We start from the raw sequence: 288,358 nt of genomic DNA on the forward strand, positions 1-288,358 counted from the left end.
TAACACAACCCCATAACATCTTTGGAATAGCACCTCGGAGCCTGGGCTGGTGCGTAACACCCATATGGTGCGTCTGGGAGTACCCGCTTTCCAATGTAATGCTGTACTCATGGACTCAACAGTACCCCATCCTTTGTTAAATTATGTTCATGGACAAAAGCGGCTGGCTATGGACTGTGCTGACCCCAAATAGCACCTGATAATCTTCGACAAAACCAGACCTCCAAGAGGGTGTGGGGGCTGAGCGGCGGTGGAGAGGTGGACCACGCCATGTCGAGTTCAGGAAAATCATTGCGAGATGCACAGAAACAAAGAGAGCAGCGAAAACCAAGTGTTTTAAAGCACATTTAGTGTCAATGAAAAGTGAGAAAGAAAAATAGACTCCAAGAAATGCAAAACAGTAACACAGAAAAGTAAGCAGAAAGAGTGTTAGGGTACGAAAGAGGTAGGTTGGGGAGGATATGTTGTGGAGTATTGAACAGAGCAGGTATGGTGATAAGGGGTTAATCATGGTGCACCTCCTCGCAAGAAGTGGAAAAGAGATAGCAAAAAGGTGGGTGTACATAGCCATAGTGGAAATGGCAGGAGGGGAAGAGGAGAATGACAAGGGGGAGCTATAGGGGGTAGGGCCAGTACTGTTTAGTTATGAGAAATTTGAACAGTGAAGATTATTATTCCATTAGTATTATAGCCATGTGATTCACATGAGCTTCAATTCAAACTAAGTACTTATAAATAATCGCATAGCATCATTTTAAATGACCCTCACAAAACTGTGGTTTACGCCTTGCGCCTACGCTTGCCTTTTAGACATAGGTTGTGCCATAGAAGTCGATGTTCATGCTTTATTTTTTTATATATTTTACTTTTACTTGTGAAGATTTCACATTGACGTTATAAAAGCAGGTACAATTTGAGCCTCTGATACAGATATGTGGTTCGTCTGGCTATTTTACTGTTTGGTCATCAATTTTCATGGCCAGGCAGGTTGCGTTTTGTCACTTCAATTCTGCATGATGTCTGCTACATCCGCCATCTCTCTTGATCTTAACGTGGAATGAAACCCAATCCAAGATTTGTTATTTTTAAGAGGAGGTCTTTCTTCAAATTCATAGTGGTCTTGTCCTAGCTATATCCCTTCTTCCAATGCAGACATTCAGAAAATGCCGCTATTTTAACTAGTTTTCCGTTTCAGACAGTTGCTGCTAGGATTTGGGAAGTTGATGCACAAACCATTGTGATATTTTTGACCCAGACTCATCACGTGCTCTGTATCTTTTTTTTTTTTTGGGGGGGGGGAGTTTTATATAGCGCAAACTAGACCCAAAGGTATCAGAGCGCTTTACATGAGCACCAGTTACGTTACAGACGGACACATTAATTTTTGTTAGGCATGGGGAGATTAAGTGATTTGTCCAGAATCACAGAATGTTGAGCGTGCCTGGCAAGACTCAAACCCTGTTCCCCAGCTCTGAGGTCGACCGCCCTAGCTGTTAGGCCACATTCTCTCTCCGTAAAACTATAGAAATGGGGACATAGTGATCCTAATGTACATTGACAGTGGCTATGTCTGACTTAAACCATCACTGGGAAACTAAACTCGAGAGAGCCTGAAGTGGTTGGAGGGTGAAGTGGAAAAAGAGTGGCTGCTTCAACTCTTTGCTTGTGATTGGTGCTCTTACCGGAATATCAGTGATGGTGGGAACATATAGCCAAGGCCCGCCTGTGAGAAAGAGCAAGAGCGGTTCATGTGTTGTGTTTTCTGCAGATCAGTACCTGCAGTGTGCATGATTATATTCTTCTTTCAGGCACAAACCTAACCTTTCTTACACCCATTTTTGCCAGTCACTGTCTTTTTTAGATCAGATTTACAATTGCTTTATTAACCTTCCTGCTTTCTCAAATATGCTTGAAAATCCAGGTACATGTGATCAGGACAAGGGCGAGAGTGCTACCACTAACAACTGCGATGAGCTGATTATAGGCAGACAAGTGACAGAATGACATACTAGCGAAAAACAAAACAACATACAACTCCCACCACCCCCTCCAATCCCCCAATCAGGTTGTAGAATACCCTCCCAAAAAAACAAAAAACGATTCAAACTACTTAGTGTCTCTGAAGGGAGCTCTCCCATGAGGGTGTTATGGTGCCGGTAATCGCGCCCGTAATAAAACAGGGTGCCCAAGAGTGCTTAGGAGAGCACCACAATGAGAACCATAACCAAACCCAACAAACAGGGACATCCCGTTACCCAGTCTCACACCACCCCACTTAATTAACAGTAGGCCAGTCAAAACTGATTTAAGATGTCCAGAGCTCTCCCAGTCTAGTAGCTAGAGGTGTAGACATTGGTAAAATCACAATACCCAAATCAGTCGTTGTCACTGAGGCAATCAGTTTGTGCCTATGTTGAGCCGTCGGTCTGCTTACTCCTCTTGCCCCCAACGTGTTTGGCAAACTTAAAGGCCAATTTCGCATCGTGAAGAAGTGGGATGTGAGGTTGTGTGTCACTTTAAGCTTTGCAGGGTAGAGCAGTGAATATGGAATCTGTGCCTGGAGCAAAATACGCTTAGCTGGCAGGAATTCGCGCCTTGCCGCCTGCACAGCCGGAGTAAAATCGGGATTAAAGGAGATGTTGTTTCCTTTGTGTGCAAGTGACCCTTTTTCCCGGGCTAGACGAAGGATGAGGTTGTGGTCTTGATAAATCAAGATTTTGGCAAGAATGGGCCTGGGTGTTGCTCCAACCGGAGGTTTAGAACCCAAGGAGCGGTGGGCCCTTTCCACTGTGAAGACAGATGATAAGTGAGGATCAAAGAGTTCATGGCGCAGGTCTGCAACGTAGGTCTCCATCTTGGAAATCCCCATTGTTTCCGGGATCCCGGTGATACTCAAATTATTTCTGCAAGACCTCCCTTCCAGGTCCTCGTTTTTGGCACGGATGACACCTAGAACTCTGTCCATGTGGAGCATTTGTTCTATGGCTGCCAACACTTCCTGGTTGATGTGTTGACAGCCAATCAGATCTCACCATGACTTCTGCCAGATGTGCAGAGGATTGGTATACCTAGATATCTAAAATTCCTTTTTCTTTAATAACTCCAAAGCTACTGAACACATTTATACCAAATCACAAAAAGGATTCTTTCTGGACTAAGAACTACTTTTCTTACAAATTTTGTGTAATAATGTTCAGCAATTTGAGCTGTAGTCATCTCTAAAATTTCTGAGGGAAACTGCATGTGAAATCCACATTTTTACCACCCCCCCTCCTTTTCCAAGACCACACTTGACGGATCACCCCAAAACATGTCATTCAGAGCTAGAAAAAGACGTGCAGCACACATAGAAAGAGCAAAATACGAGGAGAAATGTATAATTTCTTCTCTTATTGCCATCCTAAGGCCAGGTTTTACCTTGCCTTAGTTTTTGGCGCAGCCCCATCCTTGTTAATATGGGGCAGATCAAAAAGTAATGGGTGTTGCAGTGGAATGTCCACAGCAACACCCATTGCCTGCCCTTTTGCCATAGCGGCTTAACCTCACCTTCTATATATGCGGTAGGGGACAATGCCACCGGAGTGTTAGAAAAAGTGATGTTCTGGTGGTGTTATGGACTTGTAAATATGCCCCTAGGTCTTAAACCAGATAATTGTCTTCACTGGAACCCAGGGAAGTTTTTCCAGTTTGTAGATTACATCTTACATTTTGTCAATCTAAGAATTTTTCTAACAGCCACATTCTCGACAATTTGAAGCCTTTGCAGACGATAATGCTGGACGCTCAGATAATGGAGGTACCTGTAGTCCAATCTCAAGGCAATCAGTGCTTAGTCCAATCTCGAGCTAATAGGTGCTCGGATTACAGCCTTTCTACGGATGTTAGGCAGCAGTGGGAATAACTTGTGTACCATGCACAATTTTGCAAATCAAGCTAATACAACCTTATTAATGTGAGGTGAAAAGGATAGCTGGTTATCCAGAAAAATCCACATATTTCTGGCACACGACAGAGGTGTAGGAGGATTGCCCACCTGTTCATGCCACCAAAATGAGGACCATTTGGGGGCCTGCTTCCCAAATAGTAATGTCTCAGTTTTTTCCCTATTGAGTTTTAAGTAGATTCCCTGCTTTGAATTTGCTAATTCAGTCATGCAAGCAGAAACATTTCTCCTAGATGCTTTTCACATTCTGTGATAATGACACAATAGTTTGGGTATCATTCGCATAGGCCATCAGTCTCAGCTCATGCACTCAAACTTTTGGCTGTTTAAATCTCCCAGGACAGTACAATTTCCAATCTGGATTATAGCCTGTCCATAAAATCTCCAATTACAGAGTAAAAGTTTGCTCTTGAGCCTGGTGGCATAAATCTAAGACCCAGAGAATCTAGTATTGGCATGTATTTCAATAGTAAAAGCCAATCCTTTGGGGAAAGCCACTATAGCCAAAGATTGACACCATTTTGGCTTGGACACCTGCCAAGATCCAGACTGAGGTGACAGTCTTTTTTGGGTCCCACTTGGTATTACAGAAGATTCATCAAGGGGTATGGTACCATTGTTGCCCCTTGACCGAGCTGATTCACAAGTGATCTGGACAGAGGCGTGCCAGTCCACTTTTGATGCCCTGCAGGAAGCCATGTGCATGGCACCCGTGCTCGTGATTTCTTCAAGGAATTTGTGGTGCAGACTGACATCTCAGAGCATGATGTGGGAGCTGTGAATTCACAGCTACACAAAGAGGGCCTAGATCAACCTGTAGACTTTATTAGTATGAGGTTACTTCCCAGCGAACAGAGGAGGGGCAACATAGACACCAAAACCGGCCCCCAGCTTTCCAGCCTCCCTAGCAAATGCCTGATGCCTGCTACGACCTGTCTGGCCTTGATCAGAGGCCCCTCAGATAATTAATGGAGATGAAAGGCGAGAATCCTAAACTGATGAAGTAGTCCATCTCTCTACAGGGAATGACTTTACAGTGGAACGCCACCCTGGAACAGAACATGTCAACGCTATTGTCTTTCCAGAGTCTTTGGCCAAAGTGATGAGAACTCTCAAAAGGTTGGGTAGTTCTCCCAACTTTTAGCTGGGGGAACACGTGTTAGACCTGGCATCTTTTGCCATGGTTTTCTCTGTATTTTTGCCTCTGACCTCCTGTATTTGACTGCGTGCTGCATTTTGTTTTTGCTGGTTATAGGACTCTGGACACTTTACCACTGCTGACCAATGCTAAAGTGCCAATGCTCCCTGTCTAAAATGTAAGGGTATTTGATTTATGCATGATTGGCATATTTGATTTACTAGTACACCCTAGTACAGTGCACCATGTGTGCCAACTCTCTGTAAATCAAATGTTAATAGTGGGTTTCCAACAACTGAAAATGAACTGTTCACTTGGAGCTCATTTATAACACAATCTAATTTCACAGACTTTTCTGTAGACTTAACTTGTATAGGAAATGTTACAATAAAACAGATAATTGTTTTGTAAAGACTTAATCTTTTTCCAATGTGGAGTGGTGAACAAACAAACAGTACATCATTATCTAGATTTCAAATTAGATTCAGCTGAACCGAAAAATATTCGAAGTCACACATTGTAAAGAACTCTTATAACATTAATCATAGGGTGAGGGGCGAGAGAATTTTATGAAGCATTCCAAGTGAAAAAAAACAGAACCAAAGAGATCAGTTGAGTGAGCATAACCATCAAAATGGTTTCTCTCGGGAGACAGCCAGATCCTCTTATACATAAGCCACAAAGGATAAATAAACAATGTGCTCCGTGGACTAGGGTCTGTCTCTTCGTTTTTGTCGATAGCGTTTCAACCCTATTAATGAGTACTAGAGTCTCATCAGGGCAAGGGTAGACCTAGAAGACTGAAAAGGAATGACAAATTAGTGATGGGAATGGATTTGTTCAGTGAATCAAAAAATATTTTGAGCGTACCTCCTGGTTGTAACCATGTGTGGAACCATATTTGGTAAGTTGCAGACTGGCTCAGGTTTGTACTAACCAACACAGGCAGAACTGGAGCGATCTTGTGTAAAAAGTTGTCCTCTGAGGATCACTACTATACAGAGTATCTACAAAAGATGAAGGAAGGGCATTATAATTATATGCCTCACAAAGGAGCAACAAACACATGGTATTTCTTAGCCTACTAAAAACCAATTCTTAGCCGTATTCAATGGAGTGTGGCAGCCATAGCCACATAAGTTTTCGAATTACAACAATGATGCTTTCAATGTGGCCTAGTAAAAAAAGGGACTATTAACCGCATCGCTGCTGCGGTGATTTTTGCGCTGTGCGGCAATTTGCCATTTTGCTGGTGTCATGACGAGCTCAGCTCGTCATCAGCACATGACCCCCGTGGGTGATGACGAGCTGAGCTCGTCATCAGCATCGAAAGGGTTAATGAAGGCGGGCATAGTGCCAATATCGGCAACTGACCCAACCTGAAAACCATGGTATGCACATAATAAATAAACACACAAGGCTAATTTTTTGGAGAATATTTTGCTGCAGGTTTATTTCATACAAGAAATATGCCAACGTGGTGGGTCAACTTACGGGCGATCCAAGGGCAGGCAGCAGTGACTCGTCTAAGCTGCCTTGCCCGCCTGATGAGCCAACTGCACCGTGGCCAACCAATCAGTGCTACCTTTTTGTGGGGAATCTCCCAAATAAATACTGTGGATCACCAGTCCACCCCTTTACCCATGCCCTTTTAAGGGCAGAGTGTGTCTGGGCAAGCCCCTAATTGCTCAGGCTTACAACTGTCCGAAAGACTAGCGGGCGCCATTGTTTCCTCCAGGGTTCTGCTGTTAAGGCTCATGGGGTTGTTTGGCATTTGCACCCTTCTTGTGCTCCTGAGGAGGATACCCCTATGTACCATTCAGCCTCTGGATTGCCTTGTAACTCCTCCACAGCTCTGGATGTGGCAGCCGTCACATCCAGAGCCCCCCAAGAAGGCAGGCAACTTTCTTACTTACAACCAGCTGTCTCCAGGGAGTCACCAAGGTCCAACAGGAACACATCCATGCCCACTTTAGACAGGTGAACTCTTTGTCCAAATGCCCTTTGCCCTTTCTGATAAATCCAAAGCCCCTCTGTTCCATGGACTTGTGCATGGCGCTGTTTACTCTTCTACAGGAAATTTCAATGGCCTCTCCTGACCTGGCCCCATGCCAGACCTTCTGTGGAGTGATCTCGGACCATCATAACTAACATTGCCCTTTCTGAATACTAACCTCCCCCATCGTGACTTTCATAGCCTGTAGGAGAGCCTTTCTACCCATGAACGTCAAGTCATTGTCCCTAAGGGGATGACCAAAATGGCAGAGGGAGGTTCACCTCCTGCCAGTTGTGCTGCAGCTTCTTCAGCAAGCTGTGCTATTGATGCCTGGGAAACCTAACCAGAGTATATCAGTGAGGAAAAACCCATGCCTCCGCTCCTGCTTTCTGCCCATTGTGCCACCCTAGCGATGCCTAAATGGCCGATTACCCACATCTTTGATCCTGGCGAACAAAGAAATGCAAAGTTGCAACCACCATTTATTTATTTACACAATACACAAATGAAAATCAAATAACACGCATAACACATTTATAACCACACTGGGGCACATAGCGCACGGCTTATTTCCTTATGAACCCTTATGGGTGAATGAATGTAGTGCTTGAAGCACTGTGCTTCCCACCGCCCCACCTGTTTGATACGCTCAGGCTGAGGCCAACCTTAAATGCCGGGGTAGCCACACCTATCCTGAAGGAATGGCTAGAAAAACTATTTCCAGGCCCAGCGTTTCCTGACAAATCATGGCATGACTTTGTAACCTGCTCCACCTGGAACTTGGTGAGTGGTGTGAGATCTGCATGTATTAGCAAGTAGCTTCCCGTGTCAGGGCGGAGGGCTAAGAAATCTGAGACCAAGCCCACAGAGCAGGACCTTTTGCTCCCAGAAGTTGTTGCTGAATTACTTTTCCCTTCCCTATCTGGTCCATTTTAGATCTTTTCACCAGCCACGTCCCGTGTAGGGCGTGCCACTGGGCGGTGATGCGGGGCAGGGGAGGGGCAGGTTGGGGGCTTGTAAAATGTAGAAAACTGACGATTTGAGGTAAGTATGGAAAAAAATCGAATTTTGTTGCGCGCGCTGCATCGCCAAATCTGATGCAGAGCGCGCAACATTTTTTTTTTCAGTACTTACCTGAAATCCTCTGAATCCCTCATTTTACAACCCCCTACCCTGCCTATCCCCCGCCCCACGTCACCGCCTGGTGAAACGCCCTACACGGGCCGTGGCAGATCTTCACCTGTATTCTAGGGGATCTCATTTGATGTGCGTATCCTGTCTCCTAATAGCGTCCCCAGACTCATCCTTCTGTGACATAGCCACCCTTCTGTAGGACAGTTTGATTGCCTTCCTGGGAGGTGGGAACTACTTTTCTCCTCTTTAACCACAGTTCCAAAATCTGTCCCTGTGTTGTCCTTTGTTCTAATGGCCCTTCTCATTAGGGGTTGGTTGGGCGCCATATTTACCTCTCACTGCCCCGGCCCCGCTTCAGGATTCACTGTTAAGTGTAGAGGTGTCTGCCTTCAAGTTTGTTAAAATAAGTTATTGTTGTGGCCAACCCAATGCCCCTATCTTTATCCACTGACCTCCATTCATATGGGTGTATGGCACTGGCCAGGAACAGGACCCCTTGGGGATATAAAACGACAGCTCTCTTCATAACCACATTTCTGTGTGATACAAACCATTGGGCACTGTGTGCAAGGTTTCTACATTTTCATTTGAGGGTTGCCTAAGCCCTTGTTTGCCTCCTTTCTTGGAGGGTCCCAAATACGAGGGTTCAGACTGATGACCAAGTACCGCACCAGCAAGTGAACCTGTAGATATGCATTGGTTATGTGTCATATCCTTCAAGGGCGCCTGGTGAACTGCTCCCTCCTAAACAAGCATTTGCAATCGGTGTCGTCTTTGGGACCTTGTAAGTGTTTAGCCAGAGCTATTGCCACTGCCCATGTGTTTAAGTTATGTTATAAAAAAATACTTAATCTAAAACTATTAGCGGTCACCATGGCAACAATCCTACTTGTATGAGAATAGGTGGACTTACACAGGTTAGCCAAAAAAAGACATTTGATGCCCGAGTTTGGTAGTTATTCTACACGTCAGAAAACCATGGTTACACCTCAGCATGTTTGGTTGAGCTCCACAGAGGGTTGATGCTGGAAGGGGCTGTCAGAGTTACGAATATTACAACCTGCAATGTCTAAGGAGGAGCTGTCATGCACTGTTACAAGAGGGATTTGAGCCCTGGATCCAAAGCGTTCCCTGAGTCGTAATTGAATAAAGAAAAGTAGTTTTAAACAACTTAATATGATTACTTTAAAGAATGCAATGTGAAACATATAATAATAATCTCACTTTTAAAATTTCAAAACTAAAATTAAAAAAATGGTGTGCAGACCCTCAAACCTCAGCAATATCAGGTGCCTAGAGCTAGATTGCTGAATCAGTGCGCTTCACAGATGTTCTTACGTATGGCAATAACACGTGTGCACCAATTTATATAATTAATCAGCTGTACACTTCGAGTAATACTTTCATGATGTACCAAAGCAAAAAGCATTCAGCAAATTTCTCGAAAACATAACTCAAAATAAAACATAATCATTTGGACAACATACATTAAACATGCAAATTAACACACTGATCTCAACAAAGTGCTTGATAGTGTGCAAAAGTTAGAAGAGGTCAGGCAGGCATACCACTCCCCTCACCGTCTACCTGTGTGGGACCCTGCGCCTATTTTCCTCTGCGAGTAGACAGCCCCTTAGCATACTGATCAACCTGTACGGTGCTCTAGCTTGTAGGCACTCTCACCTTCAGTACTTTGGCCACGCCGTTCTCCTTGCAGATTCCGTTCCTTGGGCTGTCATCAAGCTTTTCGACAGGGCAGCAGTGCCCATTGCCGCTGGGATTCAGCCATGGAGGCGCCAGGGACGTGCACTTGCCAGGTATACAGACAGGGAGTACGGTGTACTGTGGCGTCCCGAGGGAGAGGGTCTGGAGCAGGCAGAGAGTTCAAGGGCAGCCACAGAGAGGGACGAGGCTGAGCTAGAAGGGACCCAACCAGCCATCCGTCTTTTCCAGCAGCAAAGGGCAGGGGCACAGGCCTACCCTCCTCTAGTTCTTATATGGATCGCCACCTTTGCACACATCCTAGGTGGCATTGAGCTGGCATACCCGGATCACCAGGCAGCAAGTGTGGGACTAAGGCTCCCAGGCACTGCCTCTGGTCGCCATACTAGCACCGTGCCTACGCACCCGCAGGACACCTGATCACGCTGTTACTGCAGACAAGACCCTCCGTATGTGGGTGGGACAAGGGGGACATTTAAACACATGAGGTTCTTTATAGGCCTGGGCAAAGTACTACGCTATGCTTACGTAGTTTGCGAAGTGTGCGCTACTTCGCACTACGTGAATTGCACGTAGAACAGTGCAAACACGCATAGCATAGCGTAGCATAGTGCAGCGGTCATTTTTTGCTTGCTCGTGTCCTCAGCGGCAAGTTGGCGACTGTGAGTGAGCAAAATTACATCCTGGCGTGACTTTTTCCTCGGTCGCGATCAGCAACATGAAGTTGCCAATCGCGAGCGTGGAAAATAAACCTCCCGGTGAGATTCTCAACGCGGGTAGGTCAGGTTGCTCATTGCGAGTAGTCGCGTATGCTTGCGACTGCTCGCGATGCAAAATTACCAGTCCGCGTTGAGAAAGCTGCAGCTCGAGTAGAAATCTACTCGAGCAGCAGAAAATGACCGCTTGAGCTGTGCAAGATGCAGTTTGTACTGATTGCACAGTGCAGACAAGCATCCGGCCCGTGCAATCAGTGCGAACAGCATTTTGCACAGTGCACTACGCAGTTTGCATAGCTAAGCGTAGCTTGCGTAGTGCGAAGTGCACTTCCCGTAGCTACGCATAGCGCTACTATGCAAACTATACCCAGAGTTAGTTCTTTAGAGCACACTTTTGCGGGAATGAGGAAACGCCCAAGGTGAGAGGTTGATGCTTTCCCCGGAGGTGTTGGGATTACACAATTGCAGAATCGAAAGAATAAGTATGGGTATGGCAGGGTGTGAGATTTGAGGCGTTGCAGCCTAAGCCAGCGGCTCCACAAGCATGAAGGGAGAGTGCAGTGGCAGTAAAGTCCACCAGTAGGGTTTACAGAACTCCCTGCTTCTGGACTCCAGACTGAGCATGGTCTACAGTGCTTACTTACTGGTGCTGCAGGGTTTCCTCTCACCAGGCCGCTGTTACACTTCACACGAGCACGCGAATGAGCTTTGGCAGTGGATGGGTGCTGTCAATGTATGCTCTGCAATCATTGATGGTTTCAGTGAGTGCTAACAAGGTCTTGTTGGCTTCCTGATAAGGAACTCCAAGGCATGCTCTGAAATTTACGAAGGCACCTTTAATGCCCCTTTTGTGTGTGTTTATTGTGTGTGGGAGGACAGAGAGAGATGGTTACTGTTTTTGTGAATCAGGCAATAGTAGCTGCTTTTGTGTGGCAAATATCGTTACTTAATAAAACAAGCAGCACGCTCTGACCGCCCGTCCCTCTGATTTTACAAGTATAACTCTCCGAAGGAGTTAGTTGCATAGACATGTCAACGAGCTTGCTTTCCCTGCAACACTGCAGCACTATCAAAATAGTTCGCTGCTACCGTTGCTTCAGGAGCATGGCGCAGCAGCTTTCATTTTCATGCGCACTGAGCACATTCCTGACCTCGAGGACAGCATTGCAAACATCGCTCAAGACACAAAAAGAGTGCGATCACCCAGCCAGTCCCACGACAAACAAGCATTTGCAATGCAATAGGACTTGTGCTTGCATTGGAAATGGGGGGGCGGGCAACCAAGGAGGCACGGACGGGAGTGGGGGATTGCAGGGGGCGAGAAGTCTTGGACTGCGGGCGGGGGCGAGGGGAACACAGGGTAGAATATAGTGTTGTAGTAAAGGGGCCAATAGCCAGGGAATGATACAAATCACAACATGGCCGTCAGGAGGAGGGACTAACAAGCCAAACACCAATCAAAAGGCAGCCTTTAGCATCTAAGCCAATCCAGACTGGAGACTGGGCGGAGCTTCCACACTTTAGTGTATACTGCATGCCTCGCAAAGCGAGCAGCGCATGCGCTCTTCAACTCTAGGTGAGACCTAACAATGACAAGGTGGATCTAAAACAGGGGGTGAGGCCTGAGGTCCCTCAAGTGTACTCCAAATATACTGCTACATATCACGTCCTAATTGCCCGCAAAACCCATCAGCCTGACTGCAATTTGCAGATGCTGTGTACCCATGCTGATGTCCCTACCCTACCATATGTAGCCCATAGCAAGACTTTTGCTAAAGTTAAACCAGTGTGCAGAAAAGATGCAAATGCTTTTGGATAGTGACATCAAAGGGTAAAACATATGAACAAAGTATGGTTGCACCTTCTCAACTAAGAATACAAGATGTTTTCTGGCGATAATCAATATATCTGTTCCAAACCCAGTTTCTCAACACTTATTGAAACCCATCACTGTCTGACTGCGAACCTTGGATGCCTAGTCACCCTGCTGATGTCCCCACCCTAGCGGAAGCAGCCCTGTGCCACACTTCTGCTAATGTATACCAGAATGCCAACAAGTGGATGGTGAGAACGGGAGGAGGAAAGTATGTACAGAATCCAATCCCAGTCTAAGTGCATACTTTAAATTGATGTTGTGTTGCCGTACTTATGCACCCACCCTGGTGTGGATTGCCCAGCACCCAAATTAAAGGTATTACCAGGATGCAGATGAGAAAAATTGAATAGATTTAATACACTTTGTCATCCAGAATCTTCTAATAAGTGTTCCCCACATCTTGAGAACCCTCCCTCTTAACAGGTCAACCACTCCTACACCACCTGGCTGTACCAGCCATGAGCCAGCCAGTGACTAATATTAGGTGAAGCATCCTGTGGTACTCACTGGTTTTGCTGAGTGCACCTTCCCGTTAACTGGCCACCAAGTTTGCACCACATGCGATTTAATGATACAACTCTATTGAACTAATGTTATGTCATAACCCAGTACCAGTGGGTGGGTGCTTGTCTTTTGTGCATCGCCAAGTCAGTCAGTCCCTTGCTTCCTATAACCATATTAAAATCTTGCGGTGTCTGCATACTTGCTAGGATTAAAGGTTGATAGAAACTAGTGGGGTTCGATCCTATGACCCTAAGGTCGAGAAAAAAAACACCAGACCCAGCAGACAAATCGGTCCAGGTTTTCTTTGCCATGACCCTTCCAGTGCCCTTTGAACTCACCATATAACCTGCAGGTGGCCATGTGTCAGGCACCCCAGCCAGACTTATCAGTACTGTTTAACCTTCATATACTTTCAACATAGCAACACTCACTGCTGCAGATGCCTTGGTGCGCGAGCATCCAATACTCGCACTAGTTAATTCATTCATTATTTACATTAATTTAAAAAGTGTATATGAATAGAACGCTGCACAGGCAATTGAAATTTCACACATACTGTAATGCAACACATTCTGAACTTGTCCGTCAAATTATGTTGGTCGCTTTAGATCAATTTGTGTGATCAGTTCACGTGCATGAAAACAAATTATGACCGATAAGTGAACCCACTTGAACTCATGCAAAAATAACAGTTGATGGACAGAATGCAGAACAATGTCTTACATTCACCCGAGTACAGAGATCTGGGCCTAAATCCATCGTTTTTTTGCACTCCACATTACCCCAGTTCAGACATGGCCATATGCAAATCAGCCTTTACCCTGTGCCTCATGGGAACAGTCCAGCTGAACTGCCAAGCCATGTCTTTACTGGACCGGAATCAAGCATCCTAGGACAGGTTTCTGGCTATCAGCCGTCTTCAGACTGGATAGCTTGACTCCAGTGGTGTGGAGAGCATGGGACTCACATCTGAGCATACCCATCCCACTTGGGGTGACAAATGCAAAAACAACAGTTGATGGACAGAATGCAGAACAATGTCTTACATTCACCCCAATACAGAGATCTGGGCCTAAATCCATCGTTTTTTTGCACTCCACACCACCCCAGTTCAGACATGGCCATATGCAAATCAGCCTTGACCCTGTGCCTCATTGGAACAGTCCAGCCTGAACTGCCAAACCATGTCTTTACTGGACCGGAATCAAGCATCCTAGGACCGGTTTCTGGCTATCAGCCATCTTCAGCCAGGATAGCTTTACTCCAGTTGTGTGGAGAGCATGGGACACTCACCCCTCGCCGCCTTCCAAGATCTCCTCTCAGTTCCAACGCGGGCTTGCTCGTTGCGTGGAGAGAGGTAGATCTGACAAAAGCGATCAGGGGCAGTTCCGGGCACAGAACACACTTCTGGTTTCACCGGAAACGAGGTTGGCGCTCTAGCTGGCCGAGCAGACTTGACTATTTAAACTGGGCCTGGCAGAAGCGCAAACGGACGCGCCGAATGTCAAGTACAGATCGCAACTTAAGCTCCTTAGCCTGCTCTTATTTTTAAAAACCTTTTTAATTCACTTGACATTCATATTTTGCATCACAAACTTTCGGCACCTTGTTTTAAACAAAACTTATTCGGGACACTCACCCCACGCCGCCTTCCAAGATCTCCTCTCCGTTCCAACGCGGGATTGCTCGTTGCGTGGAGAGAGGTAGATCTGACGGAATCGATCAGGGGCAGTTCCGAGCACAGAGCACACTTCCGTTTTCACCTGAAACGAGGTTGGCGCTCTAGCTGGCCGAGCAGACTTGACTATTCAAACTGGCCCTGGCAGAAGCGCAAACGGACGCGCCGAATGTCAGGTACAGATCACAACTTAAGCTCTTTAGCCTGTTAATATTTTTAAAAACCTTTTAAATAACTTGCCTTTCATATTTTGCAACGCAAACTTCCTGCACCTTGTTTTAACCAAAACTTATTCGGGACACTCACCCCACGCGTGGGGAGAGGTAGATCTGACGGAAGCGATCAGGGGCAGTTCCGGGCACAGAAAACACTTCCGGTTTCACCGGAAACGAGGTTGGCGCTCTAGCTGGCCGAGCAGACTTCACTATTTAAACTGGGGCCTGACACGAAGCGCAGAGGACGCGCACAGTGGGCGCACCGAAGGCGCGCCAAAGGCAAGCTCGTCTACGCCCATCCGGCGCCTGTACGGCGCCAGGCGCCAGGACCCGTGGTCATTTCAGCACTGATAACTCCTTTCGACCCATAGCTATGCTCACCTATACTAGAGATATCCTGCTGAAGCTTAGACCGGCCTCCCAAATATGTCCCCTCGGTAAATCGCCTGAAGGGCCTTTTTCTCGCAATAAGTGTAAGTACCAGCCCAGTCCTCTCCAGAACACGAAAACCACAGCTAACTCTATTTTACCTTCTACCGCCGAGGCTCGGGCCCACACAAACCACCTTGCCAACTCAACCCACCATACTACATGAAAAGGCCTCCTAGCAAACGTTAGATCCCTCCCCGACATGCCACCGCCATCTGGGATCTTCTAAAGGACACTAACCCATACTAGGGATTTTTCACGGAAACGTGGATTAAACCCTCTGCCGCCCCTGCGATCGTTCTAGCTCTCCCACCTAGCTTTCCTATTTAAAGACTTGATAGGCCAAAACAAGCGGGCGGAGGTATAGCCATAATTCATAAAGAACATATACCAGTTACCATTCTCGACCAGTTCTGTTCGGAATTATTCAAATGTCTTATCTTCAAAATTGAGCTACACCCACAACAGAGTTGGAAAGGAGCACTGGTTTACAGGCCCCCAGGCCCAATAAACGACTTTAATAGTCGCCTTTTAGAATTCATCTCCCCCCATATTGTTGCTACTCGCAATTTCCTACTTCTAGGAGATTTTAATATTCACAGCGAAGACCTAAACAACTTAGATGCCAGAACTTGTCTAGAGGACTTGGCCTCCCATGTTCTTCTAAAATTCAACAACGACCCCACTCATCCAGCAGGGCACACCCTTGATCTCATTTTATCCAACTCTCAATTTATTGAATATAGAGTTACTCTACCGCTCACTTGGTCAGATCACTCTGTAGTTAATTTCCATCTGACAAGCCCCTCCATCTTACCTTCTCCCATACCCCTCACAAATAGGTGGTACAGACCCTGGCATAAAATCAAAGCTCACCACCTTACCTCTCCTTTTATGTCATGGGACACCGACACCCGCAATCTCAATGTCGAACAACAACTATGTCATTTTAACCACACTATCTCCAGCGTCCTGGATAAAGCGGCACCTTTAAAACCGTCTACTCACCCCCCCAAAAGCTCTACTGCTACTACCGAATGGTACTGCCCGGCCCTACGTACCGAAAAGAGTGGGTGCAAAAAACTGGAGCTCACCTTGTGACTCACTCAGTTAGAACAAGACAAAACTAAATACAAATGCGCCTTAGCAGTTTATCACAATAACATTAAAACAGCGCACAAAATGCACATTACTCAACATTTGGAGAAGGCTGGATCTAACTCCAGGGAAATATTTAAAATGGTGAATGCCTACTCTAGCCCATCGGCATGTGATACTTCGGAATGCCCCTCACAGTCTGTGTGCAAAGATGTTGCGGCACATTTTATTCTCAAAATTGTTTCCATCTACCAGAAAATTATTGCAGCTAACACCTCTGCCCTTCCCCCCACGGTCTGTCCTCCTGACACTTACACCACATCTGCCAAACTCCTCACCTTTCCCCAGCTTCATAAGAAGGAAGTCACATCCCTTATAGAATCTCTGAAATCTAGCTCACCCGTGGACACCATCCCGCCCAGGATTTCTGCTAAATTTGCAGAACAATTAGCTCTTCCGATCTGCTCTATTCTGAATTGCTCCCTTAGGGAAGGCCGCCTTCCCTCGGCCTGGAAAGATGCACAAATTAAACCCATACGTAAAGACCCCAAGGTCCCGACCACCAAAATCAATAACTATCGACCCATATACCTTTTACCCTTACAGTCAAAACTCATCGAGAAACACATTAATAGACACTTGTCTATTTATTTGGAAACCCACCAACTACTGGATTTTTCTCAATCAGGGTTTCGGGCTAAACATAGCACTGATTCCGCCATTAATGAGGTCACCGACAACATACGCATGGCTGCCGACAATGGTCAAGCAGCACCTTTGGTGCTGCTTGACCTGTCAGCAGCATTTGACACCATCTCACATCACATCCTTCTGGAAAGGCTCCAAGACCTAGGCATTCAGGGGCAAGCACTGAGGTGGATCACCAACTTTCTTAGAGATAGACCACAAACAGTTACCATGGGATCTTTTACATCTGCCACTACCAAAGTGAGCAAGGGGGTCCCCCAGGGATCCTGCCTAAGCCCAACCCTTTTCAACATATATGTCACCCCCCTGGCCAGACTCATGTGATCCTTGGGATTCACTCCAATCTCATACGCTGACGACACCCAGCTCCTTCTAACATTTGACAAAAACACACCCAACATTGATCTGTTGTTCTCCAAAGGCATGAAATATATTGCTGCCTGGATGCGTAACAACTATTTACAACTTAACGGGGTCAAATCGGAGATCATGTTGTTTGGAGGAGCTACCACTCACTGGTCACCTTCTTGGTGGCCGGAAGAGATGGGAACCGCCCCCACTCCCAAAGAAGTGGTTAAGAACTTGGGTGTCAGGATTGATCACATACTCACACATAACATACATGCCAACACTATTGCAGTTTCCTGCTACTATATTATTGGCCTCCTGCGTAGGATTTTCCCACTCTTACCATCCTCCACTAAAGAAACACTAATGCAGGCCCTAATATTGAGTAGGCTTGACTACTGCAATGCCCTGCTGTTGTCGGCTAATGAAAGCGCCATTAATAAACTGCAGGTGGTGCTGCCCGACTCACCAACAATGCCCCATCTAGAACACCCTCCGGACCCCTCCTCAATCTACTCCACTGGCTCCCCATAAAGAAAAGGGTAAAGTTCAAAATAGGCTGTATTATTCACAAAGCCCTAAATGGTAAGGGCCCCAGGTATCTCATCAACAAGCTCTCCTCCTATACCCCGGCACAAACTTTCAGGTCCAGCACCAAACATTTGCTCACCATTCCCAGAATCAGTAAGGCTCGTAGCGGTGGCAAGGCAATTTTTTATCTTGCCCCCCGATTCTGAAATAGCCTGCCTCTTTAGTTACACTCAGAACAAAATTTGGCTCAATTTAGAAAGATGCTAAAAACCAACCTGTTCTAATGTCCTCCCTTTAGCTCTGACGTTCCTCCGTCCCAAGGGCAGAGATACCCTCATGGGTGATTCAGCGCTATACAAACCAATAAATATCAAATATCAAATTTGAAATCAAATTATACCCCGGCACAAACTTTCAGGTCCAGCACCAAACATTTGCTCACCATTCCCAGAATCAGAAGGCTCGTAGCGGTGGCAAGGCATTTTTTTATCTTGCCCCCCGATTCTGAAATAGCCTACCTCTTTAGTTGCGCTCAGAACAAAATTTGGCTCAATTTAGAAAGATTCTAAAAACCCACCTGTTCTAATGTCCTCCCATTAACTCTGACGTTCCTCCGTCCCAAGCGCAGAGTTACCCTCATGGGTGATTCAGAGCTATACAAACCAATAAATATCAAATATCAAATTTGAAATAAAAGAATTTCAGAAGGCTAAATGCCTGACTTTTTACAATGCATCTGCCCTTTTTTACAAGCATAGATGTTTAATAACATCGTAACATTCCTTTCCAAAGGCCTCTAGCCGAGTTTGAGCTCACACGGTGAGGTGCAAAGTAAATCTGTAAATCTACCACAAATATTTACAGCAGTTTGTTGTAAACGGAAATAAGATCTCACGAACAGGTACTTCAGGAAACAGCTTTATTGCAGCACAGAACAGGTAGGTCCATCCCTCATCTGACCAGAGCTCCAACTGCCAACAGGGCGAAGGAGAACTCCAGAACTAGGAACACCCACAGTAATCTAGAGTGCCAGCTCCAGCGGAGAGCTAAGCACTGTACAACATATCTTCCCCCCTTGACAAAGAAAGAAAACAAATGTAAAAGAAAGCATAATAAAGATCAATGTACATAGTCATTCAGATTGATGGGTGGACGACGAGAGCGAGGACTCCTCAACCTGGCTTCCAACGAGGAAGAAGAAGAAATGGTGGGGGCAGAATCAACCAAAGAACTACCATGCACACATAAAGAAGTGGTGGGGGAAGAATCAACCAAAGAACTACCATGCACACATAAAGAAGTGGAAGCATCCCCACTACCCACCTCCCCCCGTACAGTTGGCAGAGAGGTGGAACAAGAACCACCACCAGAAGTCAACAAGTACCCATTGCACCCCCCACAACCATTAGCCATTAAACCATCAGAGGAAAAATCTTTCTTCTTTTGGTATAATGCTACCCTCCTATAGTTCCAACTTTCACCATTGGCCAGAACAACAAAATGTGGAAAGACTTTCTTAACTCTGCAGGGACCTCTAAACTTGCTAAGACCCTTAGTACACCTACCCGGCTTTACCTTAACTAGATCACCCACAGAGATAGGTAAGGGAACATTGTTTTGGGATAAGAGCTCTTCATCATCTAAGCACCTTAACCAAGCAGGAGTCAACCTTGTCACTGGTGCACGCCCACGCATTAATTCAAAGGGAGATTTTTCACCTTTCTTATGAGGCATTGACCGGTAAGCCCAGACAAGTTCTTGTATACGCTCATGTGAAAAACAACCACCTTCTACAAACATTTGGATCACCCCCTTCACAAGACGATTCACCCTCTCACAAAGACCATTTCCTTGCAGATTGTAAAGACTTGTCTTCTGATGTCTGATGCCACATTCACGTACAAACAAAGCCATTTTCGAAGAAGTCAATTGAGTGCCATTATCCGAGATAAGGACAGAAGGATATCCCTCATTCAAGAAAACACCCTTCAGAAAGTTAATGGTGGTATCAGTGTTTATCTCCCTCACAAACTGTACACAAAGCCACTTCGAGTAACAATCAATTATAACAATGGCATAGCGTTGATTCAAAGGTAACTCACTCATAGGGCCTATAAAATCCAAACAGACACTGTGCCAAGGTACATTTTCAAATCCAATTTTCTGCGGTGACTGAGATCCTACAATTTTCAGACGCTTCTCTCCTTCTTTGGAAAAATTACATCTCAGCACACAGTCCACTGCATCACTATCAACAGTAGGCCACCAAAAGTTTTCTTTAACACGACATTGGGTGAGGCTTTGGCCCAAATGGCCCTCATGAGCCAAGTCAAGAATCCTACTCCTTAACGAACCAGGAGGAACAAAGCGATCACCCCGCATCAAAACATCCTTCCCTTCCAAGGAAAGTTCATCCAAGACCTTCAAAACGGTCTAACCTGAGGATCAACAGTGCTCTCCCTTCTTGCTCCTTTCGAGACAAGATTTATAATTGCCTTTAAAGTCTGATCCTCCTCCATACCTTTTGACCACTCATCATGAGAAAAAGAACCACCCCCCACAAACAAAACATCCTCTGCTATAGCAACTGCTAAATCATCCAAGACATCCTTAGAGGGAGCGCCACAGCTAGTGGATCGCACAGGCAGACGCGACAAGCAGTCTGCTTGAATGTTTTTCCAGCCATGAACGAACTCAATCTCACATTGGCAGTCTTGTAGACGAGAGGCCAATCTCGCTAACCTGGGAGACCCTTTTCCGGCACCACCCGGAGCTAAAACATTTAAAAGGGGTTTATGGTCCGTACGGAGAACAAACTTGTACCCCCACAAGTAGGTCCTAAAGTAACTCATGCCCCAAGCAGCAGCAAGAGCCTCACGCTCTATGACTGAGTAATTAGATTCCGAGACAGACAAGGGCCTGGACGCAAAAGCGATGGTCTTCTCTTCCCCTCCATGCTTTTGCAAGAGAACTGCACCAAGACCTACAGCACTGGCATCAACCATCAAGATAGAGGACCGAGCAGTATCAAAAGGGGTAAGAACATTAGCAGACTTAAGTTCCCTTTTAATCATGTTGAAGCAAGACTCATGCTCAACATTCCAATTAAATTTGACACCCTTTTTCAACAAGTATCTCAAGGGAGCAGTCTTGGAGGAGAAATCTCTCACGAATTTCGAGTAAAACTCGATCAAACCCATGAAGGACCTAAGTTGATCCTTGTCAACGGGGAAGGGAGCTAATTCAATGGCCTCCAACAAGTTCTTCTTAGGTTTAATGCTTTCCTCAGACAGGCAAAAACCCAAGTACTCTATTTCCTTCAGAAGAAACGCACACTTCTCTTTTCTCAACGTTAGGCCAGCATCATCCACTCTTCTTAACACGCTCTGCAAAATCCCATTGTGCTCCCCCAGAGAATCTCCATAGATCAAGATGTCATCTTGAAAGTATAGTACTTTATCTAGACCCTTAAAAACCTCGGAAACTAATCTCTGGAATACACTAGCAGCAGAGACAAGTCCGAAGGGTAACCTCGTGAATTGGAAGGTCCCTTCGCTAGTGATGAATGCAGTCAAATGTTTGGACTTATCATCTAAGCAAATTTGATGGTACGCATGCTTTAGATCCAATTTACTAAAAAACTTGGCCCCCTTGAGTGTTGACACTAACTCACTAATGTTTGGTAGAGGGAACACATCAGCAACCACACATTTATTCAATGAACGCAGGTCCACACAGAACCTAATTTTGTTGTCTGGTTTCTGCGAAATAACTACTGGTGAAACCCACGGGGACGCCTCAATAGGTTCAATAATGCCACCTTGAAGCATTTCTTCCAAAGTAGCCTTAACTTCTTTTCGCAAAGCAAAAGGAACTCTCCTCACCTTATGCTGGACAGCACAACTACCTTCCTTGAGGATTATATGGTGGGAATAGCCTACGAGTTCCCCCAACTGATCCCTAAAAACATTTTTAAACCTATCCAGTATCTCATCAACAGATGAATTATCCACAATAGACACTGGATTAACCTAGGATTAACCACAATGTGCAAATCATACTGATGGTGACGACCTAAAATGGCCGGTCCATCGGTTGAAATGTATACTTTTCCAGGTGCTGATCTATTTTTAAACTCAATCTTTCCCTCGAAGTAGCCCAGTAGGTCAATTTTCTCGCCTTGATATCCAGACGGAAAAATGTCACACTCTTTCAAAACCTTTTCACCCCACACGCTCTTCATCAAGGATAGTGGGATAATGGTCCACTTGGAACCTGTGTCAACCATGAGACTAACAAACTTCTCATCAATCTTAAAGTCAGCTTTAAAAGCATTTCCCCTTCAATCCCTGCAAGAGCATACCGTGTCACACAGAACTAATATCTTGTTCAAATCACGCTTCAAATCGCCACACTCATTGACCACTGTCACTCTTGAGTTATTTTTATTTTTGCACATCTTTGCAAAATGCCCCGTCCTTCCACAACGTAGACACTCTTTATTATTCGCAAAACAGAACTTGGCATCTGAAGTATGCAAAAAACTTCCATACCTTGAACACATTTTTTGGCTATTCTTATTACTAGAAGATTGTTGCACATTCTTTTTTTGAAGAACATAGCCCTTTTTTCTAACAATAGCAACAGCCATAGCCTCCTCATCACTATTGTCACTAATTACACTCTTACTAGAAACCTCCGCAACTTTTGTTTCTAAACCACTCTTCTGTAACTCTCTCATACATTTCTCGCTTTCTTCCACAACTTTAGCTAGCTCTATAGCAACTTTCAAAGTTGGATTCCTCGCTGCCCATAATCGTTCTTGGACCTTCCTGTTGTTAGTTTGAACAATTAGCTGGTCTCTAATTAGTTCATCCGCCATTTGACCAAAATTGCACTTCACAGATAGTTCACGTAATCGTGCAACAAATTCGTCAATGCTCTCATCTGCCAACTGTTTGTTTTTATAGAACTTATATCTCTGTAAGACAAGGTTTTCCTCTTTACCAAATCTGGTTTCTAGTCTTGTTACCGCTTCTTTAAATTCATCTAATTCAGCTTGTGACCCAGAAGGTAATACTTGCGGTAAATATTTGAAAAGACGCTGTCCCTCTTTGCCTAACGTAGTCATCAAAAGAACTTTCTTTCGTTTAGGTGAAAAGTCTTCTCCATCTAGAACCTGAATGTAATTATTAAACATAACTATCCAGTCTTCCCACGTTACAGACGGATTCCCTGGCTCACTCAAGAATTGCGGTGGAAGAGCAACGCTTACTGCTTGAGCCATGAGGTCAGTTTAACACAGTCACGAAAGAAAGATGAAGGTTATGATATAAAGAGCACTTCTCACACGACAAAGTAAGGGCAGAGTTTAAAACTGAAGTCAGAAGGAAAACTGTCCGCTTATTATTTCATTTATAGGATTTTAAAATAAGCGCTTACTCCAAACAGGATATTCAAGGTCCGTTGACACTCCACACCGTTTCTGTCAACAAACGGTGAAGTTCTCGGTGAATCGCGTCACCTAGGCGACCACCGAGAGACAGTGAAGAGATTAGTCAAAATGGCCGACTGCGTCGTGCGTGAGCTCCGTCACACGTCTGACGTCAGAGCTACAGCATAGACAGACGCGCACGAAGAGGAATGCGCTTCAGTGATGCAGTTGGCGTACAACGTGGTTGCTACGCGACTCAACAGATGACGTTAGGATCACGCTCACCGTCTTTGAAGAGACGTTGAAGGAGCCGACGTCACCCACTTTGACGATGTAGATATCGGAAAGCGAAATCCTCTGGAAATCCCTCAGAGACTGCAATCACTTCCACAACGAAATGGTTGTTGTACGCTGTACACCACACGGGGTTCGCGAGGGAGTTGGAACACTACTGTTCTGTAATTCTTTCTTGGGCTGCAGAAATAAACAAGGAAGCTGTGGCCAGATGCATCGCCAGTCCAAGTCGCCAAATGTTGTAAATGAAAATAAGATCTCACAAACAGGTACTTCAGGAAACAGCTTTATTGCAGCACAGAACAGGTAGGTCCATCCCTCATCTGACCAGAGCTCCAACTGCCAACAGGGCAAAGGAGAACTCCAGAACTAGGAACACCCACAGTAATCTAGAGTGCCAGCTCCAGAGGAGAGCTAAGCACTGTACAACACAGTTATAATCCCCTTTTATGCTCCAGCTGTTTTTCATAACTGTCGGCACTTGGTGCGCGAGGCAGGCTGCATGTTAGTTCTCAAGCAAGCAGCTGAGTTTAGAGCGTGCATCTGAGGCAGCATTCTTTCTTGCTTGCTTATCCGGGGGTTAGTGCTTTTGTGACTGAATACCCTGGCTTTTTACCTGCTGTGCTGTTTGGCAAAGCATCAGGCTGGTGGTCAAAAGCAGACAAATATATGCTCCTTACCCAACCCAAGCATTGACCTGTGGGGCCCCAGGCCATGGTATATGGAATCTGACTCTGGCACTCTCTGCACAGAATGCTTTATTGACAAGTTGGCCTTTTCTGAAGATTTTGCGAACGTAAACAAGCGGCCGTGAAAGTGAAAGCGATCGCTTGGTTGCGCAAATTAAAAGCACATGCAAATCAGCATTTTTGTTGCTATGGCAACAAAATGGTTTGGGACTGTACACAGTCCCTACGGACACGTGCATGCTGTCTGCTTTGGACAGATGGCGAGAGCAGCCATCTTTGTCCATGCAGACACGTGCATGTAAGCCCATGGTGGAATTGATTGCAAAAGGTCCTCTCCATGGCGAAAGCAGCGTGTGCGCTGCTTTCGCCAGGAGAGGCCTAAAAAGTGTAAAAAGTATTGGAAGGACTCACAGAAAAAACTTAACACGAAAATGAAAATGAAAAGACTCATGGATCAAAATTGTTCATGGAATGGAACCGAACGCGCAACTTGGGGAGAGATTCGTCAGACACAAAGAGCAAAGATATTCCTTGAGAGCTCGTTGAATTTAAGAAGCAGAAAAGTCCCATTGTTCTCTCAATGTGTACTGAATAGGCACCATTGTATACACAAAAAATTACAATGTACTCTGAAGAAGAGCAGATATTAAATTAGCAACAGAAATAAGTGTAAGAATTAAGGAGACAGCATATGCACTAAGGCTGAGATTGCTGTTCAGTAAGGGGTGGAGCTGTTCCTTACACTGTCGTGGGCCTAAAGGAGAGCAGGGGAGCACTGTTCTTGTTATCAAGGAGCTAATAATATGGCGCATTCTTCATTGAGGCACGGAGGGCAAGATAGCCATGTAAAGGCCAACAAAATAAGGAATCTGAACATAGTTAGGCACTGCAAGTGCAAAGACTGAAGACATTAGTCATTACTATAAATGAATCAGACTAGAAAAGTACAGGAAAACTCGGCAAAACGGTTCTAGATTATGATGGAAGGTAATGCAAGCTGAAGAAAGAAAAACAGTACAAACCCAAAATAAAGTATTGAACACCTAAGCATCCATGGCCTCCTTTGCGCAGCATGAGATTGGTATGTGGATAGTAATATATACACCAACTTCATAAAGAATCTAATCAAGTGTATTGAAGCACTATAATTGATAACAATGGTGACATTGATCCAGCGGTAATTTCAGGGTAATTTCCTAATGCAAAACATCATTTACTTCTAGTTTACCGCTTTAAAGGTGATGGACCTTTGCCACCCTGCATCACCTTCAGGAAACTTTACATAAACATGAAAAATCTAAATGCAATTAATATTTAAGCCAATAAAGAGAATTGTGAGTATTTTTAAAGGGTTTTATTTTCTAGTTAAAAGTTAAGGTTCGCTGACCCGTTATTCATTAGTCAAATATCAATCAGGTTACAGAATTGAAAATAGGAAAAATAGAATTAATAAGGAGCATATTACAAATTGAATGCAAGGCATTCCACAAAGGAAGGGAATGAGGCATCAAATGTCGGTCAGTATTCTTTAAAGGGTTTAGGAAAATATAATATAAGAGTAAGTTTTGCACAGCTAATCAATAATTAATAATTGTCAAAAATCTCTCATAAAGGGAAATAAATGCATAAGTAAATCTTTTCAAAACTAGTTAGTTAGTCAAAGCATAAATTTAGCGTTTTAGCATCTAAATCTAAACCTGTTCTATCAGCTGCTCTCTCTGTCCTGGTCTGTTCATCTGTCTCTCTGTGTCTCACACAGAGAGGCTGCCCTCCCTTCGCAAGACTACAGAAGAATGTGATCTACCTTGCCAAAAATATGACGTGCAAGGCTAGCCTATGCCTCTCTGAAAAAAGTATGAGCAAGGCACACTCCTCCCTCTGTCTCCCCTCAGACGCAATCTCCTCCCAGGCTGCACTTGCGACATATCTAACCCATATGGTGTCTGGTCAGATCTTCTCCTCTACCCTTCTCTCCTCTAAGACCAACATGCCCCCTAAGGGTCATTATTTATACTCTAATTCTTGCCACACTAATAATGTTGCAGTTTCAGTAGAAACTCGCACTGTGAATGGTTAGCATAGGTGACATGAGGGTCTCACCGTCCTCATTGCAAATCCAACCCATACCGGTTCTGACAATAGGGGCTTAATGCTAAGAACAAAATACATAACATGTATCAATAAGAACATTTCTTGCAACAAAATGTATCACTCAATTTCCTGTCTCTCTTTCACATCGCACACAGGGATGACTCTTTCCCATAAACACTGGTACATTGGCACGGTGACAGGAGTGTACAGTTCATTGTGGCCTCGACCCATGTGTCTTTACTTGAGGAACTTGGCAGTTCATGAAGCTGGCACAATTTTCTGGGCATGCGTCTCTCATTCAGCACACTGCTAACAATTCTCAGCCATGCTGGTTTCCTAGGCAGCCATCTTAATGTGGGCCCAAAAGCAAAAACAAACACAAAAGAATATTAATTTATAAAATAAAGCCCATTACATTTACCTACCCCGTACTAGTACCCTGTATTAAATATTTCCTAGCAAAAGCTATTAGTTTAAAGCAGATTTTCTATCATTTGTGCACACCATGCAAAATGTAAAATGTACAACATAGCATAAATATGCTCTAGTTAACCCTTGGCAAAGGACTACGCTACGCTCGTGAAGCGTGCGTAGTTTGTGCAACTACACGCTACGCGAATTGCATGTAGCACAGTGCAAACAACGCGTAGCGGCCATTTTTTGCTTGCTTGCGGTCCTCAATGTCAAGTTGGCGACCGCGAGCGAGCAAAATGACATCTCGGCAAGACTTTTTCCTCGTTCGCGATCAGCAACATCAAGTTGCCGATCGTGAGTGTGGAAAATAAACCTTCCGGCGAGACTCACAACGTGGGGAGGTCAAGTTTCTCATTGCGAGGGGTCGTGTATGCTTGCGACTGCTCGCAATGAGAAACTACCAGTCCGCGTTGAGAAAGATGTAGCTTAAGTACAAATCTACTCAAGCGGCAGTAAAGGACCGCTTGCACTGTGCAAGATGCCGTTTGTAATGATTTCACAGTTCGGACAAGCATTCGGCACTGTGCAATCAGTGCGAACAGTATTTTCCCTACTGCACTACGCAGTTTGCGCTGCTAAGCATAGCTTGCACAGTGCGAAGTGAACTTTGCATAGCTACGCGTAATGCTACTACGCGAACTACACCCAGGGTTAGCTCTAGTGCAAATTTTCAAAAGTGCAAACAATTGATACATACTCATAGCAACAAGCTCTAATGTTTTAGCTAGCTTTTCATGCAAAATGCATTTGCCCCATGTTTAGTGCTGGTGCATGGTTGAATAGTTAATACACATTATGACAATGTATTATGAGCTGAATATGCATTGTCTAAATATACATTAAAGCCAAAATCTCTTGAGACGGGAACAGAGAGTGTACATTACAAGGAAAAGGAGCTGGGAAGAGAGAACACATTCCATGCTTATCTTCAAAGCTAAAGAGGATACAGTGAGCCTTCTAAAGGAAACTAAAATTATGAGTTTTCTACACTGCAAAAACACATGTTCATTCAGCACAATTATATGCTACTGTAAAAGTTAAAAAAAAAATTCTCTACATTAAATGCACATTCTATAGTAAGGTTAAATCTGAGCTACATCAACATTACTCAAGAAAAAAGTACTGAAAAAAAGTTCAGCAGCTCGGTTCCGGATCCTTAATGGAAGTTAATGCAAACACTAGTAGTTTCAGGGCCATCAAAGACTTCACCTGTAACACCTGGGCTCCTCTGCTGAAGAATCGCACTTGCCAAGTGGTGCCAATTCCAGTTCCTAGCCACTTGGAAGTAAGATTGGGGTTCAACTAAGAAGAAACCAAGGCATCAATCGACTTTGAAACTGGTGCCTGTCTTCAGCTCTGACGCCATGGAACTGCCTGCACTGGAGTAATGGTCCTGCTCATGCACCACAGGCTTCAAAGGTGCTGCACACCTCTGACGTTCAGCCACTAAATGTGTCTCGAACACCGTACCTCTGAAGTCTGTGGTGCACAGCTCAAAGTCCAAAGCCTATGGCCTGGTTTGAGATTGATGCCGGGGAACCAAAGCCTTTCAGCTTAGATTTCAGCACCTCATTGATACCACAGTAAAGAACTGAGGTACTGCACCTACAACTGCAGCACCACCTCTCCTACCTAGTGACAAACCGGTTCATCACCTTCCCTGTCCAGTCATATGGTACCAATGCCTCACCTCCCCTGCAACAGTAAAGAACTGATACTGCACTGGCTGCAGGAACGTCTCAGCTCCCCTGTGTTTGCATAGACCTTGTTAGGTCGAGCAGACCTACCCTCAATGCGTGAGCATTGAAGGTGTCTGCTTCAGACCTATTGTGGCCCGTATTTAGGAATGTGGACAGCTACCAGACGCGCGCTTTGACGAGGTCAGATTTCACCTCAGGAGCGAGCGTCTGGTAGCTGCGCATGCGCGGTGCAAAGCCCTTGCTCACACACAGACACAGGCAGCCCCCGCCCCTCTGCATGCACGCACGCACGCACACACACACACAGGCGTGCGCATGCACACGCAGGCATACGGCACACATACAGGCACACATACAGGCACACTATCCCCTACCTCGCATTCTCTCTCAATCACACACAGTCACGCATGCGCACACACATTCCCTCGCGCACACAAGCGCGCACACACTCCCCCCCTCCCCCCCACCTCCCCACTCCCCCACCCCCCCCCAGGCATACACACGCACGCACGCACTTCACATCAGCCCTGGGCCCCACTCACCGACTGCGCTCTTCCGGCGGGGCTCCTCACGGCGCGTCTCCTCATCTAAATCGGGGCTCCCTCAGCCCCGCAACAGGCACCACACACTCCTCCTTCTCCCCGGCCCCCTCCTGGGGACCCGGTCTACCCCGGACGGCAGGGCGCTCCATGCGCCGGCAGCTCGCGGACCTCGGGAGGCGGGACTTCCGGTCGGCCGCGAGCGGATTGGCCGGCCGGCCAAGAGCTTCCGGGTCGCCGCGGGCAGCGCGGCGGCACTCTCGCGGCAGGACAAAGCAGGCAGGACAATGGTAGTGGGGCAAGCACTCCGCAGCCAGCCTCGCTAGAACAAGGGAGCGGATGAGGAGAACACCTAATCTGAATCTGGCCAACACTGTAACACACACGGAGACCGGAAGCCTGACCCACGAGAACCTAATAACACACAGGGATTGCAAATATCCACTCAAGCGCAACTCCATGGGGGAACGTTTTGTTACAAGGGAATGTTGAGCCAAGAACGCCGGAGAGTAATGAATATGTATAATATGTGCAAAAAGTGCAAAATATGACGTGAACAATAAGCAGTATATACGTGTATCGACTGTCTTGAAAAAAACAAAATCTGGTTGGGAAAAAAAAAGTGAATCTGTCACTTACACATCTGCCATTAACTAGATTTCCAAGGTAAGGGCAAAACTTTGGTTTCTACTATAGGTGCTGTTAATACTGTAGCCTTTTCTGCTGTAATCTTTGGGAATTCTAGTTGTGCTATGCTTTGCCTCTAGACATGTTGATCCCTCGCAGACTGTGCTGACTCTGCCCCTCCTGATTATGAAACTCACCAGCGCAGTCACCACGCAGTCTCATCTCTCTGTCTTATGATGTCTGCCCTGCCACCATTTACTTCTGACCCTCACCCCTCCTCACCTTATCACCCTCACACACCCTCACACCCCCTCACCCCCCTCACCCTCACACCCCCCTCACCCTCCTGCACCCTCACCCTCCTGCACCCTCACCCTCCCGCACCCTCACCCTCCCGCACCCTCAACCTCCCGCACCCTCACCCTCCCGCACCCTCACCCTCCCGCACCCACACACCCCCGCACCCCGTCACACCCCCACACACCATCACACCCCCTCACCATCACACCCCCTCACCATCACACCCCCTCACCCGTCACACCCCCTCACCCCGTCACACCCCCACACCCGTCACACCCCCGCACCCGTCACACCCCCGCACAACGTCACACCCCCGCACCCCATCACACCCCCGCACCCACCCCTCACCCACCCCTCACCCACCCCTGCCATTATAAATTACAATAACTTTTATTTAAGTATTAATTATTGAAAAAAAATTAAAAGCCATTATTATTTGTAATATCAATACACGTAAGTCACGTAAATACAACACATATTGCATTACAAATGCTATAGGTGTCACATTTGCGAAAGTTATAACTATTGGCATTGTAAATGACAAAGCTATTAATTTCGCTATTTTCAAAAACAAAACCTAAATAAAAAAATTGTCATTTACAATACCAATAGCTCAAACTTTCCTAATGCGAGACCTATTGCATTGCAAATGCTTGTTTTTCACTAGGACTCTAAGCTACAGTACTGTGGTCTGCCCAACTCCGTAATCTGACATCCCTCCATCAAGGTCGGACTGATTCTTTGTAGAATCGTTGACCGCAAACAAATAGCCCTGGTTGGAGCTACTTTGATTTCTAATAGCTATACTTGATTTAACCTTTAAAAAGATATATCTTGATTTGTGCATGTTAGAGTTTTCATTAAGATAAATATTGGCTATTTTTTTAAACAGGTGTGGAGTCCATTTGGAGTGTTTTCACTGGGTCACTATGTGGATGTGTACAAATACTTTACACATTGCTACGTTCTGACACAAGCCTCACTGCTTCATGCCAAGCTACCAAGGGGTGAGCAGGGATTATCTTAGGTGTGCATCTTAGTTACCCTGACTAGATTGGTGGGTTCACCTAGTTTAGAAACCCTCCGTGTTTACACAATTCTTTGCACTTCCATGACTCTGCTCCCTTATTTGAGATCCTTGAAGGTTTACTGGTTGATCAAGTGCATGCAGAGTGTAGGTTTCTGGAATGCAAGGAGTGGGTACTGTATTGCGTAAGTATCATGGGCTTCATTTATGAGGCCTTGCGTCAGTTTTGCGCTGCTGATGCGTCACTTTTTTAGATGCATCGATGGCGTAAAACATGCGCCTTGTTGCGCCACATTTAAAAAGTGACGCATCTATGTAGATGCGTCACTTTTTAAACCCCTGCACCACATTATACCTGCGTCAGGTATAATGTATGCAGAGGGGGCGTTCCCCCGCAAAAAGCCTCGTAATAGTGACACAGTGAAATCTATGAGATTTCACTGCGTCACTTTTAGGACGCTGTTGCGTCAAAATCTTGCGCCTGCCTCACAGCAGGCATAAGACTGACGCAAGCCCTTTCACATGGGGCTTTCCCCATGTGAAAGGACGCATTGCTGGAGTTGCGTCACTTTTGTGACACACTCCAGCAATGCGTCACTTTTGCGCTTACAGATACGTCAGAAATACTGACGTATCTGTAACTCCTTGCGACATGATGCGTCATACATTAAATATGACATTTAATTGGTGTCGCAAGGAGTGCGCAGTAAAAAGTGACGCATCGCTGTTTTCACGCAGCGATGCATCACTTTTCATAAATAAGGCCCCATGACTTTTTGTCTTAATAGGCCATATGCATGATAAATGATATGTGAACCTGATTCTATGTCAGGATGCAGAGGCGAGGATTAGGCGTTCATCTTCTGTTACTTTTAATCACAGCAGCCCTTAACAACAAATGATTCAACAATGGCAAACTACATTTCCCATAAGACTTTGGAAAAGGCAAACAGTTTTTACAATCAGGATGCAGCACGTCCCAGTAACCTTCAAAGGAGACTCCTTATCCTCCTCTTTCTTCGCTGCTCACAGCCTGGAGTAAAGTACTTTGTTCTCTCTCGCATGTTTGTATTGTTTACTTGATTCAGTGCTTTTTTTCTGTGGACCCACAGGGTTTGTTTATCGCCCGCTCTGTGAGTGCTTTATAGTGTGCTGCATTGCATCACAAATGTCTGTTTTCTTTGCTGTGCGGCTGCTAGAAAGTTTCTTCCGTTCCTACTTGGTCGCTGCCTACCTGCCAGGCTCTTTTGTGCAGGGCTGATAAATACATTCTACTACCTTTTAGGTTTTGCCTGGGGCACGGAGCTTTAGCTCCGCCCCCAGGTGAAATCTGTAGTTTTCAGTAAGGGACACTTGAATCCGCCCTCTGTTCCATTGGCTAGCTCCATAAATGGAGGCTAGCCATTGGAACAGAGATCTGTCCGTCAAGGCCGGACCAGATTCGGGGGCGTTCCCGAGATTTTTTCCATGGGCGTGGTTTCACTCTCCGTGGCGTGGTTTCACTCTCCATTGAGCGCTTGACCGAGCGGCGCGGGTGCCACTCATTTGCCGCCTTTATTTGCCCGTGGTTGCGTGTGCCGACTCCGTTTGGATATTTTATTTAATTTAATCAAGGGAGCCCACCCCTCTTCAGTCCCTCATGACCGCCTCAGCCCCAGGTCAGAGGAGACGCCGAAGGGGCAACCGCTGACGTCACCCGGGAGCCGCGCTGCCATTGGTTTAGGCAGCGGGATGCTCGCCGGGCGACCAGCGCGGTGATTGGCTGCTGGGAGGACCGAAGAAGCAGGAAGCAGCCTGCCGTGCCCTGCCGAGGCTCCCGAGTGAAGTGAGAGCCCCGGGAGAAGGAGCAGAGCCGCCGCGAGACACCCGGTGAGTGGGGCAGAAGGAGAGGGAGGGGCGCCGGGACACATTGTCGGTGTTCGACCCCCCCCCCCCCCCCCGTAGCGCGAGCGCTCATTGCCATTGTGAAGCCACGAGGGCTTCAAGGGGGCACTACAGGCATCTCGGGGGGTCTCCAAACAAAGGCGCCCACGTGTTCACGGGTCCCCCGTGAGAGGCCCCACTGCCCCAGAAAGCCGCACTTTTGTCGATTGAGAGCCCGAGAGGCTCTGGGGGCATTTTCTTCATTTAAGGCCCGAGAGGCTCCGCAGTGCCGGTTCCTTGTCCTTCAGAGCCCCGAGAGGCTCCAGCCCATATTCCTTTTGCGAGCCCCGAGAGCCTCAAGTGAAAAATTCGAGCATGTGTGCCCCTGTCGCCTGCTTGTGCCTCCGTTTTCGTGATTTTCGTGCCCCTGTTGCCTGCTTGTGCCTCCGTGTGCCCCTGTTGCCTGCTTGTGTCTCCGTGTGCCCCTGTTGCCTGCTTGTCCCTCCGTGTGCCCCTGTTGCCTGCTTGTGCCTCCGTGTGCCCCTGTTGCCCGCTTGTGCCTCCGTGTGCCCCTGTTGCCCGCTTGTGCCTCCGTGTGCCCCTGTTGCATGCTTCTGCCTCCGTGTGCCCCTGTTGCCTGCTTATGCCTCTGTGTGCCCCTGTTGCCTGCTTGTGCCTCCGTGTGCCTCGAGCCTTTCCTATAGACAATTTTATATGATGTTGTTTGACTGCTTATCGTGGTTCATAACCCATTAAAAACATAAATAAACTTAAAACCTGCCTACACGAAGGACCACTGGAATAAAGTTGTCAAAGGGGGCAACGTCACCCGGCAGGATTTGCTATATGGTCCTGTCAGTGTCGGACCGGCCTAAAGGGCAATCAAGCTGGGCCGGTTTTTTCGTGTCATTCTGGTGAATGTTTTCTTTTTTATGGGGGAAGGTCCATTAACAAGCTTCAACCTTCTCATTGGGATTATCTCGGTGTTTTATTAAACGGCTGCTTTGAAACTCCGAATTGTTTGCTAATTACAAAATGTACCAAAGTTCAATGTCCCTGGGGCCAATCTCTGACCAGCAGAACTCGCCCCACCAGCGCCCCTGCATCACCTTTGCTTTTTGAGAAGTCCTGGCATTGACGTGTAAACTGGTGTGGAATGAGTGACGTTTTATTATTTTGCAATCTGCGTTTTTGGCATGGAGCCGGTTTTAAAGCCTGGGTGCATGGGCATTCAACACGTCATAGCAGACGCCTTTTCCTCCTAGTGCATGGGCTAGTCGCAAGTTGTGATGGGTGCAAGGAATGAATAGATTTAGTTAAAGTGAAGCCCTCTCCGTTGAAAGACAAAAAGACATGTAAGGCAAAGTGTGTCTGCAACATGGAGATCCGCAAAGTGTTATTATACCTGGCAGAGGAAATCTGACAATATGTTACTTCTCTAGTGGTTAGGGTTTGCTGGTGGCCTAAATATGGAGTTCATGGTCGAGGCAACAGGAAAGATAAAGTGCTGATTTCAATGCGATGGAACAACCAGGTCTTCTCGCTGTGCCCTTAGGCAGTCAGTGGTGACTCAGCGGTTCTTAAGCAAGAAACTTGTTCACCATTGGTGTCCTAAGGCCTTTGGTATGATTGACGTGTTAAAAAATGCAGTAGGTACACTTTTTGGGTCTTGGTTTCCCCGGTGTAGCATGGTCGAAAAGTTAGTCTCAGTCTAGAGATGGTGCTGGAATAAGAATTTAGAATCTGTACAAATCAGTCAAAACAACACTTTACATCAGCGCTACAGCTTACAAAATATAGGTTTTTGTTGTTCACATTATAGCAGAGTGGAGCAGTTAAAATGATAACTAATGCACACCAGAAGGGTCTGGTATCCTCTGTGGATGAGATCTAAAGCCAGAATGTTATAATGTCACTACTGTCTCACGGCTCATCAACGATGTTGTAGAAAACCCTGTGACTCGCATTAAATGTAGCATACTCCTTCTCTGTGTGGGTGTGTGTGGGGGGGCTCTGTGTGGGGGAGGGGGGGCTCTGTGTGTGTGTGTGTGTGGGGGGCTCTGTGTGAGTGTATGTGTGGAGGGCTCTGTGTGGGTGTGTGTGGGGGGGCGCTGTGTGTGTGTGGGGGGGCTCTCTGTGGGTGTTTGTGTGTGGCATTTGCAAGAGATTAAGCTATTGGCATTGTAAATGACAATGCCATTTATTTATGTTAAAAAAACATAAATAAAAATAATGTCAAGAGCAATGCCAATAGCTCTAACTTTAAAAAAGGCAAAACCATTGCATTGTAAATGCTTGTTCCCTTGGGGAAACAATTACTGCATTGAGGGTTTGCCCTATAGTTTACTACCCCTGTATTAGACGATCTTGCATCCTTATGGAGCCCGTTTACAATGCTAAATAGTACATGGAGGAGGAGGTTACACACCTTCCTATTGATGACTAGTTCTGTAGGGTCATGGATTCTTCAAACATGAATGCTGTCTCGTATGTAATAGTGCACTTGGAAAGGAAAGTTTGCAGTTACAGGCTCAATTCCCAAAAACCCTCGGGCATAGGGAAGACTCTTCTGGGCCCCAGAACTGCTGATGGTAAGCACAAATGTGCTGAAGACCCGGGGGTCGACCGCAACCCTTTCGGGCACCTCAAACAGGCCTTTTTGGACTCTCAGCCCCTCACCCGGACCTATCCAGCCCCAGGTTCCTCAGGGAAGACCCAACTGCCTTCTCCCCCACTGATATCGGGGGTGGGAATGATTCTTCAGCACCTCTAGTGGTGATGCGGACCTTGGCAGGCCAATGGCGCTGCGGAAACACTCTCTTTCCATCCTCCGAGCCCACTGTTGACACTGCTCCCACACCACCTGGCTCTGACCTGTTAGACCCGGACAACCTGTAACATCCGCTTTCTGCAGAATGGTGTCCAACACCCAAAGTGGCTGCTTATATTTGGGAATGTTACGGAAACCCCTGGATACCTTCAAATCCTACAATAAACACTGTGTGTTAAACTTGGCATACTTGGTGTGGTTCTCCCTTAGTTTTTTTGCCTTCAACCTTTCTGTTTTGGCTGGCGTTAGGATGCTGCACACTTTACCACTGCTAACCAGTGCTAAAGTGCTTGTGCTCTCTCCTTCAAACATGGTAGAATTGGCTTGCACTGAATTGGCACATTTAATTTACCTTCAAGTCCCTAGTAAAATGGTATTGCGTTTACCAAGGGCCTGTAAATTAAATGTGACTAGTGGTCATGTAGCTCTTATTATGCTACCCACTTACATAGCCCTTTAACCCTGGCTCCGGCCTGCCATTGCAGGCTGTGTGTGCAGTTTTAAGCTGCCATTTTGACATGGCAAAATAGACTTTTTCCAGGCCTAACCCTTCCTTTTTAGTACATATCAGTCACCCATAGGTTAGGCCTTGAACACCCCAGAGAGTAGGGTGCAGTGTATTTTAAAAGTAGGGCATGTCCTGGTAGTGAAAAACTCCTAATGTTCTGTTTTCACTACTGCACAGCCTCCCTCTATCATAGGATAACACCTTATTCCTTAAGATGACTTAATCAATCAATCAATCAATCAGAGTACTTGTAGAGCGCGCTACTTACCCGTGAGGGCTCAAGGCACTGAGGGGAGGGGGGTGGGGGGGTTGCTGCTACTGCTCGAAGAACCAGGTCTTGAGGAGTCTTCGGAAGGCGAGTAGGTCTTGTGTCTGTTGTGTGTGGGCAGGGAGGGTGTTCCAGGTCTTGGCGGCGAGGTAGGAGAAGGATCTGCTGCCGGAGTTTGTTCGTTGGATGCGGGGGACAGCGGCAAGTGCGAGGCTGGCAGAGCGGAGCTGCCGGGTGGGGGTGTAGAAGCTGAGTCTGCTGTTCAGGTAGGCTGGTCCGGCGTTGTGGAGTGCTTTGTGTGCATGGGTGAGGAGCTTGAAGGTGATCCTATTGTCGACGGGGAGCCAGTGTAGGTCTCTCAGGTGGGGGTGGTGTGGCTATGCCGGTGAACATTGACGATCAATCGGGCGGAGGCATTATGGATGTGATGTAGCCATCGTAGGTGTTTGTCTGGGGTTCCTGCGTAGAGTGCGTTGCCGTAGTCCAGTCTGCTGCTGACAAGGGCCTGTGTCACCGTTTTTCTTGTTTCGGTCGGGATCCACTTGCAGACCCTGCGGAGCATGCAGAGGGTGTTGTAGCAGGAGGAGGAGATGGCGTTGACCTGCTTAGACATGGAGAGGGAGGAGTCGAGGATGAATCCTAAGTTGCATGCATTGTCTGTGGGTGTTGGTACTGTTCCCAGTGTGGTCGGCCACCAGGAGTCATCCCAGGCTGAGGGGGTGTGTCCGAGGATGAGGACCTCCATCTTGTCCGAGTTCAGCTTCAGATGGCTGCTACTCATCCAGTTGGCGACGGCCTTCATACCCTCATGAAGGTTTTTTTTGGCGGTGTGTGGGTCCTTGGTGAGGGAGAGGATGAGCTGGGTGTCATTGGCGTAGGAGATGATGTTGAGATTGTGATCGCGGGCCACTTGTCCGATGGGGTCCAAGTAGATGTTGAACAGTTTCAGGCTGAGGGATGAGCCCTGGGGGACGCCGCAGATGATGTCAGTGGCTTCGGATTGGAAGGGTGGGAGGCGAACGCTCTGGGTTCTGCCGGAGAGGAAGGACGTGGTCCAGTCAAGGGCCTTCACTTGGATTCCGGCTTCTAGGAGGCATGTCTTTAGAGTGCGATGGCAGACCATGTCGAAGGCAGCAGACAGGTCCAGGAGGATGAGGGCTGATGTTTGGCCGTTGTCTAGTTGGCGCCTGATGTCATCTGGGGCGGCGATGAGAGCTGTCTCAGTGCTGTGGTTTCGTCTGAATCCGGATTGGGATGGGTACAAGATGTTGTTGTCTTCCAGGTAGTGGCCAGTTGCTTGTTGATGATTTTTTCGATGACCTTTGCCAGGAACGGGAGCAGGGAGATGGCCGGAAGTTCTTGAGGTCCGCCTTGGTTTTCTTGAGGAGGGCGTCGATTTTGGCGTGCTTCCAGCTTTCCGAGAATGTCGCTGTTTCGAAGGAGATGTTGATGACCTTCCGTAGCTGGGGTGCGATGGCTGCGTCTGCTTTGTTGAATACGTGGTGTGGGCACGGGTCTGACGGAGACCCTGAGTGGATGGAGTTCATGACCTTGCGTGTCTCGTCATCGTTGACGTTGGACCAGGAGGTCAGGCGGATTGTGCTGGTTTTGTTCACAGGGGAGGTGGAGTCTGGCGTAGTCGGGGCGGTCGTGGTGTTGAAGCTGTCGTGGATGTCAGCGATCTTGCGATGGAAGAAAATGGCTAGTGAGTAGCACAGTTCTTGTGAGGGCGGTATGTCGTTGGCATTGGCGCTGGGGTTGGAGAGTTCCTTTACGATACTGAAGACCTCTTTGCTGGCGAGTGCGTTATTATCCAAGCGGTCTTTGAAGGAGGATCTCTTGGCTAATTTGATGAGTAGGTGATGTCTGCAGGTGGCATCCTTGTGGGCTGCGTGGTTGTCTGGTGTGCGTTCGTGGAGCCATATGTTCTCCAGTGTCCGGCATGCGCGTTTGGAGGTCTAGAGTTTGTCGGTGAACTAGGTGGCTCTCTTGCTGGCGTAGCTGTTGGAGGGTTTCTTGAGCGGGGCGAGGGTGTTGGCGCAGTCGTCAATCCATTGTCTGAGGTTGCGGCTGTGGTGTCTGGGTTTGTTGGGGTCGGTGGGTGGGTTCTGGGCAAGGGTGGTGATCAGCTGGTCTTTGGTGACTTTACGCCAGCAGCGGCGAGGCAGCTGTTGGGTGCGGTGGTGTGTGGTTGGTTTCTTGAAGGTGAAATGGAAGCAGTAGTGGTCGGTCCAGTGGAGTTCAGTGGTGTGGTCGAAGGCGACGTGGGTGCTTGTGAAGAAGACAGGGACCAGCGTGTGGCCAGCGGCGTGGGTGGGTGCGGTAACGAGTTTTCTGAGGCCGAGGTTGGCGAGGTTGGCGATCAGGGTGGTGGAGTTGACGTTGTTGTTGTTCCTGAGGTGGAAGTTCAGGTCCCCGAGGAGGATGTAGTCTGTGGAGGCGAGTGCGTGGGTGCTGGCGAGGTAGGCAATGGAGTTGCTGAACTGAGCCCGGGGTCCAGTCCGGTATTGGGGTCGGTGTGGATCCGGAAGTGTAGGTGTTCGGTGGTGTTGAGGGTGTCGTGGGTGGCGACCTTGAGTGTGGACTTGTGGACGATGGCTATTCCTCCTCCGGTTCCATTAGCGCGATCCCTGCCGGTGATCTTGTAGCCGACCGGGATGGCTATGGCTATGTTGAGCGCCGAGGAGTCTTTCCACCAGGTCTCGGTCAGGAAGGCCACATCTGGGGCAGAGGTGTCGAGCAGATCCCAGAGCTCGACGGCGTGTTTGCGTGCGGAGCGGGTGTTGAGGAGTATGCAGCGGAGGTGGTTAGGTCAAGTCCTTGGAGGTTTGGTGGTTCTGTCGCAGGTGAAGCTGCAGGTGCAGCAGGAGAAGGGTCCGTGGGTCCATTTCAGGGTGGCCTGGAAGCCGGTGTGGTTTAGGCCGGAGTTGAGTACGTGGAGGCTGCTGGCCTCATAGTGGAGTCTGGTGTCGTGGCGTTCGCGGGGTTAAGGGGAGCTGGGAGGGAGGACCAGCTGGGAGGGGAGAGGCAGGGGTTAACAAATGGGTGCAGGTGGGGTGGGGCCACAGGGGCAGCAGCGTTGAGAACGGCGAGCAGGGGGCACGGGGCGAGGAAAGACAGCGCCCAGGAATGGGCAGCAGAGACTGAGGGTGCAGGGCTCTGGTGGAGCTGAGCTGCAGCGGGGGCAGCGACCTACCTGGCAACATATTTAATGAGCTTTAACTTCTGATTGGGAACAAGTGCACAAGTCAATATTGGTGTCTACCGAATTGTAATGAAAAGCCTGTTTAATGGTAAAAATAGATTTTTCAATCACAATTCTGAAAATACCACTTTTAGAAAGGTTGCATTTTCTTGTCATAACCATTTGTTGACCGCATCCTGTTCCCGAGTCAAATGGCTTGGTGCAGCTGGCAGTTGGTCTTTGTGCATTGCTCCCAGACAGTGAAACAAAGGGAAGATAGGTGTTGGCAGTACGCAGCAATCTGAGTTAACAAGGGGAAGGAGAAGTCATGTAGTGCTCTTGCTGTCAAAAATGGCCCTTTTTACGGTAATTCACCCCAACACTTTTTGCTCTTTCCTCCTAGCCTTTGCTGACTCTCTCCTCATAACCTTAGGAATCTGGGCCCCTTCCCACAGTACTGCGGAGGGTAGGTCTGCGCGCCCGCCTCTGCTGCATTACTCTGTTCGTGATTGGTTTAGGTGCTGTACCTCCTTGTGTGCGGCACACTGTTGCACCACCTACCCAGGCAGGTTCGGTACAGGCTAGCAGTGGACTTAGCACTGAGTGTGCCACCCACCGGATAGTCTATCAACCCTGCATCGGGTCAGACATTGCAGGCCTGTAGGGTGTCATTGCGCCCTTGCTTAAGTTGGCATCATTTAACAATATAACAGTATGAATGATCCTTGTACTGCTAGTAATATATGTATATGATGATCATGGTATAAAGATTGAATATGTGTGTTGAATATAAACATCATCTACATACATACTGTGTGGCCTCTTTTATAATTTTGTTTCATTATTTTTATTGAATACAGTACCATGCGTATGGTCTCTTTTTTGATGCTCATTGTATTTATCTTAAGTGACTGCTGGGCCTATTTTTTCAAATTGCCTCTATAGTAAGCCTGACTGCTCAGTGCTAAGCTACACATAGGTGAGCATAGGTTATACAGTGTGTGTAATCTCCAGCCCTTGATGGGAGCAAACGTTTTGCCTGACTGAGAGCATCCCTTCAGCCAACCAGAAAGTGCTGGTTCCAACACTTGCACATCACAAAGGCACTGCCTGATCACTCTTACAAAGGGATCTTCACTAATCTGTTGGGACCCCATACAAGCTGGGGCCATGACAGGAAGGAAGGTGATGCCTGACACCTCAGGGGGGAGGTGGAAACGTCTTCAAGCTTCCTCCAATTAAAAGTAGGCACTAGGTACACTAGACCCTTAGAACCAACTCTTAGGTACATCTCTGAACCTATGGACTCTGCCAGGAAGAAGGACTGCTGTGCTTCTGAATGGACTGTCTCTCTCCAGGACTGATGCTCTGCTGTGCTTCCCTGCTTACTGCTGCCCTCTTGCCTGGGATAGAAGGACTGGAACTGCATCTGTTGAAGACCTTGAACCCAGGGCCCCAAACTGACTCCAAGGGCTAGTTGGTTGGCCTCCTGACTGGAGCCTCAGGAAAAGAAGGTGTCAACCACTTTGAACTCAGCACCTGTACTCTGCCATCTATGAGTCCTATCCTGCCAAGTGGTGACAATCCAGTCCTGTACCCTTGAAATTTGTCCTGAAAGTGTTCTTCCAGCCCATCTGTGGATTCAGCAGAATTGACGCATCCCCTCGGATGCACAGTGCAATCCTGAGCAGAACAGACATTTTGCCTCTGCTATGTGGACTTTGCCAGCACAAGGACTTCGCATTGCAGCCTTCAGCCTTATCGGACCTGTCATCCCATGATCATCCTCGACTCAGGCCGTCCAATTGCAAAATTCTCCTTGATGATGACACATGACTTCGCATCAAAAGTCCTGCAGCTTTTTCAGAACTAGCCGGAGTGCAACGTATCCTCCAAAAGCGACTTTGCATTAAAAGCACTCCTCGTTAACAGCATCCTCGACAATGACATAGGAACTCACATCGTAGCCTCACAGCCCCTCTGAACCGGTGCTGCACGATGCATCTCTGACACGGATCTAGAATTGCCTTGCCTGTGTGACACATCCCCGATGCGGGACTCCAAAACTCTTCACACCAGGATTTAAGGTACTCTTGTTTAACGGACCTAACTGGATCCCTGTAGCCAGCCTGTGATGCATCGCAGTCAGTCTAAAATTTTGACTTTGCCCTGGTCTATTGCGACCAGATATCCACAGTTAGTGCTTCTGGATTTTTGTTGCTATATTCACTTAAATGTTTAAAGTTGCATGTCTCTGCTTCTTTTGGCTGCATTTGTGTCATTTTGGTCTCAATTTATTTATTAGAATTATTTCTACATTTCTGAATTCTTGTGGTATTTCTCTTGTCCTGTCTTTTCACTTTATTATTGTATGAAGTGCTGCATAAGGTCTTCACATATTGATTCTGAGTTAAACCTGACTGCTCTGTGTCAAACTAACAGAGGGTTGAACGCAGGTTAATTTGGGGTTTGCTTGTAATGTCACCCTGACACGGATTTAGGTTCCTTTTTTAGTATGATTTCACTCCACTCAACCAGTAACCCAATTTGTTACACTCTGCTTTTTTTACATGAAAAAAACAGATTAATAAAAAATGTTTTTAAAAAACTTTTGAAGTTTGTCGCTCACTTCTGAGGGTGACAGCACTGTAGAACATTGAATAACTGGGGCTTAAAATATTTTTCAGCCTCCCATCCTTACTTGAATAGTACGCATGAATTCAGTTTGGAATGTACACTTCTTTGGGTCTTGCACATAGGGCCTGATTTCGATGTCAGGGAGGAAAGCCTCCGACTGTTTATTGGAGGCCTTCTATCTAACATTGAGGGTTTCCCTCTGACCCCTGTATTACAATGACAGTGGTCGGAGGGAAATCCGTGGGGGGATTCCGCTCCTCTTCTGACGAACTCACAGAGCCTGTCGGAAGAGGAGCATAATTGTAATCTCATGAATGGAGGCAGAGCCAGCTTTGGCTCCTCCAGCCGGATTACTGTGTTGGTTTCCAACTGCCTTTCCATGGCTTCCTTTCCGACATGGAAAGGCAGTCAGAAAGTGACTTTGGGGCCCCTAGCATTTCCCCCTCTCCCCTATGGTGCCCCTTAAACACCAAGGGGTGCCTGCCACACAGAGCAGGGATGCTTCCAAACTTCCATCTCACTATGGCATCTTGTGCTACAGGCTTTTTCCACCCGTCGCACAAGCTGACACAGTAAAATTGATGTTTTCGACCGCAATACTGAGGTTGGAACCACCGATCTAAGGTAGGGCCGTTCCAGACTGCTACGGTGTCTGTATGATGTAAGTTCTCCCGACATTGTAATGAGCTCCATAGTGATTCATTTAGTTACATATCTGCCCCAAGTGACAATAAGTAAAGATTGTACGGGGGAGGAATATGTATAAACAATGTGATACTTAGGAGATAATGTAATAAAAGCATTTACATTAAAAAAAACTCGGAAGAGCGAAACAGTTGCAAAATGCTTAAAGTTTAGTTTTATTAATCACATTGACTTTTCTGGACCAGAGGAAAAAAGCAGGGAAGAATATGTGCATCTTTACCACAATTAAATACCTATGGCACACAGATGGACATGAAATCGCAAGTCACCCACAAGTCTGATTTCTCCCGAAATAAATAAATAGCAAAGTGTGGTGTCCTGTACCAAAATATATATCTATCTCTCTATATATTTTATATAAAATCATTTGAATCCCTAGGTAAGACATCCATGACAGCCTCGTTTATTTTATATATAGAAAATCCGTCATGTTATCCCTTTCTGCCAATATTGTCTTTTTTTGTGTAAACAGTTAGACCAAATCTCCATATTGTGATGACACCAGCTTTAACACATATAGAGTATTTAATAGCAGCTTTGTGTTCACTGGCCTATTATGTTCTCTTCTGCATTCAAATATAAGTCCTTGTTCGGCAGGAGACAAAGTATGACACTAAACATGTTCATGAAAAAGGGAGAAAGCTATAGGCACACACATACAAAAAGGTTCGGTCAGTATGGCCAGGATTTCAGATGCATATTAGTATATGTCTTTTGTGTTCTTAGATATGCTTTGGAATTATTTCTGAAATAGTTGTTCATCCTGCTGCTGTAGCTGCAAAGGGTTCTGGTCCTCTTGCTGCTGCTGCTGCTGCTGCTAGTCGCTGGTCTAGGAGGTCTGTCCGCATTTGGTGCCTGTGCATCCACACTCGTCCACATACAGGTATGACTGAGTCTTGCTGGTTCCATCCAGACAGGTGAGGACCACCTGCCTTGTGCTGGTCTGGACCTCCTGGCAACAGCTGCACTTGTGCTCCATTGTGCTTGCTTCAGCAGAATACCTAAGATACATATTCAAAAGGATCACATGTTGTTAAATGGGAATGGTGGATAAGAACATTCTGCGTTAGCGTACAGATTCAATCCCATCATGAAGAGGAGATTTTGAGTGTGTCACCGTGGCAACTGGGAGTGCAGCCGACTACCGTTGATGAGTAATTCCATTGAGAAATTAGTTGCAAAAGTATGGACAAAGGATGTGGCAGTAGACTAGGCGATGCATTGTGTTTGGAATTCGGGCAACCTTCTCTCTGAGGCAGAAACCTTGGGCTAGTATTGTAAAGATTTGAAATCTTGCACAAGATACCATGCAATATCTTACAAAACATGAACTAAGATCGGCCTATCTCATTCGAGTTCAATTATGTTAAGTTCTGTTTGTAAGGCTTGAATGTTTTAAAAGTCTGTTTTTGTTTTGTTTTTAATATTTTTTTATTTTACAGTTGGAGCAAGTTGATAACAAAAGAAAACAGACAAATGGAACCAAATAACAAATCATATAGTCAAAAATTAACACAATTAATGCATACAACTCTTAGGTATATCACATCTCTAAGTGTTCATTGACTGCGCCCCAAATCAACATGCCAAGTCTGCGTTTTTTTACCCCTTTAATAGCATAAAGACTCCATTCTAATTCATACAAAGTATATCATTTTGCTCGCCAAAATTCGAATGCTGGAGGTTCCGATAGTAACCAATCTGATGCTATACATAAACGCGCTGCAGTCATTGCTACAAATAACAAATGCCTGTATTTATATAAAGATGTTCCATTGTCCACAATTTGCCCTATACCTAATAACATAAGTGCTAGGGAAATCTTAACGGTAGTATGAGTTATCACAGTGAGAATTTTGTTTATACTGATCAGAAATTGATGCAAATTGATACAGCGAAAAAATATATGCAAGCTATCAGCGCTATCACTCCCGCATCAAAAATTGAGTACCTCATTTAATCATACGATCTGGGGTATAGTATAACCTAAATAAGGTTTTAAAAAATTGAGCCTTTAAATTAGTAGATAGAAAAGCTTCTTTAGACATCAAAATAACATCCTCTATCGACAAATCAGGTTCCCCCAGCTGAGTCTGCCAATATATATTATGTTTCTGCAAATCATCTGGTCTATAATCCATCAATATTTTATACAGGGCACCAATTTTTTTCCGAGACTGGATCACCTCCACTAGGGGATTAGAGACTGGTTGAATATGTTTTCGAGTCAAAAAAACTCGAACCTGAAAGTATTTAAAAAATTAAGTATTAGTCAATTGATATTTCAGTACCAGATTTTCATATGTTATTATAAGCCCTTTTGGTTCAAACAAATCCCCAATTTGCGTTATGCCCCTGTGCTACCAATCTCTGGCTACCCGATCCCAAAATATAGAAGGTAATATTTTATCAGCGTTAAAGGGTGTATAGTATGTACATTTCCCTAGATTTATCATTCTGGATACCTTCCTCCAGACTTTAAATGCTGATTCCAGAACTTTAAATCGAGTTTTCTTTATAATAATTGCCTTCGAGTTCTCGGAATAAACACCTCCTAGCTTGATTCCCTAAAAGTAAATAGAATATAGAAGGTGCTTCAGCTACTTCCTCTATCTGCTCCCCCGTTAATGGCAATTGCATTCTTTGCAAAAAGCATACATAAAAATACAACAAAAAATCGGGAATAGCCCACCCTCCTCTTTCAACAGGAAGTGTCATCAATCTCGTCGCCCAACGCGATTTCCCCGGAGCCCAAAGAAATCTTATACATAAAGGTTGTAGTTGTTGCAGGTACTTTAAGGGAATCTCAAGGGGAATGGCTCTAAGTAAATATAATGCTTTTGATAGAATACTCATCTTGATGATATTGCCTCTTCCGATTATTGTTAACTGAAGACGTCCCCATCTGTCTAAGGATTGTTTTATATGTTGTAGTGTGGTCAGCCAATTGACATCTACTATATCTTTCATAGATGTCTTTATTTTAATTCCCAAATACATTACTTCCGAGACAACTCTGGGGTTCGTGATTAGTATGTTATCCGTGCATAAAACTTGAGTTTTTGAGGAGTTTAATTTGTATCCTGAGTCTATTCCAAATTTATAGGCCAGCCGCTCAATCTCTACTAAAGCCTCAACCGGATTCACTGTCGCCACCGCAATATCATCCGCGTATGCGAATACTGAATGCGAGATATTTTGCACGTTAAATGGTTTAATGTGCGGACTGTTAGATAATCTATCTAAAAAAGGATTTATAAATAGAGCAAAGAGCAGCGGGGAACAGGGGCATCCCTGCCTAGTCCCTCTTGAGATTTTAATCATTTCCGATTTCATACCCATAGCAGCTATTCTTGCATTTGGGGCAGAGTATAGCACCTGAATTGCTCTTAGAAAAATTTCTCCAAACCCTGCTCTATGCATAACCTCCCATAAATAATGCCACTCTACTCGATCAACCGCTTTCTCAGCGTCTAGTAAAATCAGTCCTAATTCCCGTTTTTCTGCTTGAGCAATATCAAATAAAGTGATAACTTTGTTTATGTGTGTGACAGGTCCTCTATTAGGAATAAATCCATGTTGATTTAATAATACTAACGTAGTGATAATTTTAGAAATACGATTGGCTAAAAGTTTAGAGTATAGTTTACTATCACAATTGAGCAGAGAAATCGTGTGCTACGAACCAGGCAACTCTGGGGGCTTGCCCTTTTTAATAAAACCAACAATGGTGGCATCATCCCATGATTTCGGTGCATTACCTAGTTGCGCTGCTCTGAAAGTTTCCAGCATTATATATTTTAATGGACCAAAAAAGAGTTTATAGACTTCTCCTTGAATAAAATCGGGACCTGCAGCCTTCCCATTCGCGAAGCTTTTTATGGCAAGTTCTAATTCTTCCTTGGTCAAGGGGCTATCCAACCATTCCTTATTACTTTCGTTTAATTGCTTACTACTCCCTATGTCTAGTGATAAGTCTGCTCCCCAAACTTTCTGCTGCTGCGTGTATAACTCTGTGTAGAATTGGTGAAAAATATCTAGTATTTTCTCTGGTTCATGATGTAAATTTCCATTCTGATCTTTTAAGTTGATAATAAGTCTTGAAGTTTCCTGCATCCTTAATCTTAAAGCAAGAGCTCTCCCAATTGCCTCCTCATACTCATGAGATTGTCTTTTATGTACTAAATACTTTTTGGCGATCTCATTGCTCCAAACCTCCGATACTTTAGCACGATAACGGACCACTATATCCTCAAATCCTACAATATTCACTTGGTTATTGGTTTTTTGAATTTCTTTGACTAAATTCTCTTCTGCAGTTCTTAATGCAGCATATAGATCTCGCAATTCTGCCCTTAGCTTTTTCTGATGATAATTCCCGTAACTCAAGACTTCACCTTTGAAACAAGCTTTGAAGACTCCCAAACAATATCAATACTAGCAGAATGCAAATTAAAATAAAAAATTCCGTTATCCAATTTGACATGTATGTTTTGAATTGATTGTCTAAGCATAGTTTTCTATCAAAGGTGAAACCTCTCCGCATATAATTAATCTTTAAATCAGGTATTTCTATTAAGATTGGAGCATGATCGGACGATATTCTTGGAAATAATTGTACATTTACCCCCGTTAGTAATGACAGAGGAACAAAATAATTATCTTATTGGGCCATTTTCTTGTGTGGGAAAGAGTAGTATGTATACCCCAGGGATGCTGGATAAAAATTACTTCAGGTATCAACTAAACCATGATCTGTTAAAAGATTATGAAGAGCTTTAAACACCCGGGGTTTACGTCCTTTGTAATTTTCAGGCCCCCCTATTAACGCCAGTGTATTCAAATTAATATTCATATCACCACATACAATCAAGGGTGCTAATATTGAGCATAAGGTAATATGAGAGCAGCCAATCTTTAATTCTGCAATAGCCCACCTTCCCCATTTGTCAGTTAAGCTGCGAACTGCAGTGCAGAATTGTGGTTTAGACAATATCATTACACCCCGAGTCATGGTTGTTTGTTGTGAGGCAGAGATTAATGAATATCCTAAGTCTGCTACTAAATACCTGTTGCTCCAGGATAAGTGTGTCTCCTGGAGGCATAAAATATCCAGTTGTATATAACGAATTTCTGATGCGACCCTCTTCCTCTTATTTAGATTATTGAGACCTACCACATTTAAGGAGCAAATTTTAATACTGCGTGACATCATAGTAAATTATAATAATCATATTTAATATACATATGTTACATATTCTTTCCAAATGTCTTGAGCAGCTTATGATTAGTTTACAGATATATTTTATGTTATCTCTTGCATCCACCGTGGTTTTTACCCCTTTTATTCCCCCCCAAACTACCCACACCTTCCAAACCCCCCCTACCCCAAGCTCTTCCCCCCCCTTCCCCAGATACCCCATACCCCCACATTACCGAGGCATTAGGATTCATGGTCACGTGGATGTAAAGCTTCCCGAACCCCCTGCCTTTCAAAAAGTCTGTTTTTGAATGACATAACACCTATACATCCCATCAATAAAGTGCAATATGTAAAACTATTGTCTTACAAATTGTCATAGTTTTTAACTAGGTTGCCCGGGTTACATGTAAACTATAAACTTGTATTTTAATCAACACAAATTAGAAGCTCATTGATTGTGTGTGCTGGGTAGAGCAGCAGCCTACTCATTATTTATTTGCCCCACAAATAACCCAAAGAGAGCCCGCTACCACCCCAACACTTTATCAATTGCTAAAAAATGACTCTGGTAAATCAAGACATCAGTGTAAAACATCAGATATTTGTCAATAAAACTAATTAAATATAACTTTGAACAGGATATATTTTATTCTACATATTACTAAAGACTCGCACATTTTTTTAGTCGATATTACTTATGATGTTAACTTAAATATTAATCAATTCATTTTTTTATAGATTTGTTTGCAACTTTCAATCTTAAAATTTATTTGGATTGTTCAACTATTTATTAATATTTTGCCACCTTTAATCTATCCTGGTGACCAAAAAGTGGCTCCAATTATTGAAGGATTCCAGCAGCCATTATTTATGCGACTGCCTTATCTGATAGTCTAGCATAACAGCAATGCAGTAGATATCACCATCATTCAAAGATGTAGCTCTAGTAAAGCTGACACGCAAATTCTAATTCAACCGTAATCTACGTACATGGAGGACGTGTTGCAGGTTCCTTCGCAATAGGACAGCTCTACTGGTCCAGTTGACTCGCAGGTACTCATTCTGAAAGTGGTTGAAGTCTTTTGGAGTTTGCAGCTGGGTTGAACTTCTAAAAACAGAAAGAAGTTTAGATATTTGTATTAAAAAAGAAAATATGGCAAGTATCCACAGTCTACTTTCAAGCATTATATGAGCTTACCATTACAAATCTTGCAACAGCCATCATGCGTCGTTCTGATAGATCCCTACAATGCAGAAATGAACACGAGTGAATTAGGTTGTCCTTAAACTGGGGCAAGATATGACTTCAATGGAAAATCATCAGAAGCTGAATGTTAAACAAAGGGCATTTATTCATTTCAGTGTAGGAACAGCATATTAAAATGGCCAATGTTCCCAATGTTCATATTTCTTACTATGCTTAGTGTTATATAATATAGGGTTTAGTTAATACCCTGCGACTGGCTGGTATATGTAAATTTGACTTTGAACTTTAACTACACGTGGTAAAAGAGGAAAATACGAGACATTGGGAATGACTTTTGACAATAATTTAATGTATAATAATGGCACAAAAAATAAAATTCCGTCCCGAGGACGATAGTTCATGCATTAAAAATAATAATTTTTATTTTGAAGAACCTACGGGGACACATTTGGTTTCATTAAAGGCTGGGCATGTATGCATCTTTGTGATCAGGTCGTAGCGTGGGTTGTTGTCTATGCATTCATAGGAGGCACATTTATTATCTTCTGGGGTCCAGGATTCTCCAGGCTGAAAGTAGAATTACAAAAATACATCTTTAAACTGAAGTCTACAATTCTCCAAACCATTTCTTTCCACCACCCAAAAGTACAGTAAGTTGTTAGCATATATATTTTCTTCTCCTTCAGTATACAAAAATTACCTTCTTAAAAATTAAAGCGTTTAAATGCCTTCTCTGGTACAGCAAGATCAACATGCGTGTTGGGAACTACAACTAAACACAACACAGTAGAACAATCGCTTGACCCTGTGATATTACACATAGTAATACAGCTGTACATGCTAGAGGGCAACACGCAAACAAGCACTGCCTTGAATAAACTATAAAAGCTGAAAATATGAAGAGTTGGACATGCACCAGGGAAAGCTCAGTGTGACCCCAAGCTGATGGAAAAAGAACTTCTAAAAGTTGAAGAGAAATGAAAACCGAGCTGGCTAGCTAGAACTGTTTTATCTCATTTTCTTTCCTTTATCCATCAATAAGGATTTGTAGATTACAGAGTTCTCATAAAGAACCCAGGACAGAAAGAACTGATCAGGCAGCAGCTTTAGTGATTAAGCAGTGTGGTTGCCTGGTTGAGTTGTGATGCGAGTTTCTCAGAACTCTAGTTCCTATATGAGGTGTGTACAAGTACACCTTTATTTTTTAATTGATTGATCCAGACGTTACATTGTATACGACAATTGTAATATGATTAGTTCTTCTTTGGTGCTTGTGTTATACTGTAGGGCCTAAAGATTTACCTTTCAGCTAATATGAGCGATAGTAGCAATGCCATTACAGATTGGTATACTAATGAGACAGTCTGACATATAGAAACCCATTTCATGGGATGCTCCCATTTCCTGTCTCCAGAGGTCCTGTAATGCACGCTTGTGGTGTCAAGCAGTGATAGTTGAAACAGTAAGGTTTAGAGATACCTGGATGACTTTTGTCGTGTTGTCCTTCATCGTCATTGTACATGCCACCTGGACGCAGGTGCCACAGCATTCAGCATCATCCTTCACGTACTGGTAGCCCTGTAAAGTACAAACAAGAGTTACTTCCTATGAGTCTTCTTGCCCAGCTATTGGAACTAGGAAAGTTATTTCTACAATTTCTTCCAGCAATGCACATGTGCTTTCAGAAACAGTGACCAGGAGTATAAAGAACCTACCTCTGAGCAGTCTGCTTGAGAACTGGGTGTGCACGCTCTCTTTGTGGTGACCGGGACGAACTGACCATCTACTATCATGCATTCATAATAAACGCAGACATCCCCAGGAGGGTACCATTTGTCGCCAGGCTGAGACAAAGAAAGAAACATGTTGAATTAATTTTCTTTACACAGAAAACCATCCAGTATTTCCAGGTCACTCTAGGATACGTTTGAACCAAAGAAGCAGTTTTTTTTTCTACCACTGACTCGAAACTCTCTAATTTTAACTATCCTTCCTTTAACGGTTCACTATCCCAGGTGTGTTCAAAGCAGTGGTACAGAAAATGCGAACCAGAAGCTTTCAATTAAAAATAAAAGAAAACACTTCAACATCTACTGTTTAGAGGCTCTCTGATATTTGACCAGCCAAACTTGTAAACATCGAGGTCACAGTGGCTCAAGGAAGGGCAGGCATGACTGGTCATATGATGTCAGTGTGTAAAAAAACTGGGCTACAGATGAAGTTGTCTATGTCATAAAGAGACTCATAAGTACAACATTTATTGTACTGACTTTGAGCAGTGTGCATTTGCCAAACTAGCCATATGGCATCCTGACATTCAAATTTGAGTCGTCAACAGTTGCATTTCTTCTTGACAGGTAGTTGGTCACCACTACCTATCATAACCCTGTGTGGTTATCTGAAATTAAAGTATGTACTAACCCGATTGCCACTGCTTGAGTCATTAAATCCCCCCGATATGTCATTTTGAGACAGTAACTCAATTTTAGCTTACAGAAAACTGGACATCATGTTTGTCAATCCACTTCACTCCTTCTGGCTCATGCAGTGATAAGTGCATTGATGATGGGTTTGTGTGATTGTAATTTTACCTTTTCGGCAGGCAATAGAGCCTGCTTGAGATTACCATATTATGTACTGCCAATCAGTGGGGGATGTCCTGGGGGATTAGAAACGGAACTAGGAAATTTTGAGATTTAGGTACCTGGAGAAATTTAGTGGAGTTGTTGACTTTCATTGTACATTCCACCTGGACACACGTGCCACAGCACTGGCCGATTTCCTTCTTGTACAAGTGTCCCTACAGATTAGAAATAAAGAGGAGAATCAACCGTGGTGTCGTGAAATTCATCACACAACAACGTGATCATCTCATACTCTCATTGCGCAACCAAGTCAAACCCAAAAGAATTTGAAGAACATGAAAAGGCACTTACGGCAGCGCAGTCGCTTGAGGAAAATACTGTGCATGTTGTTGTAGTGGAGTTGAGCATGAACTGGTCATTGGATACGGTGCATTGGTAAACTGTGCAGTTGTTGTCTTCAGGGGTGAATGGAACTCCAGGCTATAAGGCATAACAAGTAAGAAAAAGAATCACTAAAAAGGCCCTTTAATCCAATGCATAGTATTATTAGGGCATAAGGTGAGGGTTCAGGTTGGCTGGTGATCTTGCCCCTCAAGATCCTCATCTGCCTCATTTGCATCACTTATAATGAATTGGGTTCAGAGACGATTTCCATTGACATAATGTGGTGATAATAATCTGCCTGTTGGCTGAAGATTCCTTTGAATCCATTCACATGAAACATTGAGATGCTCTTCGGTAGTCTTCTAATATCAAGACAATGAACATAGCAAGGTGGCTGGCATTTGCAGCGTCTGTTATTGACTCAGAGGTAGCCAATGCAAAAACAAATAATTTGCCTTTCCTGGTGTCTGCCTCAGACCCAGGATGCCGAAGAAAGAGAAAAGTAGACACAGACCAGATCAGGGCTATGATAGGCCCTGTTGCTTCAGCTTCACAACGTGACTGTTACCAGGTCACTTTTATCAGAAGTAGTTTCATGCCAAATAAGTCAGTGTCTACCCAATGAGTTTGAGCCACAAATTTCGTTGAAAAATAAGGTGAAAAGTATCAGCGGTGTTTCTCAACTCCAGGGCCTTATAAAGACTGCCAAGCTGTAATTGTGTGGGAAAAAAAAAATCAAATAAAACCTCTTGATGGTCACGCAATTGTACAGTTAAAGTCTCAAAAGCTTCATAAGTTCTTTGCAAAAAAATATATATATATATAAAGGAGAGGTTGCACTTTTAAGAATGGGCAAACCGCAGAAAGAGTGTGAGGATGCAGTCAAACTCAGTAAAGTGGAAGCGGCCGCCCGACAGAAGGCTAAAACTCGCCTTGCTCTGGCTAGAAAGGCGGCACGCAAGGCTGCTAAGGATAAAAAAGAGGATGGCAACAGGGAGGAAAGCCCTGTGCCTGAAGATACAACACCAGAGTCTTCAGATGATGAACAGCCTCTCTCCTCCACCCCCCAACAGCATGAAGAACAGTGTCAAGCAGTAATCAAAGAAGGCAACATGGTTGACCTTAATACTGTAGTTCCTTCTCTTCAGTTAGAGGTGGTAGTTCATCCTCAACCCCCAAATTCTTCTCCAACTCCGGCTATACCAGCGGCCCAGACAGAAGAGGGGGGTGGAAAGAGTGGAACCAGAGTGGAACCAGAGGAAAGGAAGTGAAGGATTTTCCACTTTTTGCGAAAAAAACAACCCCAAAATTGATCCTCCCCTCCTCTTCACAGGATACACCGGCCCCAAGTGCCTTATCTAAAGGCCCCGACAAGACAGTATCTGCACCTCAAACCCAATTTCCAACAGCAAATGAGGAAGTAAGGGATGGGCAAATCATACAAGCGATAACCCCCAGGAATGAAGAAGCAACAGGGCTCGACTTAAGTTTACTGGACTCTGAAGGGAGATCTGAAGCGAAATTCCAGCTAGACATTCGTGAGATGCTCAATTTAATTCTCGACGAAATTCGTGAGATTAAAAATAATCAACGAACTGAGCTAGCTGCCATCCATGCCAGAATAGATAAGCTGGAGGAAATAACATTAGCACTCCCTATAAGGGTTCAGGAAGCTGAGTCAAGGATAGCAAGCTTGGAAGATCAAATGAATAGGGCCTCAGGAGCAACCAAGGAGGCTGTAAAGAAGAGGATCTCTATGGAAAATAAACTTGAGGAGTTGGAGAACCATTCTCGTAGATCAAACCTGAGAATTGTGGGGGTTCCCAAAGGAACAGAAGGCCCAGACACGATACAATGGGTTAACTCTTTCATCCAGAAAGTAGTCCTACCAGACTTTGAGGGAGACCTAACAATAACAAGGGCCCACAGAGTACCGGCTCAGCGTTTCCCAAATTCTCCATTTCCAAGAACAATCTTACTGAATTTTGCGGACTTTAGGGTTAAGGAGCGGATTCTTTCAAAGGCCTATCAACAACGTCAGTTTGCTATTTCAGAAACTATTAAATGTAGGATATTCTCAGACATGACTGCGGCCGCAGCCAAAAGAAGGAAAGAATTCGTAAAATTATTACAATTGTTCAAAGCTAATGGCGCCCAGGCCTCGATTGCTCAGCAATCAAAGCTAAAAGGTTCTTGTAAAGGGAAAATTCTTTTGGTTTACCAATATTGAGGAGGCCCAGACTCTTCTCAATGAAATATCCACAAAGGCTTAGGTTTAAAGGCTCAAAAGCTTAAAAAACTTAAAAAGCGATTACATTTAAGAAATCCGAGTATTCTATTAGCAAAAACAAAAAAAAAAATATATATATATATATATATATATATATATATATATATATATATATATATATATATATATATATATATTTATATAAAAGTAAATAAAAAAGAGGGAAACAACCAAGGCGGCGCCTGGGTTAGTGGGTCATACCAGGTGTAACAAGAAGACACCTGAAGAAGCTATGGGGGGGGTAGATGTGGGCTGCGTGGACGGAGGGGGGGTTCCCACGTCACTGGGGGGGTGTAGGGTGGGGGGGGTAAATGCAGTAAAAAAATACAAGCACAGTAGGTCTGTTATTCTAGAAATTAGTTGGTACAGAATATGTTTAAGATTTTTTTCTATAGATGGGATTTGATCCATGCAAAATCCTGTCCTTAAATGCAAATGGGCTGCTCAACAAACAGAAATACGGTGCCCTTTTAAAATGGATTACAGCCCTTAAACCCCAGGTGGTCTTCCTCCAGGAGACACACCTGAAAACACATTATCCAAAATTGTTTCTGCCAAGATATTTCTCCCATGGGTTCTTCTCCACAGCAGGAGTGGCACAGAGGGGTGTCGCAATCTACTTCTCAAGAAACCTACCTTGGGAAATTGTGCAGGTGCAAAGAGATCCTAAAGGCATATGGCTTTGGGTGGTAGTAAAACTGCTGGGAAAAACATTCAGCCTTGTAAATTACTATGGCCCAATCTTAGATGACACCACGGCCCTGACTGAAATTAGTGAAACGTTAAGGGGTACTCCGGGGCAAATTATAATAGGGGGTGATTTTAATTACATTCAGGATTTGAAGAAGGATACCTCTAACAAGAATAAGAAACAATTAAAACCAAAAACTAAAAGGGTGCTAGAGGCCTTTTTGGCAGAATACCAACTGCGGGACTCTTGGCGCTCACTGAATCCCAACATTGAGTATTACACATGTTATTCTAATAGATTTCAGACAGCCTCCAGAATAGACTTTTTTCTATCCTCCAGATCGTTGCAAATCTCCAACGCATTGATAGGTTGTAATCCGTTTTCAGATCACGGGAGGATTGAAATTGAATTGATTCTGGAGGGTATGGAGGGGGTGCGTCCCAGGTGGCAGCTGGATCGTACCCTCTTACAGAATACACTATGGGTAGAGAGCTTCAGAGAATGGATAAAAGAGTTTTTTGTGGTTAATAAGGATTCAGCAGAGCCTTTTGCAGTATGGGGCGCATTTAAAGCTGCAGCCCGAGGACAGATTATAGCATATTCCAGCAACAAGGCAAATGTCCGTAAGGAAAAAATATCTACCCTTCAGTGTATCGCTGAGAAAGAATACGCATTAAAACTGCATCAAATGCCTAATAAATGGGAACAAGCCAAAGCATCGCTCAGGGACTTCTTTATTTTGGAAGAGATAAACAGCTCAAAGGCCTTCCAGCAAAAACTATATGAAGATAGTCAACTGATGGGGAAGCTTTTGGCTAACTCGATCCGAAAAAAACAAGAGTCCTCTGTTATTTTGAAAATTCAGGATCCCCTCGGTGGTACAGAGACTCGGAGTGAGGGGATCGCGAAAATATTCCTAGATCATTACAAGAGAATTTATTCTCCTGCTATTCAAGTGGAAGAAACACTAATCAGGGAATATTTTGACAATCTGGATATACCCAAAATTTCTGTCTCCAGGCATAATCAAATAAATAGTGAAATAAGCTCCCTAGAAATACAAAATGGTATAAAGGAAACAGCGGGAGCGAAAGCCTCAGGTATAGATGGGTTCCCAATTGAGTTTTATAAGGTGTTTTTGAAGGAACTAGAAGACTCCTTGAAAAATCTATTTAATTATATTCGAATTGGTGGGACGGTTCCTTTAGAGTTCAAAGAGTCCACAATTATTAGTTTCGTGAAGAAAGACAAGAACCCCGAGGATGTGAATTCCTTTAGACCAATAAGTCTGTTGAACTCGGACTATAAGATCTTTATGAAAATCTGGGCTCAAAGATTTGTGTTCGCAGCCCAGGAGGTAATACATCAAGACCAGACGGGGTTTATAGCCGGTCGTTATATGGCTGCTAATACAGAATATTTGATACAGGCGTTAGATTTTTTTAATATTAACTCAATCCCTGCATGCATCTTAATGATTGATGCAGAAAAAGCGTTTGATTTAGTTAACTGGTCAGTTTTATTTACTTCCCTGGGTTATTTTGGATTCCCTGCTCTAATTATTAATATGCTACAGAATATTTATGAAGGGGCATCAGCCCAGGTTATAATTAATGCTCGGCAAGCAGGGAAGATAAAAATTAATCGAGGCACTAGACAGGGGTGCCCCTTATCCCCCTTGCTTTTCACTTTTTTTATTGAACCTCTAGTAATAAAATTAAGAAATAATGTAGCAATATCTCCCCCAATCGCTTGAATGTCAAAACTAAAATTATTCGCAGACGATATTATCTTATATATGGCTCCCGATAAAGAAAATATTCTTCATCTTATGAAAGATCTTAAGGAATACGAAAAGATTGGGGGTTATAAGATCAATGAGAAAAAAACAGAAGTTCTTGTTTTATGCTCAAATTCAGATTTTCTTCCGCTAGAACTTCAGCCCCAAGCAGAAAAACGGGATCCAATAAGATACCTAGGGATCTACGTAACCAGGGAGTATCAAGAACTTTTTCGTTTAAACTATTTAAAAACGAAGAACAAAATCAAGAGCTTACTTGAACAATGGGACCTGTTGCCTTTGTCTTTGATTGGCAGAGTGGCTCTGATAAAGATGAACGTACTGCCTTTGCTTTTATTCTTGTTTAGCAATATCCCAATTAAAGTTAATATGGCCTTTTTTAATGAACTTGAATCCATGATGAGAAGATTTATTTGGAATAAAAAGGCCTCAAGAGCCAAGCTCTCGGTGGTACAACTTTCAGTAAACCTAGGTGGACTCGCTTTGCCCCATTTTAAAACATATTATGAAGCAGCTTTTTTTGACATAGTGGCGGGATTATTAAGGAATAGACAGACAAGAGACTATTTTTTTTGGGATAAAATGCTTGAGGAATCAGGCTCTCAAATTTTTTTCTTTTTAAAAACTGCAAAGCTTCCTAAGAAAACCAGATATAAGACACTGATAGGATATGCATCAAGATTACGGCTCTTATTTAAAAAATATGGTTCAGATGGATCTATTCATTTGAAACTGATAGAATGTGCTAAGATGGGTCTTCAGATATCATTGAATCACCTGCTAGAATGGGAATCCGCTTGATTTGGGGAAATAAGGCACCTACTCATCCAAAATTCTGTAATTGGCTGGCAAACGGTAATAGATAGAGCACATCCTAGACGTATTAGGTTCTTTGAATATATACAACTGGTCAATTTTATAAAAAATGAAATAGGAGGGCTAGATACAACTCCCAATGTTTTGTTAACAGCTCTATATGGGGAGAAACATACAGGTATTGGATTCTGGTATAAAAAGCTCTTCCCCTCTGGACCATCTCCTATAACTGCTTGTCACTTAGAAAAAATAAGCCTTATGACTCAGTGTGTTTTTACAGATAAAGACTGGGAAGTTATATGTCATTTAGGAAACAAAGCACTCCGAGCAGCTAATTATAAACGTATGTCCTTTTTTTCTCGTTGGTTGTTATATTATACCCCTGAGGCTTTGCAGAGAATATTCCCCGCATACGAGAACAAATGTTTCAGATGTAAAACTAGGGGTCAGGGTGGCTGGCATCATATCTTCTTCTCCTGTCCTAAGTTAGAATCCTTTTGGAAGGGGATTTTTACAGACTTGGAGATGGCAAGTGGGAAAATTCTACTACCAGAGGTAGAGATAGCCCTTTTCGGTATCTGTAAAGATAGGAACAGGTTTAACAACTCAGAAGAAGTGTTTATTTTTATCTCTACGGCGGTAGCACGATCTTTAATCTTACAAAATTGGAAATCTATGATAGCCCCATGCCAATTAAAATGGATTAATAAAATGAGAAGAACATGTAACTTTGAGAGAGCCTATGCAGGTAGAGTGGGAGCGATTGCTAGGTTTAAAAGGAACTGGAAATATTTTGAGATGCTTGAATCGATAAAAGGAAGTTAATAGTCTTATTTAAGTCAAAATTTTTAAAATGTATTGCTTCTACATTTTTAAGAATTTCAACTACATATTTAATCTGCTATATTATACCAGTCGTTTGTGTATTCCATCATAGATATATTTATTTGTTAACGTTGTGCGATTTTGCATTTGTACTTTAAAGAAATAGGATAATACTCCTCCTGATATATATTGTCGGTCCACCCACTTTAACGCTCTAGTCTCTTTACATATGCCAACTTTACATGTTACTGCACTAGCACTTTAAAAAAAAATGTACAATAATATTCTTGCTGTTTTAAATTAGCGGCTTCCATACCACATTGCACTAGCACTTTATCAATCCGTATTGCAATCCAGATGCTTGATCCATACCAATAGTTTTTATATTTTCAATCTGACTACGTCTTTGTTTTAGCATTTTATGAAAGGAAAAACGTTTAGTCGTACGTTATTGCAGTTTGTGTAGTTTTGTCTCTTGTATATTGTCTGGAAATTTTTGTCTAATTATGAAGTAATTAATGTACCAATGTTTATCCTACGGCTTGTTTAATAAAAAAAAACTTTAAAAAAAAAAGAGTTTGAGCCACAACTTCAAGCTATCAAGCTGATGGACTGACAAGAAATGGATTTAAAGTAAAATCTTTTTATCGTGGTTTATAATCAAAATGTGGAATCCTGTTAAAAAGAAGGAAAACATTGGGGCATCTCATGCAGTACAAGAGAAGGAGCTACCTGAATGACTTTTTCCGTGTTGTCTGGCGTAGTCATGACACAAGCCACCTGGACACATGAGCCGCAGCACTTCCCTTCTTCCATCTTGTACACAAAGCCCTGCAGAGGGTACAAAAAACAATAATGCATTAAGTTGGGGACAGCATAGGAAACCCTTTCATGTCACAGCCAAAATGATACAGTTGTGCAAAGACTGTAGCAAAAGGAACTCACCAATGGGCAATCTTCAGTGCAAACAATGGGATTGCAAACTGCAAGGTTCAACAGTGAAGTTGAATTTTTCTCCGTACCACAGGTGCACTCCTCACATACTTCTGGTGACTGAGGGATCGAATGTCCTGGCTGGGAAGGAGAAGGAAAAGGAAAAGAGAGTTAAGACTTGGCAAAAACCTTAACCGTCCGCCCTTGTGATTGAAACTAAAATATTTTGTGTTTGAATCTGGGCTTATGTTGTCACAGGCTGACCTAAGACAAGGGCAAACCAGTAAAAGTTCTAGGCTTGGCACCGGAAGTTAAATCAACGTGACTACAAGAATGAGTTGTCGTTTCTCAGTAGAAAAGGGAGAAAGCTTAATTACGACTGTCAGGCTCTCATGGTGAAGCGAAGAAAAGTTCTGTAGCCAATGATATGTGCAGAAAATCCTTTTCATATGCGAGACAGACTATACATATTGAACATTTTCTCAAGCCTGAATATCATTAGAAGTCAGCATGTCACCCTTAGGCGATATTAGGAAATTCTATAATCCAGATGCATCTTCACCGACAATTGAGATGTGTCTGAGTAGGAGTTGAAATAATATTGACATGGACACTGTGCTGAATCAGGGAATGCTATTCTAGATAAGACCCCCACGTTATCCATGAGGCCATTTTCAAAGGAACAAGGACAGTCAGCGCTTTTCTTACCTGGTAAATGACACCATCGTAGACGCACACATTATTGGGCTCTGTGGGGAATGAAAAGTTGATTAATGTCCTTCTTTCGCGTGGCTTGTAGCACATTTGTTTTACAATTGCTCTCCTGTCGTTTATGTCAATGAGGTTTCATGAAATGTTAAAAACTTATAGAAATATATCCTCTTTATAATAAGTAAGTTTTGAACCAAAGTCATTGACGAGTAGATGCACGTCTCAGACATAGGCTGTACAGGAAATAAGCCTGGTATCACATTCTGAGGAGCATTATACATACCGCAGACGTATGTGGCACAGCAGTCTCCTTCTCCCATGACCGAATGGAGCTCGAACCCGATCTGGCATTTCTTGACAGGAGTAGAGCAGTAGCTGACGTTACACCCTGAATGTCAAAAGGAAAAATAAAAGGCATAAAGTGTGATGACAGAAAAGGCATCAGTACTCAGAGAGGCATAAGTACAGTAGCTGCTCCTCTGCTAAGGCGGAGGAGATTGCCCCTCTGCTTTGCCGCAGAAATAACTCAAGGTTATCACCTGCTGTTGTAGGTTTGTGGTATAGGCTGGGCAGGTCCGATGACAGATGAGCAAGAGGAGGAGTGGAAAATGTCACATCTTGGTTCTAATATCGTGATCCTAGCATTAAACAGACTGCATGAAAGGTACATTGGGCGGATTTACAAGGACTGGGGCATCTCTGCATATCAGCAGGGATGCGCCAGTAAAGATACAACAGCACGGATGCGTTGCATTTACAATGCGGCGCTCCGTGGTGCAGGGATAGGCAGATGTGTGTCGCATCCGATGGCGAAAGGGCGGCGCATTGCTGGAGTTGTGTCTCAAGCGCGACGCAACTCCAGCAATGCTCAGGGGCGCCCTATGCCTAACATGCTGCATCACTCCTTATGCCTGCTTCAAGCAGGCGCAGGGTTTTGACGCAGGATGAACGTAAAAGGGACTCCGTGAAATCCTGTAGATTTCACTGTGTCATTTTTACGGGACTTCCTTATGACGGAACGCCCAACCTGCATACATTGACCTGACGCAGGTTTAATGTGGCGAAGGGCTTTACAACGTGAGACATCTACCTAGATGTGTCACATGGTAAATAAGTCGCAACGTGGCGCATGGTTTACGCTACCGCAGCGTCACAGAAGTGACCGAACAGCGGCATGTGTCGCAAGGGGCTTGTAAATCTTCCCCATACAGTAATCATACCATGCAAGGAATACTTGTATAAATATGCCAGATGATAGCATGCTAAACACAATGCCGTTTTTTAATCATTAAAATGGTTGGAATTAATTTTTCATTTGTCTATCTCAGTGTGACCTTTCACTCTGAAAAGGGCTTTTGTCTGAATATTTCAAGTGTTGTTATTTGGCCATTTTAAATATGAAAATAGAACCTAAACAATATTGTTTAGCAAATACAGTACAATACCACAAACTGCATAGTGGTCACTAAAATCTGTCGCTCGCTCGCCACAAATGCGGACCATGTCGCCACACTCCCAGGGCCATGTGCAAATGCTGGTGCTAGCCTACCAAAAGAAAGACATGGACAGTAGCCCTGAAACTTGTATTCATGAAGCACGGCTATGCTTACACAGGAGAGGAACAAGGCAACGTTTTAATGAATGCTGTATTTCGATAAATCATATACAGAAGTATCAACTGACCTAAACAATATGTCCTAAAAATGGTAAAAAAAATAATGTCCCATTGGTTGTAGATTTTTATTATTAATGCCACTGCACATTTTTTTTTGAATGACATTTAGGACACAATTTTTGTGTCAGCCGATAGATACCGCGAATATTACATTTCGGAAGTACACCATGTTGGGTGGAGGGATGTTAGTAAGGTTAAGACTGTGCTAGCGCAAAGACCTTGTCTAAAAGACCCGATTTACACATTTCACCAGCGGAACAGGATTGGGATTCAGGAAGCGTGTCGCCCTGGGCTGAATCCCAGCTACACTAGTACAAACAAGACAGATGAGTAGACTTACGGCATTCGGTCACCATGCAGCATGGCTGCTCTGCTGTCATCACCTGGGCAGGCACAAATCCTTCTTTCTCACATGTGACTTGCACCGGTTCGGGGCACTCGAGCGGCTCACACTTGACGGTCAGAGTGTACTTGTCGCAGTCACAATTCTGGCAGTTGCTCTGCCAAGTTGCTCCAGGCTGGAACATTAAAGAGATTTATATTTTAGAAACTTTCAATATTTCCTGTACCGAAGCTGTAATTTTGATGTCTTGTTTCACTTATTTACTTTGCAGCAGTACTTTTTTTTTCATGTGAGTTAATGAACCACCATTGCTAATGGCTTCAAATTATGAGGGGTAGTTTAGCAATGTGATATAGTTCCCTTTTTTCTCTGCTGCATGGGCAAAGTTATAAATTCATTTAGCATCATCAGTAAAATACACTACAGAGCAGTTACTACGTGTAACCATAGAGTTTAAGGTCAAGTGTATCCTTTTGCTGCAATTTTTTATTTTAAAATCTAGAATGAACAGATATTTCGCATGTTTAGTGATGTTTACATGCTATCACTGAAGTCCTCCAATGTGATCTCCAAAGATTCACAGGCTTCACGTTTGCCCTCATTTTGACTTCCACAATTACATGTTTTGCTAAACTTTATGTATATATTGAAACAGACAACACAACCTCGGAAACATCTAAATAGGGAATAGTAATATAGTGCACGCCCTCCTTTCTGACAGAACTATATTCCTATAATATGTGAAATAGAATATGCTACTATCTACAAGAACATGAATGAATAGTTGGAGCACAAGACCTCAATCATTTCAATTTTTGAGGCCTTGCTATATTCTTGTGCATGTCAATGTCTAGAATGATATCTAGAGGAAGGGGCCTTGAAGTAAGACCCAAAAAGTCTGACCTTTTATAGGAAGAAGAATAGGTTTGAGTTAAATGGCAACACTCCAGGTCACAGGTTGGCAATCGGTTATCTGGTCTTCCCTTTCCACCTTGTACTAGTGTGGAAGCTGCAGATGTCATCATTTGAAGCCATACTCTAGCCAATCATTTCTAAACAATTATTGCTGTGTTGTTAACAAGCAAACCATATTAACAACAGTGCCTAGAAGTCAAAGTTATGCCTCCTTTTTATATAGTCATATAAGGATGACCATGGATATCTTTTGTTATGGTTACTCTCTTCACTAGGAAATTACTAAATGCTGTAGTTTTTTGTGGCTAGTTCGCTTTAGTTTGTTAGTGGATTTGAACAATCGAGAACATAATTATACAGAGCATTAAGAATATTTTTTTCCGAAAGAATTACAACGAACTTGATGACACTCACCATTTTAGGCATTCCATCCGGTCCCACACAAGCTGAAAAACAGAAGAGATTGGCACCAAGTTACGCTCATGAAACACAGTGAATTCGCATAAACGTTTGGTGCATGCATATCTGTTGGCGTGAAAATGCATGAAGCACTGCATCAATTGAATGTGTTCATTTCTGAGGCACCAACTACAGAGAAACGCCCCTTTAAAAAACTAGGTAGCATTCAATTACTGTAGTTAAATTGAAAGTAAGCTAGTACGGAAATGTAATGTGCTCTCAAATTGTCTTGAAATAGCAGCCAGCCAGCTGAAGGCCCACAGAGGAGAATTGCTTTTTTTATCACACACTAGAACATGGAATCTCGTTTGCCACTCTATACTGCCAAATACCATTGTCTACTGCTTCGCCATTCATTTGTCCAGGCGAAAGAAAACACTTGTGAACAAGACGGTGCTTAGGTGTGAACTGTTTTTTTCCCAATTCTCCTTTCTTATAAACGTCTTCACTGATGATGTTAAGATTTTAAGCAAAAATAAAATCAGCAATCCACTCAGAAATCTATAACAGTTGTTTAAATTACAGTAGTCCAAACAATTTTCTCTGTGCAAAATAATATAGATGCAGATTATCCAGGAGTTCAAATGGAATAATCAGATGTCTACAAGGAGATGTACGCAAAAAATGAACTAGTATAGAAAGTAATGGGCTGGCTTATGTTTAAAAAGAAGAAGAGTATAAAGGAAGATTGTGTGGCCCACAAATATATTTGTAGGCCTTTATACGACTGTACAGACTGATGATTTGTATTTTTATATTTCTTTCACACCCAGGTTTTGACTTAGTCCTTTGTGTTGACGTGCCACTATTTTGGCTTTGTGGCCCTTTCTCTTTGTTCTATATATCAGTCATAATTAGGGGCGTAGCTAGAGCTTGCGGCACCCGGGGCTATCCCTCAGATTGCCGCCCCGGGGGAAGGGGCACGAGTCAGAGCACAATTGCCGGCGGTGAACGGAACTCGTCTTGTTTCGGGACCGCAGAGACTGAATACCTTCCATCCAGATAATCACATTTACCTGCCTACATAATCAAATTCTGCCTTGAAAAAGCCCACGTCCAATTGGCCACTAGGACGAAACACGTGTTGGCTGCCTTTTTCATGTATGGAATAACAAATAAAGACCATGCACATAACAGCCTGCTGGAAACGTTAATTGCAAAGCAAAACAGCTTGATAATTAAAAACATGCCCTCTGGTTTTCTCTTTAGAGACTTGTGTCCCAATGAATTGCCATAAAAACATTTTTTTAAATCCTCTGATTGTATATAGCATGCAACGGAACCACAAGCACCCACAAACACGGTACGTCATGGCGTCAAATATCACAGACATATATTCAAACTTAAAAGCCTGTACGTACCACAATACAGACCCTTGCGCACCTCCGCTTGATTGCATGCACACATGTACGCTGGCTTATGAAGGGGAGGGCTCGTCGGCTGGATCCCGGACCCTGAGCTGAGAGCGCTCATTAGACTTTCCCCTGTGACCTCCCTTGCGGCGCGCGCACGACCACACCACTACCACTACGCTAGGTGGTGGTGCCTGCGCTGCAGGCAATAGTACAACATATAAGCTCTCGCAACTACAAATGTGTATTACAAAACAGGGTTCAATGACCAACAGTAAAAGGAAGAAAGGAGTTGCTATGGGCTCCAAATTTTCACCCTCTTTTGCAAATCTCTTTATGGGAGCATTAGAGGCTGATCTTATTTGGGGCTCCAAAGGGATACAATACACTGACTCCATAGTCTTCTGGGGTCGATACATAGATGACTGTTTTCTCCTTTGGTCCGGGACCGAGGAACTTCTTCAATCCTTTCTTGAATACCTCAACACCAACACTTGGGAAATAAGTTTCACAATGCATCATAGCTTAACCAATATCGAGTTTTTAGATCTGGAGTTTTATGTCAAGGACAATCATCTGCACTCGAAACTTTTTAGAAAACCCACATCTTGTAATTCTACACTACATGCTTCCAGCTTTCATCCCGAGCACCAAATACGATCAATCCCCTATGGGGAATTTCTCAGGGCCAAACGAAACTGTAGTGAAGCCTGTGAACTGGATAACTGTATCACTAGCATGAATAATAGATTTCTTAACAGAGGTTACTCCAAAACTACCCTCAAAAAAGCCGAGACAAAAACAAAGGCCATCACGAGACCTGATTGTCTCAAAACACGTACTGAGGTGAAAACCTCTGACCCAAAAGTAAGATTTATAACTGAATTCAATGAACTGAACCAACTTACTAGGAAGAGTCTCAACAGACATTGGAAACTTCTATTAGAGGACGCCACACTGAAGGAATTTTTATCTGACAGACCCTCCATCACTTACAGGAAAGGTTTCACCTTGAGGAATAAACTGAGTCCCACCGTTCCCCGTAACACCACAGCACAGAACTGGCTATCCACACGTGGCCTTGGCTTCTACAGATGTGGATTCTGTACTATGTGCAGATGGGGTAAACACGGCACACTAAACTTTGCTAATCATGATGGAATGGTCTACCAGATAAAACACAACATCACTTGCCTCAGTAAGTTCGTAGTGTATATCATTGAATGTAAATGTGGCAAGATATATGTAGGGAGCACTATTAGGGCCCTAAAAGAGAGGATAGCTGAACATATGAGAGCTATACAAAGGAGGGACGCTAGATACCCAGTAGCCCTTCATATCGCAGAGTGTCAACCCAATGAGGACGACATCAAAGTACGTGTTTTTGGAATTGATTTAATTCCCCTCAATATTAGAGGGGGCAACCGGGAACTGCTGCTCAGGCGCAGGGAGGCGACATGGATCATGCGCTTACGCAGCGTAGAACATGGGCTTAACTACGACTCTGAGCTGCAATATTTCCTGGGAGACTAGATTCTCACCGGGGGGATCCTTGGTGCACACTGCTTACAGTTTTGGTGAAAACATCTTCTTCACACTCCGTAATTCTGAATTCTAAGAGCATAACATTTGAGGACAACAATGAAATGACCTCTCTCTCTAGGAGTGACATGTTTTACACCACTGTATTTTAATGCATTCAAGCAATCTTGTTTTATATTTGTATTGTTTAATAATACATAGGGCTTTATGTCTTTTTGTCACAAAATCTTTGACTTACAGACCATCGTTTTTAGACTTGCTGACCATCAGTCATACATGTTTGAAGATTTCACATGTTGTAACAATGTATAGACACATTTGTATACATTCAAATGTACAAGGGCATGATATATCCTCCTCATTTTGTCACCTTGAACACGAGCCTATATACACTTTCTCCTAAACGTGCACCATATGTATGAATGATCCGGCCACATTTGGGGTGATTCTGCATGCTCTACGCCATACATTTTCTTTTATACGTTGTTTCAATAGACCTAAACAGTTTACAAAGGACTCATGAAACCGACACACATTATTAGTGTCATCGCAATAACTTTATTCTGATATAAGAAATGAAGTTATATACAATGGCTGTTAATAGTAATTGTCTTGTCAATTAACTGCCCCTTTTTTGGTAATATCGGGACCTTGGTCCAATTGACACACGCGAATGTTAACACACCAATCGCCTTAAATCGAACTTTGAACAAAAACATAGATGCCCTTCTCTCACCATGCAATTTTACCTCTTAACAATGGCGCTGGTTTTTGCCTCGCCGCTGAGACCTTTTCTATGTCGTTTTCCTACCATTTAATCCCTCCTCTCCCGGGGTCACGTGTTCGTACACGAGAGACGACCGCCGGGAACAAACAGAGGAGGGATTACACGGAGCGGGTAAGAGCGACTTTTCTGCTTCACTACTTGACGTTAACCCGTCTTTTTGCGCAGTACTTTATGAGCATACTTGCTCCTAACATAGGGACCTTATGGACGATTACCCTTACGATGCCTTGTCTTCACTTGACAGCGCACCGCCATAGAGGAGACAGACTCGTTTTCCTCAAACCGGCATTGTTCAAGAATCCCCTCCCGGCTTACCGCCTGATGACAAAACAGGTGTCAGGTAAGACAAACCGATCCCTAACAATTTCCCTCCCCCATCTATTTTTATCCGCAACATTGCGTTTTGCACAGATCGGCTGGGCTGGCACTGTAAAATATATCCACAGACAGAAATAGCTGCTTTTAAATAAATGCTTTAGCGCTATACAATGGTGACACGTAATGTCCATATTTTCCTTTTTTCCTACATATAGCGCTGTTACATTCTGTAAAAGACCACCAATGGGAGTGGACAACTCCATTCTCTTACCGCAAATAACCTTCTACTCAACCAGTTTCATCTATATATGAACACAGTAAAATCCTATTGGTAAGGAATAGTATTTTGTGCTGGCCCCAACTATATTCAAACGGATACCCCTTTATTTCCTTTAGAACCTCCTCATAAATCTTATTGCTTTTTGCTTTTCTTTCCTTTTTCTTATAATATAGCCTATAACTGAGCTTTGAAAGACCCATACTTACTCCAACCACACGGTGGATTGGGAGTATAAGGTAATAAATATTATCCCTAGAACATCAGACTTTGGCATGTACTTGTGCTCTCTGGATCTTTAGTCAGTTTATGCACTTTGTCACTGCCACGCTATGAGGTCACACAACACCTCCTCACTAATGTCTCAATATTAATAGAAGCAGTGCATCTCACGTTTTTACTCACCATCACGACGGACACCCTCATAATTTTAGGACCACTGTGTACGAGTGACTCATGACCACACCATGGTCTTATGTTTTATCTCTCACTTACTCGTACACTTTAGCACTATAGACCGAGCACTTGACTGAATATGCAAGTACTGTCACTTATTTTCACCCATCATGTGCGACACAAACGCACGTCAAACTGCATGTTGGCTACACTTTTGTCACCATATGCAGTACCTAACCTATGCATTCCTAGACTAAAATTTGCCTACATTGTTTTGTATTATCAGCCCTGAAGAGTCGTGTTTGACTCACCCGCACACGACGAAACACGTGTCGGCGTTTGATATCATTCTTAAGTCTGGAGAAAAACCAACGTCTTGCTGTAATAAGAAATCTCACACCAAAGAACCTGCGTCTGCGTTTCCTTTTACTGTTGGTCATTGAACCCTGTTTTGTAATACACATTTGTAGTTGCGAGAGCTTATATGTTGTACTATTGTCTTGTCTTTTGACCTGTTGAGACGGTTAAGGGTGTTTTTCCGCCTGCTCTTTACGCACTACACAAAGATACATTTGTCCTTACACACTTTGTAACGTTTAACCAAGGCAGTGCGCCCCTGTAGTCCTACTTTTCTAAAAAAAACCCATGCACAGTATCCCTGCGCTGCAGGCACATAGCTGCCAAGGTTTCAGATTGCTGTGTGTGACATATTCATAATTACAGTGTAATTATGAGTGGCATTTGAAAGACTGAGTTACAGTTTCTCGGTAGCAAAATGAAGACAAGATAAAACATAAATATCAGAAATTACACCCTTCTGAGCAACGAGAAACTCTTAAGAGGTTAACTTCTGCAAAGTACCAGAAATGGAAAGGCACTAACCTAGTGCCCTTGCAACCTGAAGTGGTATTTGAGCTCAGTGGAACGGACTGGTGATTGCTTGCCTGTGATGCAATTAGATGGGGACTCCAAAGCAGAAAGCTGTCATGTAGAGATGGCAGGTAATGGGACATCCACCGAAAATGGATAGTTGCAAAATATGTCTTACCTCTCAGCACCCCACAGTACTGCAACTCCTCATTCAGAGGTTGCGTACATCGCTGTGTTCAATGCGGAATTGTACAGTAGCTCCATCGCCATGGAAGCCTTGCAGAAGTGGTGTGAGGCGTCAACTGCTACAATTTGGTATGGCATTACATAACGGGGCAAAACAAATCTGCTGTATTTTTTTCTGCATTCACGATGCAGAACATGGGGGTGCTGGTCATGGAAAAATAATTAGTGCCCGCTGATTTTGGCACTGGGAGTCAGGTTTGGGTCTCAACGAACTAGACCAAAATCTTGTGATTCTGGAGGAAAACCGTTAATTTCCACCTGCCAAACAACAAATGAATGTGTCCTTCTAATGTAACTGTGGCGCACTTAAAGGCCTCCAATACCATTGGTCGCCTTCGTGCCATATAAAACTGCAAAAGAAAACATACCTGTGAAAAATGTCCCAGTGTTTTTGAAAAACTAACTGAATAGTGTAAACTAAATAAGGCCCCGCCTGAAACCTCCTTCGCTTTGGGGAGCTCGTGAAAAAAGCCAAGTGAATTACCAGGATACCATTGTGGGTTATGGTACACTTTCCAAATACAAATCTCCACCGCAACCGCGTGCTACAGTAGATTAGGGAACACTGAAAATGTTCAATAAAAGCACTCACGTTGTTCATAGCTGCCAAGGTTTCAGACTGCTATGTGTGACATTTTTAAAATGTCAGTGTAATTATGAGTGACATTTCAATGACTATGAGTGACACTTTCTCCCGATCAAAACCAAGTCATGAAGATGAGGGAAACACATAAATATCAGAAGTTACACCCATTCGAGCAACAAGGAACTCTTAGAGCTTGAAACTGCTGCACAGTACTGGAAATGGAAGGGCAATAACATAGCATCCAGTAACTCAGAGAGATCCTCATAAACAGTTTTTCGATTTGCATTGTGGAGTGGCGTTCTCTGCTGCAGGGATATTAATCTTCTGCGATAAAACATGCAGAGTAAACTGCCAGTTGACACATTTCCGACATTTGAACAGATATATTTAATTACAGCAGCCTTAGTTTTTGACTTGCTTACAGAAGTACTGAGCCACAACAATTCTACCTACTGTTGTACCTAGCTGGGAAAAAAAGTCTTCTGCCATGTGTTGTTGCTGAAGTGTCTCTGTCACACTGACTGGCTGCAGACTGAGGTGTTGTAGTGTAGATGAGATTAAAGTCTGAATGACACGACGGACAGTGAGAAGAGCTTTAAGAGCAGTTCCTTGTGCCTTTAAAAGACACTGACAGCACCTGTTCTCGGACTCACTGACCGGACAGAACCCGAACCCACAGCAGCACTTGTCCAGGTCAAATAGTTTAATAATTTAACTGTGCTGCAGGGCGGCTGCAACAATTCCTGGGGGGCATGGGCCAGCAAGAAATTAAAATGATCCTGCGCCTGTAGGGGCTAGTCCGTCATCCTTGGTGTCAGGGCCGGACTGGGAACCAGAACCGGCCCTGGCAAAGTGCTCGGCTGGCCCCCCGGGAGGGAGGGGGGGCGCGACCGCACTCTGTGCCAGGGCCGGTTTTCGGACGTTTTTGTTACAGGGCCGTTTTTGCAGCAAAAACGCCCCTGTAACAAAAACGGCCCCAGGGGCCCAAAACCGGCCCCCAACCATGCGGCCCACCGGGGGATTGCCCGGTGCCCGCAACGGCCAGTCCGGGCCTGCTTGGTGTCTGTTATGTTGGATCATTGTTGCCACAATAGTATCGTTAATTGTTGACAGAGTGTGACCAGCAGATCGACTTCAGAGGCAAAAGCGGACCCGTTCTGGCGCTGGATAATATTGAAAAACTGCACACAGGTTGTGCCATTGCGCATTCACAGTGATTCTCCCGCATTCAGAATGCCCAAAGAAGCCCTGCTGCCGAAAGGTCAGTGGAGTGTGACACTGGGGGTAGCACGTGATTTGCTGGAAAAACACTCAGCAACAGGGAAGGTGCCATCCTGGATGTATTTATTTTACTGATGCAAGGAACTACGGACACATTACAGACAGCACCTGTGGCTGTGGGGCTGCGGGGCCAACTCAGCTGCTAATCACAACAGTAAGTCAGCTGAGCCCGGCCCGTCTCGGCACCGAGTCCGAGGTGAGCAGGTAACGTCTACTTGCAGGCTGCTAAATTAAATGAACGCTATTAATACTATTAATACATATATCAAGAACATGTCAGCCATGAATAATACTCACAGACCTGGGAAGACCAGAGACGAGTCTTGCAGCATGGCACTGTGACTCTGTGAGGCGCCAAACTGTCAGCACATTCAGTGGCGCGCAAAGAAACACAACTGGCGCTTGCCAGGGTGCCCGTAGTCTGTGACAGAAGGTCTTGCTCCTTAATTCACCCGAGTTGATCCTCTGGCTCCGAGCATGGCCCAGTGACGTCACCAGAGCCGCCTGCCATCATGGCATGAGAGAGGCTGTGAGTAGGCACTGCAGCCTGCACTCTACTTGTTTGAGAGGTGACGTCCAAGTTGGGCACGAGGCTGCAGGGTGAGCGTTGATAGATACTGGACAGACACTTCACTAGCTTGGCAAGTCTGAATGAGGCCCTAATTATTTAGAAATAGTGAAGGCGACTGCAATAATTTCGGCGGGGCCCGGGGGTAAATTAACAGCTGAGCTAAAGGCACGGTGACAGCTCGGGTCGGTGCGAGGTGCCTGCAGCAGCGTTGTGAACGCCGGCGCCATCATTCAATTTGGGACACTGTGTTGTGAAAGACAAGTAATATACAACAGACACCACCAACAAAACGGCCAGCAAGGAGGCGCGCAACTTTCTCAACTCCCGGCCTGCTCCAGCAGCAGGATGTGACATCCCCTGCCCTGACGTCAGGCTATCCATCAGAGCAGCGCCGCGGGTGAATGATTTTCAATAGTGTGCGAGTTGAGGCTGCCAGTAGCTCCTGACCTCACAGCTAATACAGTGCACAACACCGATGGCCCGTTGCGGCGCTCTTTATAATTTATTTGGGGACACCGACACTACTGTGAGTGTCACCAAATAAATTATAAAGGCCGTCGCAACGGGCCATCAGTGCCGCCGGCCGCCGCCCCTTAAATTGTGCCGCCTGGGGCGGTCCGCCCCCCAATGCACCCCCCTAGCTACGCAAGTGATCATAATTCTAATACAAAGGTGACTTTCAGTAGGCAATGAGTGTTCCCTTTATTGTGTGAGCACCTGCAAGTGGTCACACAAATCCAGATTGATAAGACTTGTCACCAATTACTTACAGCACTTGGGTACGCAGACATCAGTGTATGAATTGAAGAGGGTGGTTCCCTGTGGGCAGTAGCAGCCTTCACTTAAACCATCATTGGCTTGAACCTCAACCCTTTAATGGAGTGAGAGAGAGAAACAGAACACACGTTACTTGATTATTCCCAGAATTAGGGTTGATTAACAAGCATAATTTGGAAAGTTTAGTAGATTGACAAGTATGAAAAAAATTTGCTTCTCCGCGGGGGACAGGCGAGGTAAAGGCGAGTTCCTTGAAAAGGACAACAGATACGTTTTACAATTTCTAAACTATGGAATTTTCAGTTTGCACAGGTTTACATTGATGTCAAAAACTGGAGAAGAATGAGGAAAACTGGGAAAAGGGGGCGTGGTGGAGTAGACCAAGAACGTAGAAAAGGAAGAAAATGTGCAAATATGAATAGAAAAGTGGCAGGATGGACGCAGAGCTGAACTGTTAAAAGGTCAAGTGGAAATTGGGAAAAAAATCAAGGGGCAGATTTACAAGCCCCTTGCGCCTCTTTTACGCCGCCGTTATGTTACTTTTGTGATGCATCGGCGGCGCAAAAGATGCGCCATGGTGCGGGGTATTTACAACGTGACGTATCTGGGAGATGCGTCACGTTGTAAAGCCCTGCGCCATAAGGAGGCGTTCTGGCGCAGTGGGGGGGGGGGGCGTTCCTGCGCAGGAACACCTCCTAAAAGTGGCTGAGTGAAATCTACAAGATGCTTGAAGCAGGCGTAAGGCTTGACGCAGCATTGGACAGATAGGGCACCTCGAGCCTTGCTGGAGCTGCGTCGCACCTGCGACGCAACTCCAGCAATGCGCCACCTTTACGGCACAGATGCGTGACACATCTGTGTCATTTTTGCCCCATAGTGCGTCGCATTGTAAATGCGGCGCACCATGGGTGGCGGAGCTGCGGCGCACAATAACTTGAGCATCCCTGGGGATGCGTCAGTTATTGTAAATATGCCCCCAAGTGAGGAAGAAGTCGGTAAGCTGATAAAAATTGAAGTGACAGAACACTGCTGGGGTGCTGTCGGAGAACCTGGTTGGAGTTCAAGAGAAATGATGATGAGAATGAGGGCGGAGGAATATGAAAAAAGCAAAGCAGTGATCCTTCGGAAAGATAGTAGGAGTGGTGGAGAAAGATGTGGGTTTGCAGATAAATATGCTCATGGAGCGACTGAAAGGAAAAACAGTAGAAGTTGAGCAATGGGATGGGGGAAGAAGCTTATTGATAACATTTGGGAAACTCATTATGTAACAAAAGGAATATAGAGCGATGAACGGTTCATAATCACAGCTAAACGTCTGGACTGTTATTTACATTTACTGACCTGGAGTCACAGGTTGCAGGGCTGGCAGGGCCGCATGCTTGATAAACTTTGCCTTGTGGACAGCTGTATGCTGTGTAGGAGGGGAGAAAGAGGTATGGTCTTATTTTGAATGATGCGTATTATCAATATTGATCATCAACATTAGAAGTCACTGTATTTAGTGTGAGCATGCCTTCATCAATACCGTGTTTTCTAAAGTATAATCTTGAGTAATTGCCCACAAGCAGCTCCTTACTTCCGGCCGCGGTCGGTAGTAGGATTCCCTGCCGGGCGGTGACATGAGGAGGGGGAGGGGCAGGGTGAGGGGTAGTAATGTATGGATTACGGAGTTTAACAGGTAAGTAAACATATAAATAAATAAAACGAATTTCGTTGTGTGCACTGCATCTCCAAATGCGATGCAGTGCGTTCAACAAAATTCGTTTTATTTATTTATATGCTTACTTACCTGTTAATCCTTTAAGTGCTGCCGTCGGCCAACAGTCGTCGCAAGCACTACCTTGCCAGTGCTGCGCACGACCGTTGGCCGACGGGGCCGCACCCGTTATTCGAACGTTCAGCACTGGGCGCTGAACGTTCAACGCTTTAAAATGATTAAACTTCGTAATGTATACATTACTACCCCCCACTCTGCCCCTCCCCCTCCCCACATCACCGCCCTGCAAGAACTCCTACTACCGACCGCGGCTAACTTACTTCCCTGAAGCGACAGCTCTGTAGTTTGAAATGACTACCTCGCTTTACTCTGACTTTGCTTCACTTATGTGCTGGAAATTTTGACCTGCTGGAGGAGTTCAAATCATTCGGGATCAGCCGTAAGTAACCTTGCACTTTGTATACTGGTTTCCCATTCCAATACACTTATCTGACAGGCAATAGTTGTATTGATTTCCTCAAATACTCTTTAGCATGACACAAACAAAGCCCACATCTTCTAAACACCCTTTAAGATTGTTTTGCATACCCATTTTCAGTGAGTCACTAACAGAATATAGAAAAGCGAAATATTGTGTGGACAGACTATTGTGTCTGAAATATCGCAGACCAAAATATCGGGAAGGTGAGTGCAAATAGGTAGGTATAGATTTACTATTTTTAACTCCACATCTACGTACCATGAATATATACATATGTGTGTGTGTGTCTATGTATATAGAGAGATATGTAGATATATCTAAATATCTCTCTATATACTTAGACACATATATATTCTCGATATTCTAGGCACAATATTTAGTCCAAATAATATTTGTTCTCTGATATTTTGTGTAAACACATTTCCTGCACCTATCAGTCGTCCTGTTTTTCAAAGAATGTTGGCTTGCCTACTGTAAGTCCTTGTTAGCATATTTACGTTTTTAATCCTTTGGGTTTATATATTTTTTGTTACCGAATATGCTCTTTTGGAGAGTGCATATTTGCTCATCAATATTTGATTTCTGCGATTTTTAAATTGGCCCTCTTCGCTCCTCTGTAGAGAAGTCAGCAGCCTCATCCACTACCATACAGCAAACAGCACTGATTGTAAAAAGTCACAGTTTACTTTTGGTGGGATTTTGATCCGTTTTACAGAAATCAGATGCAATCTCTTTCTCTATGCCTAGTTCACCCTCATTACATTCAATTAGTGCAGATCATGTGAGCTATGGGCTCGGCCTGCGTATGGAATTAAGAAATAGTAACTTGAAGACAGTGTTCAATTTTTGTTTTGCTGCCTGTCAAAGGCTGATTCATGTAGGAATTCAAATGTGCCTGGAAATTAAGTAGCGGGTGATCCACAACTGCTGGATTCCTCAATTCCAGCCATAAGCAGTTCCAAGCACTTAACAAGACCTAACTTGTCTATGTCCTATACCTATTTTCTACTTCTTGCCCGCCAAAGAAATAGGTTAAAAAATGCATGACTTTACATTTAGGACTTAAAAGTTGACTTTCCAAGTAGGACTTTTTATGTCATCCACACACCATTTCAGCTGCCTGTTTCTCTATGGTCTTTGTACTTTAACAATCTTTATTATTCAGAAAATGTGTTCCACAGGGCCAGGGCTATAGAAAAATGCAACTAGTACTTCTTGGTGCTAACATAATTTCATGGGTGGGAAATAATCCTCTCTAAATTCTAGGGCTGTATTCTTCTATTTCTATTTCAGTAGTCATGGCTGGAGTCTAACCGTCCTGGCATTAACTCTAGGGTATTGGATATAGAAAAAGGTAGACTTACGACACTGTCCGTTGATTTTGCTCCTCCAGTCGAGGCAGACACCATTTGCAATGCACAAGGTTGCATAAATCTCCAAACTTGAACACTGCATAGACTTGTTGCTAATTCGGCAGCCATCAAAAACACATCCCTGGTAATAGGATTGAGGTGGTACTAATGCATGGCAATCAGCGAAAGTACTACAAGCAAAATGAGATGACAGATTTATTACAAGCAGTACTGGCACAAATATTTTTTTGAATGATTCATCATAAAGATTGAGCCTTAAGCTGTGATTGGGAGAATGATGTGACCAGTTGGTCCACACATTTGGCTATTAGATCAGAAACCTTGTGGCTCTCTACCTTTATGGTTAAATTCAGCTAGTTAAAATCTAATGGGAAATAAATGCAACCAAATCAAATCCTGTTTAACCCGGCCCTTTTTGCAGGTCCCTCCCCAGATTTTTGCCTTTTGTTGCTGAACCCATTTTTGTTTGCATTAGGACTCAGCCATTTTTCCCTGGTAAACAGTTTTAATGTACGTGTGATCTTTACCTAAAACATGGTAAAGTTGGTTTACACCTGATTGGCACATTTAATGTATTTGTAAATTCCCAGTAAATAGTACTGCATGGACCTAGACCCTGTGTTGGGTTTTCACTTTTTTTTACTGTTTGTGTTTTCATAAATAGTTTACAAGTTAATCCTGGAAGCTTCTGTACCAAGCTACCAGAAGGTTAAGCACAAGTTAAGTTAGTGACGTTTTGCGGTTCACCGACACAGATTGTGGTTGTTGCCTGAGTGGGGCTTCCACCTCCTTCAACCAATGAACCACATTCTTACAAAACCAATACAAACTAATGCACTTAAAGACGGTGCTTATTTGCCTGTGAACGTGTAGATTATTTTCAACAAATTAAGCATGCAGCACATAAAACATACTCGTTCAAAATGACTTTGCAAAGCTCTGGTGTTTCGCAGGGTGGTTCAGTTGGTGGCACTTTTGAAGGATTTGGTGTTGGTGGCAGTGGTGGTGGCACATTGCAATAAGGCTTTGTTGTCACATTAACTTTCCAGTGTGAAGCCATCTTTGAGCAGTCAGCAACAACTGTTCCATCTGGCATGCGGCAGTCATCTTTTTTATTGTTGGTACAAGTACCTAAAAAAAGAGGAAATTAATCAGAGGGAGTCCTTTCATATGTGGCATTATTCTTAAGAAAGAGACACATAACTGACTCGTTCGGGCCGCGGACCTGGCACGAAACAGGTTTAATTGCGGGGAGTCGCCGGGTGCTAAATCCCCGAGCGTGAAGAGTTTCCCCCAGCCGCGTGCCCATGCAGCGCTGTAGAAACCACACGCATACTTATATCCCTCACATATAGGAGGAGAAACACTTGGAAGTCCCAGTGTCCCGATTACACGAAAGGTCGTAATCTTTTTTAGATACTTTGTCTACCTCAGGTGGCAGTGAGGCCTTAGCGTGCTTCACCCACATGAAGTGGTTACGTATGGTCCTGATGAATGCTGAGCCGAGTTTGGGCTCGTATTAGCAGAAACATGTCGACCTATATTGTTTTGTGTTTAGGACTGGGTGGTTCAAATTAACTTAACCACTTTCCAGCCCGTTTTTCTTTTCTTTTTCTCCCTAAGAAATTTTAACGAAGTTAGAGCTACCCCCTTAATAAAATATTCACTTTTGGGGAGTAGTCCATACTTCTTTTAAATTTTCCTATCACTACTTTCCGAAAAGGACCCAATGAAGACAAATGGCAACCAACTGTCTTGTTGGTGCCTGAGGGTTCTTCTTGTGGCACCCTGCTTGCAACCTCCACTGTATGACTGCTCTTTGTTTGGAATGAACTTCTCTACTTGGTGGTAGCTATTGACTATCCCTGTACTTTTTTAGTCACTCTTTTGTTGATTCGGAATTATTACTCCTAAGGTGTGTAAGAGTGGCCTTACGAGCCGTTTCTCTCCTGTTGATTATATACATAACTGACTGAAACATGACGTAAAAGCTTATTATTTATTTATTTATTTTTGATATTTGTAGAGCGCATGCAATGGCCCGTGGGCGTCTCGACGCTATTTCAGTTAACAATTTTAGATTTACAACGTTTCCTCTATTTTACACCATAGTTTAGGCCATGTTAGTTATCAGCTGTCTGTAGCACCATCATACTTTGTTAAAAGAGCACCCAATATAACCAAAATAAGATAATATGATATAACAAAACACAACAACCGCCTAGGGGTCAATGGCATATTTGTTGAAAGATAATTTCCTCCGAAAGGGCTGAGTCAAAAGGGTTAATTACAAGTCTGTGGCATTCCAGAAAAATATGCCCCCCTATCCGACCAACGTACAGGTGCAATGGGTACTCACATCCTAGAAGGAGCAATCATCTCTTCAATAATTATTGCCAAAAAAATGGAGACAACTACTGTCTGTATTATGTGAAGTATCTATGCTGCATGTAGACAATGCTTTTAGCATGTATAAAATCTACGGTTAAATATTGTATCAATTCAAACATCGGTTAAGTTCACACACAGTCTCATTTGCCATTTTGTAATTCGCTCCCATAATGTAACCAAACAGGATAAACAGCATGTTTAAAGAAATTCTAAAGTTCAATGCTTAAAAAAAAATTGCAGGGATGGTGTATGGGTTTGGCTGCAATTCCTTACCACATTGCCCTTCTGTGTTGTACCCGAACAAGCTGAATGGGAGTTTCACAACGAAGATCATGCCACTGAAGGAGATGGTGGCATTGATTTCAGGGATCTGAACAATCATGTTGATGCCAGCCGTAGAAATGGAAATGCCATTTTTGGTAAAGCTTGGGATCACCCATTCCTTGTTGAACATTATCTGTGGATATGCAATACATGAATTTGTTATGCAGAGTTTCTTTGTCAGTGGAGTGGTGTTACAACTGGCTATTTCTGGTTGTCTAAGGCTGACGCCAAAGCTAGGCAGAAACCACCATTCTAGTCAGGCAAGGGAGTCACACACCAAGATAACCCCTGCTCACCCCCTTGGTAGCTTGGCAAGAGCAGCCATGCTTATCCCGGAGGCAATGTGTGAAGCATTTGCGCACGCACACAACAGCAACAACATCCTAAGCACACCATAAAAGGAACTCCACACAAGGTTATATAAAAAATAACGTTTGTATTGTCAAAACACATCAGATAGTAATCACACAATATACATTGTGCCAAGTGGCACGGGCAATATTCACAAGGGATTATTTACAGGACAGGGCCACATGGGCCACTGTAAGAATCAACACTTTTAGAACTAGAAATACTGTTAGAAATAGCACTTTGTAGATCATAGAACAATCAGAAGTTTCCCACATGATGCATAGAACATTCAGAGGTGTAGGAAAGATACATGATGTATAAACATACATTCAGCGGTGTAAGGAACAAGGCACATGACGCATCAAAACACATTCAGAGGTACCGGAGAAACACATGATGCCTAAAACATTCAGAGGTGTAAGGGAAGGAAACACATGATGCATAAAACACATTCAGAGGTGTCACAGGCATAATGGCATAGCACATTACGCATAACTCACATTTGGGCCTAACCAGTAAAAACTACAGTAGGCAATCTCTCACTAGTCTAAACACATTAGACTCTCCCCCTAAGCATAACTCACATTTAGGGGCGTAACTCACATAGTGAAATAAACTCTCACTAGCATAAACCTACATTGGTAAAATAACCTCATAATCACATAGCGCAAACATCACCTTAGGCAATTACTATCATAAACATAGCAAAATCACATTGCGCAAAAATCACATACCAGCCCCCTGGCCAACTGGCCATCTAAGATAGGGGACTCAAAAGCCCTGTGTCCAGAATGTCAGGGCACGCTGCCAATGCAGCGCAAGTCAGGGGTGCGCCACCGGCGCAAACCTAAACATTGCAGCTGCCCATTAATTGCTGGGCAGCTGGGAACAACAACAGGGCCTAAACGATGCAGCTGGCACTAAGTGCTGCGCAGCTGTAGCAGGCCTGGCACCACTGTGCCATCTCTTTCCCACACAGGGACTCTCTCTCACTTGGCGCCTAAATGGTGCAGCTGCCCACTAATTGCTGGGCAGCTGGAGATCAACAAGACTGCGACTGGGGCTCTCACTAGCCCCTCTGGACAAAACTGCGCCACCCTGAGCCATCTGGCTCTGCAAATACAAATAGACGCAGGCTGGAGCCACACGGGGCTCTGTAAATAAGGACGTCCCCCAAACGCTGAGGAATCCCATGGGGGGGGAAACACTGGCCTCTCGGGGGCTCCCTGCAACAATCACTGCCCCCACAGGTAGGAGCTGGCCGCTGTCAATGGGGCCGCTCTGGACGCTCGAAATGCCCCTTCAGCTCTGGGGCCTGGTTCTAAACAACTGGGCCCCCAAGCCCCTCACAGGGACTCTAACAAACATGGGCCCGGATGGGAGCCCCACGGGGCTCTGGAAAATGGTGGGGCGGCCCACTGCCATTCGGGGCCGCCCTAAATGCCACAGACACAATGTGCCTCGTGCTCGCACCCGCCTGGAGCCCCCCCAGCCCACTCTTACTCACCGGGCGTCTGTCGGGGAACTCCAGCGGGAATACTTCTTTCATGCGGCGGGGGCAGGCACCGAAAATGTGCCTCGCGCCCCCTCCGCCATCGGTACCATGCTCCTCATCGGCCCCCAATCACTCGGCCTCAGCAGGACTTCAGGCGGCACTCGGGGCTCTCTCCACGCAACGTGAGCCCCACAGGATCCATCGCCAGCCTTCTGGGTCATATCCGGCAATAGGGGTAAGTGCTGCCAATCCCAGCGCGGCTTACGAGACGAGCCCCCTATGACGCTGCACTTCTTCTCTGCGCTGGCCAATCCTAGCGCGTCTCATCGGTGCAGTCTACAGCAAGGTACCAATCACAGCGCGGCCTCTCCAGTCAAGCCCCCCAGAGAGAGACAATCACAGCGCGGCCGCTCCGACGATGACTCGGGCCGATGGCGGTGATTGTGTATGGCGGAAAATGAGGGGTGGGCACCCTCGGTGCATAAAAATAAAAGCGCTACTAAGTGCTTGGGGGCAAAGTAAAGCGCTCCCAGTGCTTTAAGTAAAAATAAAGCGCTCTCAAGCGCTGGGGGAGAAATAAAGCGCTCCAAAGCGCTAGATGCAAAAATAAAGCAACAAAGTCCTTCAGGAGTCCAGGACCTCAGCAGTCCAGGACATAAGGTGGAGCACAGCAGCTCCCAGAAAAGAAAAGTCCATCAGGTATCCAGGGGCTGGGCAGGGCCCAGGGAGGCAAGCCTTCCCCTGGGCTCAAGCAGCAGCATGCCCCTGGCAGGATTCAAGTCAGAAACAATAACATTTTGTAAGGGGACACAGCCCCTTTTTATACAGTAAATTCTTTTGTCTAGCAGGGTGCAGGCAATGTGAAAACCAGCTACAACTGGTTATAGGGAACTCCTTTCACTGGCCATGCTGGGGACATCAGACGCTCCACAGGGGGTGGAGCTAGCATTGTGTGGGGAAAGCCCAGCCCTATTCAGGCCCAGGTGCGCCCCTCCCCTCACATCAGAATGCTAATCACTCCAGTCACCACCGGGGCAGACCCACCCAGACTCTTGGAGCCAGGCTCACCAGCCAGATTCAGCCAATCACATGCCAGACACAAATTACACAAATATGCCAACTTCTAGAAGTGGCACTTCCACACTAGACACAATCATGCAGAATATATCATTGCGCGGCATTCAATCTCACGAGTACGCACATACCAAACTCGACCCTGCACTCCCCACACATCAGGAACTACCATGGGCATACATATTCCCCATTCATTCCTATGGGAGGGCAGGTCAATCTCAACACACACACACAGAGCTCACGCACTTTACACTGCACCACAGTGAAAAAGTGCGCAGAGGCCTAAAATCACCAACACCAGGTCAAGGAAACAGGCTAGGAAAAAGCAAAAAGTTTCGGGGTGAACCTGCCAAAAAGGGCCAGGTCCAACACAACACCCTTCCAGCCAAAACGCAGGGTAGACCAATCACTTCACTGATGGGCTTCCCTGCTTTGGGCTACAAAACACGGACACAGGCCCGCACGGCAGGGACACCGTCCGGTTGTACGCCATTCTGAACCCACATGGATTTCTCTCAACAAGAGCTCTCTGGCATAACTAGGATACCCCACTGGTACTCTCTAGTCATACACGGCTAGGACCAGGCCCTAGGCCCTCCAAATGTCACAGGTCCTGTCCAATCCACAGAGTGGGGGGTAGTAACCCCTGGCACACAATAGCCATTCTCCACTCTCCCTCTCAGTGTAGCTACAACTACCACTGATCCTTCAACCTAGGGACCATACCCTCAGGCTGACCAGAGGTCACGGGCAAGAATGCCCCACCCTACCTCTACTTTTTGGGTTACGCACCCTCCCAGGGAAGCACCCACCAGAACACATCTCTGCCACTAGGACCTCTCTCTATCACTGGTCTACCACCTGGGATCAGGAAACTATTTCACTTCGGAGGTACAAAGCACACAGCACAGTCCCTCTTCAAGCAGGTGGTGGGACACAGCACACAGCAAAGTCCCCTTTCCTCTACCTTAGTAGAAATAACAAACTGCAGGTGAGCCCCAGATCACACAGCAAGGGCAGCCCCCTCAGTCTCTTCAGCTGATCTACTTTGGCCGAGATTCCTTCTTGACCTGGAAGTTTCCTAATCTCCCAACCTAGGATCTAAACCCTCAGGTTGCACCAGGGTCAGAGACAAGGACACCGTCCCTCTGCACCCTCTTCCAGAGTTCTGCACCCTCCGACCTTGAAGTGGAACCCCTGGAGCAAAACCGGTCAGGACACTGAGCACAGATTCCCTTCCCTCCAGGTCAGGCTGAACCTGAACCTGGCCTCCCCCCTCCTCAGAGAACGACCTCCAGAGGCCCCACAAATGGTCAAGCACTCTAGACGGTCAAATGCCCAGCAAACCAGGACTTCTGCACCCTCCACCTAGGAGCGGTACTGCCCAACACCAGGACCGCCGGAGTTCTGGTTACAGACACTCCATGTCCTCTAGACACAGGAAGATCCTCCTCAAATGACCTGTAAGTACAGCCTAGGCCCCTGACCTGGCGCTCCCTTAGGGAACCCTCCAGGCCCTGAGACAGGGTTTCGGGCCAACGTGGGACACACCGTCCCACACTCACTCCTCCTCCACTGAGACAGGACGTGAGCCCCTACACCCCTACCATCCTACTGGGACCTAGCTGGGCTACACATGAACCTCTTCCCCTACACAGGATCATCAGATACACAAGCCACTACTTTTAGAATCACTCCCTAATGCCTCTGCAAGACATCTAGCACACCGCCAGACGTCCACCTTCTCATCCAGTGCCTCTGTGGGGCCTCATGCACACCACCAGAGGTACACCTCCTGTGCAAGCTTCTTTTATCACACAAAAAAAACTCACACCATATCCTCCAGTTCAACACACCACTCATCCACACACTCCCCCTCCAGACTGGTGAGACAGTTCCTCACTGCCCCTGACTCTCAACCTGTACCCCTCTTACTGAGCACCAGGCACCATACTCTGGGAACTGGGAATGGGACTTCACGCACTGGACACATTTTAGCTGCCACCACTGGATCCTACCATACTGGGGAATCCCGACACACACACTACACTCAGGGGATAACCACCCTCCCGGCTAGCCATTTCTCCTCCACACTCCCTCTCTTCCATCTACCCACACAGGGACAGGAACGGGGATTGGGCATTGGACCCAGCAAGGGATTCCTTATCTATGGGAACCTCCCCCTCTACTGGCGTCCCGCCTAAGTATGGGCGAATTTTGCGAATCTCGCGTTCGTGAATTTTGCGGATTTGCGAACTCGCAATCCGCAAAATCCGCGAATTCTCGCGAATTTGCAGATTTTTTTTTTTGTGTTCGCAAGGATTTCTGCCAGTTCGCGAGGGTTTTGTACCAGTTCGCAATTGCGAACTTACATTTCGGCTCGCAACGGTCGCGATTATGTTGTTTCTACGTCTGGTTCATCATCACAGGTTCCCAGCACCCTCTGTTTCACCACTGCCACCCTCTGTTACATCAATGCCACCCTCTGGTTCATCAACACTGTAGATTATGGGGGGGGAAGCAAGCACACCAGCCCTGCTTCAACTGACATGAATTAATTTGGGGTTAGTTTATTAATGTGTCACTGTTTTAAAATTCCAGTCTGGCACCTGCTTCCTTATCTGTAATTTGCTTTCTGTTGCAGTGCATTTTTTTTTCCAGGACCTTTGTGGCCTACTTGTAGCTATTCTATGAGCCGGCTGTGAGGGTCAGAGCAGGGTCATACAATTGTTGCAACTAGCAACTGAACTCTGGAGGGGCCCCAGTCAGGAAGCACTACAGGGAATTGTTACTAATGATGAGTTTGAACTCTTGCACCTGCCGAGTGCTTTCAGTTTTGCAAAACTCGTTTTACTGCAATTTCGTGGGATTTGCAGGGCGCGAACACTCGCGAGATCGGATTCGGAAGCCGCGAATTCGTGCGAATATGCGATTTGTTTTTTTGCGGCGTGTTAGTTCGCAAGGTTTTGTGCGTTTTCGCGAGCCGCTCATAGCGCAAGGCGCGAAGTTACCCTCGTTGTCGTTCAAGGGAGCGGCCATCTTGTTTGCCTGACGTATTTTCGTTTACGGGCGCGAAGTGTAATCTCGCAAAGTGTGCGGCTCGCCAGTACAGTTTCGCAAGTGTTCGCGAGGAAAATCTCGTGCGAACTTACCCGCGTGGTCGTGAACGGGCGCGGCCATCTTGTTTCTCATTCATTGCTATGGTTCTGGGCATGGTCTTTGTATCCTCTCTAAATCTCTGCCATCCTTTGCTTGTTTGAAGTTTTTTTAATCTATTTTACTTATTATCTATCCCTCTATTTTTCTAGCCCTATATTTTTGAGTTTACTGCTACTTTTGGTTAATTTTAAACTACTTTTTTAAACTCTTTTCTTTTCTTCTCTTCCCTATTCTATTTTCTTTATTCCTTTCCGCCCAGACCATGGTGAAGGGAGCCGGGAAGCATCCCGAGAAGGGGAAGGGTCCCGCACCCCGTGTCCGGCTCCCGTGCGGGCGTTTGAGGGGGGAGGAGGTCGTACCCAGAGAGATCTTTAGCCCGGAGGAGGTGGGCCAACTCATTTTTTATGTTCAGCGCCGCCTCCCCAGGACCATCATGGGAGGCGGCAAGATCAGTGCCGGGTACGGGATCCTTCTCCCACCGCTTCCGGGAGCGCCGGAAGCGGTGGGAGAAGGTGTGCCAGGCCATTTACTACCACTCTCGGGTCTGGCGCACCTACAACCAGGCCACCCACCGCTGGACGGATGTCCTGACCCGTGAGCGAGATCTGCTCGTCCTCCTTGGCCTAGAGATCCCCAGGCTTGGTGAGTAGTAGTAGCTATTTCTTTACTACTCTGTTTTCTCCAGCTGTGTTATTATATTGCAAATTTTTGTTTTTTACCAAGAGCAATAATGCTGCTCATTACATTGTAGGTAAATTATATTTCAAAATCTTCTGTGCATTTCAGGTACACTGCTCTCCTTCTTCTCAGTAGTGTTGCTACTATGCTTATTTGTTTTAGATTTTGTGTTCATTTCATTGGCCTGTGAAATTATGTATGAGTGTAGTTTAAAGAACTGCGTAATGCTACACACTAAGGTTCAGATTTTTAATTACCGGCGCATCCCTGCAAAGTAGCAGGGATGCGCCAGTAATTGTGCGTCACGCCACCATCACCCATGGTGCGCCGTATTTACAATGCGGCGCACCATGGGCCCAAAACGTCACCAAAGCGTTACGCATCTGTGCCGTAAAGGCGGCGCATTGCTGGAGTTGCGTCGCAACGATGGTACAGCTCCATCAATGCTCTGGGGTGCCCTATCTCCCCAATGCTGCATCAAGCCGTACGTCTGCTTCAAGCAGGCGCAGGGTTTGAGTCACGCATCATTGTCCTCAAAGTGACTGATTGAAATCTTGTAGATTTCCCTCAGCCACTTTTAGGATGCGTTCCTGCGCAGGAACGCCCTCCCTGGCGCTGGAACGCCCCCTATTGGCGCAGGGCTTTACAACGTGATGCATCTCCCATATGCGTCACGTTGTTAATATACACCGCACCATTGCGCCTCTTTTGTGCTGCCGCTGCGTCACAAAAGTCACGCAACAATGGAGCAAAAGAGCCGCAAGGGGCTTTTAAATCAGCCCCTACAGACTCAAGTCCAGTCCTTCCTTTGTACACATGGCGATAAGAAGAAATAGTGGTGGTGGATTGATAGTTTGAGTATTTTAAGGACTGGTTAATGTAGTAGGAAACTTTAATGTTGTCGCTGATCTTCAATCACGATGGACTTTGGCTGTCACTTCGCGTGCTGCGGACTGCTGCCTGCCAATCCTAGGCAAACCTTTTTAGTACTTAGTTTAGTGAGTAACATAAGGTAATTTCCAAGTCGACGTTCCGCAAATCAAGCAATAATAAAGTAATAACGTAGTCGACCGCATGAGATTGGTCAATAATATATCCCGTGGAGTAGTTGTCTATTTGCTATTTCGCAAAAATATTTTGTTAGTTCTTTTGAAATGTTTGATTTGGTTGACAAATATCATCCATGTTTTCTGTTTTTCTTTCTTTCATGTTGTACATCAGCTTCCCCCAGGGGCAAGAGGAGGACACAGGAGGAGGAGGAGGAGGGTGCTGTTGACGATGCAGGCCAGGACCGGGCAGGCGAGGGCTCCTTTGCTGGCCCCAGTAAGTTTTAATTTTAATATAGAGTACTTATTTTTTCCTAGCGTTCCTCATTCGATTTTTTCTAAATAGTCTTTGATCTTCTTGTAGACAGGATCTTAAATTCTTATCCTGCCTCGACTATGACTCCGTGTGGTATTACTAGATTATTCTTATTAGTCTGTCTGTGTAGCTAACTAAGATTGCACATTTGGCATTTCCATTGGACTCCCATTCTAGTCAGCAATAGCTCTTTGCACTGAGTGCAGTTCTCTGGGATTGTCCATACTGTCTTTTCAAGTCTTCTAAATGTTTATGCTTTGACAATTGCCAACAATAAAAAGGTGAATGACCACCAAGAAAGAATAAGATACTACTTTACTTTTGGTTTGGATAGGAGGACAATCCATTCTACTACTGTTGCAGGGACAAATCTGCACAAACAGAACTATGGACACTAAATAATGCATTGCTTAGCTTATCAATTATAATAGGTGCTGTTAGACTTTCCACATACCTCAGTGATAACAGACTTTGTAGTTGAACCCCCAATCTCCTTACTGACTAGATAGTGTGGCAGAGTCATTTAGCTCCCAAAGTCACCGATGGCAGAGGCACGGACTTATGCTTGCAAAAATTCCAAAACCTTTAGCTCATCCACTCTAGTCTGGAGGACCAAAAACCACAGAGTCTATTTAAGTTTAAAAGCTTTATTAAAAGTAAACACATTTATTAAAATCAAGTTTGTCATAAAAGTAAACGTTTAACTGGAAATGGAAAAGTGCTTAGTGCTGACGATGAATTGGACACATTTCTTGTGGTCGAGCCGAGCTCTCACCTGGTTTGAACTTGATCCTGCTCGTGTTCTTAAAAGTCAAGCTTCTGTCTGTTAGGAGAAAAAGTGGTGCGTGTTAAAAATAAAAAGCAAGCATTCATCAGTTGTGCCAAAAAGTGCAGCAAGACAACAGCCTTCCCTAGAAAAAGGGACATTTTTACTTTAAAGTAGACAGTCACAAATTATTAAATTGTATACTGTTTTTTTCACATTTCTTTCTTCCTCCTAGACCAAATATTATATAGTAGTGAGTGGTGTATTCTAACATTATTAAATGTACTTTGTAGGTGGAACATCTGGAGGCGGGGCCAGCGTCGAGGTGGTGGTAGCATTGGACGAGGACAACTCTGGGGAGTAGGCGGTGGAAGTGCCGGACAAATCTGTGGGGGATGACACAGTGGTGGCGGGCAGAGGTATGCTATACATTCCTTACTCATTTGAGATTGAAGACTGCAGAGTGTGCTTTCTGCACGGGTGTATTATAAATAAACCAGGTTGTAGCCTCCTCTAAATGTACTTCGACTTAGCTGTGAAGTTTTTGGCGAGAAGAATCCCAATCAGATCTGAGGTGAACTTGATGGAAGGGATGAACGAAAAGCGAAAGAAGGGTGTAAGTAAGTGTGGAAGGGCGAGAAATATAATGATGACTGGCAAAGAAGAATGATATGTGTTTGCTTGGTCCCCGAGGTGGCTGGGAAGGAAAGAATATGGTATGGAGCATGGCTGGGTGAATGATGAAGCAAGGATGGGTGGAAGGAGAACAGCCTGGGTGGGTGAAACAGAAACTGTATGTGTGCATATACTTTGAATGGATGGAACCCTGGATCATTCATGGTACTATCTGACTCTTAGATAGCATATGTGTATCTAGAGAGAGTAGACGGTCACTGGATGAACTAAGTGTTACTTTGAAGAGCATGTAACACCGCACCCGCACGTCCGTTCCAGTGTAGGAAAGGCAAGGAAAAGAAGTTGTAATTTTGTCCAAATACTACCATGAATAGTAGCAGTAGTTTGTATTGCAACTGCAAGCACAGCATATATCCCGTTATTACGGTGGACACTTCCTACCTCTCTTAATAACTTTAGTTTAGTAGTAGTACGTCATTCATGTGTGGGGGTATCACTGTTCACTCAATAATAAGCAAAGCACCTAAAGTCATCCCATATGTCATCAAATACATCCCATGTGAAGTGATAGATAATCAGATTATTTAGCTTCTTCATTTTCCTTTTCTAATACTCATTTGCACTGTAGGGTGAAAGCTAAATTAATTAAGCAGTAGCCCTTTTAACAGAGTATTCTCAGTGCCACCCGTAATAGAAAAGTAAGAGCTTCACCACCTGCATGTACTGGACCGGTACAGTAACGCAAGTCTGTCTCACTCACCATGGTGTGCGTCTGTTTTTCTCGGGTGCAAGTTCACTGCGCTGGCATTATGCCGGCTTGCATAAGATAACGTACCAATTTTCCTAAACAAGAGAGAGGAAGAAGAATAAGACTGGTGTGCTGTCATAGTCAACTGTAATGGAAGTCCATAGTGCTTGTAGAATTTGTTCCTTAAACTCCCACTAATGTTAGAGCAAGGATGAAGAAGTCGGAGGTTACATAGATACTGTCCTCAATAGTTATGTACTGTGCTTTCAATTTGCTACTTGTACTGTGACAACTTTCTGCTCAATCATTTTGTGTTAATCTTAAGGAGCATTAGTTACAGACTATGTCTTTCTTTCTTCATGTAGTTGCTCCTTCCAAATCCAAGAGACCATCAAGGAGGAAGGAGCTGGCTCGAATGGAATGGCAACGGAGGCTGGATGCCACTGTCGCTGAATATCGGCGGCTGGTGGCCCTGGAGGAGGAGGAGACGCAGTCTGGTACAACAACAACGTCCACGGGGACAGCTGCATCCTCCTCCGTGCGGGCTGCCAGCCAGCGCAGTGCTCCAACGGTACGGACCCGGGCTACCAAAGCCAAACGCCACAGCCGAGCAGCAAAGACAGCAGCTGCCCCCCACAGGATTTGCAAGGCACACCGGTGCCGCTTATCCCTCAGACTGTCCTACCTGGAGCAGGAGGTCCTTGAACCATAAGAACTTGGTGGAGGGCCTCCGCTTCGAACATGCCACCCTCCGCAAGGAGAATAAGGCCTGGCTGCTAAAGCCAACAGCACCCTGCCATAGTGTCCCTTGCCCCTTTTTTAGAGACTTTTGGGGGGTGGGAATTGGGAGTTGGGTTTTTTGGGGACTTTTGAAGGACAATCGTTGGGGTTAGGGAGGGTCTTGCGGGAGATTATTTTGTTAGGGCTATAAAAATATACTTTTTGAAACTTTATCTGACCTTACCTGTTTTTTACTGCTTTTGAGTCTGGTGGGTGGGGGTTTAACAGTAAGTTTGTTTTCCTGAATAGTCCTAGGACTTTAGTAGTACTACCGTCAATCTCTCGTCTCTCCTAATACTCCATTATAATACCTCCAACCAAACGCCTATCTTACCTGTAATTTCTGTTTGCAAGTAGGGCTAGGCCCAGGGCTGGCTCCACGGGAAACAGCGAATAAGGTTGGCAATCCTGGGCGGATAAAATTTCCTCATAGCGGTGGTACTAGTGGTGTGACACAGTGGCAGTTGCATGCCTATGAAAAAAAAAGAAAATGAAATCTGGTTTGTCCTCCTGAGCAATACAACGGTACAATAGAGAATATAGCAGGTGACAGTACACTAGAACAGTGCCACATTGTAGCCTAACAAATGGTAAAGTATAACTACTAATTCGGTTGAAGTTCTTTGACATTAGCCATGGGTCTTTGTCAAGCAGAGTAAGAATATATCCTCGGATTTCTTCACCAGCCTGTTGGTATCACCTTATCCTCCCCAGCAAGTGTGTGGATTTATTGCTGTAATTTAGTCACACATCAATCAAAACCACACAGCCCGGGGGAAGAGGGTTAGGGTTTGAAAAATAGATGGGTACGGGGGTTTTTGGGAAAGGTTTTCGGAGACAAGAAAAAATAGCACAGCATGGACAAACAATTGTGAACATAAACAAATCTTTGGGTACAAACCTATCCATCAATCTTTGAAAGTGCATGCACTACTGCATGCATGTCAGTGAAAAGTAAGTAGTACTTTCGACAACTGTGGAAGAAAGAATGCGACAGTACATGGCGTGTGTGGAAAGATTGATAACTATATTCAAGATAAGGTCTCTGTTGCCAGATACCTTAGAGCCTTGCTGGTCACTATAAATCCATTCACAACACTCAATGGGGTTGGTCTGGAAGGTATAGTAGATAGAAAAGGAGAAATTGCTCTTTTTCTAGGTGTCCCCTCACTCACCAGGGTTGCCCCTTGGTGACATGCTTCATCATTGGGGCCATCCCAGTCCTCTACGGGCTGGGGCGTGCTGCGACTTGCGAATTACGTAGGAGCACTTACAAATGACTATGTGTGGTGCAGATGTGATAGTGGAGTGGACTAAGTGATGTGTTAAAGGATCAATTTAGAAGCAGAGAGAGATCCAAGAAATGCAGTCACAGTCATAGAAAGAAACAATGGATACTGTATCTGTATGTTGTTGTAGTTGTCCTGTTGAAATTGGTAAGTAAGTTGCATGCAGAAAAAATGTCCTCTTATTAGCGGCACTCCTCCATTGCAGCTGACGCTTCGTCCATCGATGTTGGTCACCAGAAGACACCCTGTAAAAAAAGCACGGCATGGACAAACAATTGAACATAAACAAATCTTTGGGTACAAACCTATCCATCAATCTTTGAAAGTGCATACACTACTGCATGCATGTCAGTGAAAAGTAAGTAGTACTTTCAACAACTGTGGTAGAAAGAATGCGACAGGACAGGGCGTGTGTGGAATTATTGATAACTATATTCAACATAAGGTCTCTGTTGCCAGATACCTGAGAGCCTTGCTGGTCACTATAAATCCATTCACAACACTCAATGGGGTTGGTCTGGAAGGTATAGTAGATAGAAAAGGAGAAATTGCTCTTTTTCTAGGTGTCCCCTCACTCACCAGGGTTGCCCCTTGGTGACATGCTTCATCATTGGGGCCATCCCAGTCCTCTACGGGCTGGGGCGTGCTGCGACTTGCGAATTACGTAGGAGCACTTACAAATGACTATGTGTGGTGCAGATGTGATAGTGGAGTGGACTAAGTGATGTGTTAAAGGATCAATTTAGAAGCAGAGAGAGATCCAAGAAATGCAGTCACAGTCATAGAAAGAAACAATGGATACTGTATCTGTATGTTGTTGTAGTTGTCCTGTTGAAATTGGTAAGTAAGTTGCATGCAGAAAAAATGTCCTCTTATTAGCGGCACTCCTCCATTGCAGCTGACGCTTCGTCCATCGATGTTGGTCACCAAAAGACACCCTGTAAAAAAAGCACAGCATGGACAAACAATTGAACATAAACAAATCTTTGGGTACAAACCTATCCATCAATCTTTGAAAGTGCATACACTACTGCATGCATGTCAGTGAAAAGTAAGTAGTACTTTCAACAACTGTGGTAGAAAGAATGCGACAGGACATGGCGTGTGTGGAATTATTGATAACTATATTCAACATAAGGTCTCTGTTGCCAGATACCTGAGAGCCTTGCTGGTCACTATAAATCCATTCACAACACTCAATGGGGTTGGTCTGGAAGGTATAGTAGATAGAAAAGGAGAAATTGCTCTTTTTCTAGGTGTCCCCTCACTCACCAGGGTTGCCCCTTGGTGACATGCTTCATCATTGGGGCCATCCCAGTCCTCTACGGGCTGGGGCGTGCTGCGACTTGCGAATTACGTAGGAGCACTTACAAATGACTATGTGTGGTGCAGATGTGATAGTGGAGTGGACTAAGTGATGTGTTAAGGGATCAATTTAGAAGCAGAGAGAGATCCAAGAAATGCAGTCACAGTCATAGAAAAACACAATGGATACTGTGTCTGTATGTTGTTGTAGTTGTCCTGTTGAATTTGGTAAGTAAGTTGCATGCAGAAAAAAAATCCTCTTATTAGCGGCACTCCTCCATTCCATCTGACGCTTTGTCCATCAATGTTGGTGACCAGAAGACACCCTGTCCACTGCCTGCCTGGCGGATGCTGAATTGCGGCTCGCTAATGTGAAGCCTGACTCCATCCTTTTTTCCCCATTGCACAGACTGAAACCCGGCCTGTAATTGTTCAACGAAAAACAGGAAGTGATATAATATTACAACACCACTGATAAATAAATATAAGGTATGTAGGCTGTGGAGTGCAAAAAGTCACACCTTGATTTCCCTAGTAGACATTACAATATTTTTGACAGTGCGTACTCTGTCTGAGTCACCTTTTGAAGGATAAATAAGTATGGGCAAATTAATGTAGCGGATCTTTCCCCTCAAGCTAGGTGTACTGTAAACTGTGTTTTAGAACAAAATTAGATCTTCCCAGCAGTGCTCCCACCCAGACCCTTACTAAAGCCAGTCGCAAAAATGTAGAAGACCCCTAATCAAATCTCAAAAAACGAGGCCTAGCAGAAAACTAGTGACAAAACGTACTTTGAAAGTAAATGTAGGCCCAAATACCCACTTACCCACCGTGGATTGCATTCAAACCACTTGCAAGCAACCAAGCAAAAGTATCCATAGCCAGCATCGCTCCAAGACTCGAAAACCCCCCCACCCAAACACATGCAATAGAAATACTGCTAACCCTAACGAACCCTAAGTTAAGAATAGTGGCAAGGGCTTTCTTTAACTATGCCAAATCCCCATCTTTTCCACCATGGATTTTATTCAAATGACTTGCAACCAAAATTACACATTCTCACGAGTGCTCTAAGACCCCAGAACTCAGTTGCAAAAATCTAGAACACCCCGAAACACATGCAATCCTGCTGCTAGGGCTAACCCTAACGAACCCTAAGTTACAAAAAGTGCCAAAAGGCTTTTCCGCGTGGATTTTGTCCCAACCACTTCTATCCGGTATTAGACTTTACCAGGAATGCCCCAAGACCCGCCAACCCACCCGCCAAAAAGCATAACACCCCCAAACAGGCCAAAAGCAAACTCTCATACTTACAATATTTCTCGGCCTTCGGTCCAAACGCGCTGTGTAGCTAGGCCATAAGTCCGGTTTACCACCACGGATTTCCTGAAAAGCAAATGCAATCAAGATTAGAGTGTCCCAGCAGTGCTCACAGACCCCGAAACCCACCCACAAACACCAGGAAGCCCCCCAAACAGGCCCCCGAAAACGCTACATTGAGCAAAATGTCAGAAATAGCAACAAAAAAAATCAGCGTGGATTTTGTCCAAACCACTTTTATCCGGTATTAGAGCTTCCCAGCAATGGCCCCAGAGCCGTCAACCCAGGAGAAAATGAGTAGAAGACCCCCAAACAGCCAAAGAGCAAAAGTACAAAAATGGGGACTTAGTCATTTTTTGGCAAATTTCCCAAATCACTCCGCGTGCGCTCTGCAGCTAGGCCCTAACTCCCCTCTGCCACCATGGATTTGCTTCAAACCTCTTGCAAAGTAAAGTATTCATAGCCAGCAGTGCTCCCAGACCCCGAAACCCACCCACAAACACCAGGAAGACCCCCAAACAGGCCCCCGAAAACGCTACATTGAGCAAAATGTCAGAAAAAGCCAAAACAAAATCGGCGTGGATTTTGTCCCAACCAATTCTATCCGGTATTAGACCTTCCCAGGAATGCCCCAAGACCCACCAACCCACCCGCCAAAAAGCATAACACCCCCAAACAGGCCAAAAGCAAAATCTCATACTTACAATATTTCTCGGCCTTCGGTCCAAACGCGCTGTGTAGCTAGGCCATAAGTCCGGTTTACCACCACGGATTTCCTGAAAAGCAAATGCAATCAAGATTAGAGTGTCCCAGCAGTGCTCCCAGACCCCGAAACACACCCACAAACAGCCGGAACCCCCTCAAAGAGCACCTCAAAGGCAAGCAAGTCAGCAAAAACACCAAAAAATTTCCGCCTTGGATTTGGTCCAAACCACTTTTATCCGGTAATAGAGCTTCCCAGCAATGGCCCCAGAGCTGTCAACTCACCTGCAAAGAGGTAGAACAACACCCCCACAAGTGCTGAGTCTTTCTTCATTGGGCGTAAACCAGCCCTCTGCTTTGATGGAAATAGGAGTCTGGAGGAGGAGGATAGAGGAGCATGTTCTTCTGAACTTGTGAACCTGAGGAATGCAGACTGCGGCACCTTCAAATCAATTAGCAAACAAGTGAAGACAGTTCTGCTGATGGGCTTGTTTTTGTGATTATCTGATTAAAGTTTGAATTATATTAACTGTGCACAACAAAGAAAGACAGACACACAGGAATAAAAGTAAATAAGGACGAAAAAGAAAGTTATTGATTCGTTGTCTCATTTTCAGGGCTCGGTATCACGGTCCATGAATAAGAATAAGGCTTCGTCATCATACTCTGCGAATTCAGGCAGGGTGAGCTCAGTGTCACCTGACAGAGAAGAAATTCCCTCATCTATGTTGCTGTCCACCTCGTCTTCATCCGGCGCGCTTTCTCGTACTCTGAAATCTGGTGGTATGAGGTGCTGATTCATCTTGATCATTGTTAACCTCTCCACATTTTTGGGCGAGAGGCGGCTCCGTTTGGAAGTTACAATGCCACCAGCAGCACTTAAAACACGTTCAGAAGACACGCTTGCGAATGGGCAAGACAAGTAGTTTAAAGCCAGGTTGGTGAGCTGTGGCCACAATTCTTTTTTCCCATGCCAATACGCCAATGGGTCAGCATTAACATAGACCTCTGTTGAGTCATTCAGATAGTCCTAAACCATTGGCTCAAGGTTCTCCTCCAAGGTTCCTCCACTTTGCTTAGCTGTTGCTGTGACCTTTTGAGAACCAAACCCAAGCCGAGCTAGCCAATCCTCTTCAGCCTCCAATGTTACTGTTGTGTCTGGTGGTGCAGATGATCCGGTTGCCGGTCTCTTTAACAGCTGAGAGGTCACTTGTGCCGCAGCCACAGGTGCAGAAGTGGATTGTTGTGACTGGGGATGGCCTGCTGATGCTGATGTACTGCCTTTTCCTTCAATTTGCTGCCGTTCTCTTTCAAACCTCTTGGCTGAGGAGGCTATCCACTGTTTGTACTTTGTAACATCTTCTTCAGCAAAAGGAAAGAATGCTTGGCCTGCCAGCGCCTTTTTGTAGCGTGGATCCAGAATAGTAGCACAAATGTAATGCTGGTTTGAGTGGATCATTTTAAGACGTTCATCACCTTGTAGGTGCTCTAATAATTTCTCAGCCAGAACAAAAGGGTCTTGGTTTTCTTCATCTTTTTCAAACACAGAACACACCTCCTTCAGTTGGTGCTCCAGCATGTACAAGAATGGGATAGCTTTTCCCAAATTACAGTCCTCCTTGCTGACTGCACTCGTGAAGAACTCAAAAGGACGAAGCATGCGTGTCAGGCTTTTAACTATGTTCCATTGCACCTCACCCATCCTCAGGTCCTCCTTCTGAGCTGTACCCTGTGTTAAGAAATAGTGATAGAGTACCGTATACTGCTCATACAGACGCTCAAGCATGTAGAAGGTTGAGTTCCAATGTGTTACCACCTCCTGGATGAGTGCTTTCACTGGCATTTGACGTTCATATAGCAGGCTCCTCAGATGCTTCCGGGCCTTAAAAGAATGGCTGAAATGGTTGCACATTTTTCGGCAGGTGTCCACTACTCTGTACACTGCCTTTATCACCCAAGAATTTTTTGACAACCAGGTTTATACAGTGCGCCAAACACGGCACTTTGAAATAGTCACCCAGCTGCATGGCCTTAACTATATTGGCGCCATTGTCCGTGGAAACATAACCAACCTGGCGTTTTTTTGGGGACAGCCAGTCAAGGACCTTTGTGTTAAAGACATCCAAAATGTTTTGTGCTATGTGACGTTTTTCCAAACCAAACATGGCTAGTGTTGCATGTTTCCGAGCAGCTTTAAAAACAATATCCGGGTCAACACCTGCGTTTAGCTTTGCTTTAGCCCCTGAAAAAGAGACCCAGTGTGCAGTGATGCACATGTAATCATCGCCTGCGCCACTGGTCCACATGTCTGTTGTCAGATGTATAGTGCAAAGCTGCCCCAATCACCTCCAGAACATCTTCATGTAGTGCTGGAACCGCAACTCGGGCAAAATAGAACCGGCTAGGAACCTTCCATTTAGGGCAGAGCGCTGCCACTAATTCTAGAAAACCAACCCCTTCTACAAAAGAAAAAGGGAGAAGGTCCAGAGCTAGCATTTTAGCTAGCTTAGTGTTATACAGACGCGTCAGTGGGTGGTTGCGTTCATATTGCGCTTCTGTAAACAACATCTTTTTAATGTTGCCCTGGACCAAGGATTTACGGGATGATGATGATGATATCTTCGACCCAGTTACGCTCGCTGATGAACTTTTTCGCATTGGTGTCTCACTCTCTCCCACACTCTTAGTGTGGCTCACATGGGGTGTGCTGCTGACAGGGGTACTGGGTGTAAGTGAAGTGTTTGAATCGTCTTCTTCCTCCTCGTCATCATCAGATGAAAAATCAACGTTTTCATTACGTGTAATTCGGGCTTCCTTGATCGCCTCTAGGTGCGCAAACCATTGGGCAGTGTGCGTTCTCCTAAGATGACCTCTCTGGCCTCCGGTACCATAGTTGGTACCAAACTTACCACGACTAACTCGAAGCTTACAAATGCTACAAATGGCTACGTTTTCCTTTTTTGGGCAAACACTAAAGAAGTCCCAAACTGGAGACTTGAAATGTCTTTGGGGGCCAGAGGAGGCGGCGATACTGGTGGTGGTGGTCCTGCTGCTAATGCCAGATGAAGTGGAGGATGTGGATTGCCGAACTTCAGTACGTTTTGCACTTTCACCACCACTAATTGAGTTCGAGGTGGATGGAGGTCCCTTCTTGCGAGGAAGAAATATGGAAGCGGTAGGTGTTGGTGTACTAGTTAACTCCAAATCTAATGATTGTTGTGTTTCCATTTCCATTGCCTCCTCGTCGACATCATCATCACGCTCAGCAGCTTCTCGGGATAGGGTCAAAATGTCTCTTTGCTGCATGCCCGCTGGGGCTGCAGTGACCTTTATGATGACTGGCTCGTCGTCATCGTGGGAGGCTTCATCAGCAGCAGTATCCGTCACTTCTTGTTGAGCCTCATCACACTCCATAGCTATGAGTTTTTCGACGACCTTCCTTTTACGCTTAGGTATCTTTGTCAGATCATGGTGTGCCTCACTCTCAGACTGCCGTGATGATGGTTCCCAATCTTCATCCAGAATGGGATCATCAGAAGGAGGTGGGCTTGAAGAAGATGTAGACACCCCCCTTGATCTTTTCCTTGCTAGGGATGTGGAAGACAATGAATGATCATCAGTAGGAGTGGCTTCCTCAAATGATACCTCGGTTTGATTGTCAATTTCCTGATCTGCCCCTACTTCGGGAGGAACAACTATTGTGGGCACTTGTGACCCTCCATGCACCTCTGCTTGTGCATCTCCTTGCGCTGCCTCTCCTTCCACATGTACTTGGGCTTGTACTTGCACATGGTGTTGTTGCGGCTGTGGTTGTTCACCACTTGTCAGATGAGTTACAACAACCTGTGTTGATTCAGGGAAATTGCTGTTACTTTCTTGCGATGAGCCAACATCACTGTTCGATGGTGATTGAAGAAGTACACTGACTGCCTCTGAAGCACTCAAGGGCTTTGACTTAAGTTGGCGTGGTGGTGGAGGCACTGAACCCAATGGAGCGGGGTGCTGCTCCCAGCTTGGTCCCCAGCAGATCCTGCTGCTGCTGCAGGCGTACTTTTTTTTTTGCTCCCAAAAAACGCGGCGGCCGGCACACCAGCCTCCTTGGTAACTTGCTTCTTCTGCTCCTTACTAGCAACTTTCTTGCTAGAGGAGCTACGGAGACCTTTTTTTGGGGCCATCTTCTTCAGAGCAGGTCAGACAGCAGGCCGCAGTTGCACGAATTGTAGAGTTGTCTGAGGCCAGACGTGACGTCGCGTGACGTTATGCTGCACACACACACCTCTGCAGGACTTCTTCCTGGCACTGGTGGTTCTCTTGAGTCTTGTGCACCTAAAAGCAATGGAAGACAGAGGAACATCAGTTCAGTTATACACCCCAAAAAAATTAAAAAAAACAGAAAAATCAGCACAATCCCATGCCCTCCATGATGCTTAAATTCAAGACACCCCACAGAAAGACTAGGCACATGCAACACTCACTAGTCACTACCCCTGGTGAAAAGGCCACAACAACAGGCCAAAAAAACGAAAATCACAAAAAAATCAGCACAATCCCAAGCCATCCAGCCCCTCCATGATGTTTAAATTCAAGACAACCCACAGAAAGACTAGGCACATGCACCACTCACTACCCCCTGGTGAAAAGGCCACAACAGGCCAAAAAAACGAAAATCGCTGAAAAATCAGCACAATCCCAAGCCATCCAGCCCCTCCATGATGTTTAAAATTCAAGACAACCCACAGAAAGACTAGGCCCATGCACCACTCACTACCCCTGGGCATAATGGATGAAAGCTAGGCAAAATGGGTGCAGGCCTGAGAACACTGCCTGCATTCAAAATGGCCCCCTCCATCACAGCTCATGGCCAGGGCCTGTAGCAGCACTCAAAATGGCCCCCAACCACATGGCCTGTCCACAACAGGCCAAAAAAACGAAAATCACAGAAAAATCAGCACAATCCCATGCCATCCAGCCCCTTCATGATGTTTAAATTCAAGACAACCCACAGAAAGACTAGGGCCATGCACCACTCACTACCCTTGGGAATAATGGATGAAAGCTAGGCAAAATGGGTGCAGGCCTGAGAACACTGCCTGCATTCAAAATGGCCCCCTCCATCACAGCACATGGCCAGGGCCTGTAGCAGCACTCAAAATGGCCCCCAACCACATGGCCTGTCCACAACAGGCCAAAAAAAACGAAAATCACAGAAAAATCAGCACAATCCCATGCCATCCAGCCCCTCCATGATGTTTAAATTCAAGACAACCCACAGAAAGACTAGGCCCATGCACCACTCACTACCCCTGGGCATAATGGATGAAAGCTAGGCAAAATGGGTGCAGGCCTGAGAACACTGCCTGCATTCAAAATGGCCCCCTCCATCACAGCACATGGCCAGGGCCTGTAGCAGCACTCAAAATGGCCCCCAACCACATGGCCTGTCCACAACAGGCCAAAAAAACGAAAATCACAGAAAAATCAGCACAATCCCATGCCATCCAGCCCCTCCATGATGTTTAAATTCAAGACAACCCACAGAAAGACTAGGCCCATGCGCCACTCACTACCCCTGGGCATAATGGATGAAAGCTAGGCAAAATGGGTGCAGGCCTGAGAACACTGCCTGCATTCAAAATGCCCCCCTCCATCACAGCACATGGCCAGGGCCTGTAGCAGCACTCAAAATGGCCCCCAACCACATGGCCTGTCCACAACAGGCCAAAAAAACGAAAATCACTGAAAAATCAGCACAATCCCATTCCATCCAGCCCCTCCATGATGTTTAAATTCAAGACAACCCACAGAAAGACTAGGCACATGCACCACTCACTACCCCTGGGCATAATGGATGAAAGCTAGGCAAAATGGGTGCAGGCCTGAGAACACTGCCTGCATTCAAAATGGCCCCCTCCATCACAGCACATGGCCAGGGCCTGTAGCAGCACTCAAAATGGCCCCCAACCACATGGCCTGTCCACAACAGGCCAAAAAAACGAAAATCACAGAAAAATCAGCACAATCCCATGCCATCCAGCCCCTCCATGATGTTTAAATTTAAGACAACCCACAGAAAGACTAGGCCCATGCACCACTCACTACCCAGGGTGAAAAGGCCACAACAGGCCAAAAAACGAAAATCACTGAAAAATCAGCACAATCCCAAGCCATCCAGCCCCTCCATGATGTTTAAATTCAAAACACCCCACAGAAAGACTCAGTGCACCCACCACTGAGTACCCCTGGGCAAAAGGCCCCAAAACAGCTCAAAAATCGAAAATTCCAAAATTGTAGTTGCAGCAACTGTAATGCCCCAAACAAACTTACTTGTGAAATTTCTAATCCAAAAGTGATCCAAAGAAAGTCAAAAAGGCCTCAAATCCAAATATCCAGCAGCATTCACAAAAAGTAATCCTTCCAGCTCCAGATCCAAATGAAAAGTGACCAGGAGATGGACAAAGCACTGGGAGGAGCCTGCTGGACAGGAACAGGAAGTTGAAGACTGTGGGGCACTTCCTTCCTCCCAACCCCCCCCCCTCCCCAAAATGGTCTCCTCGCAAAAAAAGTGCAGGCAAATGTCAACCTGAGGAGTTATTCAGATAAAAATCATCATTTCCAGAAGGTTTATGCTGCTTGCTGGTGGATTTCTTGTGCAGAATTGCAAATTTTATATTTTTGCAAGTGCGAGATTGTTGCTGCTCGCCGCATCTCCAAGCTCGCAATTGCGAAGTCCCGCGATACGTGATCACGGCGTACTCGCGTTGACAAACTCTCGCTGTGCAAGTTGGCAAGCCGCGATTACGTAATCGCGCTCGCCAAATTCTCGCGGGATCCCGCAGCAAGATCCAAAATGGCGCAGCACTCGCAAAATATCAAGAAAAACAACTCGGCAAACGCTGAATGACGGTAAGTAAACGCCGCGCGCCGCAAAATTGTATCACCAAGAAAAAAAAAATCCGCTGCGTGCGAATTTGCGGATTTTGTGGGAAATTCGCGAATCTCGCGGATTGCGAATTTACCGAAAATCCGCAAAATCCGCGAGCGGAACGGATTTTACGCCCATGCTTAGACCCGCCCTGTCATTTTCTCTCATCTGCCACTAAACATAAAAGCGCAGGAAACACCATTTGAAAATGACACTCTTGAGGAAAAACAAAATCACAAACAATAATCCCAAACATGTGACTATCTAGAATGCAGAGTTTTGTAATGTAGCCAGTAGTCACTGTGGCACTGCGCAAACACAAGTGCTAATCCTCACCGCTGTCCAACAATGTTAGAACTGGCTATTTCTGGTTGGCTAAGGCTGACGCCAAAGCTAAGCAGAAACCACAATTCTAGTCAGGGCAAGGGAGTCACACGCCAAGATAAACCCTGCTCATCCCCTTGGTAGCTTGCCACGAGCAGACAGGCTTATCCCGGAGGCAATGTGTAAAGCATTTGCGCACGCACACAACAGCAACAACATTCTAGGCACACCACAAAAGGAACTCCACATAAGGTTATATAAAAAATAACTTTTGTATTGTCAAAACACATCAGATAGTAATCACACAATATACATTAGGCCAACTGGCACAGGCAATATTCACAAGGGATTATTTACAGGACAGGGCCACATGGGCCACTGTCAGAATCAACACTTTTAGAATTAGAAATACTGTTAGAAGTAGCACTTTGTAGATCATAGAACAGTCAGAAGTTTCACACATGATGCATAGAACATTCAGAGGTGTAGGAAAGACACATGATGTATAAACATACATTCAGCGGTGTAAGGAACAAGGCACATGACGCATCAAAACACATTCAGAGGTACCGGAGAAACACATGATGCCTAAAACATTCAGAGGTGTAAGGGAAGGAAACACATGATGCATAAAACACATTCAGAGGTGTCACAGGCATAATGGCATAGCACATTACGCATAACTCACATTTGGGCCTAACCAGTAAAAACTACAGTAGGCAATCTCTCACTAGTCTAAACACATTAGACTCTCCCCCTAAGCATAACTCACATTTAGGGGCGTAACTCACATAGTAAAATAAACTCTCACTAGCATAAACCTACATAGGTAAAATAACCTCATAATCACATAGCGCAAACATCACCCTAGGCAATTACTATCATAAACATAGCAAAATCACATTGCACAAAAATCACATACCAGCCCCCTGACCAACTGGCCATCTAACAAGGGGACTCAAAAGCCCTGTGTCCAGAATGTCAGGGCGAGCTGCCAATGCAGCGCCAGTCAGGGGTGCGCCACTGGCGCAAACCTAAACGTTGCAGCTGCCCACTAATTGCTGGGCAGCTGGGAACAACAACAGGGCCAAAACGATGCAGCTGGCACTAAGTGCTGCGCAGTTGTAGCAGGCCTGGCACCACTGTGCCATCTCTGTCCCACACAGGGACTCTCTCTCCCTTTGCGCCTAAACTGTGCAGCTGCCCACTAATTGCTGGGCAGCTGGAGATCAACAAGACTGCGACTGGGGCTCTCACTAGCCCCTCTGGACAAAACTGCGCCACCCTTAGCCATCTGGTTCTGCAAATACAAATAGGCGTAGGCTGGAGCCACACGGGGCTCAGTAAATAAGGACGGCCCACAGACACTGAGGCATCCCATGGGGGGAAACACTGGCCTCTCGGGGGCTCACTGCAACAATCACTGCCCCCATAGGTTGGAGCAGCCCGCTGCTAATGGGGCCGCTCTGGACGCTCGAAATGCCCCTTCAGCTCTGGGGCCTCGTTCTAAACAACTGGGCCCCCAAATCCCTCACAGGGACTCTAACAAACATGGGCCCGGATGGGAGCCCCACGGGGCTCTGGAAAATGGTGGGGCGGCCCACTGCCATTCTGGCCACCCTAAATGCCACCGACACAATGTGCCTCGTGCTCGCACCCGCCTGGAGCCCCCCAGCCCACTCTTACTCACCCGGCGTCTGTCGGGGAAGTCCAGCGGGAATACTTCTTTCACGCGGTGGGGGCAGGCACCGAAAATGTGCCTCGCGCCCCCTCTGCTACCGGTACCATGTTCCTCATCGGCCCCCAATCACTCTGCCTCAGCAGGACTTCGGGCGGCACTCGGGGCTTTCTCCACGCAACGGGAACCCCACAGGATCCATCGCCAGCCTTCCGGGTCATCTCTGGCAATATGGGTAAGCGCTGTCAATCCCAGCGCAGCTCACAAGACGAGCCCCCTATGAGGCTGCACTTCTTCTCTGCTTCTGGGCCAATCCTAGCGCGTCTCATCGGTGCAGTCTACAGCGAGGCACCAATCACAGCGCAGCCTCTCCAGTCAAGCCCCCCAGAGTGAGCCAATCACTGCGCGGCCGCTCCGACGATGACTCGGGCCGATGGCGGTCTTTCTATATGGCGGAAAATGAGGGGTGGGCACCCTCGGTGCATAAAAATAAAAGCGCTACTAAGCGCTTGGGGGCAAAGTAAAGCGCTCCCAGCGCTATAAGTAAAAATAAAGCGCTCTCAAGCGCTGGTGGAGAAATAAAGCGCTCCAAAGCGCTAGATGCAAAAATAAAGCAACAAAGTCCATCAGAAGTCCAGGACCTCAGCAGTCCAGGACATAAAGTGGAGCACAGCAGCTCCCAGAAAAGAAAAGTCCATCAGGTATCCAGGGGCTGGGCAGGGCCCAGGGAGGCAATCCTTCCTCTTGGCCCATGCAGCAGCACGCCCCTGGCAGGATTCAAGTCAGAAACAAGAACATTTTGTAACGGGACACAGCCCCTTTTTATACAGTAAAATCCTTTGTATAGCAGGGTGCAGGCAATGTGAGAACCAGCTACAACTGGTTATAGGTAACTACTTTCACTGGCCAGGCTGGGGACATCAGACGCACCACAGGGGATGGAGCCAGCATTGTGTGGGGAAAGCCCAGCCCTATTCAGGCCCAGGTACACCCCTCCCCTCACATCAGCATGCTAATAACTCCTTTCACCACCGGGGCAGACCCACCCAGACTCTTGGAGACAGGCTCACCAGCCAGCTTCAGCCAATCACAGGCCAGACACAAATTACTCAAATACGCAAACTTCTAGAAGTGGCACTTCCACACTAGACACAATCATGCCACATATATCATTGCGCAGCATTCAATCTCACGAGTTTGCACATACCAAACTCGACCCTGCACTCCCCACACATCAGGAACTACCATGGGCATACATATTCCCCATTCATTCCTAAGGAAGGGCAGGTCACTCTCACCACACACAAAGAGAGCTCACGCACTTTACACTGTACCACAGTGAAAAAGTGATCAGAGGCCTAAAATCACCAACACCAGGTCACAGAAACAGGCTAGGAAAAAGCAAAAAGTTTCGGGGTGAACCTGCCAAAAAGGGCCAGGTCCAACAAGTGGGCTACAGTAAAAAAATTTCTCTCACTTCTCTCTCGAACAACATTGCTAGAAAGTTACGGTGTGCAAAATGTGCATAATCTGCATTATCGTAATTATGTGAGAATGCTGTAAAAGTATGCTTCCTGGCTTAATGCCTCTCTCCACCACTTCTGAAATGTAAGACTGCACCATATTTACAAGAATGTGGTGCAGCCTTGCGTTTCCCCCTGCAATGGCGCTAAGTTTATCAATTTAGCACCAACGCAGGCACCCTTGCACTAGAGGGTGTCTGAATGCAGGGGAAGATTGTTTATGTGTAGGAAGGTGTCCCTTCCTGCACATTAACAATCCTAAAATGCCATTTGCTCATTGTCAGGTGTGCTGATTCGTGCCCCTATCCCAACCACAACGTTGGTAAAAGTAATGTTGTTGTAGCGATAGGGGCTTGTACATAAGCCCATACGTGCTTCTGCTTTAAGGGAAGATTCTGGCTGTGATCTGATAGAGCAAGACCTCTCTGTACTGGAGAAATCACATTGCATATGAAGGATTAGTTGAGTTCCATGATAAATACATGGATTGGCTAGTCTGTAGGTAATGAGTTTGTGTTATTGCATGCGGGAAGCAATATGTTAAAACAGGAAAGGCCACAAGACCAGCTGCTCTTTTCTTGAAAGATTTAGACCTGTGGCCAATGGACATAGGCATATGTTACAGACACAAATAGGGTCAAATTCTGTTTGTCCTTTTATAAGATACCCTAGTCTCAGATGTAAGCAAAGATTACTTTGGTAGGTCTCACAAGGACAGCCCAGTCCCACTTTCTAAAGAATGCTTTATTCGTTCCTTACTCCGCTATACTTACACCCAAAAAGGTTACTTAACAACATTAACGTTGTGTCCTGCCACTTCACTCCTTTCCAACATAACATTTTTGCTTGATTTTTAGTTTTAAATGTGTTTTATTAATTTTCCCAAAAAAAGCAATGATAGACATCTTGATAAAATATAAAAGCAGTAGGCATATACAGCTGGCGGGACAGACGAGCATGTCTTCCCTAGGGACGAAATGAGAAGGGAGGTTTAAATGCCAAAAGGGGATATGGATGTCAATAAAGCGGCTGTTGACCTCTGCTATAAGATACAATAAGGAAATCAACAGCCAAACCCTCCCCCCCAACCACAAACCAGTCCCCCCTCCCCTACCCCATCCAGTGTGACAAGTATTGGCATGAAGTCTATCAGTAGGCCAGTGCCGAACGGTGTAGGTGTCCAAATGTTCAATGAGGGTCGTGTGGAACGTCAGTGAGGCGTAAAACTCGAAGATACCTAGGGCATGTGACTTCATTGAATTCTTTGGATAGAAGAGACAGCAGTGGAAGCCATATTTTACGGAAAGTGTTGGTAGAATTCGTGAGTGTAGCTTGTATGCGTTCCATTACCAGGGTGAACCAGAGTTTATGTAGCCACCCTGTGTGTGTGGGCTTGGTGGTTGAGCCCCACAATGATAAGATGTGCTGTGTGGCTGCTTGCATAGCGATCCCCATTTGACGACCCCTCATCGACTTCAGTGGGAAGGTGAGTGCGTTGGGGAGGCCGAGAATAGCATAGGCTGGGAACCTTGGGATATCAGTATCAAAGGTGGAGTTGATGTCATCCAGTATCGTCTCCCAATAACTTCCGAGTTCAGGGCAGTCCCAGAGAAGATGGGTCATTGTGCCCTGCCCCCTGCGGCCCCTCCAGCACAGTGCACTACGCGCCGGGTATTCGGACCGGGGTGAGATGCCAGTACATTGCCAGTTTCACCGCGGCTTCTCTGGCTGCCGTATTGCGTGTGGTGTGTGAGCTCTGTAATATACATAGCTCCACTCTTTAGGAGTCAATGTCCTCCCTAGCTCAGCCTCCCAGTGACCCTGACCCGGTGTCTTATCTGGGCTAGGTGGTGGTGTGAGCATCTTGTACATTTCTGAGATGAGATGTTTGTCTGTGTCCTTGGTGAGAAGCCACTTCTCGAAGGTCGTTATTGGGCGCCCTACCAGGGTAGCAGTAGCAGGGTTGTTGAGCCAGTGTCGAAGTTGGAAGTATTGGAAGATGTGAGGATTGTCTATTCCGTATCCTTGTTTGATATCAGAGAGGGGGAGAAAGCCCTGTGTGTCAAAAAGATCCCCGGCGCAATGACACTCGATACCACGCCACTGTGAAAACGCATGTGGATCATTGCCCGGAGGAAATTCCGGGTTGTCCAGTATGGGAGTGAATGGAGATGGGAAGGTCGTCAGTTCCCTCTTGAGGGAAACACTATCCCAGACCTTCAAAGTCGTGCGGGTAATAGGTGATTTCAATAGGTAATGTGGTATTGTTTGACGAGGAACGGAATTCTCCAGAGTGGGATTTGAGCCATGGCTCTATCCTGGAAGACCCATCTTTTCTCTGATTCTGGCCTGTACCACTCCACCAGATAGCGGAGCTGAGAGGCTTGAAAATACTGCAGCAGATTCGGGATGCCAAGGCCTCCCTCATCTATAATCTTGAATGCCAGCTGTTTATGGATACGTGCGCGCGGACCTTTCCAGATGAAGTTGTGGAGATCAGCCTGTAGTTACTTTAAGGTGCCCGCGAGGGGTATGACCGGGAGGGTCTGAAATAGATAGAGAATCCTAGGCAGAATTGACATTTTCACCGCCGTGACCCTCCCTAAAAGAGAGAGAGGTTGTTTTGACCAGCGTGTGAGATCCGTCCGGATCTGGGTGGTCAAGGACTTGTAAATAGTAAGGACCGTTGAGTCCGTCGAGGAGGTAGGGGTGATTCCTAGGTATGGGATATGTGTGGAGAGTTGAAGACCACTCCCTCCGGCGATGGCAGGGTCATTGGATTGCGTGTTATTTCCCAGCGGTAGTATCAGGGATTTCCCTCTGTTGATGCGGAATCCCGAGACGGAACCAAATTTATCAAGTTCCTCTATAAAGGCGGGTATGGAGCGGGCAGGGTGGTCAAGGGCTGATATGATGTCATCAGCGTAGAGGCTGATCGTGTGGGGCTCGTGACCAAAGGTAATGCCGCGGATGTCGGGTTTATCCCGGACCTTCTGTGCCAGAGGTGCTGTGTATAGGGCAAACAGAAGGGGGGAGAGAGGGCACCCCTTTCTGGTGCCGCGCTGAATTTTAAATGGGGCTGAGCGAAAGTTGCCCAGTCGGACTCTGGCCTGGGGGTGGCAGTAACAACTAGCAATCCAAGATTGAAAGCGGTCCCCTAACCCGAAGCGCTTCAGGACTCGTTGTAAGTAAGGCCATTCCACTCGGTCAAACGCTTTTTCTGCGTCAATGGCAAGTAGCGCGGAGTCCGAGGATTGAAAGTGGGCCTTGTCACTCAAATGTAGTATCCTTTTGGTGTTGTCACTACACTGTCGATTGGACACAAAACCTGATTGGTCTGGTTCCAAAATCCCCGGTAAGCAGGGGCCAAAGCGCGCGGCAAGAACACCAGTAAAAAGCTTCAGGTCGAGGTTCAGTAATGAGATAGGGCGGAAGGCAGAGCAATGCGTGGGTTACTTACCTGGTTCGGGCAAGACTACCACCTCAGCAGCCAACATATCCGGAGGGATGGAGCCATGGCCCTCAAAGGAATTAAAGAGGCGGGTGAGCACTGGAGCTACCAGTTGAATAAAGGCCTTGTAAAATCCTGCAGAGAAGCCTTCTGGCCCCGGGGATTTAAGCGGGCGTAGCCGGGATATGGCCGCCAGCACCTCATCCTGGCGAATGGGGGCTTCCAAGGCGTCCACGTTTGCCTGGGAGAATTCGGTAACCACTGCCGTGTCCAGGTATGTCTCGATGTTCTCAGGGGATGTCACCTCAGCCCCGTATAGCAAGGCATAATAAGATCGGAACGCTTCGGCGACCCGGGTGTCTTCTGTGAGAACAGCACTAGTGTCGTCTGTGAGGCCGGTGATCTTGGAGCGCTGGGTTTTGGTCTTCAAGGCACTGGCTAGCAAACGGCCTGTTTTGTTGCCCCCGACATAATAGGTGTGCCGAAGACGGTGTGCTGCGAATTCAGCCCTGTCAGTGTCTAGGCTGGCTAGTTGGGCTCTGGCCGCTTTTAACTGTTTCCACACACGGGGAGCGCAGGTGCGACTGTGAACCCTTTCCAATTCTGAAACCTGTGCGGTGAGGTCATCTCGCTTAGCTTTGCGGTCTTTAGCCTCAGCGGCAGCTATGGCAATAAGTTCGCCACGGACAACTGACTTAAGAGCCCCCGGCGTGTCGATGGTGGCTAGATAGTCAGTTATGCAGTCGCCAATCCTTTTAGTGACCTCTGGTCGCTGCAGTAGGGTTTCGCGCAAGCGCCACGAGCCTCGAGGGTGAGGGGGTGCACGGATCTTGATCGACATCTCCACTGCATCGTGATCCAAAATGGCTGCGGGTATTATGTTGACCTCCTCTAGGGTTGCAAGCAATTCCGAGGAGCCCAAGAAGTAATCGAGCCTAGCATACATATGGTGTACGTGTGAGTAAAATGTGAATTGTGATGCTTGTGGGTAAGTATCTCTCCAGAAGTCCACCATACCCCTCTCTTTTAGCCATTCAAGCCCCGTTGTCGAGATCGCACCTGTCTCCCCATACCTTTGCCCCGATCTATCTGCGTGTGTGTCCATGACCATGTTAAGATCCCCGCCCAGAAGTAAAAGTGAAGCAGAGGGTTGAAGTGACTCAGAGACGGCGCTCTTTAGGAATGTCTCTTGACCTGTGTTCGGGGCGTAGATAGAACCAATCGTAAGGTGTGTGTTGCCAAACCGGAATGTGTATGCCAGGTAGCGGGCCCTTAATTCCCAGGAGTGTGCATGTATCTTGCAAGGATCGGAGCTGTTGTAAGGATCCATTCCATTTAAAGATTATTCGAAAGGGGTGGCCCCATGAGTAGAGAACACCCTTTTCTCGCAGGAAGGTTGTAACTGGTTTGAAGGATTTCCTCTTCTGCAGGGTGATGGCTGAAAGGTCCTGGAATAATGATATGGAGTGGCCTTGGAAGGTGAGGGGTTGTTTCTTACGGGCCTCCTGAAGAATACGCTCTTTCAACGGAAAGTCCGGGAGGAATGCCAGGATGTCCGGGGGAGGAGCAGAAGAACGGCACGCCAGACCCACCCTGTGCGCTCTGTCAATGCGTATGTCCAGGCCTTCATTGTCCCCAAAATGTCTCTGAATAAGCCCTGCAGGAAGAGAGATGTCTGACCCTTCCATTTTGAGTGGCACACCCCGGACCCTTATATTATTTCTTTGAGACCGGTTTTCAAGGTCTTCTGCGTGGGCCTGTAAGTCCATCTGCTGGTCTTTGAGAAACACCACCTCCTGCTGCAGTTGCGCTATTTCTTCGCCCTTGGAGAGGTCGGTTTCCTCCACCGCTGCCACTCATTCCCCCAGTCCGTCCACGTCCCTGCGTAGTTCCATGAACTCTCCAGCCATGTTCTGTTTCAACGTCTGGAAGTCGTCCCTCAAGGTGTTAAAGAGAGTTTCTAGGAAGGACTTGGTGATGGGGTGTCCGTGTTATCTGGTTCCGGGACGGTCTTTGGCGTCCCCATGTGCGCAGGACTTTTGTCTCCCTCGGGCGCCTTTTCCCAGCACCTCTGTTATCGTGCGGCCTGTCCAGCGATGGCCCGTGGCCATGATGCTTGGGGAGAGCGGCCGCAGTGAGCCCCCAACCGCGTTCCCAGCAATGGGAGCAGAGCCAATATGTAGAGGCTTAGCAGCAGCCGGAGCAGAGAAGGGCCCCGTCCGGCTGTCCAGGCCTCACAAGTTATGTAGGCATCTAGTGGTGTCCTATGTCCCTGCAACGGGACGCTCAGCAGGTGCCTGCCTGCTTGTAATGTTGGCCTTCACACTTCCCCCATGAGTCGGCACCGCAAGTTCGTCCAATCCCTGGTCCTCCGCCACTGGGCCCCAGGTCCCGGGCCTCGGCGCGACCCCATCAGCTCTGCCCACTAGTGCGATTATCCGGCTGCAGCCTCCGTCGCCGCAGTCGCTTGATGCTTCTTATCGACAGCCCGACCCACTGGCAGCAACGCTAGGCCCACAAGCCGGGGGCTCAATTTTTCCCTCTAGGCTGCCAGGCACAACCCCCAGTCCGGAGCAGTGCGCACTCCCCGGGGATACGGAACTGGCTGCTATGTCGCTCCTAGCTGCGGGCAGAGCCGCACCTTCTCCTGGGTCGCTAGGGCAGTGACAGTGCAAAGGGAAGACACCACCTCAGAGCGAGCCTCCGGGCTAGGCCTCCAAGCCGGGGGCTCGAGTATCGCGGCAGTCCAGCAGTGGCGACACCAGTTCGCCGTTGCTCCTCGCAGTGGCGGGCTATCTCCTGATGATCTCCGCAGCCCAATGCCACCTCTCGGACTGTCCCGCACCGGGGTACAGGCTCTCCAGCGGGCCAGGGGCACAGTCGCCGCCTCCGGTAGCCGCGCGCCGTCTCTCACAAAATGGGGGGTCCGGCCTCTGCCGGGGAGGAAAGCTCACTCAAGGTCGCTGCGGGACACCGGCAGCCACCGAAGACAGCTGGAACAGGCCCCGGGGGTCTCAGGCCACCAGCGCTTACTTTCTGGGGGCTGCTGTGAGGGGTATAGGCGAATAAAAGGTCAGGATGCGGGATTCGAGCCGGGAGCCTCATTCAGCAACGTCTGTCCCGGTCGCCATCTTTGCCACGCCCCCTTTTGCTTGATTTTAAAAATATAATTACACTTTTAAATCAAGGGTCCAGTTCTTAAAAAGTTATAGAAGTACATGAGAAGATGAGCATCTCTGCCTGAACTTACTTTTCGGTTTTGTTCAACTTCACAAACATTTCCAGTAGTATGTCCGGAAAGCTACACTAGGTACTCGTTTCTAGGATTACTGCTGTTAATGCTTTGTAACATACCCCCCCGCTGCTGTTTGTAATGTTTAGGAATCTACATTGCGTAGATTTAAGAAAAGGGGAAATTCAGCCCACTGTGTTTATAATTGTTCTAATTTCTGTGTGGGGAATTTTATTTTTTTTCCTTTGGAGAAAACCCTTTCAATGCACTCCTAAAAAGTCTAGGGGGCATATTACCAACAAGTAGCGATATTTATTGCTAAATAGGCTTAACGACGATTTTTTATCGCTGAGCATCGCCGGAATTTATTGCTGAGATAACATGCTATTAGCAACGTTTATCTCCAAAGCGATACATTTTATGGCGATAGCAGCGAAATGCGTGAATATCGCTGAGAATACAGCGATATTCACGCATTAGCGACAAAATGCTCTTAGCCATGTTATCCACCTCCCATTGGATAACATGGCTAAGAACTGGCCTGGGCAGGTGTTAGTATTTGGAGATATTCGCGCTTAGCGCAAATATTTACATTGCTACGCCTGCCTTGCTAATAGGCGATAGAGATGTTAGCGACTGTTTTCAGTCACTAACAGTTTGGGTACGCCCACTTTGCATGTCATTAGCGATAAATATCGCTAACATGCAAAGCGGGCCCCAAACCTCTCGCTATCACCTAAAAGCTGTCGCTAACTGCTGTTAGCGACAGCTTGCTAATAGGGCGATAGAATTATCGCCGCTTAGCGGCCGAAATCGGCCGCTAAAGCGGTGAAAATTCCCTATTGCCACCCTTGATAATGTGCCCCCAGGTGTGATCTGTTCCGCTTCCCATCCTGGAAGGAAGTTACTCAAGCCATTTTCTGCAATAAAATTATGACCATTGTAGGGCATTCCCAAATTTATAAGGCTAACGGCGCCTTGCAATTTCCTCCTCTTACCACATGCTAAGGTTTACTTCTGTGGAGTTCACAACACTTATTTCAGAGAAACCTGAAGTAGTATATGTATTTATGCCAGCCAGGAATCTTTTTTGTAATCTTTGACAGGCATAAATGGGGATTCTTTTAGGCCACAAACCTACATCTGCTCCTGAAAATACCTTTGTGATTCGGGCCCTATGTTTTTCTGTAGGAACAAAGATGTGGTTAAAACATTTTTTTTATCCCAGCAATTTTCAAAGCAATATCTGCTTTTTAGAACAAAAGATAACTTACCCTGTTAGTCATCCTCCCCTTGTAAAGAGTACGTGTCAGCATGACTTCGCTGGAGCCGTAGTAAATGTAAAGGGATTGGGGACAAGAAAGGCCATCCTCTGCATTGCAGAAGTAGTTGTCAATGAGTACGCTGAAGTTGTCATACCGTGGGGTGATTTGCTTTACCAGGGTATATGTACAGTTGTCCAGGAAAGTGTAGTAGGTTCCATCAAAGGTGATATAATGTTGATCGCCCCAACCACTGCAGACACCTGATGCACAATGAAGATGAGAGGTTAGGATTTGAGCAAAACAATGTGTACTTTATGTGGGTTGTGCATTTAGACAGTAGTGTTTGTCAATCTTCCATTACATTGTTGCTAAGATGTGTTTAGCTATCTGATGTAACTTCACTTTCAGTAGAATCTCACTATTCAGTGGTGCATTTACGGGGCCTTTTTGTATTTATTTTTGTATTTATTTTCTCCAGTGACAGGCCCACTCGGGTCCAAACACTTTAGGGCAATGTTGCAACTTTTTATTATAAATTGTGCCTCAATAGCTGATCAGCAGCCTCCATAAACTCACCATCGAGCTTCGACTTGGGGGTCATCATTTTCGGGTTCCCTTAATCTTTCACCTACTTTGATCACTACAAATATAAGACAGAGCTAAACATGTGCACATGCCTTTATCCATGTGCTCCCCATATTCCATTCTATTATATTCATTCTATGTCAATATACTTTTTAGGTCTGGCTATCATGTTCCAGGATATTTTTATTCTGGAGGGTATCCATCAATCGAGACTTAGATCCTCAAAACAAATATTTATGCTGATGACTTTTAGAAGCTGTGCCTAGAAAAACGTATTCCCCTAGATGTCAAATGACCATTCATTCACATGTCTGCCTAGTGAGTTGTTGCGAGCTTAAAAGACACTAGACTCGACATGGCCAGGAAGTGCCCTAAAACAGGTGCTTCTGGCCCATTTAATTCCAATAGCTAATATGGAGGGTTTATGTCCTGCAAAAAAATTGTTTAGGGGAGAATATCTGTACAGCAGTACCAGCACAAACAAACCGTCTGTTATTAACGTGGCGTCTTTTCACATTTGTGACATACTTCATAGCAAAAACTATTTATGAGGTTCAGTGCAAATATGACCATTGTGTCAAAGTACTTACATTCACACTCATAGTGATAGCAGCAGCCATCTTCTCTGTAGACTTTGATGGGAGGGAAGCCGCTTTCACAGGTCACCGCCTTGACCCCTGGACATTGCACAGGCTCTATAGTGACCGCATTGTTTCCACGACAGGTTGCCACAGTGCAGTTATTAATTATCCAGGTCTCGTTAAGCTGTTAGAAGTAAACAAAATGGCAAATACGTCAGTGGATTGTCCTGATCACAGACTGCATGCTGGGGCTTTGGGTGATCACTCAAACTCTGATAGTACAGAACGTGAACGCGCATATAGCGTGTATCAATTGCGTTTACAGTGAGCCATATTCGTCAGTTTAGTTTATTGTGGACAATTAATTAAAATCCTTGCATGAAAAAACAAGAACAAAGTGCAACTAGCAGTAAATAATACGGTACAGTTAAATGTTTCAGAATTTTCTGATCTATCCATAATAAATACTCAGTAATAGGACAATTTGGGTGAATAAGCAAGGATGCTTGGTAGCATATACGAATTCCACTAGCTAAAAAAGCTGCCCTCAAGATCACTCCTCCATCATGCATAAGGGAAGGACATATGTAAACAAAGTGAACCATATCTCCCTTGCATGCTTCACATAGCTAACATCAGCTTTGTTCGCAGGTCCTTCACCGAGGAAGCCTGTGCAGTAAGGCTGGTAGATTCAAAAGTGACTCACCAAGACCAAGAGGCAAGGGCATCTATAGAGATAGACGCAGTAATATCAAATCAGAGAGAGCAAATGGAGCAACTTGATAAAAAAAAAGTGAATCAGGAAACGAAGGACCTGATCCCTTTTCCTAATGCTCCCAATTCGCAAGATCTTCCAGTAGGGAAAGAAGCACATTCAGCTAATCACTCTCTCTCGGATGAAGATTCCGAATCTGAGGTATACGAAACAGGAATGTCTATCTCTAGTGACTCAAGCCAACGGAGCAATTCAAGAGAATCAAGTCCTAGCACTCGAAGGGGCGCCGTATCTCTGAGATCTCTGGCTCCAATGATTCAAGATTATCTAGCGAATTCAACATCAGGAAAAAAAGGAGTGGGGGGAAAAAAAGGTCAAAATACAAAAGAGAACGAAACGTGTTGAATGAGGAAACCACAGACCCTGGAAATAACACAGACTATGTCAAAAGTAGACCTAATCCCCCCCGAAGAAGCCAAAGGACTAAATCATCAGGAGAAACACCACGCCAAACCCTGAGCACACAAGAAAACAAAGATAGACACCAAAAAACTACGGAGCCCTCGTTGAGCCAGGTGCTCAGCTCAATAAAAGATTTCCATGAGGATGTGAAAAAAGACAGCCAAAAGAACTGCATGGCCATTGAAAAACTACAAGGAGCAGTGAAGAAAGTGGGCAGTATCTGCTCCGAGATCTCTGAAAGAATGGTCATGGTGGAAACCCGTACTGAGAATCTTGAAACGGATGTTGCGACGCTTCAAAAAAAGGAAACAGAACAAGATGGAATAATAAGGGATCTTATGGCCAAAGTGGAAGATCATGAAAACAGATCCAGAAGGAATAATCCAAGGTTTCTTGGAATTCCGGAGAATTTTGAGGGAAGCGATGCTAGAGGGGCAATGGTCAACATACTCAAAACAGCATTTCCGGAATTGGAAGCCTGGGATATGGAAATGGAAGTTCAGCGGGCCCATCGTTTTCCTCTAATGCTGTCAAAAAACTCTAACAAGCAAAATCAATATCCCAGGGCAATGCTGGTCTGCTTTGGGAATTTTCTCCTCCGTGAAAAAATCAACGACCTTGCAAGACCTACCACCCAGAGAGAGCATAAGGGGTTTCATTTTTTTGTCAGACCGGACTTCGCTCACGCCACCGTGGAGCGAAGATGGAAAATGTGTCAGCTATTTGGACCCTTTGAAAAAGTTGGAGCAAAAGTATTCTTGCAAAATCCGGCACGCTTGAAAATTATATTTAAAGGTGCAACATGAAGCTTCAACAGCGAAATACAGGCGGAGGACTATCTTCGAGAAATCTCAGAGACAGTCTTCGAAATTCCGGGAAATAATCTAAATCAGATTTAAATACTTGTAGACTTAAAGACTTGTAGTAAAAGGAATATATAAGATGAATTAACTATAGCAATGTGTATCAAGTAGAAGGTATATATTGGGAAAGCGTGGACTTTTGGCGGAATGGCGGAATGATCTGGGGAAATTAAGTCTGAAAAATTATTAGAAAATTTAGGCTAAGGGTCAACTATAAAAAATAAGCATAAAACTTATACTAACAAACTAGCCTAGTTCGCAGAGCCCGCTTGCACAGATGACGCACCCCTGGTCCAGACAGGCCCAGGTAACCTTCAATGGTGGTGGTGGGTGGGGGGGGGGAAAGGGAAGGGGGGAAGGCCGGACAGGTTAGACATACAGGGAAGTAGCCTCAAGATATGGCGGGGGGTTGTGGGGGGGTCTAACAGTAGGGGGGGTGGATATACAGGTATGAAAGAAAAATAAAATCGACTAGAAGACAGGACAGATTCATTAGGTAATAATGGTTAAGTTGAAAATTTTGACAATTAATATATGCGGGTTAAATGATACACATAAAAGACAAAGGTTTGCAATTGGTTTGAAATCTATTGGAGCAGATATAGTTTGCCTACAAGAAACCCATGTTGAGGGGTCTCAGCTTCATTTATTAAAAACATTAGGATATAGAGTTATTACCGCCACCACCCAACAGAATAAAACCAAAGGGGTAGCTATTATGGCAAAAGGTGGTGGAGCCCAGTTTGCGAGACGGGCAGCAGATAAATTTGGCCGATGGGCCATCGTGGAATGCAACTATGATAAGGGGAACAAATTTACGATCTGCTCTGTGTATGGCTGTGTTTCTGACAATCCCGATCTTTTGAACTTTTTATCAAACGAATTATCACATTGGCCTGTTTCGCTGATTGTTTGCGGTGACATTAATCTAAATCTCCCGCCTAAGTGGATAACTGCTCATAACTTTAGCTACAAGGGAAGGAAGCCAAAAACATTTAGAGCACTCAATGATCTTTGTAACACCCATGCGATATCTGACTGTTGGGAGATGCAACACCCAACCGACCCTGGGTATACTTTTTTTTCACATCCCCATTCTAAATTTGCAAGATTAGATTATTTTCTTGTGTCTGATGTAATTATCTCTCACTGTTCGATAGCCAGATTACCAAGAGTCTTTTCCGACCACAACCCTTTAATTATTAATATGGATTTGGGGGATCTGCATAGACCCCGCAGCAATTGGACATTTGAAAGGGCTCTTCTGGCCAACATAAAATACTGTAACCTTATGGAAAAATGGATCCCTGACTTTCTATAATATAACCTAGGGAGTGCTCCCCTAGAGGTGGTCTGGGACACATTAAAGGCCGGTGTAAGGGGAGAAACTCTTAGATTTTCCATCAAACACAACCAGGAAGCAAAGCAAGAACTAAACGAATTAAATGATAATCTTACTAGCAAAGAGGAAGACCTGATGAAAGCTGTCCAGGGTAATGGTAATGTAGAAGGTGCAGCAAGAAAAGTTGCGATAGCAAGAAATCAAATAACAGAGACATTCACCGCAAAAGCAATAACCAATGCCATTGTGAACAGGGAGAAAATATATGAGCTTAATGAGCAGGTAGGACACCAACTGGCTGTCCGCTTAAGACAACAGATCAGCGACAACACAATCACTAAAATTAGAGACCCAATTAAAGGCCTGACCTGTGATTCTCAAGAGATAAGGGAAGCGTTCCATAGATACTATGAAGATCTGTACACCGAGACAGGGAAAAATCAATACAAAATAGATACATATTTGGATCTTGGTACAGGTTGTCTACTACCCGAAACCGACAAAGACAAACTTGCAGAAACTCCACAATGGCTCGAAATTCTCCTGTCGATAAATAGTCTCCCAACCGGAAAAGCAATGGGCCTAGACGGATTTCCAGTTGAATTCTACGTTAAATTCAACAAACAACTAAAAGAAATCCTAACCAATCTAGTAATCCAGGTATTTAAGGGAGGGCGAGCACCCAAATCATGGAATCAGGCTAAAATCATAGTTTTTCCTAAAAAAAATAAAGATCCAAAGGAACTAGGGGCTTACCGCCCCATTACCCTGATAAATAACGACGCAAAAATATATTCTAAATTACTCGCTAGTCGATTGGCCCCGGTAATCCACAAAATTATTTCCGTAAGACAGCATGGATTTGTTCCCGGTAGATCTACTACTGATCACATTCAGAGGGTGATCACGCTCTTCGACATAGCGGACGTAACAGGAGACCCTATGGCACTTATCCTTTTAGATGCTGAAAAAGCCTTTGATAGGGTCTCCTGGAAATATCTATGGACCGCTATGTCGAGGAGTGGGATTGGGGAGACATTTATCAATTGCTATTCGCAAGATGTACTCTAATCCAGAAGCTGTGGTCTCAATAAATGGAGAAAACACAGCCACAATTAAAGTATCAAGAGGTACAAGACAGGGGTGCCCTTGTTCACCTCTCCTATTTGCCATATTCATCGAACCTTTCATCCACAGATTGGAATTGAATACTTCAATAATGCCAATAAGGACTATTAATGGCGAAACAAAGTCTTTAGCATATGCCGATGACATTGCCATAGGTACAGCTGATCCTAAAAAATCAGTAGAGGCAATGGAACTAGAGGCAAACAAATTTGGCGAAATCTCGGGGTATAAATTAAACCAGACTAAAACTCAAATCTTAATCAACAGCAATAGCAATATTGTCGATATAAGGGTAACGGATAAGGCAACGTATCTCGGTGTCAACCTTACCGCTAATTTAAACAATCTGGTTAAACTTAACATGGCTCCTCTAATGAAACAAACGGAAAAATGCCTAAAAAAAATGCATAACCTACACCTTACAATCATAGGAAGATGCAATCTAATCAAAATGGTATATCTTCCTAGATTTTTATATTTTTTTAGAACCATTTGCTTCAATTTTGAACCACTTTTATTTAAGGAAATCGATAACATTTTTTCTCGCTTCATATGGAGCTATGGGAAAATACGAAGATCCAATAGATTTATTACCCTACCAAAAGAACGAGGAGGTTTGGCACTCCCAAACCTTAAAACCTACTGGTGGGCGACAATACTTAAGTATAGTAGCCAGCTGCTCAGGAATAATCAGGACGATCGCTTAGAAAGATCTGTTCCCAACCCTCAGGAACTTATTCTTGGCAATCAAGCAAGCGCACACTTGTGGCGACTGACTTATGACTGCCATTTTAAGGAAGTACGCTTCAAAACTTTAAAGGGTATCTACGCTGCCTGGAATGACATCCGTAAACATCAAGGGCTAGGCCGGTACTCGTACTATACTACTTTTATAGGCAACAACAACCTCCCGGATATCTTTTCTGTTATGTGTATGACACGGTGGACCAGACTTGGTATAATCCAAGTCGGTTCTCTTTATGAGTCAGCTGGTCTGGCCTCATTCGAGTCTCTAAAACACAAATATGGCCTAGAAAATAGGGACTTCTTCAAATATTTACAGGTCAGGGACTATATCATGAAAAGGGTAGGGTAGCTCTTCAGAAAAACGAGCTAATAGAATCTATTGTTCATTGTAGCAAAGTAAAAATTGGGGCAATATACACCAAGTTGACCACTGGATTCCCGGATGATATGGACAAACACATAGATAATAGGCAGAATAAACTCGGAATCTCAATTATACCCATCCAGAACGCATTCCAGCTATCCCAATCGATACTAATGTCTTCAAAACTGCAAGCACAATTCTACAAAACTTTCTTTCTTCTATACCATACCCCCTATATGCTAGCTAAATGGAGTACAGGTAAAGGGACATTTTGTCCGAGATGCATGATGCCTGAAGTAGATCTAATACATATGTTTGCTACTTGCGGGGCACTATGTACCATCAGACGTGAGATATCCACCTTTTTCTCTGAAATATTTGAAACAGAAATTGTCATTACAACACCGGAAATAATATTGGGGTTTGATAGTGCGAACCACCCAGATAACATGAAGGGACTTCTATTTGTCTCCATGGCGGTGCTTTGAATCTGTCTTGCAACCATGCCTCTATTTGAGTGGGTGGAGGGCGGGGGGGGGGGCTCCTTAATGTTTTGAAAAAAAAAATTTCTGTAATAAAAATTGTTTAAAAAAAAAAAAAAGTAAGGCTGGTAATTGAACAAAGCAAAAAAGCATACACTTTAGTTTTAGGAATAGTGAGTACCCAGAAACAAGGCCTGGCTGAGATTTTAGGAACTTGGAGTTCTGTAACACCATCCAGGCATGAGATTTTTTGCACAGTGTTGTCTAATATACCACTATCGACAGCTTACTTGTCAGGCAATTTATTATGTTTTTTAAGGCAGTGTATGCTATACTCAGGTACTAAAAGGAATCCAGACCAAAATTGTGTATAGCAGAGTTCAAATACAGTCTGCCAAGAATTAAGGGACAGTTAACTAAAGTAGGCCATAATATTGTGTTCACTGAATAACTGTCTGTACTTATCAGTCTGTAGCAAGTCTTAATATAAGCTCAATGCCTGGCTATGAAATGTTTGGCAATTCTAAATTTTAAACAAATTTGTGATGGTGAAGCATTTTTGGCAAATTCAAGATGCTCTTCTAAAGGCTTGAGATTATGGTGTTAAGTTGCGCAGCGTCATGGCCGCGCAGCGTCTACTACCATAGGTCCATATCAGAAATAATTGGGTTTTAATGATCTTTAAGAACAGGCCAAGAGATGGTCCCTTCAACACACTGAGCAGAGAGCAGAATTCCTGAGCCAGGGTGTTACTTTTCTGGAAAATGTGTTGCTTTTGAGATTGGAATGAGCCTTCCAAGGGGCGCTCCTCAGCAATGGCGGAGGAGCGTCGCCCAACTAGCTCGCAGCTAGTACCTGAAAAATAAAATGATATAACTTCATTATTTATTTTTCACTTGTTGACTGAGCTAGTGGGCAGTAATGAGGGGCAGGGCCTCGGTGGGGAGGCAGAGGAGTGCTATATCATTTCTAAGTGCACATGTGTGTTTTGCCAGCTGTCTCAGGATGGACAAAAACACATGCAGTTTAAGGTTTCTCCCATCAAGCTTCATTAAACAGCTGGGCTGGAGAAACCTCACAGACTCTCTGGCTTGAGCGGAGGGTCTTTTCAACCTGCTCAGGTCAATCCCTGTGCTCTCATTGAATTGCACAGGGAGTCTGTGATGTAGTCCCAGTGTCTGCTGGGAGCAAGAAGACAGAGGCATTACACAGGAGGTAGCTGGCAGCTGTAGTTAAGATTTCCTTTTTTTTTTTAAATGAATATTCTTTAACTCCCTCCCCCCACGCTCACCCTGTGCTCCCACTCCCGTGTTCCCCCACCTCACCCCTTTCTCTTTATGGAAGCTGCCACTGGAGCCATGCTCATCAAATAACAACCCCAGGTATTTATATACAGACACAATGTCTAGAGGCTGTCCTTGAAGATACCATAAATAAGGGTTTTTTTTTTTTTATTGCAGACACACAGAAAAATACCAGTAATCAATCAGTATTCTAGCTATTCACCAGTATTAGTGCACAGCACAGTCGGTAGAGCAACACACAGCCATTTAGCCCACAACCCGAAGGTTGTGCAGCAAATATCGTTAGAGCGGTGGAAATACAAACTCATAAACAAGTGTGAGCATCCAATGAACGTTCCGAGTATCTGCTTTTTCTTTTTTATCCCTTCCCACCCCCCAATAAACCAACAAACAATATGCGAAAGAAATTAACATCCAACAAGCATGCCCATATCCAGCAACATCCCCACAGTCCCATCATCGTAGCTCTCCCACCTCCCTCCCAGATCCGTAGCAGAGTGTAAATCAAGTGCATTTTTAATCCATTTAGTTTACTGGATTGTCTTACGTGTTCCAAATATTTATTTTCTTTTGTCCCTACTAAATCATAGGAAAAACCTTTATAGGAAGCCTTTTTTATATAGGACCAGATTGATTTAACATTTGAAGTGCCCCTTTTGGAAGGCAGCTCTATTGAACCCCGTACTCATTTATCTCCTGAAATGCAGATAAGCACCACATATTAATTGTTTGTGTTACAATGAACAGTGAAGGAGATAGTCATTCAGTGGATAGTTTGCACTTTTTTTTGTGGCATTTTGTTATAACTCAAACAAAACAGTCAAGAAAACAGCAGCAGTTACACTTCTAATTCCCCCCCAACCCCCTCAAAGCCAGTAGATCCTTTCACAGTTCGAAGCCTCAAATGTCCAGTGCCTCATGTCACCCTTCGTGTTCATCTTGTCTCATCTCATCCATACTAGCAGTGTCAAAGTTGTCTCTGTGTGTTGGCCTATACCTAACATATACACCCCTCACACGCCCCATCTAGTCCGTGATAGTGGTGCCATTTGCACCAAACTCTCCGGAATTTTTTGGGGCACCCCCTTGCCTTATAAGTAACTCTCTCGGCTGCCATATAGAGATCCAGTCCCCTCCTCCATTCTTCCAGTCCCGGCGGTTCTGGTGCCACCCAATATTTTGCGATGTCCCTTTTTTGTAAGAATGTAAGAAGTGTGGCTCACTGGTTAGAGGCGGCCGTACCGGACAGCAGAGGACGGCCCGGGACCAGGGTTCGATTCCCGGCGCGTCAGGTTTCTGGACCAGGGTCAGCGGACTCGATAATTCTCTCGCCTCGGTGCCCACTCTGATCAGCGATCACACTCGGCAACTCTGGGCATTAGCTTGCCTCATCTTCACTAACGGCCCCACCAGACCGCCGGGGATGCCTGGTCTGACCCTGGAGATACCCATTAAGGGACCACCTCTCAGGGAAGCCAGGAAGGGTTTCACAGCGGTCGAAGCGCCTTGGGACCCTCCGGGTAAGTAGTGCGCTATATAAATGCCTATACATTTTACATTTACATTTAAGAAGTGGGCGAGTCAGGTCTACCTCATTGGTCATGCCTAGCAGTGCCAGCTTGGGATCCTGTTGGATCGGAACCCCCAAGACCTCCTCTAATTCCTTGAATACCTGTGTCCAGTACGTTTGTATTGTGTCGCATGCCCTGATAGTATGATAGAAGTCCCCGTCACATTCGTGACATCTAAGACACCGTGAGTCTTCTACTTTCCCCATTTTACTAAGTCGCAATCTATCATAATAGGTTCTATGGAGTACATTAAATTGAATGAGTCGCAGTCTTGAATTGATTGCCGCCTCTCGGGGATGCACCAACACTATCTCCCAATCCAGGTCTTCCATCTCTCCCACCTCTGCCTCCCACGTGCCTCTGAGTTTTGCCAGGTCTCCTAGCATATTATTAGTTAAGGTTTTATAGGTTAGGGAGACCGCCTTCCCCGTTATCTGCTCTTGGAGGAGCCGCCCCTCTAATGGTGCATATTCTGGGATACAAGTGAGTGTGACGTTTTGGGCTCGCCATGCGTGCCTTAGTTGGATGTATTTGAACTGCTGTGTATTATGTAGGCCGAACTCTGTTTTAAGTACTTGAAAGGACTTCAGCTCCCCTTTGGCTATCACATCTCCTATAGTGGAGATGCCGATATCGTCCCACCTTTGGAACCCTCGTAGCTTGTTAAGTTCTGCCAACCACTGGCAGTGCCACAGCGGTGTCTGCCGTGTAGGCTTCTTTTCCCAACCCATGCGTCTTGTGGTCTTAGTCCATGCATTAAGTGTGAGAGACGTTGCCGAAAGGGGCTGTGCCCTTCTAGCGCCCCCATAAAGATAACACAATAGGTTTTTGGACGACATTTTAATTCTCTCCAAGGCATAAGTCGGGTGGTCCGCCGGGGCATGGAACCAATCATTAATTGGTGTCAGATGTTCCGCCCAGTAGTAGGCCTCTAGGTTAGGGAGCAAGATCCCCCCACTGTATTGGTGTCTCCGGAGAGTAGTCAGAGCCACCCTAGCATGTTTGCCTAGCCAAAGAAAGGATCGTAGGTCAGCATGAATCTTAGCGAAGACCACAGTCGGTAGTGGATAATATTCGTTTTGTAGGGCGTAGAGGAATTTGGGTAGAGTGATCATTTTGTACATGGCCACTCGGCCTAGGAGCGTGAGTGGGAGCTGTCTCCAACGGTCCATATCCGCCACCGCGTTCAATATGATCCGTTCCAGGTTTCTTTGGAACGAGAGGGTCTCCCTCAGGGTTATATAGATCCCGAGGTATTGGAAGCCTTCGGTAGTCGTCAGTAGTCTCTCCGGTAACCTTCCCCACCTGTCACGTCCCCCAGGGTCATAAAGAATAGACTTGTGCCAATTTATTTTGTGCGCCACCTGCCCGCCATATTGCTCTAATTCCCGGAATAACTCCTGGATGGTGGTCTCTGGTTTAGTTATATATAGCAAGACATCGCCTGCATAGAGCAAGATCTTTTCTTGCGGCGGCTCCATGTCGTTGCTTGCAAAACCAAGATGTCCTTGTTTTGCCAGATCCTGGCTGCGAGTACCTCAATAGTGAGTGTAAAGAGGACGGGAGACAGGGGACAACCCTGTCGGGTACCTCTCTTAATCCGGAACTCACGCAAAATTTTCCCGTTCACCCTCACCTTGGCTCTCGGGATAGTGTAGAGGAGCTGGACCCATTTTACGAAGTTTGGTCCGAAACCAAACTTGTGGAGCACTGCATAGAGGAATGGCCAGTGTACCGCGTCAAATGCTTTCTCTGCATCTAAAGGAAGGAACCAGTGAGGTTCGCTCCGCCCACGCACTTCCTGCAGCCAGTTATGGGTTCTTCTAAGGTTGAATTTAGTCACCCTATCTGGTAAAATACCTGATTGGTCTAGATGAATATGGCTTGGAAGAACCGCTCTTAAGCGGACCGCCAAGATGGTTGCTAACAGTTTTACATCCGTATTAAGGAGGGAGATGGGGCGGTAGGAAGCACAATTCTCTCGAGGCTTGCCCTCCTTGTAGATTGGGACAATCGTTGCCATGGCGAGATCTGGAGGGAGCTCCCCCTCCTGGTAGGCAACAGTAAAGAGGCCCTTAAGGTGGCGTGTCAAAAGGTCCGCCGAGCGCTTGAAGAACTCGGCCGGGAAACCATTCGGGCCCGGGGTTTTGCCCGGTCTCAGCTTAGCAATGGCTTCCGTGATGTCATCAGTCGTTATGTCCGCCTCTAAGACCACCAGGGCCTCAGGAGGCAGCACCGGCAGGTCCGTCTGTTCCATGTATTGTAACGCTTCCTCACAAGTACAAGATCTCGAGCTGCGTAGAAATGTTCATAGTACGTAGCAAATGCTTCAGCTATCTCTGTGTCAGTGTTAACACTAGTCCCGTCTGCGGTAAAAATAATGTCTACCCATCTAGCCGCCCGCTCCTTTTTACTGAGAGACGCTAAAAGTTTGCCTGACTTGTCACCCACGTCATATAGGCGATGAAGGGTGGCGAGGGATTGGGTCTTCGCCTCATTAGTTGCCAATTCTCTTTATTGCCTCTGGGCATCCAGTAGCCTTCTAAGAGTCTTGCTGTTTTCATGGGTCTGGTATTCCCTCTCCCATCCTAGGATAGTCTGTTCCAGGGCAGCAACCTCGGCCCGGAGTTTACGTCTTTTCTCTCCCAGTCTGCCTTGCATCCTACCTCGTAATACCGGCTTTAGGGCTTCCCAGAAGGTGACACTCGACTTCACCGTACCCTCATTTTCTGCGATATAGACCTTAATGTCTACTCGAATGCCTCTCAGTATGGCTGCGTTTTGAAGGTCCCAGGCCGCTAAGCTCCAGGAGCCTGTGCCCCTGCCCTGGTTGTGTCCCACCCTTACGAACAGTGGCGAGTGATCCGATATGCCTCTGGCATTATATTCTGCAGTATCATCCACCCTCAGGTACTGTCGGGACATGAAAACATATTCCAATCCCGAGAACACCCTGTGGGCCCCAGAATAATATGAGTAGGCTTGCTGTGTCGGGTGTAGCCATCTCCAGATATACATGAGTCCTATATTGGACATCTGACTGAACAGTGTGCTCTGATGCCCTCCTCTCCCTGCTTCCCCGGATCGGTCTTGTTCTATATTCATAACATCATTAAAATCACCTCCCACCACTTGTATAGTTTCCGCTGTATCTAATAGGATGTTCGCTAGCGCTGTCAGCGTACGGGTCTGTAATTTGGGCGGTGCATAAACCGAAATTAGCATGTATGTGCGTCTATTCCAGGTACCCTGTACTCCAGCGTATGTCCCCTGTGAATCTATCCAGGTGCGTGTGGTGCAGAATGGTGAGGACTTTTTAATGATGACCGCTACCCCTCTGGAATCCGATGTGTAGCCCGCATGAGCCAGAACTCTATGTCGGCCCCTAGAGATAAAGGCACACTGTGTACCCTTGAGGTGTGTTTCCTGTAGTAAGGTAACATCCGGGTCCACCCTTTTAATGTAGGAGTTCACTAGACCTCTCTTAACTTTAGAGCCTAATCCGTTGACATTCCACGTCAGGATGCTCATTCCCCTATCTCCCCAATGAGGAGTGCCTAAAGTACTCGCCATTCAAAGATGTGATGGCTGTATGTGGTTAGTCTCTGGCATGTATACGTGGTGTGGAGGTTCAAAGTGCATTGCTGTATTATCCCAACTGTTGTCCCCCCCAACTCTTCCCACCCGTTCCCCAACCTGAATGAACATGAAATCCCCCTCTACCACCCCTCTCCCCACCTCCCTCCCCTTCCAGTTGCATCCCAGCACAGGACAGAACTTTCCGTAAGAGTAGGCCTGTCGCCCACCCACACATTCCTCCAGTCAGAAAACCAAAAAACAGTAAAACGTGTAAAACAGAGAGGCGTGTCAACTTGCGTGCTTCCCTATGCCGGGCTGCCATTTCCAGTACCCAAATGCACCATTGTTCATGAATGTGAGTCTTGCGTATCTGTAACAGGAGCGCTGTTCCGCCCCGAAGAGTCGTGTTCAAGTGGCGGATCGCCTCTACCAGCGGATGAACGGAGTCCTGTCTCTCCCTTTCCTCTTCTCCTCCGGATGCACGGCTCCCCAACTCCTCCTCGTCGTCACCTTCTGATCGAATGTTGTTCTGAAGACAGCTAAACCTGAATCCTGTCACGGATTGGTCTCCCGGTGATGTCGAACGTCCTCGCCGCGCGCCTCCTGAGCCATGACCCCGGTATGGTGTCGCCGGGTTTTGCTTCTTCACCCTTCACGACTTTCGCCTCTGTGTCATTGGCAGTTCCCACCGAGGCCTTCGCAGTAATGCTCTATCGAGCTCATCTCTTCCAACGGTTTCCCTGCTGTTGAGTATCGGGCGTTCCTCAAGCCACTGCCAAGCATCATCTGGGTTGGTGAAGAAGATTGACTTGTCCTTGTAAAGTACCTTGAGCTTCGCAGGGAAAAGGAGCATGTAGGAGAGATCCAAGGTTCGTAGTTTCGCCTTCATTGCATCAAAAGAGCGGCGTTGTTTCTGTACCTCCTGACTATAGTCCGGGAATATCATCATAGTTGTGTTTTCCAGTCGGATCTCACCTAGCTTCCTGGCCTCCCTCAAGATCAGGTCCCTATCTGCGAAATTGAGAAAGAGCGCAATGACCGGTCTAGGTCTCGCACCTTCAGGTGGTTTTGCCAGGAGGGCTCTATGCGCTCTCTCTATGACGAAACAGGGGGAGAACTGCACCATACAGAAAGTCTCCATCAGCCAGGTGTGTAGAAATGAGGTCATGCTCGTCCCCTCAATTCCTTCCCCAAAACCTACAAAGTGAAGGTTGTTGCGTCTCGCCCTGTTTTCGGCATCGTCCACTTTCCACATCAGTTGGCGATGGGATGCTTGCATCTCTGCCATGTCTTTTCTCAGGGTGGATATCCAGTCCTCGTTCTCTCCTATCCTCGCTTCGGTCGCCGTCACCCTGTCCGATAATTTACGGAAGTCTTGTCGGAGCAGCATCACCTCGGAGCCCACTTCCCCGATTTTTACCTCCAAGGCCGCTCTAGACTCCTGAATATCGGTCCTGGACGCCTGAATAGCTTCCATTAGCAAGTCTGTATTGGTCCGTACCCCAGAGGTCGCAGGGAGGGACTCCATCACTTGTCTTGACACCGAGAAGCTGTCCATGGGACCCTGTTTCGGTGGTTTGAGAGGTGCGTCCTTCTTCCCCATGGCTGGCAGTATCCCTGAGCTTCTCTCCCGCAGCAACCAGTGAGTCCCGGCCTCTTCGGCGCCCTGGCCCGGGTCAGAGGTGAGAAGGGGGGTGAAGGGGGGTGGCTGACCGTGCGATCCTTCTAGGAGAGAGGGACACTGTTATGACTCGCACCGCAACCCCCCACATGTCCCGTGTTGTGTCTTCCTCCACTTTGTAAACTGCGGGACAGATATCTGACTCATTTAACTCGCACCGTAGTCCCCAATATGTCTCGTGGTGAGTCATCCCCCACTCTACAGGCCGCGGGCCGGTAGTCAACACTTTCGCCTTCTTTGATTCAGGTGCTCTCCTCCTCCACCGCTCAAGGCCGCCATCCAGGTGCGCGTTGCCTTAGATTGTATCAGGCCTCTAGCGACGGGTCCCCGGGTCAGCTCACCGGACCCTCGCCTCTCAGTCCGCCATCTTGGTGTAGGTCGGCTGGACTCCGAGGCGTTACAAACTCCCCCGCTGGGCTCCCGGACTCACTGTTTGGCCCCCCGAGAGGATGGTTCCATCGGTAAACGGCTTCCCCAGGTCTTCATGGGCTCATCGGCTAGATCTCAGTCCATCGGCGGAGCCTGGACCCCACGGCCGCCATATTGCCGGTAGAGTTGTTCTCGCCGCCTCCCAGTCGGTTCGATTTTCGCCGATATTCAGACGGCTTCGCTGCAGGTAGGGTCTCACTGCTTGCTCCGGGGGGTGTTGCGGTTCCCGTTTTTTAGGTTTTGAGTGCTCTGGGGTCACATTTATGTCAGATTAAGTGGCAGCACGCCGGGAGCTCCGGAGAGGCACGTCCTATCCGGCCATGCTGTTGGCCACGCCCATCAATAAGGGGTTTTGATTTGATTACTAATTACCATAATTTTAGAATTGGACCAGTTTCTTGACATCTCATTGGCAATTGACAATACATTTAATTTATCTATTAAATATTTAAAGCCGATTTTAGTTTGTCTCAGCAGTATCAATTCATCAGCATATAGCATTATTAACGAGATTAAAATCTCTGAGCTTAGGTGGATAAGAATCAACTTGTTCCAAATCTGTAGTCAGACCGTCTAGGAAGAGATTGAACAACTGTGGTGCCAGCACATATCCTAGTTTGAGGCCTTGACGCGTAAAGAATTGCCGTGGCAGACAGCTGCCATTGCCTATCTTAATCCTTAGCCAAGTGTTCATATATAGTTACTGTATAGCTTGAAATACATGGTACAGTGAGCCCTATGATTTGCTATAGGCCCTTTCAAAAGGCCCAATCGCAAAATTTGCGATTCCTTAAACGCAATCGCAAAATAAGGAATCGCAAAATTTGCGATTCCTTATTTTGCACCCAAATTCCTTCATACATACCATTTTGCGAAAATGAGTTCGAAAACGCCAAAATTCTGCGAATTTCGGCGTTTGCGAACCCATTTGGCCTTGATACATATGGCCCTATATTCTTGGCATACCCGTTCCTAAACTTCCCTAATGTTCTTGTATCATCACTACTTGTGTACTTTTCTCCTCTTTTACATCATTATGCTGCATTTGGCTTTTAAATATATCAATAGCTGTCGCCATAGAGTCCAGTCCTGACTAGTAAATCTACCCAACCAGTCTTTGTCTGTCTCAATATTTCTTCATTTTCCCTTTCATTTGTTGCAGGATCTGTCGGTCTAATGTGTGTTTCATTCAGCTCTTGCTTTTTCTAAAGACCCTCAAAGAAGTGATAGGGTTTTTTAGTGTTCCAGTGTAGCACTACAGTAACGAATTAATGAACTTTTAGAAGCCTTTTCACAAAAATTGTTTTGGAGTATGTACAGTGCCGCTACGTTACATGCCCCAAAATGGAATTCACATACCTTCAGCTGGAAATATCTGCCTCTATCTAGGTTATTTTTTTCTATTAGGAGATCTAGTCTAGGTGGTGGAGATGCCCACATAAGTATTAGATTTAGAACTAAATGAGGGAGGAACACTGGGAAGCAAGTGGAATATGGGGAATAGTTATAGCAAAATAGGTAGGGTTAAGAGAAATTTAGGGAGCGTTTAGGGAGGGGCATCCTAACACCAAGTGATCCACAAAAGACAATTGGAATGTTTAAAACACACATTTAAATCTACTATATCAGTGCTTCTAACAAAACAGGCTTAAATGTACTCCAGCCAATCAGTGGAGTAATTGAATTTATTGAGTAAGGCAATAACAACTACACATATTGAAACATATGCAATAAATGACATTAAATAACATCTTACATTAACATGTTACCTGTTTGCAACTTAAATATTAAAAATGTTAAGTAAAAAAATAAATGTTGATTTCTAATAAACATGGTAATGTTTTATTAACATATAACAGTAGCTTAGTTGTTAAGAAATTAAAAGCATAAAAAAGGACACATGACTTGCATCCAAGACTGTGGCACAGCAACACAAATTATATTGTGGGTTATGGGGAGGCGAATTAACATTTAACTTAAATCAAAAAGTACATGAAAATAAAAAATAATTAATGAAGTTAAAATGTAATAATATATTATTGTTTAGCTCATGACTTTTGGTCCTTTTTACGGTGGTAGTACTATATGAATACAAGTCTGTGATATATTTTAATTAAACATATATATGTATCGTTTTTTAAATTTACAATTCACTATTTTAACCCTTCTGACGCTCATGAAGAGTGAGCCATGGTTCTCGTGTGCTCATGACAAGCTGAGCTCATCATGACAGTTAGAACGCTCAGGTGCGGGGCTAATTCCTCTGCTGTGCTGGGCGTTCTAACGAACGGCCGTGGTTATGACGAGCTGAGCTCGTCATGAGCACACGAGAAACGTGGCTCATGGTTAGCTGAGCTCGTCATGAGCACCGGTGCGCTGTGCGCGCTACCCATCCCCCAAGCACAGCGGGGGAATCGGCCACGCAGCCAAAGGGTTAAAACTCCCTATTATTTTCTATACAGAGATCAGGATTGCTGAGACAAATATTTCCATCAGCACTCAGAAAGTAACTAATAGTACTTTTTTGGTTGTAAATTTAGCTGTAGGTATCACCATCCCTTTATTTGAGACTTGTTAATCTATGTCTATGTGTAACAATATACATTGAAATGGTGAAATTCCATCCATAGTTGTAGGTGTAGATCTACACATGGGGAGATCTACACAGGCAAACCTACGTTCGTTAGTGAGTAAGGACCCAACTGATTCTTAAGCAATCTTTTAGACCATGCAGAAGTCATGTTCCTTAAAATAACTCAGTGTGAGGTGTGTGTTTATGCATAGTTATGGATTTATTGTTTTTACCAAGTAATTTGCAAAATTTGCAGATTTTACTAAAACGTAAGAAAATGGGAAACAGCCATTACAATGCAACTGAAACAAGGCACTACCATTACAACGAAACTTTTACAACGCAGGATCTATTACAACGCATTCCATTACAATGTATGCCATTACAATGCAGTTGCTATTACAACGCATGCCATTACAACGTAAGTATGGGTAAGTATTTAATTAAATGTTAACCCATACACCATCCAACACTTACCCTACTATTATGACTCCCTTGAGTTAGAATAGTAATTTTAACCCCTACACTATCCAACACTTACCCTACTATTACATTCCCATTAATAAAAAATAAAAAAATACTTACCCATGCTTACGTTGTAATGGCATGCCTTGTGATAGCAGCTGTGTTGTAATGGCATGCGTTGTAATGGATCCTGCATTGTAAAAGTTTTGTTGTAATGGTATGCGTTGTGAATGTAGGAGTTGTAACGTCATACATTCAAGAAAATAATACTAACAGAGAATATGCTTCATAATTTGCATTTTGCTTCATAATGTAGATGACCTTGCTGCATAATGTGGTCCTGTATGCCACACAATCGAAATCCCTCACAACATTAAACCCCTGCTGAGTGGTTTGGGAGCTATCAATATACAGGCAGACTATGCAGAAGCATTTGAAAACATCTTTGTCAGCTTGAGCTTATTTTCTCACCTGTTTTGGGGGGTAGCCTGGAACTGTGGTTGTTGTTGGACTTGAGGTTTTAGTTGAAGTGGTCGTTGGTGCAGTGATGGTAGGTTTCCTTGTACTTTTGGTTGTAGGAGATGTTGTGGAGGCTATTGGTGTCGGACATGTTCCTGGAATTCTCTCAGCTTCACACTCTGTACTACAAATGGCAATGAACATGCAGCCATCTGCATCCGTTATATTGTAAAGGACGTCCCCTAAAAAAAGCAGAAACAATTGAAATTAGTGACAGTGCAAAATATCAGTGAGTAAACAGGTATGTATGCTCTTCTCCCTTGGCTCAGATCACTTCAGTGTCCAAGCAAAGGAACTGCCTTCCTGCAACCTTCCTTTCTCTCAGACAAACGTATTTTGATAGGCAAATGTTTAAAAAGATTAAAACCCTCAGAAGGCCCAGTGAAAGATTGTTAACTTCAGTTTCAGAAAAGGATAGTCTGCCATCCATATAACTTTCTGATTTCTTTTGCTTAGCACCTCAGTGCTAGTAGGTTGTAGAACACTTTACGTATAACAGGCAGAGACCGATTTCAAAATGTGCAAATCCATTCCAAAAAAAAGGAAAAGCAGCAAACTGTCCAGTGTGATTGGGACTGGTGCAGCACAGGAGAGAGAAAGGCCAGTAGTAGTCAATAGAGTCAAATAAAACAATATGGATTTTGTGGTGCGGTTTGACTGTGGTTTTTGGTCCAAAATTCACCTATTGCTTTGTAAAGATCTCTCCCACTCCAGCCATGTCTGACAGGGAAAGGTGAATGTAGTGACCTTTGCATGGCTTAGGCTGTCATAAAAGCCTATCCCATACAAATTATAGTGCTGTAATGTGAAATAATAAGGGATGAAGTATTTAAATGAAAGAAATCAATAGAGGAATGTAATAGGATAATCAGGTGATAAGCATTTGATTATTTTACAGCAAAACGTTTAACTTATAATACAATTTCTCTTACCTGGATTGAAGAATGTATCTTGCACATGACAACGGCAGGAGGCAGAAGTTGTGGTTTCCGTGATTGTTGTGGAAAGCTCTTGAGGCTTAGTATGTACAGTTGTTCTTTGAGGAGTAATAATTGAAATTCCTTGTGAAGTAGTTGCTTCTTCAGCTGTTGTCACTGTAGTCTCAGTTATTGTAATTGGTAATGTGGTTGTAGAAGATGCTGAGGTTGTTGATGGTATTGATTTTTCTGTTGTGGTGGTAATAATAGATGTTGTAGTTGGTATTGTAGTGGATTCTGTTGTGGTTGCAGGGATTGTGTATTTTTTTGTTGTAATAGGTTGTGTTGTACTGGATGGTGGTGCAGTTGTGGTAGGTTCTGAAGTTGTTGTGGGAACTGGAGTTGTGGTTGTTATAGTTGTGGTGGTAGTTTCTGGAGTTGTTGTAGGGGCGGTGGCCTCTGCGGTAGTGGTAGTAAACTCAGTGGTTATAATTGTTGGTGCAGTTGTATTCCCTGTGGGTTTGATGACAATGGATGTAGTTGGTATTGGAGTTGTTGTAGTCTTTGTTATGATTGTGGTTTTTGGGATAGTAGTATATTCATTTGTAGTTGCAGGTTCAGTTGTGGTAGTTGCTGAGGATGTTATAGGAATTGATGTTGTGGGTGTTTTAGTTGTTGGCTCAGTGGTTGTAGTTGTCAGAGATGGTGTAGTTGGGCAATGGGTGTAGTCATCACAGCATAAAACACTTATTTCATAGTTATAGCACACTTTAGATATTCCAATCTGATCAGTGTTATTGCAGATCAATCCAAATGTTACATCGCACTGAACAACTTGTCCAATGTTATTAATGTTTACATCAGGGAAGTCCTCTGCTCTGCATTTTATATTCTGTGGTGTCTTGCAGATTTTCTCTCCAGATGCTATAATATTATTGTATGTTTCAATGTCCCCGCCACTTTTTTCAGATGAAGGAAGATTAACATTAAACCATTTTGTCCACTGACATCTTGGCTGGCATTTAGTTGATATTTCTGAGGTTGTAGTCGTAGTTGCTGAAGTTGTGGTTCCTGTGCTAGTGGTGTCAATGGTTGTAGTTGTTATAGGAGTTGTAGTTTCAGGTGTGATGGTAGTTTTTGGTGTGGTAGTAGGGGTTGTGGTTTCTGTGGTAGTGGTAGTAGTCTCAGTGGTTATAATTGGCGAAGTTGTAGTCTCTGTGGTCTTGATAACAACAGAGTTTGTCGTTGGTTTTGAAGTTGTTGTAGTCTTTGTTGTGGTTTCTGGGATAGTAGTATGTTCAGTTGTAGTTGCAGGTTCAGTTACGGTAGTTGCTGAGGATGTTATAGGAATTGTTGTTGTGGGTGTTATAGTTGTTGGCTCAGTGGTTGTAGTTGTCAGAGATGGTGTAGTTAGACAATGGGTGTAGTCATCACAGCATAAAACACTTATTTCATAGTTATAGCACACTTTAGCTTTTCCAATCTGATCACTGTTATTGCAGATCAATCCAAATGTTACATCGCACTGAACAACTTGTCCAATGTTATTAATGTTTACATCAGGGAAGTCCTCTGCTCTGCATTTTATATTCTGTGGTGTCTTGCAGATTTTCTCTCCAGATGCTATAATGTTATTGTATGTTTCAATGTCCCCGCCAATATTTTCAGATGAAGGAAGATTAACATCAAACCATTTTGTCCACTGACATCTTGGCTGGCATTTAGTTGATATTTCTGAGGTTGTATTCGTAGTTGGTGAAGTTGTGGTTCCTGTGCTTGTGGTGTCAATGGTTGTAGTTTTTATGAGAGTTGTATTTTCAGGTGTGGTGGTAGTTTTTGGTTTGGTAGTAGGGATTGTGGTTTCTGTGGTAGTGATAGTAGTCTCAGTGGTTGTAGTTGGTGAAGTTGTAGTCTCTGTGGTTGTGATAACAACAGAGTTTGTCGTTGGTGTTGGTGTAGTCTTTGTTGTGGTTTCTGGGCTAGTAGTACGTTTAGTTGCAGTTGCAGTTGCAGGTTCAGTTGTGGTAGTTGCTGAGAATGTTATAGGAGTTGACTCTGTGGGTGTTTTAGTTGTTGGCTCAGTGGTTTTATTTGTCAGAGATGCTGTAGTTGGACAATTGGTGTAGTCATCACAGCATAAAACACTTATTTCATAGTTATAGCACACTTTAGATATTCCATTCTGATCATTGTTATTGCAGATCAATCCAAATGTTACATTGCACTGAACAACTTGTCCAATGTTATTAATGTTTACATCAGGGAAGTCCTCTGCTCTGCATTTTATATTCTGTGGTGTCTTGCAGATTTTCTCTCCAGATGCTATAATGTTATTGTATGTTTCAAAGTCCCCGCCACTTTTTTCAGATGAAGGAAGATTAACATCAAACCATTTTGTCCACTGACATCTTGGCTGGCATTTAGTTGATATTTCTGAGGTTGTAGTCGTAGTTGGTGAAGTTGTGGTTCCTGTGCTTGTGGTGTCAATTGTTGTAGTTGTTATTGGAGTTGTTGTTTCAGGTGTGGTGGTAGTTTTTGGTGTGGTAGTAGGGGTAGTGGTTGTTGTCTGAGTGGTGGTAGAAGGTGAAGTTGTAGTCTCTGTGGTTGTGATAATAGAGTTTGTCATTGGTTTTGAAGTTGTAGTCTTTGTTGTGGTTTCTGGGATAGTAGTAGGTTCAGTTGTAGTTGCAGGTTCAGTTGTGGTAGTTGCTGAGGATGTTATAGGAGTTGACGTTGTGGTTGTTACAGTTGTTGGTTCAGTGGTTGTAGTAGTCAGAGATGTTGTAGTTGGACAATGGGTGGAGTAATCACAGCATAAAACACTTATTTCATAGTTATAGCACACTTTAGATATTCCATTCTGATCATTGTTATTGCAGATCAATCCAAATGTTACATCGCACTGAACAACTTGTCCAATGTCATTAATGTTTACATCAGGGAAGTCCTCTGCTCTGCATTTTATATTCTGTGGTGTCTTGCAGATTTTCTCTCCAGATGCTATAATGTTATTGTATGTTTCAATGTCCCCGCCACTTTTTTCAGATGAAGGAAGATTAACATCAAACCATTTTGTCCACTGACATCTTGGCAGGCAGTTAGTTGATATTTCTGAGGTTGTAGTCGTATTTGGTGAAGTTGTGGTTCCTGTGCTTTTGGTGACAATGGTTGTAGTTGTTATTGGAATTGTAGTTTCAGGCGTGGTGGTAGTTTTTGTTGTGGTAGTAGGGGTTGTGGTTTCCGTGGTAGTGGTAGTAGTCCTAGTGGTTGTGGTTGGTGAAGTTGTAGTTTCTGTGGTTATGATTACAACAGAGTTTGTCGTTGGTTTTGGATTTGTTGTAGTCTTTGTTGTGGTTGTGGTTTCTTGGATAGTAGTAGGTTCAGTTGTAGTTGCAGGTTCAGTTGTGGTAGTTGCTGAGGCTGTTATAGGAGTTGACGTTGTTGGTGTTACAGTTGTTGGCTCAGTGGTTGTAGTTGTCAGAGATGTTGTAGTTGGACAATGGGTGTAGTCATCACAGCATAAAACACTTATTTCATAGTTATAGCACACTTTAGATATTCCATTCTGATCATTGTTATTGCAGATCAATCCAAATGTTACATCGCACTGAACAACTTGTCCAATATCATTAATGTTTACATCAGGGAAGTCCTCTGCTCTGCATTTTATATTCTGTGGTGTCTTGCAGATTTTCTCTCCAGATGCTATAATGTTATTGTATGTTTCAATGTCCCCGCCACTTTTTTCAGATGAAGGAAGATTAACATCAAACCATTTTGTCCACTGACATCTTGGCAGGCAGTTAGTTGATATTTCTGAGGTTGTAGTCGTATTTGGTGAAGTTGTGGTTCCTGTGCTTGTGGTGACAATGGTTGTAGTTGTTATTGGAATTGTAGTTTCAGGCGTGGTGGTAGTTTTTGTTGTGGTAGTAGGGGTTGTGGTTTCCGTGGTAGTGGTAGTAGTCCTAGTGGTTGTGGTTGGTGAAGTTGTAGTTTCTGTGGTTATGATTACAACAGAGTTTGTCGTTGGTTTTGGATTTGTTGTAGTCTTTGTTGTGGTTGTGGTTTCTTGGATAGTAGTAGGTTCAGTTGTAGTTGCAGGTTCAGTTGTGGTAGTTGCTGAGGCTGTTATAGGAGTTGACGTTGTGGGTGTTACAGTTGTTGGCTCAGTGGTTGTAGTTGTCAGAGATGTTGTAGTTGGACAATGGGTGTAGTCATCACAGCATAAAACACTTATTTCATAGTTATAGCACACTTTAGATATTCCATTCTGATCATTGTTATTGCAGATCAATCCAAATGTTACATCGCACTGAACAACTTGTCCAATATCATTAATGTTTACATCAGGGAAGTCCTCTGCTCTGCATTTTATATTCTGTGGTCTCTTGCAGATTTTCTCTCCAGATGCTATAATGTTATTGTATGTTTCAATGTCCCCGCCACTTTTTTCAGATGAAGGAAGATTAACATCAAACCATTTTGTCCACTGACATCTTGGCAGGCAGTTAGTTGATATTTCTGAGGTTGTAGTCGTATTTGGTGAAGTTGTGGTTCCTGTGCTTGTGGTGACAATGGTTGTAGTTGTTATTGGAATTGTAGTTTCAGGCGTGGTGGTAGTTTTTGTTGTGGTAGTAGGGGTTGTGGTTTCCGTGGTAGTGGTAGTAGTCCTAGTGGTTGTGGTTGGTGAAGTTGTAGTTTCTGTGGTTATGATTACAACAGAGTTTGTCGTTGGTTTTGGATTTGTTGTAGTCTTTGTTGTGGTTGTGGTTTCTTGGATAGTAGTAGGTTCAGTTGTAGTTGCAGGTTCAGTTGTGGTAGTTGCTGAGGCTGTTATAGGAGTTGACGTTGTGGGTGTTACAGTTGTTGGCTCAGTGGTTGTAGTTGTCAGAGATGTTGTAGTTGGACAATGGGTGTAGTCATCACAGCATAAAACACTTATTTCATAGTTATAGCACACTTTAGATATTCCATTCTGATCATTGTTATTGCAGATCAATCCAAATGTTACATCGCACTGAACAACTTGTCCAATGTCATTAATGTTTACATCAGGGAAGTTCTCTGCTCTGCATTTTATATTCTGTGGTGTCTTGCAGATTTTCTCTCCAGATGCTATAATATTATTGTATGTTTCAAAGTCCCCGCCACTTTTTTCAGATGAAGGAAGATTAACATCAAACCATTTTGTCCACTGACATCTTGGCAGGCATTTAGTTGATATTTCTGAGGTTGTAGTCATATTTGGTGAAGTTTTGGTTCCTGTGCTTGTGGTGACAATGGTTGTAGTTGTTATTGGAATTGTAGTTTCAGGCGTGGTGGTAGTTTTTGTTGTGGTAGTAGGGGTTGTGGTTTCCGTGGTAGTGGTAGTAGTCCTAGTGGTTGTGGTTGGTGAAGTTGTAGTTTCTGTGGTTATGATTACAACAGAGTTTGTAGTTGGTTTTTGATTTGTTGTAGTCTTTGTTGTGGTTGTGGTTTCTTGGATAGTAGTAGGTTCAGTTGTAGTTGCAGGTTCAGTTGTGGTAGTTGCTGAGGCTGTTATAGGAGTTGACGTTGTGGGTGTTACAGTTGTTGGCTCAGTGGTTATAGTTGTCAGAGATGTTGTAGTTGGACAATGGGTATAGTCATCACAGCATAAAACACTTATTTCATAGTTATAGCACACTTTAGATATTCCATTCTGATCATTGTTATTGCAGATCAATCCAAATGTTACATCGCACTGAACAACTTGTCCAATGTTATTAATGTTTACATCAGGGAAGTTCTCTGCTCTGCATTTTATATTCTGTGGTCTCGTGCAGATTTTCTCTCCAGATGCTATAATGTTATTGTATGTTTCAATGTCCCCGCCACTTTTTTCAGATGAAGGAAGATTAACATCAAACCATTTTGTCCACTGACATCTTGGCAGGCATTTAGTTGATATTTCTGAGGTTGTAGTTGTATTTGGTGAAGTTGTGGTTCCTGTGCTTGTGGTTACAATGGTTGTAGTTGTTATTGGAATTGTAGTTTCAGGCGTGGTGGTAGTTTTTGTTGTGGTAGTAGGGGTTGTGGTTTCCGTGGTAGTGGTAGTAGTCTTAGTGGTTGTAGTTGGTGAAGTTGTAGTTTCTGTGGTTATGATAACAACAGAGTTTGTCGTTGGTTTTGGATTTGTTGTAGTCTTTGTTGTGGTTGTGGGTTCTTGGATAGTAGTAGGTTCAGTTGTAGTTGCAGGTTCAGTTGTGGTAGTTGCTGAGGCTGTTATAGGAGTTGACGTTGTGGGTGTTACAGTTGTTGGCTCAGTGGTTGTAGTTGTCAGAGATGTTGTAGTTGGACAATGGGTGTAGTCAGCACAGCATAAAACACTTATTTCATAGTTATAGCACACTTTAGATATTCCATTCTGATCATTGTTATTGCAGATCAATCCAAATGTTACATCGCACTGAACAACTTGTCCAATGTCATTAATGTTTACATCAGGGAAGTTCTCTGCTCTGCATTTTATATTCTGTGGTGTCTTGCAGATTTTCTCTCCAGATGCTATAATATTATTGTATGTTTCAAAGTCCCCGCCACTTTTTTCAGATGAAGGAAGATTAACATCAAACCATTTTGTCCACTGACATCTTGGCAGGCATTTAGTTGATATTTCTGAGGTTGTAGTCATATTTGGTGAAGTTTTGGTTCCTGTGCTTGTGGTGACAATGGTTGTAGTTGTTATTGGAATTGTAGTTTCAGGCGTGGTGGTAGTTTTTGTTGTGGTAGTAGGGGTTGTGGTTTCCGTGGTAGTGGTAGTAGTCCTAGTGGTTGTGGTTGGTGAAGTTGTAGTTTCTGTGGTTATGATTACAACAGAGTTTGTAGTTGGTTTTTGATTTGTTGTAGTCTTTGTTGTGGTTGTGGTTTCTTGGATAGTAGTAGGTTCAGTTGTAGTTGCAGGTTCAGTTGTGGTAGTTGCTGAGGCTGTTATAGGAGTTGACGTTGTGGGTGTTACAGTTGTTGGCTCAGTGGTTATAGTTGTCAGAGATGTTGTAGTTGGACAATGGGTATAGTCATCACAGCATAAAACACTTATTTCATAGTTATAGCACACTTTAGATATTCCATTCTGATCATTGTTATTGCAGATCAATCCAAATGTTACATCGCACTGAACAACTTGTCCAATGTTATTAATGTTTACATCAGGGAAGTTCTCTGCTCTGCATTTTATATTCTGTGGTCTCGTGCAGATTTTCTCTCCAGATGCTATAATGTTATTGTATGTTTCAATGTCCCCGCCACTTTTTTCAGATGAAGGAAGATTAACATCAAACCATTTTGTCCACTGACATCTTGGCAGGCATTTAGTTGATATTTCTGAGGTTGTAGTTGTATTTGGTGAAGTTGTGGTTCCTGTGCTTGTGGTTACAATGGTTGTAGTTGTTATTGGAATTGTAGTTTCAGGCGTGGTGGTAGTTTTTGTTGTGGTAGTAGGGGTTGTGGTTTCCGTGGTAGTGGTAGTAGTCTTAGTGGTTGTAGTTGGTGAAGTTGTAGTTTCTGTGGTTATGATAACAACAGAGTTTGTCGTTGGTTTTGGATTTGTTGTAGTCTTTGTTGTGGTTGTGGGTTCTTGGATAGTAGTAGGTTCAGTTGTAGTTGCAGGTTCAGTTGTGGTAGTTGCTGAGGCTGTTATAGGAGTTGACGTTGTGGGTGTTACAGTTGTTGGCTCAGTGGTTGTAGTTGTCAGAGATGTTGTAGTTGGACAATGGGTGTAGTCAGCACAGCATAAAACACTTATTTCATAGTTATAGCACACTTTAGATATTCCATTCTGATCATTGTTATTGCAGATCAATCCAAATGTTACATCGCACTGAACAACTTGTCCAATGTTATTAATGTTTACATCAGGGAAGTTCTCTGCTCTGCATTTTATATTCTGTGGTGTCTTGCAGATTTTCTCTCCAGATGCTATAATGTTATTGTATGTTTCAATATCCCCGCCACTTTTTTCAGATGAAGGAAGATTTACATCAAACCATTTTGTCCATTGACATCTTGGCAGGCATTTAGTTGATATTTCTGAGATTGTAGTCGTATTTGGTGAAGTTGTGGTTCCTGTGCTTGTGGTGACAATGGTTGTAGTTGTTATTGGAATTGTAGTTTCAGGCGTGGTGGTAGTTTTTGTTGTGGTAGTAGGGGTTGTGGTTTCGGTGGTAGTGGTAGTAGTCTTAGTGGTTGTTGTTGGTGAAGTTGTAGTTTCTGTGGTTATGATAACAACATAGTTTGTCGTTGGTTTTGGATTTGTTGTAGTCTTTGTTGTGGTTGTGGTTTCTTGGATAGTAGTAGGTTCAGTTGTAGTTGCAGGTTCAGTTGTGGTAGTTGCTGAGGCTGTTATAGGAGTTGACGTTGTGGGTGTTACAGTTGTTGGCTCAGTTGTTGTAGTTGTCAGAGATGTTGTAGTTGGACAATGGGTGTAGTCATCACAGCATAAAGCACTTATTTCATAGTTATAGCACACTTTAGATATTCCATTCTGATCATTGTTATTGCAGATCAATCCAAATGTTACATCGCACTGAACAACTTGTCCAATGTTATTAATGTTTACATCAGGGAAGTTCTCTGCTCTGCATTTTATATTCTGTGGTCTCTTGCAGATTTTCTCTCCAGATGCTATAATGTTATTGTATGTTTCAATGTCCCCGCCACTTTTTTCAGATGAAGGAAGATTAACATCAAACCATTTTGTCCACTGACATCTTGGCAGGCATTTAGTTGATATTTCTGAGGTTGTAGTCATATTTGGTGAAGTTGTGGTTCCTGTGCTTGTGGTGACAATGGTTGTAGTTGTTATTGGAATTGTAGTTACAGGCATGGTGGTAGTTTTTGTTGTGGTAGTAGGGGTTGTGGTTTCCGTGGTAGTGGTAGTAGTCTTAGTGGTTGTAGTTGGTGAAGTTGTAGTTTCTGTGGTTATGATAACAACAGAGTTTGTTGTTGGTTTTGGATTTGTTGTAGTCTTTGTTGTGGTTGTGGTTTCTTGGATAGTAGTAGGTTCAGTTGTAGTTGCAGGTTCAGTTGTGGTAGTTGCTGAGGCTGTCATAGGAGTTGACGTTGTGGGTGTTACAGTTGTTGGCTCAGTGGTTGTAGTTGTCAGAGATGTTGTAGTTGGACAATGGGAGTAGTCATCACAGCATAAAATACTTATTTCATAGTTATAGCACACTTTAGATATTCCATTCTGATCATTGTTATTGCAGATCAATCCAAATGTTACATCGCACTGAACAACTTGTCCAATGTTATTAATGTTTACATCAGGGAAGTTCTCTGCTCTGCATTTTATATTCTGTGGTGTCTTGCAGATTTTCTCTCCAGATGCTATAATGTTATTGTATGTTTCAAAGTCCCCGCCACTTTTTTCAGATGAAGGAAGATTAACATCAAACCATTTTGTCCACTGACATCTTGGCTGGCATTTAGTTGATTTTTCTGAGGTTGTGGGTATTGTTGTTTTAGTGGTTTTAGTTACAGCAGGGGTTGTGGTTGGTGCTGAATATGTTGTAGTTTCTGGTGAAGTTGTAGGTGGTATGGTCTCTGTGGTAGTGGGAGTAGTCTCAGTGGTTATAGTTGTTGATTTAATTGTAGTTCCTGTGGATTTGGTGACAATGTTTTTAGTTGGTACTGGAGTTGTTTCTGTTGTGGTGGTAGTTTTTGGTGTCGCTGTAGGTGTTGGCTCAGTAGTAGTAGCTGGCACCGTGGTTGTGGTCAGTGGAGCAGTTGTGGTTTCCTCTTTTGTGGTAACAATAGGGGTTGTGGTTATTTTTGGAGTGGTTGCCGTTTCTGTTGTGCTGGTTGTATCTGTTGTAGTTGTTGGGGTTTCTGTGATGGTGGTATTAGTCTTAGTGGTTACAGTTGTTGGTCCAGTTGTTGTTTCTGTGCTTGTGGTAACAACATAAGTTGTAGTTGGTACCGGAGCAGTCGTTTCTTTAGACGTGGAGCTTTTTGTTGCTGATGGGATTTCCGTTGTAGTAGTTGTAATCTCAGTGGTTGTTATTGATGCAGTTGTAGTTTCTATTGGTGTGGTTACAACAGAATTTGTAGTTGGTATTGAAGTTGTAGTTACTGTCGTAGTAGATGGTAGTGATGTTGTTGTTGATGGAGTTAGGCAATGTCTTTCATCATCACAGCAGAGTACTTTAATTTGATAGTTAAGACACATCTTAAATTCTCCTGTTTGTTCTTCATTCTTACACACAAGACCAAAAGATACATTACACTGCACTATTTGTCCACTCGCCTCGATATTTTGTTCAGGGAATTTTTCTGCCCTGCATTTAATATTCATAGGTTTTTCACAGAGTTTATGTCCCGCTGCTCTGATCTTATCATATATTTCCCAGTCTCCTTCTGCACTTCCAGCCTTAGGCACATCAATATCAAACCATGCTGTCCATGTGCATTTTGGCTTACAAACAGTTGATGTTGTGGTCATTTCTGTGATTGTGGAAGCACTTGTAGTGGGAGGGATAGTGGTCCCTGGAGTTGTTGGTTCTTCTGGAGAGGTTGTAGGGAGCAGGGTTGTAGGGGAAATTGTTCCACAGGGCACATACATGCAACACTTAATTCTTATTTGATAGTTGTAGCAGATTGGCGGAAGCTGGTCCTTATTGTAACACACCAGTCCAAAGGATTTATTGCACGCTACTACTTGCTCCAACTCGTCCAGCGGTGTGTCAGGGAAACGTTCAGCCCTACATTGTATATTATTCGGGGCTTTACAAATGCTGTGCCCATTTGCCTTTATATTCTCAAAGGTGTCAAAATCCCCATTGCTCAACCCAGGGTTGGGATAACTGACGTCATACCACGGTGACCATGTACATTGCTCGTGAACACAGATTGTTGAGGTAGGCGCTGGAGAAGAAAGAAAAATATTAATTATGCTATTTCTATATTTATTGAATACATGAAATCTGATTTTCAAGGATTTATCAACAAAAGTGTAGGGCTGTAGTTTCTGGCTTGCATTTCACAGTTATTTTGTATATTTTTATAAATGTTCTATATTATTAATATGTCCCAAAATATCTCTGCACGTTGGGAAATTTTACAGGGAAAACTTTAGAAGGAACATTGTTACAAAGCTATAGTGCCTAATGGTTACCGAGATTGTGTGGGATGCAGGGGCATGAACCAAAAATATCTGTTTTGCTTCTTTCACAATACATTGTTGCTATAAACATCCTTCTTCACATACCTGAAAAGCCCTTCACAGGGGGATAATATTATTCAACCTGGACTCTTCACACTGCTTGCCTTTCTGAGATAGGTGATGGCCATTTCCCCAGCGAAGCAGGCCAAATTTAATAGAAATGCCTACGTAAGCCCACCATTCCACTATCTATCCCACTTATCATCTTGGGTCCACCTTTTTTCAGATGCTCCAATTGATCTCCCTGAACTAGAACTTCTCCTTTTTGATCTCATACTCACTATTGCAATCAAAGTGATATTGATTGATTGCTAATCTAGTAGCAATGTATCATACCATAACTGTTGGGCTTGGGTTACCTACCTAAGGAACACACATATAGCTCAATCCCTCAGTAAAGGTCAACCTTTTACATCCCAACATACTTGGGAGATGCTAGACCTCTTCAATCGCACCCAATGAGAAACGCACCACATCCGTGATTTGAACTCCCAATACTACTCAGAACTCAATAACTCCTTGTTGGACTCACATGACTCCCTCTCCTCCCTCACTCTACCCTGCCCCTCCAGCCTTTAACGTTTGTCTTGGCCTACACCTATAATGACATATATGTAGGTATTTGCCATTTAGACAACCATCATAAGAATTCAATGTGCTTCTTTTGTACAATTTCAAACACTAAATGCATTTCTGAACCTGATGATTGCGTTCTTTTGTATTTATTTTACTCACGTCTTGACAAGTATACACCTTTATCCCAACTTTTACATCTTTTTTGTTTTCTCACTGCATTGTTTTATTCTTATTAAAAATGCCAATAAAAATAAGAAATGCCTATTGCATGTACTGTGTCTTTTCACATGGGTAAAATGGATCAAAGGGTACTGAGTTTTGAGTGTGTCGATTGAACTAAACGGATTCTATTTCTAACAATGAATTTTGCTGTTTTTTTCAGAATGTCTATTCAAAGGGCACTTGTAGTGCACAGGAAAGTGAAAAACTGTCTGCATCCACTGCCAGGAACAACATGTGGATGTCTTCTGTCCTTGGTAAAAACTAGGTGAGCTTTAAATTTTCCTTACCGATGTCTAATTAACAACACCCCTACCAACCTGGACACACTCCGAGCCTGCTAGGAGGGATGGTTGGGTCCACTGGAGGAAGCGGATTAATGTGACGCCCTTATGGCACCCAAAACCCTTACGACCTCCGCCAAGCTTCGCCTCATCTAACTTTACTACCTCGAAACAGCCTACCACACCCTGGTGCGTCTACACAGGGCACGAATGCGCCCAACCCCTGACTGCACCCGCTGTGGTCAGGCCCCTGCAGATAACTTTCATATGGTGTGGACCTGCCTGGCCCTCAGTTCGTTTTGATCCAGTATAAAGTCCCTAGGCTGGCAGGTTCCCCATGACCCCATGTGCCTGTTCCTTGGCTCTAGAGCCGACAAGCTCTTTTTGGGCACAGTCCTCGCAGTTGCCAAACGTGACATAGTGCCGGCATGGGCAAGCACCAGATCCCCTACCCTGCGGAAATGGCGACAAGGGGTGGATTGGTGCGCCACCCAAGAAGAACCCCTGTTCGAGGCCCGGGGATGTCCAAGAAAATTCCAGAAAACATGGGGCAAGTGGTTGAATTTGCTGCCTTCTTAATGTTCATGTTGCCCTCCAAATGTAAAAGGACATGTTGCTTTATGTATGGCCATAAGAAGATATCCTATCATTCCCTGAAGCCGGATTACGCTGTTTGTTGTACATGGCTATTGTGTATTCATGCTGATATGTGCTGGATTTTTTTCTGTTTCTCATATAAAATGCAAATAAAATTCCTTAGCTTTTCGCTCTCTTTTAAATAACCCACCCTTTGATTTTATTCCAACACAGTGAGAAACTGCAACATTAACTTATAGAAATGAAAACCTATTTCTACCTTTTGATGTGGTGGCCGGAATTGAGCTTGAGGTGGTGGTGGTGAAGACAAATGTGGTATAGGGCACTGTGGTTGTACAGGCATAAATAGCCCTGACTATTGTTCCATTGTTGCCACACGTTGCATTGATGCATCCTCCGATGCCATCCGTGGTGTAGTAGATGACTTCATTGTACTTATATCTTTTTTTCTGGTACTCGCAGTAGCAAGCTGCCATTCACAAAAAGGAGAGGACAGAGCCATTATACACAAACAGTGTTTGCACATCCACAATTAAGAAGGGTCTGGAAGAGTCATCGAATTTGGTCAAATATCCTACCTTCATTGCTCTGCGTACACGCAATGCCGTTTGTTGTGCAAGTGCTGCAAAAGAGAAGGAAGGTTTCATTGTAATGCAAAACGTACTTATTTATATCACCTTTATAATGTTAATTGTCCACACTCAGTCACCTCTCCCTTTGACTGAATTAGAAGGTGTCAAGGGGTGACCAATGTAAATCGTTATTTACTATTATTCCTCTTTGGAGCGGTTCCCTACTTCGAGGTGCCCCTCTAATGGTCTTTCTAGTATGAATGTATATGGGGCCAGACTCCCTGTTGTGAACCTGAGCTTCCACAGTGCAGGCTTGAGCTTCACAGTTGACCTTAATCATCACATTTCTTGCTGGTACAGGTAGTGTGTGCTACACAGGATGCACACATCTGTTCACACATTTCTAATGTTTACCTGCTAGTAATGGAATCCCTCTGAATAATCAACATGGTAAAATAAGGCTGTGCAAGAGGCATTATAAGATAATAGGCCCAGTTTTTCATTAAGAAATTGAGGGGCATATTTACAAGGCGTTAACGCCAACAGAGCATCACTTTTTCTAACGTCTGCTGGTGTTATCTCCTTTGCCTTATTTACAAGGACAAAGACAAAGACTTAGCAAGGCTTAGCTCTCCCTCGTAAATATTGGCCCTATTCATGCAGCACTTAGAATGAAAGTGGCATCCAATGGGTGTTACAGGGGGCCTTCCGCTGCAACACCCATTGCTTTGTGACCCTGCCCCATATTTACAAGGTGCGGGGCAGCGTCTAAAATACCACCAGGGAATACCTGTTCTTAAGCAGGCGATACTAGGAGAAATGTTTTATTTCTCCTCATACTTTGCTCTTTCCAAAAATAGAGCACACACAGATAGAGCAAATTGCCTGTAAAGCTTGTGTATGTGCAGGAACATATGACCCTTCTTGCACACAAACAATTGCCCCTGCAGAGCAAGTACCCTAGCATAACTGTGCTATGGTGCCTGCCCTGGTGCTAGGCAGCTTTTTTAGCACCAACGCTTGGGGTAACGCACGGGTGCATCACATTCTTGTAATGGCGCATCCCTGAATTTTGAAACTATTGGAGAGCAGCGGTATCAGTTTTGGTGTAACACCACGCTCCACCAGTTTTTTGTAAATGTGCCCCTGAGGGCGTACAACAGCCGTAGAGTACTTTTGAAAAAGATCCTCACCTGCGTTAGAAACAATATGAGGAACTATGGTAAGTCCTAGTGTGGAGCGGTATCTTCAGGAGTGTATTAATGACTGAACAGATACTTGACATGGTACATTATGAACAGGCAGATAAGTGTTATATCACTTTCTAAGGCGAAGAGATATATATTATCATGTGTAGTATTTGTTATGAAGCACGATTGAACGTTTTCCAAAACATGATTCCATGGCTACAGTTCACCAGCAACTACATCTCTCAAATCACTGTTTATTTTATGTAGTCGCTCATATTTGTCTCCGACTGTATCAGAAAAAGATATTTACCAAGACTGGCAGTTCACATCAGTGTCAACCTTTGCTCCTGGTTTGTAGTATTTTCCACTGTCATCATAACATCCACATTGAGCCGTGCACTCCATCTCGTCCTCGTTGAAATAGGGCTTGTCAGCGGGACAGCTTGGGTAGCAGCCTAGGCCAGAGAAAGGAGGTGTTAAACTAGTCCGCGTGTGTGCAGATAAAAAACTTCACAATAGCTTTGGGGGGCAAGAACCATGCCGTTGAACCCTTATCCACTCTTTTTAATAGAGCTAATTATATCAAACAATACAGAATTTTCTGCTGCAAATATACATAATAAAGCACTTAACAAACATGCATTTTTCCTTTTCATGCCACCCCCCTCCCACCCCCATCCAGGATAATAGTATCTGCAAAGTTTAAAATCTTACGGACTACCTCTTAACTGGATGAGTTCATACAGCCAATACAGATCATCAAACCACATTCACCTTTTTTTATACAAATTCATTTTATCTACACTTTCTACAACGGACATCATAAACTTCGCTAAACCAATAAAATGTCACTTTGTTCCAAAATGGAAGCCTGATAAGTTTTTCAATCGTGTGTCCATCACATTGGCAGCTGTTGTGGACATCTTAATGGAACACTTGTGTTATGAGGGTTAAGCTGCTGGGTTTCACACACAACCAGACAGGACCTATATGTTTTCAGGGCCAGAACCTGTCAGGTGGTTACACGCAAAGAACCACTGAATTCTGAGAATTAATTGTAAGCGAGACAGGTTAAACCGAATATATGTGCTTGATTTCCTGGGGTGGACATCCCAAATTTTCAGATACGCTGTGAATTTTTCTCTTCACTCTGTATTTATTTATACTGACTAAAGTCTCTGTGGTCGAATGCTAGTGAGCTCACTGGCATTGGACAGCAGAGACTTTTGGGCTTGTAGCTTACTAACCTGTTCGTCAATAGACTAGGTCAACCAGTGGAACAATTATTTAAAACCATTGCCTTGAAAAAGTCCTTGGCGTGTCGGCCATATGGGTGAAACATGTGGCGGTGATGCCTTGTTTTCTTTCAATCAGCTACAAATAAATGCAGAACTAAGAGAAAAATTCACAGTATATCTTTATTTTTGGGATATCTTGATGGAACACACCTTCCCTCAATTTCAGGCCAATGGCTAACCTGCTACTACCTTCCAATTGTGGCTTCTTCTTAACAAATGTATTTGCCTCTTATGGCTAGTCTGCATAACAGTCTTGAACAACTAATATCATTTGATGCAAGACCTCACACTATAATAGTAAAAGATTCCTCTTGGCAAGGATCTTCGGTGAGGGATAGGCGTAAAGTACAACTTGTGTAGGTGGCAATACTTCTACTGACTAAATTGGTTTTCCTTTAGTTTACATTCTTACTGGTTACTATTAAAGATATTTCAGATCACTCTCGAGATCAAGATTTCAACTAGCTGCTTGACTGCATTCTTAGAAGGAAGGACTTATGTAACTTCCAGAGAACTCAAGTGACAGTGTGTGGGATTCTACTTACACCAAAAGGAATGGAGTGTAGTAATTAATTGATTTCTGTGCATCAGACGGTGTTTTTAAACATCTTTATTAGTAGCTAGTAAGCATGTGAACTGAAGATCTTTTATTATTTTAATGCAAATATTTACACATATATTACCTAAGGTCCTTCATCACCCCAGTTGCCAAAATGTTGCAATAGATGTGATTTCCAATTTCCCGGCTCTCGCTTTAGCTTATAAAAGTTGCTTACACTCTTAACAGCAATCCATTTCACAATGTTGTTGCTGTCCTTCTTTGTACCTCAATTAGTAAAACACATTCCTGATCCCAACTGAACAAACCCTAGAGGCAGGTTATGGTAAAGCTTTCCTGTAAAACGCTCTCGCTTCTCAGTATCTAAGCTGATCTTTCTCACCTTCTAATCCTGGTAGTACATCATCGAGGCATTTCCCACTAGGGTTCCGGCATGTCTTCATGCAGGAGGCGCCGCAGGGCTTGTAGTGCCACTCACACTTTCCATCGGGATTGTAGTAATCACAGAAGAGAGCTGTGGAAAGGAGAACAGACAACAGGAGCTATTGCAGTACCAAAAAGCAAGCTATGATTGTTTATTTCTTGTTTATGCTTATATGTGACGAACATGAGAACGAGACAGAAGCTAAATTAAAACCACTTATTAAGAAAATAGGAGGAACAAGTCTGGCCATAGTATGTGGGAATTAGGATGTGGAAATTTCAAACACAGAACTACTTCATACACAGAACATAAAGGCACATGAGAAAACAAAAAGTTACATTTATTTTTTCAAGGATACGCTGTGTTCACAGGAGAGGGATGCCGAGATTTCCACTGAGAATAGAACAGTGCTCGTGTAGTGAAGGGCATACATTTGAGAATAAGTAGGGCAACTCCAATCAAATATTCAAAATTGTAAAGTTAGTATACATTTTACTTTGATGCCAGTCAATTTGGCATTGCAGCCTGGGCTTGCAGCTGTGATGCAGTGAACGTTTCTTAAATTCTTGAACCTTGATCACAATTTGAGTCCTGAATTCCATTCTCTGGGAACCACACATATTGGAAATACGAATAATACTATGATGCACCCCCCATTACGAGTGGCCAGGTGTTGGACGTAATAATTATAGCACCCAAAAAAATAAATAATGACGTGGATTTTGGTGCTGGAAACATCAAAATCCGCATGCCTAAGTAGTCACTGAGCACTTTTCCCCTGGTAAATTATGGCAGACCTGCCATAATGTAACTGTGAAAAACTATGTAGGTTGGTATTTGGTGCACACGTCGCATTCTAGTATGTGTGATGACAAGAAATCCCTTGATGAATGGATGAACAGTAGGAAATTTCCAACCTAGCATTTATTTAATCATTTAAAGGTTGCTAAACGGAAGCAGTATCATCAGCTAGGAAACGAATTAAACTGTAGGATTTCATAACATCCACTAGTGATACCAAGGCATCAGTTTTATTAAAATGTAGTGCCCTGATCAAAATGCCATATGGACGCTCCATGCATGCATTTCGTATAAGACCGTTACTGTTTGAATAGGAAACCATGTGATGATTCCACGTGAGACTTTTTGGATTAAACATTTATTTTGGAAAATCTATTTCTTCTTCCTACATTTTAATTAATACTCACGGCAGATGTGCGGGGTTCTCCAAGATATACAGGCGCCAAATTCATTGCAGATCTGAGCATAGGCTGCAATTGCTGTACAGAAACATTCACAATCTCCACCAGTGTCACAGGCACAGGAATCACTCACGCAGGCCTCATAATATTTAGTTGGATCGACCTGGTGAAAGAAGGGTACTAACAATATTATTTCAAATGTGTCTACACCTAGTCTCTTTAGTAGAGTTCAAGCCGTAGACCTTTCTACCCTACCTAAATAAGCAGCTATCTCGTAATGTTAACAATCATGTCTAAACCTTGAGAAGTGTAAGGCATAAGAACATCGGTGAGTAGCATTTTAAAAATGTGCTACTCAGAGGACCCGATGAACTGTCGTCCACTGCAGCAAATTATATTCGTGCCTCACTCTCATTTTCAGCACAGGGGATTTGTGGTCAACTGCAATGTGGCTACTTCCTTGAATGTGGGAGTGTTGTAAGACATGTTTACTTTAGATTTTTAATTCATTTGAGGATTGACAAATGTTATCATACTGGAATACCCTACATTGCAAATGAGATGAGAGGTACTTTTCTGCCAGGCAGTTTTAATTTATTTCCTACGTTCTTAATAACTCAACGAATAAACCTCTAGCCAGTGCCACACGTTTTTGAAGGATGCATAGATTGTGAGAGGCAATTCCCAACTGACAATTCAGAATGAGCTTCCCTGTGTACTCCAGGTACTTAAAAGTAGAGTTTAATTGAAATTCCTGAAAGAAACAGTTCTAAATCTGGTTTCTATATCATGCGATGTTATGTTCCAGGTACCGTACCTGAGAGTGGCAAGCAACAAAGACATTGCTGTTGATGATACTGCACTGCTTCTGGGCCCAGGACTTCCGGTAAGGGTTTGCAGAGCATGCATCCTTGGGTTCTTTGGCATCTGGACAGATAGGAGAGAACTTCCAGCTGTTTCCAAATTCTATTACATCCCCGACCACAGACTGACTCCTGGTGGTAAAGTCGTTGTTACTGTTGCCGTCGTAGTTCCCACAAAGGCCACAGACTTTACCCTATACAAGGATAGAGTAAATGAGTCTTTAGTAAGGTTAAAATAAAAAGGTTTTTGAATACATCAAAGATCCTGTCCATAACTGTACACTTAGGGGTCGATTCCGATTCAGTAAAATCCCCTACGAATAGCCGTACGGAGCATTTTTCCCATACGAATCGTACACCTTCAACGTCCCCGTACGTACGATGAAGTACGATCCGAACCCAAAGCAGATCTCCGTACAAATCGTATGAAACACCGTACGACTTACAAATACGTACAAATCGCATTCGGAACATGCAGTATGCGACGTCCGTACAGATCGAAGCAGCTTTTTCCGACCCAGTAAGTACGATTCATTACGACAACACTCCGTACGACTATTTTTTTCTACAGGAGTTTAAAACGTCCATAAAAGCAGATTTCGACTTGAACCGCATGCGAAACGGACCCCCACGGTACGCGAGTACACCCCATGATTGCAGAGGCACGGTGCGTAGGGGTACGGTGCATAGGGGTACGGTGCGCACCTCCATGATTGCAGGGGTACGGTATGTAGGGGTACGGTGCCACAGGGTACGGTGCGTTGGGGTACAGAGCATAGAGGTATGGGGCGTACCCCCAGGATTGAAGGGTATGGTGCATATGTGAATGTGTGGCTCTCCGTACGAATTGCTCATACGACAATTCATATGGTTCACTTTCAGGGTCCGTTTCGTACGGATTTTCCCTTGCTTTTCTTACAGTTTGCAACGATTCTGACGTATTTTTTTACTGCGGATCGTACTACGCGATTCGGACAGATTTGTACGATTTGTACGGAAACGGCTATGAATTCGAATCGTCGAATGGATTAGTTACCCGAATCGGAATCGACCCTTTAATGTTGTGTTTACACTTTCTGAAGATTTCTAAGGTATATTATTTACCTAGATATTTGCATAATGACTAAGGATAATTAACACTTATAAATATGTGAAAAAAGTAAGCTACACTAACTACTACTAGCTTTGCACATTATTGTTGAAACATATGATGCTTTGCCACATTACTTGCTTTAGAAACGTTTGCAAATGTATTTAGTGGAAGGTTCGGAAAAATGTTGATTTCCTGTGTGAACATCTGTGGAGTTTACAATCATTGCAGTCCGTGAAGGTAGATTTTTTAGTTTAATTAATTTTACAAAACATCACTGGCAGGAAAAATTCATGCAGAAAGGTTTTTGAGGAAGAATGTCAGTCTGCAATACAATGTGCACTCTAAAATGAGTTTGTAGTCGAATAATTTTTTGCCTGAAACCTACGTTAGCCAAATTTCCTTTTCCGCAATTTGAACATGGCGCACCTCTGACAAAGTTGTAAAGCCTGCAAAGTGTTGAAGCAAGTTTCACATAGTTTGTGGAGAAACAGACTGCAACATTGCACAACAAATATATTTAGTTAATCGCTGATGGTCATTGCACATAATTCTCTTCATGTAACACAACCGATATTGTTATTTTGCATTTGTGTAGCGTACAATCTGCCGTTAGTGTGACACTGCAACTTTTAATAACATTGTGGTTTCTACAATGGAAAACTCAAAACAACACCATGTCCTGTTATGTAATCTGTCAGCTGACTTTATACGCTGTAACATAGTCTCTCTGCAAACCTGCAAGTTAATTTTCATGTAAATATCATATTGTTCTCCTGCCGTTAGGTGGCCATAGTACTTTGTGGGATTGTACTAATACAGCACAGCTATTTTAATTGAGCTGTTTACTCGTAGGACGCCTTCCTGTGGCTGCAGCTTACATATTCTCTCAAATATGGTCTGCGGCTGTGGTTTCTCACCTGGAAGTCTGAGTTAAGTCTGATAAAGATGCTGGTCTTCCTGTCCCACACAAGGATCAGTCCATTGCTGGCTTCAATCACCAGGTAGATGCCCATGTTACGGACCTTGTATGGCACTTCTGCCCCGATGCCCCTCTCAATCACTCCAATGTGCTCATCAGAGAGTATCAGCTCAAAGCTCTGAAAAAATATAATTGAGTGCGCTTGTTAGGATTGCAAAAGGTCAGGTAAACATTCTCACTTTAAACGTAATTTAGCCTGCATCGTACAGAACTAATCTCAATTTGTTTGTAAAGAGTAACAAACTTTACTTGTTGTTAATAGTAGTCTGTAAATAGTATGCAAACTTTAATAAAATATTCCTTTATCATGCATATTGAAGCATCTAAATATGTTGGGCAGAACAGAACCCTAATGTCTCACTGCATCTCAGAGTTAAATTCAATGTTTTTGTGAAATGAATCTTTCTAGTCATGCTAATACTGTGTAGGTTTCTCTGAGAGCGGTCAGGTTCGTGCAGTTCTTGATTAATCTCAGAACCGTACCCCACTACCACACGCATTACTACAAAATGCCTCTGAATGGGTGTGGGTAAATGACAAGGGAAACAACGTTAATGTAAATAATTCAGTAGTTGGCCTATACATCGTGTAGCCAATCCAGGCTTAGTTTAGGAGGGAGCTCCAAGGATGGATCCATGCACCATCCTTTGTTATTATTAAAGTAGTTGCTTATTGATTAGGAGTCTGTGTTACTTTAATTGTTATCATTTGAAAAGTTAAGGGTCCTGATGTAGATTCAAATAGAAAAGTAGTGAAGAGCAGTGAACAGGGTAAGAATAAGCCATTGGAGTACAGCAGAATGACCTAAGCCTTACTCTCTGACATTCTTAGTTTGTGGACCCTGGCACAAAAAACTTAAATGAACTTTTGAAGTTTGTTTAAAAGAAAACAATAGCAACTTTAGGGAGGTCATGGCATAGGCAGTAGGCCCAAGTATCTCTATACAACAAGCCCAGCAAGTATTTTGATTGATATACTAATTTTATGTCCTCAAGATGGTCTTATAGATGGACAACAAAAATGACCGAAACGTTGATGCATCAAACCATTTTCTATTTTACTGAAGACATTTTGTGCATAGGCTATTTTCCTTGACGAGCCTTATCTGAAATGGGTTATAGTACATTGGTGACAAGGATAAACTGTTTCATGTGATTGTGGTTTTCTGTCACTCCTGTATATGAATAATTTTGTACCCTTAATTTTGTACTTCTGGTTATAAATGTAAACATAACGAATACACCTGGCTCTGTTCAGTATTATTCACTATGGATTGTTCTGAGTTGATGTTGAAAATGTACACTTTTGATGCTACTATTAGGGCATATACTAATAATGTAATGGAATGAAATTTACTATGGGGCCCAAGGTAGCATCGCCATGCTGGCTGAGCTTAATTGATAAATTTGACATATGTCTCTTTCAAGAGACCTGGGCCGTTGAACCAGTATTTAGACTAGGCTACCTGAACTTCTATGTTCCGGCTGTGAGAGGGCAGAAGGGACGACCAGTGGGTGGAATTCGTGATCTGGGCCAAGCAGAATTTAAGCTGCAGTATTAAATTACTTCCAGTCTTACACTGTGACATTCTTGCAGTAAGACTCATCTTTCTGTGTAGCCTAAAATTGATATTATCAATGTCTATGCTAGAGGTGTACCTGGAGGGAAAAAATCGGAGGTTATAACGGCTTTAGAAGCATTGACTGAATCTATGCCAGCCAGTGTATTGCCGCTAATTGCGGGTGATTTTAACACAACATTTGAGCCTCTAGGATTCCAAGACCTAAATCTGTCAGAGGAAGAAGACTCAAGATGGGGTGTTCCCCGACTCAAGACCAGGCCTATAAGTAAATGGACTGAGGCCGCATTGCACCTGAATGGGTTCTGGCTAGTAAACCAGTTAAGGGCCACAAATAGTCGAACACCTTCTGACAGGATGGGGAAGAAAACCTATGATAATGGCATAAGGTCAAGTAAAATTTACTATTTGCTTGTCCACCTAAAGCTCTGGCATTCTCTCGTGGACATGGAGGTGAAGACTCGCATAGAGAGTGACCATAATCCCTTGACCTTATTATTTAGAATGGGTGTGGAAGGTATGGCAGGTGTGACTGAAGAATCAACAGCCCCAGAAACTATCCTAACAAATGACGAGCGTCACCATAAGTGGAGTAAAGTTGTTGAACAACCTGAAACGCTGATTGCTATTAAAGATAGAGTAGACAAGATATTAGCTACTTTAGGGTCAGGTACAGCTAATGGGATGAAGTACAGTCCATATGTGGAAGACCATGCTGATCTCTTTGCTAACCTCAAAACCTACTTTTGCAAGCCAAGCTCTGCTAGGATAAAACCAAGAAAAAAACCTGAGTGCTGGTATAACAAATCTTGCAGGGAAGCCCGAGCTGAGCTGGGCCTAGCATTAAAAACTAGGAACCCAAGAATAGTAAAAGTGGCTCGAGGCAATTATAGGAAAATAAAGTGTGGGTCAAAAAGAGAATGGGAAGATCACAAATGGCAGGAACTCAAGGGGGCATGTTCGTCTAAAAACCCAAAGCTATTTTGGGATACCAACAAATGGGATGGAGGTGGTTGTGCGGATAGGCCAAAAACAATGTCCCCCAATATTCATGGATTGAGTATTTTAAGCCCCAATATGCCAATACAGAGGATACTGTACTGTACAATACTGAGGCGGCCTTTGTTTTTAAATTTTATGACGATGCAGTTTTTAGCTTGGCGGATGTTGATAGAGCATTAAACTCAGTAATTGAGGGGAGAGCCCCAGTGATGGATTGTATACCTGCAGACCTATTTTTAAATGATAAGGAAAGATGGTGATTATATATCGTCCATCTATCAAATGCCATAGCCCAAGGGATGGCTGTCCCCCACTCATGGAAGGGAGCAGAAATTGTGCCCGTCTACAAAAAAGGGGATAAGTTGTTATCAGGCAACTACAGGCCTATTAGCCTGATTGATTCTATCCAAAAAATAATGGGTCGCATAGTCCTGGGGAAGATACAGGACTGATGGACGAAGGGAACATCTTGAGTCCACTGCAGGCCGGTTTCTGCCCCAGGACCAGCACAATAGAACAAGTCTTTCGGTTTATAATCCTTTATTGGCAAACAGTGGTCCTGGAGAAAGGGGTACTCTATGCGGTATTCGTTGACTTTAGGGCGGCTTTCGACCTAGTCCCGTGCTGTAAACTTTGGGGAGTATTGGAAGAACTTGGAATGGCACCGGAACTGTTGACCTTGGTCGTCCACTTACACAAGGACAACTATGCTAGGGTCAGGTGGGGTAAGCAGGGTGAGGTTACGGATGCCTTCCCTGTTGAGCGGGGCAAGAGGCAGGGTTGCGTCATGGCGCCTACCCTGTTCTCGCTCTTCGTGAATGGGGTGGCAGACTACCTCTCCCTGGTCCCTACTGACGCCCCTGTGATGGCTGGCAATCGTATCCCAATCCTCATGTTCGCGGACGACACTCTGATAATTTCTAAAACCCCAAGTGGTCTGCAACAGGCCCTCCAGCACTTCAAAGACTTTTGCCGACTGCGCTGACTTGAAATAAATACCGCCAAAACAAAGTTTATGTTTGTTACTGAACACAAGCTTTCCAAGTCATCTAAGCCAATTGGAGGAAGTATATATATGCATAACTGCCCGCTAGAGCAGGTTGACGGTTTCCCGTACTTGGGGGTCAACCTTCAAAGAGATATGCGCTGGAATAGTCAATTAAACCTGACCATATTAAGACACCAGCAACAGGCAGGTTTTCTTCTCAAAAGGTTTAAAACTTCCCTTACGAAACCTATTAGGACAATCCTTGAGATCAACGGGATGAAGGTGTTAGGTTCGGTCCTTTATGGAGCAGAACTATGGGGGTTTGAAAATTTGACAGATCTGACATTAGTAGAAAATGAATTTTTGTGTAAAGCCACTAGTGTCCCGAAAAGTACCCCCCTAACACCTCTGTTTTGGGATCTTTGCAAAAAAGCTGTACAAGATCTGGCCACTCTGCGTCCATTATTGTACTGGCACAGATTATGGACTATTGAGGAGTTACACCATTATGCCCGGGGTCTCAAGGAAATCATTGAAAAGGATCACTTTCATAAAATTAGCTGGTTGAAGGCAATTAGATCCCTGCTGGGGAGAATGGGTATGAGTGAACTGTGGGATGACCCAACAAATGCAATATTTCCATCTAAGAAAGATATGAAGGCCACATACTGGAAGCTGGTTACCTCAGAAAAATGTGCTAAAGGCCTCTCATCTCACCTTACAGTGCGATTTCTTGAATTTAAGGCTTACCCAGCTTTGGAACCGTCCTGGGATGCCATTGAGAAACCGTCTGACCTCAAGCTCTACTTCCAATTCAGGGTAGGCACCCTCCCCACAAGGTCATTTTCAGCAGGGTGGGCTGGGACTAATGATGATAAATGCCCTAAATGCAGGGACAAACATGAAACCATAAGCCATCTATTGTTCTTTTGTCCTCTTTATACTGCTCCGCGAGAAAAATGGGTAAAACCAATATGTCGACTAATTGGTTCCCGAAAGCATGAAGAGGTGATAGGAATATTATGCACAGATCCCAGCCTCTCAATTGCTAACGCTATGGCAAAGTTTTTGAAATGGGCATGGATTATTCGATTGAAAATAAATTGACAATATCACGGGTAGATTCAATTAATGGGAGGGCACCCCTTACTATGATTAACTGAGTTACGAGGACTGACCTCTAGCTTCTAACTACTGTAATTTCTACATCCCCCTTTTTAAACAAATATTAGTCTGGTTTTAAGCGGTTGTATTTTTAAAGTTGTATATTCAACATTAGTCTTGTGGAGTTTAATTTTCTTTTTAATTATTTATGCAAATGTATTTTTATAAAATTTTAGATTGTGATAAATGTATGTTTATGTGATACTTTTATGACTTAATTGTCGAATAAAGTTTAATTAAAAAAAAAAAGAAATTTCCTGTTAAAATCCCTTGTAGGCATCTTTAATGTTTAGATTTTAAAATGTTGGCATTTTTTTGCTCTTAAACTAGTGTGCCTGTCTCCAATACACTTCTGGGGTGGCTGACAGCTGGGCCTTGTGCCTGGCTTCTAGGCAGCTACACACAAAGGGAGCAAAGGATTAATTGGGCATTAATGGGCCATTGACTGACATGATGAGGAGCAGAGCTGATCACTGTCTCACTTACACATGTTTGGGATGTGTCCTGTCCCCACAGAAAGAGCTCCTTAGCCCTGTGCAGCAAGTCTGAAGCCAGGGCAGAAAAAGGAGGACATTTGCAGACTTCAAAGACCTTTCTTTGAACTCACTTCCACTTCAAAGGCACAACTGGGTATAAGTACTGGGCCTCTGACCCTACAAACTCATTACACTTAAGGACATGTTCATACTCAAAAGTGCTACATTAGGTTTTCTCCTGTTGCTTTATTTCGGTGGAGGTCTTTTCACATGCAACTCTTTTCTTTGTTCTATCACACTTCGATTCTATTTGACCTAGTAATAAGTTCATAAGGCATATTGCAATGTACCCATATCGCTGCCAGAGTGTCTTTCTGAATTGCTAGCCAGTAAATCCCTTATTTTAATTCTAATTTTGATTCATATAAGTATTTAGCAAATAGTTGATCACAAAATTTAGTTTCATACCAAGAGCTGACAATATGTTTCATGTTCATTATTTTTACAGTGCCCCTGAGGAAGGGAGTTTCCCAAAATGCATTGGGCCTTGATTCAAGTTTCAATAATGTTACAAATGTGCATATGATCGATTGGCAGTCATGTTTCTTCCATTTTGTATAATAAGTAGTGTTATATTGATTGAGTTTTGTTATATGCAAGAACAAAGTTCTCAAATGGTTTTTTGATTTCAGAAAAAGTAAATGATAATATAAAACAGAATTTATAATTTGGTATCTTTTTACTGATTACAGATGACTCATACTAAGTACTGTTCAATGTGATATACTTTACAACCAGTTGTGCATTTGGCATACTAGTGTGGCTTCCACCAGAAGTTGTTCTTTCAATTAGGCTGGCTGCCTTCTTAACCAAATAGCACACTAACTTTGTGAAACTTATTCTTACATTTAGAAAACTCAGCATTTAGAATAGGTGTGCGCAGGCAAACACTTCATCATGTTCATACTCTGCCAGGAAGAAGGACTTTTGTGCTGATGAAAGACTGTCACTTTACAGGACTGCTGCTCTAAAAAAATGTATTTTCTGCTGTGCTGTGCTGACCTTCCTGCTGACTGCTGCTTTCTCTGCCTTAGTGAGAAGGACTGGAGCGTCACCATTTGAACCCAGAGTGACTCCAAGAGCTTGTCTGCTTGCCTCCTGATTCTTTGCTTCCTGAAACTCTGCAAAAGCACCTGGACTCTGTCACCTATGAGGTCTACCTTGCCATGGAGTGCCTATCCAGTCCTGGGCCCTTTGAAGTGGGTTTTCTGTGCTGAACAAGCAAAATCCTTTCATCGCCTTTGTTGCAGCGGTTGGAACCAGTACATCTCCTGCAGCATAGACTGATCACCTGCCAAAGACTTTGCATCGCCAGCTGCGTGGCTTTACAATGATGTATCTCAAAATGCGTGGTCCAGAACTGATGCATCGCCTACATCCGTCTGGATCGACGACGAAACATTGCCTCCTCTGGTCCACGCATCTGGCCGGTCGATGGCACAACCAAGGTACTTTTCAGTGGAACCAATTTGATTTCTTTATCTGACCCGTATTTCATCGCTGTCAGCCTAAACTTTTGGATTCACCCCAGTCAAGCGCGACCAGATGTCCCCGGTTGGCGCTTTATGCTTTTAAATGCCATATTTCATTTCATCTTTAAAAATTCATAACTCCTATTCTACTTATTGGATTTTTTTGCTTTGTGGTCTCGTTTTGTTCTTTAAATTTAACTCTATTTTTCTAATATTTTCTATTTTAACTGTTGCACAAATACTTCACACTTTGCCTCTTAAGTTAAACCTGACTGCTCTGTGCCAAGCCACCAGAGGCTGAGCACAGGTTAATTTAGGGTGTGTATCTACTCTGACTAGGATTGTGATCCCTACTTGGGCAGGGTGCATACCTCTGCCAGCTAGAGACCCAATTTCTAACACCTGACCTATCAGTCTATGGAAGTACTAAAGCCATGTACTAAGACTGCTGAGTAGCAGAATGTTATCTAATTTTTAAAGTGTTATCCCTTAATAAATACTCCAACTAAGACTTTATTGATCATGTCCCAAGCTAGCACATGCAGATTCTTGAAGGTCTGTAACAAGCAAAGAATGATATTGCATTATCTTTTTCTGCAATTCTTCACAAGACTACATGAGTGGTTTTTTTAATCTGTTTGCTTTGGCATCCGTGATGAAGACCCACAAAAGAATGAAGTGTAGTGATTGTTAGGAACATCTCACAAAGTGGATGATATTTCAACATAGAGCATGTTGGACCTGTTATTGCTGACTCTACTTACAGCAAAGAAGATTTTAATGGCCTTGGAGCAGCTGGTGCCAGTGGTGCCGCAGGGAATGTTCTCAGTGATCACTCGGAAACTGCTGTTGGCTTTGTCACTGCTACAGTGGTCCTGAGGAGGTAAAGTAGATTGAGTTAATTCCTGGATGGGGCTCCTGTATCAATCCCACTGAGCATTTGACCAGCTGAAAACAAGCTTTTCACCTGGGCTAGGGTATATTCACAGTCTCCGTTGAAGCTGTACTGCTTGCCATCGAAGGTGATGTAGTGTCCATCGCCGTACACCGTGCATGTCCCAAGGCAGGGAACATTGGTGCATTCCCACATCCGGTTCTTACAAGTACTATAAAGAGGAAATATATCATATTACAAATGTGTACAGTCTTCTTATTTTCTTTTACAGTTATTTCTACTGTGCTTTGAAATGTAGCCAGAAAAAAACACTCATCATAAAGCCTGTTTTCTTGGGACTAGTTACAACAGGCAGGATAAGCCTCTGATTGCTAAGAAAATCTGGCGAGATAACTGCCTGTTGAAATCACATTTGAAGTTTCTCCAAACTAAGGGCCTCATTTATGAGAAATGACGCATCGCTTTGTGTAAGCAGCGATGCGATGGCATGTTTTACGCCGCTGATGCGTCACAAAAAGTGAAGCATCAAAATTGCAAAACTGACACAAGACTTCATAAATGAGACCCTAAATGTTTAGGTAGTGCCGAGCATTTGTTTGCAATAATGTGAATGACAGTATGGAATTCCTCGTTGAGCTCTGGGATAACCTAGGCTACTTCATTGAGCGTATACAACACAGAAATGTGAAACTGAAATCGAACATGAAGTCACTTGACACAAACATCTGTATGCACCCCTGGGCTCCATTGTTGTGGATTTGGTACTATCGCTTGGACTGTTGGTGTACACCTTTCCTTTACTGCTTAGAGTGCAGTGAGCATAACCACGGAGATGTTCGCATTCTAAACGTGCATGGTGAAACATTTCATGGAGAGAGCAACTGCACATGAAAAGATTAAGAGGAAACTCACCATGTGTTGCATTTGGCCTTGATGGTATCCCCTGGCTGGTAGACGGCGTTGTTGTGCACGCACGGGCAGTGGTCTGCCTTGATACAGTTGCCTTTGCCATCGGACACCAGCCCCTGAGGGCACATGCAGCCGGAGGTGCAATGGGTGCTGTACTGTGAAAGCCAAGAAAAGACAGGGGTGTCAGAATACTCACTCATTTGGGTATGAACTGATGGCCCAGAGTGTTCACAATGGCAGGTAAACGAAACTACAAGCTGTGTTAACTCTCATCCTGAAGAGGAGACTGGAATATGCAAAGCTCCACGAACATGCGTTCACCCCCACGAAGAGCTGCGTCGGGCGGAAGTGACGTGAGCTGAACAAGATGTTTGACCTCCTCACCCCTGTACTGACGGAGCCACCCGGCCCGTCCACACACGCACGCACGCACACACTCAGCCTGGGGGCGGGTCAAGCCCTCAGGCATAAATGAACGGGCGCAAGACCGTCTCGTGGTCTTCGGCCCCTAGTGCATAGCCAGGCTCACGTGTCATCATTTGTGACTGAGTGTATTAGGTCCCACTCTGAGGCATAGTTATCCCCTGACCCTTCCAAGTACTACACTGGTGACAAGGCGGGTACTTTGCCCACGCCTCGCCCCCGCGGACGCACTTGCCGTGTCCTGCGGTGCCCTGAGTGCCGCGCTCGCGCTGCCTGCGCTCGAGCCCGCGGCTGCGGCCTGTTTTCCCCTCGCGGGTGCCGTCCCGCCACCGTGGCGAGTCTGGCCCTACCGGGACTTCTGCCTCCTCAGCGCGCCTGCCTTGGTGCACAGGTGAGCCCCCCCCCCAGGAGACTGCATTCGCCGCTCGCTGCGAGGGACATTCCGTGCAAAGCAGCATTTCCTGCAGAGGCCCAGCAGCGCCTCCCTGACAGCCCAGCATCACAACCCCTGTGCCGGGGGAGGGAACCACGCAGCAGCCCACCAGGTGTCAGCTGGAGGGATCTATCGGCCATCGACGCTCACCCAGCCTCCGCGCCTGCTTCACGCGGGCGCGAACACCCCGCCCTGCGATTCCTCACGCATCTCGCGGAGGCCCGATTTTCCCCTAGTAAAGAAGGAGGTGCTGCTCCAGAGCTACTAACATGCCAACACAAGGGACTACAGGCCTAGTGGGCAGTCTACATGGCCCAAGCACAGCCAGAAACACAGAGCGACAGCAAGAGGCCCACCACACCACAGCCATAGCAGCCGGCCAGGCACCGTCGACACAGACCTGCGTCAGCGCGTAGCTCACGCACCACCACGTGCTAAGAATGAGTCTACGGGCAGCCGCTGGCAATGCTGACCCAGACCCAGCCCTACAAGCTCCTGCTCCACAGACGGTGGTACCACAATATGCGTAGGCTCCTACCCCTGTCGCCAACGCCACACCTGCTCTGCCGGGACACGCCATGGTAGCTCCGCTCCCGCCATTCAGTGAACTGGCGGACCCGCCCACGGCCGCCGCGCGGTGGCGCCTCTGGCTAGGCCGGTTGGAGCATTACTTCGTAGGAGTAAGAGAGACGGATGCAAAGGTCAAGCGCTCACTGCTCATGTGCTACGGAGTTGATGAGCTATACAAACTATTTGAGACCCTGCCAGACAGAGGAGACGAAAACGACTACACTGCGGCCATCACTGCGCTCAATCGCCACTTTGACCCCTGCGCCAACCCGTATTATGAGTGATTCAAGCTATGCCAGGCCCGCCAGGTGGAAGGCAAGTCGATCGGCATATACTATGCGAGGCTTCGCAAGCTTGCAACTTCCTGCGAATTGCCAGACCGAACACTGGAATTCAGAGCACAGCTCATCCAAAGCTGTCGGTCGGTTCAGCTGAGGAGTCTCATCCTGCGGCACTCCTGGATAAGCCTGGACGAAATTCTAGTGTTGGCCAGGTCGCACAAACTCTCGAATGCCCGAGCGGAAGCGATGCAAGCAGCACTCTATAGACCCACCATGCCGGCCAGACACGTGTCCGTTAAAGAGGAGCATGTCGACGTCATCAGAACGAGGACACTCCCGGCCGCCCAGAAAGGCCGGCAGCCAACTGCCTCACGCTCCGCATGTGGGAACTGCGGAATGGATCACCCCTAAAATGGCAGGTGCTTCGCGAGAGGAAAAACTTGCTCCAACTGCAGAAAACGGAATAATTTTGCAGCAACGGCAGTCAACGTGCTTGTCCGAGTGGGAGGAACGTCAGCCAAGGAGCGCGCCAAATCTCGCTCGAAGACCCCGGCCCCTGTAATCGGCATTCCGAATGGACGAGGAGGACGACAATGACGTATTCTTCATCTCATTCGTGGGTCAGGATGGATCGAGAAGAAGGCCCCGGCCAATGTGCGAAGTCCAGAACGCAGGATCCCCGGTACAGGCGTTGATTGACACGGGAGCGTTCGTGAACCTGATGGACAACTCACAGTACAAACTACTGTCCCCCCGACCGCCGCTGTCACCCCCAAAAGCCAGAATATACACGTACGACAGTGATGATCCCTTGCCCCTACGTGAAGTGATTGATGTGACGGTAGCTTGCAATGGCCAAAAGGTGAAGAAAAAATTTCACGAGACGGGAGGCAAGCGTGGCACGCTTCTCAGCTGCCACACAGCGGAGGACCTTCGGCTAGTATTTTTCGCCACCCAGATACACGAGCGACATGCGGACGCCATGTTGAATGAATTCCCGGTGCTCTTCCAAGGGCTAGGCGGCCTCAGAGGAAAGATGTTCAAGCTACACAACGACCACACGGTGAAACCGACAGCATTGCGACACAGGAGGGTACCTTTCCACCTGCGGCCGCAGGTAGAAGAAGAACTGAAAAAGCTGGATGAGCTCGGGGTAATCGAGAAAGTGTCGGGCCCGAAGCCCTGGGTGTCGCCCCTCGTAGTGGCCCCCAAGCCCAAACAACCGGGCACCATAAGACTCTGTGTGGACATGCGCCTCCCCAACAAGGCAGTCAAGAGGGAGCAACACCTCACGCCAACGATGGACGATATAGCGGCGGACTAGAATGGAGCACGCTGGTTCTCCAAACTGGACTTAAACGCAGGCTACCACCAGCTTGAGCTACACCCCGACAACAGGAACATCACAGCCTTCTCGACCCGCGTTGGTCTCCGCAGGCACAAACGTCTGAGCCTCGGCATCTGATCGGCCGCTGAAGTGTTCCAAAAGGCAATAAGGGAGACGCTGACAGGACTTCCAGTGGTCATCAACTTAAGTGACGATATTCTGGTCTTCTCTAAGACGCTGGAGGAGCATCATGGACACCTTCGGGCTACACTTCGAAGGCTGGCTGAACACGAACTTACTCTTCACCGTGAGAAATGCTCGTTCTACAATGAATTCTTTGGATACGTGTTCTCCCAAGACGGCCTGAGAGTGGATCCGAAGAAGGTAGACGCCATCCGGGCAGCGCCCAAGCCGACATCTGCAACAGAAGTTCGCAGCTTCTTAGGGATGGCCACATACTGTGGCCATTTCATCCCCAATCTGGCGTCCCTGTCAGAGCCCCTACGGACACTCACCAAGGCAGGCCATCCATGCACATGGTCCGTGAAGGAGTAGGAGGCATTCTGTGCCGTGAAACTTGCACTCATAAAAGACAAGGTCATGACGTACTTCAGACCACACAGACAGACGGAGGTTGTCGAGGACGCCAGCCCGGTAGGGCTAGGGGGGTCCTGATGCAGAAAACGGAAGACCAAGAGTGGGTACCCACGGCCTACGCCAGCCGAGCACTGACACCGACGGAGATGCGCTATGCACAGATAGAAAGGGAGGCGCTCACCATTAAATGGGCTTGTCAGCACTTTCATTTGTACCTTTTCGGTCACGAGTTCAAAGTCGTCACGGACCACAAACCTCTAGTGCCACTATTCGGGGGTTCTGCCAGGCTTGCGCCACCCCGGATCGAAAGGTGGGCTGTCCAACTTCAAACATACCAATTCGAAGTCGTCGTCCGGCCAGGAGCAGACAATCCAGCAGACTTCTTGTCGCGCCATCCGGGACACCCCTCCACCGCGGCAGAGCTAGACGACCTTGTAGACGTGGAGGAGTTTGTCAGGGTGCTATCGCAAGACGCATGCCCGAAGGCCCTTACCCTAGAAGTGATTGGGGAAGCCACAGACCAAGATGAATGTCTCGGCTGGGTGAACGCCACGCTCGAAAATCGAAACTGGAAATGTTTACTGGATGGAGCCAGTGCACTAAGTCAGAATGAACAGACCTTTCGGCAGCAGATGTGGCGAGCACAGAGTGAACTTAGCACGGGACCCCATGGGGTGGTCGTGCATGGTGCCACCATTGTCATCCCCTCGAGCCAGCAGCGAGAAGTAGTTTGCCTCGCTCATCAAGGACACCAGAGAGTGGCAAAGACGAAGGCTCATCTGCGTGGCCAGGTGTGGTTCCCAGGCATTGACAATGCTGTGGAGAAAGAAATCCGCAATTGCTACTCGTGTGTCATCACCAGCCAGGAACCGGCGCTGCACCCCGTCATCACAGAGGACCTGTGCGACATTCCATGGTCAAAGATAAGCATCGACTTTGGCTCTTTTCCCGATGGGCGACAAGCCCTGTTACTGATCGACTCATGCTCCAGATTCCCGGTGGTAGAGGTGGTACCTTCCACTGCGTTCAGTCACGTGAAGCCAGCGCTAGACCGGACTTTTGCCATGCTAGGTTTTCCTGATGAGATAAGGTCAGACAATGGACCACCCTTCCAGGGCAGTGACTTCAGGGCCTATCTAAGCATGCGAGGAATCAACCACAGAAAGATCACGCCACAGTGGCCTCAAACCAATGGCGAGGTCGAAAGGTTCAATGAACCGGGCGTTGCAGATTGGCGTGTAAAAAGGTGAAGCACCAGAAGAGTGCCTGGCGCAGTTCCTTAGCGCCTACAGGCAAACACCACACTGCACCACAAAATGTGCGCCGGCGCATGTCATGTTTTGGAGAACCCCACGAGACTGTATACCGACAAGCCCGGCGTGGCAGTCCCCGGAGCTGAGCATGAGGAGACTCAAGACAGAAGGAGGCACACCAATGAAAGAGCAAGCCGGGCGCGAGCGGCCCGAGTCAGACCCCTAGCGGTCAGAGACCATGTGGTGCTGAAGACCCGGCACCGCAACTGGAAGTATCAGACCACATTCGAACCCGAGGTGTGGGAGATCGTGAACATCCACGGCACCATGGTGTCAGCCTCACACGCATGAGAGCCGTAACGAGGAATGTATCGTGGTTCAAGCGAGTCTCCAATGAAGGAACCCCGAGGGAATCGATGCCAGATGATGTGGAGGGGGTGACGAAGACGCAACGCTCCTCGGGACTCCGGCAAACCAACAAGATCAGGAACTGTCGGTGCCCCGGCCAGCAACAGAGTTAAATGTCACCCAGGCGAGTCCCGCATGCGACACTGAGGAACCCATGAGAGAAGGACTGGCTGGAGAGCAACGGAACAGGAGGTACAATCTCCGACCAAACCCGGCCCCCAGTCAGAGACTCAAGGACTATGCATGTGGTCTCCGTGCCGCTAAAACATACAAATAGCCAGGACTAAATAACTGTGAGTTTGGAGGGATGTACTGACGGAGCCCTCCGGCCCGTCCACACACGCATGCACGCACACACTCAGCCTGGGGGCGGGTCAAGCCCTCAGGCATAAATAAACGGGTGCGAGACCGTCTCGTGGTCTTCGGCCCCAAGTGCAAAGCCAGGCTCACGTGTCGTCATTTGTGACTGAGTGTATTAGGCCCCACTCTGAGGCATAGGTATCCCCTGACTCTTCCATGCACTACAACTCCCATGCAGAAAGTGGTAAACACGGTCTTCGAAGAACCAAAAAAACACAATTGCGTTGGTGCAAAAGATAAACGTCTATTCCTGACGCAGTTCCAGAGGCGCAACTAGAGCCACATTTTTTTTTTGGGGGGGGGGGGGACTGAAACATTAAGAAGTAGGTAGAGTGGCGCTGCAGTGGCTCTTAGAAGGGGTGAAACATCAACAAAGCCTTTTAAAGACCTGTGAAGTGCTCTGGTGTGGCTGTGTGCATGCCCGGGAGCTGTCTGAGCCCGGGCTGCCACACACGACGGGGTGGGGGTGGGGGGCTAAAGCCCTTTGATTCCAATGGGTGTTGCGCGCCTGCGCAGTTCCATGCTCTCATCTTCGCAGTCCATCATCCAGTATGGCAGCCATTCACACACCGAAAAGGAAACTTAAACCCAATAGGCACTTACGCATTGCATATCAAGTGTGTGGCAGCTTTTCTGGCACTCTGCTCCTGGTGTACCAGCAGTGACATTGGCACAGTCAAAGTAGAGCATGGGCGCAGGGCATTCTGGGGGAGTAAAAGATAGGTAATAAAGTAAGTGACTTGAAACGTGTTTAAGACCTGAAAATCAGCCACCGTGCGGGCCCTTCTGATGCAACGCCCACCCCTGTAGCTTCCGCCCTCACACGAAGTCCCTGCCTACACTTTTGCACTAAAAGGTTACTCAGGTCCCCCTTAGGCGAATGAAGCAGATCCTGCCAGGCCAATTAACAGAGGCTGTCTGAGAAGAACAGAAGAGTGGAGAGGAGAATGTATTTTACCTGGCTTTGAGGATCCAATGCAGCTGAGCTGCCCTTGTGTGCAGGTGCTGCAGGGAGAAAGGTAAGAGACAGCATCAGTTTTTGATTTTTTGACATTCACTTTCATTTGTATATTTTATGTTGCTTTTCCCGCTCCAGCGTCCACGGGACTCAATTTATTTTTGTTATTATTTAAAAGTTTTCAAGGCAAAGGGTAGGGACATTTCTTCATAGGGATATTTTCCAGAGAGACCCGAGGGATATTCACGAAAATAAATTTACATAGTTTAGGCCGGAGAATCTCGGAAATTAAAAACTTGTAACGTATCGATATTTGCATTGTAATGTTATTGTGCTTGTCCATTGGCAGTCTACTGTGTGCCATTTCTTAATTTCTAAGCGGGACCCACTTTCTGAGGTAATCTACCAAGGATCGATCGGCTTTACCCCTCAGTGCTTCCAGCTAAAAAAAAATATCTGTGCACGTGACAAAGGACACCAAGCTGTCTACTCTGGCTGGATCTCGTTAGGGCAGAGTCAGCCCTTCATCCTTCAGAGGTCTTAAACTGAACAATTATTAGTATTATACAATTTATTGAGCTCACCCGTGGGTGTCCTGACACTATGTGAAATCTTGCCTGAGGATTGAAAAGCTTTTCGGAAGGCCAGAAGGCTTGCCATACATAACTCTCAGATACAGAGGAAGCTGATTCCAACAATTGTAAGTTATGCAATGCAAACGTCTGATGTATACACGGCATTTCAAATCCAGTGCAATCCTGAAAATGAGCTAATCATGTAGAATAGCGACCCTCGCCATCAGCTCACCAGAGAATGCCGTTGTCGTGGACAACCTCTCCGGAGGGCACGGCGGTTCCCATGAAATAGCAGGGGCAGACAGCAGCTGGCACACATTTGCCCGATTCGTCCATGTAGGTTCCTTCCTCGCAGGTGCACCCATCCACAGGCACGAATTTAACGCTGCAGGTCAAGTCAGGCTCACTCAGGGAGCGGCAGGTGGGCTGGCAGGAGTTCACCGAGTAGCTGTAGGTCATGGTCTTGGGACAGGCAGTGGTATATTTGGCTGTAACGGGAACAGGTTACATGTTAATACGAAGACAACGAATTGCCAGGGAAACAGGAAGGCATCAACCCCAAGGTGCAATGCTGAGCAACAAGCCCTAGCGCACAGTGTGAACTTGGGCAAGTGCCATCACTGCCCGATGCCAAAGTTCAGATCCAAGATGTTCTGGTGCGGAGAGCTAAAAATGTGCCTGTTTGTGGGAAAAACTGTCAGAAACACAACCCACCTTTGATGTTTTCGAACCAGAATAAGATTTTAAGAAGTAACAAATGCAATTTTAGTTAAGGCAAGGACCTGGACAGATGATAATGCACTAAAGCTTCTGTAAAACAGCTAACAATGCCTATAGAGGATTGAAAACAGGTCAGTGTTAATCCCCACATCCCCTGATCTCTTTAGAAGATTTTCCTAAAAATTAATATTTGCTAAAATTGAGACGGTAAGAACAAAAAATGAGTGATTTCACTTACCGCAGACAGTCTTTCTCCATCCGGTTATGGGTAGGCCCTTGGCAGCACATGCCCTGAAGTAAGAGGAGAGGGCCGCACACATGCAATCCTCGCTCTTCTCGCAGCTGCAGGTGTCAAACATACAGTTCTAGGGAAAACCGAAAAAAGTTTGTTCTTAAAATTCAGCAAAACCCCACAGGACGCTTAAAAAACACTTATTTGCTTTAGATGCCTTTGCAGGTGTGCTGTATAATGGGCTGCGATTATTCAATGCAGTAGTAGTGACTCAGTAACACCATTATCTCTTCCCTATCCTGGTGTGCAAAGCAGCAATAAGTATAAAGCATGAGTATCACAACAGTAGAAGCAGAAGGCACACCCCCAACACAATGGTTTAAATCAACAATGTCGATATCTGTAATAGTTCAGTGTTCAAGACTTACAGCGTAATAGGTGGCCGGGTTCACCTCGGCATGGCAGCTAGCGAAGGGTCCAGTAGGGTCAGTCAGCAACCCACACCAGTGAGAAGCGAACTTCTCTGAAATAACAAACACAGAGACATTACAGACCTCGGTTTCACTCCAGCCACATGAACACCCGCTGCTGATTCCATTAACCGCCCAGGTTTATGGTGCAAATCACAAATTCAATTTAGTGTTATGTATGTTTCTTGTGGCTGTTGAAAACACTGATTCAATCGACCTTCTGTTTGAAGCCCTAACTCGTCCAAAGAGATTCTATTTTTTTCCCAAACAGACTCCTCTGCAGCTCAGGTTGGTTTGGTTGAAGTTAGCTCAACCTGATCCACAATTTAAGGGTGTTTAAACCACTGAAAAGTTGATAGAGATATTTATATAAGTTATAAACAGGTACAATTGTGTGCCATCCGTATACGAGTGGCCCTTCACTGGAAGATTTGAGTTTTTGGAGGCAGAAACAGGTCAACATTGAGTAGTGCTAGTGGGAGGTAAACCTCTAGGGTAGATTAACTCAGCTACAGTGAAAGAAATCTGTCTTGTTGTGTCCTCATGTATTATAGAAAATAATGAAACCAGCTGAAACCCTAAAATCCCTCGTGCTTAAAAGGAATGGTACAAGCATGAGTGTGGTGCTTGTAAACTAGGCAGCGCTTTGCCCAAAAAGATACTGAAGAACAGCCAAGATCATAGGTAAGAACTTAAAAACAACCAGCCATTTATTTGAATAAAAATTTACTTGCCATTTTCAATGCTGAGAGTACATGGATTCTCAAAGATGTTTTTTACATTGGGGCAGCTCGCAGACGTCTTCCAGGTGTTTGCAAAGGCAGCTGCAGTGCCTTCTACGATTCCACTGATGGCTGTGAAGTCATCTGCCTGAACGTCATTGAAGTTTCCACAGAGACCTTTTCAGGGAAGCAGAACAAATCATCAGACACTCATGCACACTGCGCCTACTGGATGAGCATAGGGAGGAGGCGGATATAGAGATCCCATTTCCTTACCACAGGTTTTCCCCTGGTATTCTGGCTCCAGGCTCACATAGACCTGCATGATGGGGATCAGCTGGATCTGAAGCTGGAGACCAAGCTGTGTCTCCACAATAATGAAGAAGGAGGATGGCCTGAAAATGGTAACATTGGCTGGAAATGAGAACAGAATACTTTTTAGCAAAGAAGAAGGGTAAAAGAACCCAAGTCGTGAAGCTTGTTATGAGAGGTGACCACTTGAACAGGTTAGAAAGTTCATGTCGCTTGGATTTTCAGGAGTATTTGCATTAGTTCCATGTTATATTATCGATAACAAAAATATTGCCTCCCTATACTTAAAAAGGTAAGTACAGTAATATCGACTCAAAAAATATTGATTTAAAAAATATAGATGTAAAAAGTATCGACTTTAAAAAATAACAACTTAAACTAAATGAATTAAATATTATTATTATTAACAAATTAAATTAATTTTAATATATATGTTAACTAATTTTATCAAATAAACAACATTTTATTAATATAAACACAAAAAAGTGTACACATACATATATTTACTTAAATACAGTTTATTAACTATTATCTATATTTAATTTATAAACTTTATTAATTATATAAAAACAACATAAACACATATATAAATAATTAAAAATAAATAAAAGTATTTAATATGTTCTATATGTAATTAACACATTAAAATATTAAAAAAAATACATACATTTAAGAACAAAATAAAAACATTAATAGTTAAAACATTAAATAGCGGGAGGGTAAAAATTACTATTCCCACTCCTGAGAGTGCAACAGTAGGGAAAGCGCTGGATAGCGCAGGGGTTAAAAATACTATTACCACTCCAGTGAGTTCAAGAGTAGGGAAAGAGCTGGATAGCGGAGGGGTAAAAATTACTATTCCCACTCCATTGAGGGCAACAGTAGGGAAAGCACTGGATAGCTATGGGTAAAAATTACTATTCCCACTCCAGAGAGTGTAACAGTAGGGAAAGCGAAGGATAGCTTAGGGGTAAATATCACTATTCCCACTCCAATGAGTGCAACAGTAGGGAAAGCGCTGGATAGCATAGGGGTAAAATTTACTACTCCGACTCCAAGGAGTGCAACAGTAGGGAAAGCACAGGATCCCAAAACAATAAAAAACAAAAATAACAACATTTTCAATACATTTAATTTCGAATTTTAATATAATTAATATATAAATATAAATATATTATTATTAACACTATAAAATCCACAACAAATACCTAAAATTAATTACACGATTACATGTAATATTTACTAATTAATTAATGAAAATTAATGTATTATTAATTAATTAAACAATTAATTACTTACCAGCTTTCACACCATTTACACATATAAACACCACAACACACACCTAAAATTAATTAAACAATTACAATTAATAATTACCAATTAATTATTTAAAATTACATTTGTATTATTTATTAATTAACCAATTAATTACTTACCAGCTTTCACACCATTAACACATATATACACCACAACACACACCTAAAATTAATTACACCATTGCAATTAATAATTAATAATTACTAAATAATTAATAGAAATTAATTTTAAACTTTGTATTAATTAATCAATTAAAAATTAATTACTTACCACCCTTCACACCATTTACATATATAAACACCACAACACACACCTAAAATAAATTAAACAATTAAATTAACATGCTTAGTTATTAATTAACTAATTGAAATTAATTAAAAACTAATTATTAAACTATAATTAATGAATAAATTAACACATCAATTAATCAATTAATTAATTGAAATTAATTAACAACTAATTATTAAACTATAATTAATATTTTTTTAACACAATAATTAATCAATTAATCAATTGAAATTATTCAGCAACTAATTATTAAACTATAATTCATTATTAAATTAACACATTAATTAATCAATTCATTTTACATAATTAAATTACTTCCCACCCTATTCCCCTATAAACCCACAACCCGCTGCGGAGCTATTAACGCAAAATTAAACCTAAACTAAATTAATACGTAGAAAAATTCTAAAACATATAATCGAATGAGAAACAATTCTTATTAAAAACACTAAAATAAATAACATTATTAAAAAATCGATATTTTAGTAAACTATATTTTTGTAAACGATATTTATTACAACAATATTTTTGCAATCGATATTACTTACCTGTAGGTCGATATATTCTTGTCATTTATATTTTTGTAGTCGATATTTCTTCACAACGATATTTCTGCGGCAATATTTTTGTTACACAATATTTCCCCGTCGATATTCCTGCTCTGCACAGTTTGCATTATTCTTTTACCGTTGTCACTTTACTAATTGAAATACCGGTACACTTGAGTATCTCATCAGAGTGGATGCGTTCCTCTTGCTTTATTTACCCCGAACACGTTTGCTGTGAACTGGTGGTGACTTCTAATCTAGACTCAATATATTTTACATTTCCTCATGCACTTCTTCACTAAGTACAATTCATCGCATGCCTGGCCCACAAATTTAACTCAAGTAAACAATTTTCACTTCATATTTTAGAGACGTGTGCCATTTTATATAGCCATTTTAATACTATTCCCTTAACTCAGTAACTCCAGATAAGTGAACACGTTTGCCTCCTCAGTGTAAAAGCAGTAAACACACCCCATGCCTCCCCAATTAAACATACTTCACGTGCCATATGCCACACCCCTTAATTCCAGGCACCACGACTGCCACACCCCTTACCACCAGTTCTTAAATCTTCCCGTCATGCCTTCCTCTCACGTCTTTGAATTAAGTGCCTCGCTTTTTATTAAAGGATGGATGACATCCCTTAGACAGATGGTCCTGTAATTTCTTGACATGTTAAATGTGAACATCTCTATTTTTTAAGTCTTACTGAAAAGATGTCCGTTTGCTTACTTTCTAAGGACATTGTAAGGATGAAAAGGGAGAGGTAGCTTGGTTAAAGGAAGTTTTGTAATAGGTGCGATCCATTTCCTAGAATTAAATGAACAGCACTCGTGACCAGTTGATGCTGAAGCCGCCTTTTAAGAGGCGACGGTATCAGACAGGAAGTAGAGGTGGATTGGCTACACAAAGGAGAAGGTGCATGTCAGCCAGAGATGCTTCTTCAAAGCAGGGACTTACCGGCTGAGACGGGCAGCTGAGTGTATATCCAGTTCACAAACACACTGCCGCAGGGTTTGATAACGATGACCTGAAGGAGTGAAGAGAAAAATGAGTTAGTCAGGCCCTCTTGAAGACGTTTCACCAGCGTGGACAGACTACACAGGTAGGTGTGCAAAGGAATGACTTGGAAAGTTTCCAAAGTGTACACAATGTCCCATGTCGATAATGGAACTGTGCCAGCACTCCACCACAGCACCTCATGAGCAATGCAGATTGTTTGGGCCTGATACTTTTTATGGCATTCCTTACCCAAGCATACCGCCAGCCAGGACCCGTCCATTATTCAGCCGTCTTCTGATGTGCCACCACCACACACTGCCTCACATCACCGCAGGGTTTAACTCAGACCCTCTAGTGAGGCCCATCCCACTCTTATGTACAGGCCTCTTACTGATGCTTGTTTGTCGTAGAACTTACCGTCTGTCCATCATTGAGGCTGAGGGCGACACTCTTCAGGCACGTCTCGCTGTCCGTCAGGCCGCACTTGCGCAGTTCTCCCAAGATGGTGAACGTGTTTCCTTCACAGAGCTATTATACAAACAGCACAATTAACATTCATGTACTCCGAAACTTCCGGTCCTTTCACCTGTACTGTGCTGGAGGTGATTCAGGCCACCATAAGGTAAAGCAACCGCCCCTTACAAGATTAGAGCAATGAAAACAGATACATATACATTTTGTTATTGAATTATGGTTTGATGCTTTCAAGTATTCGCTTTTGTTTGAACCCAAGAAAGAGGCCCTTTTCAGCCTTGCACCCTAAGCTGCTGCTGGGCATAGAGAGGGTATTCAGTACCCGCAAACATCTTTAGATTGAATGACGTATACCTTTGAAAGAACGTAGCTACAGTCTCCGTGCACGGTGTATCGTGTGGCATCATAGGTGGCAATGTGAGAGCCTCCTTCGACGGAGCATGTCCCAGTGCAGGGCTGTTGTTTGCAGCTCCACTGGCCTCCAGCGCAGGTGCTGTACAGAAAAAGAAAAGTGAAATACAGTTAGAGCTTAGTTTGGAAAAGAAAGAGTGCTGATGCTCAAGGCTCTGCCCAGAAGCCCGTGGCCAGTGCCACGAAATGTTGCGCACTGAATAGCAAGGTTGCCCAGACTTGAACCCACCCAGCCTCTTTAATCCACTACCAGACACTGCCTGCCATCTTTATCGCACTCCTGCAGACTCCTCTGTGACGGGGTTTCCATCCATCTGCTTTGTGTGTTTTCTCTCTGGCCATCAACGAAATTTCTGATGCAGAAAAATAAGGGGCATATTATCAAAGAAGAGCGATAAACATAGCTAAGCGCACTTAGCGCGTTTCTGTTTATCAGCGTCTATCGCTGAATTACATTGCTGTGTTAGCGGCATATTATCAACGCTTTGCGAACAGGCGATGTAATTCCACCGATAGCCGTCAAGAAACAGAAATATCTCCTGAAATCCAGTGATGATTATGGAGATGCTTGCTGATAAGGGAGTGTGGTCGTAACATGGCGATCCACCTCCCATTATCAGCATAGCTAATTTAAAGAAAAAGCAGATATTAACTATATGCGATAACCGTGGTTAGCGCAGTTTGTGTTAACGCTGGGGCTGCATTGTAAATAGTGCAACGTTTTGTTTGCCACGTTAATCATGAAGACATTGTGAGGAACGCCCACCTTGCATGTCATTAGCGATAATATTCGCTGACATGCAAAATGGAGAAAAAAAATCCTAAATCAAGGAGACACACGTTAGCGTGTCCTTGAGAATAGTGCAATATTTAAATTGCTGCTTTTCGGCCGAAATCGGCAGCTGAAGCGGCGAAAATGGGCTTGATAATATGGCCCTAAGTGCCTTCTGAAAAAATGGGTGTTGTTGGCCCCCACAAGTACTACCAGCTCAAAATAAGCACTTAGTACAGTTTAACAATTGTCTGGGTCTGAAGCAATGTGAAAAACACTACAAACAACCAACTAAGTGTAAGAAATTAAATCATTCGGGCGAAAAGGGCAGGATTTATAAATTACCCTTGGCACAGGGGCTGGTGAGATTTCAGAAAGTGGTTTTCATTAACTTCGTCAGATTCATGAAAGATGGCAACATTTTAAATATTTTTGCGTCATTTCCACTTGTTGCTGTACTTTGGCCAGTGGTCCAACAAATGCAGATTTATTATTGAGAAACTGGTGTTAGAAAATGTATCCCGTTCACTGTGTTGATTGACTAGCATGTTCTGGAAAGACACAGAGTTTGTCAGGTGTTTCCACCTTTAATGTATGTGAGACTCGTGGAGGCGTTCAGCAGCCTGCAGAACCACTCAGCACTTAGATCCTGCAGCAGAAAACCTTGGGGCATATTACCAACGTTTAGCGATATTTACAGCTAACGATGCTTAGCAACACATTTTTTAACGCTAAGCATCGCCGGAAATTATCGCAGAGATAACTTGCTATTAGCAAGATTTATCTCAGTAGTGATAAAAATCCTCGCGCTAACTGCCAATTGAGAGATTATCACTGGAAAACCAACGATAATCTCTCGAAGTTTGGCGTTAGCTTGATTATAGGGGCTCACAAACTTAGCCATGATATACACCTTCCATAGGATATCATGGCTAAGTCAGGAAAATACCAGGTGTAAAAAAAGCAGTGCTAACCGCGGTTAGCGCTGCTTTTTTTTATCACTAACAGGGTTAGCGAAATCCTTGATAATAGGAGAAACGTCGCTTAACATCATTTCTCCTATTATTTTTCTCTGGAACGCCCCCTTTGCATCTCATTAGAGATGCAAGGGGAAGCGTAGAGAAAAAGGGTGCTAACATGCAAATTTGTGTGTTAGCGCCCTGTTGCTGATAGGGAGATAATTTTATCTCCGCTTTCTTGGCTTTTAAAGCCAAAAAGCGGAGATAAATCCCTTGATAATATGCCCCCTTATTTTTTATCTGCGTTAGCTAGATCCTTAGTTGGTCAGGCAATGGATTATATTTGTATTTCTGAACACTCGTTTTGCCAGCTGTTTTAATGTGTTCATTTAAGTATATTTGTTTTTATGGTTGTGAATTTGCTCATTGAATGCAAGAATGCATACACAAAAAAGTTGGTGAAGGAGACAAGAACTTTGAAAAAGTAGTTCACAACAGAGATTAGAAATCACGGCATAAAAAAAAGAGGTGGTTGGAGTAACAAATGGACCAGTCCATATTCTCAATTCTCCCTCCCCTCCACTGAAAGGCACTGTGCTTAAGGCAAATTGATATCTAAGCGTTGGGTGTTAGTTCACATAAACTTCCTGGGTGAAAAATCAGCCCTGCAGCTGCATACATTTAAACCCTGCGTGGGGCAGGTGGTAGATGTATGAGGGGCTTTTGTGGATCCAGGTGCTCTGTTGTGGGGACCGTAGATGGAAGAGCATTTGCTGCTTCCCTAATGCTGCCCTTAGAGTGTGAGCCAGGGCTGGGCACAGCTGCTGTCCACAATCCCCCCAGCTCTGCTCAAAAGTCCTGTCCTGGATTCTCTGGGTAAGGAATTATTAATTCTGGATTTTTCTGGACATGTTTCTTCAAGTCCTGGAGAAACTGGGAAACTAAAATGGCTCAAAGCTGTATCTCCCCCGGGACACTGCTCCTGGTCACCCACAATGGAAGACTAAAGGTACTGAATCAACTAGCATCCACCTATTTTTTTTCTCTATTGTAAACATACCTGCACATATAGATGAAATTCAAAAAGGGGGTATAGACGTATTGTGCACCTCTTAGGGCCAGACAGTACATTTTGATATAAAGCCTTTATAAGACAGCGTAGTCCCTGGTCTCTACCCCTCGATTTTGCCAAATTGCTAAATTCAAAGAAAGGCTGTTGGTGATGATGAAGTGATGAGGAAAGACATTTCATTTAGTGCCCCCCTCAAAAAGTGAAGAAAAGGCATAATATGGATAGGACAGACAGAAAACAGAACTAACAATACAGGTAGATATGGCTGAGATACCCGCCACCCCCTCTCAACACAATCCCCAAGGATGGGAAGACGGAAACGGTTCTGAACTTTTGGAAGGCGGGAGGGAGTTACCCTCCCGGCCATATTTATTAAAATATGAAACAAAATTAAAACATTAAAATAACAGTTTCATATCATGTACAATTTCATTTACACATTACGATGTTCTTGGCTGACCTTAACACATCTCTAATACAAAGGTTCTCCTAGCCGATACTAAACATCCTGCAAATGCATTTCTCAAAATTGAAATTGTACATCCTAACATTACGGGCCAACGGCAAGGTCGTAACCGGTGTCAGATCCCCAATACCAGAACTCCCCCCTCACTTGTGAGGGGCGGTCGCACAGAGGACTGTACCTCTGTGCCTACTTCCAATTTCCCTTGTCTTAGCGGGGGCCCCCTGTTAACTCGACGCCATCTTAGTGGTCGTCCGAGGACTCGTGTGAGGTGTCTAGAAGGTAGCGTAGACCCCCCTCCCACCCCACACAACTTACCACATCTGCCGTCGCAGATGTCCTGGCCCCGGGAAATTCCCAGGAGGGGCCCGTAGCCCCTCCTCCCCAGGGATGTGCCTATGGCCGCTTTCCCTTTCGGCGTCCCCATCCTTAGAGGGGACCGCCTCCCCGTTTGAGGGGCCAATGGCCGCCTCCCCCCGGGCGCTCCCATCCATAATGGGTGACGCCCCCACCTCTAGGGATCTTCCAATTACTGCTCACCGATCATGACCTTACCGCCCGACCAAAATAAATACGACAATCTAAGACTAAAGAGGAGAAAAGACAATTACACTTAAGCAATTCAAAGTATAATCTCTACTGAGCATCACTGTTCAATTCTGTTGCAACTACTTTGCTGAATAAAACATGCTGAAAAAGAAAAAATTATCAACTTTATTACATACCAAATTACCAACTTTTATTCAGAACAACCTGTAAGAGAAACAATATCACGTCACTCGACTTTATTCAAACAAATCGCTGTCATCAGGGGCTGGTGGGTGGGTCAAAATTGGCTCTTCGTTCCGTCTCGAGCTCACGTGCAACGGGGAGGTGCAGCTTCAGAGCACAGGAACAAGAGGATGCTTCCTTGGCTTGTCGCTCCTTTTATCCTTCTTCGGGCGGGTGTGGACCCACCTCCAATCCGCCTCCGGGGCGTGGCTAGCGGTGTCGGTGTCTAGGACAACCCTCTCTTGGGCAGGAAAAGGCCCGCCCCAGCTACGCCGCTTCGGGCATACCAGCCGAGACTCGCCTCCCGCCCAAAATGGCTTCCCAGGGGGATCGGGGTACTCCACCATACGTTCGGGGGGACCGAGTGGTCGCCCCTTTCCATATGGCTGAGATACCCGCCACCCCCTCTCAACACAATCCCCAAGGATGGGAAGACGGAAACGGTTCTGAACTTTTGGAAGGCGGGAGGGAGTTACCCTCCCGGCCGTATTTATTAAAATATGAAACAAAATTAAAACATTAAAATAACAGTTTCATATCATGTACAATTTCATTTACACATTACGATGTTCTTGGCTGACCTTATCACATCTCTAATACAAAGGTTCTCCTAGCCGATACTAAACATCCTGCAAATGCATTTCTCAAAATTGAAATTGTACATCCTAACATTACGGGCCAACGGCAAGGTCGTAACCGGTGTCAGATCCCCAATACCAGAACTCCCCCCTCACTTGTGAGGGGCGGTCGCACAGAGGACTGTACCTCTGTGCCTACTTCCAATTTCCCTTGTCTTAGCGGGGGGCCCCCTCTTAACTCGACGCCATCTTAGTGGTCGTCCGAGGACTCGTGTGAGGTGTCTAGAAGGTAGCGTAGACCCCCCTCCCACCCCACACAACTTACCACATCTGCCGTCGCAGATGTCCTGGCCCCGGGAAATTCCCAGGAGGGGCCCGTAGCCCCTCCTCCCCAGGGAGGGGCCTATGGCCGCCTCCCCCCGGGCGCTCCCATCCATAATGGGTGACGCCCCCACCTCTAGGGATCTTCCAATTACTGCTCACCGATCATGACCTTACCGCCACAGGCCGGATAATTGACCGGCTATCCGGACCCCCCACAAAAACTCCTACTTAAAGGTCATGGCTGCAAACCTCTTACCCAAGCTACGAGGTCTCATATGAGTAAAGTATTCCCCACCCGGGACAAATGGACCCCATCCTCTAGATACATCTGGTCCCCCCTGATACATCCATGAGGAATAGAATGCAATGTACTTGTACGGAACAATCTACCAAGTTTGTTATTCACTTTCTTCACCGAATGATTTATAGCAGACACAGAATTAGCCCCCTGCCACACCTTCCGTGGAATCATATGGGACCATGCAATCGTGCACCCCGGAACCCTTCTCGCCAACCAACTTACTGTGGATAGTATCAACTCGAGAAGTACTCGTCGACCAGTGGTCACCAAATCATTGCCCCCAAGATGCACTATGATTACAGAGGCGGTGACCTTGTCCGCCCTAACAAACCCTCCATAAAAGTTTGGAACTGGTCAATACAGAGCCCGCCCCTTCCGTAGAAGGTCACCCTGTACCCGTATTCCCCAGCCATGTGAATCATGTCACCTGCTTTGAATACGTCTGCGGCACGCCTCACGTATGAGTGGCCCACGACCCACACCACTCTTTCCTCAGCCGGTGATCTTTGACCGCTGGTTCCCAGGTGTCGGGCCGACTGCACAGTCCGCCCCGCCTCGTAAGCTCGCGAAACTGTAAACCAAACAAAAACAAGAAGCGTGAGTGCATGACATTAGCTTCACAACATGTGCAACCGCACATACCTTTTATAACAATTCGAGGACCAACGCCCCAACTGTTTCACTTTTTCCACACTCAGACCCCTGGCTGTAGCCTCTGTAGCAGCCCCTATCCGGAAGGAATGAGTCACAAACTCGCACGGGTTCAAGCCCGCAGCTGCGATTGCCATTGTTAGCACCCGCTGGAACTGAAACCTCGTCAGTGGGGTGGCGTCGGCATGCCTCAGCAAGCTTCCCCCCCATGATGCCGCCCTCTGCGCCAAATACTCCTCAACGCATGCTACCGGGCACATTGGAGATCCCGGAATCCGCTGGACTACTACGCTGTCCCCGATGGCTCTCTGATCGGTCTTGGACCTGGCAAATGAGACTACCATTGTCTCCCCCTTAATTTGAACGTGCTCTCGGCACAGACCTCCCCCCGTATCCTGCTTGTTCCTTGCTACCAGTTCGCTTACCCGCATAGCCCCATGGAATGCTAATGCAAAAGCGGCCCGGAATAGCACTGTCTCTGATTGAGATGAACATGTCGCAGGGAGTACGGACAGTAGCAGGGCCAACCTTTCCAGACCTATCGGGTGCCTCTCATCAACTCTGCTACCCTCAAGGCGTTGCCACCCACGCAGCGCCTTCTGTACCAGAAAAGACGCTGTGGGGTCCTGGATGCCATGAGCCCGTGCCATGAAAGAAATGGCGGCCCGGTGTCTATTGGCCGTAGCCACTGATTTGCCTGCCTGATGTAATGATAACAAAAATTTCAGGACATACTCCTCTTGGCCCCAAAGCTCCCCCCTAGCTGAACCCAAAAAAGGACCAATAGGAACGGAACGCCCCTTCATATGCCTTCCTTGTCCTGGGTGCTAGACTCTCTCCCACGAGGTTTTGTAGTCCGGGGCACCGAGAGACCAGAGAGCTTCGGGAAATGGTGCCGCCACCGGGTCCGCTGAGGGCAGAAAACCCCAGAAGGCCTGCATACGGGAACGAGAAAGCGCATCAGCTGACTGATTTAACACCCCTGGCACATGTCTTGCCCTAAAGTGGACGTTCAGTCTCATACACAGCAGGACAATTTCTTTCAGCAATCTCAAGATCCATTTGCAGCGGGCTGCCTGACTATTGATACACTCAACCACGGTCATATTATCAGACCAGAACACCACAGAGCGATCACGAAACCCCTCAGGCCATGTTTTTAAGGCCACCAGAATAGGGAACAGTTCGAGAAACCCAATGTTACCTGTGAGCCCACTCTCGTGCCACCATGCCGGCCAGGTTCGTGCTGACCAATGATTACCAAAGATGGCGCCAAAACCCACACTCCCTGCCGAGTCAGTCCACAACCCCAGCTCCTCGGAGGGAACCGCTGGTTTGTTCCACACGACCCGACCGTTGAAATCCGCCAGGAATGCCAACCATATGCGCATGTCCTGGCGAACCTCTGCCGAGAGCCTTGTGCGGTGGTGCCCTTCCTTAAGGCCCACCATGGCTTGAGCAATAGAGCCGGAAAAGGGGCGAGCCATCGGTATCACTCTAGGGGCAAAATTCAGCTGACCCACAGCCTGCTGCAACTGATGCAAATTTACTTTCGTCTCGCTAATACATGTTTCAAGCGATGCCTTAAACTTCGTTACCTTTTCCTTAGGCAAACGGAAGCACCCCTCTTCGGAATCAAGCTCTATTCCAAGAAACTCGAGCAAAGTAGACGGCCCCACTGTCTTACCTGGTGCCAATGGCACGCCAAAGCGTCTCATGAGATCACAAAATTCATTCAAAGCCTGTGCACATTCTATGTCCCCGGCTGCCCCCAGGAATAGAAAATCGTCAAGATAATGCATAACATGTGTAAACCCCGTTGTTCTTGTGAACGCCCATTGCAAAAAACAACTGAATCTCTCAAAATACGCACAAGAGATGGAGCAACCCATTGGCATACATTTATCCATGTAATAGCGTCCCTGAAACATGAAACCAAGGAGACGCTGATCATCTGGGTGTACCGGGAGCAACCGGAACGCCGACTCGATGTCTGATTTAGCCATCAGCGCTCCGGGCCCCAGGCGATTCAACATGGCGACGGCCTCATCAAAAGATGCCTACCGCACCGAACAAACTCCCGGGTCAATCGCATCGTTCACCGAAAGACCCCTTGGAGCTGACAAATTATGTATCAACCTGAATTCCCCTGGATCCTTTTTGGGGACCACACCCAGAGGTGAACAAACAAAATTAGCAACTGGCGTCCAGCAACCCGACCTCGGGCCACCTCTTTCCCAATCTTTGCTTGTACCACCGCCGTATTCTGCTGAACCGATAGTTGGTTCCTACATTGTGCTTTACCCTGAAAATCCCCCGCCGGGATGCGGAAACCATACGAAAAACCATCTCGCAACACCCCAGCGGAGATATGATCCGGGTATTCGTTCAGCCAAGGGATCAGTGCCATGATATCAACCGGGGTAGGTAGAGGCGCCCCTCGGACTATTTCAGACCTGTTTGGCGCCTCCTCTACTTCCCGTATCACCAGTCTTGGCTCTGCACATAGTCTCGGGGTGCGAGGACTGCCCACACCCTGCACATTCATGCCTGAACCTGCAAGATCCCTGTGGCCTAGTACATTTGCCTCTGTTAAAGCTCCAGCAGACCCCTTTTTTACCTGAGTTGCCATTATTCCTTGTGTTCCGATCATTGCTTGATCCCGCCCGAAAGGGCGCCCCTGACGAATGGCGGGAATACTCGACCACGTCTCCCCCCAAAGATGGCGACTTCGCCGTGCCTGGCTTCTCCATTTTTTGCCAGGAAATGGAGTCGAAACAATCCCTCGTCAGGGATGAGTCGTGCTCCTTGGACTTACGAAATATACTATCATAACAAAACCATTGACTACCCCCATATGTTTCATAAAATTCCATGATACGTGTCTGGTACACGGCTAATTCCACCAACAATTCGGGCCTACGTTCCCCCATAATTGCAGTGAACATTCCAAACGCTCTGCCCCAATTGCCTATCGATTCTTCAACTCTGAAACCGGCCATCTTGGCGCGCCATACACTAGGATGCAAAAACTCTTTTTGATTTTTTACATGCTCAATCTCATAGTGATCGGTCAACAAGGAAAACATGTTCACATATTTATCTGCCTATATCCTTTCTTTCACCTCAATCAGGATATGCTGAACAACTTTTTCCCTCCTTGAAGGTACCGATCCCTCCCCCGCCATCGGCAATGGCTGCTTATCTGAACCGGTAGCTGTGACCGTAGTCCCTGCCGAACCAACGCCCGATACTGGTTGTTCCACGGGAGCCTGCGGGGAAACAAAAGGACACGGTGCCTTCGCAGCATCTTTCGATTGCCGCAACTGCTTCATTATCGACCTGGCTTCTTCAGCCGTGGCCCCCTCGTTCTCTTTGCCCAACCATGCCGCCAACTGGGCAGCCAGCTCAGGAGGCATATCCTCCCCGTTCACAGGAGTGACCACCACAGGGATTGGTTGCCCCGCGTTCGGGACCGGAGTCGGGGCCTCGATCGGGGTGACCGGGTGCGTTGGAGGTGCTTCGGGAACCGGGGCCTCCCCACCCAACGCTCCCCTCTTGGCCCTTCTACCTCTCCCGTTAGGGACCACTCCCGGCAATGCTGGTCCGACGACTCTCTTTGGTCCCCCCGCCCCATTCATTGCCGCCATCTGCCTCTTCATGTCCGCCATGTCCTTCACCAGCATACGAAGCATCTGATCGGTCCCGACCCTCTTTCCGACCTTCTTGCTAGGCTTCGTCCCCGTATACTCCTCAAGGTTCTAGGTCAGGAAGCTCCGGACTCGCTGAAAGAAGAAACACAAAAATTAAATTCTCAAAATTGGCTCTTCGTCCTGTCTCGAGCTCACGTGCAACGGGGAGGTGCAGCTTCAGAGCACAGGAACAAGAGGATGCTTCCTTGGCTTGTCGCTCCTTTTATCCTTCTTCGGGCGGGCGTGGACCCACCTCCAATCCGCCTCCGGGGCGTGGCTAGCGGTGTCGGTGTCTAGGACAACCCTCTCTTGGGCGGGAAAAGGCGCGCCCCAGCTACGCCGCTTCGGGCATACCAGCCGAGACTCGCCTCCCGCCCAAAATGGCTTCCCGGGGGGATCGGGGTACTCCACCATACGTTCGGGGGGACCGAGTGGTCGCCCCTTTCCATGAATTCTGTGCTCTAAGGAGAACAGCATTTTTTGCTGCTATCCACTTTAGCAGTACTAAATTTACCAACCCTAGAATGATGAAGGGTCAAGTGCCAGCATTAGAACAGGTGTCCAGCAGGCCATGTTTGCAGGTACCAATGCTGTATGTGGTATGTGCATGGGCCAGTATGGCAAGATCAGCAAGTGCTGCATCAGTTCACTTGACAGCTTAGCACATGTTCTACTGATGTGTTCAGTAAGCTTGTAACTTGTAATATCATACCAATGTCATGGTCTATGCTTAAATGTTGAGTAAGTACCAGAAAACCAAGCACTGATCTTGGTGCTAACAGAAAAAAAGTAATGAAACAAGATTGTAGGAGATGTTTTGTGATGATGCAATTAACAAATACATTAGAGTCGAACTAAAATTTGTAATTAGGAAGGTAAGTATTAGACATGCGGATAGGAGAGGTATAAATCACAGTATCCAACATTAAGATAAGTAGTAAATTAATGGAAAAACTAGAGACCACTGGTCTTTCCTACTATACTTTAACTCTGGCTCATAAAAAATATGCTAATATACACTCATGAATACAGACAAAGTAACAGGCAAAGAGAAAAAAGTATAGTAATTATCAAATTATTTTTACATAGGACAGTAATGTTAATAGTTTTTAAAAACAAAAACATACACATAATCATATCTGTGTACACAAAATGATGCTGACAGTGTTCATTCATTGAACGTTTCTTAACTCTGCAGCTGTAAGAATGAACACACCGGTAGCTGGATTATAAGATGGCTTACCACAGTTCATCATATTGCTATCATTTCTAGAAGGCACTCCTCTGAAAATTACATTAAACATTATTATCTCGAACAAACTCAAGGTCAACAATCCGTGCAAGATAAATTACGAATTCCTAGATTGAAATGGCTGAGTGACACTATCAGCAGGCATACAAAGCAATTCTTCTAGGGCAGTCACAGGGCACCTCCCTAAACCCAGGACACTGCAGATACAGACGCTATTAACCAATGTTTAGTGTGATAACTTTTGTAACCCTATAGAATCTGCATTCCTCCTGCATGAGCAACGACTCGATCGGATGTTTCTGATATTTGGTGTCTGAAGGATTTCTGCACATGTCTCTGGGAGCGCTCACTTCAGCGCTTTCCATGCTGTGAACAACTTGCCCCATCTTTACAAAACAGATCACAATATGAGACCTCCAAGGGCCATACCTGGATTCTGAATTGAAATCAAGAATCTGCATATGTACTCTTCAAACAAAGTCCTTTCACTATTATGTTTAGGACTACAGGGGCTTTGTGAAACAAGCTACTTATTGTGCGTTCAACAATGAAATACAATGAATGGATTTACCAGGAGCCGCATGGGGTGGAATATGAAGTGCCCGTAGCATAGGTTTCTCCAGCATAGGTGCAAGCGCATTGGGTCAAAGGAATGCAGCCAGAGTTGTTGATGTCATCCAGCACAGTCCCTGCAGCAAAAAATAAGTTTGAAATCTGTCTAGTCAAACATAACCATGAACCATAACTTGCAGCTAACTATTGACAATGATCAGGGGCTACTTATTGCAGGTTGCCATGACCAATGTGATGCTCAGCAGCAAATGTCAAGCAGGTTTACAGATAACAGGGTACAGTATCATGTCCCACTGTATCCAGTGTTGTGATGGATATGGTCTGATCATAGACATGGTAGTCCCCACAGCAGACACTAATACTCCTAAGGGGATCTTTGGCCTAGGGGAGCAGACAGCTCCCCTAAAGGGGTCTTTAGCAGGAAAGCAGACAGTTCCCCTAAGGGGGTCTTTAGAATGTGAGCTGACAGCTCCCTTAAAAGGAATCTGTAGTAATCTTCAATTGCTATCTATGTCTTAAGTTAACGTGTTCCTAGCTGCTCAGCCTGTGTGAATGTTCTGAGTGGAATGTTGGTGCGAGGGCTGAGTGTGGAATGCTTGGATGACTGGAGCAGAGTGACAGTTGGATGGATGGGGCTGAGCAGCTAGCAGGCTGCTCCCGGTGGGACTGTTAAAGGATACTACACTTATTTTTGGCGACGAGGATGGGATTTCTTCAGGTTGGTTACAGCATTGAAGTACAGATGTAATTAGCCCCACCATGAGCAGCCAGCAAGGCCCTCAGCCCTTCTCCAACTGTCTACTTCATACACCAAATTCTAGGTGACATAAACACTAGAGTGTTCTACAGATGGAGGAGTGGAAAGCATGTAAAACATTATAACCAGGATAACCAGGATATTACATATCCTCTTTTCTTCCAAAGGAAAACAAAAGAGAAGAAAATATATTCAGGTGTATTAGCTAGTAGACAGAAATAAAGATAAGAGTACTAGAGAGTAACAAAGCAAAGGTAGAGACAAAGAAAGCAACAAAAGATTTAAAAAGATAGACATATCCTCCTTTCTGATAAATATGAGAAAGAAATAAAGCGAAGAAAAAGAAATAAGAAAGGAACCATCAATGATTACTCTCTGCACACCAACTGGCCAGGAAAGCATGCAAGAGAGCAATCCACATTAGGAGAAAAGAAGGTGACAGAGCAAGAGAAATACATATAAAACTCCTTCTCCATACAGTTGTAAACATTTGAGTTATAAACAAAATAGAAAAGTAAGACCAAACAAACATACCTCCGGAGAGGTCACAAGCTTGTGCATTGTAGATGCGAGAAAGAAACACGCAACGTGCGAACCTAGATAGGTGTGCACGGACTTTAAACAAGCAAAGGGGACCAAAACCCATGAACAAAAAGAAATGTTAAGCGAAAGGGACTCTAACCCATCACTCAACCATACAGGCAACGTAGCAATGAGTGAATACAGTGAAACTAGAGAAGAGGGACTAAAACCCAAATTCCTGCTCCCAATGTAGGAATAAACTCAATGTAAAAACAAGGATAATGGGACTATAACCCAAACCTTGCCCTTCAAACCCAGGGACTATGATTGTAAAGTTAAGGATAACGGGACTCTAACCCAAATCCTGTCCCAAAAACCAGAGACGGTGAGTGCAGAACAAAGGACGGTGAGTGCAAAACTAAGGATAATGGCACTCTAACCCAAATCATGCCCTTCAAACCAGAAACAGTGAGTGTAGAACATAGGACGGTGAGTACAAAACTAAGGATAATGGGACTCAAACCCAAATCCTGTCCCAAAAACCAGGGACGGTGAGTGCAAAACTAATGACAATGAGTGCAAAACTAAGGATAATGGGACTCTGACTCATATCCTGCCCCAAAAACCAGGGACAGAGAGTGAAACACTAAAGATAATGGGACTAAAACCCAAATCCAGCCTTAAGTCAAGGAACAGTGAGTGTGAAAATAAGAATATTGGGACTCTAACCCAAATTCTTTGCTAACAAAACACATCAAAAGCTTAGTTAACATGCAGTAAAGGTACATGAACTACAATTTCCTGTGAGATAAAACATTTTTGCGTTAAAAACTTGTACATCTTAACCACCAACAAGTACTCTGAAAATGACAATGGTGTGCCTGTCACTGCGACAATGAGGAACAGGCTTTCAGCAACTCGAAAATATATATTTTTTAAAACACTAGGTGGCAGCATAGCATTGAAAACTTAAAATCACGACTGCAAGAATGTACAATTTTTAAAAAAACGCTGCATTCAGGAAAAAGAAAGTTATCTCTTAAACGAATTCAAGATGTATAATTAAACTCGCAGATGCTCCAATAATACACCCGATGTCATGCTGTTTGTTCGATCGGTGATGTTGGTCCATGACCCACTGGAACTCTCATGAAGAAATGCCACACTGAAAATAATCCAACCAGACTTGAGGAGAATTCGAGGTTGTCTGAAGTGCTGCGACGTTTCAATTTGCTGCAATGTCACTCCAGAAAACGTGGTTGGCAGTAAATAATGGTTGGCAGGTAATGTCAAATGTATCATTTCAACATGGAGGGACGCAAACTCACGGCAAACAGGATGGCTCTGGGCACGTCCACGCAGCACAGCGTCTGTAAGCAGCACCGAACACGAAGACGTCATGGAAAGCACGGGAGAAGCTCCGCACGGGATCATGTCCAAAGTAAGTTGCGCGTGCCAATTTTGAATTATATAACTGATGCGCAACTGTCATTAACATGCCAAAATGTAAAAACAACAACCACCGGCAAAAACAAAATTTGAACATACTGTTTCCTCGCATAGCTGTGCAGCGCTGGCAGGAAAATCATTTAAAATTACACGATCCAATCTCTTGGAGAAGCAAAGAGCGGCACGCTCAAACAGTGACAAATGACCCCCAAGAGAAACACTTCGCACAGGAGGCCAAAACAACAAGACCACCGATTACTTTTATTAAAGAGGCACTGTAAATTATTTAGATGCGCTGTAGACGCTTGTAGATGCAGTATAAACATACAAGTGTTGGCTTATTTTTGGCGACGAGGTAAAGACGTTCCTACTAAAAAACAGAGGGTACAAGTGGCGTAAGAAACCTCATCCTGATCTCTACAATACACTGCAGTAAAGATACTACAAGTAACGGACGACTGAACAAACCAAAAGGAACAAGATGGGATGGAAAAGACATTCATGAGGCCTCACAGGTACCTTACGGTAAAAACATTAAGCTTCAAAAGAAACAAAGAAAACAACCACAAAGTCAGCGCGCTGTGCAGTCCCACCGGTGTCCATCACGCCGGACAGCCCCCTAACAAGCGTGCTGTCCTCCATCGGAAGAGGCTACTACATCTACATGCGTCATGGATGCTACGCAGAGACACTCTTCATGTACAGTAAGCTTTTTCAGCTACTACAGTGATGCTGTGCAGAGTGAGTTTTCACAAACAATAAGCCTTTTCTTTTACTTCAAGATTGTTACGAAGAATGTGACCTGCAGGTACATTTTCACTAGAGAATTATTATTATTATTATTATTATTACAAATATTTATAGAGCGCGTAGTCACCCGGGGGTATCCCAGCGCTAAGAACCCTACCCCTACAGGTCAGTGGGCCAGAAAGGGAGAGGGAGTAAGGGAGGGGAAGGGGGGGAGTTCGGCGTTCCGGACAAGCAAGTTTCATTGAGGAAAAAGATACGTTAGATACGTTAGAAAGACTGTCAGATTTTGCCTGTGTGTACCTAAGGCTTGAAGGCACTCGACCAACTGTCTCAACATACTGGAACATGCACAGAGTCACGCATGATTGTGCTCTGACAGATTTTCATGGCCTATATTATATGAACGCTGCGCAGTTTGTATCTTTGTTGGACAGTGTGATCTTTATCCGGATGTGTGCGCAAGGAAGTATATTCCTGCATAATCTGTTTAAATGCGCTTGGCATGGGACAAATGACAAGATTCTCATGGACAGCTGTGGGCGCTATTTTGGTGGTGCTTGATGAATGACTATTTGCCACAATGTGTGTACAGGGATTAATACACTCGCTCAAGCTCGTTAAAGAGGTCTCTTTTCTACATTTTAAAGCTGTGGTCACACTCTCAATGTATTAAAATGTACACGGAGCAGAGTGGTGAAACTGTACTACAGTGACACTTCGTTTTGTTCTTAGCCCAGCAGAGTTTTTTTTTTGCCGCTTTGGAGACTTTATTTTAAGGTAAGACAGTGTCATTTCTGGTGACACATTTTACCTTGTGTCTCTGCCAAAAAAAGGCCTTTAGGGACAACTGTTGTGTTACCAATCAAATTTTGAATCCAGCTCTCGCACCTTACCTGGCTCGTGTTGTGGAGAAGAAAAGCTACAGAACTCCTCATGACGTTTAGCAGCAGGGGTGTGCCAGGAGCCAACCGGTGCGACGTGGTGAACATGCCTCCATCTTAAGGCTGGCAATTCTACTCTTCAATTTCAAGTGTGATTTTACAGCAGCATCGGATTGATAACACAGGCACTCGGGCAATGCCGAGGGGCCGGAGTGTTCGTTCCCGCTCTGGGCTGGTTTTTTTGCAGTCTGGGGGGGCGATTTGGGTGGCCCAGTGGGTGCCTGAGTGCCTTTTTTGGAAGTATATAGTCATCCATTACCTCCCATTTAGGAACGGGCAGAGGTGTCACTCTCTTTCTCTCCTGGGCCGGCCCATTGGTATATGCAGATTGAGCGGGGCATGGGGCCTGAGCAGAAGTGGCCTCACTTGTTTTCAGGTGTGTTTCACGAGTGTAAACTAATCTGTGCTTTTTTATAACTCCCCTTTTTTTTAATAAAACTTCTCTGAAGCAGGGTTTTGCGGACAGACTGAGGTAATAGAAATTTTCAGGTAGCTAATGTGTCCCCCACTCGCACCCTATCCATGCACCCATGTTCCTTGTATGTCATGTAACTTCCTTCCCTTGCATGCTAGAAAGACGCATATGCATTTGCGTCCAACGTTAACATGTCAGTTATTCAGTTCTCCAAGAAAACCACGTTAAATTGGCTTCTAGGCCTATGGTGCCAACGTCTTTACATAGTGCACTTTTGAATCTCGCACACGTTTTTCTCCATGTTTCCTGGCTCAGTCGAGCTAGGCCCTTAATCGAGGCTCCGAGTCTCTGCTGTAGTGTAGGTATGCATCCCTGACCTCTGCCTTACTTCATGCCCAGCGAAGCGGTGCCCGGTTCAGCCTGGCCTGCCTGCCAAGATAGTATTTTGCCTACAAGTTATCTGCTCAGCCTCCTCGAAAACACATTCCAGTCTAGTGAAATAGGTAAAGATATTCCCGGCTGCAGAACAAAGGGCCCGGCCTTCCTGTCCTCCTTGCAAGTGATTTACAGAACCCGTTACCATGGTAGGCCCATGGCCCCGCGCATTGCACCAAGACACGTATGCACGCACTAGCATTCAGTATTGAACGGCCTCTGTCAGAGAGACCTTTTACTTCAGACGACACATCCTCCAAACATGAGATACCAGATATGCTATAGGTACAGGTCGTTCTGACATCCCAGACATTAGTCCTCTACTAGTGCTAAAGTCAAAGCCCCCAGCTCTCCCCAGTTACACGTCATGTTTAGTTGCGCGCGCATCTATGCTAAAAGTTTCTGCTGATCCTGCAAACTTTCTCTAAGCATCCACCCACTTGTGACGTTTCTTGTGACGTTTCCCTGACATGTCAAGTGCACGCCCACGTGTACGCCTTCTTACACGCCTCCTGTTACGCACATGTGTTCTTATCTCTCTCTTTTCACCTGTTACGCCTACTGTATTCATTTCAATTATACTTTTTTACTATATATAATGTGTGATGTTAATAAAACGTTGAATATCCCTTCCTGAACCTTTGTGGTGATGGAACTTGATGTCCTGTTCCTCGAGGATCATAATTAAAGCCCGTATGACTCAGATACCACGGACTCTGCCTCTCATTTGATTGAGCTATCCTTATTGATATTTAATGTATGGAAAAATAGTCCGGTAATTTTATTTACCACACATTCTGGCGCCCGAATAGGGACTCCCCCCTTCCCCACTCGCCGGCGATGTAACGCAGGCCTTGACCCCTTCTACAGCCGTGACGGATCCAGTGCACACCTGCGGGTTTTCCTGCTATCTCCCTCAGGCCCACGGAGGAGACGGAGACTGCGGTCCGGCATCCAGACGAGGCGGTGAGGAATGCGGAGGATCCCGACCAGAGCCCCAAGTCGAGAGAGCAAGGTCCGAGGTATCCGGAGGCCCACCTGTTCCGAAGCGCATGCGTAGGAGAAATCGTAGCCCGACGCAGTCCAGTCCAGTCCAGTTTCTGAGGCCTTCAGTTTCTGCTTCCCGGTGAGTACCGTTGTTGGGAACGCATCTAGACGGGTTCATTAATTTGTGCCCGGTCAAGACGGGTCTGGGTACACAGACCTGGTCCAGACGTGTTCACTTAGGTGAATGCGGTATGACGTGTCTCTTTATGGGACCGGTATTGTCTGTACTGTTTTAGCAGTGCATCTAGTAATCCAGTATTCTTTTCAGAATTCGTGTTTTCTATGTACCAGGTAATATCAGTCTGAAATGTTTCAATGTGTTTTAATGTCGTGGTCTGAATGATAGTTTGCTATTCATTACTGTGTTTATTGTGCTCACGTTCAAGTCAGTTTGAAAATGCTGCTGTTCTCGAAATTACGTCAGATAGGAACTAGGAAAGGGATACTCCCGGACATTTTATGTACCATAAGCACGGCTTAGATGCCATACTGTACCTAGATTTGTGGGTGGATTACACAAAAGATCTGGAAGAGAAATATAGATGGCCTGTCTCAGGGACATGGGATGCTGATTGCATCATGAGAGTAGAAGAAGCATTATGGAAAAAGAAAGCCAGACAATCCCAGAAAGATGCCATAGAATTATGGCGTAAAGAAGCGCATAGAAGAACAGAGAAAGAAATCAGGAAAGCAGAGAAAAGTAGAGAAGAATTTGAAAAAGCTAAAGAAAGAGAGTTACTAGAAGAAGGAGAACGAGTCAGAACAGAACAACAAGACAGACAAAGAAATGCCCTTATTACAGGCATGTATCCTGTTCTCGCCGAGGGCCTGCCCAAGGCGACCCCGGAAGCACCCCGTAACTTGCCACCACCATTGGTCCCGACTAAACTCCGTCACAAACAGACCGCAGGGGACATTTTCCTTTCTTCCTATTTAGATGATGTAGCTCCAGAATATACCAATGTACGCGTACCACCTGCTAATAATATACATCAGCCTATTCAGTCTGTTCAAGACACGTTACCTCCACTCCCTCAAGATTCGACTCCCCCACCCATTGTCATTTCCCATCCTGTCACTACTACTGTTACTGTCCCTCCTGCTATCGGTCCTACCAATCCTTTTTCTACACTTACAACCCAGAGTCTGCCTACATTACCTACACCTACTTTTCAAGCTATGACACCAGTAGTAACAACACAGCTAGTTGATGGTTACGCTTCCGCTTCAGGAGGCGCCGTAGGAGGTCGCCCTGTCACCCCGCCTCAAGTAAAACGAATGACGCTTAGAGAAGTAGCATTACAGCGTACACCCAAAGCTGCGACATTCGCAACCCTTAGACAGTACATTACAGATTGTAGATATGACCCAGTACCAGGCGAAGAAGATATGATGTTATATTCATTACGTTTACGACGTGTTACAAACTATTTGATTCTTTTACCAGAAATGACTAACCATTTAGACAACATATACCATTTTATTAGAACAGGGGAGAGACCAGAATGCATTCGCGAGGCCATGGCACACCACAAGGTTGAGACACAAAGAATGATCTTACAGTTTTTGATAAATTGTTTGATAAGGGAACGAGATCGGCCAGGTACAAGCAAAGAAGAGATGGACATCCTGATAAATTGGAGTAACAATATAGCTGATGGTAAACATAATAAACAAGGTTGTATAGAATCCATGTACAGAAAGATCCGTAAAGAAATTGTAATAATACACGAAAAAGAAAATGCAGCTAGGGAGGCTGAGAAAGAGGAGAATGAAACAACAGAGGAGGAAGATATAGATGATGCAGAAGGAGACCCAGATAGAATAGCGTACGTAGGTAGAGCAAGACCTTTTGACAGACCCATTCGCCTAGAAAACAAGAAACGTTTCCTTTCTCCCATACCAGAGCAATGTTCTCTTGAACATTTATTCCAAGCCACTGATAAAATACTGAAAGAAAGAATAGGTTACAGTGAACATAGTACCATGCGTGATCAGGAACTAGCACGGTCAGCAGTACAATGGGCTGGAAATACTAGTATATATAAAGATGATTCAGTAGCACAAACATTTTTGAGTCTTTCCCCAGACGAACAGCTATTAGCTGGTATGTACATGATCCAACACCTCATTACACTATATGAAAGTCAACATTCTGATCCAGGTCCCCTATATAATATACTGGAAGAATTACTCCTAAAAAGATGGAGAGGCCTAGGTACCGATTTAATTAATACCATTCTAGAACAACGCCACAAATACAGAACTTTCCTGACTCCACATTTCGTTCCAGTTCCACCCCCAGTAAGACAACCATTTTACATAGACAGACAGAATCCCTTACGAGAAGTTCATCCCGTCCAGACCGCAGGGGGTGGGCTTCAACGAGTATTCGTATACACACCCTTGACTAAAATGGAATTATTGGAAATGAAGAAATTAGTGCCCTGTCATGATAAAGATCCAGCAGGATTCCACCGTGAATTAAAAGACATGTTACTCATGGGGGATTATACGTATCCCGACATTCTTAAAATGTTAAAGGTATTGTTGCCTGCCGGCATTTACGAAAAACTTAAAGAGAAAGAATGGGAGGTGGGAGATAAAAAGATTATTTGGACGGAATTAGAAGACGAAGAAAATGGGCGAGTCCCAGGTATAGGTCTTGGGGACAAAGCCAAAGCATTACCAGGATTATTAGTACAAGTCTTGCCTAGGTTGTTGACAGTTAAAAAGGAAGACTGGGATGCAATCTCAGCCTGCAAACAGAAACAAGACGAAGACACCAGTGATTTTTATTCCAGATTCGAGAAATGTTTTATTATTAATAGCGGCCTGAAAACAAGTAGTGAATCACATCCACATCTTTTTGTGACCAAACTAGTCGAGAATTCCTTACCACAGGTTAAAAACAGAGTACTGAAAGTCGAGAGTACATGGCAAGCTAATACCCCTTCCCAAATGTTACAAATGTTACAGTACCACCAGAACAGAATTAGAGAGGAACACGAACATGAACAGAGACGTATGAAAGATACGAAAATGAAAGTACTAGTTGCCCAGTCCGTCCCAGCAGATGGTCAGAAGAGGGGTACGACACAGACTAGTCATCCTGCAGCTCCTGTTAAAGGGAATTGCAACTACTGTAAACAGCCAGGTCACTATATAAACGAATGTCCGGTTCTGAAATACAATATTGCTACAGGCAGGACGAAAGAAAGACCGCGTCCACCTAGACCAGAACACGTTCCACAGAATATTCCACAGAATACGCAACCTCCCCAGAATGCACAACAACAGACAGTAGCTGTACCCCGGCCCCAACCCATTGCTGCCACGCAACATGTCACACAGCAAATGTACCAGTATGCACAGTCAGATTACCCCGATTATCAGCAGTATACATGAAACAGCCTAGAGAGGGAGGTTGGCTTGCCCCTTATCGAGGTTCCTGTAGATCAAGAGGGTCCCTATGTACATAGTCAGGTATTAGGGAAAGACAGAAAATTTTTGATTGACACAGGGGCGAGCAGAACTTCCATCAGTCACGACGAGGTTCCAGGGGCACCCCTCTCAGGCTCACAGAATGTTTCCCTTGGATTTTCAGGAAAGCCTATTGTTAACGAAGTGTCAAAGCCAGTTCCCCTTGCAGTTGGTCCATTGTCTCGTACTACAGATTTGTTACTTACGAAATCATGTCCTGAAAACTTGCTTGGTATTAAGACGTTGAAAGCACTAGGAGCAGTGATATGTTGTTCTCCGGAAGGAGTGAGATTGTTTTTACGTGACTTTAAAGGTCATTATGTGTTGAGAGATTTTGATCCAAGATTGCAAAATGTACCACAGCATTTATGGGCGCAAGGTCCAACTGATGTAGGTTGTATGCACATTACACCCTATCGTGTCACTCTCAAACAAGGAGTTGTACTACCCCGAATCCGACAATACAAATTGCCCCCCGAGACTGTAGCAGCCTTACTGAAAATTATTGACGAACTGATTGCCCAAGGAGTAGTTATAGAGACTGACTCCAATGTATGTAATTCTCCAATCATTCCGATTCTTAAACGAACAGACCCAAATGCACCTCCAGTCTACAGACTGGTGATCGACCTACGAGAACTGAATAAATGCATAGTACCACAGTACCCAGTAGTCCCAGATATTTCTTCCCTATTGACTGCCATTGATTCCGAAGCTGCGTTCTTTACCGTAATAGATCTCAAGAACGCCTTCTTTAGTGTTCCCATTCATCCGGAAAGCCAGTACCTTTTCGGATTTTGTTTAAATGGCCGAAGCTTCAAATTTGCTCGTGCACCTCAAGGGTTCACAGAAAGTCCTAGTATCTACAGTCAAGCACTGAAACAACAACTAGACAGTATTCACATGCCTACTGACACTGCCCTACTGCAATATGTTGATGACCTGTTAATTACAGCACGGACCGAACGTGACTGCGAACGCGCATCACTGACAGTCTTATATTTTCTGTCCGAAAAGGGGCATAAAGTGTCCCCTTCGAAGCTACAATTCTGTGCCCAGCAAGTGGTATACCTTGGACACTTGCTGTCCAAGAGGGGTAGACAGTTGACACCAGATCGTATCCAGTTAATTGCACATCTGCCACAACCCAAGACACAAAAGGAAGTACGGGCCTTTATTGGCCTCACTTCTTACTGCAGACAATGGATTCCTCAGTATGCATATCTAGCCAAACCACTCATACAGTTGACGACACAGGAGGCAGCGACTTCGACTGTCCTCCCTTGGACTCAGGAACATACACAAGCTTTTGACGAACTAAAGAAAGCTTTATGTCAAGCACCTGTTTTAGCGACACCATGTTACAGCAAACCTTTTACACTTTTTGTCACAGAACGTGATGGCACAGCATTATCTGTTCTTACACAAGATCAAGCAGGACACCATAAGCCTTGTGCTTATTTTCTAGTACATTGGATCCAGTAGCCCAGGCTCTGCCTGCGTGCTTAAAATCAGTTGCAGCGACAGCTCTAGCTATCAGACAAAGCGATTCAATAGTGTTAGGACATCCCTTGACAGTACAAGTTCCACACTCCGTGGAAGTTCTCCTAAACCGAACCCAGACTCAACACTTGACCATAGCACGACTGACAGGATATGAACTGACACTGTTTCAACCACACATAGAAATCAGACGTTGCAACATACTCAACCCTGCTACATTGTTACCCTCAAGTACAACTGATCCAGCACCACATGACGGTGTGGAAGTCATTAATACCGTGACAAAGCCCAGACAAGACTTGACCGACATTGCATTGCCCGACCCAGACCTGACACTATACGTGGATGGTTCATGTATGAGAACAAGCACAGGAGAGTTAGTTGCCGCATATGCAGTGACCACTGAAACTGAAGTCATAGAAACACATCGTATTGACACACTGTCTGCTCAAGCAGCAGAGCTCACCGCTCTGACCCAAGCCTGTATACTAGCCAAGAACAAGAAAGTAAATATATACACAGATTCACAGTATGCATTCGGAGTCGTTCACGACTTCAGTGTTCTCTGGCAGGAAAGAGGTTTTTTAACTTCTCACGGTGCCAAGATACAACACGGTCCCCTCATTCAAGCCCTGTTAGAAGCAATACATTTTCCTACAGCCATAGCCATCATGAAGTGCAAAGCACATACTAAAGTCACCAATACTATTTCCCAGGGTAACGACCTGGCAGACCGAACAGCCAAACTCACAGCTCAGACTCAAACAGACATACCGACTGATCCGACAAAGACTGAAGTAACTTCACTAACACATTGCATGACAGTTAAGGATCCCACACTAGATGTACTCGACATACAGACACATGCAACATCAGATGAAATCAAGAAATGGACTGAACAAGGAGGGGTCCAGACAGATCAGGGATGGATGACGAAGGGAAGAGCCACATGGTTCCTCCCCGACTCTATGGTTCAAGTTATCATTAACACAGCACATAGTCCAGCACACTTAGGAGAGAAAGCCATGTTAGACAGCATTCAGAATCTTTGGTTCAACAAGCATTTACGTGCAGCAGCAAAACAGAAAGTGTGTACCTGCATGATCTGTTGTCAGTTCAATCCAGGCAAAGGTATCCCCGTGGAACAAGGTGGATTTCATCCTCCTGACCATCCTTTTGAAGTTCTCCAGATGGATTATATCCAGATGGACAGATGCCGAGGATTTAAGTATGTCCTCATAGTCGTATGTGCCCTTTCCCGATGGACAGAAGCATATCCAGTCCCAGATTACACTGCTGTAACCACTGCCAAACAACTGGTCCGTGAATTTTTCCCGCGATACGGCTTGCCCCGTGTCGTGTACTCTGATAATGGTCAGCCATTCTCGTCCGAGCTCATGAAACAGGTATCACTCCTGTTAGGATACCAGTGGAAATTCCACTGCGTACGACACCCTGAAGCCGCTGGTCTCGTTGAGAGACATAATCAAACCCTGAAAACACGGTTAGCGAAGGTCTGTGCAGAAAAAGGAGTAGATTGGATAGTAGCCTTGCCAGTTGCCCTCTTTTACATGTGAATGGTAGCCCATTCTAGAACTGGATTGTCCCCGTATGAAATAGTCTTTGGACGTCCCCCCAATATGTGGGGTACGCCTATGCCCCGCAAAATTACAGATGTTGAAAGTACTATGCTGACAGATTACCTAGCTTCCTTGATGTCTGCACTACTATCTTGTCGTTCACAGGTCGCGGCTGCCTTCCCGGACAACACCCAAGTAAAACCGCATGAAATCGTTCCAGGGGATTACGTCTACGTCCGCAACTTTGACCGATCGAGCCCTCTGGAGCCGAGGTGGAAGCAGCCAAAGTTGGTGTTGATGACCACGACGACCGCAGTGAAACTGGAAGGACGTAAAGGGTGGTTGCATTTGAGCCACATAAAACGCTTTCATGGACTGTGTCCAGAGACTGTAATCAAGGACTGCCCCCTTTCAGACACTGACTCTAAACTCCCCCTGCTAGAGAAAATTCCACAACAGGAGTACCGAGCCAAGTTGAGGTCTAGTAGGTCAGACAGCGTTTAATTGTTTAAGTCCCCCTCGGGTGAAGCGGTTAGACAGGTTTCTGACATGTATAAGATAGACCCAAGTAGTCAGAGAGATAGGCGAATCGAAAAGAGAGAAAAATATTGCAAAAATCTGCATAGCCAATGCGTTATTACATTAATTTTTATGTTTCTTCTGAGTCTTACGATCATATGCATAAGTTTAACGCTACATGTTTTCTTTCCTCTTGATTCTCATGTACATACTTCCTCTAATGACACTGTAGAGCACACTTTCAGTGACCTGCCCCCCCACGAACTGTCCTATCGATTAGCAATGCGCAATAATACTTTTATCCGTATGTTACACCATTCTCACCAGACCAGCAATGCCACCAATTGCTGGGTATGTGGCCGACTCCCTCCCTATCAGAAATACAAGGGAGCTCTGCCCCTCTTTCCTTATCCGTTTACACATAATGGTTTGTGTGGTGCATGGTTTACTTTAATGTCCTCCCTAGACAGTACGTCCACGGTTTCACAAGGCAATTGGATATGGGGGAACCTAAATACAGTTATGAATAAAATATGTTTCCCAGACAAGGAAGGTCTTCCCCAAAGGACAGGGACCGATCTCGAAAATGAAGTATATGGATTAGGTAATTTTACACTTAACCTCATGATTCTGAATGTGCAGTCTGAGACTAATTCGGACTTGCCGTTTATTACAGTTTTGCCAGTGAAAGGCGAATTATGCGTCAGAAAGAATGGTTCAGTACATCTAGGACACAGTGATTGTAATACTGTGGTCGAATTCAGTGATAAAGGAAAGTCTACTTTCAAAGCTTCCCGCCATTCTTATTTTATATGTGGTTATACAGCCTATGTACGTTTGCCCCTTGATTGGGATGGGACGTGTTATATCGCGTTCCTATTGCCACCTGTTTTCCTAGCCCCGCCTGAATATCATCGAAATTCGCATCTTGTACATGTGAGACATAAGAGAGACCTTCCTCCCGTTATCGATTATTCTGAGTCAGCATGGGATCAGTATAAGGATTATATTAAAGGATACTTCTGGTTCATAGGTCCCGTCCAAAATAGTAATTAATACGAAGATTGACCACCACTTTGGAAGCAGTAGTGAACGAGACTACTTTTGCTCTAGGTAACCTGACTGAGGAGCAGTCTGCTATGAGACTTGTTGTTCTTCAAAATCGCCTTGTCCTTGACGTCATCCTGGCCGATAGGGGCGGGGCTTGTAGAGTCATCGGATCCAGTTGTTGCATTTTCATTCCTAATAACGCGCCATCCATATATAAAGCAATAACACGGCTCCATAACATAGCTCACCAGATGCACCAGAATCCAGACACTTGGACTTGGTCCGGTTGGCTTTGGAGTGTGATATCCGCCTGGGGATGGAAATTGTTGTCATTCCTAGGAATAATACTGCTCATAGTATTCAGTTGTTGTCTCTGTCTGCAATGTGGGCCAGCGATTTGCGGCTTGTGCGCCACAGCTTGTATTCCCCGTCCAAGTTCACGTTCCCGTTCCCGAATGAAAAAGGATGAACAAATGATGCTATATGAACAGATAGATGGTCTTATGAACATAGATATATCCTAAAGGGTGTAGTAGGGGCCAAGGAGGGAATGAGGTAATAGAAATTTTCAGGTAGCTAATGTGTCCCCCACTCGCACCCTATCCATGCACCCATGTTCCTTGTATGTCATGTAACTTCCTTCCCATGCATGCTAGAAAGACGCATATGCATTTGCGTCCAACGTTAACATGTCAGTTATTCAGTTCTCCAAGAAAACCACGTTAAATTGGCTTCTAGGCCTATGGTGCCAACGTCTTTACATAGTGCACTTTTGAATCTCGCACACGTTTTTCTCCATGTTTCCTGGCTCAGTCGAGCTAGGCCCTTAATCGAGGCTCCGAGTCTCTTCTGTCTCTGAAAGCTGTAGTGTAGGTATGCATCCCTGACCTCTGCCTTACCTCCTGCCCAGCAAAGCGGTGCCCGGCTCAGCCTGGCCTGCCTGCCAAGATAGTATTTTGCCTACAAGTTATCTGCTCAGCCTCCTCGAAAACACATTCCAGTCTAGTGAAATGGGTAAACATATTCCCGGCTGCAGAGCAAAGGGCCCGGCCTTCCTGTCCTCCTTGCAAGTAATTTACCGAACCCGTTACCATGGTAGGCCCATGGCCCAGCGCATTGCACCAAGACACGTATGCACGCACTAGCATTCAGTATTGAACGGCCTCTGTCCGAGAGACCTTTTACTTCAGGCGACACATCCTCCAAACATGAGATACCAGATATGCTATAGGTACAGGTCGTTCTGACATCCCAGACATTAGTCCTCTACTAGTGCTAAAGTCAAAGCCCCCAGCTCTCCCCAGTTACACGTCATGTTTAGTTGCGCGCGCATCTATGCTAAAAGTTTCTGCTGATCCTGCAAACTTTCTCTAAGCATCCACCCACTTGTGACGTTTCTTGTGACGTTTCCCTGACATGTCAAGTGCACGCCCACGTGTACGCCTTCTTACACGCCTCCTGTTACGCACATGTGTTCTTATCTCTCTCTTTTCACCTGTTACACCTACTGTATTCATTTCAATTATACTGTTTTACTATATATAATGTGTGATGTTAATAAAACGTTGAATATCCCTTCCTGAACCTTAGTGGTGATGGAACATGATGTCCTGTTCCTCGAGGATCAGAATTAAAGCCCGTATGACTCAGATACCACGGACTCTGCCTCTCATTTGATTGAGCTATCCTTATTGATATTTAATGTATGGAAAAATAGTCTGGTAATTTTATTATTATATATTAATATGTATTATTACAATATGCAAATGTGGGCCACTTTTTTGAGCGCTCGGGACAATTTTTTTTCCCAATCCAACCCTGTTTTACAGTACAATTTCAAGTGCTTGACTCCCGTTTTGCCAACCACGTTTGTGTCGGTTCTGATGTTTTACATAAAGCTAATTGAAGCTTTGGCCTTTCAGGAACAGCGTCGTGGGAGCAACAATTACACGCTTTCCTTGCCTTTTTGTGGATTTTCATGAGGATTAAGCTATGTCTGGTGAGAGGATGTATTTGTCTTCCTCTGATTCTACAACTCACTCATAAAACTGTAGCATGAAGAAATTGGCAAAAGATACTTTGAAGGTTTATCTGAGCACATGTGATTTTGAAATAACAACAGTGACTCGTTTTCTTTGAAGGTTGCATTTTTTTTTATTCTCGAGTTGTGTCGATCTGGTTTACATGCATATCTTCATTCACTCATCTGTACTATGCTGCCATCTAGTGGCTATTTTTCACATTTTCTTTTTGATGTCTTAATTCCATGCCTGTTTGCAGCGTTTATGTCAAAATCACTTTTCAGTATATATGTAGCAATCTTAAATGTCTCAAGTACAGTTTTACAGTATTACATTACATATTAAGTTTTCCCTTACGTTAGGGACATGCAGTTTTCTTTGCAGGATTTAGCTGCAATTCACATGGCCCCAACACAGGGGTGAACCCTCACACGGGGTAAACGTTCCTTTACATGAAGGTTGGCCCTACGGTGGGGTAAGTTTTAGGACTTTTGTGTCCAACTTTATTCTATATTACATTAGTACTCTTACGCAAGGGTGTTATTATGATTTGTTGCAGGGGTTGGGTCCCTGCGTGCTTAAGACGCATTGCGCCGCACAAGTTGTTGTAGCAGGGGTAGGTCCTTGCGTGCCTAAGACGCATTGCGCCGCACGAGTTGTTGTAGCAGGGGTGGGGCTTGCGTGCCTAAGACGCATTGAGCCACACGAGTTGTTGTTTGTTTTCATTTGTTGTCCCTTAGTGATTAGTGGGACCAGGACATTGGGTGAAATTCCCAATGTTCTCTTGACGTTTTAATCACAGGTTTTCCCTTTTGGTTTACGGGGGCAGGACATTGGGTACAAGTCCCTCTTATCCACATCCACATATTTGTTGTCCCCTGTTTAGGGTGGGGACAGGACATTGGGTTATAGTCCCTCTTGTCCACATTTATTTACATGTTGTCTCCTATTTATTTTGGGGGCAGGACATTGGGTTCTAGTCCCTCTTGTCCACATTTATTTACATGTTGTCTCCTATTTATTTTGGGGGCAGGACATTGGGTACAAGTCCCTCTTGTCCACATCCACATATATGTTGTCCCCTGTTTAGGGCGGGGGCAGGAATTTGAGTCCAAGTCCCTCTTTCCACACTTTTACATGGTGTTTTCCTTACAAGGGATTATACATTTTCGTCATCAATTTATTCCTTTTATTAAGAGGGGGAGATGGGTATTTCATATTATATTATGTACCTTTTCTCTTCTCTCTTTATCTCTCGTAGTCGCTACCCCTCTTGTGATTTCGTTTCTGTCATCCCTGGGTTACTGACTATGTTACTTATCTTTTGACTAAATTACTTATCTTTAGCTGTTGCGTTTACAGTTTTAAGATGTTTGGTACATGTTTATCAACTTATCTTATGCTGGTATGTTTACAGTTTTAAGATCTTCGGTGTATGTATTTAGCTTGTACAGTTATGCTTGTAGTTTTAAGACATTTTTATTATTTACCTTATCTTGTATTTTTAGGTCTATAGTTTAATGATGTTTAGTTTCGTCTTTCATTTATAAGGTAGAGATATGTAGTAATCTTCCATTGCTATCTATCTCTTATGTTAACTTGTTCCTGGCTGCTCAGCCTGTGCGAATGTTCTGAGTGGAATGTTGGTGTGAGGGCTGAGTGTGGAATGCTTAGATGACTTGAGCAGAGTGACAGTTGGATGGATGGGGCTGAGCAGCTAGAAGGCTGCTCCCAGTGAGACTGTTAAAGGATAGTACAGAATCTTTAGAATGTGAGCAGACAGCTCCCTTAAAAGGAATCTTAAGAACATGAGCAGACAACTCCCAGAAAGTGATCTTTAGAATGTGAGCAGACAGCTCCCCTAAAGGGAACTTTAGAATGTGAGCAGACAGCTCCCCTGAAGGAATGTTTGGTCTGGGAGAGTTGAGAACTGGCAAAGAGAATGCGAGCTCGAAGTTACCAGGGGGGCAGAAGCAGCCATCAGTACAGTGTTCCTCGCAGAGTTCTGTCCTCTCTGAGTTGGTGCAGGTATTTGCACATGGTGATCCGCACTCCTGGAACTGCATGTTGAAAGAGCATGACATGGCTGAAATTGAAATAAAAGCAATGGTTATATCTCAACACAGTTTACTGCACATATTTTAATTTATACACCAGCATACACATTAATCAAAAAACTACCGCTAGAGGACAGCATCAGCTTGTGCAGGACACGCGAGAGAGGTGACGGCTAGAAAGGCAGCGAGATTCTGAGCAGAATCATAAAGGTGTTCAGTATTGGAGCCCTTCAAGACATTTAGCCGGACCTAGCACATGAGGTAGGACAATGCTATAATGTACGCCCATTTTATTGCATATTTAATCATTATCCAAGTGGCATTTTTTGCAAGGGTAATTCAAATTACTGTTTCTTTCGCCATATTTTGCTGTAGTAAAGCTGGAAATATCAACATGTACTCCTACTGCAATGTGATTATAAAAAGATAAAGGGGAGAAGGCAATGGATGTATTCCTCACACCTAAATTTTAAATATACGAATAAAAATGGGAACGAAGCAAATGGTGTGTTCGGTGGTCTCCCTGGGGCTTCAGTCATTACTAAAGAAATGGAAAAAGTAGTTTCCGCGGTGTGCACTCTCTCAAACCCAACAAACGTAGGAAAGGGTGCATGGAAATATGTTGCATATAGGCCTCAGAGTTTATTCATTGTTTCTCAGGCTGTGGACAAAGACAAAATAAACTTGAATTGAGAGACTGCTGTCAAGAATAGTAGAAAGCAAATCGCAGAATCTCGAGGAGGCAAAATGACTAAAACCGAAGACACTCATTTGTTTAATGAACGAGATAATTAGTGTTTTAGTTTATATCATTTTCAAGATACAGTCTGAGATAACACAAGGGCTGGAGCAGCTTAGAAACCATAAATAAGTGTTTTTGTGCTGCATCTGCTATGTTAAATGTGTAATTTTCATATTGTTATTGGGCATTGTTTGCTAAATCCTATGTGGGTTTAACAAAGATGTTAAATACAAGGAAGACACCTCCATATTCTTTGCTCGGGCTTACCTCATACACATCACATAATGCTGTGTTATTGATTAGGCCTAGGCGGAGTTCTGTGAAGTGACCAAAAAACTTCCACAAGCGGCAGAGTGTTTTAGGTCATGCCGTTCGTGCTGATTTTAAGCGCCGGGTGTTTGTCCCGCGCTGGAAAATCAAAGCGAATGGCATCATGCCAATAGGGCGTTGCTTCTTTCTGCCACTCGAGTAGATGTTCTACTCGAGACGCAGCTTCCTCAACCTGAACGGATGTTATTTCAGTGCGAGCAGTTGCGACCATCCGCAATCCTGCATTGAGAAATCTCTCTGGGAGATAGCCTAGTGTTGGATTTTTCTCACTCTGGTTCACCAATTTAACGTTGGTGAATGCGAGCGTGGAAAAAAAACTGCTTCATTCGCGGATCGGAATTTTTCAGAACTCTGCATGCTCCACAGTGTGCGGATAACTCTGCAAATTCTGCGAACAGAAAGGAGTTCACCGCCCAGGCCTAATATTGAGGTCAATCTGAAGAGGGCTTTGAGATTTAGTCCCTGACTTAGGGGCAGATTTATGAGGCCCTTGCGCCACGTTTACGCCGCCGTTGCGTCACGCAAGGCGGCGTAAACGTGGCGCATCCCTACGAACGATTTACAACGTGACGCATCTAGGCAGATGCGTCACGTTGTAAAGCCCTGCGCCGCTTGTGGGCGTTCCGGCGCAGGCTGGGCGTTCCGGGGCAGGTGCGCCTCGCAAAAGTGGCTGAGTGAAATCTAGGAGATTTCACTCAGTCACTTTTAAGCCAATGCTGCGTCAAAAGCCTGCGCCTGCTTGAAGCAGGCGTAGGTCTTGACGCAGCATTGTTAAAATGGGGCACCCCGAGCCTTGCTGGAGTTGCGTCGCGCTTGCGACGCAACTCCAGCAATGCGCCACATTTCCGGCACAGATGCGTCACGCATCTGTGCTGTTTTTGCACCATGGTGCGCCGCATTATAAATGCGTCGCACCATGGCTGGCGGAGCTGTGGCGCACTGTGGTGCATGTTAACTGGCGCATCACTGGGGATGCGCCAGTTAACATAAATCTGCCCCTTAGTGTATCTAAGATCTTAAAATATTTTTCACCCACACAGCATTGCATTAACTAAAAACCAGTGGGTCATGCTGTTTTTGCATCTGACTTGAATAAAGATGACTGGGGAATTAAGTACAATGTGAATGTTTCTAGTAATATTGCATCTCTCTTCAAAAATGCCCTTTATTCATGCTTTAACCACAGATACTCACGGCACAAGTCAGCTGTCCTCCAGTTCTTAGGGGCTCCGCCAGCATGAGAGCACTGCCGGGAGTACTCCGAGAAGGTGTGACACAGGCAGGAGGAACTTTGAGGATCGGTGCACTGGCACATGTCCTTCACACAGGCTTCAATGTAGGCGCTGACACCAACAAGTGAGTTGCAGCTTTGGAATGCAGGGCCGGTCAGAATGGCCTCACATTTACTTTCCTGAAAACAAAGTCCCAGAAGGCATGAAACGTTGGCCGTACTATGCATAGAGAATCAAACATCATGGGGTAGATTTATTATTTTTTCACACAACGCAACACATTGCAGTAAGACAAATGCACTGTAAAAAAGGAAGAGGGCAGGTATGTGCCATATCTATCAAGTTGTGGTATATTCTTGTCCTCTGCTTGTGCAGGCAAAATCAGTACAGCCTGTGGCCAACACAGACACCCTTGCTCTATGGTGCAAAGGTGCCTGATTTGCATTGTTTTAGTGCAGAAAGGTACACCTTCCTGCATGAAAACAATCCATATAGAATAGAGCACACTTAGGGGCAGATTTATGTTAACTGGCGCATCCCCAGGGATGCGCCAGTTAACATGCGCCACAGTGCGCCACAGCTCCGCCAGCCATGGTGCGCCGCATTTATAATGCGGCGCACCATGGTGCAAAAACGGCACAGATGCGTGACGCATCTGTGCCGGAAATGTGGCGCAATGCTGGAGTTGCGTCGCAAGCGCGACGCAGCTCCAGCAAGGCTCGGGTGTGCCCCATTTAAACAATGCTGCGTCAAGACCTACGCCTGCTTCAAGCAGGCGCAGGCTTTTGACGCAGCATTGGCTTAAAAGTGACTGAGTGAAATCTCATAGATTTCACTCAGCCACTTTTGCGAGGCACACCTGCCCCGGAACGCCCACCCTGCGCCGGAACGCCCACAAGCGGCGCAGGGCTTTACAACGTGACGCATCTGCCTAGATGCGTCACGTTGTAAATCGTTCGTAGGGATGCGCCACGTTTATGCCGCCTTGCGTGACGCAACAGCGGTGTAAACGTGGCGCAAGGGCCTCATAAATCTGCCCCTTAGAAAGAGAAAACAACTAGGAGAAATAAAGATATTTCTCCTTGTTATGCCTCAAATTCAGGTGAGATGCCAAAACTTACAAAGTCGGTGCAGTTGTTCTGTGGGGCGGGCTGTGTATCCTCGCACTGTTCTGTTGGGCCATCCATTTTCTGCAGATTTCCAAACTGGGTTTCAGTTATTTGAATACCTGCAGACCAAAGTGTACACCACGTTACATATGGCTTTTGTGTTTTTTTACTGTATTATGCTCAGAGGATTATGTGATTGTGCAGCTGCAGCAATTTTTGCATAATTATAGATTTGCCAAATTTGCCACATAATCCATCATCTGCCATATAATCTGCTGTTTTTAACATAAACAAATTGTAGCTCAAATTATAGATTTGCCAAATTTGCCACATAATCCATCATCTGCCATATAATCTGCTGTTTTTAACATAAACAAATTGTAGCTCAAAATACTCAAACGTTACTAAAGACACAGCAACATATATTTCTGTGTGGTAGAAGGGCCATGGCAACGGTTGACTGGTCACCTTTCTTTAGCTTTGCTATGTTTGGGTGTTAAACTGGTACTAATGACCAGCTCCCTGACAGTGATAAGTGTAAAAAAAAAATGAAGAAGAAAAAATGAAGTAATACTATTACAAAATGTGCCACACTACGCCACATAATATCATATGCCTTTTTATACTACAAAATTTACTCAAACCTGTCACATAATTTGGCCCTCCCCTACCGCATAATTCCAGTTTCCCTGATTATACTTGATTTTATGGAACTTGAACAAAAAGAATATCCCTGCACTTGAGAACATTCAATAGTCTTTGGCCTCATTCTGAATGCCCGTCAAGTAATGTGCTATGAAAAGTGTGACCTCCACAAACACCATGTCAATTAGCATGTGGCCCCACTGTTAGGTGAGAAGTGAGCCATTTTATCTATCAGATATCAGTATATTATTTAAGATTCATTCACACTGTTGCCTAAATGGCTTCATAGCGCTGGGTCATGCTCCTTTAGGTAGAAAGGAAGCAAGTTAGGTACCCCTGATACTTGCTCGGTCTCTGTACAAATGCAATCATTTTCCATGAGTCGGGCACACTTATTCGCAGAACCCATCCCCATGGCCTGATGGTGGAGCACACAAACTAACAAGCATTGGCAAAGCAAATAACTTTGACCTATACAAGAACTGTACACTTTGCCAATGTCTTTTGGCCATGTTGCAGAGCAGGGATGCTGTGCAGCATGGCTAAAGGTTACAAGAAAAGCGCTGTTTCAACTGTGCCAGCAGAATGCTTAAAGAAATTCCCAAGATTTTACTGCTTGCAAAGGTGTATCTGTGCAGTGGTGAGCAACAACAATTCACCTTCCTCACAAGCTCTGGGGAAATTCTGACCTCCAGGAAGTGCAGCTGCGGCTCACGTACACTGCTGCTGCCCTGAGGGCGCTGGGTAGGAATGTGAGTGCCCCTTCTGGGTTGGTAAAGGTGCAGATGATTGCCTCTTCCCAGAAGTAACTCGAAGGGGAGTAGGGTGATGGGAGTGGACATAAGCATGGATATACAAGAGGAACATGTGTAGTGGTGAGGACAGAAGCACACCTGCTGACCGTGGTGGGAAGAAACTAATTTTACAATATTTACCATTGAACAGAAACTCATTTTCGGAAATTCCATTGTAGTCTCCACAAAGCCCACAGGTTTGGTTGGCATATTTGTCGTTCAGTTCGAGCTGTATTGAGAATAATGAGAACAATTAATTGGGAGACTTGGCTTTCGGTGGTAGAAGACCAGAGTATTGATGTAGCTTTCGAAAATTCGTGCACAATTTGGTTTTCTTGACATAATGATTTTTGCCCTCTCCCATGTGACGTTTTTATAAAACCTATATTCTAATCAAAAGAGGGGAGGTGGAAAATAGATCCATTCATTTTCCAGGTAGATATAGGCTAATCAAAAGGGAAAGGATCACTTGTCCTGCTCAACCTTGAGTGTACAGGACTAGCAAGGGGTGTCCCAATAAAAAGACCCTCATGCACGTGATGGGTAAGGTGGGTTCAGAGCGGTATATCTTGATTCTCCGCTTTGTTATCACGTGTCTGCATAATCATAAGGTCTAGTTTCGGTATGCAGCCTCCACCCGGAGGTATTTTACCCAAGGTTGGTGCAGTAGTGAGCCAGAGATAAAAATATATTAAAAAGACCAAAAACTCAGATAAGGTAAATTTATTCAGTCTGGTTTATGGTCTAGTACACTCTGTTATAGTGCAACTTGTTTACTTGGTAATGGGTAGTAGTTGCACTTAGAGTTAGAAAATTACAAAAATAGGGAGGGGGGTGACTGGACATAGGTCGACATGTTTCTGCCTTGGTTGCCTGGTTTCTAGGACTTACGGGCATTCATCAGGACCAGTAGTGAGTGAGGTGGGGGTTTAAATAAACCAAGTGCTCAGAAAAGTGAAAAAAAGGAAGAAGGTTATTGACCTGTTCCTATGTTTGGAGGTCTTATGGTACCTGTAACGAGTAAACACAAGTTTGCAACACTCATACAGGGAGGGGAGGAGTGGAGGGACACACGTTAAGCAAAAGTTTGCTTCTCATATCTATCAATTATAAACAACTATAAAATGACAATACTTTACATGACCGGTTACTGTCTACGACAATTTCAACTTACTCTACTACTTTCCTGTCTCATGCAGTCGGCTATAGCATGCTGGTGGATAAATAAGCATGCATCTCTTGTGAGTATCACATCGTTTTGTGTAGCAAAATTGTGCTCGTAAAAGTTGCTACTAATTGTGATCAACTCTGTTGTGTTTTCTTTTACATTGTGAAAAAAACAAACTTAAAAATGCACAGAATCTTGGTGGGCATCGCGTATTTTATACGTGGAACTAGGTGAAATAATGCGGAGATACAGCGCGGTGCACGATGGACTGATTCACATGCGTATGGGAAAAGGGCATTGTGACCGTCGGCGTGTTTTGGTATTACCTCGCGCAAATATTGTGCACACTCCAATCGGTGGTAAGGCTCTGAGGAGGGGCTATGAGGAGAGAAGAAAAGGCAGAAGGATTCTGAAAATTAGGCAGAACACCATTCAATACTTGCGGTTTTGATGGGAGCGCATTCGCGGTATTTCCTGGCGTGTACCTATTGCGCCCGTCCCGCTGCTTTCGAGGTGATGCGCTGTGCTGCTCTTACCGAACCGGAAGCACTAGGCATTGCTTCCGGTTCGTATAAATGGGCGTTAGTTGTGTACTTAGCGGCTTCCTATTGGTCTAGAGCTCTTGTCAACGTTACTATGGAGACCGAGTATGTTGATCTCGGTGTTAGAGTCCGGTTTTCAGAGGGCATTGAATGCGTTGCTAGGCTCATTGGGTCGCTGGCTTATTTTAAGATAGAGGGAGGGCTTGGATAGTTAAAAAATGGGAATATATTCTGGCATTTTGTATTTTGCTCCCTCGTGTTTTTGGTGTATTATAATGTTCCTCATTAGGGCACAGATTTGTCTTGCATACTAGACGGTGAGGGAGTCATCGTGGATGCTATGTATATTCTCATTTTGTGGTATGTCTAGTCTTCTAACTGATTGATCACCTTCTCACTAGGGATAACCACGGTATATTGTCATTCAGTCCCTCGGTATCGGTCTTGAGTCTATGGACCCATCTTTGCTCTTTCTCAAATAGGGTTTTTTCCGCATTGTGATCCTTATTTGTCAAAGCTTCAAGGATCACCCATTGTAGGTCCAGAACAGTGTGGCCTTTCTCCAGATAATGTGAGGCCATTTTGGTCGTGCTTTTTCTACATTTCACGCTGCTCCTATGTTCACAAATTCTTTGCTTCGCTTTTCTGCATGTCATCCCAATGTAGTTAAGTTGACACGGACATGTGATCATATACACAACATGTGTCGTGTTGCAGTTAGTATGGTTGTTTAGTGTCCATCTGAAATTGGGTAAAAGCTGTATTTCTTTTACTGGTCTTGTAAGGGCACAGACCGAGCACGAGCCACATGGATAGTGGCCTGTAACTCTGGGGTTACCCCACAAAGAGACATTGTCTCTAGGTATTTTGGGGGGTGGTCGTGTGTGAACCAGCATATCTTTTAGGTTTCTGCTCCTTTTGTTTGCAAATCTAGGTTTCTGCCAAGTTAGATTACCTGATGTTAATATCCGCCAGTTTTTATTGACAATATTTTTGATGGCATTTGTCATGGGGCTGTATGTGGTTACACATGTTAGGACTTCCTCTTGTGGGGTTTTTTGAACATTATCCAGAAGTGCCTCTCTATTCTGGTTTCGGGCCCGTTTCTTGCAGTTAGATATGATCTTCTTTGGGTAATCTCGGGCTTCAAGTTTTTTACAAAGATCGTTAGCTTGAGACTTATACTCTGAGATGTTGCTACAGTTACGTCGTAACCTGAGGAACTGACTGTAAGGTAGGTTCTCTCTTAGAGGTCTGGGGTGGAAGCTCTTAAAGGACAGAAGACTGTTTTTCGCCGTGGTCTTAAAAAAGGTTCTGGTTTGGAGGGTATTCGCCTCAGCATAGATGGTGACATCTAAGAAGTCAATGCTTGTCTTGTCTGCAGTATATGTGAACTGTAGACAGGTATCCTGTTGGTTTAGCCATTTGTGAAAATCCAACAAAGTTGCTTGGTCCCCTTTCCAAATAACAAAAATGTCATCAATGTATCTTTTCCAAAACAGTATACATTGATGATAAGGGTTGTTGGTTTGGTTCAAAATGAACGTATCTTCAAAAGTACTCACATACAGCCCTGCCACGCTGGGGGCAAAGGTGCTGCCCATCGAGGTCCCGTGGCAATGTAAATACAGGGTGTCTCTGTATTGAAAAAAGTTCTCCATCAGGGCCAATCGACAACATTCTAGGACAAAGTGTCTGGGAGTTCTGTACATCCAGGTTGTGTTGAAAAGTATATTTTCAAGAGTTTCCATGGTTTTTTCCTGTGGTAAGCTGGTATATAAACTTTCCTCATCGAATTAGTAGGGTTCGACAGACAAGACAAGCATTGACTTCTTAGATGTCACCATCTATGCTGAGGCGAATACCCTCCAAACCAGAACCTTTTTTAAGACCACGGCGAAAAACAGTCTTCTGTCCTTTAAGAGCTTCCACCCCAGACCTCTAAGAGAGAACCTACCTTACAGTCAGTTCCTCAGGTTACGACGTAACTGTAGCAACATCTCAGAGTATAAGTCTCAAGCTAACGATCTTTGTAAAAAACTTGAAGCCCGAGATTACCCAAAGAAGATCATATCTAACTGCAAGAAACGGGCCCGAAACCAGAATAGAGAGGCACTTCTGGATAATGTTCAAAAAACCCCACAAGAGGAAGTCCTAACATGTGTAACCACATACAGCCCCATGACAAATGCCATCAAAAAGATTGTCAATAAAAACTGGCGGATATTAACATCAGGTAATCTAACTTGGCAGAAACCTAGATTTGCAAACAAAAGGAGCAGAAACCTAAAAGATATGCTGGTTCACACACGACCACCCCCCAAAATACCTAGAGACAATGTCTCTTTGTGGGGCAACCCCAGAGTTACAGGCCACTATCCATGTGGCTCGTGCTCGGTCTGTGCCCTTACAAGACCAGTAAAAGAAATACAGCTTTTACCCAATTTCAGATGGACACTAAACAACCATACTAACTGCAACACGACACATGTTGTGTATATGATCACATGTCCGTGTCAACTTAACTACATTGGGATGACATGCAGAAAAGCGAAGCAAAGAATTTGTGAACATAGGAGCAGCGTGAAATGTAGAAAAAGCACGACCAAAATGGCCTCACATTATCTGGAGAAAGGCCACACTGTTCTGGACCTACAATGGGTGATCCTTGAAACTTTGACAAATAAGGATCACAATGCGGAAAAAACCCTATTTGAGAAAGAGCAAAGATGGGTCCATAGACTCAAGACCGATACCGAGGGACTGAATGACAATATACCGTGGTTATCCCTAGTGAGAAGGTGATCAATCAGTTAGAAGACTAGACATACCACAAAATGAGAATATACATAGCATCCACGATGACCCCCTCACCGTCTAGTATGCAAGACAAATCTGTGCCCTAATGAGGAACATTATAATACACCAAAAACACGAGGGAGCAAAATACAAAATGCCAGAATATATTCCCATTTTTTAACTATCCAAGCCCTCCCTCTATCTTAAAATAAGCCAGCGACCCAATGAGCCTAGCAACGCATTCAATGCCCTCTGAAAACCGGACTCTAACACCGAGATCAACATACTCGGTCTCCATAGTAACGTTGACAAGAGCTCTAGACCAATAGGAAGCCGCTAAGTACACAACTAACGCCCATTTATACGAACCGGAAGCAATGCCTAGTGCTTCCGGTTCGGTAAGAGCAGCACAGCGCATCACCTCGAAAGCAGCGGGACGGGCGCAATAGGTACACGCCAGGAAATACCGCGAATGCGCTCCCATCAAAACCGCAAGTATTGAATGGTGTTCTGCCTAATTTTCAGAATCCTTCTGCCTTTTCTTCTCTCCTCATAGCCCCTCCTCAGAGCCTTACCACCGATTGGAGTGTGCACAATATTTGCGCGAGGTAATACCAAAACACGCCGACGGTCACAATGCCCTTTTCCCATACGCATGTGAATCAGTCCATCGTGCACCGCGCTGTATCTCCGCATTATTTCACCTAGTTCCACGTATAAAATACGCGATGCCCACCAAGATTCTGTGCATTTTTAAGTTTGTTTTTTTCACAATGTAAAAGAAAACACAACAGAGTTGATCACAATTAGTAGCAACTTTTACGAGCACAATTTTGCTACACAAAACGATGTGATACTCACAAGAGATGCATGCTTATTTATCCACCAGCATGCTATAGCCGACTGCATGAGACAGGAAAGTAGTAGAGTAAGTTGAAATTGTCGTAGACAGTAACCGGTCATGTAAAGTATTGTCATTTTATAGTTGTTTATAATTGATAGATATAAGAAGCAAACTTTTGCTTAACGTGTGTCCCTCCACTCCTCCCCTCCCTGTATGAGTGTTGCAAACTTGTGTTTACTCGTTACAGGTACCATAAGACCTCCAAACATAGGAACAGGTCAATAACCTTCTTCCTTTTTTTCACTTTTCTGAGCACTTGATTTATTTAAACCCCCACCTCACTCACTACTGGTCCTGATGAATGCCCGTAAGTCCTAGAAACCAGGCAACCAAGGCAGAAACATGTCGACCTATGTCCAGTCACCCCCCTCCCTATTTTTGTAATTTTCTAACTCTAAGTGCAACTACTACCCATTACCAAGTAAACAAGTTGCACTATAACAGAGTGTACTAGACCATAAACCAGACTGAATAAATTTACCTTATCTGAGTTTTTGGTCTTTTTAATATATTTTTATCTCTGGCTCACTACTGCACCAACCTTGGGTAAAATACCTCCGGGTGGAGGCTGCATACCGAAACTAGACCTTATGATTATGCAGACACGTGATAACAAAGCGGAGAATCAAGATATACCGCTCTGAACCCACCTTACCCATCACGTGCATGAGGGTCTTTTTATTGGGACACCCCTTGCTAGTCCTGTACACTCAAGGTTGAGCAGGACAAGTGATCCTTTTCCTTTTGATTAGCCTGTTTTTATAAAACCAGCAAATGTTTTCATTGAAGTGTCATTTCCATGGTATACTCTGTTGTTTCTATCAATACAATCAGAATATTGATTCAGTAAGATATGTATGTGTAATTAACTGTTCCATCTCGGTGTCGATGTACCTGTGGCTCAAAAAACCAAATTTGTCATATTTTAGGCCATGCTTATCTGTAAATCTCATGGGCCTTATTTATGAAGGCCTTGCGCCACCGGTGCGTCACTTTTTCCCATGTTAAAAGTGACGCACCGGCGGCGCATGGCCTTAATAAATAAGGCCCCATGCATTTTGCCTTCATGCAGGCTGCTCCTCTATGCATGGTACACATGAGTGTGATTCTCAAAGCTGTCTGAGACTCAAAGTTCACCTTACATATACAAAGGAAACCTCCAGAAATTATGATTTTGTTAGAGTTTACATCCTCATGAAGTGCGTTTCCAAATTCAGAAGTCTGACTAGAATAAGAAACGTGTACAATCACAAATTTAGGATTCACCCCTTATTTGTAAGAATTCTTCAGTGAGTCTAACGGAAAAAAGGAGAGCAACCAGAAACTCATAAGGTGGGGGATACTCCACCTATGACTAGGTAGTTTCTCTCGATTGAAATTGCCCAAACATACTTCTTTCAAAAGGCTTCAGGAGTTACGGGGCATATTATCAGGGCATGCGAAATGAAATTATCGCCGCTTTTGAGGCCGTTTTTGGCCGCAAAGTGGCAATAATTTTCTCGCCCTATTAGCAAGCTGTCGCTAACATCAGTTAGCGACAGCTTTTAGGGGATAGCGAGCGGTTTGGGGCCCGCTTTGCATGTCAGCGATATTTATCGCTAATGACATGCAAAGTGGGGGTACCCAACCAGTTAGCAACTGAAAGCAGTCGCTAACGTCTCTATCGTCTATTAGAAAGGCAGGAGAATATTGCTAAAAACTAACGCCTGCTCAGACCATTTCTTAACCTGTATATCCAATGAGAGGTGGATATTCAGGTTAAGACCCTATTGGCGTTAATGCCTAATTATCAGTGATTTTCCAGCGATATTCACGCATTTCGCCGCTATCGCCGAATATTTTGTCTTATTGGAGATAAATGTTGCTAATAGCACGTTATCTCTGAGATAAAATCCGGCGATGCTTGGCAATAAAAAAAATGTCGCTAAGCTTCTTTAGCGATAAATCTTGCTAGCTGTTAATATGCCCCTACATTTCCATTCTAGGAATGGGAAAAATACTTCCAAATTTAAAATTGGTTCATAGGAAAACACATCGACTCATTTTAGATTTCTTCCTACCTTATGTGCCTATTCTCAACATATAAAAAATTGAATATTGAATGTGAAACTTGAAGGATATCTTTAACTGTTCTTAGAGTGCTGAAACCACTTTTTGTTGTTTTGATATTTGTAAGCTTTGTCTTACATTTTTGGAGAGTGGAGGGGGAATCGCTCCTTGGTTTCGTGCACCATCAAACTTAGCAACACTTTTCATTTGGTTGAGTGCGGGCTCTATTGGCCTCTGCCCTTTGTTCTTTTGCTTGTATTTACCATGAGGTTGTCAGCTTCGTTCCACATGACGACCAGGCTTAGCTTGGCACTGACTTTCACATAACTTCCATTTTTCTGAATCTGGATTCCAGACTGGCTGAAAGGTACCAGTATTCTGAAGGACAGAAAATGTTTTGAACTTTGTGTGTCATCTTTAGATAATGGTTTCAATATCAATATTAAATTAGGATATTAAGAAACGAATGCATACTGCATATACACTGACAACTTCTAAATGGCGATTAGAGGAAAAAAATAACACGCTACCAATTATATCTTTAGGGAGAAAGATGCAACATGGTCTTCACTGTCACTGCTGAAAACCTCAAGCTTAAAAGTCGAAGTAGTATTATCCTTCTATCCCTATGTAAATGACTCTCCCTGAACTAATGACTCTCTTCTACATATGTGAAGCAGAAATGCCAGAAAAGCCAACTTCTTAAAATGTTCCTTTCTTTTATATGTTGGATCCCACAGGCTGTGATTCTCATCCCAGCTATATTTGTAAAACAAATTAACTGATAGTGGATGTCTAAAAGGACATCTGCGCTGACCACGCCTTCAAACTCGGACACAAAGAAATCTGCAGTGCACTTACCATCATCGTCAATATCACCACAGCTGTATTTCCCAAAGCATGGAAGCGCACAAAGGTCAGACCCCTCCTGAAGAATCCCTCTGCCGGCCTCAGTGCACTAAAAAAATGCTGACCCATCTCACTCCTCCTGTTTACCACCCATGTCCTCAAAAAAGCCATCAACCACTGGCTCACTGAATACCTAGAAAGAAAGAACGTACTCAGTGTCTCTCAATCTAGCTTCCACACCAACCACAGCACAGAAACTGTCCTGATCGCCAAAACCGACGTCATCAGATCCCTCCTCGACCAAGATGAAACAGCAACCTGATCCTCCTCGACTTCTCAGAGGCCTTCGCCACCTTACCCCACCACCCGCTCGCCAAAAGACTCCACCACATTCGGCGATGCCTTCAAATGGTTTGCATCCTTCCTAACAGTACTGAACCAGAGAATCCGACCTTCATCTCTGATCCCAAGACCATCGTCAGCAGCATTCCTCAAGGATCATTACTCAGCCACACCCTATTCAACACCTACATGTCGCCACTGGCCAACATCGTCTTAGCACACGGACTCAATGTAATCTTAAATGCAGACCACACCCAACTTATCCTCTCACTGATGGAAGAACCCACCACTAGAACTAGCTTCTGAATTGCCATGATGGACGTTCGCCAGCTAGATGAGGACCAACTGTCTGAAGCTCAACACAGCCAAGACGCAAGTGCTGATCCTTGTAAAGAACACCTCAAAGTGGAACAGCACCTGGTGGCCTGTGGAGCTCGGTTCCGCACCTACCCCAACAGACCACACCAGCAACCTTGTAATCATACTGGACAGCAAACTCACTATCAAACAACAGGTCAACACAACCTCCTATATCTGCTTCCACACCTTCTGCATGCTGCGTAAGATCTTCATATGCATCCCCATCAACACTAGGAAAACAGTCACATAAGCCCTCTTCACCAGCCGGTAAGACTATGAAAATGTACTCTACACTAGAATCACCACCCGAATTCCTCAACAGACTCCAGACTATACAGAAAGCAGCCACCAGACTCATCCTCAACCTCCTCAAATGGATAATACCCCACCTCAAGAAACTCCACTGGCACCACATACAGAAGAGATGCCAGTTCAAGATGCTGACTCACCTACGAAGCTCCCCACAACCAGGGTCTAGTCTACAACAACCACTGCCTGAACTTCTACCAGCTCAGCAGACAACTGTGCTTCGCTTTTCTCACACTTGCTCACATCCCCTACATCCGCCTGAGCCACAGCAGAGGTCGTTCATCCTACCTTGCAGCCAAGTCCTGGAACAACCTTCCCTTCAACCTACGAACAGCACCAACACTGGTAGACTTCAGAAAAGGACTCAAGAACTTTCTCTTAGACTAGAGACCAATGAGACCTCAACGCCTCGATGCCCCCAGGGGGAAATTGCTGTCTCCACAAATACTGATTGATTGATTGACAACTTTATATCATTGAGCATCAAGGACCCCTGGAAGAGATTTTCGGTGACATATACCACTAACACATTTTCAGTACAGTGTCAAGGGAACAATAATATACCTAATGTTTGCCTTAGGACCCTTAAACTGTGTGACAATAACACTGAGTGTTTGGATAGTAAAGTAATACTAAACAGTAATACAAACAGTAACAGGAAGTGCCACATGGAAACATGTTGCTTTATTATAAATCTGATCAACATGCTTGTCATATGTTCTAAAATCGTTTGATTGCATTACCAAGGAAAGCTCCTATAGTACCTTTAAGTAGTCTTTTATAGGTCAAGTATTTCATACGTGCCTCTTACGGGTGGCATGACGAGATAATGCCCAGAAAAAATGTGGATTCTTATGAGAAAGGCATGTAATCAAGTATGGAGTGGCGTTTCTTCTTCTGAACAGCTCTCACCTATTTATAATATTTGGCTGGGCAACATCCCCACATGCAGCCTTTCCTAGGATCATTCAGATTGCAAGGGCGCGTCTAGGGCAGTAATCTACTTAGCAGTGCATAGAAAGGAAAACAGGGGCTGACACTGGGGCTTGCTTTAGAAACACTGGTGCATGGTATACTCAGAATATAAATGTCAGGAATGCCAGTTTGATGTAAGTGCTAGTAACAGTACATATCAGTCATAGTTCTATACTTACGGGTTCCCGTTGAACAAAATGGAGCTCTTAGTGATTTCAATGACTACTCCATCTATCATCATGGTCATGTGACTGATGGTGGTGATGCCATTTTCCACCGTTCTTCGGACCTGGATGTTGAAGTCTTCATAGCTGCTCTTGCAGTGAGAAGAATATACATAGTTGCAGGTGCCTGGGAATTGGAAGACATTTCCATCGAAGGTTTTGAAGTGAAAGTTTCCCCAGGTGCTGCACACTTGGCCATTGTGAGCGGTGTTGATCGCTGGAATGGAAATCCTGACAATTATATTGTGACCACATCTCCAAGGACTACCAGACTGTGTGGTTAGGCATACTTTTCCAAGTATTAATACTCAGTTTAACTTTGTGCTAGACTTGTTTGTGTGGATAGAGTTTTATGTTCACTTAGGCATGTGCTACGTTTTTCAGTAGACTCCACATATTTGGAGTGCACTTACCTGCGGGGCACGAGTCCTAAAAAAAGAAGTGGGGGGATGATGACGTCATGACAGGAAGTGATGTCACGAAAGTTGGCCTGGCACCATCAGACTCATTGCCTACCCTTACTCCCCCCCCTTAGATGCAATTGCATTGGAGAAGCCAGCCCGTGAGCAGCTTTCTGAATGAGCTCCGATCTTGCCCCAGAGAGGAGTGAATGTGTGGTTCTATTTGCTCCAGTGATCGAGCTCCCGGTAAAATAAGTGGGGGGACGTCGTCCACCCTTGTGGTACCCCGACTCGAGCCCTGCTTACCTGTCTCCCAATTTGCACTTTGTCATCTTAATCATAAACCAGATTGCTTCTTCCTGCATGTACATGACAATCATTCAGTTGACTTCCTTTCCTTTACCATAACAAGGCTTTTGTTATTTTGTATTTCCATATTAACGAATAACTTTGAGTGGACTAAGAGCATTTAAGACATCAACCAATTGATTGGACAGTTTGCAAAGCCTGATCCTATACATTACCCTGCTTTTTGGCTAATCAATTACTTCAGTTTCTGTGTCCAAGGGACAAACAGTAGCAGATGTGCACATGGCTGTAACGACACGGAACTGCCTTTGCCACATTTTAAAACCTGATTCTTACGACCCACACAATGCTGAGGTTCATCAGTGTCTGAACTGTATCAATTGGCTTTGCTTGTTTTTATTGCCACTTACACACCGGACATGCATTTAAACAGCTAAGTATACGAGGTTCCCAGATCTCAAAGCCCATCACCAATTAATTTTGAGAAATATAGTAGTTAGGGGTGAATACATTTGGCCAGAACCCTTGAGAGAGAAGAAGTAAGTTTGGCCAATCCAATATACTCCTTAGGAACATTACAAACATCATTGCTATTTTATATTCAATGCATATTCCGTAGCAGAGAAAGCTGTAAGACGCGTTATTCCATTCTGCCCTACTATTAAACGTTAATTGACATTACATTGTATCATACCTGCAATTTTTCAAGTAGGTGTATTGGCACTTTTTTTTGTATTTCTAATATCTTTGATCAAGAGTTTTTTTGCGCCAACGTGCATTGTCATCAAATTGTAATGCACTAATGTTTACTCTGTAAATCTATTTAAAATCATTAGGCTTTACAAAAGCCTTGTTGGCATTCGCCTATTCTACCATCAACACTTCATTTAAGATTCTGAACCCTAATTTTTAATACTTACTCTTCACTACTGGAGTAAGGGATGAGCCTGTTATGATGCTAATTTTCTGAGATGATGATGATGAAGAAGACACTGAGTCATAATCTATAGCAAAAGGAAAGGAAAACAGTGCAATTTAGAGAACATATAGAAGACATCTTCAGTGACTTGAAAGACGGTGGTGCTGATGAGCAGTGACTTTCTGAAGAGTTTTCCCTTAATAACCAAAGTGGCAGTTCTAGTTTGGCAGACAAACTCCTCTGACTGATATCTCCTCTCCTCACAGCAGAAGAAAGCAATCAAATGTCAAGTTTTAGGATTCAGGATTATGACATTCTAACTATCTGGGTATTGGTTTTGTGATACCTTAAGCACTGACCTGAGCAGCATATCCAACCCACGAGCAGATTCTTACCATTGAAACAAAGGTGACGGATCCGATGATTTCTTGTGATGACATATTTAATCTATATTCCTTGTGTTGGAGGAAAGAATGACCTTCTCATGTGTGCTTAAGTTTGGTAAATTGGAACCAGTCGTGGTTGAAAGGTGATTGTTGGGTCAGTGCTTTTTGATGTTGATACCTCTGCATTACAATGGTGCCTTAACTTACATTCACATTTGCAACTGCAATTTGGCCACCAAATAAGTTTGTTTTTGACTCTTCCAATAATCTTCTATGAAATGTTTGCGTCTATCTAAACATTGCAAAGGTCTACATAAATCAACAGAACACTTGTGGACACTTATACATGTGGTAAAGTCTTAACCATAGAAGGCTGGACTCTACTGATACTATGGCCTCAATGCAACACTTACACTATGGACAGCTTTTCCTTAAATGGATACCTTGTGCTCTACGGTAAAGGTTTAAATTATCAACTTTACCACATCCAGACCTCATTTAATCGACTCTAGGAGATTTTAAACAAACGGATACATTTTCGATAAAACTTCATTAGGTTTCTTGATTTTGATCAGTTTCATATTATTATAATGGAGCCTTAACAAATGTTTCCAAAATATATTTAGCCCAGAGTAAATTGCATCATTACCTGTAAGAAAGTGTTTATATAGGTTATGGAGCACAGGATTTAAAATCATCTAATCAGATTTAAAAGAAATTTGGGGTACATGCCTATTTGTTGCTGCTGAACATTTTCATCCACGCTGACATTGTAAACGACATCATCGACTGTTTCAGAGTTAAATTGTGCAAGGGCTGTAAAGAGAAATCGCATGAACAGATATACATAGATCAGAAAGACGTAGCAATTAATAGAAACATAGGGTAAATGGAGGAAGGGTAAGAAGAGGAAACATCATTGCAACTAGTACCTTACAAGTCGGACGTAGGTCAATACAAATTAATCTACATCATATTGGCTGTCTATCTTTCAAACTGGTCCCATTGTTGTCGAGACTCACAAATTAGTTTTTTGTGTACTTTCCCAAAGAGTGGAACTCGTTTGCAGAAACAGAATGCACAAATGCTACACCCTGCCATGCTCCTACTATCACCTCCCTATCAATAGAGAACAATTTCTAGACAAAATCATTGGGAAAATAAAGATTGTGGGTTTACCAGGTTTTTATCCTTTTGGGAATAGAAGCCCACAAAGGCTATCCAGTAATGCATCACCTTTGCCTAGGCACTCTTGCCACCTTTCATAGGGAGAAGAAGATAGGCTGGCGCACACAGTGTCAACGTGAACTGGATGAGTGAACATCTAATTTGCTGTGCCAGTCACACCACACAGAACATGGTAGTTGCTGTAATTGTAGGCATAGCACAATATTACCACCCTTTTTTCCAGCAGTAGGTCTAAGACAGAACTCCAAAATATATATGTATACGTTATTTAGCAATTATGGTGCAGAAAACTAAATCACTATCGAACTGATAATCTCAGTCAATATTCTGGGGAACCTGCATTGTGTAAGCCCACTATGGAGCATAGCAATGCTCAAGGAAGTCGGTTGAATGAAAGAAAACACTTAGTAACAAAGTATAAATATGGATATTTGAAAATGAAGAACCACAGAGAAAATGTAAAATCTATAGCATGAACGGAAACCCTCAGAAACAATGAGAATCCATAAATAAGATGATAAGCCACAGAACTGAGGACAACACCTTGAATAAATTAAGACAAAGTAAAAAGACATCCGTGGGTGAATGAAAACCCATTACAATAATGTAGCAAAAAGGTTCGTCTATAAAGGGAAGGGAAATCCTTAGAAGAAATTCTGAACTGAATAAGAATTCATAATACCAAGGAGCATCACTGGATGCAAAAAAAGTCTTTACAAACAAGGAGTTTCTTAGAGTAAAGGTAAAGACTTAGAATTAAGGAGAGACCCTGTATTTAACAGAAACCTGCAGGATATACGATTTACCTTAGATTGATTTAAACCAGTACTAACAAGGTGATTCTCAAGGGTGAAAAAAACGTCTTTAAGCAAAGTCAGTCAGTCTCTTGAGAGAATGGATTCCTTAAAAGCAATGATACTCTTTAGAGAGAGGAGGAACGGAAAGAAAAAAGTAGTTCTTGAGTGAATTATACAACAAGAACCCTACGCGCTATAAGGAGAGCCCCCTAAATGGCTGCAATCACTTAGAGGTCAAGAAAACCATGTGCAAATAAGAACACTTTGCTTCATGGAGAATCCTAAGGCAAAATCGAGGTTTTGTAAACACAGTAGTGCACTAATTTTAAATATATTAACCCCTTGCGTGCGGCTGTGATTCTGCGCCTGTGCGGCACTTCTAAAGAGTGGGCGGGTTCATGGCGGCCCCTAGCCGTCATCAGCACGCGCCCACCGTGCTGCATGATGGACGGGGCCGTCATCAGCCTGCAAGGGGTTAAAAGACAAGGGGAATCTCTAATGTAAATGTGAACCTACAAGAAATTATGAAGTAAATAAAGTGAACTATGTTGCTCTAAACACAGAAAATCCATAGACCAAATGGAAGCAATTAGAGGCAAGAAGAAATTCTCCTGTGACTGTAAACAAGCAAAGACTAAGTGGAAAAACCATACAAAAATATCAATCCCAAGGAAACTAACACAATTTGGAAATTCCCAAGAGAGAATGAAGGCATGAAGAAAAAGAGTATGTCTAGAGTAAATGCGATCCTGTAGAAACTAATGGTTTACCATGAAAATAAGACTTTAGAATATTAGGAATTCTTAAGGTACACATAATGATTTTTTAAAATTATAATCCACAGAGAGAATGAAAACTTTAGAAACAAGGACAATGTCTGTAGTAATTCTAAAGACTCACTTGACAATCACGTCTAGGAAAATTACTAACATAAAGCCCATAGAGGCACTGTATTTCTCAGTCTCGGACTCCACCACAGCCATCTTTTCAGGAATCCTGGTTTACAACCCCCCTAATGCCCCTCAGTCTGCCATCTCTGAACTATTGGCAGTTACCGCAGACCTGTCTCTTAAACATCCTCACTTTACGGTACTAGGAGACTTCAACCACCATGTTGATGTAAGTAGCTGCAACCGCGCCACTTATCTCCTAGACTCCTTGCAAAATATAAATCTGACTCAAGGGGTAAGGGGTCTTACACATGTAGTCCATGCCCTCATCACCGCTCATTTGGACTACGCAAATAGTCTATATGTCGGAGCTCCGGCGTATCTTGTAAATCAACTACAGACAGTTCAAAACTCAGCGGCCAGGTTGATTTGCAACATCCCCTACCGTCACTCCATTTCACCCCACCTGATCAAACTTCATTGGCTCCCAGTGAGACTCCGTATTCAATTTAAATCTTTAACCCTGGCTTTTAGAGCTCTTAATGATCTTGGCCCTATCTACCTGAGACGAAGAATAAAGTTCTCACAAGCATCGCGAAACCTCAGATCGAACCATCTCCGCCTTATGATCTGCCCCCGTTTTCGCCTTGTACGAACGGGAGGAAGGGGCTTTGCAGTAGCCACCTCTAGACTGTGGAATCATCTGCCCATGGAACTGAGATTCCTGACTTCAGAGCCTCTATTTCGAAAAAACTCAAGACCTGGCTCTTTTCCCTAATCTAATTACCCTCTCTCACCTGCATCCCCCTGAACCCTCTGAGATACGGTCTTCAGAACCGGGACACCTCCGTTGGAGGTAGCTGTGCGCTCTACAAACTACTAAATAAATAAATAAAAATAATAAATAAAGCTCCTTAGATTCAAGTAGACTACCAACGGTGAATGAAGGTCTCCTAAAACCAAGATGGGAGGAAATCCATCTGAAATAAACGAAATGCTAGAGTAAATAAAGCCCATTAACCCCTTAAGTGCTGCTGACGGCCAATGGTCGTCAGCAGCGCTACCTCCCCAGTGCTGCGCACGACCATTGAACGTCCATTCAGCACTAGTTCTAATGGACAGCGCAGCACTGGGGAGAAATGTTTACACGCAGCTAAGGTGTTAATTAAAACATCCCTTGAGAAATAGAAAGCCTTTGTAATAAATGAATGCCTGTCATCTCTCTTCTAGCGCAAAGGGGCCAAATAGATTCTCCATTCTTTCTGGGTTGAATGACTGCGATTGACTGAGTAATAGTTCAGAGCACCTAGATTCAATAGTCTGGTTACCTGTGTCTGCAGATCCCGTTTTTCCCCGGTGCAAGGTTTCCAGTTCAAACGCTATCAGAGTTATCTATCGCTGAGTCATTTGAGGCTTTAACCGGTGCAGGGCTAACAGTTCAGTTGCAGTTATAATGACCTATCCCTGTGTTATTGAAGGATTTACCCATTGTGCCATCTGTGGATCAATCCAAGATAGAGGACTATAATGTTCTGTCTTGGAATATTGCTGGGCTAGCAGAGAAGATCATAGACCCATTATGGGTGCAGTTCATCAGGCATTTCTCTGTGATTTGTCTCCAGGAGACTTGGATGGTGAACTGTAACCTATTTGTGGAGGGGTATAAAGCTTTTTTTGTCCCTGCCTCCCCAGCAGTCAGTGGAAGAGCCAGGGGTGGTCTGGTTATTTTTACGTCTTTATCCCTGAACTGTAAGATTAAGGCTATCTCCTCTGCTCATAGTGATTTCAAGCGATTGTTTTAAGGCGTTGAAACTCTAATCTGTGTCTGATTCATTTTTATAATGCAGTGTACAGACAGGGGGTTTGTAAGATAACTCAGCTGAATAGCTTTGTCAAGCAGTATTGTGGCTTCTTTAGAAACAGCCTTATGATAGCAGGAGACTTTAATGTTCACCCGTGTGGTGATCCGGAAACCACTAGTATGGGTGATTTGGGCTGTGCAAGGATTCAGGGCCTCCATTTTGAGCACTCAATACAGGGAGATACACTCAACGATCTGCTTAATGAACATGATCTGTTCTCCTCCATGTCTTTTGCAGCACCATCCAGTAAACCGATGGATCCGTCCTTCAAAGGTCGTAGTAGTGGGTCTTTCATAGATCATATTCTGATCTCTGCAAGCATTCAATCCTTTTTACTGAGATTTATAATAATGGAGAGTGCATTCAGTGATCACAATCCTGTGCGTGCACCTGGGGGGGGGGGGGGGGGGGTAGTATACTGAAAATGCAGTCCATGGTGGTAGCACCGGGTACACTGAAGCCTACTGATGGTAGGCGTCGCCTTAAATGGTCCCAAGTATCCCCATCCCTTTTTTATGAAAAGGTTTATAAATCTTGTGCTGCAGAATTTATTTATTGTGTGGAACCTGACTCGCCTGCTAAGGGCATTCTTAAAGCTTTTAAAGGGATTGTCTCCAAGGTGGGGGAATTATTATCTGTCCCGGCACAAAGAAGGTTGATTGGTGACCCCAAATGGTGTAATCCATTATGTTCCAAAGCTGCAAGAGAGCTAAAGACCTCATTGAAAGTGAATCCTAGGGATCAATCTCAGATTGGTGTTCTCCGTCTTAACTATAAAAAGATATTGGCAAACCGTAAGACGGAATTGAAGGATGCCACTTGGTGGCAATTATTAGACCCATCTACGTTATGCAGCAGTACTAGATTTTGGAGTATTGTTAATAGACCTCTTTTTGAAAGGGACAGAGCTGAGGATTTGGGCACTAATATAATGGAAGAGGAATGGGTGTCCCATTTCAGTTGTATTTTTAAGAGTGCCTCAACCTTACCTCGACTGAAAGCGAGAATCCAGAATAATGATATGGTTGTATTTACCCAAAGAGAAGTAGAGGGAGGTACTGCCAGTCTATCATGTAATAAGGGGCCTGGCCCGGACGGTATTCCACCGGACCTCTTTAAATCTAATCCCTCTATTTGGGCATCAATTTTGGTGGCGGTGCTTAATGCAGGGGCGAAGGAAGGGTGTACGAAGTCATTGGGTATCCCCACAATCGTACCTGTGTTTAAAAAAGGGTGATCGTAACAGCACAATGAATTATAGACCGATCTCCCTCATTAACTCTGTGGTTAAGGTTGTAGGGGGAGTCGTATTAAATAGATTGGAGGCATGAACGGAAGAAAATAAGATTCTCTCTGATATTCAGTACGGGTTAGGCCCAGGTCACTCTACCTTGGCTCAATGCCTTAACCGCTATCTGATCCTCAGAAAGTACACTGTTGCCCGCCAGGAGACAATTGACATGGCCTTCATGGATCTTTCCTCTGCTTTTGACTGTGTCAATCGGGGGAAGATGTGGCAGTCAATGAGGACCATGGGGGTGGAGGCTAACCTGGTGGACTTTCTGATGGATTTGCACAGGGATACCAAGGCCAAAACCAGATTCGCTCAGGATCTGAGGGCCTCTAGGGATTTAAGCACTGAAAGGGGTGTACGGCATGGGTGCATTCTTGCCCCGTTTCTTTTTAATCTTTATATCAATAACTTAGATAAGACCTTGATAGAAACAGGGGCTGACTTCCCATATGTGGGATGTAGGGGACTGCCCGTCTTGCTTTATGCAGACGATGTGGTTCTCCTAGCACATACTCCAAGAAGTCTGCAGACTCTGCTCGACACCTTCCGTAGTTTTATGGCCAAACGAGACCTGGCCATAAATAATTCAAAATCCTATGCAATGCAAGTCGGGTTGTGTCCCAAGAGGCAGTACACCTTTAAGGTGAACGCAGAAAAAGTGCCTATAACATAAACTTTCTCCTATCTGGGTGTTTTATTGGATGACCACCTGGATTGGGGTCCTCTAGGACGGAGGAGAAAGGGGGAGGTGTCAAGTACTAACGCAGCGATTTTTAATTTCGCAGCAAAAATGGGAAAGCGCCCGATAGCGGCTATGCTAACAATTTATCAGGCAAAGAGTGTAGCAATTGCCAGCTATGGTAGCGAATTGTGGGGATTCGCAGCATTGGAGAGCATCCAGGTGGCAGAAAATAATTTTTTAAAACAGTTGCTAGGGGTACCTAAAGGAACTTCGAACTTAATAGTTCATGAAGAGACTGAGTTAACATTCATTTGTGATATTTTGGCTATGCGCCCATTGCTTTTCTGGCTCAATTGCTGGCTGAATGAAGATCTTGGCCTTACTCAAGAGCTATTGAAAGAAAATTTGAGCCTAGACCACATGATTGATATTCCATGGTTAAAATACTTAAAGGGCTGTTTTGGAGAGCTGGGGCGTCCGGACTTTTTTTTAAGACCTGATCATATTACTAGAGCAGATGTGGCCTTCGTGAAGTAATCTTTCATTTTGCAAAAAAAACTAAATAGAGATGGGATGGAATTGTCAAAAACTAGCGTACGTAAATACGTGATGCTCAAATCTACTCCAGAGATGGAGCCATATCTTTCGTGGCCTTTGTCGGTTCATGAGAGTTTTTTACTATTCAGGTTCCGAATGGATAATTTCCATCTTTTACTTGCTGTCCCAAAGGGGTGCCCTGAAGGACAAGTGCTAGCACCCTGTGGCTGCGACGGAGTGTCTCCACAGGACTTGCTGCACTTTGTGTTTTTCTGTAGCCTTTATGAAAACCCCCTTGAGGTTCTTTTTAAAATCGTTTTTAAAAAAGTTAAATTTTACACAGGCTTGCCCAGCTCTCTATTTTTTACAACTATTAAAGCCAGAATGTATCCCATTTGTGGTTGGTTTTCTGAAATGTTCTCTAAGGTACAGAAACAGTTTGGAACCCTAAAAGTTGGCTGTTGTATTTTATCTGCCTAAGTAGTAACCTTTTTAAACCTTGATGATGATGTGTCCATATCCTCACATATTTTTTAAAAAAATATATAAATTTGGCTATCTCTGTAGTATGTTTAGATATGTATATATGTACTTTGTATATTTTTATGAGGCTATGCAACCTTTTATGGTTTTCTATTATGTAAACCGAATAAAGTATTTTTGATTGATTGATTGAATGAATGCCTGAGTAACCGACAACCTTTGGAAAAAGTGTGAACTCTTTTATGAAATAGATAATATTAGAGTAAAAAAGTTCAGATTTCAAAAGAACACAGTTGGATGTTTGGTGAGTCTCAATTGAATGAAAAAAGGTGCATAATAGACCTCATAGAGAGAATGATGTTCCACAGAAAAAAAGGGAACACTGGTAGAGCAAATGAGAAACATTTTGAAAGCCTTGGAAAAAGAATATTATATGAAGTGATTAAATCTCTTGCAAACATATAGAGTTCTAACTCAAGCTAAACCCTGTAGAAAATTACATAATTCATTAAGTGAACAGGAACCATATGGGCAGAGGGAGACTCAAAATTTTAAAAGAACAAGGGCTCCATTACGATGTCGGGCGGATCGCCACCGCCATGGTGCCGGTGGCGATCTGCCCGACAGAAAAGCCAGCCCGCCACCCTTCTCCCCCCCGCCACATTACAATGGCGGGGGGACCGCAACGTAGAGAAACACCGCCCGCTACTTTTCCACCCCGGTCGCATTGCGGCCGGGGCGGAAAATGATTAATATGGTGGCGGTGTCTATGAGACACCGCCAGCCATATTACAATGGCAAGAGTGCAATGCCTTTCCGCAGCGGCAATGCCCCAACGGAAAGGCAGAGAACTCCGCCCACCACAATACTATAAATACAGGATGTGCCCGCCACTGTGGCTGGCACATCCTAATGGTGCGTGCGGGACCCCCGCCCTTAGGGCGGGCGGTCCCGATTTCCGATAGGATGGTGGGCGGGAAAGGCCCGCCCGCCATCCTAATGGGGCCCTTAGTGTTTAAAAAGGAGAATCCAATCAGTATATTATTAAAAACGATTAGTTAATGGAGGGCAGGGGCGCATTATTCCTTACGCTTAAATTGTTCAGGAACACGTGCTGCAAAATTAATGTTGGAGATTTTGAAGAAAGCCTGCCCTGTTTATTAATGATGATAAAGCTAATTAAGGCTATATCACATAATAACGACGGGTGCTGGAACTTCTATGGTACTTTTTTCCCTGGAGAATACATCTGTTAAAAAAATAGGTGCTCACTGTAGGTAAAGCCCTGCATGAAACCTTTCAAGAAGGCGCATAAAAACCTTTTGGCATGCAAGGTGACCCAATGTGACCTCACAGAGTAAATGAAAACATTTGGAAACAAGGAGAACCCCAAGATCTTATAAATGGCAAGAAAGGAAAGACTTCGGGACAACTTCAACAACTTAAATAGAAATATTGGCCACCACTCGGTGAGTGATAGTTCATTTCACACTCTGCTCTTTGCTAAAATAAGCAGTATTAATAGATTACTTTGAACAGCCTCTGTTTTTCAGGATGTAGTTTACAACTTAGTTCATGGAAGGACAAAAGCTTGTAGGACTTGGTGAGCACAAATATTAGTGGTGTGATGGAATTCTGCCAAGGAGAATCATGGGGAAACTTCCTTTACGACGCAACTTTTACCACGCAGTACCTTTACAACGCAGGTTTTTCAACGCAAGTCATTACAACGAATTGCGCTGGGGGGCGCTCTAGGGTAGGTAATAGTTTAATTTACTATCCAACACCTTCCCTACTATCCACGGGGACTGGAGTTGGAATAGTAAATTAAACTATTCACTATCCAGCACCCCCCAACGCAAGTCGTTGTAACGACTTGCGTTGAAAAGCCTGCGTTGTAAAAGCATGCGTGGTGAAAGCATGCATTGTAACAACGTACACCCAGAATCATGCCGTATGAGGTGGGCAACAAGCTGATTTAATGAAGTGTATCACAGAGTAGCCATGCACACCCCATAATGTGATGACTGGTTGCCACAGCAATTGCTCTATATTTCATAAGCTTTTAGGAGTGACAAAGTGCAGGATATATCCCCAGTCTGAATCATGTGCTCCAGCACTCATTGAGATTGGAATGAAATGTGTGCTTGTTTTTTGCTTTGACGTTCCCGAGAACAGGATTCTATTTGGGGCTCATTACAGGCTAGGTTCTGCCATTTACAGGTCTAGGCATGTTCTCTACGACACTGCCTGTGTCATGTATGCTGCCTCACCGACTGTCCGTCCCAGTACTGGGCAGTTTGGCAGTAGCAAGGTGGGGGTTAAGGTGAATGAAACGGTATGGGCCAAGTTAACATGAGTCAATACTTCAGGAATGCCCAATTTGTTTGCATATTTTGTGTTTTTATATTTTCGTGGACCTAACCAGGTGACTTCCAAAGACACTATGGCTTACGGAGAGGACACATTTTACTGCGCTAACATGCCCAGGATTCATTCCAGTTCCCTGTATTGAGTTCACGGTCTATACACAGTGATAATTTGCATATTCAAAGAACTTCCTAGTCAATAACATAACACGCCGCTGCATTCGGGAAGTAGCACCTCCTTTTCCAGGTATGTATGGTAAATTAAAACAGAACTAACAAGGCTGTATTCCTGCTGGATCACTGACAGAACATCGATAGTCAAAATATTGAGAGGACAAAATATTGCAGTAAAAAGTATCGACTGCAAGAATATCGACTTCCTATCTTCAAACAGGTAAGTACAAAAATATCGACTCCAAAATATCGAGTGTAAAAAATATAGACTGTCAAAATATCGAATTTTTAAAATGTCTTAAAAGTAAATTAAAAGTAATATAATAATAAATTAAATTAATGTAAACATATTTAAAATACTTAAATAAATGAAAAATTGAGAAATAATTAATGTAACTAACAAATATATATATTTTTAATACATATATATATATACATATTATTTACAAAACATATACAATATTTTTTACGTAGGATAGCAAAAGGGTTAAATTTACTGTAACGACTCTACTGAGTGCAACAGTAGAGAAAGCATTGGATAGCGTGGAGGTAAAAATTACTATTCCCACTCCAGGAGTGCAACAGTAGGGAAAGCGTTGGATAGCGTAGGGGTACAAATTACTATTCCCACTCCAAAGAGTGCAACAGTAAGGAAAGCATTGGATAGCGTAGGGGTACAAATTACTATTCCCACTCCAGTGAGTGCAACAGTAGGGAAAGCGTTGGATAGCGTAGGGGTTTAAATTACTATTCCAACTCCAGTGAGTGTAACAGTGGGGTAAGCGTTGGATAGCGTAGAGGTAACAATTACTATTCCAACCCCACTCCAGAGAGTGCAACAGTAGGGAATACATTGGATAGCGTAGGGGTTTAAATTACTATTCCAACTCCAGTGAGTGTAACAGTAGGGTAAGTGTTGTATAGCGTAGGGGTAAAAATTACTATTCCCACTCCAGAGAGTGCAACAGTAAGGAAAGCGTTGGATAGCGTAGGGGTTTAATTTACTATTCCAACTCCAGTGAGTGCAACAGTAGGGTAAGCATTGGATAGCGTAGGGTTAAAATTACTATTCCCACTACAGAGAGTGCAACAGTAGGGAAAGCGTTGGATAGTGTAGGGGTAAAAATGACTATTCAAACTCGAGTGAGTGCAACGGTAGGGAAAGCGTTGGATAGCGTAGGGCTAAAATTACTATTCCAACTACAGTGAGTGCAATAGTAGGGCAAGTAAATACTTCTTCTTTAAATATAAATAATGTAAATAGTAACACCAATTACAAATGAATTAAAATATTTTACAATTGTGTAAAATATATTACATAATCAATTTAAAATTAAAATAAAACTATTTAATAATAAAAATGACCTACTAATACTAATTATTTACCTATTAATAATAAAATAATTAACAATTTAAACGTATTTTGAAAAATTAACTCAATAAATGTTTTATTCAAAAATGTAATTACTTACAATTAAATTACTTCACAATCTATTCCCCTAAAAACACACTACCTACTACAGAAATTATTTTAATAAATATAACATATTTATCAATTAATCAATTACAATAACTTACAAATTATATTTTAATTAATTACCAATGAATAATTAATTAACAATTAATTCTAAATAAATACCAATAAATAAAATAACATATTTAATTAATTATAATTAAATTACTTCCTACCCTATTCCCCTATAAACCCACAACCCACTTCAGAAAATAAATTACTAAAATTAACATATTTATCAATTAATCAATTAAAATTAATTACCAATTATATTTTAATTAATTACCAATTAATAATTATTTAACAAATAATTCTAAATAAATAACAATAAATAAAATAACATATTTAATTAATTATGATTAAATTACTTCCCACCCTATTCCCCTATAAACCCACAACCCGCTACAGATTTATATTACACAAAAATAAAAAAATAATGTTAACTTACCTTAAATTCGATATTTTTGTTGTCTATATTATGTCTAGTCGATATTATGTCCATTCTATATTTTAGATTCGATATTATGTCCATTCTATTCGATATTAATATTTTCTAGTCGATATTTTGGTAGTCTATATTATGTCTAGTCGATATTATATCCATTCTATATTTTTTACTCGATATTATGTCTAGTCTATAATAAAAACTCGATATTTTGACTCTATACCATTTCTGCTGGAGGAGGCTGCAGGACAAAGGGGCCAGCGCAAGAAAGAACAAGGGTGGCATTACATCACGGAAGGGAGGATGCTGAGGTCTCATGAGAACAGTGTTGGAGGTGATGAAACGCGATGAGCCGATCGAGGGGAGTCTAGAGTGAAAACTATTCCAAGAATAACCATAGGTGGATATGAGAGTCACCAACAAGAATGCAGGTGCCGAACCTGAAACATTGAACAAAGGGTCGTGTACGGGACTGAAGAGTGCGCAGAGAGGGTGACAGGCTAGGGTACCAGGGCAAGACGTCTTCTGCTCCGTTGCCAGCCACAGTTCAGCACTGAGGCCTCCTTTGGAACTTCGCCTTTTCTCAGCACGTGGAAAGACCACCCAGTGACCTGGAGCAGTCTAATGTCACTGGACTTGTAAATATCTAGAGACAGGTACTGCCTGTTGGATGCGGACCTCACTCACAAAGGCGAAACATGCTAAAGGTATTTCTCTACATCTATTGTGCGTCTGTGTATGTGATCAATACATCAATTTCTTGAGAAAATAGAGAAAACCGTATGCGTTTCTAATGCTTCCCGAGCTAGCACGATGTCTCTGCCAAGGAAAACGGAGTCAGACTTGTGGTATCTTCCAATTCCCTCCCCCCCACCCCCCCCCCCCATCGCTATCCTACTGTCCCTTCACCCACCGTGGAACGCTCCGTGGTGACATCACTTAGAATGTCACCACTGCGAGGGTTTTAAGGTGAGCGCCCGAACGACAGGATACCAACTGTCTAGGTGTTTGCGTGCCAGCTGTGGCTGAGGTCGCGTGAGGTTATTCTTGGATATTGTTCTGCCTAATAAAGAAGACCTCTCTACATTTATTCATCGACTCCTTGGCTTCTTTGTTACCCACTACACTGGTGATGAGGACGGGGATCCTATCTTTGACACGACCTCAACACGGAATGATTTCAAAGCAGAGGAATAAGGAAAAAGAAGGTACGGAACACATCGACGCCTGAATACAGCAATAGAAGTGAAAAGCTTTCCTCATCACGGCAGCAACCTGGGGTAAAGCGTGACGGAGAAAGATCACAGTGTATTGGAAAGCACAAAGCACATTGGAACAAGGAAAAGTCACTGGGAGAGTGTCACCGCGGGGTGAACATCACGATTAACAGTGTGACTGGATGACATTTTATTTTGAGGAAAAGCTAGCGCAGGGTAACTTAGCAGACACCGGCACAGCGCCGCATTGGGCACACACGTCTCGGTAGTTTCACGTTAGGAAGCAGTGCAAGGGGGGCTTGGGGGGGGGCAGCCGACCGTAGGGAGGTCCCCACCCCCGGGCTGATTGGGAGGGGCTAGTGGGGGGGGGTTGCGACAGAGCGCCAGCCTTGGGCTGGTTTTGGGCTGGTTTTGGGCTCCCTCGGTTCCTACTGAGGGAGCCCAGCTATATATTCCCCTGGCCCCGCCTCCCGGCCACCATTTTAGGTTGAATGACCTGGTGGCCGGGACTTCATAGGAATTTGAAAATTTTATTAGATAATTGTGCAAGTTTTGTGGTGTTATTCTTCGATATGTCTGGGGAGGATTACCGAGTTCTTGAGGCGATCCGCCTTCTCAGTGAGGCTGGACGCCTGGACCTGGTCCTAGGTGACGTGCCTGGCGCGGCGCGTCCTCGGCGACAGGCCTCGGCGCGTGTGGCGGCGGTGGTCGCGGCGTGTGGATCGCCGAAGAAGTCACGGAGGGAGGCGGTGAGTGAGAGGGGCCGCCCGCGCTCTAGGAGAGCGGCCCCTGGTACCGTGACGCATGCGGGGGTGGAGACGGTCGCGCTGCGCGAGGCGGCAATGGAGGAGGGTGTGGTGCCGGCTCCCCTGGTGTCTGTGGGGCTGCCGGTGAGGTCGCTTTCGGTCCCCGCTGCCAGAGGCAAGCGGGCCGGTAAGCGCGGAGGCAGGAAGCGCTCGGCTTCTGCCTCCGTGTCGCATGACGCGGACATGCTGAGGGGGGAGTTGGCGGTTGACGCGCATGCGCACGCTGTCTTACCCGGGCCTCGCGCTGGGGGTGAGGGTGTTTTGCCGGCTGTTGGGCCTAGTGTACAGTGCGTTGCCCCTGCGGATTTGGGGGCTCGGGGTGGGGGTAGGCTGTGACCCCGCTTGTGTGCTCAGGGGCTGGTGGTGATCGCTTCTCAACGCCGGTCCGTTTCTCTGGGGAGGTGGTGCATGTCGGTGATGTGGATGGTGGTACTGTACAGACGGCCTTTGTGCCTTATAGCCCCCTGTTGTTTTCCCCCCCTGCTTCAACCCGGGGGGAGGTATTTTCTGTGCTCAGTGGTTCTGTGGGGGAGGGGGAGTGGGCGCAAATGGAAAGGAGGGCAGGGGCAGGTTTGTCAGGTGAACAGTCTGGTCGTGTTGTGTTGGGTGATGCACAGGAGGCTGGCAAGGGGCTTGTGGGGCCTTCTGGGGGTGGTACTGCTGATGTTCTTTTGCAGGTGAGTGGTGATAGGCAGGTGGGTGTTAGATCTTGGGAGGGCTTGGATGTTTTTCCTTCTTGGTCAGAGGGGATTCGTGATGCGGGCAGGGCTGCTCCCGTCCAGGGCACTGATATGCTGAGTGGTTTTGGGGGCACTTTGAGTTTTCCGGGTTTGCCTGTTGGGGGCAGATCGCTTGGGAGGACGGAGCCGCCCCGCTCGGATGTTCAGCAGGGAGGGCAGGGTGGAATGGCTTCGGGACCTGCGTCTAAGATTGTTCAGGAGTTGTTGAACTGGAGTAGTGGTGGTGAGGACGTGGAGCCTTCCCCTCCTCGGCGGGGGTTGTCGGTTCGATCTAAGGGGTCTGTTGCTCGGGAGGTTGGTCAGGTGCAGTTTCAGGATTCTGGTTTTTGTATGGCTAGTGGTGTAGATAGTTTTGTCCGTTCTGGTAGTAAGGGTCCCGGCACATCAGTTCAGCCTTTTTCTTTGCAGGTCAGAGAGCGTCGTGGAGAGGCAGACTTGGTAGGGTGGAGTGCGGCCCAGTTGCACCGAGGAGAAGGGAGGGTGGAGCCTGGCGCGGCATACCCCGTACCGGCGAGGGACCCCGCCGCGGTCAACGTACGCAGGTCGGGCGCGACCTCGTTGGCCCCAACGTCTTCCTTTCAGGATCTCGGCGCGGTCAGCAGAAGCAGGTCGGGCGCGTCCTCGCTGGCCCCAACTTCTCTTGCTACAGGTATCAGCGGGGTTGGCGGGAGCGGACCAGGCGCGTCCTCGCTGGCCCCATTGTCAGGTTCTTTGGATATCGGCGGGGTTGGCAGAAGCAGGACCGGCGCGTCCTCGCTGGCCCCACATGTTTCTTCTCATCAACAGAGGGATTCATCATTGGTTAAAGTGTATAAAACTGGTCAACGTTCGGGGGAGTACAGACGGGTCCAGTCGGCTCCCCCGCCTCAGGTGTCTGTACGGGCTGGTAAGGCCCAGGTTGGGTTCAGAAGTCCGCCAAAGGTGTTGGCCCCTCCTAGGTTGGAGGAATCGTTGGTTTTAGATTATGATGAGGAGAGCCCTGAGGAGGGCGAGATACGTGCTGAGGGTGCAAGGGGGGGGCTTTTTCACGCTTCTGATGATGTTTTGCAGGCACCGGTGGTGGTGCGTCCGAGAACTACAGTATCCAGACCAACCCGGGAGAGCGCCCCGCGGTGAGGGTTCCTCGGTCAGGCGACGATGTTGAACAGATGGCATGGAGAGCGAGGCCGGCCCAACTGCCTTTATTGAATCCAGGTGAGCTGGCTGGTCCACGGGACAAGCCGTTGATGGTTTCTGTTGGAACGGGGGGGGGATCCTCCTGCAGAGGGTGTGGATCTTAAGCTCCATAAAGGCCGTTATGTTAAGGATCAGGGAGTGGGCACGGGTGACGGGGGTGTGGGTTCTAAGGTGGATTCCGGGACTGTTACAGAGCCCATGGAGGTAGGTAAGGATCCCCCCCACAGCAAGGAGCTTAAAATAAAGAAATTGCCTTACATGGGCGTCACGAAACCGTTGGGCGCTCATTTAATGCTGTCCACTAAGGAAAGGATTTGGAAAGGGGAGTACGTGGAATTATTGAAGCTCTTACATAGGGAAGTTAGGTCTAAGGAGGGGTCTAAGGAGGAAGAGTACGAGTTGGCCAAGCGCCCTAAGGTTCCTTTGACCATCGAAAATTGGACTGCAGCATTTCTTATATATGCTAGCGTTTACTGTGAGAAATTCCCTGAGCGCTGTGTGGCCCTGTTTAAGTATATGGATGTGATCCGAAAGGCGCAGATTACTGGCAGTGGTTATGCCTGGTCACAGTACGATGAGGAATTCCGGGCTCGGATGGCTTGGGATCCTGAAGCGAAGTGGGGGGAGTTAGATAATGACCTGTGGCAACACACTATGGGAGCATCAGCGGGTGGTAAGACGATTTTCACAGCTAGCGGGTATCCATTACCTTCACGGCCCTTTCAGGGTAAGCCCACTCGGGGAGGGGTGGGTGCAGCTGGGTCAGTTCAACCTGCCGATGGGACCTGTTGGGATTTTAACAGAGGATACTGCCCGAGAGAGTATTGCAAATTTAGGCACGAATGCTCCCAATGTGGTAGAACGCACCCACTGTCCAGGTGTTGGGGGCCTCGAGTTACAAGGGGCAGGCAGTGGTCACAGCAGTCTGCCAACGCCCCTGCTCCTGCACAGCAGCCTCAACCTAACAGGGGAGGGAAAAACACTTCTGGGACTGGGCCCAAAGGCTCATACGCCAGTTAATCCTTTTCATTTGGCTGTGGCACTGAAGGGTTATGGGAATGTTGAGGCTGCTCAGTTATTGTTGGTTGGTTTTCAGGAGGGTTTTCGTCTTGGTTACACAGGGCCGCGGTTGCGGCGGTGGTCAAAGAATCTTTTGTCAGCCAGTGAATATCCAGAGGTGGTACAAGACAAGTTGGATAAGGAAGTGCGTGAAGGGAGGATGGCGGGTCCTTTTGATGATTGGCCTTTGGAAAATCTTATTGTCTCCCCAATTGGTGTGGTACCTAAAAAAGAGCCTGGGCAATTTCGTTTGATTCAACATTTGTCATGGCCGGAGGGCTCATCAGTTAACGATTGCATTGATGGTGAGGCCGCTTCCGTGTCTTATTCTTCAGTGGATGTGGCCATGGCCCTGGTTGTATCTGCCGGCACTGGTGCGGCAATGGCAAAGTGTGACATCAAATCTGCTTTTCGTTTATTGCCTGTACATCCTGAGGATTGGGATCTTTTGGGGATTCAATTTCAAGGAAAGTGGTATGTTGATAAGGCTCTTCCAATGGGTTTTTCCATATCCTGTGCGCTGTTTGAGACCTTTAGCACATTTCTCCAATGGTTTTTCACGAACACGTCAGGACACCAGCTTGTGACCCACTACCTGGATGATTTCTTTTTTGTGGGCGCTCCCAATTCCTCAGCTTGCCAGAATGCTTTGCGAACATTTCAAACTCTGATGGAATTCTTAGGTGTGCCCTTGGCACCCGAAAAGACAATGGGCCCCTGCGCGACCATGTCTTTTTTGGGGATCGAAATTGACTCTACTGTTATGGAGGCACGCTTACCGGTGGATAAAAAAGCAAAAATGTTGGACCTCTTACATGTGATGTTGAACAAGGCAAAGGTGACAGTGAAGGAAGTTCAGGTGCTGCTGGGCCATCTTAATTTTGCTTGTAGGGTGGTCAGGGCAGGTCGAACTTTTTGCAGGCGTTTGGGTAGAGCTCTGTCTGGTCAGTTTTTACCTCACCATCACGTCCGCTTGTCAGCCGGTGTTAAGGAGGATCTGAGGATGTGGGTAGCCTTTTTACACTCTTTCAATGGAATTCCTTTGTACAGAGAAGAGAATTGGATTTGGGACGTCCAAATTTTTTCAGATGCTGCAGGCAGTGATGGTTTCGGTCTTTACTGGCAGGGCAGATGGTGTGCTGAACAGTGGCCTGCTGCGTGGAAGAACGGAGGCAGGAGTATTGCCTTCCTTGAGCTTTTCCCTGTGGTGGTGACGTTGACTCTGTGGGGTCAGGAGCTTGCTCACAAGAAAGTGCTGTTTCGAATTGATAATAAGGCTGTAGTGGACATTATCAATCGGCAGTCGGCCAGGGATGCTCACATCTTGAAGCTCTTGCGAGTCTTTGTGTTGGGGTGCTTGACGTATGACATCAGTTTTAAGGCCTTACACATTCCTGGAGTGGACAATGACATTGCGGATGCTTTGTCTCGTTCACAGTGGGAGAGATTCCATGGGCTAGCCTCGGAGGCGGACAGGACGCCGACCCGCATGCCAGAACATCTGTGGACTGTAGGTGAGACAGGGTTTTGCAGTTGGTGGTAGGATCGCTTGCAGTTTCCACTAGGACAGCGTATGAATTGGCCTGGAAAGAGTTTTTAGAATCTGGGGCCGACTGGCGCGCTCCGGGCTGGAGACGATCTGAAGATGTGGTACAGTTCATTCTTCACTTGATAGACAGGGGGCTGACACGTGTGACGATTGCTGGTAAATTGGCTGGTATTGCGTTCATGGGCAAATTACTGTGGGGCTATTCTCCTTCGGCAGGGGAGGTGGGTAAGCGCATGCTGGAAGGTTGGTCTAGGGAGAGGAGTAGGGATCATATGGTTCGCCGACCGTTGTCTTGGCAGACGTTAGCCCGAGTTTTGCAGGTTTTGCCCTCAGTTTGTTTGAATGAGTTTGAGGTTTATCTGTTTTCTACTCTTATGGTTTGGATGTTTTTTGGGGCTTTCAGAGTTTCTGAGTTACTGGGGTCGAAAGTTACTCTTGGGGTGGGGTGGGAGAATGTTCGATTTTTGGAGACGGGGTTGCACGTCTGGTTGGCTCGGGCAAAAACTGATCAACACAGCAAAGGGAGGGGCATTTGGCTGGAAGCTTCTTCTCCTTCTGAGACGTGTCCTTTGAGGTGGGCTAGGCGTTTGAGGGACTGTTCGGGGGCCGCCTTAGAGGGCCCTGTTTTCCGACATATGGATGGTTCCAGGGTGACTGAGTACCAACTGCGCATGGTTTTGCGTAAAGCGCTGCGATTCATGGGCTTGGATGAGACACAGTATGGTACGCATTCCTTCAGGATTGGGGCAGCAACAGAAGCTCATAACAGGGGTTGGTCGCAGCAAGACATTATGTCTTTGGGGCGTTGGTCCTCCAACTGTTTTAGGCGCTATGTGCGTACTGATCCTGTTGTGGCGCCTGCGGATGATAATTTTTCTTGAGTTTGATGCTGCTTTTCTTTTTCAGGTTCAGTGGCCGGCCCCCGTTCTACTGTCATGACGATCTGGATAGTGGGACATTCCTTCATTAGGCGCGCGGAAGATCAAACTATCAGAAGCTATTTTGGTCCCACTCTTGGTTTTAATTCTCGTCTTTTTAATGTTGTATGGAAGGGGAAGGGAGGTATGATCTGGAGGGAGCTTATCCCGGCCTTGAATTCTTGGTTGGTGGGAGGTGTTTGTCCTGACGTGTTGCTCTTGCACCTTGGGGAGAATGACCTTTGTGGGGTGAAGGGAGTGGTCTTGTTGAGAGCAATGAAGAAGGATCTTTCGCTTATTCGTCAACAGTGGGCGGGTTGCCATGTTTTGTGGACAGAATTGGTCCCTAGAAGAACCTGGAGGGGTGCGATCAAACCTAGGGCGGTTGATAAGGCGCGACGGAAGTTGAATCTGGAGGTTTTCCGTTTTTGTAGAGATCTGGGTTTTGGGCGGGTGTCCCATAAGGACATCCGGTATGACAATGTGGAATTATTTCGCTGCGATGGTGTTCACTTATCTCGTATAGGGATGGATTTATATCTATTGGAATTGCGAGAGGTGCTCTCCAGGTGTTTGAAGATTCAAAATTTCCTGGGTTGAGGTTCTGGTTCCTTGGTTGGTCGGTTTTGGGGGGCAGAAAGAGAGGAGGGTAATTCCTTTCCCCCTCTTTTCTGGGTGGTGGAAATTGGGCGTTCTTGGTCAGCTGGGACATGAAGGTTGTTGGGTTTTTGATAAAGTTGGGCTATGGCTGGGAAAGTTTAAATAGTTGTTTCGTGGGGTGGTTACAAGGTTTTGGGCAATGTAAGTTGTTGGTGGGTAAATTTTGCAATGTGATGTTTTGCGGTGGGTTGGGATGATATTTAAATGATTATCAGGTTTTGGTATTGTCTGAATTGTAATCATGTTGTGCTGGGTGGGGGCGGGGTTTGTGACGTGTTAGGGGCGGGCCTGACGTTTGGGGTTGTAAGGTAACATCTTATTTAGTGAGGACTAGTTTTGTGAGGCGGTTGCCAGGTTTGTATTGTTGTAAATATGCACCTGTTTCAATAAAAGCGGCCTTTTGCACACTCTCAATTTGGTCTGGTGTCTGCTCACCCCCCCTCACCCCTCCCTCCCAAGGGGGGCTTGGGGGGGGGCAGCCGACCGTAGGGAGGTCCCCACCCCCGGGCTGATTGGGAGGGGCTAGTGGGGGGGGGTGCGATAGAGCGCCAGCCTTGGGCTGGTTTTGGGCTGGTTTTGGGCTCCCTCGGTTCCTACTGAGGGAGCCCAGCTATATATTCCCCTGGCCCCGCCTCCCGGCCACCATTTTAGGTTGAATGACCTGGTGGCCGGGACTTCATAGGAATTTGAAAATTTTCCCTCCCTCCCTCCCTATTCTCGGTTGGCCCTTTCTCTTATTTTCCCCGGGTTTTATTTATTTATTTATTTCTGTTATTTATTTTTATCTCCATTATTTTACGGTCTTTTTGTCGGAACAGGTGGATATGGGGTAACTCAACATGTTGTTCATTGTCGCTTGGAACAGGTGCTGTGCGGAAATTGGGCGTTCTTGGTCAGCTGGGACATGAAGGTTGTTGGGTTTTTGATAAAGTTGGGCTATGGCTGGGAAAGTTTAAATAGTTGTTTTGTGGGGTGGTTACAAGGTTTTGGGCAATGTAAGTTGTTGGTGGGTAAATTTTGCAATGTGATGTTTTGCGGTGGGTTGGGATGATATTTAAATGATTATCAGGTTTTGGTATTGTCTGAATTGTAATCATGTTGTGCTGGGTGGGGGCGGGGTTTGTGACGTGTTAGGGGCGGGCCTGACGTTTGGGGTTGTAAGGTAACATCTTATTTAGTGAGGACTAGTTTTGTGAGGCGGTTGCCAGGTTTGTATTGTTGTAAATATGCACCTGTTTCAATAAAAGCGGCCTTTTGCACACTCTCAATTTGGTCTGGTGTCTGCTCACCCCCCCTCACCCCTCCCTCCCAAGCTGAGCGTGTGAAGAGAAGTCTTTATAACGTAGACCTAGAAATAGAAACTGAGAAGGAGTGACTGACTGTGCACGTCATCGGTGGAAGTAAGCTGCGGGGAAGTGCAGATTATTGTTCCCTTGTCCGTGTGAAGATCCATTGGCGCTGTGTACAGCTTCTGAGGACGGCGGCGTGGGAGGCGGCAGTGAACAGTGAAACTAGTGACGGAACTGAGCTATTGAGGTGGAATTACTGCTAGTACACAGTGACATTTCGAAATAAGAGGAAAAGTAGAGGAATTACACCATCACAAGACTGTGTGAGGAATAAAACATTGTTTGTACCTGCTAGTGAACTGTTAGTTGTGGTGCAGCACCGGGTACCTATTTGTCGATGCTTGGAATTTGACTGTTTTAAGTACAATAACACTCTCCTCATTCCTAGGGGGGCACTTCCTGCCACTCGGTTAAAGATATGAACTAGCATGCAAGCTAAAAGGATGGGGGTCTGACTGGAAGTGAGCAATATATAGCAACAGCGCCACCTGGTGGGCTCAAGTGTTCAATTTTTTTTAACTTTTCAACTTTAAGACACAGATGTATTTAATGAAATAGACAGATCTGCACGTCATCCTGCAACTGTAATCTGCTAGTGTGTACAAGCCAAATTTATCGTGATTAGGACAAACAGAGGCACCTTGTAGGCAAAATGCAAAATATAACACCACCCCCTATGTTTCTAATGAGTCCAGGGGACCCTGTAATCCAGTGGAAGAAATGGAAAAACATTTTTTGAACTATGCTGTTGTATGTGGGCCAAATCTGGGTTTAGAGATTAAAGTGGGTTTGTTAGCATACTATTTGGGGGCGGAGGGAGAAGAAGTATTGGAACATCTCCCAGAGCTAGGCGCACATGAGGCTAGAGGGCTAAATGAATTTGAAATAAGGGTTAAAAAACTAGACCTACACTACCTCCCTAAAACTAGCACTATTATGGAAAGATACCATTTTGGGAAAAGAGCGCAGAAGGAAGGGGAATCTATAGAAGACTTTGTATCTGATTTGCGTAAGCTAGCTTCGACATGCAAGTTTGTGGGTTCTAGTGAGGAGAGGATCAGGGACCAGTTTGTGTTAGCGTGCAGAACTGAACGTATACGTGAGGAGTTGTGGTTGAAGGATGATCCACTGTTAAGAGAGGTACTTATAGTTGCCAAACAGGTGGAGCACAGGATGCAATGTGTAAGTGAAATAAAACAAGACAGTGAGAAAAAAGACAGTGAGGGCAAGCCCAAGGTGAGTGAAGTAGTGGCAGAAAGTGACAGTGTGTTGGAAGTGAAAGGACAGAAGATGGGGCACAAAGAGCAGAAGGAGAGCAAAGTATTGTATTGTATTTAATATTTATTTGTATTTAATATTTATACTGTGCATCTGTCACCCTACGGGTATCCTGGCGCCAGAAAGGAAAATTCAGATGGCAAAAACAATACAGAAATGTTTGTGTCAGATGGAAACGACAGTCAATGCTGTTTGATGAGCCTGAAAGTAGGTCTTTAGTGGGATGGTCTTTTAAAGGGAATTGCTATAGGTGTGGTAAGCAAGGGCACATGGCAAACGATTAGGATTGTCCTGCACTCAAGTACACATGTAACAAGTGTGGTAGGAAGGGCCATTTTAGACAACACTGCAGAAGTGGCCAAGGCATGAAGAAGCAAACCAGAGATAACACGAACAGTGTGTGACGAAATCGTCCTGCAAGTTCAGAGTGGTCAAGTCAGCAGTCCCAAAGACACTATAATGATTGAGGGGACTGGTATAGAGGCTATGTTCGACTCGTGCTCAAAAATCACAATCATCAATGCAGAAGAATTCGAAAGGGTGGCCGAGGGCACGATCAAGTTGAGCAGAATGGATGTCCGACCAGGGGGTTATAGTGGTCAGCCAATTAGCATGAAGGGCTATTTCTGGGGCACAGTAGAATATAAAGATAGGTTTACAGTGTCTAAGGTGTATGTATCCTCCAAGGGGGACAACATTCTGGTATGGCAAGCTCAAAAGGATTTAGGCATATACCTCAACTCAAACAAAACCCCACAAATTTTGCTACAGGAAGTTAAAGGAACATGGGACAGCATTGAGACAGATTTCAAAGAAGTGTTCAATGACGAGTTGGGGTGTCTGAAGAATTACTCACATAGGATAAAGCTCAAGGAGCATGCTGTATCAGTGGTAGCCAAAGTTAGGAACCTTCCCATAGCAATTCAGGAGGCAGTCAAAGACAAACTAGCAAAGTTATGCAACCTAGGGGTCATAGAACCAGTAGAAGCCACAGAATGGCTAGCGCCGATCATCGCAGTAAGAAAAATGTACGAATCGGTCCGCTTGTGCATTGACCTCAGGGCACTAAATAAGGAGGTGGTTGTTGATAAGTTCCCACTGCCCAATATCACACAAATGATGAGCATGCTGGAAGGACCTACGCCTACTTCCAAATCAAGCAGATTCACAGGAACTTACATCGTTCGTGACGCCCATGTGTGCATTAAAATTCAAGAGAATGCCCTTTGGGTTGGTCTCCGCCGCGGCTGTATTCCAGAGTATCATGGGAAGCATACTGAGAGGAATTCCCGGCGTCTTGTGCTACCAGGACGACGTGCTCGTGTTTGGCAGTGACGACGAACAACATGACCGAAGATTGGGACAAGTGCTGGCGAGGATCAAGGACCAAGGTCTCACGGTGAAGAGGGAAACGTGCAGAATTGGATGCAGGGAGCTGGAGTTTTTGGGGCACAAGGTGACACCAGGTGGGATCCGTCCGAAAGCGGAACTACAGAACACCATAACAAACTTGATGCTTCAGAGGAACAAAGAAGAAATAAAGTCATTTATTGGAATGCTGGAATTCTACAGCAAGTTTGTAAGGAACTTCGCTGGCAGAACATTCGCCGTACGATGTTTACTCAAATAGGATGTAGGGTTCAATTGGGACAAAGAATGCCAAAAAGAATTCGAGGACGTGAAGAGAGAACTGGCAGAAGCACCCAGCCTAAAAGCGTTCATACCACATAGAAAGACGGTGGTGACAACTAATGCAAGCTCAAAAGGACTCGGAGCAGTTCTTACTCAAGTAGGGACGATTGCAGAGGAAACTATTGCTTTCGCGTTGAGATCGCTACAGAAATCTGAGAGAAATTACTCTGTAATCGAGAAGGAGGCATTAGCGGTGCACTGGGCCATGAGCAAGTTCAGAAATTTCATCTGTGGTACGAAATTCACCTTTCGAACTGACCAGAAGCCTCTGGTTGAAGTGTATAACAAAAAGGGACTTGACGCAATCTCGAGCAGAATCAGGTGATGGGTGGTAAACCTACAGGAATACACATTTTGTGTTGAATACGTACCTGGAACGAGGAATCTGGCGGCAGACTGCCTCTCGCGGCTGGTGGAAGAGAATGGTGAGGACGAGTCTGGTGACAAGCATAGTGAAGACATGGAGGACTACCTATCAGAAAATGTATGAGTGATCACTCAAGGGGCCATCGGAGAAGATTCATGGAAAGAGGCCGAGAAGGCTGATGACCTACTTATGAGAGTGTGTGAGAGAGTGAAAGGGAAGTGGAGACACGAAGATAAACAAAACAAAACACTACGCCCGTTCTGGATGGTCAGGGAAGAACTGTCTGTGGTTGATGGGTGTCTATTCGGAGGAACAAGGCTGATCCCGCCCAAAACGGTTAGAGAACAGTTGGTGGACATAGCCCATGACGGACATTTGGGCATCGCCAAGACCAAACAGAGGATGCGGGAAGACTACTGGTGGCCGTGCATGGACCATACCATCGAAAGGAAAGTAAGAGATTGTATCCCATGTACGGTTAGCGACAAGGTCTTGAAACAACACACACCGCCCATGATCTGCAGGCCTCCTCCCTCTGGACCATGGGATGAAGTGGCACTCAACATAATAGGCCCACTGATGGGAGAAATAGGCACACCTTGCATCCTAGTCCTTGTGGATTTATACTCGAGGTGGGCAGAGGTAAGGTAGCGCCTGAAATCACCACGAAAACTGTCATTGAGTTTTTAAAGGAGCTTTTCCTCAGAGAAGGGCTACCTAGCAGTCTGTTAACAGACAATGGAGTGCAGCTGTGCTCAAAGGAGATGAAAGACTTTCTCGAGAAGTATGGGATTGAACACAAGCGCTACACACTTTACCACCCCGAAACCAACGGAATGGTAGAACGGTTCAATAAGACCCTAAAAGAGAGCATCCAGTTAGCTAAAACTAATGGACTGAACTGGAGGGAAGAAATCATGAAGCGTCTGGAAGCCTATCGGTTGACCCCACACCAGACGACGCGGGCAACCCCTTTTGAATTGCTCAGAGCGAGAAGACCTAACACCAAACTATCACCGGGATGAATGGGTTGGCACAAAGGATGGACAGATCACTCTAGGGAGTCTAAAGGACTAGACAGACAGAGCAAGGCCATGTTGGAGAGGAAGGAAAGGTTCGATAGACTACACTCCATACGTGATGCGGGGTTCAGGGTAGGAGATGATATAAAAATCAGAGCACCCACAGGTAGAGCGAGTTGGTCGGAGTTCAGCAGACCCACTAAGATTGTCAAACTATTCAGAAATGCTGTGAAAACCCAGGAGGGGAAGATTTGGAACTTGGGAAGAGTAGTGAGATATAATCCTCCCGATGAAGGTACTAGCAGTGGGTAAGAGAGAGAGAGGATAAACCCCAGGTGCGAGGAGAACTGCCACCCAGGGAGCGTTTGGCAGTATCACACCCTGCTGGCAGAACCAGCCAGAGAGTGGTTAGACCACCCCGACACCTGGAGCAATATGTAACCAAATAATTTGGGTCTTTTCTGGTAATGTTCATTTTGACTAATGTATTTTGTTATGTAGGGAAGGGGGATGTGTGGTATATTCCAATTCCCCAAACGCTATCCTACTGTCCCTTCACCCGCTGTGGAACGCTCTGTGGTGACATCACTTATAATGTCACCACTGCAAGGGTTCTAAGGTGAGCGCCCAAATGACAGGATGCCGACTCTCGAGGTGTTTGCTTGCCAGCTGTGGCTGAGGTCGTGTGAGGTTATTCTTGGACATTGTTCTGCCTAATAAAGACCTCTCTACATTTATTCATCGACTCCTTGGCTTCTTTGTTACCTGTATCTGAAAAGCATTGTGAGGAAGGAAACGACTTGACGCGGAGGTTCCCAGTAGAATGCCGCACATTCCTCGTTCACCAACAGTAAAAACAGATCAATGATCCTGACAGCCTCCGATGCAACTCCCGAACCATTGCAGCCTTTTACTATCATGGCGTGGCCTACACGAGAACATAAAGTATACAACAACACTATTTAGAAGCGCTGTAGGAGATGTTTAACACGCTCTGGATATTTGGAACTGTTTCTTATTGGCTCATGTGTAAGCCTCAATCCACTGCAGTATATTCACTGAAGCCTTTACTAACAAGGGTAGAGTAGGGTGACCAGATTCTCAAAACAACAAGCATTTGCAATGCTATAGGTCTCGCATTAGGAAAGTTTGAGCTATTGGTATTGTAAATGACAATTTTTTTTATTTATGTTTTGTTTTTGAAAATAGCAAAATTAATAGCTTTTTCATTTACAATGCCAATAGGTATAACTTTCGCAAGTGTGACACCTATAGCATTTGTCATGCAATATATGTTGTATTTAAGTGACTTGCATGTATTGATATTACAAATAACAATGGGTTTTAATTTGTTTTCAATAATTAATACTTAAATAAAAGTTATTGTAATTTATAATGGCAATAGCTTAAAGTTTTGTAAATAACTTTTGTGAAGATTATGTTCAGTGCATTTTATTGTGGTGAAAATCCAAGATCCCAACTTACCTCTCGAAGTGTTGGTTGCCCCTGGAGAGTCTCCATCCCCGAGCCTGCAGTCTTTGTTCCTTTTTGACCTTTCCCATTGGATAACATTGAGCGCTTGACGGCTCAAAAGCACCCTGCACCCAGCCGCCCGAGTGCCGCTGGCTGTGATCCCTGTGTCCGATCCTACTTCCCCTCTTGCCCTGAGCAAGTGACCAGGAGCCCAGCCCCCACAGCCGCGTGGCCTGCTAGCCAGCAACCACCAACCGAAGGCCCCCCTTCCCTCATTGGATATCATTGGGCTACCTACCTCTACACCCGGCTGCCCTTGTGCCGCTGACAGTGAACTAACTGTACTTACCTGACCCTGGGGGAACACCTGAGTCTATACCCCGAACCTTAACTTCACCAACCAAGTACTCACCTGGAAACCGGTAATTTACTTACCTGCCATTGGATAACATTGACTCATTTTGACTCGAAAATTTTCTAAGTGTGAAGTTTTAAAACCTGAAAATATTCACATAAAATCAGCCAAAGTCCGAATTCCGAAGTACTCACCTGTGATCAGGGGAGAAGCCAGTGCTGTACCTTTCAGCCCACGAAATACTGAAACACAATTACCTACCTGTTTTGAGTTAAGACCCCAGTGCAGGCCCTAGGTCAGGGTGAGGGTGTGGGGGTGTGAGTGGGTGTGGGATGGTGAGGGCGAGGGGGTGTGAGGGTGAGGGTGTGTGAGGGTGAGGGTGTGTCTGAGGGTGTGAGAGGGTGAGTGTGAGGGGGTGTGAGGGTGAAGGGGTATGAGGGTAAAGGTGTGTGAGGGTGGGTGAGGGTGGAGGGTGTGTGAGAGTGAGGGGGTGTGAGGGTGAGGAGGTGTGTATGGGTGAGGGTGAGGAGGTAACCATCAACATAAAAGTAGGACTATTTGACAGCTGTCATAGACATAGAAAAAGGACTACAATGACAGCTTCCTCCACATACCGAGATGAAGCATTACAGACAACAAATCCGAGGTCTTTTATTGGCACCCCTCTCCTTTACGCAGCAGCATTAGTACTTTTTATTAAATGTACACTATTAAGGACTATAGCATATATTTGCCAAAAAAGAGAGCATGCGCGCCCATGCTCAACCGGAACAATGAAAAACAGGGACATTTCTGTGTTTAACCTGGACACTGTTTGAAATCAGGGACATTTGAGTCACTTGGAGAAAAGTGTCGGGACACGGGGATACTTCTCCAAAAACGGGGACCGTCCTGGGAAAACGGAGACATCAGGTCACCCTAGGCTAGAGGCGGTCCGTGGATACAGACTGTAAAAAAAAAAGAGGTGAGAATGCTATATTGAGTAGTCGGGTATAACGTGGGACCTGCAGTAAACGCACATTGAAACAGTAATATGAAAAAGGAATGTTAAGAGATGTAGAAAGATTTATGGATAGAGGCATGTAGAGAGCCAGGGGATGCGGGTGAACTAGAGGTACAGATGAGGGCGTGAGGAGACGCACGGACGCACACATGTAAATGTAGACCTACAGGTGGAGAGATGCATAAGAACAGATAAAAAGAAAGGAACAGGAGCGACGCAGAGACGCAAATATTCTACAGGTCGGTCTTGGAAAATACACCACCAACCCAGGGCTGTATATTAGGGTGGCCACAGTTATCATTGGGTAAGGTTTTTAGAGAAACAAATAAACTTCATTAGTACAGCAATTAGATTTCGCACACATGCTGCTAAAACGGCACTGATGTGGAAGACTGTAGTGCGTGAAATAACAAGATAGATACTCGGATAGCAGAGTTTGTGGGGCCATCGTGCAACCTTATTGAAGGAGCGCAGCGCGTGCACAGTTTGAGCAGATAGCTAGCTTTCAAATTCCCAAAGGAGACAGCAGTCGAGAAAAGAGGGTCCGATATCAAAGGGAGAAGCAGCGCTAGCGTCTCGTGCCAGCCTCCATCATCCCAGACACCGCGCTCCTCCTCCCTGTGCTCCGCACACTGGTCCTCGCTCCAATAGGGAAACAACCTTTACAATGCAAATTTTACAACCACTACCATTACAACAAAACTTTTACAACGCAACATCCATTACATCACATGCCATTACAACGCATCACAGTACAATGCATACCACTACAACGCATGTCATTACAACGCAGTCATTACAATGCATACCATTACAACGCATACCATCACAACGCATAGTACCCTTACACTATCCAACACTTACCCTTCTGTTGCACCCCCTAGCGTTAGAAGAGTAATTGTTACCCCTACACTATCCAACACTTACCCTACTGTTGCACCCCCCGGAGTTAGAATTGTAATTTTTAACCCTACACTATCCAACACTTACCCTACTGTTGCACCCACCTGGAGTTAGAATAGTAATTTTTATCACTACACTATCCAATACCTGCAATGTAATTGTATGCGTTCTAATGGTATGCGTTGTAAAGGTAGTATATGTTGTAATGGAATGCGTTGTAAAGGTAGTTTTAAAAAATGTGTTGTAATGGCATGCGTTGTAATGGAATGCGTTGTAATGTATGTTGCGTTGTAAAAAATGTGTTGTAAAGGTATGCGTTGTAAAATTATGCATTGTAACGTCATACATTCCTCCAATAGCACCTCCTCCCTTTCCGTCTTACGAAGAAGCCCCTCGAACACTACATATGCCGGACCCTGCTTCCTTAGGGGTGGTGTGGGCAGATACATATATTTACATGGTGTCCTGGAGACTGCAGCATACTACTTGGTACCCCGCGCCGTTCACTCAAGAAACATGTCTCACTCAGAGGTGGACGAGCCAGTAAAGGCACGAGTAGTCTCGAGCCAGGCACGAGGCTGAGGCTCACCTCAAGGTGTCTTGGACCATCCAATCCAAAACAAGCCAAGCTTCGAGACATGGTCGGTTTGGTAATGTGGGCACTCAGGAAATGGCCGAAGGGCCAATAACCGAGTTCCAGCTGTGGGTCGCTTTTTGGGCAGCCTGGGGCTGTCTGTGTTGTTTGGATGCTACCAGCGGCCCAGTGGGTGCCTGAGTGGCCTTTCTAGAGGTAGATGGGCGGAGATGTCTCCACCTTTCTCTCCCAGGCCAGACCATTAATGTATGCTGATTGAGTGGGGACAGGAGGCATGAGCAGAATTGGTCTCACTTGCATTCATGTGTGGCTCAGGAGTGTGAACTAATCTGTGCATTTATTTAAAAGATGTAAGTGAAGTTAATAAAACGCTGAAGCAGTGTTTTGCGGAAAGGCAATACGCAAATGTGGGCCACTTTTTTTCGGTGTGCCCGGGCCGGTTTTTGATCCCAATTCAACCCTGCTTTGAGGCACCTTTTTGCCTGTCATCCATCTGTAACGTCACGCGCCAAGAATAAAGACAACACTAACATTTGATGTAAATCAAAGCAGAGAAACCCATCGAGGGGGGGGGCTGAATTGCACAGTATGAAACCAGAACACCTGAGATCAAGCCAGGCGACCCCGCTTGATCACACCTTGATGATAGGTTTCATTTTCCGATGCCCCGCCCACTGAGATTTACATATGCGAGTTAGCATCATGTGTCTAACTAATGACGTATTCACTTGTGCCTTCGTGTTTCTTCTATTCATAGTACTATTCATTTATGCGTGTGGTGATGTTCAGTTTTCTTAACTTAGCTTGAGTGCCACCATTTTGGATGTTCCTCTTTGTGTGTGAGTTGCACTCGCTCATCCCCCCTTCCGTAGGAATAGGAAAAACCCTAATGCAGCAGTTTTTTGTTTCTTAGCTAACTGTGGCCAAAACTAACAAGTTTCTTATCTGTAATGTTCTCATGCACTGGAGACGCTGAGGCCCGGCTCTGCGGCCTTGGGCAGAGATAACCAAATGTTGCTCTTGCAGGTGCAGTTGCCTCTTGTGTGAAGCCATTGTTCCCCTCTCTGGGGTTCAGTACTTTTCCAGTATAGGCGTGTTTTACTTTGCTGGACCATGATATAATGTATTACTGTGATGAGATGAGTCAGTCCTCTCGGCGCACTCTTAGGGGTGAGGTCTCAGGACAGGGCCCTCTCATATGGGAGTTTGTGGCCTAATAAAATTACCTTGTTTATTCTTCTCCACTGTCCGGCTGACTTCTTACTGAGTGACTATAGGTGAGTGTGGTAAGTCACTCGGCTGTATTTGAGCCACGCTTATCAGATGGCGCCCGAACAGGTACCCGACGATTAGGATCTTTCTCACCCGTAAGTGGGTAGCAGATAACCGGGGAACCTCTGGTCGGCACGGTGGGTCCGGATACCCACTTTGATGCCGAGCTTGGTTCTCGCAACGCTGCCCCACCCTGCTGATCGGGAGAGGTCCCGGTTCAGGATCCTGCGCCGGGGTCCGGAAGGCGGAACTTTAGAGCTGACAGCGTTGGTCCTGACAGCGGGAGGTGGAGAACGGTAGAGGTCGGTACCGCATACGGAAGGTGAGTGGTCCGACTGTTGCTTGAGGGAGCTGGAATGCTCCAAGAGACCGGTGTGTCTCTAGTGGTTGGAGGAGCCGGTGTGCTGCTGGAGCTAGTGTTCACGGGGAACTCAGAGTGCGAGTGGCGCTCTGACAGACTTGGCGGAGGTTGGGTGGACGTTTGTTTGTGGTGATCCGACCGGGTGGTACTGCGGTGGAGGCGTGGCTTATTGCGGGTAGATTCAGGGACTCACCCGAACCCCTAGAGTGTGTGGTTCGTTGGGAGCGGGTCCTGGGTCTCCCGTGGTAAAGTGCGCAGCAATCTGTAGTGCCGCCCAGGTGGCGGATGCGTCCTCCAACCTCAGAACAGTTAGTGTACTGTTCGGTCTGCGGTAAGGTCCAGGTTCCCCAGGACTTGGTCGACGGGCCTTGTCCCATTTTTGTAAACACGTGTTTGGTAGAAAATGTGACACATAGGATGTATGAATATATGTGTGTGTGTGTTTAGTAGTGATTGTGCAGTTGGGAAGTTGGTGAGCAGGTGTGTGAGAGTTTGCGCTAGTGTGCGATTGTGTGTGTGAAGATGCCGTGTTTCAGTAAGCTGCAGTGTCTCAGGTGCTGTTGCTGCGCCTCGGACACCAGATTGGCTGAGAGACAGCCCGCCCCGGTGGAGGGCTTCCCTAATTTTGATATGTACGTGAAACATGGATTGACTCCGATTTTGTTTAATACTTTGTGGCACAGGTACACTAAGGGCAATGTGGATTTGCAGTGGCCATTGACGGGTTCTTTCGATGTGGCAAAAATAGACTATTTACAAGACAGATTGTTTGCTAGGCCTAGTCGTCAGAGCATGTTTGATTCACTAAGGATGTGGCAAAAGGAAGTAAGGGAGCGTCAGTTGAGAGAGGAGAAGGTAGCTCAGAAGAGAGCGGCGCAGACGATGGCACAGAAGGCGAGGGAACACACAAAGAAAGAGAATGAGCAGCGGATTGAGCGCGCAGATAGGCTTTTTAGGCTACAGGAAAATAAAAGTTATGTAGTAAGAGAGGAAGACCAGGATGAGATGGAGGATATTTTGAGTGCTCGGCCCCTTCCCCCTTACGCCCCACAGTCATTTTACCCCACGTTGACAGGTTTGGCTTCTTCAGGTGGGGTTTCGGTTCCACAAATGAGTGCTCCTCATTTGTCCGACGCTTCCACTTCTTCTATTTTAGCCTCTTCTTTGTGGGGGGATGTTGGACAGGTTTTACCTTCTGCCACCTCTTCATTACCTGCGCCCCTGGTTTCTCTCCTTGCGGCGAGCTCACCTATTCCCTCTGTGTTTTCCTCTGCACTCCCGCTGTTTCTGCCAGTGCTACTCCCCGCAGTGAGCTACCGACCCCGAATAGAGGTGTGGGAAGTGGGTTCCTCACTCAGGTACGATAGTTGCTTATGCGTTCTACAGTTGGGGTGGATGACAAAACGGTGGTGGCTAATCAAGCCTGTCAGTGGGCCAGGAATAATATTTACTTGTTCGAAGACATTTGGTCCACAATGAAAGATTATGAGCCTCTGATGCAACAGCACGCTTTATGGCACATGTCGACGATGCTGATAGCGCTATGGGAGCAAGGGTACGGAGGGGCGGCACCCGCAATTCTCCATGACGTGAAGAATGGAGCCTATAGGGCTAACACTGGGGTACGGGAGGTGATGCAAAGTTTGAGGTCCTTGTTGGAGTATAGAAATGAATTACCGTCTGCAGGTGAGCCCCATTTCCCTGGGATACATCCAATGCGTGAGGTACATCATATTTTTCACCCCAGTACCTGACGTGGTAGACTCGGTAACAAATGCTATCACTAGGGCTCGTATAGACACCCACTTCCAAGAACAGTGGGTATATACGACATGGAAAAGAAGTGAGGTGTTAGCTTTGCAAGCTCAGCTGCCCGACTCTAGAAAAAATCCGACTGCCTATTACAAAGAACTGACGGAGGCAGCCTCCTCGACAGTTATGACTTTAGCAGACATTGAATTATTTTTTGGATTGTTGGTTCCGGTGGATGTGTGGAGACAGATGAAGGGCACAGATCATAAGGAGGAACTGGGTGGTACCTGGGTGGAATTGCAGGATTGGGACAAAGAACAACAGCCCGGGGAAAAGCCGAAAGCTGAGATTTTAGCATTACCGGGGCGAATTATTAAATATATGCACTCTCTCATTCCCCCGAAGAAAGTGGACTGGGATAAGTTGCCGTCATGTAGGCAGAAAAAGGACGAAGGTGTCTCTGATTTTTTCACTCGGTTCGAGGAGACATTTATGGACTTTAGTGCTCAGGATCTATCGCAGGATGGAGGGTTACGACTTTTCGTTAACAGATTCGTAATAAATCTGTTACCGGAAATATCGGCTAGGTTGCAGGCGTCGGAGAGTACGTGGACGACGTCCATCCCCTCTGGCATTTTAAGCATGGCTCAGTACTACGAACATAGAGAGAATGAGAATAAAGATAGGCAGGAGAAGAAGGCCAAGTACTTGAAGACGAGGGTGTTGCTGCAGCAGGTGTCCAAGGGTCGGGGACGTGGTGCCCCACCTACGGTAGCGGGACGAGGGGGAAGTGGTTACGGAAGGGGTGAGAAGAGGGAGCGATTGGGACCGAATCAGTGTGCAAAATGCAAACAGGAGGGGCACTGGTAGAGAGATTGTCTGGAACTCCAGTCGAATGCCGGACAAGGCAGGGGGCGAGGTCGAGGCGATTTTCGGAAGAATGACAGACAGGCTGATGGTGGTAGGAGACTGGGAGGAAATTGTTTTGATGGAGATAGGGATCGACAACATTTTCAAAGAGGAGATGGACAGTATTACAATGACGACTATACTATGGATGACTTGACCGGATTTTCTCATAACTAGGACAGCGTAGGACAGAGCGAGGGACCAGTTTCTGTGGATGTTGATCAACGAGGACCCAATGTGACTGCAGATTTGTCGGGTCCCCTCAGAAATTTTTAGTGGATACGGGTGTTATGAAAAGTTCGGTGGCACTTTCTCAGGTCCCAGGGGCGGCTCTGTCTGGCAAGAATAATATCTCCACAGGGTTCTCAGGTACTCCGGTGATTAGCCCCATCTCCAAGCCTCTTGCTCTAATGATTGGTCCTTTTACTGTTGACTCTCCCTTCCTTTTGACTTCGAATTGTGGTGAGAATTTGTTGGGTTTGGATTTGTTAAAGAGATTGAATGCCACCATTTATTGTTCTCCGGATGGTGTATACCTCACATTGGGCCTACTGTCGCACATGCCTAGCAGTGTTTTTCTAAAGATGAGCCTCTGCCAGCTGAATTTGGTGAGATCCCAGAGAGCTTGTGGGCTAGTAGCGATACTGATGTAGGAGAAATGAATATTGCCCCTGTGTCCATCAAGATTAAGGTAGGGGCTCGACTGACGAGAATACCCCAGTACAAGATATCTAGAGATGGTGAGAAGGCTCTGTTGCAGATAATACAAGATTTGATCCGATCAGGGGTTGTGGAGGAAACGGACTCTAACAGGCGTAATAGTCCTATTCTTCCGATTCTTAAAAGACAGTCAGCCGACGCCAGTGATGATGCACCTGATGTTTACAGATTTGTGATTGATTTACGCCACATTAACCAGGTGGTTGAGCCCCAGTACCCAGTAGTCTCTGATATTACCACAATTCTAACGATGATTCCCCCATCGGCTAAATATTTTTCTGTCCTGGACCTGAAGAATGCTTTCTTCAGCATTCCTGTGCACGAAGATAGCCGTTACCTCTTCGGATTCTCATTGGCTGGCCGAAGTTTTAGATTTTGTAGAATTCCTCAAGGTTATACAGAGAGCCCCAGCATTTACAGTCAGGCTTTGAAAGCTCAGTTGGATGATTTGGAACTTCCTGAAGGCAATGTCTTATTACAATATGTGGATGACATTCTCATTGCATCAGACACCGAGGTTGGGTGTTGGGATGCTACGGTTAAATTGTTACATCACTTGGCTCACAAGGGCCACAAAGTGTCCCTTCCTAAATTTCAATATTGTTGACAGGAGGTTACCTACTTAGGTCATCTCCTATCGAAGGAGGGGAGGAGGTTGACACCGGAGCGCATAAAGGCGATAACTAACATGGCTGTACCTAACACGCAGCAAGAGGTGCGCGCGTTTTTGGGCATAACATCTTATTGTCGCCAGTGGATACCCAATTATGCCTTACTAACAAAACCCCTACTGTATCTGACTACTAAAGAGGTGCGCGAACCCCTACCCTGGACTCCAGCATGTCAGGAAGCTTTTGAGTCACTAAAAACTGCTTTGTGTTCTGCAACCGTTCTGGGAACTCCTGATTACCAGAAACCTTTTGTGCTCTATGTACATGAGGCGGAAGGTTGCGCGTTGTCTGTCTTAACACAATGTTTTGGCGGGAAACAGAGACCTTGCGCTTACTTTTCCGCTATGCTTGACAATGTGGCAAGAGCGCTGCCGAGCTGTCTAAGGGCTACAGTGGCTGCTGCGGTCTCTATTAGACAATCGGCGGGGCTCGTGTTGGGTTCGGTCTCACAGTAATGGTACCGCATGCTGTGGACCTCCTATTGAATAGAACGCAGATGCAGCATTTAACTAGTGCTCGTCTTACTGGCTACGAAATGACATTGTTTTCACCCCATGTTACGATTAAAAGATGTGACACTCTGAACCCAGCCACGTTGCTACCCATCCCTTCAGATGAAAAGGACGATGAGGTTCATGATTGTTTGTTTTGGACAGAGGAAGAGATGAAGGGAAGAATAGACTTGACAGACACACCCCTAGACAATCCTGATGGGGAACAGTATGTTGATGGGTCCTGTTTTAAACTTGCAGATGGTACTTCAACTGCAGCATACGCAGTTACAACATTAGAAACAGTGGTGGAGACTTCTAGGATTCCATATAATTCGGCTCAAGCCGCAGAAATAATAGCTTTGATGCGAGCGTGTGAATTGAGTGAAGGACTGGACGTGAATATTTACACTGACAGCCAATACGCCTTCGGCGTGGCTCATAGTTATGGGCGACTGTGAGCAGAGCAGGGGTTTTTGACATCACATGGACAGAGAATTCAGAATGGCCCATTGATATTACGACTACTGACAGCATTGACACTCCCCAGACGATTAGCTGTGATAAAGTGTAGTGCACACAAAGCAGTGGTGGATGATGGAGGACGGGGTAATGCATTTGCAGATTAGACAGCTAAGGAGACAGCTAGGACGAAGCTCCTGTGAATGTTTGTGGCAGGACCAGCTAGGTGGGTACCAGATGTTAACATGTTCCCAGATACAGTCCAGAGTGTGAGGAACATACAAGAAAAAGCGACAGAGGATGAGTTGAGGACATGGAAGGATGGTGGGGGGGCGGTTGGACTCTGATGAATGTTGGACGGATGTGTCAGACAAAAGACGATGGTTACTACCGGACGCATATGTCCTCCCAGTGGTGACAATGGCTCATGGGCCAGCCCATATTAGTGCGAAGGGAATATGCAAATTGTTAGACCCAGTGTGGAGCAACAAGAATATTTCCAAGGTGGCCACGCATTTAGTACGACAATGCATGGTATGTTTAAGACACAATCCTGGAAAAGGAACTCCTGTTCCGGTGGGCAATTTCGCTCCTCCTTCTTTCCCTTTTGAGGTGATTCAGATGGACTATATTGAAATGGAGAGGATTAATAATCTCAAATATGTCCTGGTGGTGGTATGCTCTTTTAGTAGGTGGGTGGAGGCTTTCCCAACTAAAGATTGCACGGCCATTTCAACAGCTAAGATATTGATAAAGGAGTATTTTTCCAGTTACGGCTTGCCCCGGGTGATCTGGAGTGATAATGTCACGTCCTTCAATGCTGAGTTGATTAAACAAATATGTAAGGGACTACAGATATCCCAGAAATTTCACGCAGCTCAACACCCCCAAGCTGCAGGTCTAGTGGAGAGGTTCAACGGCACACTCAAATTAAAAATGGCCAAAATACAAGAGAGTACAGGGCTACGTTGGCCAGACGTGTTTCCTTTAGCCTTGCTTTCAACCAGAGTAACAGTTAACTCCAAAACAGGCGTTTGGCCGCATGAGGTTATTTTCGGCCGCCCCGCCGACGTGTGGGGGGTCCCGAGGCCAAAATGTTTTTCAGAAATAGAATACACTTTGTTGATAGACTACTTGTATGCTTTGACTAAAGATCTCCGTTCTATTCATCAGAAGGTAGCAGACACCCTGAAGCCGTTGCCGGAGGGGTCTGGACACTCCATACAACCCGGTCGTCATAAAAATGTATCAACGGAAGTCCTGTTTGAAACCAAGGTGGTCGGAGCCGAGGCAAGTGCTCCTTACCACCCGCAGCGCACTTCGAGTTGAGGGTCGGAAGGCATGGACGCATGCATCACATGTCAAACGTGTCCCGCTACCACTGCTGTATGATGAATGGGTGAGAGGCGGCGTTGCTGATCACGAGTGTGAAAACGGTCCCAAGATACGCTCCCTTCTCTGATGCTTCATTGAGGGGTGAGGAGCTGAGTACGAGAAATAAGAGGCCGAATCCGATTGCACGCACTGAGGTTTCCCCTGGTCACAGTGAGCAAGCATCAGGGGATACAGCTTTTGCCAGAGACCTGCTTTTGCCAGAGACCTCCCCATTCTGTTCACAGATCCTGAAGTGCGAGGGAGCACTCGTTATAATCTGCGGCCCAGAAAGGAGAAAAATATGAAGGACTGAGCACTGGTAGAAGGGCTTAGATAGGGAACAGGTGCGGACAATGTTTGCAGTATAGCTCAGAGTTAGGGATGGACTGCTGGTAAGAGCCCTGGTGCATGGTCGAGACTTTGTTTTACGAACATTAGAGCTGTGTTTGGGCCCAGATGTAGTGCTCCTGAGTTGCTGCAGTTGTGCGACTCCATCGAGGGATTAGGGAAGGAACAATAGAAGTCTGCCTGTGAGACTTTAACTGACACAGGGAAGAAAATCCCTTTTTAGGGCTGAAGAAGCCCTCTGGCCGGTTTCGGAGTGACTGAAACTGTTTTACATTTTTAGTTTAATTTTTGATCCTAGTTAGGGAAAATGTACCCCTTTGGCCGTCCTGTCCCAGAGGAGGAGCAGCCTTTTGCAGCTCCTCGCAGACCAGAGCCTGATTCCCCATGGTTAGCTTTACCACGTAAAGGAATGATAGTGGCCGTCATAATACTGATTATTGCATTCATGCTGATCCTTGGAATATTGCTTTTCTGGACAAAGCCTATCCTGTACATATGTTTGCTCCCACACCTTCTGCCATTCCTGAACACAATATGATTACTGTTGATTATGGTGAACAATGCCTGCGAAAAGGTTATCGAGATAATGTTTTTATTAAGACTCTACATCATGCTCATGTAGTATATAATGTGACCGATTGTTGGGTTTGTGGGTTGCTACCTTCTTCTGCTTATAAAAAGGATAGATTTTTAGCACTTCTTTTGACACCTGTGAATAGTTGTGTAGGGTGGTACACATTGATTGGTATGGTGAAATATTTCCAGCAACCCGATTTCCTAGATCCCTGACTACCCAATAGAGGATCTACCATGACAATGCGAGTACGGCCATGCCTACTTCTTCTCTTGGACAGCTGTTTACAGATGGACGTTTTGATCAAAAATTTCTGGAGACATGTTCAAAGAAAGTAGGGCGATTCATGACTCCAAATGACACTGACAAAGTTCGGGAGAGTTTTCTACAGTTGAACTCTTCCCTGGCTTATAGACACCCCCCCTGTGACAAATGGTAGCAGTCACTCCTTGCTGCCCTTAGCAGTCGTTGAACCTTCACCATTTTTTTGTATCATAGGGAGGGGCCCTATAAAAGTTGGGAACAGTTCTTGCAATGTGACTGCATCGATCCGCCTGCCTCTTAGTCCTTCTTTAGTTACCCATCCAAATATTTACTTTGTCTGTGGAGACAATGGGTACCTGTGGTTGCCCGAGGGTTGGGGTGGAGTTTGTTATCTGGCCTATCTGCTTCCACCCTTCTATGTGGCACCCTCAGATTATCATAAGACTCATCGTAGGTTTGCTGTTATGCCTGAGCAGCGCATAAGGAGGGCACTCCAAGTTGAGGATGTGGATCAGACAGACACTTCTCTACCACAATGGACAGATTTTTCTAAAGGTTTACTGCCGTTCTGGGGTCCAATATTTAACAGCAGGGCTATCCGTAGATGATCGAGGGTAATGGAGAAAGTAGTGAACACTGAGGCGAAAATTGCAGCTAATATGTCTGTCGAGATGCAGGCTATGAGATTATTTACGATTAAGCATGGGCGAATTTTGCGAATCTGGCGTTCGCGAATTTGCGTATTTGCGAACTCGCAATCCGCAAAATCCGCGAATTCTCGCGAATTCGCAGATTTTTTTTGTGTTTGCAAGGGTTTCTGCCAGTTCGCGAGGGTTTTGTACCAGTTCGCAATTGCGAACTTACTTGTCGGCTCGCAACGGTCGCGACTTTGTTGTTTCTACATCTGGTTCATCATCACAGGTTCACAGCACCCTCTGTTTCACCACTGCCACCCTCTGATTCACCCATGCCACTGAGAGAGCGCAATTTGAATAAAATGTATATCCGAGTCATATTTAGAGGTATATCATATAAACGTAGGAATGAAATGTATATCGAATGTGAAGTTGACGCTTATAAGCATAAAGTTAACAGATGTGACCAAAGTACTATAGGAAATACATAACTGTATTTACTTTAGAATGCATTAGATTTAGAAGGCCCGTATATGTAGTGGGCTAATGTAGAAATGTGTAGAAATGCTTACGAACAGAAGAACGTGCAAAGTAGAAATTCATGTACGTGTGTAACTTTAAATGCAGAAACGGCGAGAAATGTAACATGGAGAAATGTGCAGAGAGCATACGCATAACGATGTAACCAATGAGAATATAACTTTATATTCTATGTATTAAGGTTCATATTCTACGTAATTTGTATTCTATGTAAAATGTATTCACATATAAGCAAAGGATTTGCTAAATACGATCGTATATAAATGTATGTTAAAGGTTATACTGTGTAGAAGAAGTTTGTAGGAATGTTAGAAGAGTTTTAGGTCATTTGTGATTATAACCTGACTGACCAAGGGTTCGCAGGAGTGTAGTCCGCTGTATGTAATTTAGTGGGCTCACAGGAGTCGTGAATAGCCTTCACTTGAATGTGCGAGCCAAAGAGTCTAGTTCTTGTTAGATTTAAGGTGACAAATGTCGGACGAAGTTTATTGCCTAAACATGAGAGGAGACAATTGGAATTTGAGTCTTGTTTTGAAATGACCATTCACAGGACCAAATGAGGTTAAAAGTACAGCCGTAAAGAATAAAAGTTCTGATAAGGTGATAGATTTTACTCCGAAAGTGTCAAGGGTAAAGTTGAATGAAGTCACTAGCAAGAAGACGAAGATGGCGTCTAAGGAGAAAGGTCAACTTAACGGACGACGCGAAGAGATGAAGCTATGGAAAAAGCTAGAAGATGACCTCACGGGGAAAGTCCGTGGTGGGCGTCGAAGGGGCGTTCCACCCACACTGTGATTGTGTATTTTAGGGACAGCACCCCGGGGAGAAGATAGCGATTAGCGGGAACAGCAAGAGCGAAGGCGAGTTAGAAAGAGCAGATGACTTGAGCAGATGCGCTGAGAGAGATCAGAGCGCAAGGGAGCAGTAGGCCGAGGACCCTTAGAAGAGCGGATGGGTAGGCAGAGAGGGTACTGCTTCTTAAACTTAAGTTACCTTTTAGAGGCTAAGAGAGTTTGAACTTCTTAGGGAGTCAAACTGCTGACACCTTTTTTAGGGTACTAGAAACTTGCGAAGTAGGGATGTCACCTAGTATAGAGTAGGGACAGATTTAACTTGATTATTTTTCTCTTTCTGTAGATGACGCAGAAGAACCACTTCATATCGATGCTTTTTAATTTGCTGATTTTGGAACTGGCTTTAATTGTATTCGTTTGTAGACTGAGGTTCTTTAGGGAATATATGTTCCTATTAGTTCCTGTATATTTGATGAATTTGATCCTGAGAGGATTGTATATGCAACTTTTCTTAATTTTATATTAAATCTTTTAAACTTTATCAGTTGTAAGTGGTTCTTCAGAGTGGCGTCAGTTAATGGGGTTTATCTAACCTATGCAGGGGTTTGTCTTTTACTCAATGACAGAAATCAATCGATCCAAAATTGTCGAATGAGATAAGTTATCAAATCGATCATAAAAGATATTAAAATCTCATTCCCCGCAGTTGGTAGCAGAGAAAGATGGTTTTCTTCTTGAGGAAGACAACCTAGGTCAGGTTTAGTTTACCCCAAGGTCCCTAGTCATCGACGACCAGAAGAAGAATCCCTGCCGAAGACGGTGCTGACGGTGCGTCGAGAGAAAAGCAGCAGAGTCGGTCGAGAGTGAGTATAAGGGTCATGCGTTGTAAGATTGCGGTGTTTTATGTTGTTCCTGTGTTGTAATGTCAAGCGGAGTTGAATGCCTGTAGTGTGATTGAGGGAAGGTTGTGAGCGCGCGCAACCGGATAAAATCTTATGTCCAGAGAGGGCTTAAGTGGTTCGGGTGTATCGAACACCCAGAGTAATTTGTCTACCATTTGAAGGGGGTCATGAGGTACCATTGATCGCCCGCAGACCGATGATAGGGGGAGCGTTTGAGTGAGTGTATGAGTAAACGCATGCTGGTCGTACGTTTACTGTGTGTAAGTAACCTATCAGTTAAGGTGAGCGTCTGAGGAAGACGTTTCGCCAGTTGAGGTGACAATTACAGTTAGACTGTGGCCGTACAGTCAGAGAAAAGTGATCGCTTGGACGGAAGTAGTCATTTTTCGGCGTATGAATGAAACGCATGTGAGACCGCGAGACGAGTTGAGAAACGAAGGGAACTGCTGCAGAGAGGACAAGTGACGTCAGCGTAGAGTCGCGCTGAGATTGGTCGGTTAGCGTAGAACCGTGTTGGGATAGGCTGATTAGCAAGGGTCGCACAGGGATTGGTGGTTTGTCATCGGGACATAAACAAGGAAGAGAATTAATAAGAGAAAATCGTAGATTATCAAAAATGAAGTGCTTTAAGGGTTTAAGAAAAATCTTTAGGAGGAATAGAAGAAATTTATATGCTGGAGAAGAAGCTCCACCAGAAGGCACACCAGCTTATCATATGGCAGTAAATGTCGGCTTACACTCGATATTATGGATTTCCGAGTGGAATAGGCTAACGGAAGGGGAAAAGGAACTGACGTTTCCGAGATTCGGAACATTTAAGCTAGACGTGTTGAACCAACTGAAAGCGGTAATGCTTGCAACAAGACCTCTACCGAGGCCAACACAATTCGAAGCACTTAGCGGCACACGAGAAGAGTTTAAAAAGGCGCCAAGAAAGAGTGAGACGATCAGTAAAGGCAGTGCAGGATGCCAAATGGGATGAGGAAGCTAAGAAGTGGAGAGTGCAAAAGATAGAAGCAGACAAACTGTTCACCATGATAGAAGCCACGGGAGAAAAGAAACCTCTAGAGGAGGAAGATGAGGAAAGCGAGACGGAGGAGGATCTGATAGAGAGGCTATTAACAGATAGACCACCTCCGTACAACAGTGAAACCGCAAGTCCCGTACTACAGCAAGGGGACGGAGCTAGATGGGGAGAATATAAATCGATCCCAGTAACGGAGTGGGACTCCAACAAGAGTGAGGAAATACCCCAAGCTAGTCCCGAACAGAGAGTAGTGGGAAGATTCGTGGTCCAGAAGGTGCCAGAAACGCAATGTGCAAGGTCGTACCAAATGCCAGACGCTCTACAAGTACCTGTTACCATAGGCCCTATTGTGTCAATCTACAACCCAGAGGGGGTCCAGCAGGAGGAACAGGCAAGATGGGACAGGGAAAGGGCAGAGATGGAGAATAGGAATAACACGATGAATCCTCAAAGACAGAGATTAGCACCAGTGAGTCGGAGTACCCCATTAGATTCCGCAACGGGTCCCTGGATAGAACAAGGGGGTCAAAGAGGATCAATGGATTTGAGGGGACCAAAGCCGAAATCCTATAAGGAATTAAGGGAATATCTGAAAGAATGGGATACTGCCAAAGAGGCTCGGAATAAAAGTTTAGAAACAGGAGCAGAGTGGAGAGACCAGGATAACAAGATCCTCTCTCATTGTGGAGCTGGCGAAAGCAGCCCGGAGTGGGAGAGAGGGAGTCAAGGAAGCAGAGGAGGTACTTGCCCTACTATTAGTGGCAATCGGCAAATGTGTAACGACAGGAGTGCAGGGTGTGGCGAAGTGCCTCGCGTCACCTTTAGTGAGGGAGAACGAAGGACGCAGGAGTACCGAAACACTTTCAGATGCACACACCATACTCCGGATGAAAATGTGCAACATTGGAATCACGGGAACATGGAGAGCCGCGAAGGGTCTCGCCATGCGTCCGGTGATCAAGAACGGAGTCACGAGAACATAGGAAGTCGCGAAACGTCTCGCCATACATCCGGTGATCACGAACGAGATCGCGGGAGCATGGAGAGCCAGGAAGGTCCTTATCGGTTGTTAAGTGACACCAGACAGCAAGCAAGTTACAGTGGTTTAGAACAGCACGGAGGATCCTATCTTGTATCTGGAGAAACCGAGCCGAAAAGACGGAATGTAGGGTTGAGGGATGGAGCATTGTTCCACCATACCCCAAGGGAAGATGGAAAAGCTTGGGATCTAGAGAGGTGGGAACAAAGAGATGGAAGAAAAATTCCTCATAACTCACCTGTGGTTAGGCGTAGGGCGCATAGTGGGGGTGAGAGGGATGTAAGAGAACAACCTAGGACTGACGTACTGAGAGCTGAAATAAAAGCAAGACGCATAGATGTAATGAGTTTAAAATCAGACTTGGACGAAATAATTGACGGCACAGTGGCAATTGAGAGGCTAGAGCTGTACGCACCAGATGAGATACTGTTTCTATCGAAAGACGTTACACGAAAAGCGAGAGCAGCTCATGAGAAGTTATCTGAATTGGCAGAAAAGTACATGATAGACATATCACGAACTAAGGCTTTACAGGCCAACCATAGGCTGAATTGCACGGATCAAGATCTAGATGAGCGTAGAACGATTGGACTAAGAGTACACATAAGGGAATTGGTTATGTGTATTAGAATATGGAGAGATCTGGATAGATGGGAGGAAAGATGGTCCAAGAAGGGATCTGTCAGACGGAGTACCCTTGTGAAGTCTCAGGATACAGACTTAATGCGAATGGAAGCTTTCCCTTTGCGAGAAATCGCGAACGGAAACTACGTGCATGTACCATGGAGTAGGGGGGATTTAGCGGCATTCACTAATTCCTTCCCGAAGCTTAGAGAAAATCCCGTAGAGTGGTACAAGCAGGTAGAGAGATTCGTGAAGATCTCTAAGGTACTGTGGATTGATTTGAACACATTGTTCGATATCGTAGTACCCGGAGATTTGTGGACGGCATGCAATCTTAGCATTGAATGGCCTACTTGTGAGCCTCCGAGAGATACTCAGACGAACGGTCCATCAGTTAGAGTCATGGAAAAATACGAGAGGGTAATAACATGGCTAAAAGAGAAAGTGCCGGTGCAGGATATAGACTGGGTTAAGATAGATCGAACAACTCAGGAGCCTAAAGAGACAGTTCACGAGTTCTATGAGAGGTTACTGAAAGCATTTAAGCAGTACAGTGGGTTAGACGTAATGGATCCTAAGGACATAGGACAGTTTGTGTCAAAGTTTGTTCTCGGATTGAGACCAGACATAAGCCTGATGATTCAACAGCATTTAATTTGCTGGCAGAACAAACCTTTGGATGAGATTCTGAGGTATGCCAGGTACTGTAGCGATGAGATAGATTCGAAGGCAAAGAAGCTCAAGGAAAAGCTGATGTTGGTACAGATGCAATCAGCTGGAAAGGGTGGACAGCGGCAGCAGGGAATAGGAGCGCAAGCAAAGAAACAGAATAATCAGAGCAGAGATGAGGAAGAAAGACCGAGACCGAGAATGGATATCGCAACCCTGAAAAGGACAACCAGGTGTCATCAGTGTAATGAGGTGGGACATTGGAGACGCGAGTGTCCTTATAATATTGAGACAGGGGAATTAGAACAGGAGGAGGAAGAGGTACAGAATAACGTGGTTAAGGGAGCGACAGTCCCGAAAGGAAAGTTTATCAAAGGGGGGACTCAGACTCCTCGAGCCCTGTTTCCTCAACCGCCTCGAATTACGAATGGAGGGAAAACCTATAGACAAATGCCATTATTCGTAGGAGGAGAAGAATGCTACTACGTTGATCCTCTTACAGGGCAACGAGTGAATAGGGAAGAAGACTGTACTTTAGGAGCAGCCCTGGAAGTAGATCAGAGAGGACCATACGTAGAAGCCGAAGTAGCTGGATGTCCTACGACCTTTTTGGTGGATACGGGAGCCACTAGATCCACGTTGAGATCAGCGGTAGTCCCAGGTCTGCCGATATCAGGAGAGATGATTCAGGTGGTAGGAGTCGCGAACAAGAGGATGATGAATCCTCTGACAGAACCAGTGTCAGTAAAGATAGGGAACTACAGTGACGAACATCAGTTTGTGATCTGTGATTCTAGCCCGGTGTGTTTGCTAGGAAGGGATCTGTTGTGTAAACTGAATTGCACAATACATTGCACACCTGAAGGAGTAGAAGTGCAGACCAACGATGAGGATGCCGATTTCAAGGTTGTAAACTCGCAGGAATGCGTGGAACTATATCCTACCTTAACAGTGGAGGAACTTCCACAAGACTTGAGGGAGAAAGTGTCAGCTGAGGTGTGGGATTTTACTGGAGAAGAAATAGGATTGATCAAAGGGGTAGAACCAGTAAAGATCATGGTAAGACCCAATGCCGAGTATCCAAGAACACCACAGTATAAGTTGACACCGGAGACGATTGCAGGAATAAAGCCTGTGATCGAATCCATGATTAAACAGGGAATACTGAAGGAGATCGTGGGTAGTCCATGTAACTCCCCGATTATGGGTTTGCAGAAGCCTAGTGGAAAATACAGAATAGTGCAGGATCTTCGAAAGATTAATAATATTGTTGTCTCATGTTGTCCAGTGGTACCGAATCCATCAGTGATATTATTTCAGATACCGTTCCAAGCTGAATGGTTCACCGTGATAGACTTGTGCCAGGCTTTCTTTTCGATTCCTTTAGATGAAGAGAGCCAGTATCTTTTCGCTTTTAAGCTGGAAGATCGCGTTTTAACATGGTGTCGTATCCCTCAGGGGTATACAGAAAGCCCATCGATTTTTAACCAGCTATTAAAGAGAAATCTTGAGAGTCTAGTACTGCCCAAGAACTCAGTTCTAGTCCAGTACATAGACGACCTCCTAGTTGCATCAGAAACTGAGGAAGCTTGCAGAGTAGACACCATCACCTTGTTAAATCACTTGGCCGAGAACGGGCATAAGGTGTCTCCAAGTAAATTGCAATATTGTCTTACCGAAGTGCAATACTTGGGCCACAGGATTGAAAAGGGGAAACGGAAGGTGTCTCCAGACAGAATAGAGGCGATTATGAAAATGAACGCGCCTACAACACAAAGAGAGGTCAGGATGTTTCTAGGCATGGTCGGTTATTGTCGACAGTGGATAGCTAACTTTTCACTGAAGGCAAAACCTTTATTACAACTGACGCACAAAGGAGTGAGTGATCCGGTACCATGGGACAAAGACTGTTTGATGGCGTTTTTGCAGCTGAGGGAGGACTTATGTCGCGCCCCGGCTCTAGGAATGCCGGATTACACAAAACCATTTTTGCTTTACTGCTGCGAAAGAGAGGGATGCGCTTTAGCAGTTTTGGCCCAGATTCATGGAGATGCGCGTAGGCCAGTAGCGTATTTTTCGGCTACATTAGATCCAGTAGCCGCAGCGTTGCCCGGATGTCTCAAATCCGTAGCTGCAACGGGTGTCAGCATCGAAAGATCTGAAAGTGTGGTGATGGGACATCAGTTAGTGGTGTACGTACCGCATTCTGTGGAATTGTTAATGACCAGGACTAAGACTCAGCATCTGACGAATAGCAGGCTCACACGCTACGAGCAAGTCATACTGGCTGCCGAGAATGTGACCCTAAAAAGATGCTCCGTCTTGAGTCCTGCAACTTTGATGCTACTTCCAAATGATGTGGACGATGAAATTTGTACAGATCATGATTGCCTTGATGTGACTGAACTATGCACCAAACCGAGACCAGATATCGTAGATGAGCCATTGACTGACCCCGATGAAATTTTCGGGGTAGTTCACGATTACGGGCAGTTATGGTCTCAAAGAGGTTACATGACCTCCTCGGGTTCTTCCATTAGGAATGGAGAATTCGTGAGACTATTGTTAGAGGCATTGCAAGGCCCGACAGCTATCGCAGTAGTCAAATGTGCTGCGCATACAAAAGGTATAGATTTTGTGTCACAAGGTAACCGCTATGCGGATGAAGTAGCGCGTTACTGCGCAGAACAAGGATATTCTCACACTGATGTGAAAGTGGGGGGAATACAGGAAAGAACTGAATTGACAATGTTGTTAGACACTGTAGATACGTGGGATGAGCTAAGGAGTGTTCAGGAGAATGCACCAGATGATGAGAAAAAGGGCTGGGAAACAGCTGGGTGTATAAAAAGCGAGATGAATTTCTGGATCTCTGCCGATGGGAGAGCAGTTTTACCAAATGAACTTGTTAGTCCAATGGCAAGGAAATTGCATGGATCAGCACACATAGGTAGAGATGCCATGGTGAGAGTATTCAGACAAACGTGGTTTAATCCTAAGTTTAGAGTAGCGGCAGAAGCAGTGTGTCAGCGATGTGCGATCTGTCAGCAACTAAACGTGGGAAAGAGAACACCAGTTACATTGAGTCACATTGGGAGGTCTGGGGGGCCTTTCAATAGAATGCAGCTTGATTTTATAGAAATGCCTAAATGCAACAAACTTAGATACGTTTTAGTGATTGTCTGTATATTTTCTAGATGGGTTGAAGCTTACCCTACACGTAGATGTGATACACTTACAGTAGCAAAACTGTTAGTCAGAGAGTTAATACCGAGGTTTGGGGTGCCATCCTCTTTGGAATCGGACAGAGGAACTCATTTCAACAGCGAAATAGTGAAGATGTTGTGCTCAGCTTTGAGTATCGATCAGAAGCTCCATTGCAGTTATCGACCAGAAGCTTCAGGGATTGTAGAACAAATAAATAGCACAATTAAGTCCAGATTTGCCAAAGTTTGTTCATCAACATCCCTGAGTTGGCCAGACGCACTTCCAGTGGTTCTTATGAGCATACGTAGCACACCAGATAGAAAAACAGGTCTCTCTCCACATGAAGTGCTAATGGGGAGAGCTATGAGATTGCCATCGGTTCCGACTGCAGCGTTGTTGAACATCACAGACGACTTGATCTTGGACTACTGCAAGGGACTATCTGATGCCATTAATTCTGTGTCCCTCCAGGTCCAGGCTGCAGAGGTTCCATCAGCACAAGACTTGTGCCATGACCTGAGTCCGGGGGACTGGGTCTTGGTGAAAAAGCATGTCAGGAAGAACTGCTTAGACGTGCGTTGGCGAGGACCATTTCAAGTCATACTTGTCACGAACACTGCAGTGAAGTGTGGAGGCCTGCCAAAATGGATACATGCTTCACACACTCGAAGAGTGCCAACACCTCTAGAAGAAACAGCTCCTCTCTCGGATGAGAATCCAGCGGAAAGCGGAGAAGCCACAGAGGGGGAAAGCCAAGCTGTGGAGGTGATCGAAGAGGCTGAGACTGTGACAGAACAGGTCGACGAAGGTCAAGACACCAGTGAGACCGAAGTCGCCTCAGGAGAAGAAGGTAACTGGGAGATTGAATCGGATACTGAACAAGCTGAGAGTGACCAAGAGACGGGTCCAAGAACAAGGAGCAGGAGGACAAGGAGTGACGAAGCCAGTTGGCCAGAGAGAAGAAGGAGACCAAGCTTAAAGGCACAACAGGAGAAAACTCTTGTCCCAATCTCTGAAGAGTCAGACCAAGAAGAAGAAACTACAGACTCAGGCACTGAGAGTCCAAGAAGATCGAGAAGGGTACGTGTGCCCTGCAGAAGGTACGCCACCCCAGAGTGGACTTATCTAGCAGATGTCTTGGGGACAGAAATCTGGGAGAGTGAAGAACGTGAAAGTAATCGATCTCGATCCATTTGTGGCAGTGGAGATATGGATGTCGACTCCTGGACTCGAGACTGAGGGATTACTGACTTTCACACTTTCCATACCTCCATACTTGAGTCAGATTAAAGATTTAGTGCTAAACAGATTACAATTTCCAACATTTGGTCATCAAATTCCAGAAGAAGAAGAAAAAGTCATTCGTTTTGAATTATTGGAACTTGTTGCGAGAGCTGCAGGTACAAGAATAATTGTTGATGCATAAAGACTTTTGTATATAAGTTATAAAGAAGAAGATAACCTAGCGCCGAGTGGAAAGAAGAATAAAATTAGGGATTACATTTAGAGGACGGAGAAGGGTTAGGGTTGTCTGTTGTTAAAAATAAAGAGACATTGTTGCGAAAAAGAGACTTTTGTTGATAAAGAGCACTTTACAAACTGAGAAGAAAACAAAGCAAACTAAAGACTGGAAAGGAGAACTTTTTCGCAAAGGAAAGAGTCACGCTGTTTGACAACATGGAGAACGGCAACCCAAACCGAAAAGCCAGATGCATAATAGGTACACTTATAGCAGTAGTAATATTTCTCATAATTACAGTAGTGACAATATCATACATAGTAGGACATGAAACTGATAAAGCAGTAGCAGATGTTAAGCCTGTAACGACTTTGAAACCTGCTCTTGATGTGAAGAAAGAGGAGAGCAATGTTATTCGTGAGAAAGCGTTATTGGCAGATGAAGCTCGTAGATTACATGTAGACGAGTCACAGGGAAACTTTAGGTCAAACGCATATGCTAAACTGTTGTACGAGTATATCGATGCCATGGAGGCCAAAGATTGCTATGTATGTATGCAATTGCCGGCTTCTGTAGATGAGGGCATTAGATATCATCATCTCCCATTGACTTATGGGATAACATGTAGTTTACTGCTTAGTATATTTTATGGTAGAGAAGGATTTGAGTACTACTTTTCAAATTATGATTCGGTACTGCCTGAAGTTCCGAATTATAAGCAAATGAATAAGTGGGACTATTACAAAAAGGAGGATAGACTAGCCAAATTCTTCCTTCCTTGGGATACATTAGATACATCATACGCACGTAGAAATAATTTGACTTGCAAAGTGTCAGAGATTGAGAAAAAGTTTATAGGACAAGTAGATGACCGATACAGAAGGCAGAAGATTCTAAAAATGTCAGGACAGTGGAAGACTGATTGGACTGAAGAAGAGAAGACACATAAAAAGAAAGGGAGCAATGGTCCAATAGCATTGGATAGAACGCAGAAAGGAAAGTTATGTTTAACTCGAAGCAAGACATATTATGAGAGTGTATTTGTAGGTGAAGTAAATTGCGAACATTCTTTTCGATTGGAATACTATACGAAAGATTTCATGAGGGAAATGCAAGTGATTCCTAATGTATATTTTGTATGCGGGAGAAATGCCTATGTAAAACTGCCTGACAATTGGTATGGTTCGTGTTACTTGGCAATTGTCTTCCCCAAAATATATCATGCAAAGGATTTAGCGATCATAGAAGGAAAGGCTTCGACAAGAATGAAAAGAGAAGTAGGAGATGCAGAAGTAGTAGGAGACGTATTTGGAGCGATGTTTCCTATGTTAGGTTTAATACTTAACGATGTTAAGATCAGGAGACTAGCTACAGTCGTAGATAGATTATCTGCAAGTACTGCAAGGTCATTAATGTTAATAGAAGGCGAGATGCAATCGATTAGAGCAATGGTTCTTCAGAATCGACTTGCTCTTGATGTACTATTAGCAAAAGAAGGCGGAGTTTGCAAGGTTTTGAAGGTTCAGGAATGTTGTACTTATATTCCTGATAATTCAAAACCACTTGAGAAGGTCATAAGAAACATTACACAGATTCATCAAGAAATTGAAGATTTGACAAAAATAAATGTTTGGGAAAAAGTAGGTAATGGAGTAGGAAAGGTTGGGAGTTGGTTTGCCAACCTTGGTAAAAGTATAGTATGGTACATATTAAAACCTGTATTGATAGTACTAATTTGTATAATCACATTGTTAGGATTTGTAAAACTATATAAATGGTATAGGACGAACCGGTTACAAAGATCTATGAGAGAACAAGAAAGGAGATTAGCTGCTTTACAAGATCAACAGTATAAAAGCTTGAGAGCACTTGAAATGATGAAAAGAGGAAATGATGTAACTAGTTCTGTTTGAAGGTGCTATTCAAATTGCATTTAGTGATGACTCCTAAAAGTCATCAAAGGGGGGAACTGAGAGAGCGCAATTTGAATAAAATGTATATCCGAGTCATATTTAGAGGTATATCATATAAACGTAGGAATGAAATGTATATCGAATGTGAAGTTGACGCTTATAAGCATAAAGTTAACAGATGTGACCAAAGTACTATAGGAAATACATAACTGTATTTACTTTAGAATGCATTAGATTTAGAAGGCCCGTATATGTAGTGGGCTAATGTAGAAATGTGTAGAAATGCTTACGAACAGAAGAACGTGCAAAGTAGAAATTCATGTACGTGTGTAACTTTAAATGCAGAAACGGCGAGAAATGTAACATGGAGAAATGTGCAGAGAGCATACGCATAACGATGTAACCAATGAGAATATAACTTTATATTCTATGTATTAAGGTTCATATTCTACGTAATTTGTATTCTATGTAAAATGTATTCACATATAAGCAAAGGATTTGCTAAATACGATCGTATATAAATGTATGTTAAAGGTTATACTGTGTAGAAGAAGTTTGTAGGAATGTTAGAAGAGTTTTAGGTCATTTGTGATTATAACCTGACTGACCGAGGGTTCGCAGGAGTGTAGTCCGCTGTATGTAATTTAGTGGGCTCACAGGAGTCGTGAATAGCCTTCACTTGAATGTGCGAGCCAAAGAGTCTAGTTAGATTTAAGGTGACAAATGTCGGACGAAGTTTATTGCCTAAACATGAGAGGAGACGATTGGAATTTGAGTCTTGTTTTGAAATGACCATTCACAGGACCAAATGAGGTTAAAAGTACAGCCGTAAAGAATAAAAGTTCTGATAAGGTGATAGATTTTACTCCGAAAGTGTCAAGGGTAAAGTTGAATGAAGTCACTAGCAAGAAGACGAAGATGGCGTCTAAGGAGAAAGGTCAACTTAACGGACGACGCGAAGAGATGAAGCTATGGAAAAAGCTAGAAGATGACCTCACGGGGAAAGTCCGTGGTGGGCGTCGAAGGGGCGTTCCACCCACACTGTGATTGTGTATTTTAGGGACAGCACCCCGGGGAGAAGATAGCGATTAGCGGGAACAGCAAGAGCGAAGGCGAGTTAGAAAGAGCAGATGACTTGAGCAGATGCGCTGAGAGAGATCAGAGCGCAAGGGAGCAGTAGGCCGAGGACCCTTAGAAGAGCGGATGGGTAGGCAGAGAGGGTACTGCTTCTTAAACTTAAGTTACCTTTTAGAGGCTAAGAGAGTTTGAACTTCTTAGGGAGTCAAACTGCTGACACCTTTTTTAGGGTACTAGAAACTTGCGAAGTAGGGATGTCACCTAGTATAGAGTAGGGACAGATTTAACTTGATTATTTTTCTCTTTCTGTAGATGACGCAGAAGAACCACTTCATATCGATGCTTTTTAATTTGCTGATTTTGGAACTGGCTTTAATTGTATTCGTTTGTAGACTGAGGTTCTTTAGGGAATATATGTTCCTATTAGTTCCTGTATATTTGATGAATTTGATCCTGAGAGGATTGTATATGCAACTTTTCTTAATTTTATATTAAATCTTTTAAACTTTATCAGTTGTAAGTGGTTCTTCAGAGTGGCGTCAGTTAATGGGGTTTATCTAACCTATGCAGGGGTTTGTCTTTTACTCAATGACAGAAATCAATCGATCCAAAATTGTCGAATGAGATAAGTTATCAAATCGATCATAAAAGATATTAAAATCTCATTCCCCGCACCACCCTCTGGTACATCACTGCCACCCTCTGATTCATCACTGTAGATTATGGGGGGGAAAAGCAAGCACACCTGCCCTGCTTCAACTGACATGAATTTATTTGGGGTTGAATAATGTGTCACTGAATTTAAACTTCCTGTCTGGCACCTGCTTCCTTATCTGTAATTTGCTTTCGGTTGCAGTGCAACTTTTTTGGCCTACTTGTAGCTATTCTATGAGCCTGCTGTGAGGGTCAGAGCAGGGTCATAGAATAGTTGCAAGTAGGCAACTGAACTCTGGAGGGGCCCTCAGGAAGCACTACAGGGAATGGTTACTAATGATGAGTTTGAACTTTTGCACCTGCTGAGTGCTTTCAGTTTTGCAAAACTCGTTTTTCTGCAGAACATCAACTGTAATGCCCCAAACAAACATAGGCAACTGAACTCTAGAGGGGCCCCTCAGGAAGCACTACAGTGAATGATTACTAATGATGAGTGAACTTTTGCACCTGCTGAGTGCTTTCAGTTTTGCTAAACTCGTTTTTCTGCAGAACAGCAACTGTAATGCCCCAAACAAACTTACTTGTGAAAGTTGATTTCTAATCCAAAAGTGATCCAAAGAAAGTCAAAAAGGCCTCAAATCCAAAAAAGTGCAGGTAAATGTCAACCTGAGGAGTTATTCTGATAAAAACCATCATTTTCAGAAGGTTTATGCTGCTTGCTAGTGGATTTCTTGTGCAGAATTGCAAATTTTATAATTTTGCGAGTGCGAGATTGTTGCTGCCCGCCGCATCTACATGTTCGCAATTGCGAACTCTCGCGATGCGTCGCCAAACTCCCGCGGGATCCCGCAGCAAGATCCAAAATGGCGCAGCACTCGCAAAATATCGAGAAAAACAACTCGGCAAACGCTGAATGACGGTAAGTGAACGCCGCACGCCGCAATATTGTATCACCAAGCAAATAAATCCGCTGCGTGCGAATTTGCGGATTTTTGGTAAATTCGCAAGAGTTCGCGGATTGCGAATTTACCGAAAATCTGCAAAAAGTTCGCGAGCGAAACGGATTTTCCGCCCATGCTTATTTACGATTCAAAACAGGATGGTGCTTGAAGTCATCCTCGTTGATAGGGGTGGAGCCTGTTGCGTAATCGGGACATCTTGCTGCGTATATATTCCTGATTCAGCCCCCACTGTTAACTTAGCGGTGCAGAAACTTCATAGACTAGCGACTGAGCTTCATCAAGACACTGGGACATGGTCACTACAAGGGTGGCTGTGGGGCGTTTTCTACTCTTGGGGTTGGAATATTCTAATGGGTGTTGTAGGAGTAGTGGTGTGTTACTGACTTGTTGCCTTTGCATTTATTGTCTTCTCCCTTGTTGCTCAATGTGTGCCAGCAATTTGCGGTCTCCTAAAAAGGTGACTGGTCAATATCCTGTTTCTAATGCAATAGAACTTCCTGACATTCGTTGGTTGATGCTCATTGATGATGATATTTTTGATTGAATTGTTTCCCCGCCCTTAGCATGCTGTGTACAGACCCTACCTTTTTAGCTAATAAAGGCTACGCTCCAGTTAGCCAAATGATGGTAAAAGGAGGGTCTGATAGGTTTCATTTTCCGATGCCCCGCCCACTGACATTTACATATGCGAGTTAGCATCATGTGTCTAACTAATGACATATTCACTTGTGCCTTTGCGTTTCTACTATTCATAGTACTATTCATTTATGCGTGTGGTGATGTTCAGTTTTCTTAGCTTAGCTTTTGTGCCACCATTTTGGATGTTCCTCTGTGTGTGCGAGTCGCACTCGCTCATCCCCCCTCCCATAGGAATAGGAAAAACCCTAATGCAGCAGTTTTTCGTTTCTTAGCTAACTGTGGCCGAAACTAACAAGTTTCTTATCTGTAATGTTCTCATGAGCTGGAGACGCTGAGGCCCGGCTCCGCAGCCTTGGGCAGAGATAACCAAATGTTGCTCTTGCAGGTACAGATGCCTCTTGTGTGAGGCCATTGTTCCCCTCTCTGGGGTTCAGTACTTTTCCAGTATGGGCGTGTGTTACTTTGCTGTACCATGATATAATGTATTACTGTGATGAGATGAGTCAGTCCTCTCGGCGCACTCTTAGGGGTGAGGTCGGGCAGGGCCCTCTCATATGGGAGTTTGTGGCCTAATAAAATTACCTTGTTTATTCTTCTCCACTGTCCGGCTGACTTCTTACTGAGTAACTATAGGTGAGTGTGGTAAGTCACTCGGGTGGATTTGAGCCATGCTTATCAGATGGCGCCCGAACAGGTACCCCGCGATTAGGATCTTTCTCATCCGTAAGTGGGTAGCAGAAGACCGGGGACCCTCTGGTCGGCACGGTGGGTCCGGGTACCCACTTTGATGCCGAGCTTGGTTCTCGCAGCGCTGCCCCACCCTGCTGATCGGGAGAGGTCCCGGTTCAGGATCCTGCACCGGGGTCCGGAAGGCGGAACTTTAGAGCTGACAGCGTTGGTCCTGACAGCGGGAGGTGGAGAACGGTAGAGGTCGGTACCGCATACGGAAGGTGAGTGGTCCGACTGTTGCTTGAGGGAGCTGGAATTCTCCAAGAGACCGGTGTGTCTCTAGTGGTTGGAGGAGCCGGTGTGCTGCTGGAGCTAGTGTTCACGGGGAACTCAGAGTGCAAGTGGCGCTCTGACAGACTTGGCGGAGGTTGGGTGGACGTTTGTTTGTGGTCATCCGACTGAGTGGTACTGCGGTGGAGGCGTGGCTCATTGCGGGTAAATTCAGGGACTCACCCGAACCCCTAGAGTGTGTGGTTCATTGGGAGCGGGTCCTGGGTCTCGCGTGGTAAAGTGCGCAGCAATCTGTAGTGCCGCCCGGGTGGCGGATGCGTCCTCCAACCTCAGAATAGTTGTACTGTTCGGTCTGCGGTAAGGTCCAGGTTCCCCAGGACTTGGTCGACGGGCCTTGTCCCATTTTTGTAAACACGTGTTTGGTAGAAAATGTGATGCATAGGATGTATGAATATATGTGTGTGTGTGTTGGGAAGTTGGTGAGCAGGTGCGTGAGAGTTTGCGCTAGTGTGCGACTGTGTGTGTGAAGATGCAGAGTTTCAGTAAGCTGCGGTGTCTCGGGTGCTGTTGCGGCGCCTCGGACACCAGATTGGCTGAGAGCCAGCCCGCCCCGGTGGAGGGCTCCCCTAATTTTGATATGTACGTGAAACATGGATGTGTGAGGGTGGTTGAGGGTAAGATGGTGGGTGAGAGGGTGAGTGAGGGTGTGGGGGTGTGAGGGTGAGGGAGTGTTAGGGGGTGTGAGGGTGAGGGTGTGCGGGAGGGTGAGGGTATGTGAGGGTGAGGGGATGTGAGGGTGAGAGGGAGTGTGAGGGTGAGGGTGAGAGGGTGTGTGAGGGTGAGAGGGTGGGTGAGGGTGTGTGAGGGTGAGGATGAGGGGGTGTGAGGGTGATGGGGTGATGGGGTGTGAGGGTGAGGGTGAGAGGTGTGTGAGGGTAGGAGGGTGAGTGTGAGGGGGTGTGAGGATGAAGGGGTGTGAGGGTAAAGGTGTGTGGGGGTGTGTGGGTGAGGGTGAGAGGGTTGTGAGGGTGAGGGGTGTGAGGGTGCATTGGGTGTGAGGGTGTGAGGGTGAGAGGGTTGTGAGGGTGAAGGGTGTGAGGGTGGGTGAGGGTGTGAGGGTGAAGGGTGTGTGAGAGTGAGGGGGTGTGAGGGTGAGGAGGTGTGTATGGGTGAGGGTGTGAGGGTGAGGAGGTAACCATCAACATAAAAGTAGGACTATTTGACAGCTGTCATAGACATAGAAAAAGGACTACAATGACAGCTCCCTCCACATATCGAGATGAAGCATTACAGACAACAAATCCGAGGTCTTTTATTGGCACACCTCTCCTTTACGCAGTAGCATTAGTACTTTTTATTAAATGTACACTTTTAAGGACTATAGCATATATTTGCCAAAAAAGAGAGCATGCGCGCCCATGCTCAACCGGAACAATGAAAAACAGGGACATTTCTGTTTTTAACCTGGACACTGTTTGAAATCAGGGACATTTGAGTCACTTGGAGAAAAGTGTTGGGACACGGTATACTTCTCCAAAAACGGGGACCGTCCTGGGAAAACGGAGACGTCGGGTCACCCTAGGCTAGAGGCGGTCCGTGGATACAGACTGTAAAAAAACAAGAGGTCAGAAGGTGATATTGAGTAGTCGGGTATAACGTGGGACCTGCAGTAAACGCACATTAAAACAGTAATATGAAAAAGGAACGTTAAGAGATGTAGAAAGATGTATGGATAGAGGCATGTAGAGAGCCTGGGGATGCGGGTGAACTAGAGGTACAGATGAGGGCGTGAGGAGACGCACTGACGCTCACATGTAAATGTAGACCTGCAGGTGGAGAGACGCATGGGAACAGATAAAAAAAAAGGAACAGGAGCGATGCAGAGACGCAAATATACTACAGGTCGGTCTTGGAAAATACACCACCAACCCAGGGCTGTATATTAGGGTGGCCACAGTTATCATTGGGTAAGGTTTTTAGAGAAACAAATAAACTTCATTAGTACAGCAATTATATTTCGCACACATGCTGCTAAAACGGCACTGATGTGGAAGACTGTAGTGCGTGAAATAACAAGATAGATACTCGGATAGCAGAGTTCATGGTGGCATTGTGCAACCTTTTTGAAGGAGCGCAGCGCGTGCACAGTTTGAGCAGATAGCTAGCTTTCAAATTCCCAAAGGAGACAGCAGTCGGGAAAAGAGGGTCCGATATCAAAGGGAGAAGCAGCGCTAGCATCTCGTGCCAGCCTCCATCATCCCAGACACCGCGCTCCTCCTCCCTGTGCTCCTCACACTGGTCCTCGCTCCAATAGGGAAACAACCTTTACAACGCAAATTTTACAACACTCTACCATTACAACAAAACCTTTACAATGCAACATCCATTACATCACATGCCATTACAACGCATGACAGTACAACGCATACCACTACAACGCATGTCATTACAACGCAGTCATTACAATGCATACCATTACAACGCATACCATCACAACGCATAGTACCCTTACACTATCCAACACTTACCCTTCTGTTGCACCCCCTAGAGTTAGAAGAGTAATTGTTACCCCTACACTATCCAACACTTACCCTACTGTTGTACCCCCCGGAGTTAGAATAGCAATTTTTAACCCTACACTATCCAACACTTACCCTACTGTTGCACCCACCTGGAGTTAGAATAGTAATTTTTATCACTACACTATCCAATACCTGCAATGTAATTGTATGCGTTGTAATGGTATGCGTTGTAAAGGTAGTATATGTTGTAATGGAATGCGTTGTAAAGGTAGTTTTAAAAAATGTGTTGTAATGGCATGCGTTGTAATGGAATGCGTTGCAATGTATGTTGCGTTGTAAAAAATGTGTTGTAAAGGTATGCGTTGTAAAATTATGCATTGTAACGTCATACATTCCTCCAATAGCACCTCCTCCCTTTCCGTCTTACGAAGAAGCCCCTCGAACACTACATATGCCGGACCCTGCTTCCTTAGGGGTGGTGTGGGCAGATACATATATTTACATGGTGTCCTGGAGACTGCAGCATACTACTTGGCACCCCGCGCCGTTCACTCAAGAAACATGTCTCACTCAGAGGTGGGCGAGCCAGTAAAGGCACGAGTAGTCTCGAGCCAGGCACGAGGCTGAGGCTCACCTCAAGGTGTCTTGGACCATCCAGACCAAAACAAGCCAAGCTTCGAGACATGGTCGGTTTGGTAACGTGGGCACTCAGGAAATGGCCGAAGGGCCGATAACCGAGTTCCAGCTGTGGGTCACTTTTTGGGCAGCCTGGGGCTGTCTGTGTTGTTTGGATGCTGCCAGCGGCCCAGTGGGTGCCTGAGTGGCCTTTCAAGAGGTAGATGGGCGGAGATGTCTCCACCTTTCTCTCCCAGGCCGGACCATTAATGTATGCTGATTGAGCGGGGACAGGAGGCATGAGAAGAATTGGTCTCACTTGCATTCATGTGTGGCTCAGCAGTGTGAACTAATCTGTGCATTTATTTAAAAGATGTAAGTGAAGTTAATAAAACGCTGAAGCAGTGTTTTGCGGAAAGGCAATACGCAAATGTGGTCCACTTTTTCTCGGTGTGCCCGGGCCGGTTTTTGATCCCAATTCAACCCTGCTTTGAGGCGCCTTTTTGCCTGTCATCATCTGTAACGTCACGCGCCAAGAATAAAGACAACACTAACATTTGATGTAATTCAAAGCAGAGAAACCCGTCGGGGAGAGGGGGGGGGCTGAATTGCACAGTATGAAATCAGAACACCTGAGAAGGAGCCGGGCGACCCCGCTTGATCACACCTTGAGATGCCACGCAGGTATCTGCTTTCACGGAGTCCCCGCTTGTATTCCTTATTCCATGTGAGAGCCCCTTCGCGAAAATGAGTTCGGGATGTGCGCTGTACAAACCCTCTCCTCTGTTTGATTTGACTATAATATTTCTCCTTTTATAAACGAAATCCAGGTCACCTGTGGAGGTCACAACTGACTTGCCTTTTTTGTCACTAATGGCACTATTGCCAGGGACTAAGTTCATGTTTAAAAACCATCACTCTAAATAAATGCTTCTCGGCGCAAGGATAAATCTGAAGTAGTAAAGTGAAACTCTTCCACATATAAAAGAAATAGCCATTCTTGAATCTTGAAGATAATTTATCATATTTCTACTGTGACGTTTGTCGCACAATTTACATGACAACACTTTTCAGGGTTTGATTCGTGCACGTGTTCTTAGAGTCAAACCCGATCTTTGGCTTAGCTCTCCCCGTCAACGTGTGATTTCTAGTTTTACAAATCGAGTGGGCTTCACCTTGGTCGACATCCATAAGTCAAACTCGGTTTGCTGATTGGCCAATGGGCGATGAACTTGCAATATGGGAACGCTCTCTGCCACTCTGTTGGCCCATCTATGAGCAGCAAGGAACAGATAGAATAATAAAACAAAACTCTCTACAACGGTCATTTTTACAAGTGTTTCCTATGATTCTGAACCTCCTCCTCACACACACATTCCTCTCAGACGAACATGCCTGGCTATCATGGCATCTCCAGTTTCGAAGTTTAGAAACAATGTAGCCTGGGTACGCATTTGAAAGCATCACGTTCAGAGAAACCCATTTAGCCGCAGAGAAATAAATCTATTAATGAGCTATGCTGAAAGACCGAACATTAAGCCTATTTCGAAAATGAAACGCCAAGTAAAACGAGTAAAGTCTTTTCTTTTAGCAAATACAAAATAACTTTCTTTCCAACACCTCAGAGAGAGGGAATGTTGGGAAGTGCCTACCTTTTTGTTGGAAAGAGGCGACGGCCAATAGAAGGACCCATACTGGCGTTTGGACCCTCCTGCGCGCGCCCATCTTCCCTGTAGTTCGGCCACGGGGTACTGAACTGGAGTTGGCGAGGAAGAACGATTTACCTGTGCCCGATTCTAGTCTTTTCACTGTCTGCCAGAGGACTTTGGCTTGCGTCCCGTGTTGCTTCATACAGGTCGTCGGCGGGGTGGGGCCGCCGGCAGCTAATTTTTTCCTTGGTGCAGGTGCACAGGTAAACATAAGATGCTAGTTCCTCCTCCCACTCCCTGGACGCCTGGGCTAAGTGTGCAGTCTCGGAGGGTCATTTTTAAAAAAAAAAATGTTCTTTCAGAAATGGAATTCAGGGAGACCAGCAAACGTGGTGCAATCTTTTATTTGTGTCCCCATGACATGTCACACAACTCGGCAAATGGAAAAGAAAACGGCGAGTCGATGAATGGCTCTGTGGTTTTTCTGACTACCCTGGTACCCTCTAGTGATGTCAGCACTGTTTCCTCTGAGAGGGATAGTTCCTTGTGGGATAAACGGGGGAACTTTCACACCTACAGTCGGGCCTACTGCAATCCGTTGATTCGGAGGCCTTGGATTGGACTTATAGGTGCCACAGCTAAGCAACTGTCCCCGCTCTTAAAAATTCCAGCTTTCTGTTTAGGTTTAGTGAGTGAATAAGTGAGGAGACTTGTAAAGGCTTCTCCATGAACTGAACATATTTGAAGTGGTGAAAGGAGTGTTAGTAGAAGAGTTAAAAGAAAGGTCTATTCAGCCACTTTCTGAAATTTTTTTCACTGAGAATGTTTTGGGGAGGCTATTGTATTTTACGAAAAGCTGTGGTGCAGATAACATATTATTCAAATACATAGTGTGTAGTTACTCACGTTGGATTTTTAGAGCTCAAATAAGTCGGATTTTACGTTTAGCCAATGAATATGCAAATTACCCCCACTATTCAGATCCATGGTATGTCAATCAATCAATAACATTTGTAAAGCGCACTACTCACCCGCTAGGGTCTCAAGGCGCTGGAGTGGGGGTGGGGGGTGGCTGCTACTGCTCGAAAAGCCAGGTCTTGAGTTGCTTCCTGAAGGAGAGATGGTCCTGGGTGAGTCGTACGTGGGTGGGGAGCGTGTTCCAGGTCTTGGCCGCCAGGTAGGGGAAGGATCTTCCTCCGGTGGTGGTTCTGCCGATCCGTGGGACGGTGGCGAGAGCGAGGCTGGCGGAGCGGAGCTGGTGGGTTGGTGTGTAGAACGTGAGGCGGTTGTTGAGGTATTCGGGGCCCAAGTCGTGGAGAGCCTTGTGTGCATGGGTGAGGAGTCTGAACGTGATCCTCTTGCTGACGGGGAGCCAGTGCAGGTCCCTCAGGTGGGAGGAGATGTGGCTGTGTCGGGGGATGTCCAGGACGAGTCGTGCTGAGGCGTTCTGGATGCGCTGGAGTCTTTTCTGTAGTTTGGCAGTGGTCCCAGCGTAGAGGGCTTTCCCGTAGTCCAGACGGCTGGTGACTAGGGCCTGGGTGACAGTCTTCCTGGTTGCAGTGGGGATCCAGCGGAAGATCTTACTGAGCATGCGGAGGGTGTTGAAGCAGGAGGAAGTAACGGTGTTAACTTGCCTGGTCAGCATGAGGGAGGAGTCAAGGATGAAGCCCAGGTTGCGTGCGTGGTCCGTTGGCTTGGGAGGGGAGCCCAGAGCAGGGGGCCACCAGGAGTCGTCCCAGGCGGAGATGGATGGGATGAGGATGAGGACTTCCGTCTTGTCTGAGTTCAGTTTCAGTAGGCTGAGATTCATCCAGTCCGCGATGTTTTCATTCCATCCTGGAAGCTGGCTTTGGCGGAGGCGGGGTCGTTGGTGAGGGAGAGGATCAGTTGGGTATCGTTGGCGTAGGACATGATGTTGAGGTTGTGCTTGCGTGCGATGGCTGCGAGGGGGCTCATGTAGACATTGAAGAGGGTGGGGCTGAGCGAGGAGCCTTGAGGTACGCCGCAGATGATCTTGGAGGCTTCTGCGAGGAAAGGCGGGAGACGCACTCTTTGGGTTCTGTCGGAGAGGAAGGAGGTGATCCATTCTAGGGCCTTTCCTTGGATCCCGGCATGGCGGAGGCAGGTTGTCAGGGTGCAGTGGCAGACCGCGTCGAACGCAGCCGAAAAGTCGAGCAGGATGAGGGCGGCAGTTTCTCTATTGTCGAGCAGGGTCCTGATGTCGTCGGTCTCGGTGCTGTGGTTCGCTCGGAATCCGGACTGTGATGGTCGAAAGAGCCGTTCGTCTCGAGGAAGGCTGTCAGCTGTTTGTTGACGGTTTTCTCGATGACTTTTGCGGGGAAGGGGAGGAGCGAGATGGGGCGGACGTTCTTGAGTTCTGAGCGGTCTGTGGTGGGTTTCTTCAGGAGGGCGCTGATCTCTGCGTGCTTCCAGCTCTCTGGGAAGGTGGCGGACTCGAAGGAGTTGTTGATGATGTCCCGAAGTTTGGGTTCGATGATGGAGTCCGCTTTGTTGAAGATGTGGTGTGGGCAGGGATCGGCTGGGGAGCCCGAGTGGATGGTGTTCATCATGTGGGTGGTGTCTTCCTTTC

The 288,358-nt window shown here is 45.0% G+C and overlaps 1 protein-coding gene across 1 annotated transcript; it reads right to left on the bottom strand.

Moving 5' to 3' along the window:
• Window positions 1-43,340: 43,340 nt before the first annotated feature.
• On the bottom strand, window positions 43,341-223,045 carry LOC147733207 (mucin-5AC-like). Its single transcript, XM_086956039.1, has 51 exons — window positions 222,981-223,045; window positions 222,229-222,504; window positions 219,478-219,592; window positions 211,894-211,981; window positions 210,326-210,432; window positions 209,167-209,383; window positions 206,804-206,929; window positions 188,370-188,487; window positions 176,907-177,045; window positions 176,496-176,606; window positions 176,037-176,106; window positions 172,885-173,022; window positions 172,621-172,785; window positions 171,845-171,939; window positions 171,423-171,549; window positions 170,697-170,952; window positions 169,890-169,936; window positions 169,535-169,635; window positions 163,283-163,434; window positions 162,443-162,581; window positions 162,240-162,350; window positions 154,673-154,852; window positions 152,617-152,856; window positions 151,806-151,962; window positions 150,556-150,687; window positions 148,627-148,771; window positions 147,133-147,176; window positions 146,814-147,023; window positions 133,715-144,580; window positions 132,735-132,964; window positions 114,569-114,743; window positions 113,403-113,653; window positions 79,283-79,466; window positions 77,533-77,749; window positions 76,610-76,788; window positions 74,389-74,458; window positions 73,041-73,141; window positions 64,000-64,031; window positions 62,668-62,845; window positions 60,936-61,040; window positions 60,650-60,690; window positions 59,954-60,082; window positions 59,741-59,839; window positions 52,553-52,681; window positions 52,321-52,416; window positions 51,332-51,460; window positions 51,096-51,194; window positions 50,055-50,183; window positions 49,608-49,653; window positions 49,400-49,517; window positions 43,341-44,207 (listed from the first exon to the last, which is right to left on the bottom strand). Exons 1-51 carry the CDS (start codon window positions 223,043-223,045, stop codon window positions 44,036-44,038), a joined length of 17,646 nt encoding a protein of 5,881 aa, XP_086812165.1. The 3' UTR covers window positions 43,341-44,035.
• Between the last annotated feature and the right edge of the window lie 65,313 nt (window positions 223,046-288,358).

The sequence above is a fragment of the Lissotriton vulgaris genome, chromosome 2_1, assembly GCF_964263255.1.
Source record: "Lissotriton vulgaris chromosome 2_1, aLisVul1.2, whole genome shotgun sequence".
Taxonomy (NCBI): Eukaryota; Metazoa; Chordata; class Amphibia; order Caudata; family Salamandridae; genus Lissotriton; species Lissotriton vulgaris.

Bases quoted from the DNA above. Each gene is read 5' to 3' on its own strand.
- LOC147733207 (XM_086956039.1), bottom strand. From the start codon at position 223,045: ATGTACATGCAGGAAGAAGCAATCTGGTTTATGATTAAGATGACAAAG. The intron at 162,582-163,282 runs GTGAGTTTCCTC...TCCTCTTTATAG, and splicing joins AAGGCCAAATGCAACACATG to TACTTGTAAGAACCGGATGT. The intron at 79,467-113,402 runs GTAAGTTATCTT...GCATATCCACAG, and splicing joins AGGGGAGGATGACTAACAGG to ATAATGTTCAACAAGGAATG.